Source organism: Coregonus clupeaformis, chromosome 18 (assembly GCF_020615455.1).
Source record: "Coregonus clupeaformis isolate EN_2021a chromosome 18, ASM2061545v1, whole genome shotgun sequence".
NCBI classification, from domain to species: Eukaryota; Metazoa; Chordata; class Actinopteri; order Salmoniformes; family Salmonidae; genus Coregonus; species Coregonus clupeaformis.
This window is the reverse complement of record NC_059209.1, coordinates 21,871,710-22,101,202: the sequence shown is the minus strand read 5'-3', so window position 1 is coordinate 22,101,202 and position 229,493 is coordinate 21,871,710. Positions and strand designations below refer to the sequence as shown.

The 229,493-nt window shown below is 44.4% G+C and overlaps 3 protein-coding genes across 5 annotated transcripts; 1 reads left to right on the top strand and 2 right to left on the bottom strand.

Annotated features, from left to right (window-relative positions):
* Positions 1 to 36,998: 36,998 nt before the first annotated feature.
* Positions 36,999 to 57,360, bottom strand: LOC121550923 (sodium-dependent serotonin transporter-like). Its single transcript, XM_041863370.1, has 13 exons — positions 57,107 to 57,360; positions 53,802 to 53,936; positions 51,575 to 51,794; positions 51,034 to 51,172; positions 50,580 to 50,714; positions 46,028 to 46,131; positions 43,024 to 43,151; positions 42,695 to 42,807; positions 40,861 to 40,992; positions 40,507 to 40,606; positions 40,138 to 40,238; positions 38,505 to 38,672; positions 36,999 to 38,313 (listed from the first exon to the last, which is right to left on the bottom strand). Exons 1-13 carry the CDS (start codon positions 57,327 to 57,329, stop codon positions 38,230 to 38,232), a joined length of 1,782 nt encoding a protein of 593 aa, XP_041719304.1. The 5' UTR covers positions 57,330 to 57,360; the 3' UTR covers positions 36,999 to 38,229.
* Positions 57,361 to 71,416: 14,056 nt separating this feature from the next.
* On the top strand, positions 71,417 to 172,848 carry LOC121550252 (small G protein signaling modulator 1-like). Of its 2 annotated transcripts, none has more exons than XM_045226801.1 (25): positions 71,417 to 71,510; positions 71,629 to 71,672; positions 108,069 to 108,144; positions 122,822 to 122,984; positions 123,249 to 123,401; positions 123,516 to 123,583; positions 123,732 to 123,877; positions 131,908 to 132,045; positions 132,401 to 132,525; positions 138,860 to 138,927; positions 139,192 to 139,355; positions 144,212 to 144,341; positions 146,763 to 146,889; positions 147,259 to 147,323; positions 147,537 to 147,682; positions 148,531 to 148,659; positions 148,744 to 148,935; positions 149,229 to 149,300; positions 156,058 to 157,665; positions 157,806 to 157,927; positions 158,076 to 158,158; positions 158,876 to 158,985; positions 161,493 to 161,589; positions 163,703 to 163,870; positions 172,747 to 172,848. In XM_045226801.1, the coding sequence occupies exons 1-25, from the start codon at positions 71,453 to 71,455 to the stop codon at positions 172,833 to 172,835; spliced, it is 4,341 nt and encodes a 1,446-aa protein (XP_045082736.1). In that variant the 5' UTR covers positions 71,417 to 71,452; the 3' UTR covers positions 172,836 to 172,848. The 2 variants fall into 2 exon arrangements, with proteins under 2 accessions (XP_045082736.1, XP_041718363.2); XM_041862429.2 differs by having other exon boundaries at positions 157,803 to 157,927.
* A 173-nt stretch (positions 172,849 to 173,021) lies between these two features.
* On the bottom strand, positions 173,022 to 195,668 carry LOC121550253 (kinesin-like protein KIF27). 2 transcript variants are annotated; one of them, XR_005996942.1, is made up of 15 exons: positions 195,018 to 195,668; positions 193,991 to 194,203; positions 183,695 to 184,623; positions 183,403 to 183,546; positions 183,135 to 183,293; positions 182,861 to 183,033; positions 181,068 to 181,198; positions 180,852 to 180,994; positions 180,248 to 180,310; positions 179,835 to 180,008; positions 179,481 to 179,696; positions 179,149 to 179,358; positions 178,430 to 178,628; positions 177,890 to 178,314; positions 173,022 to 173,106 (listed from the first exon to the last, which is right to left on the bottom strand). XR_005996942.1 is itself a non-coding variant. In XM_041862430.1 (14 exons), the coding sequence occupies exons 1-14, from the start codon at positions 195,313 to 195,315 to the stop codon at positions 177,953 to 177,955; spliced, it is 3,414 nt and encodes a 1,137-aa protein (XP_041718364.1). In that variant the 5' UTR covers positions 195,316 to 195,668; the 3' UTR covers positions 177,615 to 177,952. The 2 variants fall into 2 exon arrangements, 1 of the variants encoding a protein (XP_041718364.1); XM_041862430.1 differs by lacking the exon at positions 173,022 to 173,106 and having other exon boundaries at positions 177,615 to 178,314.
* Between the last annotated feature and the right edge of the window lie 33,825 nt (positions 195,669 to 229,493).

Here is a 229,493-nt window from a genome sequence, read left to right as displayed (position 1 = left end):
TAATTGGTCACAGCAATGCCCTTTGCATTGTTTCATCAATAATCGTTGGTATATATGGTTCGATTATCACATAGATCTATGAATGGATGGTATGTTTTGTTAGGCTAAATATAGTTACCGCCTTCATTAAAATCCTGACATCTGCTCTGTGCGTACCACACTGACCAATTAGAGCATCTGAACTGTTTACCGTAATCCAATTGGATGCCATAAGAATATTATGGTGGATATACCCGGGCACCATATTGTGTAAGAGGAATCAACTCTGAAAATGGAATTGAAAATTATATTAGCGCTCTCCATGAACTGAGAGCGATTATTCATAATCAGACATCTGTCATTTTTCAAAATTTCACATTTAAAAACCAAAATTATAGACACAAAATGAGCAACGGGGAAATAACAAATATGCGTATGGTTTGTGTCTTTACATCATGGTGTCATAAGTGTTTTCAGCATCATGCAACCAGTCTCACTTTAATGTCTCCTGCAACCCTTAAAAAGGAAAAACAGGCAACAACAAAAAATATAGGCATTTGAACAGTAAAAATGTGCAGCTAAAAAGGTGATTACACACGGATGTCGCTTCCAAACGGTGAAAAAGTACTGTGGAAAATTGCAATATTTACCTTTTTTACCTTTTTGGCAGCTATGAGAAGTCACTTTTTTTCAATTATCCATGTAAGTGTATTTTCTAGCCAACTGTTACCTGATAAAGGTGTGTGTGCTAACTTGTCTAATAATGATGATCAATGAGAAGTGGTCCCATTTTGTAAGATACCTTCATGCTCTGTCACAGCTTGGTGTTTGGGGTTCTTTTTCACATGCATTTATTCTTTAACTCTCAAGCCACCAGAGGGCCCATCTCTGATATGCTTCTCTACTGTTCTAGTTATCTTTATTGTCCCAATTGGGAAATGTGTTGTGCAGTCAGGGTTCAACAATAAAAAACAACAACATTAAAAACAGTGACAACCATACAACCGATATACACATAACATAAAACAATGAGATCGATAAAAAGGAGCAATCGTGCAAAAGTGCAACAATAAATAGACATTTCATTTCATGTGCAGATTCAGAAGGTTTATGGCCTGTGGGATAAAATAGTTCTTGTATCTGTTGCTATTGAGTTTGGGAAGTCTAAAACGACGACCTGAGGGGAGAAACGCAAAATGGTCAAGGAGGGGGTGACCAGGACAGTCTAGGATACTGTTAGCTCTCCTCACTACTCGCTTTCTGAATGTCACTAAGAGCTGTGCCTGTTGCACCCCGGTGACCTTGCTGGCCACCTTAACCACCTCGTCCAACCTATTTCTGTTGCAAACCATCGAGAACATCAAAACGGATTCAATAAAACTCCAGTAAAACAGTGTCATCACTGTCTTGCTGACATTAAAAGAGTTAATCTTTCTCAGAAAGAAAAGCCGTTGCTGTCCCTTTTTACAGATGGCATATCAAATCAAATCAAATCAAATTTTATTGGCCGAATACAACAGGTGCAGATATTACAGTGAAATGCTTACTTACAGCCCTTAACCAACAGTGCATTTATTTTTTATAAAAAAAGTGTTGAGAAAAAAAGAGCAGAAATAAAATAAATAACAGTAGGGAGGCTATATATACAGGGGGGTACCGGTGCAGAGTCAATGTGCGGGGGCACCGGCTGGTTGAGGTAGTTGAAGTAATATGTACATGTGGGTAGAGTTAAAGTGACTATACATAAATAATTAACAGAGTAGCAGCAGCGTAAAAAGATGTGGTGGGGGTGCGGGGCAGTGCAAATAGTCTGGGTAGCCATGATTAGCTGTTCAGGAGTCTTATGGCTTGGGGGTAGAAGCTGTTGAGAAGTCTTTTGGACCTAGACTTGGCACTCCGGTACCACTTGCCGTGCGGTAGCAGAGAGAACAGTCTATGACTAGGGTGGCTGGAGTCTTTGACAATTTTGAGGGACTTCCTCTGACACGGCCTGGTATAGAGGTCCTGGATGGAAGGAAGCTTGGCCCCAGTGATGTACTGGGCCGTACGCACTACCCTCTGTAGTGCCTTGCGGTCGGAGGCCAAGCAGTTGCCATACCAGGCGGTGATGCAACCGTCAGGATGCTCTCGATGGTGCAGCTGTATAATTTTTTGAGGCTCTGAGGACCCATGCCAAATCTTTTCAGTCTCCTGAGGGGGAATAGGCTTTGTCGTGCCCTCTTCACGACTGTCTTGGTGTGTTTGGACCATGATAGTTAGTTGGTGATGTGGACACCAAGGAACTTGAAGCTCTCAACCTGTTCCACTACAGCCCCGTCGATGAGAATGGGGGCGTGCTCAGTCTTCTTTTTCCTGTAGTCCACAATCATCTCCTTTGTCTTGGTCACGTTGAGGGAGAGGTTGTTATCCTGGCACCACACGGCCAGGTCTCTGACCTCCTCCCTATAGGCTGTCTCATCGTTGTCGGTGATCAGGCCTACCACTGTTGTGTGTTGTTACCTACCCTTACCAATCTGTGTTCTCCTCAAACGTCAATTTGTTGTCCAGCACTGTTCCCAGGTACTTGTAGGTACTGACCAGCTCAATGTCATTTCCAATGACCACAGTGGGTGTGGGGTTCAGTGGCTGCCTTCTAAAGTCAAATGCCATATTTTTTGTTTTGGAGACATTCAGTTGGAGGAAGCAGTTCTCACACCATGACACAAAGTCATCTACCACAGGCCCATGCTCAGACTCTCCATCCTGTAGTAGACTGACGATGACAGAGTCAATAGCAAACTTGATGATGTGCCTGTTTTCATATTCGCTATGACAGTCATTAGTGTATAGTATGTACAGGGGAGGAGAGAGCACACAACCTTGTGGGGATCCAGTGGAGGAGCAGAGCTGCTTTGACATGACGCCATTTACTCGCACTTGTTGGGACCGGTCGGTAAGGAAGTCCACTATCCAGCCCACAATGCTCACTTCCAGCTTGAAGAGGGAGAGGAGTTTCTCTGCTAGTATGTGAGGCTGGATAGTATTGAAGGGAGTCGATGAGCAGAAGCCTCGCATGGGTTTTTGGGCCCGCCAGGTGCTTGTAGAGGAAGTTGAGTAGTGTTAGAGTGGCATCCTCCACCCCTAGCTTGGCCCTGTATGCAAACTGCAGGGTGTCCAGGGAATTCTCAACCTGACGCAGTACATCCTTCTTGATTAGCTTCTCAAATGATTTCATCACCAAGGATGTCAGTACCACTGGCCTAAAGTCATTTAGCACCTTGGGGGATTTGCTTTTTGCCACAGGAACAACAGTAGCATGCTTCCAGAGTTTAGGCACCTTCTGCAGCTCGAATGACAGCATGAAAATGTGATGAAAAATGCCACTGAGTTGTTCTGCACATGACTTAATGTCTGAATAAGTTGGTGACACTCTGGATGCTAAATTCCATCTTGGGAGTAGTAATTGTCCTAATACTCATCTCAGTAATTTCTCCACTAAAGTTCTGATTGTCAAATCTGAGATAAAAACCATTTAGCTCATCATCGAGTCCTTTGAGTTAAAACCATAAACCTGTATCATCTTGTTTCCCTTGTCTTGTAGCCCAACCATAGTTCTCATTCCATTCCAGGCAGCCCTAAGATTGTTGCTACTGAGTTCACCCTCAATCTCCTTATATTTCAGTTCTTGATTTCTGATCTCACCTCAATTCTAGATTCCCTTTTAGCAGTCACATTGTCCTCATAGAAAGCAGTATTCTTTTTACACAATAAGCCCTTCAAGGCTTGTTGTTGGGATAAATAGTAACATTTTTGCTAGGGATCACTGTATTTTTATAGGAGGAGATATAACTGCACACCACATCAGTGAGATCATCTATATTGTCGCTATAGAGACTCAGACTCTGGGATTAAAAATGATTTAACCCAGAATATAGTATGCAAAATACAATTGTAAAGATTACCTAATGTAGAGGAATAAAGTTGACATCTTTTAGATTTCTAAATATATAGCTCTGGGGAAGGTTAGTATTCGACTCAAACACAGTCCCCATCTGGTGGTTTGAATAGAGAGCCAACATTGGGGGCATGTGTTGATCCCTCCCTCGGGCTCTCGGCACATGCCCAAATTGCTTGGGACATGACCAGAACTCCTACTCTGAGAAGCTTTATGAATATAGGGTCCTGTTTTCCACCACTTTAACATGAAAGAATGGACCAGATCCAGCTGAGCACTCTGTTTCCATGACTGTGGATTAAGGGGATGAGTTCACTCAACCTCCTTAACCTGTTTTTTTAATGAATGTAAGAACGAATGTAAATCTGATGCTCATTGATGAGTGGTGCACATCTGAAAAGAGGCTTTGTTGAGTGGCATGCCCCCAAAACTATTGTTTGTCTGTTGTGCTCTCATTCACATTTACACTGATGCTTCAGTCCACTTTTTTTTTTAAACAGCATGATCATTACACAGGTGCACCTTCTGCTGGGGACAATAAAAGGCCACTCTAAAATGTGCAGTTTTGTCACGCAACACAATGCCACAGATGTCTAAAGTTTTGATGGAGCATGCAATAGGCATGCTGACTGCAGGAATGTCCACCAGAGCTGTTGCCAGAGAATTGAATGTTAATTTCCATCCGGTATCACAACCGCAGACCACGTGTAACCACGCCAGCCCCACCACATCTGGTTTCTTCACCTGCGGGATCTATGAGACCAGCCACCCGGACAGCTGATGAAATTGTAGGTTTGCACAACCGAAGAATTTCTGCACAAACTGTCATAAACCGTCTCAGGGAAGCTCATCTGCATGCTCGTCGTCCTCACCAGGGTCTTAACCTGACTGCAGTTCGGCGTCATAACCGACTTCAGTGGGCAAATGCTTACGTTCGATGGCCACTGGCACGCTGGAGAAGTGTGCTCTTCACGGATTAATCCCAGTTTCAACTGTTCTGGGCAGATGGTAGACAGCGTGTATGGATGGTTTTGTGTGGGTGAGCGGTTTTCTGATCTCAACGTTGTAAACAGAGTGCCCCATGGTGGCGGTAGGGTTATGGTATGGGCAGGCATAAGCTACGGACAATGAACGCTTGCATTTTATCGATGGCAATTTGAATGCACAAAGATACCGTGACGAGATCCTGAAGCCCATTGTCGTGCCATTCATCCGCCATTATCACCTCATGTTTCAGCATGATAATGCACGGCCCCATGTCGCAAGGATCTGTACACAATTTCTGGAAGGTGAAAATGTCCCAGTTCTTCCATGGCCTCCATACTCACCACCCATTGAGCATGTTTGAGATGCTCTGGATCGACGTGTACGACAGCGTGTTTCAGTTCCCGCCAATATCCAGCAACTTGAAGGCCACAGGCCACAATCAACAGCCTGATGAACTCTATGCGAAGGGGATGTGTCGCGCTGCATGAAGTAAATGGTGGTCACACCAGATACTGACTGGTTTTCTAATCCACGCACCTACCTTTTTTTAAAGGTATCTGTGACTAACAGATGCGTATCTGTATTCCCAGTCATGTGAAATCCATAGATTAGGGCCTAAGGATTTATTTTTATTTTTTACTGATTTCCTTATATGAACTGTAACTCAGTAAAATCTTAGAAAATGTTGCATTTATATTTTTGTTCAGTGTATATAAAGTGTTACCCAATCATTTGTGTCATTTGCACACAGCACACCTGGAGAAATGGGAGACTTTGAGTAAAGGAAGCTAATGTTCATGTCACTCAACACTCACACACAGTATTTCATTCACTTAATGAATTATGCCAAAATAAAATAATTTGTTTTGACTTTTTAACAGTAGCACCTACAGTGCCTTGAGAAAGTATTCATACCCCTTGACTTGTTACACATTTTGTTGTGTTACAGCCTGAATTCAAAATGGATTCAGTATTTTTTTCTCTCACCCATCTACACACAATACCCCATAATGACAAAGTGAAAACATGTTTTTGGAAACTTTTGCTAATTTATTGAAAATGAAATACAGAAATATCTAATTTACATAATTATTCACACCATTTTGCTCTGACACTTTGCAAATTGAGCTCAGGTGCATCCAATTTCCTTTGATCATCCTTGAGATGTCACTACAACTTGATTGGAGTCCACGTGTGGCCAATTATATTGTTTGGACATGATTTAGAAAGAAACACACCTGTCTATATAAGGTCCCACAGTTGACAGCACATGTCAGAGCAGAAGCTATACCACGAAGTCCAAGGAACTGTCTGTAGATCTCCGGAATTGTGATGAGGCATATATCTGGGGAAGGGTATGATTTTTCTTTTTTGAGTGTTGAAAGTGGTCTCCATCATTGGGAAATTGAAAAAATATGGAACTACCCAGACTCTGCCTAGAGCTGTCCGTCCGACCAAACTGAGCAACCGGGCAAGAAGGACCTTGGTTAGGGAGGTGACCAAGAACCCAATTACTTTCTACAGTAATTCAACAATCTGGGCTTTATGGGAGAGTGGCCAGATAGAAGCCACTCCTGAGAAAAAGGCACATGACAGCATGCCGGGAGTTTGCAAAAAGGCATGTGAAAGACTGAGATCATAAGGCAAAAGATTTTGTGGTCTGATGAGTCAAAAATGTAACACTGGCCTGAATGCAAAGCGCTATGTCTGGAGAAAACCAGGCACAGCTCATCACCCATCTAACACCATCCCTATCGTGAAGCATTGTGGTGGCAGCATCATGCTATGGGGATGTTTTTCAGAGGCAGGGACTGGGAGACTGGTAATGATAGAGGGAACAATGAATGGAGCCAAATACAGGCAAATCCTTGATGAGAACCTGCTTCAAAGTACAACTTGACCTTAGACTGTGGCGAAGATTTACATTCCAACAGGACAATGACCCCAAGCCTTGAATCTTACTGAAAATCTGTGGAAAGACTTGAAGATTGCTGTTCACTGCCGCTCCCCATCTAATTTAACAGAGCTTGAGAAAATCTGCAAGGAAGAATGGAAGAAAATCCCTAATCCAGATGTGCAAAGCTGATACATGTAGCTCGGTTGGTAGAGCATGGCCTGGTAGAGCATGGCGCTTGCAATGCCAGGATTGTGGGTTCGATTCCCACGGGGGTCCAGTATGAAAAATGTATGCACTCACTAACTGTAAGTCGCTCTGGATAAGAGCGTATGTAAAATGTAGGTACATACCCAAGATGACTCAAAGCTGTAATCGTGGCCAAAGGTGCTTCTACAAAGCATTGACTCAGGGGTGTGAATACTTATGTAAACTAGATTTCTGTATTTATCTTCCAATAAATTGGCAAAAATGTCTAAAACATGTTTTCACTTTGTCATCATGGGGTATTGTGTGTAGATGGATGAGGGAAAAAAATCTAATCCATTTTGAATTCAGGCTGTAACAACAAAATGTGGAATAAGTCAAGGGGTATGAATACTTTCTGAAGGTGCAACTAATCATCCAATGTCTCAGGGCAACTAAGCAAATATCTTCAAATAAATGCAACAATGTTATGAAATAAAATATAAATAACATGAACAATTATTTAACAGCAGCAGGAATATTGCGTCACATTTAAAAAAAAGAATCATATCAAATAACATTTTATATGGTCTAATCGAGACACACAATCCAGAGGTGTGAACTGAATTAGGCTAAACAAAACAAAAAAACTCAACTTAATAAAAGGTTTATACAAATGATGGACCCCGTCCCTTATGTTTTATATTTCAGTTTATCACATCACATCACATGCTGACTAGACCCGGCATGCGTGTGCATGTTGATTTTGTCCATCCACACCAGACGCGATCAGGACACACAGGTTGAAATATCAAAACGAACTTTAACCAAGTTCTATTTTAGTGCCTGGCTACACTTGTTGACGCGCGCGAGCAGTTTGGATGAATCGATTGAATGACGTGCATGTGTAAATGGTTTTGCAACGTTCGCACACGCAACGCGGGCGGTGTGGTCAGCATGTCAGACAGATACAGTAGGCTATGCGTATGGCTTTTTGATTGTTGAATCCCTTGGTTGTTGATTCCCCTGGATCCAGTCGGACAGGAGGTGCCTGCGCATGACGTCGCTGCACTGCTTCACCAGCGATGCAATGGTTTATACACACAAACGGCCATGACAATCATCACCACCGGGAAATGTGTGTACCTTCTCAAATAGTCTTTGAGTACACCTGGGCTACAGTAACCCGCATAAAAACCTTACCCAAATGTTGATTCTGTAGGACCACGTACGCCCTTACAAAAAAGTCCTACAGGAATCCTGCAGGAATTCAACCTTTTGTGAAGGAATTGTGCAGGTGTCCTGCAGGAATCCTGTAGGAATGACATAATCCTACAGGAAAGTCCCTGATGCTCGGGATGTGTTGGTAGATGGTGAACATTTCCACTATTTGTCCTGGTACACCTTAAGTGCCATGGAAGAGTTTACCAAGTCTCCCATTACTACTTTGAAAGATGAATGCACTTTGAGCCCACAAAGGTCCCCAGTTTCAGACAGAGGTAGGTGCATGCAAAAGTATGGGGACATTGTAGCTGACATGACATTTACCATACAATTGTTCAAACCTAATAACACATTTGTGACGAGTACTGAGTATACGAAGAGGCAGGACACAGACGCAGGAATTACCAAGGTCAAGGTTTACTTAACAATGAGAAAGCGAAATGACACTTAACAATCACACACAACATCATACAGAACAGTCCAGGGCTAAATAGGGGTGGTGATGAAATGATGAGGTGCAGGTGCGCTGGAGGTGATTAGGGTGCGTTGGCTTTCCATTCCAGTGTTGCCGAGGTGGTGCGCTCAGACCGGTGGTTCAGTAGACCGGCGAATCAGAGCACCGGATGGGAGCAACGGGAGGAGACGTGACAACATTCTACATTTTTCTTTTTTTTTAAACAAATTTTTTTTGTCATTTAGCAGACACTCTTATCCAGTTAGTGAGTGCATAAATTTTTCATACTGGCCCCTCGTGGGAATCGAACCCACAACCCTGGCGTTGCAAGTGCCATGCTCTACCAACTGAGCTACAGGAGGCCTACATTCTAGAAAGAACATCTCAGCCATATCAATGTCATGAGAGGTAACCGTGTCTTTCAGTAGACAATAGGTACCCTGCACCAGTAGCAGTAAATGGTGTAAGTAATCCCATTTAAACAGGGGAGGCTATAGAACAGCAGGAAGTGTCGGAACTCTGTGGCTTTCCAATATTTGAGTAAGTGAGCGTGGTGGTCTTGTCACATTTACAGGTGGTTTTATGGCAAGCAATCTTTTGTTTATGCACTCTATTTCTCTTCCAATGTACCAGGACTCAGGGTGATATTTGAACTCAAACCACTGTAGTCATTTGCCAACATATGCCAAGTAAGATGCTGTGCATGTAATCAAAAGCAAACCCTGCAATTATGTTGAAAACAGTAAGGAACATTAAAGGAGATGGGCCCTTAACACCATGTATGATGTTCCCTGACTCTACCGCCAAGGCAACCTCAATGAGGTGTTTAGTGTCTGTGCGTGGCCCTGCCTCACTCTCAAGCGGATACACTCTAGTGAACCCATTACCCTTTTCTACCACTTGTCCTTTGTGATAGCACCAGTTGCACCCATGTTCATCATTGAATTGTTTGATATTCTGTACTTTGCAGCGAGCAGGGGAATCACAAATACATAGTCAACTGTACACACGTACATTTGTGGGTGCTTCGCTCTTATGTTCAGGGGAAGTTAATTAACTGTGACTTGTAGGGGCCAGATGTGAAAGGGAGAGGACTTGAATATTGGAACGCCGTCCACATTCCATGAGTGAAAGGTTCACTAAATCAGTGCCATTAAGGGCATCTATTGACTTCTATAGTGCACCATCATAAATGTCATCTATACTATCTGGGCTGCTTTTGGACCTAGAATACGTATATTCTAATGCGTCGCAGAATTTGGGGTCTGAAAACTTTTTGTCTAGTGGTTTTTTGACTGACAATTTCATGAACACTGATCCACTCTTGACAAGAGATGGCATATCCCTAAGGAGGCAACCACATGATGTGCAATGATCTGGCACTTCACGGCCAAAGAAATACTGGCATGTTGGACAAATATACTGCATTTCAAAAGTGTCATCACAGTCAAAATACTTAATAAACCTGTAGAGACTGTTGGGAACGCCGTTTGTCCCCTCTGGACAATGGAGATTTATAATGTCCAATAAATCACTAAGAGCTATCTTGGTGGTTGTGTGTCTTAGAGCATAGCAGAGTATTGAGAGCAGAGACTCATCGTCAGTAATTTTTGCATTTGGATAGATTTAGCCTTTTCTCCCCCCTCCTTGTACTCCGACTTGATTTATGATGTTCCTGCCTTGTCCATCTGTGTTGTCTTCACCTGCGTTGCCTCCACCTGCGTTGCCTCCATGTAAGCACAACATATACCCAGGTCAGAAGGAGGCTTATAGCCGTAGCGTTAACATGAAGGAAGGCAGATCATGGCGTTTGCAACGCCAGGGTTGTGGGTTCAATTCCCATGGGGGGCCAGTATGAAAAAATAAAATAAAAAATAATGTATGCACTCACTAACTGTAAGTCGCTCTGGATAAGAGCGTCTGCTAAATGACTAAAATGTTTTTTAAAAATTGCCATGTTTAACCTACAGATAAGTGGGTGCTAATAGAGTGGCAGGAGGAGCCACCCAAATGTGATATTGTACCTCGCAAAAAAATACTCAGAGGAGTTACATCTGGGGGAAATAGTGGATGCTGTGTGGGAGGAGGAGAGTTCTCCTGCCAAAGTGATTGAAACAAGTGGTAGGTTTCGTTCTGTCTGTAATGTGACATCAGTTCTCTCTCACATGTCCGTCTCTAATGATGGCATGGATATGTTAAACTGGTGTCTCTTAAATTTTTTCCATGCTTAGGTAATGTTTGCCTAATTGTTGCTGTCTATCAACTCACACTTTTATAGAGCACAAAGACAAATTGATGAGGAAATTACTCAAACTAGAGGCACCTAAGAGTCAAAGGAAGGACGAGGAACCCAAAAGCAAAAGACAAACGCAGACCAAGCGCCCATACACTCTCCCCAGCACTCCCCAGTCTGCCAGAACCAACACCAATCTGACAAAGAAGATGAGAAAGGTAGGCCCAATAGTTTTTATTATTGTGCAGTTACTTAAACTTAATCATTCAATTGCTCTCTCAATTTCTATGAGCTCCTATTTTCTCACATTAAACTTTTGATTGATTAGGTTGCTGACGGGACAAAGGATCTTCTCCTTATGGAGAAGATCACAGAAAGGGAAAATAAGGCTAAGGAAGAGGAGATTAAGGCTCTTAAAAATACAGGTGAAGCAGTTGAAGGTCCAAAACCAGGAACTGACAACCCTGAACATGTCTCTGCATAGAGGTATGTATTGCTATAGGCATGTTTGTATTGTTATTAAGGAATCACCTGAATGTCTCTTTCGTCTGTCTGTGTCTCACTCTTTTCAAATAATTGAATTGAAAGCAGGTTTATTTGTTTCTGTTTTTCAATCTCATGAATAGCCTTGCTTCTAAAACTTGAAGCTGTGCCCCGACCTCCAGCCTCTCAGGTCACTGCCCAACCACTGTCGTAGAATTTTATCACTATACTTATTCAAAATCAAAGTTCTTCCAGAGTTTTTGTAGAATGAAGATAGACTTTATTACACAAAGCAACAAAAGCCAAGCTGGTCTGCAGAGCAACTGCCTTCCCAACACTCAGCCCTCAATTTATATACAATTCTATTCCTGCTTATTTTACATACTTTTTTGCTTAAACCCTCCCAGTTTAGTTCCTCCACCATTGTTTCCAAGCTTTCATCTTTTGACCGCCCACTCTCTTAATTTATGATAGTGGCGAAATCTGACTTCTCCTCCTCCTATGTATTCAGTCTCCTCCTTCTATGATTCTAGTTTGGAAACAATAGTGGCAGAACCAAGCTTTCTCATGAAAAAATAACAGAGCCATCTCCTGGCTCTGCTCTGTTTATTCTAAAACATATCAATCAATACTTAAATATGGGTTAAACATGGCAGGTCCATAACCCTTTCTCAACCATATACATGTAAGACATTGCCTCATGCATAACAGTATAATCAATTCTCAGACATGTACCATTTTCATGCATAGTGTATATTTCCCACACATAGTAAGAATGAGCAGGTCCATTCCCAAGTGCCCTGTCCTGACTCTGGCTCAGGCTCCCTCCTTGTGTACCACCCTCTGTATTCACTTAGTCATACTGCTTGTCTTTATGATTAACAATGTTTTAACTTTATAGTCTAAAAAGATTTACTCTGTTTAATATATAGTTCTACTGAAAAATACAAAATATTTACTATGTTTAATATATAGTCTACAGAAAAATACCCAATACATCCTCTCTTTGGGACTTAATAGGTCCCACACTTCAAATGTATATACACTACCGTTGAAAAGTTTGGGGTCACTTAGACATTTCTTTGTTTTTGAAAGAAAAGCCATTTTTTTTGTCCATTAAAATAACATTAAATTGATCAGAAATACAGTGTAGACATTGTAAATGGCTATTGTAGCTGGAAACGGCTGATTTTTAATGGAATATTTACATAGGCGTACAGAGGCCCATTATCAGCAACCTTCAGTCCTGTGTTCCAATGGCACGCTGTGTTTGCTAATCCAAGTTTATCATTTTAAAAGGCTAATTGATCATTAGAAAACCATTTTGCAATTATGTTAGCACAGCTGAAAACTGTTGTGCTGATTAAAGAAGCAATAAAACTGCCCAGGGGATTGTTGTGTGTACACATTCACTACTGGTATGGCAGGAGGTCTTTGGCCTTGTGGTTGTGAACCTCATTGGAGAACAGGTGCCATGTCACCCTCTTCTGGCAGTGCTGGAGTAATCACTGGGGATTGTGTTTTCTTTTTGTCCTTTCTTGTCAGCTCTTCCAGCTGCATTTGTCCCAGTTTTCTCAGAATGTCTCTCCCCTGCTTCGCCAGTTTCCGTTCATCCCTCCTGTATTTCTTCATTGTGTGGATAATATGGTCGCAGAACTCCTTGCGTGAACCTTGACGTTGGTCCCACCACATCTTCCAGTCTGCTTCTGACAGGTGTTGGCATTGCTTCCATCAGTGATGTCCTGAGCAGTGTTGTCATCAGTGGATCCCCTTCTGGGTCTTTTCCTGTTTCTTGTCGCCACCTCTTGAGCTGATCCACTAGGTAACTTGCAGGGTTTTCTTTATCCCCCAAATGGCTCCCCTCTCAGTGCTTTAGGTTATATTTTGGCCGGATACTCTCTTCTCAGAGTGTGCCATAGTCCTGGCCTATAGTTGTCAAAGGTCACTCCATCCAGTAACGTCCTCTGCACCGCCTGTATGAGGCCACCCGCCTGCAACAGGTCCTCCATCTTGGCCACTCCCACCACCCTGGCCATCAATGCCTTCAAATCTCCCACCGCCAGTAGCTTCCTCATTGTTTGTTCTTCAAATGTTCTAATCAATTTTCTTGCTCCTTCATGTATGTTTGGCAGTCTAGTCACCAGGCCTTCCAGGTCCTGTGATCCCCAAGGCACATAGTGAACCTGTGTCCCCTTGACAAAACTGGGATACTGGGCTCCATACTTGTCTGGCTTTTTTACTGTTCTTCTGTTTCTTAATTCTCTTTTAGATTTTTCCAGGTGGGCTTGTAGTGCCTCACCTAATTCTGTTACTATAGGTTTGCCTCCCATAGCCCCTGCTGTGATACTTGTCCCTCTGTCTCACTCTGTTCTTGCTCAGAGTCAGCACACTGTTTTAGTTCCTCATCTTCCTCATTACTTGCATCACCCCACTCGCTCTGTCCACCGTCTTGTTCATCTATCCCATCATTTTCTAGTTTGGTTAACATGCCCCTCAGTCCCTCATAACAGTAGTCTATGTCTAAGTGTGATCCTCTTTCTCCTTTTGGGGTGGAAGCCTGCTGCTTCCTATTTTCTGCTTCTAGCTCTACATTCCCTGTTATTGAGACTAGTCCTGTGACCTGAGGATACTGCCCCCCTTGTGTGTATGGTGGTGGTGCAGTTAAGCAAGCCTTTTTTGGTTCTCTCTCTTTTTCCATTATTCCCTTTCTCTCTCCTGTTTTATAGTTCTTTATTCGGGTATCCATGTCCTCACACACTGTCACATCAAACATCCCTTCCTTTGGCCATTTTGTTGCTGTTTTCTGGTTCTTAGTTCCCATTTATCAGATATTTTTCCAATCTCTTCTTTATTCTCTGGGAACCTTTTCTTCATGATTTCTACTGGTGTTCCTGCCATCTCTATTCCCTGTATTCTTGGTCTCCCTGATGTTAGCCTTATGTTTGGTTCAGTGTCTTATGTTAGGGTGTAAGGTCAACAATATTTTCCTTACTGTTTTTTCTCGTGACTAGTTGTTCCCTTATTATTGTTGCTCATTTTGGAATAATCCACTGAACTTCTCCCAATACTATAGACACTTCTATTTGTGGTTCTATTATCCTGGTATCGTTACTGGATCAATGACATAGGTAATAGCTGTTTCGCATTAGATTGTGCCCCAATAATGTTATCATTGTAGTCTATTGCATTAATTTAGTCAAAATATAAATTTGTGGTTTAACAAATCTAGTACCTAAAAAGAGTTGGTGCAGTCCCATCAGCGTAATAGTCAAAGCTACCTGCAATCCACTGTTCCACGTAACGGAAATAGATTATCGTTTTAGAATTCATTAACTGTTTGCATAAATCACTGGTGTTACGCAAACTATAGAATTGAGTAATAATAATTAGAAATTGTCAAAGAATGTTTCAGATTCAACTTCCCTATTAACTTACTTTCCTTTGTTATCAATTAAGATCATGGTCACAGCTCTATTGCAATTGCCAGTCCACTATTATTAGAAGTCAGTAGATTTAGGTAACTGTATTTTCTTGATTAGGCTACAGGTAACAAAACAAACACTTGCTATAGTTGACAAGCATATATTTAATTCAATATTTTAAATTACAAACCTATTCACAGTAGTTTAAGCTAGCAAACCATTAGGCAACGCAAAAAATGACTACCTCGAAATCGTTCCGCTATTCATGTTGAATAAGTCAGTCTTTCACTTTGAAACAAGCAAGCTGCCAAATCGTCCAGTCTTACATCACAAAATAAACACTGGCTGCTCTATCAATCTAACCAACCCATGGCCATAGTCGAATTATAATCAGAAACCCAGATTTTAGTCAGTAATGCAGAACCTATGTCTATTGAAATGACAAGTGAATATAGTGAAATATCCCAATTACAATGGTTTGTAGTCTTAACATCTGGCACATAACACAATTACCAGAAAATAGCCTTACAGGTTGTCCAAGTGTTTCTTTACAAAGATCTCACATGCTCAAAGGGAATACATTAGCAGTCAACGAGTCAAATCTACATTCATTGATTTGGAAACAGATCTAACGAGTTTAATCAAATGGATTATGTTTTCCCTTGCGACATAATGAAATTCCTTTACTACAAATCAGTTTATCATAATCTACTCTCAGTGGAACAACAACTTTAGCTACCCGGACCCTGCCCCTCGGTCATATGACCCTCTCAGAATCTTATAGACTGGTCACTACTCCCTAAACTAACATCCCGCTCTTAATACCATCCCGCGATATTCTATGATGGGCAGTGTTGTACGGAACCCCAAGATAACATTATATCAAAGCTTATTGTCCAAATGTATATCAAATTATCATACACACTTCTATATCTTATTATTCAAACTTCAGATTGCGACTCATTTTCCACATTCATACCACTCTCATATCACATTCACACAATGTTGTTCTCAAACACGCTTAATCACTATTTGTATAACCTGCAGGAATATTTTCTTCAATAAAAGGGCCCAAATTTGGAAAGTTAACCCTATCACATTTATCATTTTACTATGGTCAATTTGACCATAATCCTAAATATAACCTAAGTTTTCCAAATAGAATGGCCGAAACACAAAAAGATTGGCCGAAATACAATGTGTAGACGTCATACAACCACACCGGTACACGTGACCTGTTCCTCTAACAGGATTTATCCTACCCCTCCTGGTAATGTGAATTTTCACACTCAGTTGGTCAATGAATATCCACATACCATTTATTCTTCTCTTCCTAATGCGAGATTGGGCATGCCCTTTCTCCACCAGAGATAGAAGCTTCAAGCGACCTCAAATATAGTCCCTTTCCTGACACTTCCTCAACACAGAAAAGGCTATTATTTGCAGGATTTCTTGTTATTTTCTGATCTCCCACACAGATGAGCAGCCACCCGTGCTTAAATGAATCAGACAGAATGACCAGCAGGACGAACAAATGAATCAGACGAATTGAACAAATAAATCAGATGAGCAATCGAGTGACTTCGAGTTGAATGCACGAATTGAGTCAGACCAGTTGACCAAGATGAAAGAGTTGCTTTCGTAAACTCAAGCAGATCCAATAAGCCAATCTTGTACAAAATGAGTCAGACAAAACAATCGAATCAAACAAATTGATCAGGCTGATCAAATGAGCAACCTGAATGAGACAGATGAAACATCCAATCTAATAAAAACTGAATGAATCACAGTCGCTCAAGCAAACCATTCACCCTCACGAGATGAGCAGACCTACTCTATTTAACTCATTCTCTATATTTTGAAGCCCTAGTGGCTATTTCACAACTGTTCATCTACTCTAGATGACCAGTGCTACTTCCAATTATTATATCACCTACTCAGGATGACCTACTTCTTTACCTGATTGGCCCCGTCTAATTATTGCATCACCACCATGGGTTGAGCAGAACTCTTTCAGACTTATGCACCGCCTACCCGAGCAGCCTCTAACAATGCACTTCACGTTAGAGTGGTAACCATAGGCAACCTATTCACTCACACAGTACTTCTGGAATTCTAACTTTAGCTCTCCAAAACTGTATTCATAGGCACCTGTCTATGCAGTCCTCTAGTGTTATATTTTCTTAATATACCTAGAGCGGTATTCACAGGATTTTTGAACTTACTTACAATTATCAACAATCATTTAAATGTAGCCCTTAATACTGGAGAGACCCCCGGTACCTGACCTTCAGAATCAGCTTGAGCGAATCACACTATTTCTATGTTAAAAGTAAGAACTTCGCTTACCTCTATTAACAGTGGCCACTGTATTTTTGTGTGTGATTCGTCCAGCCTCCTCCAGATGGCTCAGCACCCCTGTGGTCTCTTTTCCCAGTCCGTTCGTGGTCACCAATTATGTCATAGAATTTTATCATTATACTTATTAAAAATCTAAGTTCTTCCAGAGATTTTGTAGAATCAAGATAGACTTTATTACACAAAGCAACAAAAGCCGAGCTGGTCTGCAGCGCAACTGCCTTCCCAACACTCAGCCCTCAGTTTATATACAATTCTATTCCTGCTTATTTTAAAAACTTTTTTGCTTAAACCCTCCCAGTTTAGTTCCTCCACCATTGTTTCCAAGCTTTCATCTTTCGACCGCCCACTCTCTTAATTTATGATAGTGGCGAAATCTGACTTCTCCTCCTCCTATATATTCAGTCTCCTCCTTCTATGATTCTAGTTTGGAAACAATAGTGGCAGAACCAAGCTTTCTCATGAAAAAATAACAGAGCCATCTCCTGGCTCTGCTCTGTTTATTCTAAAACCTATCAATCAGTATTTTAATATGTATTGCCCTATGGTTACCACTCTAACTTGTATGCAGCCAAGGTTGATTTTCCCTTGTGCTAGTTTCGTTCTGTCGCTACAGTGAGGGAAAAAAGTATTTGATCCCCTGCTGATTTTGTACGTTTGCCCACTGGCAAAGAAATGATCAGTCTATAATTTTAATGGTAGGTTTATTTGAACAGTGAGAGACAGAATAACAACAAAAAAATCCAGAAAAACGCATGTCATAAATGTTATAAATTGATTTGCATTTTAATGAGGGAAATAAGTATTTGACCCCCTCTCAATCAGAAAGATTTCTGGCTCCCAGGTGTCTTTTATACAAGTAACGAGCTGAGATTAGGAGCACACTCTTAAAGGGAGTGCTCCTAATCTCAGCTTGTTACCTGTATAAAAGACACCTGTCCACAGAAGCAATCAATCATTCAGATTCCAAACTCTCCACCATGGCCAAGACCAAAGAGCTCTCCAAGGATGTCAGGGACAAGATTGTAGACCTACACAAGGCTGGAATGGGCTACAAGACCATCGCCAAGCAGCTTGGTGAGAAGGTGACAACAGTTGGTACGATTATTCGCAAATGGAAGAAGCACAAAAGAACTGTCAATCTCCCTCGGCCTGGGGCTCCATGCAAGATCTCACCTCGTGGAGTTGCAATGATCATGAGAACGGTGAGGAATCAGCCCAGAACTACACGGGAAGATCTTGTCAATGATCTCAAGGCAGCTGGGACCACAGTCACCAAGAAAACAATTGGTAACACACTACGCCGTGAAGGACTGAAATCCTGCAGCGCCCGCAAGGTCCCCCTGCTCAAGAAAGCACATATACAGGGCCGTCTGAAGTTTGCCAATGAACATCTGAATGATTCAGAGGAGAACTGGGTGAAAGTGTTGTGGTCAGATGAGACCAAAATCGAGCTCTTTGGCATCAACTCAACTCGGCGTGTTAGGAGGAGGAGGAATGCTGCCTATGACCCCAAGAACACCATCCCCACCATCAAACATGGAGGTGGAAACATTATGCTTTGGGGGTGTTTTTCTGCTAAGGGGACAGGACAACTTCACCGCATCAAAGGGACGATGGATGGGGCCGTGTACCGTCAAATCTTGGGTGAGAACCTCCTTCCCTCAGCCAGGGCATTGAAAATGGGTTGTGGATGGGTATTCCAGCACGACAATGACCCAAAACACACGGCCAAGGCAACAAAGGAGTGGCTCAAGAAGAAGCACATTAAGGTCCTGGAGTGGCCTAGCCAGTCTCCAGACCTAAAATCCCATAGAAAATCTGTGGAGGGAGCTGAAGGTTCGAGTTGCCAAACGTCAGCCTCGAAACCTTAATGACTTGGAGAAGATCTGCAAAGAGGAGTGGGACAAAATCCCTCCTGAGATGTGTGCAAACCTGGTGGCCAACTACAAGAAATGTCTGACCTCTGTGATTGCCAACAAGGGTTTTGCCACCAAGTACTAAGTCATGTTTTGCAGAGGGATCAAATACTTATTTCCCTCATTAAAATGCAAATCAATTTATAACATTTTTGACATGCGTTTTTCAGGATTTCTTTGTTGTTATTCTGTCTCTCACTGTTCAAATAAACCTACCATTAAAATTATAGACTGATCATGTCTTTGTCAGTGGGCAAACTTACAAAATCAGCAGGGGATCAAATACTTTTTTCCCTCACTGTATATGCGCTACATTATTGTACACTGAATAAACTCTTGATTTCTGTGTTTTACCTCCTGCGCCTGACTCCGTCATTCACACCTCATCACAGAATCACTCACCAGCTATGGAGTCAGCGGGAGAAGAGCGCACACCTGGATCGTGGCAAGGGTCCAGGAGCATTCCACGATGCTGGCCAGCTTGGGGGAAGCGATGGATCGGGTTCTTCAGGTCATCCAACGCCTGGAGAGAAGAGGAACCGATCTGTCGAGACCAGCTGGCCAACCAGATCCAGTCACCTACATCATAGCACCTGGAGGGATCCAGATATCCTGACCTCGGGCGTTCGATGGGACGCCGGCTCTATGTCAGGGATTCCTTCTCCAACTGGAGCTGTACTGCTCCAGTGTCAGGCCGGCGCCATCAGATCGAGAGCAGGTGTCCGTCCTAATTTCCTGCCTCTCAGGAAAGCCCTGGAGTGGGCCAACGCGGTTTGGAGAGAAGGAGGAGCCGCATTGGAGGACTACAGGGAGTTCTTCGATCACCCGCCCGAGGGTCGAGAGGCGGGTGAGCAGCTGGTCCACTTGAGGCAGGGGACGAGGACAGTACAGGAGTTTGCGCTGGAGTTCCGGATCCTGGCAGCAGGGTCCGGGTGGAACGAGCGGGCCCTGATCAACCAGTTCCGGTGTCATCTACGGGAGGACGTCCGACGGGAGCTAGCCTGCCGTGACATGGCCATTCGTCTGGATAACCTGCTGGCAACCAGAGAACGTCTTGGAGGAGGTCTACCTGTTCCCGCCCCGACCGACGCGGATCAAGAGCTCAGGGAGCTGGGTGGTACCGCGCACAGAGAGAGCGGAGGACGACAGCGCCAGTGCCAATCGGATGGCACGAAAGGACATTCCACCACACGTTGTCGTCAGCGCTCTTTTGGGTCAGGAGGCGGCCGGCAGGGCACTCTCGCATCACCCCAGGTATTGAGCACCCACTCTTGTTCAGAGCCCTCTGCTGAGCACTGTACTATACCCATATACTTCCCTGATCACATGAGAGTTCCCCAGTGTACGGCGCTAGTCGATTCAGGCACAGCTGGGAACTTTATGGACAAAACTTTTGCACGCCGCCAGGGCATTTAATTAGTTCCCCTATCCATTCCACGCCCCATCAGAGCACTTGATAGTCGACCATTAGGGTCCGGGTTGATAAAGGAAGTCACGGTACCAGTCACCATGATCACACAGGAGACGCATTGTGAGCAGGTCACTTTTTCCATCATTGAGTCTCCTGCTTTCCCTGTGGTGTTAGGTATTCCATGGCTAGCACTCCACAACCCCACTTTCTCATGGCCGCAGAGGATTCTCACGGGGTGGTCGCGAGAGTGTCAGGGTGTATGGGTGTTTCCGTTGGTGCAACCACGGTGGAAAGTCCAGACGGTGCCTTCACCGTGCGCATTCCCCCCGAATACCATGATCTGGCACAAGTCTTATAAAAAAATAAAGCGACTAAATTACCACCTCATCGGGCAGGGGATTGCGCAATAAACCTTCAGGTAGATGCTGTACCTTCCAGGAGTCATGTGTATCCCCTGTCGCAGGCGGAGATGGAGGCTATGGAGACATACGTCACCGAGTCCCTGCGCCAGGGGTACATACGTCCCTCCACTTCACCCGCCTCGGTCTGCGCCCATGCATTGACTATCGACCACTGAACAAGGAGACGATTAGATTTAGTTATCCTCTCCCCCTCATTCCGTCAGTGGTTGAGTCATTGCATGGAGCGTGCTTCTTCACTAAATTAGATCTCAGGAGTGCGTACAACCTGGTGCGTATCCGAGAGGGAGATGAGTGGAAGACAGCATTCAGCACAACCACGGGGCATTATTAATACCTGGTGATGCCCTATGGTTTGATGAATGCTCCCTCAGTCTTCCAGTCCTTTGTGAATGAGGTGTTTTGGGACATGCTTGGTCGCGGTGTAGTGGTCTACATCGACGACATCTTGGTGTATTCCGCTACGCGCGCCGAGTATGTGTCCCTGGTTCGCAAAGTACTGGCCTGACTGTTGGAAAATGACCTTCATGCTAAGGCAGAAAAGTGTACGTTTTTCCAGCAGTCCGTCTCCTTCCTCGGATACCGCATTTCTACCACAGGCGTGGAGATGGAGGGCGACCGCATTGCAGCGATGCGTAATAGGCAGACTCCAACCGCGGTAAAGGAGGTGCAGCACTTCCTTGGCTTCGCCAACTATTATCAGAGGTTTATCCGGGGCTTTGGCAAGGTCGCAGCTCCCATTACATCTCTGTTGAAGGGTGGGCCGTCCCGGCTCCGCTTGTCTGCTGAGGCTGACTGGGCCTTCAGTAACCTGAGGGAACTGTTCACCTCGGCCCCGTTACTGGCCCACCCCGATCCATCACTACCGTTCGTAGTGGAGGTGGATGCGTCCGAGGTTGGGATGGGAGCAGTCCTGTCTCAACGCTCGGGCACGCCACCCAAGCTCCGCCCGTGCGTTCTTCTTAAAGAAGCTCAGCCCGGTGGAGCAGAACTACGGCGTTGGTGATCGGGAGCTGTTGGCTGTTGTCCGAGCTCTGACAGTGTGGAGACATTGGCTCGAGGGGGCGACACACCCATTCCTCGTCTGGACGGACCACCGTAACCTGGAGTACATCCGGGCAGCGAGGAGGCTGAACCCTCGCCAGGCCAGGTGGGCCCTATTCTTCACCCGGTTTGATTTCACACTGTCATACATTCCGGGTACGAAGAACGTGAAGGCAGACGCACTGTCCCAGCTGTATGATACAGAGGAGAGGCCCATAGACAATACCCCCATACTGCCAGACTCCTGCATTGTGGCGCCGGTAGTATGGATGCGCATATAGTGCCGGCATTACGCACAGATCCATCTCCACCGCAGTGTCCAGCTGGGCTGCAGTACGTGCCTGCGCTTATCCGTGATCGTCTGATCTACTGGGCACACACGTCACCCTCCTCTGGTCACCCAGGTATCGGTCGTACAGTGCGCTGCCTGACCGAAAGGTACTGGTGGCCTACCTTGGCTAAGGACGTGAGGGTGTATGTTTCCTCCTGCTCAGTGTGCGCCCAGAGTAAGGCACCTAGGCACCTCCCAGCGGGTAAGTTAAAACCTTTACCAGTTCCACAATGACCATGGTCTCATTTGAGTGTTTATTTTTTAACTGATCTGCCTCTCTCTCAAGGGAACACCACCATCCTGGTCGTTGTGGACCGCTTTTCGAAGGCCTGCCGCCTCCTTCCTCTGCCCAGTCTCCCCACCGCTCTGCAAACTGTGGAGGCCCTGTTTACACACGTCTTCCAGCACTACGGGGTACCAGAGGATATAGTGTCTGACCGAGGTCCCCAGTTCACGTCAAAAGTCTGGAAGGCGTTCATGGAACGTCTGGGAGTCTCGGTCAGCCTGACCTCTGGGTTCCACCCTGAGAGTAATGGGCAGGTGGAATGGGTTAATCAGGATGTGGGTAGGTTCCTGAGGTCCTATTGCCAGGACTGGCCGGGGGAGTGGTCGGTGTTCCTGCCATGGGCAGAATATGCCCAGAACTCTCTCCGCCACTCCTCTACGAACCTAACGCCATTTCAGTGTGTTTTAGGTTATCAACTGGTTCTGGCACCGTGGCACCAGAGCCAGACCGAAGCTCCTGCGGTGGATGACTGGTTTCGGTGCGCAGAGGAGTCGTGGAATGCTGCCCATGTTCACCTCCAACGCGCCGTGCGTCGTCAGAAGGCCAACGCTGACCATCACCGCAGTGAGGCCCCCGTCTTTGTACCGGGGGATCGGGTCTGGCTCTCGACCCGGAATCTGCCCCTCCGCCTGCCCTGCCGGAAGCTGAGCCCGTGGTTTGTAGGGCCGTTCAAAGTCCTGAGGAGAATCAACGAGGTCACATATAGGTTATTACTCCCCCCTGATAACCGTATTAACCCCTCGTTTCATGTGTCTCTCCTCAGGCCGGTGGTGGCTGGTCCGCTCCAGGAGTCTGAGGTGCGGGAGGTCCCTCCACCTCCTTTGGACATCGAAGGGGCGCCGGCGTACTCTGTCCGGTCCATCCTGGATTCGAGGTGCCGGGTGGGGGGCCTTCAGTACCTCGTGGAGTGGGAAGGGTACGGTCCGGAGGAACGGTGCTGGGTCCCGGTGAGGGATATCCTCGATCCCTCTCTGCTGAGGGACTTCCATCGTCGCCATCCGACTCGCCCTGCTCTGCGTCCTCCTGGCAGTCCCCGAGGTCGGTGTTGGCGCGCTGCTGGAGCTGTGCGTCAAGGGGGGGGTACTGTCATGAATTCAGCCGAGGCTGCCACTCCTCCTTGCTCGGGCAGGTTTCGGCGTTCGTCGTCACCGGCTTACTAGCCACTACCGCTCCATTTATCATCACTCCATTTGTCTTGTCTTGTCAATCACATACACCTGGTACTCATTCCCTCATTAGTCTGTGTATAAGTGTTCCCTCTGCCCCCTTGTCCTTTGTGAGTGATTGTTCGTTGTGAGAGTGAGTAGCTTGGTTGGGCTACTCTTTACTTGTTTGCAGCCAAGGTTGATTTTCCCTTGTGCTAGTTTCGTTCTGTCGCTATATGCGCTACATTATTGTACATTGAATAAACTCTTGATTTCGGTGTTTTAACTCTTGCGCCTGACTCCGTCATTCACACCTCATCACAAAATCTTAACAGGCCCATGGGCCTCATCTTTTTCATTGTTTATTTGTACATTAAAATATTTGTGTGTGTAAATTATTACCAGCCCACCCAACTAAAAAAAGGTCCAGCCCATCTGGCAGTTGCCAGAAATGCCAGATGGCAAATCAGCCCCTGAAGTCCCACTCCAAAACTACACATATTTGGTTAGTAGAGAGTGAGACCCTACTAAGTATTTCCCACCCCACTTTAGCTGAGACAGGTAGAAAGGTTTTCTCTTTACAAGCCAATATGTACAGTGCCTTCAGAAAGTATTCACACTCCTTGACTTTTTCATTTTGTTGTGGTACATCCTGAATTTTAAATGGATTACCAAGTCACATAATAAGTTGCATGGACTCTGTGTGTAATAATATTGTTTAACATTATGTTTTAATGACTACCTAATCTCTACCCCATACATACAATTATATGTAAGGTCCCTCAGTCGAGCAGTGAATTTCAAACACAGATTCAACCACAAAGACCGGGGAGGTTTTCCAATGCCAAGCAAAGAAGGGCACGTATTGGCAGATGAGAAAAAAAAGCAGACATTTAATATCCCTTTGAGCATACTGAAGTTATTAATTACACTTTGGATGGTGTATCAATACACCCAGTCACTACAAATATACAGGTGTCCTTCCTAACCCAGTTGCTAGAAAGGAAGGAAGTTCACCATGAGGCCAATTGTCACACCCTGGCTCTGGGACTCATTATGTTGAGCCAGGGTGTGTGCATTCTATGTGTTTATTTCTATGTTGGTAGTTCTGTTGTGTCTATTTCTAGGTTGTTGTATTTCTTTGTTTGAGTGACTCCCAATCAGAGGTAACGAGTGTCAGCTGTTGGCTCGTTGTCTCTGATTGGGAGCCATATTTAAACTGTCTGTGTTCACCTTGTGTTTGTGGGTTTTTGTTCCGTGTTCAGTCAGTGTTACTGTGGACTTCTCGATCGTGTTTTGTTTTGGTTTTCGTGCTTTAATTAAATAAAGTCATGTTTATTTCACACGCTGCGCCTTGGTCTACTCCTTCTCGTCAAGACGATCGTGACAGAAAAACCCACCATACCAGGACCAAGCAGCGTGTCCAGGAACAGGCAACCTGGACGTGGGAGCAGCGTCGGAGGGTCGAGAGGCAACCCCAAGAAATTTTTAGGGGGGGGCACACGGCATGGACGACGGAGGCAAAGATGGGGCGAATCCAGGAGGCCACCAGGCCAGGGGTACACCGCCCTGTACGCCCCAGTGCGGATGCCTCACACAGAGTGTGTGAGGGTAGGCATTCAGCCAGGACGGGTGGTGGACGCTGTTCACTCCAGGCCTCCTATCCGTCTCCCACAGCCCGGTCCGGCCTGTTCCTGCCACCCGCACCAAGTCTACGGTGCGCGTCGCCAGCCCGGTCCGGCCTGTTCCTGCCACCCGCACCAAGTCTACGGTGCGCGTCGCCAGCCCGTCCCGGCCTGTTCCTGCCACCCGCACCAAGTCTACGGTGCGCGCCGCCAGCCCGGTCCGGCCTGTTCCTGCCACCCGCACCAAGTCTACGGTGCGCGTCGCCAGCCCGACCCGGCCTGTTCCTGCCACTCGCACCAAACCGACGGTGCGCGTCGCCAGCCCGGTCCGGCCTGTTCCTGCCACCCGCACCAAGTCTACGGTGCGCGTCGCCAGCCCGACCCGGCCTGTTCCTGCCACTCGCACCAAACCTACGGTGCGCGTCGCCAGCCCGGTCCGGCCTGTTCCTGCCACTCGCACTAAGCCAGGGGTGCGAGAAGTCAGCCTGGTAAGGCCCATTCCTCCTCAACGCACCAAGCCAGGGGTGCGAGTCGACAGCCTGGAAAGGACCGCTCCTGTTAAGTCCAGTCCTGCTCCAGCCGGCGGGGCCAGACTGGACCAGGGGCGCATTGGGGGGTGTATTGAAGGGTGGTGGTCAAGGCCGGCGCCAGAACCGCCACCGAGGAGGTATGCCCGCCCAGCCCTCCCCTGTTTTGGTTAGTTGAGGCGCGGTCGCAGTCCGCGCCTTTAGGGGGGGGTACTGTCACACCCTGGCTCTGGGACTCATTATGTTGAGCCAGGGTGTGTGCATTCTATGTGTTTATTTCTATGTTGGTAGTTCTGTTGTGTCTATTTCTAGGTTGTTGTATTTCTTTGTTTGAGTGACTCCCAATCAGAGGTAACGAGTGTCAGCTGTTGGCTCGTTGTCTCTGATTGGGAGCCATATTTAAACTGTCTGTGTTCACCTTGTGTTTGTGGGTTTTTGTTCCGTGTTCAGTCAGTGTTACTGTGGACTTCTCGATCGTGTTTTGTTTTGGTTTTCGTGCTTTAATTAAATAAAGTCATGTTTATTTCACACGCTGCGCCTTGGTCTACTCCTTCTCGTCAAGACGATCGTGACACCAATGGTGACTTTAAAACAGTTACAGAGTTGAATGGCTGTGATAGGAGAAAACTGAGGATGGATCAACAACATTGTAGTTACTCCACAATACTAACCTAATTGACAAAGTGAAAAGAAGGAAGCATGTGCATAATAAAAATATTCCAAAACATGCAAATGTTTGCAACAAGGCACTAAAGTGATACTGCAAAAAATGTGGTAAAGCAATTAACTTTTTATGCTGAATACAAAGTGTTATGTTTGGGGCAAATCCAATACAACACATTACTGAGTACCACTCTCCATATTTTCAACAGAAAAAAAGGAGGAGTATTTTTTAAATAATGTATCATTGTTTTGTTTTTGCTCAATCTGATTGGATGGGCTTGGCAGGGCCTGGCTCCCCAGTGGGTGGGCTTGTGTCCACCCAGGCCCACCCATGCCTACAGCCCTGTATTACGTTGTATTGCATTGGGGGCTATAGAGGGGGCCGAGCTAAAAGCCAACAGCAGGCCTTGCGACACAGTCCCTCTAAAAAAATTACCATATTTGGTTAGTAGAGACCCTACTGAATATTTCCCACCCACTTTAGCTGAGACAGGTAGAATAGTTTTCTCTCTACAACCCAATATGTATCCCATTTACAGTATATTATAGTGTATTACATTGGGGGCTATGAATGGGGTAGAGAATGAAATACTGCTCGATATGCACGACAAAGTCCCTCTCCAAAATTAACTATATTTGGTTAGTAGAGACCCTATTGAATATTTTTAACACCACTTTAGCTGAGACAGGTAGAAAAGTGTTCTTTCTACAAGCAAATATGTATCCCATGTACAGTCAGTGGAGGCTGGTGGGCGGAGCTATAGGAGGACAGGTTTATTGTAATTACTGGAATGGAATTTTGGAATGGAGTCAAACATGTGGTTTCCATATGTGTGACGTGTTTGATACCATTCCATTAATTCCATTCCAGCCATTACAATGAGCCCATCCTCCGATAGCTCCTCCCACCAGCCTCCACTGTGTACAGTATTGCATTGGGGGCTATGGAGGGGGCCGAGAGAAAAGCCAGCAGCAGGCTGTGCGACACAGAACCCTCAAAAACGAACTATATTTGGTTAGTGGAGACCCGACTGAGTCTTTCCCAACCCAGTTTATATTAGGTAGTCAAGTTTTTTCTCTACAACTCAATAAGTTTTCCATATACAGTGTATTGCAGTGAATAGAGTGGGTAGAGTAAGGAGTCCCCAGCACTCTGTATTAAACCCGTCGCCCAGCACAAGAGACCAATTTAAGTTTTACGGTCTCTATTGAGTAATTCCAATAATACACTATATATTTATATTTTAATAAAGTATATATTTTTAAATGTAGCCTACACAATAGCTTTCAACATACCATTATTTGTGTAAACTTTCAAAATAAATGCTGGTAAAAATAATACAATATAAAAAATACGTCAAATTATCCATTTATTTTTTCAAAGGTGGTTGCAATGCTGTGAAAAACAGTTGTACTGCACTAGTTGTACTGCACAGTTGTACTGCACTAAACAATCAATATTCCCAAAGTTTAGCATGTCTTTGCAGGGGGGCTTTTATAAAATAATATATATATATATATATATATATATATATATACAGTGGGGAAAAAAAGTATTTAGTCAGCCACCAATTGTGCAAGTTCTCCCACTTAAAAAGACGAGAGAGGCCTGTAATTTTCATCATAGGTACACGTCAACTATGTATAAGGGATCGGGGTTTGGCTGGGTCTAGACAGAGTCTGACACTTCCCCGATCTACAGAGAGGGGGAGTCATCAGACTCGATCTGTTTCACCTGAGTTCTGAGCACACCTGTCAGTAATTAGAGTTAGGATATAAGGTGTGCTCAGAAGTTCAGTCGGTGCGAGGTATTGTTCCATTGTGACTTGCTAAGTGTTTTGTTCAGAGAGAGAGAGAGTTTGTTATTTTGATTACCAGTGTATCAGACCTGTGCTTCGTTGTTTGACTCCCCGAATTGCTTAATCCTCTGCTTGTTTCTCCCAGTGATTACCGTACTCTGATCCTGTGTCCGTGCCCTTGACTACGACTACGCCCACTCCCTTGGTACCTCTGCCTGTCTCTGCCTTGCCCGGTTTTGACCACAGTTTGCCCGACCACGATTAAGCAATTCCCTTGTCTGAACTTTAATAAAACATCGCAATTCTGCGATTGGATCTTACCACTCTGTCCGAGTATTCATTACACTATGACAGACAAATTGAGAAAAAAATATCCAGAAAATCACATTGTAGGATTTTTAATGAATTTATTTGCAAATTATGGTGGAAAATAAGTATTTGGTCACCTACAAACAAGCAAGATTTCTGGCTCTCACAGACCTGTAACTTCTTCTTTAAGAGGCTCCTCTGTCCTCCACTCGTTACCTGTATTAATGGCACCTGTTTGAACTTGTTATCAGTATAAAAAACACCTGTCCACAACCTCAAACAGTCACACTCCAAATTCCACTATGGCCAAGACCAAAGAGCTGTCAAAGGACACCAGAAACAACATTGTACCAGGCTGGGAAGACTGAATCTGCAATAGGTAAGCAGCTTGGTTTGAATAAATCAACTGTGGGAGCAATTATTAGGAAATGGAAGACGTACAAGACCACTGATAATCTCCCTCGATCTGGGGCTCCACACAAGATCTCACCCCGTGGGGTCAAAATGATCACAAGGACGGTGAGCAAAAATCCCAGAACCACACGGGGGGACCTAGTGAATGACCTGCAGAGAGCTGGGACCAAAGTAACAAAGCCTACCATCAGTAACACACTACGCCGCCAGGGACTCAAATCCTGCAGTGCCAGACGTGTCCCCCTGCTTAAGCCAGTACATGTCCAGGCCCGTCTGAAGTTTGCTAGAGTGCATTTGCATGATCCAGAAGAGGATTGGGAGAATGTCATATGGTCAGATGAAACCAAAATATAACTTTTTGGTAAAAACTCAACTCGTCGTGTTTGGAGGACAAAGAATGCTGAGTTGCATCCAAAGAACACCATACCTACTGTGAAGCATGGGGGTGGAAACATCATGCTTTGGGGCTGTTTTTCTGCAAAGGGACCAGGACGACTGATCCGTGTAAAGGAAAGAATGAATGGGGCCATGTATCGTGAGATTTTGAGTGAAAACCTCCTTCCATCAGCAAGGGCATTGAAGATGAAACGTGGCTGGGTCTTTCAGCATGACAATGATCCCAAACACACCGCCCGGGCAACGAAGGAGTGGCTTCGTAAGAAGCATTTCAAGGTCCTGGAGTGGCCTAGCCAGTCTCCAGATCTCAACCCCATAGAAAATCTTTGGAGGGGAGTTGAAAGTCCGTGTTGCCCAGCGACAGCCCCAAAACATCACTGCTCTAGAGGAGATCTGCATGGAGGAATGGGCCAAAATACCAGCAACAGTGTGTGAAAACCTTGTGAAGACTTACAGAAAACGTTTGACCTGTGTCATTGCCAACAAAGGGTATATCACAAAGTATTGAGAAACTTTTGTTATTGACCAAATACTTATTTTCCACCATAATTAGCAAATAAATTCATTAAAAATCCTACAATGTGATTTTCTGGATATTTTTTTCTCATTTTGTCTGTCATAGTTGACGTGTACCTATGATGAAAATTACAGGCCTCTCTCATCTTTTTAAGTGGGAGAACTTGCACAATTGGTGGCTGACTAAATACTTTTTTCCCCACTGGTATATATATATATATATATATATATATATATATATATATATATATATATATATATATGTGATTGTGCTGCCAGCATAATATTTTGCGGCTAGGAGAACGGTAATCTGAGTCAGATGCCCGTGTGATATCACATAGGCCCACTGGGTCCTAAAGCCGCCAGATATTCCAAGATGGCGCCGACGGAGATGGCGGCCTCGGGTCTAGCTCTTAGGAAACTTTGCAGTATTATTTTTTGTATGTATAATTTTTTTTTACATTATTAGCTCAGGAAATGTATTTTGGATATCAGAGCTATTGGATATCAGAGCGGTGGTAACTCACCAGAACTACCAGCATTACGACCAGGAATACGACTTTCCCGAATTAGATCCTTTGTTCGTTCTCCACAGAGCAATTTAACTGATTCCAGAGGCCGACCCAAAACATCACCGGCGGAGGAGAGGCACTCGAGGCGGCCTGCTGGTTCGACTTAGGAGGCACGCACATCACCCTCCGCTTCCGAGTATATTACTCGCTAATGTTCAGTCTTTGGATAACAAAGTTGACGAGCTCAGGGCAAGGATTTCTTTCCAGAGAGACATCAGGGCCTGTAACATAATTTGTTATCAAAACATGGCTCTCTCGGGATACTCTGTTCAGCCAGAGGGGTTCTCAGTTCATTGCGCAGACAGGAATAAATATCTCTCCGGGAAGCAGAAGGGCGGAGGTGTGTGTTTCATGATTAATGACTCATGGTGTAATTGTAGTAACATACAGGAACTCAAGTTATTTTGTTCACCCGACCTAGAATACCTCACAATCAAATGCCGACTGTATTATCTCCCAAGAGATTTTTCCTCTGTTATAGCCATGGCCGTTTATATCCTCCCTCAAGCCGATACCACGACGGCCCTCAAATAACTTCACTGGACTTCATGCAAACTGGAAACCACATATCCTGAGGCTGCATTTATTGTAGCTGGGGATTTTAACAAAGCAAATTTGAGGACTAGGCTGCCGAAGTTCTATCAACATATCGACAGTAGTACTCGTGCTGCTAAAACACTGGACCACTGTTATTCGAACTTCCAGGATGCTTACAAGGCCCTCCCCCGCCCTCCTTTCGGCAAATCTGACCACGACTCCATTTTGCTTCTCTCTTCCTATAGGCAGAAACTCAAACAAGAAGTACCCATGCTAAGGACTATCCAATGCTGGTCCGACCAATCGGAATCCACGCTTCAGGATTGTTTTGATCACGCGGACTGGGATATGTTCCGGGTAGCTTGCAAAAATAATTTTGACGAATACACTGATATGGTAACTGAGTTTATCAGGAAGTGTATAGGAGATGTCGTACCCACTGTGACTTTTAAAACCTACCCTAACCAGAAACTGTGGATAGATGGCAGCGTTCGCGTGAAACTGGCCAAGCACGCCTCCAACTCAATCATCAAGTTTGCAGATGACACAACAGTAGTAGGCTTGATTACCAACAATGACGAGACAGCCTGCAGGGAGGAGGTGAGGGCTCTGGGAGTGTGGTGCCAGGAATTAACCTCTCACTCAACATCAACAAAACAAAGGAGATGATCGTGGACTTCAGGAAACAGCAGAGGGTGCACCCCCTTATCCACATCAATGGGACCGCAGTGGAGAAGGAGTAAAGCTTCAAGTTCCTTGGCGTACACATCACTGACAAACTGAAATGGACCACCCACACAGACAGTGTGGTGAAGAAAACGCAACAGAGCCTCTTCAACCTCAGGAGGCAAAATAAATGTGTCTTGGCACCTACAACCCTCACAAACTTTTACAGATGCACAATTGAGAGCATCCTGTCGGGCTGTATCACCGCCTGGTAAGGAAACTGCACCGCCCGCAACCGCAAGGCTCTCCAGAGTGTGGGGCGGTCTGCCCAACGCATTACCGGGGGCAAACCTCCCGCCCTCCAGGACACCTACAGCACCCGATGTCACAGGAAGGCCAAAAAGATCATCAAGGACATCAACCACGGGGTGAACACTGCCTGTTCACCCCGCTATCATCCAGAAGGCGAGGTCAGTACAAGTGCATCAAAGCTGGGACCGAGAGACTGAAGAACAGCTTCTATCTCAAGGCTATCAGACTGTTAAACAGCCATCACTAGAACATTAGAGACTGCTGCCTATAGACATAGACTAGAAATCACTGGCCATTTTAAGAAATTGAACACTAGCCACTTTAATAATGTTTACATATCTTGCATTACTCATCTCATATGTATATACTGTATTGTATACTATTCTACTGTATCTTAGTCCATGCTGCTCTGACATCGCTCATCCATATATGTATATATTCTTAATTAATTCCTTACTTCGATTTGTTTGTATTGGGAAAATGTTGTGAAAGTGTTAGATATTATTTGTTAGATATTACTGCACTGTGGGAGCTAGAAGCACCAGCATTTCGCTACACCCGCAATAACATCTGCTAAACATGTGTATGTGACAAATATAATTTGATTTTATTTTATTTGAGTTTATACCAATGATATGCAGTGCATTCGGAAAGTACACTACCAGTCAAAAGTTTGGACACACCTACTTATTCAAGGGTTTATCTTTATTTTTTAAACATTTTACATTGTAGAATAATAGGGAAGACATCACAACTATGAAATAACACATATGGAATCGTGTAGTAACCAAAAAAGTGTTAAACAAATCAAAATATATTTTAGATTTGAGATTCTTCAAATAGCCACCCTTTGCCTTGATGACAGCTTTGCACACTCACTATTATTCTACAATGTAAAAAGTCGTAAAAATAAAGAACAACCCTTGAATGAGTAGGTGTGTCCAAACTTTTGACTGGTACTGTATTCAACCCCCTTGACTTTTTCCACATTTTGTTACATTACAGCCTTATTTTAAAAATAATTTAATTGTTTTTTCCCCCTCATCAATCTACACACAATACCCCATAATGACAAAGCAAAAACAGGTATTTTGAAATATTTGCTAATTTATTAAAATAAAAAAATGGAAATATCAAATTTACATAAGTATTCAGACCCTTTACTCAGTACTTTGTAGAAGCACCTTTGGCAATGATTACAGCCTCTAGTCTTCTTGGGTATGACGCTACAAGCATGGCACACCTGTATTTGGGGAGTTTCTCCCATTCTTCCCTGCAGATCCTCTCAAGCTCTGTCAGATTGGATGGGGAGCGTTGCTACAAAGCTATTTTCAGGTCTCTCCAGAGATGTTCGATCGGGTTCAAGTCCTGGCTCTGGCTGGGCCACTCAAAGACGTTCAGAGACTTGTTCCAAAGCCACTCCTGCATTGTCTTGGCTGTGAGCTTAGGGTCATTGTCCTGTTGGAAGGTGAACCTTCACTCCAGTCTGAGGTCCTGAGCGCCCTGGAGCAGGTTTTTATCAAGGATCTCTCTGTACTTTGCGCCGATCATCTTTCCCTCAATACTGACTAGTCTCCCAGTCCCTGCCGCTGAAAAACATGGTGCCAGGTTTCCTCCAGACGTGACGCTTGGCATTCAGGCCAAATAATTAAATCTTGGTTTCATCAGACCAGAGAATCTTGTTTTTCACAGTCTGAGAGTCTTTAGGTGCCTTTTGTCAAACTCCAAGTGGGCTGTCATGTGCCTTTTACCTTTTACTGTATATAAACCCTGGATTACTGATGCTATGTAATGGCCAATGAGAGGCTTTGAAGCCACCAGTCGGCCATATTGGCACTCCCCAGAAGTCAGGGACGAAGCAGTCCTATACAGTATTTAAATTAAATGTTTCAAGGACCAAATTAGTATTTTTTGTTGTAGTGGGGACAGTGACAGTACTTTATAAAACATATACTTCAAGGAAAATGTTTTATATTTATATATATATATTTTTTTATGTTTAGCTCACATAATAAAAGTTTGCATTAAGGTGTCTGTAAAACAATACATGTGGCAAAAACAAATGTAGACATTAATAAATGCATTTCTATACCTTCCAAAATATTTTATACAATGGTGGGTGAGTGCCAAAATGGAGGTGCGATGGCTTCAAAACAGCACCCCCTGTTAGTCATCTAGTGTATATATAAATTGTTTGTCTACACCATAGTATTTCATAGCATATTTGTCACTCAGTATAATCTAGTCTAGTGATTCTACTCAGTTTCTTATTTAATTAGGCCTAGAGTGTGACTTGCGGTTAAGATATGTTTTGCTTCATTGTGATTTTACATTAGATACTGAATAGGAAATTGTGTAGAGTAGGGTTATCATATCGGATAGAATAGCCATAAAGAAAATGCAAGTTATTTATACTATACTGTATGACTTTGCAAGACTAGCCTATTCTGTGTTTCTCTTTGAGTATGTTGGTCTCTTTTCTCTTATATTATGAATTCTATAGCCTACTAAACATCTGTTAAAGTAAGAAAACAATTCAGTTCTTATAGCTCATATAAGTGTGGGCTTCCATCATTACATTCCCTACATTGCTTAATGTCAAAGAGCAATGGGGTAAAGTTATAAAGGTCAAGATGCTTGGGGTTACAGAGATTTACATAATACTGGGAATGACTGATGTATTTGGCATTTACCACATCATCTTTTGCCAGAAGTAAAGCACATGTACCGTTACAAACACTATTTTCTGCTCTTAATAATGAGCCCCAGAAGTGTAATGTGTTCTGTAGAGTGTCTACCACATAGGGCTGGAAATGAAATTGGAGGCTTCCTGGCCCCATAAATCATCACTGCAACAAGGAATCTGTCAGAAACAGTAAAGAAGCACTGTGGAACTAGACCTCTCCACCAGTGCAGCCATGCACTACACTGTTTTTGGATTTGTGGGTGTGATTTTGTGGCAGGGGTAAGATGGAAGGGAGAAGGTGTTGTTCAAAGACAAACGAGTTGGTGAGTTGATGTTATATTTTGCTAGGACCTGGGTGATTGTGGCAATTATGAATTATTCTCTCTCTCTCTCTCTCTCTCTCTCTCTCTCTCTCTCTCTCTCTCTCTCTCTCTCTCTCTCTCTCTCTCTCTCTCTCTCTCTCTCTCTCTCTCTCTCTCTCTCTCTCTGTGTGTGTGTTGTTCACTGTTGCTTTCGAGGTTTGACCGATGATGAGAAGGCATGCACTCAGGCTCTGGACCAAATTATCCATTTGCAAGCAATCACGGGCACATGCAGTGGGTTCCATCAATTGTCCGAACTCTGTTTTTGTTTTTAATGTTGTTATTTTTCTATCTTTGGAACATGAACTTAGATCCCAGGTTAACATTGTATTTCTCTTCTTCCCTAAAAACCAGATGGTCCATCTACTCTGTACGTGTGCTTCATACTGATTGACGGCCTTGAAATGAAACATGACAGACTGCATAGTGGGTAGCCTAGAGGTTAGAAAGGCAGGCCTGCAATCAGAGGGTTGCTAGTTCAGATCTCAAGAGTGATTTCCCTGATCTTAAAATGACAAGAGACAAAGTATTCTCCTTGTGTGTCTGATTTTAGTCTGACATTGTGTCAAACTGTGTAGAACCTCTGGTTGCAGTGTAGTCCTTACATTTCATTGGTGTTCCTTCTTGACACAGTGAAGTTTGCTGAGCTGTTCATCACTGATGGTAATAAAAGAGCAGCCATTGAGCCAGCACTCCTTTCATGTGTCTCTTCTGCAGGTCTGTTTGAGACAACTCTACTGCAATGGCCCACACAAAGGAGCTTTGATGTGTGACACTCAGCTCCCCTCTGTAGAAATACCCAAATGAGTAATTGTCCAATCCCATTGATATTCTCTTCTTCTCATACCAGAGGTCCTCGACGTGATCAAGCCTTGCTTAGCAGGGCTGTGTGTGGGGGACTATGGGTTAGGATGGGGGGGGTGTCTGTTTAATAAAACATTTCATTAAAACCATTTGAAGCCGTTCTATTACCTTGTATTTTGATCGTTTCTGGATATTGCAAATCAGGCTGTTAATTAGAATCTCTCATTGAGGTGTACAGCGACAGCTACCACAATGACATGAGAGGGACAGCTATCAATAACGGCCATCCCTACTTCGGCACATGTTCAGCTCTGCACATTTATTTACATTTACTGTTTCAGTCAAGTTGAACAGCAGCAAGCAATCAAATCAGTGGAAAATATGGTTCGTTGAAATGTGGCACATTAAGATGGTTTTGTTGTTGTAAAAATGAATAGTTAGCTCAAGAAGAAGGACAAAAACACAAGGATGTAATACACGTTTATATATTTAGTTTTTTTATTTTTACTTCTCATTACATGTATACGAGAAAGTTGCCGTCACATCCTACAAATACAGGGACCTGCTTCCTTTTCTATTTAGAAAGGTGGACTGAAATCACAAAACATTCCAAATATTATATAGCATAATTAAAACGACTCATCACATTATTCTCTGGAGATAAATTAAACAAAGGTTGAGAGTTAATGGAAACATGTTACAATCTCTGATAGGGTTTGATTTGGGATTGAGTAACAGTTCAAACAGTGTTATCACAGAGAAAAAATTATAATAATAGTTTGTCTGGAGAGGCACAATATCAATACAGAGTTTATAATGCATTGACGTATCTACAATATTTAGGCAGATTTAAGGCAGAAAACACCGGAAGTTGTTTATCCCAACAACAAACACTTAGGAGAAAATAAGTTAACAATTGATTTTGTAGTCCCATTGTAACTGGTATATACCAAGAAACTGCTAAAGATGGGTACCAACCAATCATGTATATAAACCCTGGATTGCTGACGCTATGTATTGGCCATTAAGAGGCTTTGATGCCACCGGTCGGCCATATTGGCACTCCCCAGTATGAGCCGTCATCCATAGGAATGAATGGAATTCGACAGTATTTCAATTAAATGTTTTAAGGACAAAATTACATGTATTTATTTTTTGTTGTAGTGATGCTTTAAGGGAAATGTTTGAATATTTATTTTTATTTTTTATGTTTAGCTCACATAATATAATTTAATATAATGCATTAAGGTGTGTAATAGAATACATGTTGCAAAAACGAATGTAGACATTAATATATGCATTTCTATAGCTTTCTAAATATTTTTTTCAACAGTGGTGGAGTGCCAAGATGGAGGCACAGTGGCTTCAACACAGCGCCCCCAATTAGTCATCTAGTGTATATCTAAATAATTGGTACCACCCAGGATACCAATTATGTAACAATAATTATGTGATTACCATTTCACCTTTATTTCCAAGTAAATTCCAGGTAAATAGCGGACTATGAAATAAAGCATAACCAAAAAGGAAATACTTTTAGCAGCGTATTTGGTCTCATCTGCTAACTGCATTATTTGAGGTAATCCTTTTAACTTGCATGTTGGTGAGGAACTATTGTCGGTTAAAATCTGTTGAAAAAACCTTTAAGACATCAACCATTCGTCAGCCACACAGCGTAACTTTACTTATCACACAGAACAAATTACATTATCTGCTATTCTTTGTATGAAAACCAGTTATTAGTAAACGTTTTCTGTTTATTTATCTTATTGAATTAATTCTTCAACACACAAGATACTTTTCTTTAAAAATCTCCACTGCATGTAATGTTTTGGGATTTTGATGAGACAATTTCCAAAGCTGGTTCTCACTGTGGTTGCTTAAAAGGGTACATCATTAAAAAAAAACATGCAAGGGTAATTTAATGTGACTGGGTCATGTTTTTTAACTGTTAATAATGTAACAGAAAGAAGTAATTGATGATTAAGTGACTGCATCGTGTCCTTCAGTCTTACAACCTTATCTTAGTAAGATAGCTGTAGAAATCTGTCTTGTGATCAGACCTACATTTTTATGTCCAAAATAAACTGTATACTGACAGTATTTGAAGGACGCTTTCAGACTGAATATTAATTCATATTAAATGTTTTCTCTTTACATTAAAGTCCCCTCTTGCAGACAATTTGTGTTTATTGTACTCACTGAGCTACAACAAAAAGACTAGTTGAACACTCCATGAGATTGATCTGTATCTGCTGAGTTGGTTCTTGTTCAGGAGAATATTGGTAGTGACATAATGTGCCTGGCTGGGTTCTTGGCAACATAGGTGCTTCTATGGAACAGGACTCATGTTGAGGGAGTCTGTGTGGATCTCTGGCATAATGGTCCTCTCAGGTCTCAGACACACGGCTAGGCGCTGGGAACAAGTAACAAGAGATAACAACAAGTGTGTATGGTTAATTAAACCATTTGCCATCCACTCATCACATATTGAAATATATTAACTATGTGCTTCTTTTTAGGAAAATAAGTCACACTGACCACACACTACACATCCATTTCTTGTCAATAGCCAACACAGTACATGAGTCCATTAGAGGTCCAGACCTGTTTCAGTGATCCGGGGGTCCACACCAGCTTGTAGACCATATAGATAGGGATCCACATAAAGGAGGAGGCACCGATGATGTAGCCCACCGTGATGCTCCAGTCTGGGTACTTGTAGTCAAAGAGTTGGAGGGGGGGTGGCTTGAGCAGGGAGCTCACTATTATATACTGTGAAAGCAGAGAGACAAAGACAAACAGTAATGTCAAGTCTCAAATGTCATGCTCATATTTTTCTCAATTAGAATTCACATATGTGACAACGGCATGCACCCTATTAGATGCCTGTGTGCCTAAAAAAAAGAGCAGAAAAGCCATTTCAATACATAAACATTTCTATCTTTATTTTACGAGCTTATCACAGACCATCGAGGGATATGAAAGCAGAAACAATTTAGCCCATACAGAATAGGGGGAATAATAAAGAAGCTCGCTCAGTGAAAATGACAGCTCTTTCAGCAGCGGAAGGCTAAGAGAGATTAAAGGAGATGTATGCAAAGTGGAGGCAGGGATATTACGTTATGCAGGTGAATGAAATTGACATTTAGAGGAAAAGGATTGGAGAATATGAGCCATTGAGGCTGGAGGGAGCTGTGTGTCCTTTACTTCCAGAGTGAAGAATTGAAGATGGAGAAGGGTTCTATGCTGAAAAATATGGTTGGTAACACTTTACTGAAAGTCTGCACGTATAATACATGATGGTGTTGTTATAATACATTGTAGTACTTGTCATGAACATTTATGACCCTCTTATAATGTCTTATAATCATATCATAATGAGCCTGATTAAATAAGAGCCATTTTGAGTCAGTTGAAATGTTGATACTTAAGAGACATAGCATTTTACAAGCCGCATTTTAAGCCACTTAAAGGCTGATACATGCTTATTACAAGTTGCAAAGCGTAATAGCTGCAGGCTTTAAGCAAAGTATTACCATACAATCTCTAGCAAAGTCCAAATGAAATGTTAGCACATCTGATCCTACACTGACCATCCACCCATGTCATTTAACCTGCCATGTCCATTGATCCGGACAGGGCAGGTTACCAGAAAGGGCCATGTGGAGGATTTGACATTTGCGATATATAAGAGGTTTACAAAAAACTGTCACGCCTACTCCCGTTCCCTCTCCGGCGCTCGACGTCGCCGGTCTACTAGCCACCGGTCCTGGCAACCCACATTATGCACACCTGGCAACCATCAGTACGCACACCGGCTCCCCATCGTTATGCACACCTGGACTTCATCATTACCTTGATTACGTCCCTTTTATTTAGCCCTCAGTAGCCTCAATCTTCAGGCAGTATTGGTTTTGTTCACATTCAGTACGCTTCTCCTGTTTTGTTTATCTGCTTATTCTCATTATTAAACTCACCTTCTGCACCTGCTTCCTGACTCCTAGTGTATACGTTACAGAAACTCTGTGACAGGGAGCTGTAGGTCAATCAGATTGAGTCACCTGATGTGCGTCAGATTTGTGAAATAATGGATGATTAACACTGTTAAATCAGTTTTAAATGTCTAGAATGATGGTATGATGACAAAGCTTCCTTTAATGGGGATCCAGTAGTACATTTGACAATATATTCCATAATTTCAAATTTTATCGGTTGGTTGCCCTCCGTTTCTGCTTACCGCTAGAAATGCAGGACTGATGGCCACCCAGCACACCTTCCAGAATAATCCAGGAGAATAGCCTAACATGGATTTAATGTCATTGCTGAATCTCGTGATACCTGAAAGCAATACAAATTGAAAAGAGAGTATTCAACAACACTATGATAAGAATTTGAAAAAATAACTATAAAAACAGTTTCTTGTCATGTGAAACCTGAACAATTTATTTTTGTCCATATGATTTAGGAGTCAGTAGGAAGCGTAATGCATTACTTCTGTTTTTACAACCACAAGAAAACATAAATGAGGATTTCTGTCTCATGCAAGATACTACTGGGAGTATAGGAAGCGTAAGATGGATTATCACCATTAAATCACCATTCTTACCATAGAACCAGGAAACGGCGATGGCCTCAAGAAAACCAACAGCAATGATGGAGGAACCCACCCCAAATTCCTCCAGCAGTTTAACCACATAGGCCCCGCCCTGAGAGAAACACATGCCTGTCACTTATGTGGCGAAAGGTTCATTCAGGACAAGTTGATCAAACTAGTATAGATTGTTAATTTATTATTTGTTTCTATTCAAATGTAATTATATAATTTATCCTGTGCCATCTTATAACGACTACTGTTGAATCAGGAGCTTCCAGATCCCTCAAGTGCCCTAAATGATATTTATTTTACTGTCGTAAAGTTTGTGTCTTCAAAGTACTACATTCTTATTTACATGTTACCTACATTGGTAAGGGTGCTGAGGGAGCCCAAAAAGCACACAACAACCAAGCCCAGTACAAACAGCTCCCGTCTGTTCGCCAGGTAATCAGGGTATTCATCCATCACAGCAGTAATGATAGCCTCCAGTCCTCCAAACTGAGACAGAGATGAGAGAGGGCCACATCAATGAACATGATTACATACAGTACCAGTCAAAAGTTTGGACACAACTACTCATTCAACGGTTTTTCTATATTTTTACTATTTTCTACATTGTAAAATAATAGTGAAGATATCAAAACTATGAAATAACGCATATGGAATCATGTAGTAAACAAAAAGTGTTAAACAAATCAAAATATATTTTATATTTGAGATTCTTCAAAGTAGCCACCCTTTGCCTTGATGACAGCTTTGCACACTCTTGGCATTCTGTCAACCAGCTTCATGAGGAATGCTTTTCCAACAGTCTTGAAGGAGTTCCCACATATGCTGAGCACTTGTTGGCTGCTTTTCCTTCACTCTGCGGTCCAACTCATCCCAAACCATCTCAATTGGGTTGAGGTCGGGTGATTGTGGAGGCCAGGTCATCTGATGGAGCACTCCATCACTCTCCTTCTTGGTCAAATAGCCCTTACACAGCCTGGAGGTGTGTTTTGGGTCATTGTCCTGTTGAAAAACAAATGATAGTCCCACTAAGCGCAAACCAGATGGGGTGGCATATCGCTGCAGAATGCTGTGGTAGCCATGCTGGTTAAGTGTGCCTTGAATTCTAAATAAATCACAGACAGTGTCACCAGCAAAGCACCCCCACACCATCACACCACCTCCTCCATGCTTCATGTTGGGAACCACACATGCGGAGATCATCCGTTCACCTACTCTGTGTCTCACAAAGACACGGCGGTTGGAAAAATCTCAAATTTGGACTCATCAGACCAAAGGACAGATTTCCACCGGTCTAATGACCATTGCTCGTGTTTCTTGGCCGAAGCAAGTCTATTCTTCTTATTGGTGTCCTTTAGTAGTAGTTTCTTTGCAGCAATTCGACCATGAAGGCCTGATTCACACAGTCTCCTCTGAACAGTTGATGTTGAGATGTATCTGTTACTTGAACTCTGTGAAGCATTTATTTGGGCTGCAATCTGAGGTGCAGTTAACTCTAATGAACTTATCCTCTGCAGCAGAGGTAACTCTGGGTCTTCCTTTCCTGTGGCGGTCCTCACGAGAGACAGTTTCATCATAGCGCTTGATGGTTTTTGCGACTGCACTTGAAGAAACTTTCAAAGTTCTTGACATTTTCCAGATTGACTGACCTTCATGTCTTAAAGTAATGATGGACTGTCGTTTCTCTTTGCTTATTTGAGCTGTTCTTGCCATAATATGAACTTGGTCTTTTACCAAATAGGGCTATCTTCTGTATACCACCCCTACCTTGTCACAACACAACTGATTTGCTTAAAAGCATTAAGAAGGAATTCCACAAATTAACTTTTAACAAGGCACACCTGTTAATCGAAATGCATTCCAGGTGACTACCTAATGAAGCTGGTTGAGAGAATGCCAAGAGTGTGAAAAGCTGTCATCAAGGCAAAGGGTGGCTATTTGAAGAATCTCAAATCTAAATTTGTTTAACACTTTTTTGGTTACTACATGATTCCATATGTATTATTTCTAGTTTTGATGTCTTCACTATTATTCTACAATGTAGAACATAAAGAAAAACCCTGGAATGAGTCAGTTTTGTCCAAACTTTTGACTGGTACTGTATGACCAAAGTTCAGGGATAATCTGTTTACATCAAGTTAGGCAAGTCTCATTCTTTTGATGAGACACTTCAACCCAAGTTCTGTCATACCGTGCTGTCGAGCCCAAGAGTGATCATCATCACAAAGAAGATTATGGCGAAGAACGTTGACCCTGTCATGTTGGCTATGGCCTCGGGATAGGTGATGAAGAGTAGGCTTGGACCTGGGAATGAGGTGTTGGTGGGGGTAAATCCCATGTTGATAACAATCTAAAGGCTGCAATCTCCTACTATTGTAGTATATATATAAATAAATTCCTATTGAACATGTACAGTCAGTTACAGCAGTATTTAAAAAAACATACAAATACACTTAAAACAGGTATTGGGAAAACGTTTTTTTTAAACGTGGTTTATCTAGAAGAGTTTTGGCCACTAACCTTTGTCTCTGGCTACATCCTCCACATTCACATTTCTCTTCTCTGCCATATACCCGAGCACAGTGAAGATCACAAACCCAGACATGAAGCTGGTCAGGCAGTTCACCAGGCTGGTCACTATGGCATCACTACGGCGTCACAACATAGAGACAAACATGGTGCCTGTCTGATCATCTCAAGTATTGTCATTCATTCATTTATACCTTTCTCTGGTTTGGTTGTGAACAGTGGTTACATTGGGATTTTGTAAATGGAGCAACTGTCCCCAAAATGGATTGCCTTTGTAAGACATGTTCTTGACTGAGCTCACTTGCTAGCAAGCAAACACAAACAGTGAGTGGACCATTGAGATGTACAGTATTCTAAATGCCATTTCTATTTCTATGGAGTGGGCATTCACTTTCTTTTCATTAAGATAACCCTGTCAGCAAGAGTAAGTCTATTCAGATTCTGTGTGATTCATGAAGTTCTCTGAGAAGCAGCAGTGCCATTGTTTCCTCATGTGTGCCACTGTTACTGTACTAATCACATTAACCATGCACATGACAGCTGTCTTACAAGGAGCATACAATTCAATTTCTTCAGGAGAGCCCCGTGATCCATTCATCTCCCACTATGCTGGACTCACCACTCCCTTCTCATAATTGTAATTACATTGTCTTAAAGAGTTGCTGTGGGACATCCATTTGAGCTCATCTATTCAACACATCATAAACAAATCGCCTTGATTGGCCGGTGTTTCCTACCTCCCCGACGACACAGGGCTGATGCGAATAAAAGTGAGGGCTATAGTTAGGCTTCCTAAGACGCATGTTTTTGTCACTGGATGTCAATGCATGACGGCCTTTTATGAGAGAGATTGGAAACGCTACCGTGGAGATCCAGCCATACAATATACTCCTACATCACTGGTGAATGGGGCATTCAGGAGGAGCAGCCTCCTCTTCCATCCTGGACACACTTACCTCCTCTGAGTCATTCTAGTTTGAACTTTTTACTTGTTTGGAGGTGATTGATGTGGTTGACAGTTTCCTATGCTCTCACAGGTGTGTGGCTCAGTTGGTAGTGTGTGGCGCTAGCAATGCCAGGTTTGTGGGTTTGATTCCCGCTGGGGCCACCCATACGAAAATGTATGCACGTACATTTGGATGCAAACTTTGGATACAGGTGTCTACTAAATGGCATATGTAAACACAGGCAGATACACTGAGGGTACAAAACATTAGGAACACCTTCCTAATATTGAGTTGCACCCTCTTTTGTCCTCAGAACAAATTTGTCGGGTCATGGACTCTACAAGGTGTCGAAAGTGTTCCACATGGATGCTGGCCCACGTTGACTCCAATGCTTCACACAGTTGTGTCAAGTTGGCTGGATGTCCTTTGGGTGGTGGACCATTCTTGATACACACGGGAAACTGTTGAGCGTGAAAAACCCAGCAGCGTTGCAGTTCTTGACACACTCAAACCGGTGCGCCTGGCACCTTCTACCATACCCAGTTCAAAGTCACTTAAATATTTTATCTTGCCCATTCACCCATTGAATGGCACACATACACAATCAATGTCTCAATTGTCTCAAGGCTTAAAAATCCTTCTACGGGATCGGTGTCCCGTATACGGGACGGTTGAGCTAACGTGCGCTAATGTGATTAGCATGACTGTTGTAAGTGTAACCGGTGTGAAATGGCTAGCTAGTTAGCGGTGCGCGCTAGTAGCGTTTCAATCGGTGACGTCACTCGCTCTGAGACCTTGAAGTAGTTGTTTCCCTTGCTCTGCAAGGGCCGTGGCTTTTGTGGAGCGACGGGTAACGGTGCTTCGAGGGTGACTGTTGTCGATGTGTGCAGAGAGTCCCTGGTTCAAGCCCAGGTTGGGGCGAGGAGAGGGACGGAAGCAAAACTGTTACATAAGTAACAGCAAACTTTCCAGGACATAGACATGTCTTATATGGGCAGAAAGCTTAAATTCTTGTTAATCAAACTGCACTGTCCAATTTACAGTAGCTATTACAGTGATAAAATGCCATGCTATTGTTTGAGGAGAGTGCACAATGACAAAAAACGTATCACGACAACTGGTTTGATACATTCACCTCTGAAGGTAAATAATGTACTTACATTCAGTAATCTTGCTCTGATTTGTCATCCTAAGGGTCCCAGAGATAAAATGAGCATCGTTTTGTTTGATAAAATCCATTTGTATATTCAAATGTAGGAACTGGGTTCTACAGTTTGAACCCCTGCTGTCTCTGGCTCCACACCCACCCTGCCCGGCCATCTAGATGTGTGAAAGTTAGTGTATAAGCTAATGAGCCATCATGTATGACATTCCTGGGACTATGCAAACTTACATTTTGTATTACCATATCATTTTTATATGTTCTTTATAGTTATGTACTTGAAAATGTAACAATTGACCAATTCGGCACATTTGGGCAGACTTGATACAAAATAGTCTGGTATTGCAATGCTTCACTGGATCAATCTGAAACGTTGCACACACAGTGCTGCCATCTAGTGGCCAATATCTAAATTGCGCCTAAACTGCAATATTATATTGTGGCCTTTCTCTTGCATTTCAAAGATGATGGAAAAAAACAAGAAAAAAAAATGCATGTTTTTTGTTTGTATTATCTTTTACCAGATATAATGTGTTATATTCTCCTACATTAATTTCACATTTCCACAAACGTCAAAGTGTTTCCTTTCAAATGGTATCAAGAATATGCATATCCTTGCTTCAGGTCCTGAGCTACAGGCAGTTAGATTTGGGTATGTCATTTTAGGTGAAAATTGAAAAAAAGGTTCCGATCCTTAAGAGGTTAACCTGTCTCGTCCCCTTCAGCTACATTGATTGAAGTGGATTTAACAGGTGACATCAATAAGGGATCATAGCTTTCACCTGGATTAAACTGGTCAGTCTATGTCATGGAAAGTGTATGTCATGTTTTGTACACTCAGTGTATATTTATTATTATTTAAGGGAGTTTTATTATCAGCTCTTACCGATAACAGTTGTTTGTGAAGGGGTTGTAGCTGGAGAGGGCAAGGAGCACCCCAAACCCTGGCCCCAAGGAGAAGAAGATTTGAGCCGCAGCATCTACCCACACCTACAAAACACATGGAGATGAATTACACTCAAATGACCGAACCTGAGGGATTTACCTGCAATCTCAGAATATCAGATTCAGTGCTTTGACCTGTATAGTATCCCTGTGTATCTCAACAGTATAAAGACCTATATCAAGCTACTGAAGCCTAACTGTTCCTGTCTGTCAGCCAGCCTCTGTCTGTCTGTCTGTCTGTCTGTCTGTCTATTTCTCATAATCTTCTGCTATTGTGGAGCTTTAAATGTAATGCTAATTACTTTCTCATTTTCTAATGTTTCTCTATTGGACAGCTGATTCCCTCCAAGTATCCAAATCATTTAATATCTGTGCACAGTGTTTCTTAATAGAAATGTATATAATAAGTCACAGATAACACTTGAAATTAAAGTTTGCACATATAATAATATATTACTAGTTAATGTGCTTGCTGAAGGCAAGACCACTCTAGATTTCTTACATACTCATTACTATTATTCCACTCACTCTAGCACTTAAACCACATAAGCTATTAACACTAAACCAACTTTAGAATGTGCATTATAAATGATACTGTTCTTTAACCATTTCAGCTGCAAACATTAAAACAACTTTAACATTTTCAAAACATCATAAATTATAGCAATTTAAGTTTGCACACATTTGCATAAAATAACCCACCAGCAGTAAGAGTAACTCTTGAACCGTTCAAGCTAGAGACACTAAACCAACTTTTATATGTTCAGGCTATCCTGTCCTATCAACCATAAAAATGTAAAGACAAGCTAGCAAGCATACACATTTTCTGTATGAAATGTACTTTTCTAGTTATTAGCATGTGCCTTTATAATGTCTACACACATTTGGCTGTTTTTTAGTCAGGATAATAAGACATTATAAAGGGGTCATACATGCTGATGTCAAATTTAGCAAAGCATTGCACATCATATTGCATTATACTTGCAGCGTAAGCACAAATTATAGGGCGCTCATTGAATAGCTCACAAATAGTCCTTCGTAGCTCAATTGGTAGATCATGCCGCTTGTAACGCCAGGGTAGTGGGTTCGATCCCCGGGGCCACCCATACGTAAAAATGTATGCACGCATGACTGTAAGTCGCTTTGGATAAAAGCGTCTGCTAAATGGCATATTATGTGTCCAATGACATTTGTGCTAAATGATAGCCTCATACAAATCTTATTTCACAGCTGTACTGATAGAGCTCTGAAGAGAAGCATGCACTTGGAAAGGGAGAGGAGAACGAAAGAGAGAGAGTGTATGTGTGCGTGAGAGAGAATGGGTGGGGGGAGGCTTTGTTAATGGAAAAATCTAAACCAACTACGCATCTCATTATCGCGTGGCTTATTTATGCATCTCATCTCATCCATATTCCCTTGAACCAAAGCGCTCACTCATACTGAGCCAACAACACAGCACTGGACCATCAGAGAGTAGAAAGCAAGATGGCAAAGTTAAAAGACATTATGGTAGAGGCACTTTCCGCGGGGTTGGCATAAAGCGTATGTTTACGGTTTTCAGGGATACAGTATTTTCAACCTAACTTCCGTTTCCCCTGAAAAACAGATGTGGGGACTCCGCTCAGGCATCTTTTAACGCCTGCTAGGTTAGGTTATGGTAGAGGTAGACTCAGACTGTTCCCAATATACTGGTTGCAATGACATCAGGCTGACATCTTTTGTAATGTCATGGTCAGGGTGTTTAAACAGCTTTACAGTGACCAGAAAAATACCTCCCCATAACCAGAAAACTAGTTTACAGATGCAGTATTTTGGGGGCGCATATCACAGCACAGCAGAGCACAGCATGCTGCACTTGCATGGGGAGAAAATATTTGACTGCATTCAATTTACCTTTCAGTAAGCCCCGTGCCCCTTGGTTACTGTTTCAACCTCGGACAACATTTTCCCGGGAAACCCAATTCCCCATTTAGGAGCTAACTAGTGCTCTCAAATCATATCCTGATGTCGACAAAATATGTATTCATAACATTGCTAACAAAGCTAGTTAACATACATTCTGAGAAAACAAGGGTAAGACACGCCTGGTGCCCAAATTTATGACGTTTGTCGCGCAGTGAGAGTCGAGTGGAGACAAACGGATTCAGTTCAGTCAGTGTTGCCAACTTAGCGACTTTGTCGCTATATTTAGCGAGTTTTCAGACCCCTCTAGCGACACATTTTCAAAAAAGCGACTAGCGACAAATCTAGCGACTTTTTCTGGTGTTATTGGAGACTTTTGGAGACTCTGACATGAAAGCACGTATCGGTCTTACTCTTCTCAACGAGCAGCGGGTGCTGCCGTGGGCCCCACCCCCGTGGGCCCCACCCCTACCCAAAGCACTCACAGGCGGCCCAGTCCTCGCGCAGCAGTACCTCCCAGCTGCAGTCAGAACAGGAGATGTTCACCCCTCCTCGTCCAGACTGCAAATGAATCGCACATGCGGGAAGCCACCGCTGGCTGATCCCGCCCTGGCTTACATTCAGGGCGGGATGTAAATGTAGGGTGTTTTTTACTCACTTTTTGTCTCTCCCACGACGTTATTCCTCTTTCCTACAGCGTCCATCACAATTACATGCACATGGCCATTTATGCAAATTAGGTGATGACGTCATTGAGCGACTTCTAGCGACTTTTAGGACAGCCAATAGCTACTTTCCTTACTGAGGAGTTGGCAACACTGAGTTCAGTCAGTCGTCCTGATGAGCCCTTCCCAGCTAGCTAGTTTGTGGCTAGAAACTTCAGCGAGAATTTGAAACTTTTCTGCCGAAGTTGGGACTTGGGAGTGTTCAGAATCATTCCGTTTGTATCGGAGTAATAGTCAGAGGTGTGGACTCGAGTCATGTGACTTGGACTCGAGTCAGACTCGAGTCATGAATTTGATGACTTCAGACTCGACTCGACAAAATGTACAAAGACTTGCAACTCGACTTGGACTTTAACATCAATGACTCGTGACTTGACTTGGACTTGCGCCTTATGACTCGAGAAGACTTGCTACGAGGACTTGTAATGACTTGCAAAGGCTTGCTAAGAGGACTTGAAATGACTCGAAACTAAAATGTAGGACTTTGGACTCGACTTGAGACTTGATGGCTTTGACTTTTGACTCGACTTGGGACTTGCCTCATCTTTGACTCGACTTGATTTGGGACTCGAGGGCAAAGACTTGAGACTTACTTGTGACTTGCATAACAATGACTTTGTCCCACCTCTGGTAATAGTATATATTATTATTTTTACTAAAATGTAACATTAGATGTTAATGCCATAGTTGTACATTTTTGGTGAAAATCACTACAATAAATGTGATTTAGCTGTCACACTGGCCTGATATTGGCTACAATATCTAGCAGCTATCCTCTCCTTACTGCAGCAAGCGGGAGCGACAGACACTATGCCCCGTGTTGTTGTGTTGCCGGCTTGCAGCGCAAACTCTCCCCATTGAGCAGTGTAGACTGTATCACCGTGACATCCAGATGGTTACTACCAATATTACAAGTTATTTCTCATGTACTGTAGGCTGCTATCCTATTCGAAATAAAATGAAGTGGGATGGAACAAATTGTAGATGGTGACCAATACTACAAGCTATTCTCGAAATAAACATAACTTTCTTTTACAAGTTTTAACTAGCGCCATGCAGCTGTTGTTGCCAGCTAGCTAGTATAAACTAGCTGGGAAGGGCTCATCAGGATTACTGACTGAACCGAATCCATTCATCTCCACACTCAACTCTCAGCAGCGTGTCCGTATAGAGTAGCCTCTCCCAGAAAACAAGTTATATTAAGTGGCTAGCTAGCGTTAGCAACATTTAGTGGTCAATGAGAGTGAGAGTTAGCTAACCAGCTGAGCAAGCAAAAAATGTAACAAAAGTATAATTTCGGATTCAAAAAATACTCCATCAACAGGCTCTGCATTTCAGGAGTCACAGTAGCAAGTACTTCTGGTGCACTGTTAAATTATTTTGCCATTTAAACATACATTTTTTGAAGAAATCTCTCAGTTTTTGCCATAGCCTCACTGGCTTTCACGCAATTTAAACGTGAGCTTGTCCGAGGTGTCGGACTCTACTACAGTTGCTATCCATTGGAGCACTGCAGGTTGGCCAAAATTATGGGGCGGGGCTTAGCGAAAGGTCAAATTGAAATAACAAATGCCATATCCTCTTTCTTTCACAGATTTTGACACAGGCGAGTGCAAAATGCTATGCTGTGACACACGTAAAAAAATTACTGCATCTGTACAACCAAATAATGACATTATAACATCCTATTGCAAATTTTGCCCGCTCACTGTAATAAACAAATTGTCATTTGAAACTATACCAAAATAATCAGACAATACTGAGAAATTCGTCACGCTATTTTAGTGTTTCCCGCTCCAAACTGATGATCATATGGAATTGATGTGATAATGGACAAGTGTTCTGTGTTTCGTCTCTATAACTCACACTGGTCTCGAAGAGTTTCTCCCATTTGGGCTTTAGGTAGAAGACCACTCCCTTCCATGCACCTGGTAGGGTGGCACCACGGATCAACAGGATGAAGAGCACCACATAGGGCAAGGTGGCCGTCACCCACACTACCTGGCACGGGACGGGCAAAGCAGCAGAGAGAGAGAGAGAGAGAGAAAGAGATGGGGGAGAGATGAGAAGGGAAGATCAATGGAGATTATAGCCAAGTAAATCACACTGGACATTGCATTGTAATGACCCTAGTCTTGATAAGCCCATTATGAACACCCCCAACTGAAATATTTATCTGTGGCTAGTGCGTTAGCCTTGGGGCCGGATGACCCGGAACGGTACAAACCACAGCCGTTTTGCTACAATGTACAACAAGGATCCGGAAATTATCCCCCTCACACTGATACGGTTTCCTGGAAGAGTGGCTTGGACATGTTACCTTCCCTGATGTCTTCACTCCCTTCCAGAGACTAAAGTAAACGATAGTGAAGATGAGAAAGAGGCAGAGCATCAGCTGCCAGCGAACACCCCCCACGTTATGCAGCCCATCGGACTTGTGGATCTCCAGAACATTCCTCCTGTAGTGGAAAAATACATTAGTACTGTATTTACATTTACTTACCTTTACCTGTAGGCTTACCTACACTGCTAAAACTAAGGGTGCCTTGTGGTTCGATATAGATCCATTTCTAGGGCCATATATGAAGTGAGCCATCTTTTTGGTTCGATAGATGGAGCACCATTTCTTCTAGCAGTGTGCTGGGTGAATTTCTTGTTTTCTATAAGCTTTACATAATCACAGCATGTTTCAGCACTTGTAAGCAAGTGTTTATTGAAACATTTAAATGACAATACAATGAGAATGATGTTGAAACACTTGAATGCAATGAAATGATAACAACGATGTCAACCCATTGACGTGGCTATTCAAGATCATGGTAACGTATTCCCTGTGCTGTCTGCCACTTACATGCACTTACGTGTAAAATTCCTCAGCAGGTGACCTGGAGTAGTTGTTCCAGGTCACGTTATCTTTCAGGAAGTAGTTGGTGCAGTTTTCAGTGTTCCACGCGTTGTCACAGTTGGTCCAGGGCAGGACGCTGGCGAAGGATGAGTAGAAGTAGAAGAGTGCCCAGGCGATGATGGTGTTGTAGTAGAAGGAGACATACAACGCGATGATACAGATCGCATACCCAATGCCTGAAACCATGGACAGATGGATCAGTGAGATCAGAGATTAGAAACATGTGCCTCTATGCAAATAGTCCGAATATGCCATTTTGAAATGACCAATTACTATGTTGTTATAGGCCTAGTATAAGTTTCATATACTGAGGACTGTACTGTACTTTACCTTTCAATTGACCCACTTTCCAAATTATTCCATAGTTACCTTATCAATAAACTGTTGAATTGTCAACAGCAAGGGTCACGTGATCTTGAGAAGAAGATGTGTAGTATGCAAGTAATGTAAAGATGTGAACTGGTGTGTGGTTGTGAGGTGGGTTGTTTTGTACAGTGAGGGAAAAAAGTATTTTATCCCCTGCTGATTTTGTATGTTTGCCCACTGACAAAGAAATGATCAGTCTATAACTTTAATGGTAGGTTTATTTCAACAGTGAGAGAAAGCAAAAATCCAGAAAAACGCATGTCAAAAATGTTATAAATTGATTTGCATTTTAATGAGGGAAATAAGTATTTGACCCCCTCTCAATCAGAAAGATTTCTGGCTTCCAGGTGTCTTTTATACAGGTAATGAGCTGAGATTAGGAGCACACTCTTAAAGGGAGTGATCCTAATCTCAGTTTGTTACCTGTATAAAAGACACCTGTCCACAGAAGCAATCAATCAATCAGATTCCAAACTCTCCACCATGGCCAAGACCAAAGAGCTCTCCAAGGATGTCAGGGACAAGATTGCAGACCTACATAAGGCTGGAATGGGCTACAAGACCATCGCCAAGCAGCTTGGTGAGAAGGTGACAACAGTTGGTGCGATTATTCGCAAATGGAAGAAACACAAAATAACTGTCATTCTCCCTCGGCCTGGGGCACCATGCAAGATCTCACCTCGTGGAGTTGCAATGATCATGAGAACGGTGAGGAATCAGCCCAGAACTACACGGGAGGATCTTGTCAATGATCTCAAGGCAGCTGGGACCATAGTCACCAAGAAAACAATTGGTAACACACTACGCCGTGAAGGACTGAAATCATGCAGTGCCCGCAAGGTCCCCCTGCTCAAGAAAGCACATATACAGGGCCGTCTGAAATATGCCAATGAACATCTGAATGATTCAGAGGAGAGGTTTCTGTACCAAATATTAAGTTCTGCTTTTCTGATGTATCAAATACTTATGTCATGCAATAAAATGCATTTTCCAATGAACATCTGAATGATTCAGAGGAGCACTGGGTGAAAGTGTTGTGGTCAGATGAGACCAAAACCAAGCTCTTTGGCATCAACTCAACTCGCCGTGTTTGGAGGAGGAGGAATGCTGCCTATGACCCTAAGAAAACCATCCCCACCGTCAAACATGGAGGTGGAAACATTATGCTTTGGGGGTGTTTTTCTGCTAAGGGGACAGGACAACTTCACCGCATCAAAGGGACGATGGACGGGGCCATGTACCATCAAATCTTGGGTGAGAACCTCCTTCCCTCAACCAGGGCATTGAAAATGGGTCGTGGATGGGTATTCCAGCATGACAACGCCCCAAAACTCACGGCCAAGGCAACAAAGGAGTGGCTCAAGAAGAAGAACATTAAGGTCCTGGAGTGGCCTAGCCAGTCTCCAGACCTTAATCCCTTAGAAAATCTGTGGAGGGAGCTGAAGGTTCAAGTTGCCAAACGTCAGCCTCGAAACCGTAATGACTTGGAGAAGATCTGCAAAGAGGAGTGGAACAAAATCCGTCCTGAGATGTGTGCAAACCTTGTGGCCAACTACAAGAAACGTCTGACCTCTGTGATTGCCAACAAGGGTTTTGCCACCAAGTACTAAGTCATGTTTTGCAGAGGGGTCAAATATTTATTTCCCTCATTAAAATGCAAATCAATTCATAACATTTTTGACATTCATTTGTCTGGATTGTTTTGTTGTTATTCTGTCTCTCACTGTTCAAATAAACCTACCATTAAAATTATAGACTGATCATCAGCAGGGGATCAAATACTTTTTTTCCCTCACTGTATATGATGCTAGTCCTACCTTTGAAGATGGGGCATATGTGTTTCCATATGGATATGGCACCAGTTCTGTGGAACTGTCCCAGGGCCAGTTCCATGTAAAATAGTGGCACCCCTCCAAAGATGGCCATGACAATGTAGGGGATGAGGAAAGCCCCTGTACAGAGATGTAAAGAGGGAAAATCACAGGTCTGACTCATTACTATACGGAGATCCCATTGTGTTGATGAAGATGTAGGCCTAACCTCATCCCCAGGCTATTGCCACAGCACAAGTGTCAGATGCACAAGATGTGAGATGCATTAGGAAGGACAGTCACTTTGCAAATTGTTACTTTTACTACTTGGTAGTTTAATATGTAAGGAAATCTGGTATCACATGTAACACATTATGATGATGAATTGTAAGACATGCAGTTATAATGTATGTAAGACTTTTAAGTCATGTATGACCCCTTTATAATGTATTGTAACCATTTCATAATGAGCAGCCAGTTTAAGACAGTTGAAATGTTATGCATAGAGAGACAGAACATATTATTTATAAGCTATAACATTAAAAGGCTCATACATTATTATTAACTCATAATAAACTGGGGGGCGAACATTTTTATTTGGCCTTACTGCTATTAGCCCATACAAACGCATTGAATAACATATTCACTACATGGAACAACAGATAGTCCCCATAAAAAATCTAAAGGAAGTTTGTTCTGAAGTGTCTGTCCTATATCTGACAGATATAAGAAAGATCTGGAAACATAATTTTCTTTTTTTGTTATGTTATTTTTGGCTCTAAACAGTCTCCAGATATACTTCAATTCATTTTTTCAACTGGTACCGGTGACCTTCAGATGAGTCTTGTGAGGCCTGTGGGCGTCCTAAAGCAAAACAAAATGCTTTTGGGGGTCATAGAGCAAAACGGAGAACACCATGGTGTTCGTGAGAGTCTCATCTTTCCATAGAGGGGTCAAACCGTTTGGCCAAATCGTTCGGACGCTACAGACGATTTTGTAAGAAGACCAATTTTGGGGATGTTTCATGGTCTGACAAACACCGCTCTAGCTCTGTCACCTTTCACTGCAGATGCGGAAGTGCGACATCGGCGGATATCTCTAGTTTCAACTGACAGACTTTTATGGGGATGCGGACATCGACATTATACCTGGATGCTTTAGGTCTAGTGTTTATCTTTAACGAAGTAATCAGCAGTTAAAACAATAACAACCCGTTTTCCCCGCCCCTGTTACGGCAAAAAGCTGAGGGATGGGAATGGAGAAATCTAACCACTCTAAAATGTATAGACAGAGCAATGGATGCAAGGACTGACCATTCATGATATTAAAATTATCGTTTTAACCATGTTTTGAGGATAAATAGTGTTTCTTTACATTTACTTTGTTTACAAACATTGGATTAACACATGCTTATATGTTGGGTTATGATGAGGCACGACAGTTGAACTAAGCGATCATGAGGCACTTATAAGTTATTCTTCAAGAATCAATGGGTAAGTAACATGAATTTATAAGTCCAAAAATGGATGTAGCAACTGCAGATTGGCCCTTTAAATACACTTTAACGACTTTTTTGTATTTTGTTCAAAGGGAAATATTTTTGCTCAAATATATGTGCATAGCCTCTATGTTTTGGCGACAGTTTTTTAATTGAAATTAATTACATTCATATCATCCAAAGATTCGAAATGTCTTTGCTTTTTAATCAGACCATCTGTCAAATGATTGGTACACTCTTAGAAAAAAAAAAGGTGTTATCTAGAACCAAAAAGGGTTCTTCGGCTGTCCCCATAGAAGAACCCTTTGAAGAACCCTTTTTGGTTCCAGGTAGAACCCTTTCCACAGAGAGTTCTACATGGAGGGTACAAAGGGTTCTACCTGAAACCAAAAAGGGTTCTCCTACAGATACAGCCAAATAACCCTTTTGGAACCTTTTTTTCTAAGAGTGTAGGGGTTTCTGTATATCCCTACACATTTTATAACTTAAAACAAATATTTATTCAGAACAGAAGTTACATGCAAACTGATACATGGTCTTGCCTACATTTAGACAGTGGTGGGAAAAGTACCTAATTGTGCTACTTGAGTAAGAGTAAAGATACCTTAATAGAAAATGAGTAAAAGTTAAAGCCACCCAGTAAAATACTACTTGAGTAAAAGTCTAAAAATATTTGGTTTTAAATATACTTAAGTATCAAAAGTAAATGTAATTGCTAAAATATACTTAAGTATCAAAAGTAAAAGTATAAATAATTTAAAATTCCTTATATTAAGCAAACCAGACGGCACCATTTTCTTGTTTTTTAAATGTACTGATAGCCAGGGGCACACTGCAACACTCAGACATCATTTACAAAGGAAGCATGTGTGTTTAGTGAGTCCGCCAGATCAGAGGCAGTAGGGATGACCAGGGATGTTCTCTTGATAAGTGCGTGAATTGGACCATTTTAATGTCCTGCTAAGCATTCAAAATGTAATGAGTACTTTTGGGTGTCAGGAAAAAGTACATGATTTTCTTTAGGAATATAAATTGTAAAGTAGAGTACAGATACAAAAAAAAAAAAAGAAGCATTTATGCCACTGTATGGTGCATTAAATTAGTGCAACAAGTGAAATATTCCCTCTAGTCAAACCGCAAACGGTAGCCTTCTACAAATGAGGTGCAAACACAACGATAATTACAGATGAGATACAAAATAAACAGGTTTTATGCAGCCAAATACAATATTTAGTTACTTTTTAATTCATTTATAGCCTATAATCTCGACAGGCTAGACATTTTCCACTTTCCGTTTTCCATAACACTGATCAGATTAGAGGCAGGCCTATGTTTTGTAGCCTCAATCAGTACCGCGTCCGACAACATTTGTGACATTTTAAACTAGTCCATTTGAGAACGCTGTCTTTTCGAACTCATCTTGGCGGATGAACTTTCCTAATAGGCTAGGCTATATTTAAATAATTCTAAACAGGAAAACCTATGCTGTACGTAGTACAATACTTTATTTACTTCAGTGTGTTTCAGTAATTTTGTTTGGAGTGGGTTGCAGGCTCTCGAGCATGTGAAGCTAATTTCAGCACCATGGACAGCAGGAGGTATAGCCTACCCAAGTGCGCGCATGAGAGCCACTATCCTTATCAAATCCTTCATTCCAAACATATGCTATCTGAATAATAATTGTTAATAATTATATTCAGCCTACTATCGTATCTAATATCAAGAAAGAGGAGACCACATACATGTAAGTAAGGTCATAGATTAGCCCACTAAAATAGAAAGCAAATAATTAAAGAATTAGAAAAACTCTTACCGCCTCCATTTTGGTAACAAATGTATGGAAATCTCCACACGTTTCCTAAGTCTACCGCGAAGCCAATGACTGATAAAAGAAAATCCATCTTTTTGCTCCATTTGTCTCTTGAGTTCCTCTGTGTGATCACAGGTACCGGCACAGGGTTGTTGTTGTAACCGGTGTTTGAGGGGCCCTGGGCGCTCAGGCTTCCCGTTGGGGTCGCTGTGTCTTGGCGGGTCATGGTTGGCGGACTATCAAAAGCCAGTCCGCCGTCTGAGCAGGTAAGTTTGAAAAAACTGCCAAGCTTCAGAGACACAGAAGATTCTCATATTATGGGCGATGACAGGTCAGAGTGGGAGGTGTAGGAGGGACTGCACATTGCTACTTGATAGAGTTGTCAATCACTAGGCTCGTGGAGTAGAACTCCCTCTGCACACATTAATATCAACAAAATGAGCTCCACTCCAACATTGATGAGTTTTAGGTTCTCTAAATCTGGCTACAATTGTAGAAACCCTGGCCTGTATTAATGTACATTTTAGAAGCTATTATTTAACAGCACTAGCCTACAGGCTTTTCAAGAGGTCTACTATTTGGTCTACTATTTGATAAGCGGCTTGGATGAATTTATGTATTGTTTTAGGTTCCCTAAAGCCCAATATCATTATTAGGCTACTATGTGTGTCTTTATGTATCTTGAGAGAATACATTTTTGAATACATTTGAGAAATAATTGTAGTATTTAGTATTAATGAAGGCTGTGGATCTAAATGGTAACTTGCAATGGAGGGGAGGAGGAATTAAGCTACTCAAATTCACTGTATGCAAATGTTCTAATCTACCACATCTTTAAAGAGGTCTTGACCTTATGGCACCATGGTAGCATGCAGAATCATGGTAACCTACAAGTCCCAATCTTGACAGTATGATACAACTTTTTAAAGCTCTTGTCAGTGCTGAATCCACACCTGACAATGCAAAGTACCCTGGCAAAAGACGGCTAAAGAAAGGTATGTGTTGGTGTATGTGTGTGTACGAGCGTGTGTGTTTGTGTGAATGAAATACACGTGAACTTTGACCGTTTTGACCTCTTTAAGTACACAAAGTCTTAAGGCGTCGTGGCTTCCTGAGTCCAGGGTAATGCTTTTGGTGAGGAGACAACAGCACAGACCAGAAGCTCTGTGGCTTAACTGGACTCGTTAGGGAAACCTAATTAAATGACCTTGTAATTGAATCCACCACTTTTAGCACTGGCCGATTTCAAAAGTCCTAAAGAGTCATAACCAAATATACAGACTGTCATAATCTTGCAGGTCAATGAGTGGAGTGCACCAAATGAGGTTAGTTTGGAAAATGGATATGACAATGTGATTGGACGAGCGGCATCCAACACCATCATGAACTTGTCACTTAAAGCCAAATGGTAGTTGCTGCTGCCTGGCCTGTCTAAAGTTTCCTCCTCTAACGTGGAGAGTCATACAGTAGGTTACTGATGCTATACTCTTGTTTTATACTGTTAAGACAAATAATTTCAATTAAAATGCGGGTAAATCGTTTTTAGAGGGGAATAGACAATAATAATCCCAAGGCCACATGATATTTACAGTATGCCTACCGTGAGTGTCAAAAGCTGTCTTGTGTTTTTATAATCATTCATACACTACATTACCAAATGTATGTGGACACCTGCTCGTCGAACATCTCATTCCAAAATCATGGGCATTAATATGGAGTTGGTCCCCGCTTTTCTGCTATAACAGCCTCCACTCTTCTGGGTCTTTCCACTAGAAGTTGGAACATTGCTGCGGGCACTTGCTTCCATTCAGCCAAAAGAGCATTATTAAGGTCGGGCACTGATGTTGGGCGATTAGGCCTGGCTCGCAGTCGGTGTTCCAATTCATCTCAAAGGTGTTCGATAGGGTTGAGGTCAGGGCTCTGTGCAGGCCAGTCAAGTTTTTCCACACCGATCTCGACAAACCATTTCTGTATGGACCTCGCTTTGTGCACAGGGGAATTGTCATGCTGACACAGGAAAGGGCCTTCCCCAAACTTTCTTCAAGATTGCGTAGCAGTGCGGTCGTGTTCTCTTGTGTGTCCATGTAAATAGCCTGTTTTTTGTATTTTACGTATATATTTCCCTATCACGCTTTTCATCCTTCTACTAAATATACTTTCTTGCAACCCGCTTCACTCAATGCGGAACGGATTTTTATTATTTACTCACCTTTATCTAGAATCTCCAGTTGAAACTAGCCAGCCAGCTAACTAGCTAACTAGCTACTTGCTATTAGCCGACGTTAGCGGTTTTCACCCAGAACATCGGATTTTCTGCCGGAATAACTGAATCACTGGACCATAACACCGGATCTAGCTAGCCGCAACCGAATGGATGTCGCTGTAGGCTAATCACCACTGCCCCCGTAGCACCAGTTAGCCATGAGCCTTGAGCTAGCCCCGGCTATCTACCTCTCTGTCTACCGGACGGGAGTAGCCAGCTAACCAGCTAACTAGCTACTTGCTATTAGCCACCGTTAGCAGATTTTCTCCATTGTCCGTGGCTATCGGCCAGTCTGCACTGTCTGCATAGCGAGTTATCGACCCAGAACCTATCGGATTTTCTGCCGGAATCACTGAATCACTGGACCATTAACACTGGATAATCGCAACTAGCTAACTGCAACCAAATGAACTTTGTTGTTGGCTAATCAGCCTTGAGCTAGCCTTGAGTCAGGCACATCTCCCGGCTATCTACCTCTCTGTCAACCGGACGGGACCTCCTAGAGTCGACACGGAGCCCTGCCGATCCATCACGACTGGTCTGCCGACGTAATCGTCTGTGGTTTCAACAGGCTTCCTGTTGCGACGACCACGAAGATCCATCTGCTAGCCCCGGCCCGCTAGCACACGCAAACTACAACCGTGCTTCCTGCTCGCTGTGCTGAAGCACCAATTTGAACTGCTCTCGGACTCACATATTGCTGTTCACTGGACTTTATGATCACTCAGCTGCACAGCTGATGCCTGCTGGACTGTTCCTTTACACGGTACCCTGTCCTGTTTATTCTGTTTAGCCTCAGCCCAAACTTTATCGCCATTACCAGTTGTTGTCTTAGCTCTCTCTAATAACACCTGTGATTACTTTATGCCTCTCTCCCATGTCAATATGCCTTGCCTATTGCTGTTCCAGTTAGATCTTATTATACAATTTCACTGTAGAACCCCAAGTCCCTCTCAAACTGCCTCAAATAGTTCCTTTGTTCCACCCCCATACACGCCGAGACCGGCTCAATCGGTGCCTCCAGTGATGCTATCTCTACCCAACGCTTAGGTTTACCTCCACTGTACTCATATCCTTCCATATCCTTGTCTGTACATAATGCCCTGAATCTTTTCTACAACACCCGGAAATCTGCCCCCTTTATTCTCTGTACCCAATGCACTAGAAGACCAGTTCTTAAAGCCTTTAGCCGTATCCTTATTCTAGTCCTCCTCTGTTCCTCTGGTGATGTAGAGGCTAACCCAGGCCCTGCAGCCCCCAGTATCACTCCTACTCCCCAGGAGCTATCATTTGTTGACTTCTGTAACCGTAAAAGCCATGGTTTTCTGCACGTTAATATCAGAAGCCTCCTTCCTAAGTTTGAGTTATTCACTGCGTTAGCACACTCCGCCAACCATGATGTTCTAGCAGTGTCTGAATCCTGGCTTAGGAAGGCCACCAAAAATTCTGAAATGTCCATCCCCAACTACAACATTTTCCGTCTAGATAGAACTGCCAAAGAGGGTGGAGTTGCAATCTACTGTAGAGATAGCCTGCAGAGCTCTATCATACTATCCAGGTCTGTGCCCAAACAGTTTGAGCTTCTACTTCTAAAAATCCACCTTTCCAGAAATAAGTCTCTCACTGTTGCCGCTTGCTACAGACCCCCCTCAGCCCCCAGCTGTGCCCTGGACACCATATGTGAATTGATTGCCCCCCATTTATCCTCAGAGTTCGTACTGCTTGGTGACCTAAATTGGGATATGCTTAACACCCCGGCCATCCTACAATCCAAACCAGATGCCCTCAATCTCACACAAATTATCAACGAACCTACCAGGTACAACCTAAATCGGTAAACATGGGTACCCTCATAGATATCATCCTGACTAACTTACCCTCTAAATACACCTGTATCCTGGATGGATATATATCTCATTCCGTCAGTAGAGGATGCCTGGTTGTTCTTTAAAAGTAATTTCCTCTCAATCTTAAATAAACATGCCCCATTAAAAAAGACAGAACTAAGAACAGATATAGCCCCTGGTTCTCCTCAGACTTGACTGCCCTTGACCAGCACAAAAACATAATGTGGCGTATTGCATTAGCATCAAATAGCCCCCGCGATATGCAACTTTTCAGGGAAGTGAGGAACCAATATACACAAGCAGTTAGGAAAGCAAAGGCTAACTTTTTCAAACAGAAATATGCATCCTGTAGCACTAACTCCAAAAAGTTTTGGGACACTGTAAAGTCCATGGAGAATAAGAGCACTTCCTCCCAGCTGCCCACTGCACTGAGGCTAGGAAACACTATCACCATCGATAAATCTACAATAATCGAGAATTTCAACAAGCATTTTGCTACGGCTGGCCATGCTTTCCACCTGGCTACCACTACACCGGCCACCAGCTCTGCACCCTCCGCTGCAACTTGCCCATGCCCCCCCCGCTTCTCCTTCACACAAATTCAGACAGCTGATGTTCTGAAAGAGCTGCAAAATCTGGACCCCTACAAATCATCTGGGCTAGACAATCTGGACCCTTTCTTTCTAAAACTAGCTGCCGAAATTGTCGCAACCCCTATTACTAGCCTGTTCAACCTCTCTTTCGTAACGTCTGAGATCCCCAGAGATTGGAAAGCTGCTGCGGTCATCCCCCTCTTCAAAGGGGGTGACACTCTAGATCCAAACTGTTACAGACCTATATCCATCCTGCCCTGCCTTTCGATCGTTTTTGAAAGCCAAGTTAACAAACAGATCACCGACCATTTCGAATCCCACCATACCTTCTCCGCTATGCAACCCGGTTTCCGAGCTGGTCATGGGTGCACCTCAGCCACGCTCAAGGTCCTAAATGATATTATAACCGCGATCGATAATAGACAGTACTGTGCAGCCGTCTTCATCGACCTGGCCAAGGCTTTCGACTCTGTCAACCACCGCATTCTTATTGGCAGACTAAATAGCCTTGGTTTCTCTAATGACTGCCTCACCTGGTTCACCAACTACTTCTCAGATAGAGTTCTATGTGTCAAATCGGAGTGCCTGTTGTCTGGACCTATGGCAGTCTCTATGGGGGTGCCACAGGGTTCAATTATTGGACGACTCTTTTCTCTGTGTATATCAATGATGTCGCTCTTGCTGCTGGTGACTCTCAGATCCACCTCTACGCAGACGACACCATTTTGTATACATCTGGCCCTTCATTGGACACTGTGTTAACAAACCTCCAAACGAGCTTCAATGCCATACAACACTCCTTCAGTAGCCTCCAACTGCTCTTAAACACTAGTAAAACTAAATGCATGCTCTTCAATCGAACGCTGCTGGCACCCGCCCACCCAACTAGAATCACTACTCTCGACGAGTCTGACCTAGAGTATGTGGACAACTACAAATACCTAGGTGTCTGGTTATACTGTAAACTCTCCTTCCAGACTCACATTAAGAATCTCCAATCCAAAGTGAAATCTAGAATCGGCTCCCTATTTCGCAACAAAGCCTCCTTCACTCATGCTGCCAAACATGCCCTCGTAAAACTGGCTATCCTACCGATCCTTGACTTCGGCGATGTCATTTACAAAATAGCCTCCAACACTCTACTCAACAAATTGGATGTAGTCTATCACAGTGCCATCCGTTTTGTCACCAAAGCCCCATATACTACCCACCACTGTGACCTGTACGCTCTTGTTGGCTGGTCCTCACTACATATTCGTCGCCAAACCCACTGGCTCCAGGCCATCTATAAATCACTGCTAGGCAAATCCCCGCCTTATCTTAGCTCATTGGTCACCATAGCAACACCCACCCGTAGTATGCGCTCCAGCAGGTATATCTCACTGGTCATCCCCAAAGCCAACACCTCCTTTGGCCGCCATTCCTTCCAGTTCTCTGCTGCCAATGACTGGAACGAATTGCAAAAATCTCTGAAGCTGGAGACTCTTATCTCCCTCACTAACTTTAAGCATCAGTTGTCAGAGCAGCTTACCGATCACTGCACCTGTACACAGCCCATCTGAAATTAGCCCACCCAACTACCTCATCCCCATATTGTTATTTATTTTGCTCATTTGCACTCCAGTATCTCTATTTGCACATCATCTCTTGCACATCTATCATTCCAGTGTTAATACTAATTGTAATTATCTTGCACTATAGCCTATTTATTGCCTTACCTCCATAACTTGCTACATTTGCACACACTGTATACATATTTTCTGTTATATTTTTGACTTTATGTTTTGTTTTACCCCATATGTAACTCTGTGTTGTTGTTTTTATCGCACTGCTTTGATTTATCTTGGCCAGGTCGCAGTTGTAAATGAGAACTTGTTCTCAACTGGCTTACCTGGTTAAATAAAGGTTAAATAAAAAATTAAAAAATTAAAAAACTGTTGCCACAAAGTTGGAAGCACAGAGTCGTCTAGAATGTAATTGTATGCTGTAGCATTAAGATTTCCCTTCACTGGAACTAAGGGGCTTAGCCCTAACCATGAAAAACAGCCCCAGACCATTATTCCTCCTCCACCAAACTTTACAGTTTACAATGTTATAAATTGATTTGCATTTTAATGAGGGAAATAAGTATTTGACCCCCTCTCAATCAGAAAGATTTCTGGCTCCCAGGTGTCTTTTATACAGGTAACGAGCTGAGATTAGGAGCACACTCTTAAAGGGAGTGCTCCTAATCTCAGCTTGTTACCTGTATAAAAGACACCTGTCCACAGAAGCAATCAATCAATCAGATTCCAAACTCTCCACCATGGCCAAGACCAAAGAGCTCTCCAAGGATGTCAGGGACAAGATTGTAGACCTACACAAGGCTGGAATGGGCTACAAGACCATCGCCAAGCAGCTTGGTGAGAAGGTGACAACAGTTGGTGCGATTATTCGCAAATGGAAGAAACACAAAATAACTGTCATTCTCCCTCGGCCTGGGGCTCCATGCAAGATCTCACCTCATGGAGTTGCAATGACCATGAGAACGGTGAGGAATCAGCCCAGAACTACACGGGAGGATCTTGTCAATGATCTCAAGGCAGCTGGGATCATAGTCACCAAGAAAACAATTGGTAACACACTACACCGTGAAGGACTGAAATCCTGCAGCGCCCGCAAGGTCCCCCCTGCTCAAGAAAGCACATATACAGGGCCGTCTGAAGTATGCCAATGAACATCTGAATGATTCAGAGGAGAGGTTTCTGTACCAAATATTAAGTTCTGCTTTTCTGATGTATCAAATACTTATGTCATGCAATAAAATGCAAATTAATTACTTAAAAATCATACAATGTGATTTTCTGGATTTTTGATTTTTCCGTCTCTCACAGTTGAAGTGTACCTATGATAAAAATTACAGACCTCTACATGCTTTGTAAGTAGGAAAACCTGCAAAATCGGCAGTGTATCAAATACTTGTTCTCCCCACTGTATATATAGTGTATCTCATGACGAGGACCTTTTCAATGGCTCCTGTAGTTCAAACCTTATATTGCAAACATCAACCCACTGCTAAAGCTGTGACAGGAGACTGAGGATAGGGTAACCAGCCAGTCAGGGAGAAACGCCATGTCTGCTCAGGCAAAGACTGGGGGCCCCTGAGGGCCAAACCACCACAGCCACAGATCCCTCACAATATGGCACTGGCAATCTTCTACATACAAGCCTGTCAATCTGCGTTGGCACAAAAGGGCAAAAGAACATCGGACTGACAGGGCCTCCCTGCACATGCCCTGGTGTCCATTAGAGACTGTCGACTCAGATCACACACGGACGTGTGCATGATGGCGGCCTTGCACTCATATCTCAGGGGAGCTGTCACTGACATCTCCACGCCCACAGTCCGAGCGATATGGATATACACCATTGTTGTTTTTTTCTCATCATTTTTTGCATGTGTTGTTACTTGTCTTGTTCTTCTTTTCTGTCCCCATCCTCATTGGTGTCCACATAGTGTTTCTCCTATGCATCAGAAGCGCTGATTTTTGGAACATTCTCCTGTGAACACATCCATTCGGACTCAGAGGAATACCCTGTGTCTTGTTATCACTCTGAGTGGAGATTTCCAGCCATCTACTGGTGCTGTAGTCAGCCTGGGCTTACAGGGGATTACAGACAGGTGATGACGTCATTTGGCAAAGTCATTCCTATGAGTTTTAAAGGAATTAGGCACCAAACAGAAGAAAACAGACTGAAACATTGCATTGTGTGCCTGAATGAATACAAGAACCCTGTTGTGCTTTTCGTACTGTGCTGGCGTGAGCGCTTTAATGGCGTGAAAATCGATGGGCCTGCCATCCATGAGTAAGCGGATAGGAGCTGGGTACAATGTGTAGTCAGGCAGAAGTCCTGGCATGGAATTAAGCTTACTACATTATCTAAAGCAACAGTACAATACAGATTTTGTGCTGTTGGTGGAAAATGAGCAATCACAATAACAACATGATATTAACTATTTTTATCATAACATTCATCAGAAATCAGTGGAAGAACAGCGCAGTCCAAATCCTTTTAAACTTCATATAGGGACGGGGGGCATTAAATGGCACCAAGGCTGAAAAGAGGTATTATAATAATAATAATAATAATATTACTAGGCTATGAAGAGGTATTAAATGGCACCGCCAGCATAGCTACTTTGACAGGAGCCCTTCAATGACTATTGGATTTGAGAAATGAGAATGTAGGAGCATTGCTATTTCACACTCTCAGTTTCCTAGTTATCTAATAAAGCCATCCATAAGAGATGGTAAAGAGTGTCAGGCTCACCAGAGATGAGGGTTACAAAATCTCAGACAGTATCACTTTCCCTCTGGTTTATTTCAGCTGACCACTTTATGACCCTCTTCAAAACGAGTATGTGAACATGTCTACATGTCATGATGCAAAGCAAATGTCTGGTCATTGGTATTTTGACAGGCATCAGAGAGTAAGGAAGGCAATGAGAGAGAATGATTTTCAGGCCCACAGTGTAGGAGTAGGAGGCTGGTGTCTGGCCCTGCTAAGCAATGTCCACTTCCTCCTCTGTCATCCTGCATTACCTGTCTGCCCTTTCACCACCTGATCTAGCTGACAGGTTGGCCCCCCAGGGCCCCCCACCTGAAGCCAGGGGCCAGAGGGAACCCAAGCTGCTCACACTCCAATGGGTTGCACCAACAAGGGTTTAGTCAAGTCCACACCCAACACATTTACTGTACTACCTGTCCTCATCCTCAGACCAGCCCAAATATAGAGTTTCACTTACCATGATGTCAGTAAATGATATATGGTGCCACCAAACGGAAGAAACTGCTGTAAAATAGTGGTGGCACCTAAAATGATGCAGATGGAAACAATTGTCATTACTTCAGAATTACTTTTGCATTAATTACATGCACTCATGATATGCATCTATTATGGTCTAGAAAAAAGCTCACTTTGGCTCCTGAAGAAATCATTTCCAATAACACTATCACCATTTAATGGACAATGTAAACCTTGCAAGTTATTTCTTTAAAATGTAAATAAAACGTCTCAGGATTTCACAGATCAAAAGGTTTCACATTTCATCAACTAGCTAATTGTTTTAGAAAAAACATATTTCCCTTAGTGCACAGACAATGCTGTAGCTTACAAAAGCAGCTGATCTTAAGTAAATGCAGAATAATTCCTGTTTTTAGGATTTCTGATAGTATTTCAGTGGGGGTATTAAATGGCACGAGGCTGGGAAGAGGAATTATAATTATAATAATGTTTCAGGCTACAAAGAGGTATTAAATGGCACCGCCAGCATAGCTACTTTGACAGGAGCCCTTCAATGACTATTGGATTTCAGAAATGAGAATGTAGGAGCATTGCTATTTCACACTCTCAGTTTCCTAGTTATCTAATAAAGCCATCCATAAGAGATGGTAAAGAGTGTCAGGCTCACCAGAGATGAGGGTTACAAAATCTCAGACAGTATCACTTTCCCTCGGGTTTATTTCAGCTGACCACTTTATGACCCTCTTCAAAATGAGTATGTGAACATGTCTACATGTCATGATGCAAAGCATGTGTCTGCTCATTGGTATTTTGACAGGCATCAGAGAGTAAGGAAGGCAGTGAGAGAGAATGATGGTTCAGGCCCACAGTGTAGGAGTAGGAGGCTGGTGTCTGGCCCTGCTAAGCAATGTCCACTTCCTCCTCTGTCATCCTGCATTACCTGTCTGCCCTTTCACCACCTGATCTAGTTGGCAGTTTGGCCCCCCAGGGCCCCCCAACTGCAGCCAGGGGCCAGAGGGAACCGAAGCTGCTCACACCCCAATGGGTTGCACCAACAAGGGTTTAGTCAAGTCCACACCCAACACATTTACTGTACTACCTGTCCTCATCCTCAGACCAGCCCAAACATAGAGTTTCACTTACCATGATGTCAGTAAATGATATATGGTGCCACCAAACGGAAGAAACTGCTGTAAAATAGTGGTGGCACCTAAAATGATGCAGAAGGAAACAATTGTCATTACTTCAGAATTACTTTTGCATTAATTACATGCACTCATGATATGCATCTACAGTATTTTGGTCTAGAAAAAAAGCTCACTTTGGCTCCTGAAGAAATCATTTCTAATGACACTATCACCATCTAATGGACAATGTAAACCTTGCAAGTTCTTTTTTTTAAATGTAAATAAAACGTCTCAGGATTTCACCAATCAAAAGTTTCCAAACATGTAAACTAATTGTTTTAGAAAACACATATTGCCCTTAGTGCACAGACAATGCTGTAGCCTACAAAAGCAGCTGATCTTAAGTAAATGCAGAATGAATCATGTTTTTAGGACTCTCAGATAGTATTTCAGGGCTTTTCCATCCTGTATGTGAATAAGTATGGAGTTGTATGCTATGCACCCAGTGAAGAGTTTAGGGTATCAATCCATATACTGTAGGCCTATCTGCAGCAAAACATCACAAACAAACGTCAACATGTTTTGGCATGGTGTCAGCCTTCATCAGAGCGTAAAATTATTGTTTTTCATTTCAATGTGTTAAATTTACATTACATTGACATAGTCATTTAACAGAGGCTTTTATCCAGAGCGACTTACAGTTAGTGCATTCATCTTCAGATAGCTAGGTGAGACAACCACATATCACAGTCGTAGTAAATAATTTTTTTCCTCAATAAAGAAGTTATCAGCAAGTTAGTTCTAGTAGAAAAAGACAAGGGCAATACTTTTTTTTTTTTACTGAGATGTCTTATTTAAGATACTCTTTGAAGAGGTTTCAGATGTTTTCAGAAGATGGGCAGGGGCTATGCTGTCCTAGCATCAGGGGGAAGCTGGTTCTACCTGAGCGAGAGCTGACCTCCAGTGTGGGTGGGATGGCCAAGAGACCAGAGGCGGCAGAACAGAGTGCTTGGGTTGGGATGTATGATTTGAGCAGAGCCTGATGATAGGGAGGGGCAGTTACCCTTGCTGCTCCGTAGGCAAGCACCATGGTCTTGTAGTGGATGCAAGCTTCGACTGGAAGCCAGTGGAGTGTGCGGATGATCAGGGTGACATGGGAGAACTTGGGAAGGTCAAACACCAGTCGAGCTGTGGCGTTCAGGATAAGTTGCAGGGGTTTGATGGCACAAGCGGGGAGCCAAAAGAGAGTTGCAGTAGTCGATATGGGAGATGACAGGTGCATGGATTAGGACCTGTGCCGCTTCCAGTGTGAGGAAAAGTCGTACTCTACGGGAGGAATAGCAGCTCCGTCTTGTCAAGGTTGAGCTTGAGGTGGTGGGCCGACACCCAAGCTGAGATGTCTGCCAAGCACACAGAGATGCGTGTCGCCACCTGGGTGTCAGAAGGGGGGGATGAGAAAAGTAGTTGAGTGTCATCTGCATAGCAATGATAGGAGAGACCATGTGAGGATATGATGGAGCTGAGTGACTTGGTGTACAGAGAAAAGAGGACAGCAGTCTCGGTTGAATGACCCGTCTTTAAGTCAGACTGGTTAGGGTAAAAAAGATAGCTCTGAGATAGATAACGAGAAAGTTGGTCAGAGACAGCACGCTCAAGTGTTTTGGAAAGAAAAGAAAGAAGGGATACTGGTGTGTAGTCTTTTGACGTCAGAGGGGTCGGTTGATGTTTTTTTGAGGAGCGGAGTAGCTGGCCATCTTGAAGTCAGAGGGGACGCAGCCAGTGGTCAGGGATGAGTTGATGAGGGAAGTGAGGAATGGGAGAAGGTCTCCAGAAATGGTCTGGAGAAGGGAGGAGGGGATGGAGTAGAGGGGGCAGGTTGTCGGGCGGCCGGACATCACTAGTCACAGGATTTAATCTGGAGAGAGAGGGGAGAAAGAGGTCAAGGCGTAGGGTAGTTCTGTGTAAGTGGGTCCAGTGGACTCAGTAGCCTGAGTAAATGAGGAGCTGATGTTGTCAACCTTTTTTTCAAAGTGGTTGACAAAGTCGTGCGCAGAGAAGGATGAAGGAGGGGGAGGAGGTGGAGGATTAAGAAGGCGATAGATGACAACAATGTTAAGCTTGAGTGAACAAGTGACAGTGACAACATGGAATTCAAATGCGGAGATGGACAGGTGAGCAAGGGGAAAAATAGAACATCTATACCTAGGAGAAATAGTAGCCCTGTGCCACCACCGCGACGACCAGATGCTCTCGGACTATGTGACAACACATAGTCAGAGAGCAGCTGGAGTAGTAGTGTTCTCTGGGGTAATCCATGTCTCCGTCAGGGGTGCTAAATAAGGTAGGCTACTTAGCCCTACTAGCCAAATACTCTACCACCATCTACCACCCTCAGAATTACGGTTCAACATTTCACCAGAAGATGGAGTAATAATAAAAGGAGAGGCTACTGACTGTGTGTCTAAAACAAATACAAGTGGAAACTCCTTGTTATACAAACACATCAAGTGACATCATTTTCATTTACCAATGAACCAATACTATCCCTGTGGCATATTTCATTAATTCTAATCAATTTTAAAGAATGTTGTGAAGGCAGATGGGATATATGTGGATTTGGATATCCCCACTAGACAGATTAGACTTGAGGTTTGTTTGCTCGCCAAGATTCTATTCACACCACTATATTTGTCCACAGCTTTTTGAACTCTTCCTGACCACCACAGTGTTATTCAAGCATAGAATACACACAATGGTTCTTATGATTTGTATTGCTGTGTATAGTGCCCCAGGAACATGGTGGATTCATTTCCAGTGAGCCCAGATCAATGTCTATAAAAAGGAATATAGATATATCCAACAGTATATGATGCAATTTACCCCAAGAGATGAAGGCTGTAAGACCAGGACACCAGATCTACTGATGTGTTCAATTAGCTCTGCTAATATGTTTCAGGGGGTTGCTTAACAAAATATCTTATTGGTGAGGGAAAGCTTTTGTGTATTTGTAACCAAATTTGCTGCAGGACAGGGCTCAGGATGCGTACTTCTCTGCAGGGTATGGTAAAGATGGATGAGGCATTTGAAAATGGTAGGCCTAGAATTCTGTGTCCAAACAACTGAGACACAGACAGGCCACATATAGAAACATCTCCAATGCACATGATTATGCAGAAAATATAGGCTACTGTACTTTATGCTGACTCTGGCTTTTGTTTCTTCTTCTCGGTTTTGCATCACCTGTAAAACCTGACATACCTGTGAAAATGTGCATGTGGAATATGATGAGGTCATGATAACAGTTATTAGAATGCTTCATTATTATGGAAATTAATGGTTAATGATATGCTCCTGACTTTATAGAAGAAGGCCATGTGAAGAATATGCTACCTGTTTGGACAAATTCAGGCTTTTCAGTATTTAATAGGTTACATTATGCCTAAATGGCACTGTCTCTTTGATGTGTAGTACTGTCATTAGACAATACAGAAGTAAAATGTAAAAAATCTCGGCAAACGTATAAAATAGTCACTTTATTCTTCACATGTAGCAGTTTTATTTCGCGTTTCTGGGAAGAGTCTATAGACTGAGGAGGAAGAATCGAATTTAGAGATTGCTGTAGCTTTAAGAGGTGTGCGTAAAGGCTCGAGCGCTGACTAGCTCTCTGGCTCCATATAACCACATACGGCTGATGGGATCAGTGTGAAGGAGCAACGCAAAGGAGACTAAATTTCATGCCAACAACAACAACAACAACAACAACAACAGCAACAACAGAAGCAGCAATGTCAGGTGAGAGAAACCATGAGCGTTTAAAACATAACCAAATGATGTATCTATCATGTACTGAAGATGTAGACGTAATGTATTGTCAAATAAATGACATGACACCCTTTCTGATATGTTTTAGAAGCAGAGATGCGTCAGAGGCTACTGTGCACGGTCAAGAAGGAGGTGGGTGTTACCTGACAGCCTGCAACAATTATCGAATCAGAAAAACAAACTCTTTGGTTATGAGTAAACTTCCGACATTGCTAAAATAGGCCCGCCCTGAGTAGATTGGCTATGTTCGTTTTTTGTTCAGTCATTTACTTTTACAGTAACTATTCACATGTTCATTTGGTGAGCACAGATTAGCCTACATACTTTAATAGCTTGTAAAACAGCACTACATCCACTCGTGTATTTGCTATCCATCATTGCAAATAAGATGAACATTGGGACAAGGTGTAATATCTATTTTAAAGTCAACCATATTCTTAGAAATAATTAAGTGTTTAATTAGGGGTTTAGGGTATGCTATATAGTACTGGTCTATAAATAATAATGGAACTCTAGCCTAAATCATGGAACTGTAGTTTATAGGTTCATTATTATTTGAGCCTTCATCAACAGATTGTCCCAAACTGATATGGGTTTTTAAACATAATGCTTTTTTGTAGTTGGTGTGTAAGCTAGACTGTAAAACATAAAAGAGAAATTGGCTGTTGTTAAACCCATTTATTGTTAACACTTTACTTAACGTCAACAAGTAAAATGCGTTAGAATGCAGTCAAGCAAGACTCTTAAGCCACCCTCTGTTTTACTGGCATATAATTATGATACTAACTAAATAAGCTATAGGTATGTTAAATTGAAGTGTTGTTGCATAGAAATGCAGGTAATCTTAAAGGTATAGTGCATTTTTTGTGTGTGGAAGTTTTAGTTTATTTCTCAACCTCCCAAACAGTTTTGTAAACACAGAGCTCTTTACCCATGGTTTTGAATGCACCGCTAACTGATACGATCTGTGTTTACTAGTATTACTACTTTCTTCAAAAATGTCTAGCCAAGATATTCTGGAAATGTAAAAATGGAAGAAAGAGCAACACCCTAGAGAAGTCTAAAATAAGCTTAAACTGCAAAAAAGTGATTATCACTTTAATAATAAGGGCTCATACATGCGTTAAGTTAACAAGTGATACAGCATTATACAGTGCCTTGCAAAAGTATTCATCCCCCTTGGCGTTTTTCCTATTTTGTTGCATTACAACCTGTAATTTAAATAGATTTTTATTTGGATTTCATGTAATGGACATACACTATATAGTCCAAATTGGTGAAGTGAAATGAAAAAAATTACTTGTTTCAAAAAATTCTAAAAAATAAATCACGGAAAAGTGGTGCGTGCATATTTATTCACCCCCTTTGCTATGAAGCCCCTAAATAAGATCTGGTGCAACCAATTACCTTCAGAAGTCACATAATTAGTTAAAGTCCACCTGTGTGCAATCTAAGTGTCACATGATCTGTCACATGATCTCAGTGTGTATATATACACCTGTTCTGAAAAGCCCCAGAGTCTGCAACACCACTAAGCAAGCGGCACCATGAAGACCAAGGAGCTCTCCAAACAGGTCAGGGACAAAGTTGTGGAGAAGTACAGATCAGGGTTGGGTTATAAAAAAATATCAGATGCATTGAACAGCCCACGGAGCACCATTTAAAATCCATTATAAAAAAATGGAAAGAATATGGCACCACAACAAACCTGCCAAGAGAGGGCCGCCCACCAAAACTTACGGACCAGGCAAGGAGGGCATTAATCAGAGGCAAAAAAAGAGACCAAAGATAACCCTGAAGGAGCTGCAAAGCTCCACAGCGGAGATTGGGGTATCTGTCCATAGGACCACTTTAAGCCATACACGCCACAGAACTGGGCTTTATGGAAGAGTGGCCAGAAAAAAGCCATTGCTTAAAGAAAAAAAATAAGCAAATATGTTTGCTAGGCTAGCTGATGCTAAAGCAGCCAATTGGATTCCATGAAAATCGACACCTAGCGTTGGGGTGAGTTGTTGCCGGACGCTTTAGCATTAGCTAGCCTAGCATGCTGATGAAAAAGGCAGATTAATTAAAATATTATTTATAAATGCATAAATGACTATTTAGAGATTGCTTATTGACATTTACAAATGTAGGAACAATGATTAATACATGGGAAATAACCTCTTTATCAGTGTTTTATTAAGAGACCTTAATTAAAAGTGTTACCGCTGCATCAGCTAACCTTTTACCAAGTAGCAAATAAAAATAACAACTAGCAAGCTGCCAAACCTAAGGATACCACCCACAAATGGGATCTATGTGCAGCACGCGTCTGGATAAGATTGTGAATGTTCACCTGGACATTATGTGTTGTACACATGTACTCTACCCTCTATTTGTATTCATTCATTCTTTCTCCCCTGTGTTAGCTTGGATACGGCTTGTCTGATGACGTGGCAGTGAATGCTTGAATGCTCTCCCTCTCCAACTGGCTACATGCCACTTTGTACAATGTCTACCTGGGTTTAGGCAAGAACATTATGCTTGTGGGGTTCAGTGAAGGAAGCATGCGAAAAGCCTATACTGGACGTATCTGGGTGCTCTCTCGCTTTCCCTCTCTCTCCCTCCCCCTCTCCGACACACATCACACACACCTGTGTTTACATAAGGAGAGAGGAGGAGTAGGGCACAGCGGGCAACAGCTCACCTTTCATTTGCTTTTCTGTATCAGTCACCTTTTTTTTGCCTGGCTTCTTACTTAGGATAAGGTTTCAGCAAGGTCACAACGAATATATCATATACAGTTGAAGTCGGAAGTTTACATACACCTTAGCCAAATACATTTAAACTCAGTTTTTCACAATTCCTGACATTTAATCCTGTCTTAGCTCAGTTAGGATAACCACTTTATTTTAGAAATGTGAAATGTCAGAATAATAGTAGATTTATTATTTCAGCTTTTATTTCTTTCATCACATTCCCAGTGGGTCAGACGTTTAGATACACTCAATTAGTATATGGTAGCATTGCCTTTTTAAATTGTTTAACTTGGGTCAAGTTGGGTGAATTTTGGCCCATTCCTCCTGACAGAGCTGGTGTAACTGAGTCAGGTTTGTAGGGCTTTGTGATGGCCACTCCAATACCTTGACTTTGTTGTCCTTAAGCCATTTTGCCACAACTTTGGAAGTATGCTTGCCAAGTAATTTCGATGTGAATGAAACAGCTGAATTCATCTTGTCTCAAGTCTGTCACTTCTCAGCATTTGATTTTGGTATATGAGTCATTCACTCAAATAATGCACAGTAGGAACTGTCAACAGATTATTTTAGCCACTTACAACCATTTTCTGTCATATAAAATCTGTGAACACGTTTTTGCGTTGAAGTGAAATGTGAACCAATGATCATGCATAATTCGTCATCTGTATTTTTCTCATTGATAAATGGGCTTGTTGACGGTCTATCTCTCCGAGATAGCTGGTGGAGACTGAGGCACGTGCTGTCGCCATAGAAACCCGTCATGAGTAACATTTGGAAACATTGTGTCCAGCAATGCATCTACTTGTGATTATGAAATGCTGTGTTCAAACTGTCCATATTTAGCGAATGAGACTGACAGTAGGAAGGGAAATCTTTGTAAGGCCTTACAAGGTCCTTCCCTTATGAAAAGCGATTGCAGTCAGAGTGCAGTATAACTGCAGTATATTGAAAATACTGCTTCCAAAATAACCTTAGTTTTTTTTACAACAGTAGTTTTGCAGTATAACTGCAGTTCTGGACATCTGATTTTAGCCAACAGCTTGTCTTACATAATTGTGCTAGTTGTTTTACACTGTAACAGCCGATGGGGAATGATGTATGGGCTCTTCTGATTGTGGCTGTATAGCATGAGTTAATGGGAAGACTGTGTAAATCTACTCTATCCAAGCCCCCTTATGCGGTAGTGGAGGGTTGCCAGGTTTGATGAGATGTTATCCTCACTGTGACTGCAGAGATATATAGTGATACTTGATAGAGAACGTACTGTATGCTTCATCTAATGACACCAGCCCTTGCGGAACGCGACTGTAAAGATTCATATTGTGCATGGAAGTGATCTTGTCCTTTGGGCAATAAACAAGGCACCTATTAGCTGTCAAAAGTATTACTGCTCATAGGGGGCACCAAATAGATTTAGCCTAAATGTCATACAAGAGAAATGGAAGACAAGAGTACTCTAGCGTTAAAAGTGCATAAGGTTGAAAGTTAAACTTTTTGGGAACTATAATAATATACACAGTTTCAAGGGGCCTACATATTTATTTTTATGGAATTATGAAATGAAACACAGTCCGTATCCCTCCACCGAACTGTTTCCTATGCTGATGAAGGGAAATGCGAGCCAATGATCATGCATAATACCAGTCATCTGTTTTTCTCATTGATGAATGGGCTTGTTGACGTTCTCTGTCATTGTTGCCTCAGTCCCCACCAGCTACAGTATCTCTCAGATAGCTGGTGGGGACTGAGGCAACAGAGTGACACATGCCGTCGCCATAGAAACCTGCAGGTCGTCTGCTAATACAGCTCACCAGTTAGATTATGTGATGGCTGGATGGGATCCAGATTCTGACTGATGGTGGGATAGAACCAGTAAGGCTTGAGAGAAGTGACGTGCCCCCCAGATTGCACATTTATTTTAGCTGCCAACCAACCAATGAATGCACATTTGCTGTGCCCCATTGTATTTCAGTGGTTTGATTTTGTTTTGCGGTAAAGATTCACATTAACACATGCATGCATTACACATCTATAAGCACATCATCAATGAACAAGACATTATAGCTACATACACATAGCATTATTAAAGCTTAATGTATTCATTTACATTTACATTTACGTCATTTAGCTGACGCTCTTATCCAGAGCGACTTACAGTTAGTATTCATAGCATGTTGGTAAACCATAAATAATAGACGATTAATAGAGGAAGCAAACTGAGCTTGATAAGGTGATGTTCTAAAGAAATATGTTTTACACTGAACAAAAATATAATCGTAACATGTAAAGTGTTGGTCCCATGTTTCATGAGCTGAAATAAATGATCCCAGAAATGTTCCATATGCACAAAAAGCTTATTTCTCTCATTTTGTTTACATCCCTGTTAGTGATATTTCTTCTTTGCCAAGATAATCCATCCACCTGACAGGTGTGGCATATCAAGAAGCAGATTAAACAGCATGATCATCATTACACAGGTGCACCTTGTGCTGGGGACAATAAAAGGCCATTCTAAAATGTGCAGTTTTGTCAAACAACACAATGCCACAGATGTCTCAAGTTTTGAGGGAGCGTGCATGCTGACTGCATGAATGTCCACCAGAGTTTTTGCCAGATAATTGAATATAAATGTCTCTACCATAAGCTGCATTCAACGTCGTTAGAGAATATGGCAGTACTTCCAACCAGCCTCCCAACCACAGACCACGTGTATGGTGTTGTGTGGGCGAGCAGTTTGCTGATGTCAATGTTGTGAACAGAGTGCGCCATGGTTGCGATGGGGTTATGGTACGGGTCGGCATAAGCTACAGACAACGAACATAATTGCATTTTATTGATGGCAATTTGAATGAACAGAGATGCCATGACGAGATCCTGAGGCCCAACAGATGCATACATTGCATTCGGAAAGTATTCAGACCCCTTGACTTTTTCCACATTTTATTACGTTACAGCCTTATTCTAAAATTGATTTAAATTGTTTTTTCCCCTCATCAATCTACACACAATACCTGACATTCTACATGTGGGTAAGGAGGAGGAGTGACATGACGTTGTGCTGTTGATGAGCATATCAACATCAGATATAAATTCCCGCTGTGCCTAGGACTGGGCAGTATACCGTATTTTACTATATACCGGTATTAAACATGTACTGGTTTGGGTTTTTGCTTTACCTTCTATAATGGTATTTGAATGTTTTGGTTTGTTAAATGTGGTATGCCGTGTGTAATGTCAATTTTTATAGTTTACTCCGCTACTGGAGCCATCTCGCTTCATGCCGCTTTCCACACAGAACTTGCCCCGCCCCCTGTCACTCAAGGAGCGCATTTGTTGTTGCTCGACCACGAGACACTTGCGTTCAGTCTGCCTGGTCAATGCAGCACATGCAACAATGTTGATGACTACGATGCTGTTTCAACTTTGCTTCTTAATATAAATCCACAAGCGTTCTATAATTACACTTAGTTTGTTTCTGCAAACAGCTAGTTTGTCTTTTCTTAGCAAGTGGTGGCTAAGCCGTGTTAGCCGCTAATGCTGATCGCTAGCTAGCTAGCTGGCTAATAAATGTACTGAGTCAGAGCAGACGTAGCTAGCTATACAGCCTGATACCAGTGATTGTGTAGGCCTAAATCAGCATGTTGTTTGTGCAACAGTATCTTCTAAATCAGAGGAATAGGTGAAGCATGAATATGTTCCCTACATGAAGTAGCTAAGAGAGAACATTTAATGTAGCCAAAGATTATAGGGTCCCCTAGGAAACACTGACCAACACTTTGGTTCCTATTACCCTGTCACATAACTCCTCCATGGCATTTTTAATTCATTGTCATGTCAAACAACACTTTATTCAAAGTGCCCACTATCTTCTAAGTATAGAATCAGAATATTAATTCATTTTCCATGATTCTAACAGTTCAAGTGTTTTGATATAAATCGCAAGTCATATCGCAATTGCAACATTTAGACCTGGATTTTTTGCCCATATCGTGCAGCCCTATGTGGCAGTGTGGAAATGATCTCAAATGAGTGCAGGAAATTGATGCAAATGCTGAAATGTATTTGTTGTTGAAGATTAATTGAACAGTATAAAACAATCAGAATGTAGAAAGACCCATTGAAATCCTGTAGAATGTGTCACCACCCTAGGGTCACTTACTACTCATAAAGACAATGTAGAACTTTTATTATTCAAAAACATAAAATACCGTCAACAAAAATTAAAATACAGGCCTCGTCTCCGAGGGATGATCCTCGGAGTCAGATGTTGTGATGCTGGTAGCCCTGTGCGGGGCAGCTGGCATCGAAACACCCCCAAAAGAATGTGAGTTACTCACCAGGGAAAAGGGACAAACCATGCAACATTTTAACCAGGGAGATTGGACACGTCTCAAGCAACGATTGGATCTAGAAATTGGAAACAAATATATTAATTATATGGAAAAGAGATCCATGCAAAGAATGAAACAAAAGTGAAATGATGCTGTAATGAAAAGTATCAAATTAATTGTACAGTGAATGCATAGCGTGCTGAGTGCCAGAATTGAACATCTGCTGATGTGTTTAGATGAAATGCAGGTCTGCTTGTACATAGAACCTAACCAAATGCTACGTAGATGTACGTAGAACCTAACCATGAATGTCGTAATGTGATTTGAATAGATCAATGAATTATGATGCTGCATGGCCTGCTGAGCGCCAGAATCTTACATCTGCTGATGTGTTAGTTTGAAATGCTGCATCTACTTCTACGTAGAAACCGACCGAATGCTACGTCTGCTTGTACGTAGAATCCAACCACACATTATATAATGCGAGGAGATAGGGACACATGTCAATGCAGACCTGCAGAATGCCTAGCATTGTTACATTTGAGAATATGTAATAGTGAATAACCACCTTTTCATTTACTATTTTAATAATTACAAACGTTTGTAATTGGATAATCACCAACTGTGGCTATGGAATGAGAATGATATGAATGAAGCAATAATCAATGACCAACTCTATATGCATGACTAATTATAATTCACATGAAATGACTAGCTATGAATAACTATAATTTTAGGTACCGTGGAGCCACTATGAACGCTGATTAATTGATCCTAACGTATGAAAGGTAGGCAGAGGATAACCATTCAACCTACGGTAGTTGCTGGAGAGTGAGGATGCATAGTCTATACCAGGGATCATCAACTAGATTCAGCCGCAGGCCAACATTTTTTTCTTGAGCGGATGGTCAGGGGGCCAGAGCAGAATTACAAATCATTTGTAGACTGCAAATTGACCGCAAGAAGCCCAAACAGATATAACATTTGACTAAAGCATAATCATTTCAAACCTTGATTACATTTGTATACGATCGCATACAGTATATCTCTCTTATGTGTGGGAATACGTTGGAACAGATTTCCAAAATTAAAATCACTTGGAGCTGATTTGCTGGTGTTTTTACAGTCTTATGTTGAACAATAAAAATAAATAATATACTTTTTTTGGAGGGGGGAAATAAAATCACCAGCGGGCCAAAATTCCAGCCCCGCGGGCGCCAGTTGGGGAATTCTGGCCTACACCTTCCATGGCTGCTGTGGTTGCGACCAAATTCTAAAAGAATGGCCAGTGTAACGTAGAGGAGGATGAGTACACTGTTGTATGCAGTAGAGAGTTGGAATTGGATGAAGGAAGTTAGGTGGGGTGAGAAACAGCGAATGATGTGGAGCAGAGAGCAGTCGAGCGAGAAGTTATAGAAATTCTGAATTGAGTGTTAATGCCAGCTATAAAAAGTGCAACCAAACACGTTAGATTTCTTAAGAATAAGGCAATAACTAGTAGGGTGGAAACCTGAACAGCAAAACATACATAGCGAGAAGGAACAGAAGACACAGGGGAAGTTGTAAACTCACCACAAAGAAAACCATAGGAAACCAGGAATAAGGCATCAGCGAGCATATTACAAGGAAAGGAATCGTGCTGATATAATATAAATAGGGCTGAGATGACAACTAGACAATAGGCAACAAGATGTAATAGTGGCTTGAGTTATTGTGATTAGCCTTGTGTGTGACGTGACGCCGTCGCTAGGCCTATGAGTTGAGGCCCCGCTCTAGATTTACCAATGTAAGGGAAATGGCCTGCAAAATACTAAACCTGAAAATCTCCCAAAAGTACATGGGTGGAAAGCATCCGTAGTGAAACCCTGACTCAAATGACAAACTGTCTAACGCATAATGCGATCAGAGAGCGTCCAGGCACATTTCAAGATTATCTGTTTCTGACAGAAATGTCTGACTAATATGGATGGCACACAGGCTGTTTTCTACCAGAGAAGTTGTTTATTGCCTTCAGTTGCGCTTTAATAAAATTGCAACAAAGTGGTGACTGTAGGACCAGCCGTTGTTAGTTTGGTAGGATGCGATTAGGGTTCTTAGTGCGCATGTAATAAGAACACATAGGAGAGTGATGAAATAAGCTGTACGTGGGGCCAAGTTATCCAGTTATACTAATTCTGATGTAAATGTAACTTTAAGACGCTGAGAAAGTTAATAATAATGCAACATTGAAGAGAATAGCTATGAATTAGCATGATCCTGATGTTAACTCACCCTTTTGAAAATGAAAGTACTAGGGCACGCAATACTTCCAAATGAAGATAAGATTTGACATAATAATCAACTAAATAGAGTCCTGAAAATCCAAATTAGTTGAATGAGTGCTCAAGTAATCTTGAAGCTTGAAGCACTGGCCCCAGATATGGAAGGAAGTACGCCTTGTGCTGCAACTGCTTTGGCTATTAACTATGAGACTGTGCTTCAAAGACGAGACATGATGTTCAGCGGTAACCCGTTTAGTGACGAGAGCTTGTGATAGAGGTTGCGCCAGGCCCAACTTGCGTACATAAGTTATCAGTGGCATGACTGCACGACAACCAATAAGCTATGATCACAGAAGTATGATAACTGTCAATCTCCCTCTGCCTGGGACTCCATGCAAGATCTCACCTCGTGGAGTTGCCATGATCATGAGAACGGTGAGGAATCAGCCCAGAACTACAAGGGAGGATCTTGTCAATGATCTCAAGGCAGCTGGGACCATAGTCACCAAGAAAACAATTGGTAACACACTATGCCGTGAAGGACTGAAATCCTGCAGCGGCCACAAGGTCCCACTGCTCAAGAAAGCACATATACAGGGCCGTCTGAAGTTTGCCAATGAACATCTGAATGATTCAGAGGAGAACTGGGTGAAAGTGTTGTGGTCAGATGAGACCAAAATTGAGCTCTTTGGCATCAACTCAACTCGCCATGTTTGGAGGAGGAGGAATGCTGCCTATGACCCCAAGAACACCATCCCCACCGTCAAACATGGAGGTGGAAACATTATGCTTTGGGGGTGTTTTTCTGCTAAGGGGACAGGACAACTTCACCGCATCAAAGAGACGATGGACGGGGCCATGTACGGCCAAATCTTGGGTGAGAACCCCCTTCCCTCAGCCAGGGCATTGAAAATGGGTCGTGGATGGGTATTCCAGCATGACAATGACCCAAAACACACGGCCAAGGCAACAAAGGAGTGGCTCAAGAAGCAGCACATTAAGGTCCTGGAGTGGCCTAGCCAGTCTCCAGACCTTAATCCCATAGAAAATCTGTGGAGGTAGCTGAATGTTCGAGTTGTCAAACGTCAGCCTCGAAACCTTAATGACTTGGAGAAGATCTGCAAAGAGGAGTGGAACAAAATCCGTCCTGAGATGTGTGCAAACCTGGTGGCCAACTACAAGAAACGTCTGACCTCTGTGATTGCCAACAAGGGTTTTGCCACCAAGTACTAAGTCATGTTTTGCAGAGGGGTCAAATACTTATTTCCCTCACTGTTGTTATTCTGTCTCTCACTGTTAAAATAAACCTACCGTTAAAATTATAGACTGATCATTTCTTTGTCAGTGGGCAAACGTACAAAATCAGCAGGGAATCAAATACTTTTTTCCCTCACTGTAGCCTGGTCCTTTGAAAGCTGAAGCACCACCTGTAACGATAAACAATGTTATTAGACAACAAGCATGAACTCTAGCAGGCAACAAACTGCAGCTCACAGCCACAATCCTTAATTAATATATTCCAGTCAATGACAGCCCTGCCACTTGGTTTGCTACTGGGAGGGCTGGAGACTATAGGGGTTATGGTCATTGTAGTTAATGACCACGTTGTCTGCGCTAAACAATGTCAAATATTGACCTGTTGGAAACTACAACTCCCTACTACATCGCACAGTTCGGGCTTGATCTGATTTATCTCTAGAGAAATAAACGGGTCAATTAAAGTTTTTTAAAAATGACAGAAATGTCGGTTAATCGCTCGGATAAACACTTTGTTGACAGCAATTAATGAAAATGCCTATAGTGATGAGAAAATAGGCAGTAGGAGGCATACTAAGCTCATGAAGCATTAATGAAATATTCCCCACTGAAAGATTATTTGATAAAATAACAGTGATCTTGCAAAGCACCACTGTGAATAAGGCTACAATTAGACCTATGCATGTAGGCCAACATTACAATGTAAAATCTGGATGATTATGCCTACAGGCCTTTAGGATAGGCTAGATGTTGCCACTGATAGCTATACAATACCGATCCATGATTGCAGGCTGTTCGACAAACTGCTCTTGAGTTCAAGTCCACTCCATGCAGCCAATAAGCGGTGATCAGCGCGACACACTAGGCCTGCGTAGACCAGCGGGCGTTCCCACGGGCCAGCACGACACGATCATGGAAAGGAACACTGGTGTTAATGGCGTTCCATACATTCTAAATAGAATAAAATAGAAAGGAGAGAGCACTAGAGAGGAGAGAGAAAAGAGCACAGCGCATTAAGCGGGAGGGAGAATAGACCTGGGCCTAACCAGCCTGAAACCAATCACGAAAAGACTGCACATGTGAGCTAGATTCGTACTCGATCAACAAGACATGGTAAAATAGACGTAGCCCCATGAGTAAATAAGATTTCCACCAGTAACCACATCATTGAACTGCAGGCCGACACCACATGTAGGCTATCCTGTGCGTATGACAATAACATATTATTTGATTTGCACAGGCACGATAGCCGATAGAGAGCGATAATATAATCACTAGGCCTATGCATTACGTGTAGACTAGTGGTGCGCGGGTCAGCTGTTTGTTCACCTGCACCCGCCCGCAATTGCTAAAACCCATCTGCAACCGCCCGACCTATATGTGTTAAAATGAAAATCTGAGGCCCGCACCCAACCCTAACTCGCAAATATAGAAAATGCACCATAGGCTACAGTCAAAGACTGCAACAAAAAAAAAATTTGACAGGGGGTACAGGATTTTGTTATGCCTGATTTTAGATACTGTATGTTTCTGCTTATAATTTCTGACATTTTGGTAGGCTATTTGTTAGTCAACTTGTCTATAATTAGATACATGTAGCTTCTCTTTTGTCATCATATGTTGCACTAGAAGACTAAATAAACCCTTGCTCAACAGAATAATGTAATAGATTGATACAATGAATTCTTCAATCTGGTTGACATCGGTAAAGTTTTCTGTCAACTTTCGCGGAGCAAAATGTCCAAATGACATCAGTTTGACCAGTTGTAAGGAAAAAGAAAGCTGTGAAAAACGACCCAACGTGTTGCTGATAAGATTTCAGTTCGGCTTCGATGCATATTTTATGTGGTTGAAATACTATCAGCTTTTATGATGAAGACAGCACCTCTACAGATCTTAGCTAACTGAGTATTGCATTCTCTCAAGATGCATAAAGAAATCATATTTCTCCACTTCTGTTCCCATGTAAAAATTTTTCCTACATTTGGTGTATCATTTTGCTGCAAGAAATGCTTAATTCTGCAGGAGTTATTATTAAGGCTATAGCCCTATTCGCATGGGACTAGTATTACTAGAGAACGTTGGTTGTGTATTTATTACCCCAGAATGTCCATTATTCCAGAGGACGATACAGACGGGATACGCTTTTTCCAAACTGCCCCTTTAAAAATATATATATATATATATATTTTCTTATTGACAGTTATGACAGAAGCCTGGAGGTTTTTTTCTAGGTGTGAAGATATTTAAACAAGTCCAGGTGATTACAGGCTACACTGATAACTCGTGCTTGGTTCCCAAGTTTCTAAACAATACAAAACCATCTTTGGTGTTGTCGCCATAATATTTGAATTGAGGAAGTGTGATCATAATCATTAGGATATTTTAGCGATCCGCTGTAGAAGACGTCCTAAATGCCCCCCATCCTTCAGATGTGAGCTTAATAGCTAACTTGCACTTGATGTGTGTTTTTAGGCTATGGATGAGAAAGTGAACTTGTTCCAAACGTTTAGCTCAGGTGTATGCTGCTCTGTGATCTATAAACAGCAAGGGTTGCATTAAATAGGCGCAATCTTTTTTTATGACGCGTTTGGCAATGTTCAATTCATTCGCACAAAACGTATAAACAAAAGCATTCAATGTGAAAGTTGATACATGTAGGCCCTTCATATTGTAGCGACCCGCACAGACAGCTGTGTGTTATGTGTTAGGCTAGTAGATGGTTGTGTTGTACCTACCAGTACCCAGTGTTCGCGGGGTCCGACATGTCAATCAACCTGCTATCTGCCAATCACGGGAATGCCTGGAATGTTCTGATGCCGGGCATCCTGGCGGTTGGCGGAGTGGCGTGGAGGGGGGTTGGGCAGGGGGATGGAGCATTGGAAGTTAAGACCAGGTTTAGCCTTTGTTCTCTCTCTTTTACGTCTGGGCTTCACAAGAGAAGGTCGCGATTGGCTTGTGGGTTATCTTTCATTTATTTGGCGTGGGCTACGGCCAAACAGTAGCCTGTGTAAAGTTGGTTTAATAAACCGTCCATTCGTAAACTCAATCCTCTGTCTGGACAGTTGTTCTTTTATGATCTAGTCAGGTCATTACATTGGTGTCAGAAGTAAAAACGTTGATAAAAGTTAGCCAGCTAGCTAGCTGACGTCTGTGGCTAGCTACCGTAGGTGAGAACGTGGGTTGAAGATGCTTCGAGGGAATCCGAAAGTGAAGGTGGAGGTAGGGGACGATTATGGCCAAGGAGGTGCGTGTGCATGGACGTCGGGGGTTCTGGCTGAGGAGATCGCCAGGGCATCGGAGCCCAGAGGCCGCTTGAGGGAGGACGTTAGAGTGATGGCGGCTGAAGCGGGCATGAGTGCTTCGTCGACTGTGTTTCGCGCGGATTCTGGTGGGCGGACCGAAGGGGTGACGTCGACGCGGCGGGACGAGGAATCTGGGGCTCAGGATGTAAACAAACATGGCGGCGCCCAGTTCCCGGCTGCGTCCGTATCCGTTAAGACCCCGAAGTATTCCGGTAAGGCGGATTGGGAATCTTTTCATGCTCAGTTTGAACTGTTAGCTCATTTTAGGGGGTGGTCGGATGAAGATAGGGCACTGCAGTTGGCTTTATGCCTCACGGATGAAGCTCTGGCCTGTTTGATATTGATTAGCCCCGAGGACAGACGTGATTATGGTGCTTTAGTGGGAGCACTGAGGAGGCGCTATGGACAGTGTGTACAGCCCGGGCTACTGCGCTCCGAACTGAGTAATAGACGCGGGCAGCCTGGAGAGCCTCTACGGGTGCTAGCTAATGACATTGAGAGCCTCTCTCGGCGGGCATATGCTCACATGCCCCCCTCAGTGCAGAGCGAGCTAGCACGGGACCAGTTCATACAGGCGCTCTCTCCTACGGAGCTGCGCATACAGACCCAGCTGGCTCATCCTGAGTCATTGCAGGTAGCCTTGGAGATGGCTTTGGAGAGGGAGCTGGTGTGGGCTGGGGCTTCAGCTGGGGCTTTGGTGGGGGTGCAGGGAGACAGACCCTCTAACGAGCTGGGGGGCAGAGCAGCCCGGAGCCGGAAAAGCCTGCATGGGTGGCTGAAATGACAGAACTCATTCGTGCTGTGTCGCTACAGGCGGCACGAAACACACGCCCTGGTCCCAGGGTCTGCTGGGGTTGTGGCCAGCCAGGCCATCTGCGCCGAGATTGCCCCATGTCCCCCAGAGCTCAGGGAAACGGCTCGGGGTCCGCATAGACCGGGTAGTGCGGACCCCTGGCTTTCTATCCCAACCACCATCTTCTTCAGGAGGAGCCCACCGGCACAGACGGGGAAGCAAGGCTCCACTTCCCCCAGAAGCAGACGAGGGCAAGCGGATGGAGCCTGTTGTTGTGGTGGGCCGGACCTGTGTTGGGGACTTTTGTCATGTCCCTGTCACTGTGGAGGGGGGTGCCCTGCTCCGCCCTGGTGGACACTGGGTCCACAGTAACCCTGGTGAGGCCAGATATTGTGCCAGGTTGGACTCAGTGTGAGCCTACAACTGTGCAGCTCCGCACAGTCACAGGTGAGCTGGCACCCATGAAAGGGAAGGGAATAATGACTCTGACAGTAGGGGGCAGGACTGTGCGTCATCCTGTGTGGGTGGCGGCTGTGCAGGACCCTTGTATCCTGGGGTTGGACTTTCTTAGGAGCACAGGCTGCCAGTTAGACCTAAATAGGGGCACACTGAGCTTCCAGGGAGGGCCGGAGGTCACCATGGCCCCTAATGTCACATTCACTCAACCCAACAAACCCTTTACTCCAACAGTTAAAGCAGCAGAGACTCATGGCTGCCCCCCTCCCCCACATCTGGGTGTGACTTTTCCCCAGCCCCCTGTCACCCACGGCGTTGCGTTACATTCCCCCAGCTACCTCCACGACACAGTCCTCTGTGAGCCCGGGCCACGCCCCCCCCAGCCCAGCTACCCCAGATGGGAGGGGAGAGGACACTGTCTGCAGTAAGGGAGATATGGGGGAGGAACTGTGTTGGTCTTGACCCCGAGCAGCAGGAACGGTTGAGGCAGTTGCTGTTTGAATTCAGAGACCGCTTTGCGCTGAGTGAGGAAGAGGTGGGTCAGACTCATCTGGTGCAGAATGAGATCGACACAGGTGATGCTCGACCTATCAAGATGCGTCCCCGCCGTATCCCGCTGGCACGCCAGGAGGCGGCAGACAAGGCTGTGTTGGAGATGCAGCGGGCAGACTTCATTGAGCCCTCAGACAGCCCCTGGGCAGCGCCAGTCGTCATGGTTCCGAAGAAGGGGGGCAAGCTGAGGTTCTGTGCGGACTACAGGCGGCTGAATGAGGTAACCAGGAAGGACTCATACCCCATACCACGTATCGATGAATCGCTGGACCTGGTTAGGGGGTCCTCCTGGTTCTCCTCACTAGACCTCCGCAGTGGCTACTGGCAGGTGCCCCTCTCCCCAGAGGCCAGAGCCAAAACTGCGTTCTCCACTAACAGAGGACACTGGCAGTTCAAGGTCCTGTGCTTTGGCCTGTGCAACGCTCCAGCTACTTTTGAGCGTTTGATGGACAGGGTGCTGGATGGCATCCCCCGACAGCAGTGTCTGGTATACCTCGATGACATCCTGGCCCATGGCAGCTCCTTCCAGTCAGCCCTGGGGGCGCTACGGTGTGTGCTGGAGAGGGTGGCTGCCGCAGGTCTGAAGCTCCACCCCGAGAAGTGCCACTTCATGAGGAGAGAGGTGTCCTTCTTGGGCCACCGAGTGGGGAAGGAGGGGATCAGCACCATGGAGGACAAGGTAGCGGCTGTCAGAGACTGGCCCACCCCCACCGACCAGCGTCAGCTGAAGAGCTTCCTGGGCCTGGCCTCGTACTACAGGAGGTTTGTACGGGGCTTCTCAAGCGTTGCTGCTCCACTGAACCGCCTGCTGCCGAAGGACAAGGCTTTCACTTGGACAGTGGAGTGTGAGGAGGCGTTCAACACCCTCAAACGTGCACTGATCGAGGCCCCCGTGCTCGCCCCCTGACCTCACATTGCCCTTTATCCTGGACACAGACGCGAGCAATGTGGGCATGGGTGGGGTGCTGGCCCAGGTGGGGCCAGAGGGGGAGAGAGCGGTGGCGTACTTCAGCAAAACATTTGACAAACATGAGCGCCGCTACTGTGTCACCCGGCGGGAGCTCTTGGCTGTTGTGGCTTCCGTCAAACACTTCAAGTACTACCTGGGTGGTCTGCCCTTTACTGTAAGGACTGACCACTCTGCTCTCCAGTGGCTCATGTCTTTCAGAGAGCCAGAGGGGCAGGTGGCACGCTGGTTGGAGGAGCTTCAGCCGTATGACTTCACGGTGGTGCACAGGGCAGGGGCACGCCACTCCAACGCCGACGCCATGTCCCGTCGGCCCTGTACTGCAGACGGCTGCCGCCACTGTGAACGGAGAGAGGGACGGGAGAGAGAGCTGTGTGCAGAGGAGGGGGTCTGTGCCACAGTGTGTCGGGCGAGCGGGCCTGTCTGCTGTGAGCTGCAGACTGTCGACGTGGCTGAATGGGGGCAGCAGCAGGGACGGGACACAGACCTACAGCCAGTGCTACAGTGGGTAGAGGCGCAGGTGAGGCCACCATGGGAAGAGGTGACAGCGCTCTCACTTGCGACCAAAGGGTTGTGGTCAAAGTTTGAGCAACTGCGGCTGGCTGATGGCGTGTTACAGCGGGCATGGAAGGAGTCAGCTACGGGGAGGAGAGGTGGCAGGTGGTGGTCCCAAAAGCATTGCGGGAGGCTGTGCTCCAGAGTACTCATGGGGGGTGGGGACTGGACACTTTGGGGTCACAAAAACACTGCGCCGCCTCCGTCAGGGCTTTTACTGGGGGCAGCACAAGAGGGATGTGGAAGACTTTGCCGCCGCTGTGACAACTGCACAGCGAGAAAGGGCCCCCCAGGCCGCTCTCATGCTCAGCTCCAACAGTTCCCAGTGGGGGCTCCCATGGAGAGGGTGGGAGTGGATGTAGTTGGGCCGTTCCCCACCACAGACAGTGGAAACCGCTGGGTGCTCACGGCCATGGACTATTTCACAAAATGGCCCGAGGCCTATGCTCTGCCTGACCAGGAGGCAGAGACCATCGTCGACGCCCTGACAGCGGGGATGTTCAGCAGGTTTGGAGCTGCAGAGTCCATCCACAGCGACCAAGGCAGAAACTTTGAGTCCCGGGTGTTCGCCACCATGTGTGAGAGGCTGGGTATGCACAAGACCCGCACTACTCCTCTCCATCCTCAAAGTGATGGCCTTGTGGAGCGCTTCAACAAAACGCTTGGACAGCAGCTGGCCATCGTCTCTTCCAAACACCAGCGTGACTGGGACAAGCACCTGCCTATGGTCCTCATGGCATGCCGCTCCGCTGTCCAAGACTCCACCTCCTGCACGCCTGCCCTCCTCATGCTGGGGAGAGAGATCCGTACCCCTGCGGAGATGGCGTTTGGTCGGCCCCTGGATAGCCCTCATGTTTCCCCGGGGCCGGAGTATGCCCGGAGACTCCAGGACCGCCTGGAGACAGCCCACACCTTCGCCAGAGAGCAGCTGCTGAATGCAGGTGTGAGGCAGAAGAGGAACTATGACGTGCACACCCGGGAAGGCACTTTGTGGCTGGGGAGCTGGTCTGGGTCTACAGCCCGCTAAGGAAAAAAGGCAGATGCCCCAAGTTGGACAGTCACTGGGTGGGACCCTGCAGTGTCCTGGAGAGGGTAGGGGAGGTTGTTTACCGGGTGCAGCTTCCTCCCAGGGGGAGAAAGGTGACACTGCACCGGGACAGGTTAGCCCCATATAGAGGGGCCTCTTCTCCCCAAACCCCAGGAACCCCCCACAATTCCCCTCTCTGGCAATGACATTCTCCAGGCACCCACCCCCAGGTGCCGCAGACAAGGCTCCAGACAGCCCACTCCCCCTGTGTCACCGCGTGGTTCCCCAGAGCCACGGACTGTATTACCCGCCCGCTTCCTTGTCCCCCATGTCCTTGCCTTCATCCCCTGGTTCCCAAAGGGGCACTCTGCGGCCATCACAGCCACGCAGGCAAAGGAGACCTCCGGGTCGCTTCCAGAGACTTTGTTTGTTCCCTCGGGGACGAGGGACTTTGTGGTGGGGGGCTGTGTAGCGACCCGCACAGACAGCTGTGTGTTATGTGTTAGGCTAGTAGATGGTTGTGTTGTACCTACCAGTACCCAGTGTTCGGCGGGTCCGACATGTCAATCAACCTGCTATCTGCCAATCACGGGAATGCCTGGAATGTTCTGATGCCGGGCATCCTGGCGGTTGGCGGAGTGGCGTGGAGGGGGGTTGGGCAGGGGGATGGAGCATTGGAAGTTAAGACCAGGTTTAGCCTTTGTTCTCTCTCTTTTACGTCTGGGCTTCACAAGAGAAGGTCGCGATTGGCTTGTGGGTTATCTTTCATTTATTTGGCGTGGGCTACGGCCAAACAGTAGCCTGTGTAAAGTTGGTTTAATAAACCGTCCATTCGTAAACTCAATCCTCTGTCTGGACAGTTGTTCTTTTATGATCTAGTCAGGTCATTACAATATATAGGCTACGCACAGCACTTCATTCAGTTTATCAAATCAGTTATTGTTTTCTTGCTCAAACTGCCAGCAACACCTGTAAAACTCAGACATTTCTCTCAAAACACAGGGATGTCGATTTGCACGGTACTAGTATTATCAGAGGACTTTGGAGTTTGCCAAAAAACAGTAGGTTATAATGGTTAGTCAATATCCAGATTTCAGTTTCCATTTAACCCATTTAAACAGTAGGCTGCAGTTCCCTTGACATGCCATAGGCCTATTTGAAATCCCTTCTTGTGACTGTTGAATTTGAATAGCACCTCACAGTCATCACACATAACACAGCCGGCACTGCTATCATCCTCTTTTACCACATCACCAAATCTTTCCCAAACATTGCTTTTCTGGCCCTCCCTTCTCTTTATTTTAAACTCTCCTTTTGCAGATTTTGTCTTATTGAATTAAACTTCGACAATGTCCTTTTTGCATCCGTGGATTGATGTTCACTTTTTCTGCCCATTCCCAAAAGCATTATTTGGCGATTGGCTGTGTAAGCAGTTTGTCACGCGTACAGTTAAGCCCTAAGGTTTAGGCTTATGCACTAATACCAGATAGCCTAAAATAATGAAAGAAAAACCTAAATGTAGACTATATAAATTGCACAATAATTATACATTCATGGATTTTCTAAGGTATAGTTTCTCTTTAGTCAAAAAATTATAGTGATTATGAATCCCGAAAGAAAAACATGAAGACTGCATAAAACATGCATTACGATAAATCCATCCGAATCTGATGGATGAAGTGAATGATATTAAATACATCAACTGGGATGACACTAGACACGGCAGCATGATTGAGTTAATTAAAATGCAGACAGCGACATGCGATACAGTAATGAGGCTACGCTTGTCAGGAGCTGGGAAAAGCTAGCTTCCCCGGCAATTTTAATAGAAGAAGGTCCGGAGGTCCGCGCCATGCATCGATTTGGGCAAATGCTCTCACTTGTTTGAATAGCCTACAGTTATCAGCTAGGCGACCATGATTCTATAATACTAGGTGGATAGAGAAATGAGAGGTAGGCTAATTGAATTAGAGCAATAGCCTAAAACCCCAGCCAATCCTCCGAATCGCAGACTGCAAGCGAAGGTAGCCTACACAATTAGCCACGATAGGCAAAGGCATGTCAATGTATCTGAACAGAGACTATGTGGAAGAGTCTGCTGTGAACCTTTTGCTGTAAGATTCAAGTGAGAGAAACAAGAGTAAGTCTTCATTTAAAGACATCACAAGATGTATTGCCATTGGTGAGAAGAGGGCAAGGTAATTATTGCACATGTATGCCCATAGGTTGTTTAGCAAGCGTGGTAAAGTTGCATTAGTCAGCTGTGCTCATTGGCCATAGGGTAATAGGTGACTGACATTCTGCACATGGCTAATCGATAGTAAAGGAGGAGGAGTGACATGACGTTGTGCTGTTAATGAGCATATCAACATCAGATATAAATTCCCATAGAGAGGAAACAATGTGAATATGTTATGCTTACGGGATTAAGTTAAAGCAGCAAGCCATTCAGGCTGCCTTAGTGATTGAACCTACATTATCACCTACATACAGTGGGGGGAAAAAGTATTTAGTCAGCCACCAATTGTGCAAGTTCTCCCACTTAAAAAGATGAGAGAGGCCTGTAATTTTCATCATAGGTACATGTCAACTATGACAGACAAATTGAGCATTTTTTTCTCCAGAAAATCACATTGTAGGATTTTTAATGAATCTATTTGCAAATTATGGTGGAAAATAAGTATTTGGTCACCTACAAACAAGCAAGATTTCTGGCTCTCACAGACCTGTAACTTCTTCTTTAAGAGGCTCCTCTGTCCTCCACTCGTTACCTGTATTAATGGCACCTGTTTGAACTTGTTATCAGTATAAAAGACACGTGTCCACAACCTCAAACAGTCACACTCCAAACTCCACTATGGCCAAGACCAAAGAGCTGTCAAAGGACACCAGAAACAAAATTGTAGACCTGCACCAGGCTGGGAAGACTGAATCTGCAATAGGTAAGCAGCTTGGTTTGAAGAAATCAACTGTGGGAGCAATTATTAGGAAATGGAAGACATACAAGACCACTGATAATCTCCCTCGATCTGGGGCTCCACGCAAGATCTCACCCCGTGGGGTCAAAATGATCACAAGAACGGTGAGCAAAAATCCCAGAACCACACGGGGGGACCTAGTGAATGACCTGCAGAGAGCTGGGACCAAATTAACAAAGCCTACCATCAGTAACACACTACGCCGCCAGGGACTCAAATCCTGCAGTGCCAGACGTGTCCAGGCCCGTCTGAAGTTTGCTAGAGTGCATTTGGATGATCCAGAAGAGGATTGGGAGAATGTCATATGGTCAGATGAAACCAAAATATAACTTTTTGGTAAAAACTCAACTCGTCGTGTTTGGAGGACAAAGAATGCTGAGTTGCATCCAAAGAACACCATACCTACTGTGAAGCATGGGGGTGGAAACATCATGCTTTGGGGCTGTTTTTCTGCAAAGGGACCAGGACGACTGATCCGTGTAAAGGAAAGAATGAATGGGGCCATGTATCGTGAGATTTTGAGTGAAAACCTCCTTCCATCAGCAAGGGCATTGAAGATGAAACGTGGCTGGGTCTTTCAGCATGACAATGATCCCAAACACACCGCCCGGGCAACAAAGGAGTGGCTTCGTAAGAAGCATTTCAAGGTCCTGGAGTGGCCTAGCCAGTCTCCAGATCTCAACCCCATAGAAAATCTTTGGAGGGAGTTGAAAGTCCGTGTTGCCCAGCGACAGCCCCAAAACATCACTGCTCTAGAGGAGATCTGCATGGAGGAATGGGCCAAAATACCAGCAACAGTGTGTGAAAACCTTGTGAAGACTTACAGAAAACGTTTGACATGTGTCATTGCCAACAAAGGGTATATAACAAAGTATTGAGAAACTTTTGTTATTGACCAAATACTTATTTTCCACCATAATTTGCAAATAAATTCATTAAAAATCATACAATGTTATTTTCTGGAATTTTGTTTCTCATTTTGTCTGTCATAGTTGACGTGTACCTATGATGAAAATTACAGGCCTCTCATCTTTTTAAGTGGGAGAACTTGCACAATTGGTGGCTGACTAAATACTTTTTTCCCCACTGTATCTCTTATCCACAGCAACATACAATCAGTGCATTCAACTTAAGTAGGTAAATACAGTGCATTCGGAAAGTATTCAGACCCCTTCCCTTTTTTCACATTTTGTTACATTACAGCCTTATTCGAAAATTGATTAAATAAAAATGTTTCCTCATCAATCTACACACAATACCCCATAATGAAAAGGCGAAAACTGTATTATTATTATTATTTTTGTGCAAATGTATTAAAGATAAACAGTACCTTATTTACATATGTATTCAGACCCTTTGCTATGAGACTCGAAATTGAGCTCAGGTGCATCCTGTTTCCATTGATCATCCTTGATGTTTCTACAACTTGATTTGAGTCCACCTGTGGTAAATTCAATTGATTGGACATGATTTGGAAAGGCACACACCTGTCTATATAAGGTCCCACAGTTGACAGTGCATGTCAGAGCAAATACCAAGCCATGAGGTTGAAGTAATTCTCCGTAGAGCTCCGAGACAGGATTGTGTCGGCACAGATCTGGGGAAGGGTACCAGAAAATGTCTGCAGCATTGAAGGTCCCAAAGAACACCGTGGCCACCATCATTCTTAAATGGAAGAAGTTTGGATCCACCAAGACTCGTTTGCCCAGCCAAACTGAGCAAACGGGGGAGAAGGGCCTTGGTCAGGGAGGTGACCATGAACCCGATGGTCGTGCTGACAGAGCTCCAAAGTTCTTCTGTGGAGATGGGAGAACCTTCCAGGAGGACAACCATCTCTGCAGCACTCCACCAATCAGGCCTTTATGTTAGAGTGGCCAGACGGAAGCCACTCCTCAGTAAAAGGCACATGACAGCCCGCTTGGAGTTTGCCAAAAGGCACCTAAAGACTCTCAGACCATGAGAAACAAGATTCTCTGTTCTGATGAAACCAAGATTGAACTCTTTGGCCTGAATGCCAAGCATCACGTCTGGAGGAAACCTGGCACCATCCCTACGGTGAAGCATGGTGGTGGCAGCATCATGCTGTGGGGATGTTTTTCAGCGGCAGGGACTGGGAGACTAGTCAGGATCGATGGCAAGATGAACGGAGCAAAGTACAGAGAGATCCTTCATGAAAACCTGCTCCAGGGCGCTCAAGACCTCAGACTGGGGCGAAGGTTCACATTCCAACAGGACAATGACCCTAAACACACAGCCAAGACAATGCAGGAGTGGCTTCGAGACAAGTCTCTGAATGTCCTTGAGTGGCCTAGCCAGAGCCCGGACTTGAACCCGATCTAACATCTCTGGAGAGACCTGAAGAAAGCTGTGCAGCGACGCTCCCATCCAACCTGACAGAACTTGAGAGGTTCTGCAGAGAAACTCCCCAAATACAGGTGTGCCAAGCTTGTATCGTCATACCCAAGAAGACTCAAGGCTGTAATCGCTGCCAAAGGTGCTTCAACAAAGTACTGAGTAAAGTGTATGAATACTTATGTAAATGGTTTATTTCCGTTTTTAATACATTTTGCAAACAATTCTAAACCTGTTTTTGCTTTGTCATTATGGGGTATTGTGTGTAGATTGATAAAACAACAACAATTGTATCCTTTTAGAATAAGGCTGTAACGTAACAAAATGGGGGATCTGAATACTTTCCGAATGCACTGTAAATTGTTGTCACTACCTATGGTCATTTAAAAAGTGGATTCCTATTAACTGTTGTCCTATATGGTGTGTGTGTGTGTGTGTGTGATCAGACTTAGGGATTGCTATTGTTATCGTGATGGCAGCATGAGTCATGTTTGTGGCTGATTTTTAACATCGCTGCTGACAAGGTTGTGAACTCAGACAGCCAAAGGCATCATGATTGGTTTGTCATTTATATTTAGTATTTCTATTTTAATGCTTCCAGGGGCCAAAATGGAATATGTGCTGTATTTACACACTAGTATCATCAGTTGTGTCCAAGCCTTAGTTAGCCTACGTTAAATGACCATAGTTCAAGTCAACTATCATATGAGCAACTAGTGTTTTTCACTTCTCAGTAAACTATGTAAAGGGATTTTAGGTCCTAGAAAAAAATCCTATATAAATCTAATTTATTATAATTTGTATGATATATTATTAGAAGGAGGAGTATTTTTGAGGGCATATTGACATTATCTACCCTATATGGTCAATGTTCAAATGGTCAAATCGTACTATATTGCAATTAGGGATGCTGTTAGTTTGATTTCCAAGCATTTAGATAAAGATAGCAGGGTAGTTCCACCAATTAGGTGCCTTTTGAGTAAAGTAACTTGGTGATATAATTTTTTTCTTCTAATTTTAACATTCTGCCATAAAGAGCACATGTTCACCTTAATAAAAAACTATTTTTTCCCATCAAAAGAGGTTAAATAAAAAAATGACTCTTATGTGCCAAATAAAGTAACAGGGTTGATGACTTCATCTTAAATCAGCCATAAATCTCCTTGTGACAGGGGCAATGGAAGCTTTTTGTGTGCAACAGGGAGGGGCAATTGAATGCAAGCTTCACCCAAAAAATTTTTTTCTTTCTTTATACTATATTGTCTTAAAGTACTGTCTAGTTGTTAGACACTGTTTGTCCACTGCTCCATTGGACCTGAGTGAAACTCTGAGCCTTTGCTGTCGTTGATGGCCTCTGACACTCCAGACCGGGCGAACTCTTCCGCACCGTGATGTTGACCTCAGTGGTTGCCAAGGCGACTGGGTGGAGTGCTGTAGCTGCTAAGTACCATCGAGAACGTCTCATACAGCTACACACAGACAGAGACAAACACACACACAGGCACTTTAACAGGACTGTCACACTGTAATCTGTGCACTGTGTTCTACAGGTTAACACAGATGTATAAAATATAAAAACCAGCAAACTGATTTTGAATTTCAAAGGCATTTAAAACTGGAAACTGTAGGACCAGTGACACCCTCACAGTCAGGAAGGAGTGTCCATGCCATACATGCATGATGCCATAAAGGGGGGACAGACAGTGTTGCTGTACCTCAGGGACCCCGTCAGGCCATGCCACCAGTGCCACCTACACCTCCCTCTCCCCGGGCTTAAACTCCAGGATGCCCGCGGCGCCGTAGAACTCTGCGTTGCCTGAGGGCATGAGCAGCTGCCCCTGGGCCCTGATGACACACAGCTCCTTACCCTCCTATAAAGAAAAGGTTGCAGGGCAAACCATAGGGGACAAACTAGGGGTCAGAAGTGTTGCTGTTATTGATGTAGGTAAGCCATTGAGAACACATGGTCGTTTGCAAAAATGACCTGGTTGGTCAATATTCAACATGCATCACAGTAGATGAAACAGATGCGCATCAACATTCATGATGCCTGTCTGTGTGCCAGACATATGTTGATGTACCAGGGTCCTCTGGAGAAGGGGGATAACTCAAAGACTCCCCCTGGGTCGTCGTTCTCCACAATGACTGTCTCTCGACAGGTGAAGCCAGGCTTCAGGATCTGGTTCTCAACGTTAACACAGAAGGGAACTCAGCAGCTAGACCAAAAAGGAAGTTACAGGCCTTTATCCCAGTGGGAATGTGGGTTGTGAGGGAATTCTAAAACAGCCTGCATGTTTTGCATGTAAAACAACAAGGAGATGCACTTCAAAGCTTTCAACTTAACCTTAATTTAAAAACAGTGAATGAGTAAATTCCTTGTATTGTCTCATGTTCAGTATTGACCAGAGGCCTGTTTGAGCTGCTCTGATTAACCGTGTCACTCAGCGGCCCCCTGAGCCTCTCTCTCTAAGCCTGGCCTCTAATGAGCAGGATGTATGTGTGTGTGTGTGTGTGTGTGTGTGTGTGATCAGACTTTGGGATTGCTATTGTTATCGTGATGGCAGCATGAGTCATGTTTGTGGCTGATTCTTAACATCGCTGCTGACAAGGTTGTGAACTCAGCCAAAGGCAGGGCAACATTGCATCATTATTGGTTTGTAATTGGTACAGTGGCTTGTTGTGGTGCCATATTCTTTAAAAAATTTTATAATGGATTTAATGGTGCTCCATGGGATGTTCAAAGTTTCGGATATTTTTTTATAACCCAACCCTGATCAGTACTTCTCCACAACTTTGTCCCTGACCTGTTTTGGAGAGCTCCTTGGCTTCATGGTGCCACTTGCTTAGTGGTGTTGCAGACTCTGGGGCCTTTCAGAACAGGTGTGTGTATATATATATATATATATATATATATATATTGAGTGCATGTGACACTTAGATTGCACACAGGTAGACTTTATTTAACTAATTATGTGACTTCTGAAGGTAATTGGTTGCACCAGATATTATTTAGGGTCTTCATAGCAAAGGGGGTTAATATATATACTGTACACGCACCACTTTTCCGTTTATTTATTTTTTCGAATTTCTTGAAAACAAGTTTTTATTTTTTATTTCACTTGACCAATTTGGACTATTTTGTGTATGTCCATTACATCAAATAAAAATCTAAATTACATGTTGTAATGCAACAAAATGGGAAAAACGCCAAGGGGGATCAAATCAAATCAATTTTTATTTGCCACATGCGCCGAATACAACAGGTGTAGACATTACAGTGAAATGCTTACTTACAAGCCCTTAACCAACAAAGTAAAACAAATAAAAAAGTGTTAAGCAAAAAAAAATTAAGCAAATAACTAAAGAGCAGCAGGAAAATAAAATAACAGTAGGGAGGCTATATAATGCTTTCAGGAGGCCAAAATTGAATATGCGCTGTAATTACACATTAGTATCAGTTGTGTCCAAGCCTTAGTTAGCATACTTTAATTACCATGGTTCATGTTATGTTCAACCTGCTCAGTTTTCCACCACAAAACACCAGAAAATTGCCAAGAAGAGTAGAACCAGCTCACCTGCGTTTCCACTGATTTCAGTTAGTTAGATGTTCAATGTCTTGACATGTATTTTTTATAAGGAAATAGTTTTACCATATTAAAATGAGAGTTCAGTTCACGTAACAGAGTTGACCTTAAAATGAGGGATAGTTTTTTTTAAATATATTTTTTTATGAATCACTAATAACATGAAATAAATATTAATCTTCAGAAATGACTTTGTAAAAGCAACAAAATAACTAGGGCTTTACAATGATGGTGAAAACTTGGAGATATGTGGGTGGGATGGGGAGGGCTCAGGGAGCAATCAAGGGAATTTAGGTCTTCAGAGAGGTTTCACTTTTGTATAAAATCAATGCTTTTAATATATATATTTTTTTAATTTACGTACAGTGTCAGTAGTACAGCGCAGAATTGCAAAGCTTTGCTTCAAAATCTTGATTCTGGATGGACAATCCTGTAATCCATTCCAAAGGGTAATATCTCCGCCCAGTCAACTGGTCCGGCATCATACCAGTGAGGTTAGACAAATTAGAAAGATTTGCTCCCAAGGCCTTGGGTTGTCTCATTGAGTCAGGGTCTGGACAGGGAGACAAAGAGAAAGGTAGTGGCAGAAATGTCAGGACAGGGCAGTCTGAACCTTACGCTGGCGTGTGTGTGTGTTTGTGTGTGTGGGGCCCTGGAGGACAACGCAATTGAGAATGTTATTGCAGTGTTGGGGCGAATAACACATTCACTTAATATTTTTTATAATTGTCATACAACATGGTTAATGTACAGTCTGGGCAACTCTGATTGTACAGTACACCTTATTATTGTGAGAAAACAGATCGATGGAGAAACATCATACGAAGATAAGTTATGACCTCAGGAATTATGCAAGCTTGTATTCATGTTTTCCGTTCTCCACAAAGTCACAAAAAATGATGATTTTCATGGCTATGTTTTGTCTAAAAATGGCAACAGAAAATATTGATTAGCCCAGTCCTCTTTAAAAACAAGGCTGGATTAGTAAGCTTCCCCAAGTATTGATTTATGTCACTCAATGTTGTTTCCCGGTCGTCAAGGCATTGACACTTGATCATTTTGACCCCTGCATGGGCCATGTGGATCAACAACTGTGATATTCTGGTGGATCACTTAGTCATTCTTGCCTGCTTCATTGAAACGCATATCATTCCCGTGGCTCTCTTTTGCAAAATAACTATGAATTAACTAACTTCTTCTTTTCTAATAATTGTCTACATATAACATCACATGTATTACAGGGAAAGATAGCAGGTCTATTTTGCTCCAGAGAAGTAGCTCATTGTCCCCTCGTTGGCGCAGACAATAGCTTAGCTTCTAGCTAACGTTAGCTAGCTAGCTATCAAGCTAGTCAGGTTTCCTCAGCAGCTTGTACACAGCCCTTTCGGCTAGGACGACGGATTGTCCCGGGAGTGTGACTGTTTGAATCCCTGCTGTTTCCTGCTATTTCCATCTGCCCTACGACCTGCCCTCTCTGGAACTGCAAAGAGTAACAGCGTTGCATACGTTGCTACCATGACAAAGACCAAATCTGGTGGGAGTAGCGTTGAGGACAGTGGTGTCTCTCTCACAGGTAAAGGATATTCTAAATGAACAAAAAGAGTTCTACAAGCAGTTGTTACAACAACAAGAAAATAGGTTCAAGTATTGTGTCCAAATACAGGTGGAGTCAACTAATAAAAGACCTGACCAGAGAGGTCCAGGACCTGAAGAACAGTTTGCAGTTCTCCCAGGGTCAGATCGATAAGTTTAAACAAGAGAACAGCAAGGTCCTTGATCCATGATAACAATGACAGAGAAATCAGATTATCTCGAGGGACAATCAAGGCGGAACAACATTATTGTGGATGGAATAGCAGAATCTCCACATGAGACCTGGACGGAACCTGAAAAACTGAAGATGGACCACAGGAAGATTGAGGTGGGAGCGTGCCCCCAGGACTGGAAAACCCACAACCGGCCCAAGTGACAGGCCCGATAGTGGTCAAGTTCCTGAGGTTCAAGGACAAGGTACTGTAGCTGTTCTGGAAAGAGCCAAGAACTTGAGGAACGTACATCTTCCTCAACAAGGACTATCCTGAAGCTGTCACCAGAAGAGGAAAGAATTTATCCTAGCCATGAAAGCTGCCAGATTGCGTGGGGACATTGCTTACACCCACTATTTATTTTCCATATTATGTCTAGATAAGCTACCCAAAAATAGCCCTATATTAATATATGTAGCCTTAGAAATACAGTGCATTCGAAAGTATTCAGACCCCTTGACTTTTTCAAAATTTTATGTTACAGCCTTATTCTAAAATTGATTACATTATTTTTTTTCCCTCATCAATCTACACAAAATACCACATGACAAAGCAAAAACTGTTTTTTAGACATTTTTGCAAATGTATAAAAAAATATTATTTACATAAGTATTCAGACCCTTTGCTATGAGACTCAAAATTTAGCTCGGTGCATCCTGTTTCCATTGACCATCCTTGAGATGTTTCTACAACTTGATTGGAGTCCACCTGTGGTAAATTCAATTGATTGGACATGTCTATATAAGGTCCCACAGTTGACAGTGCATATCAGAGCAAAAACCAAGCCATGAGGTCAAAGGAATTGTCCGTAGAGCTCCGAGACAGGATTGTGTCGAGGCACAGATCTGGGAAGGGTACCAAAAAAATTCTGCAGCATTGAAGGTCCCCAAGAACACAGTGGCCTCCATCATTCTTAAATGGAAGAAGTTTGGAACCACCAAGACTCTTCCCTAAGAGCTGGCCGCCGGCCAAACTGAGCAATCGGGGGAGACAGGCCTTGGTCAGGGAGGTGACCAAGAACCCGATGGTCACTGACAGAGCTCCAGAGTTCCTCTGTGGAGATGGGAGAACCTCCCAGGAGGACAACCATCTCTGCAGCACTCCACCATACAGGCCTTTATTGTAGAGTGGCCAGACGGAAGCCACTCCTCAGTAAAAGGCACATGACAGCTTGCTTGCAGTTTGCCAAAAGGCACCTTAAGGACTCTCAGACCATGAGAAACAAGATTCTCTGGTCTGACGAAACCAAGATTGAACTCTTTGGCCTGAATGCCAAGCGTCACATCTGGAGGAAACCTGGAACCATCCCTACGGTGAAGCATGGTGGTGGCAGCATCATGCTGTGGCGATGTTTGTCAGCGACAGGGACTGGGAGACTTGTCATGATCGAGGGAAAGATGAACGGAGCAAAGTACAGAGATCCTTGATGAAAACCTACTCCAGAGCGCTCAGGACCTCAGACTGGGGCGAAGGTTCACCTTCCAACAGGACAACGACCCTAAGCACACAGCCAAGACAACGCAGGAGTGGCTTCGGGACAAGTCTCTGAATGTCCTTGAGTGGCCCAGCCAGAGCCCGGACTTGAACCCGATCTAACATCTCTGGAGAGACCTGAAAATAGCTGTGCATCGACGCTCCCCATCCAACCTGGAGAGCTTGAGAGGATCTGCAGAGAAGAATGGGAGAAACTCCCTAAATACAGACGTGCCAAGCTTGTATCGTCATACCCAAGAAGACTCAAGGCTGTAATCGCTGCCAAAGGTGCTTCAACAAAGTACTGAGTAAAGGGTCTGAATACTTACAGTACCAGGTTCTCCCATAACCAGCAAAGCACCCCCACACCATAACACCTGCTCCTCCATGCTTTACGGTGGGAAATCACATGCGGAGATCATCCGTTCAACCACACCGCGTCTCACAAAGACACAGCGGTTGGAACCAAAAATCTCCAATTTGGACTCCAGACCAAAGGACACATTTCCACCGGTCTAATGTCCATTGCTCTCCTGTTTTTTGGCCCAAGCAGGTCTCTTCTTCTTATTGGTGTCCTATAGTAGTGATGTATTTGCAGCAATTCGACCATGAAGGCCTGATTCACACAGTCCCCTTTGAACAGTTGATGTTGAGATGTGTCTGTGACTTGAACTCTGTGAAGAATATATTTGGGCTGCAATTTCTGAGGCTGGTAACTCTAATGAACTTATCGTCTGCAGCAGAGGTAACTCTTGGTCTTCCATTCCTGTGGCGGTCCTCATGAGAGCCAGTTTCATCATAGCGCTTAATGGTTTTTGCGACTGCACTTGAAGAAACTTTCAAAGTTCTTGAAATGTTCCATATTGACTGACCTTCATGTCTTAAAATAATGATGGACTGTTGTTTCTCTTTGCGTATTTGAGCTGTTCTTGCCATAATATGGAGTTGGTCTTTTACCAAATAGAGCCCTAGCTAACTAGCTGCTAGTAGTTCGTTCACTTCAGTCGAAAGGGGATGAAACATTAACTAACGTAACATGTCAGTTACACTACTAGCTCAGCACTAAATAGTTATTTTTTCAGCAATTACCTTGCCAGCTAGATCAGTCAACTAAAGAGTAGCCAGTTTCTGCTCTGCTTGCTTTTACAACTCTGAGAAAAAGCGTAACACAGACAGCAGCTGCCTCTGTTAATCTCTCCTGTGCTGGTCCTATACGCCAGCCTTTCAGAAGCTTTGCCTTCATACAGCATGTCCGCATGCTTTGTGGTGTCTGTGCCGTCCTAAATCCAGCCGGCTGAAACCGAAAAACAGCCTACCTGACCGCTCTGAGGCGTCCGCATGGTCCTAAAGCATACCGGAGCCGCGTTTTGTATCACAGCGCAATTAGAAAACTGGGGTTGGGGGGGACAAAAATGCTATTTCAGAATTGGGGGGGGGGGGTCATGTCCCCCCCATCCCCAGTGAAAGTTGCGCCCCTGGTGAAAACAGACAACAAAGGCAATTTGTTGATGCCTATGATTATGCCACATCCCAGTTGACCGACGAGGTACCAAACTGTTGGACCTTGACACCCACTACTGTTCAATAGACACAGGCTTCTTCTACTTAATCTCCACCACTTTTCTGGTTCTCCTCACCCTGATGGGGTCCTTTACCTACCATCTCCTGAGATGGAAGGTGGTCTATGCCTACTACCTCTTCCTGGCTTATCTCCACGATACCAAGAGGAGGAAGACACATGCGCCTCATGGAGGTCAGTACGATGCCTTTGTCTCCTACAATGCCCACCATGAGCCTTGCGTCCTGAGGGAGCTTCAGCCAAAGCTGGAGGGAGAGCAGGGCTGGAGGTTGTGTCTGCACCACCGAGACTTCGAGCCAGGCAAACCCATCATAGACAGGAGGCTGGTGAAAAGACGCACCTACTTGAACTGGCCTAGAGCTGGGGAGCACACTGGGGTCTTCTAGGAGAAACTCCGGGTGGCTCTGGAGACCAGGGACTGCCCTGCTGAGGAGAACCCCATCCTGTCCGGGGTGGAGAGGGCATGATCGTGACATTTTTATTTAACCTTTATTTAACTAGGCAAGTCAGTTAAGAACAAATTCTTATTTACAATGACGGCCTACCAAAAGGCAAAAGGCCTCCTATGGGGACGGGGGCTGGGATAAAATAAAAAAATAAAAAAATAAAATATATATACTGCTCAAAAAAATAAAGGGAACACTTAAACAACACATCCTAGATCTGATTGAATGAAATAATCGTATTAAATACTTTTTTCTTTACATAGTTGAATGTGCTGACAACAAAATCACACAAAAATTATCAATGGAAATCAAATTTATCAACCCATGGTGGTCTGGATTTGGAGTCACCCTCAAAATTAAAGTGGAAAACCACACTACAGGCTGATCCAACTTTGATGTAATGTCCTTAAAACAAGTCAAAATGAGGCTCAGTAGTGTGTGTGTGTGGCCTCCACTTGCCTGTATGACCTCCCTACAATGCCTGGGCATGCTCCTGATGAGGTGGCGGATGGTCTCCTGAGGGATCTCCTCCCAGACCTGGACTAAAGCATCCGCCAACTCCTGTACAGTCTGTGGTGCAACGTGGTGTTGGTGGATGGAGCGAGACATGATGTCCCAGATGTGCTCAATTGGATTCAGGTCTGGGGAACGGGCGGGCCAGTCCATAGCATCAATGCCTTCCTCTTGCAGGAACTGCTGACACACTCCAGCCACATGAGGTCTAGCATTGTCTTGCATTAGGAGGAACCCAGGGCCAACCGCACCAGCATATGGTCTCACAAGGGGTCTGAGGATCTCATCTCGGTACCTAATGGCAGTCAGGCTACCTCTGGTGAGCACATGGAGGGCTGTGCGGCCCCCCAAAGAAAGACTCTGTCACGTCTGTCAGATGTGCTCAATGTGAACCTGCTTTCATCTGTGAAGAGCCCAGGGCGCCAGTGGCAAATTTGCCAATCTTGGTGTTCTCTGGCAAATGCCAAACGTCCTGCATGGTGTTGGGCTGTAAGCACAACCCCCACCTGTGGACGTCGGGCCCTCATACCACCCTCATGGAGTCTGTTTCTGACCGTTTGAGCAGACACATGCACATTTGTGGCCTGCTGGAGGTCATTTTGCAGGGCTCTGGCAGTGCTCCTCCTGCTCCTCCTTGCACAAAGGCGGAGGTAGCGGTCCTGCTGCTGGGTTGTTGCCCTCCTACGGCCTCCTCCACGTCTCCTGATGTACTGGCCTGTCTCCTGGTAGCGCCTCCATGCTCTGGACACTACGCTGACAGACACAGCAAACCTTCTTGCCACAGCTCGCATTGATGTGCCATCCTGGATGAGCTGCACTACCTGAGCCACTTGTGTGGGTTGGAGACTCCGTCTCATGCTACCACTAGAGTGAAAGCACCGCCAGCATTCAAAAGTGACCAAAACATCAGCCAGGAAGCTCTTGCTAATTGCCTATAATTTCCTCCTGTTGTCTATATTCCATTTGCACAACAGCATGTGAAATTTATTGTCAATCAGTGTTGCTTCCTAAGTGGACAGTTTGATTTCACAGAAGTGTGATTGACTTGGAGTTACATTGTGTTGTTTAAGTGTTCCCTTTATTTTTTTGAGCAGTGTATATATATATTAGGACAAAACACACATCAAGACGAGACACCACAACACTACATAAAGAGAGACCTAAGACAACAACATAGCATGGTAGCAACACAACATGACGACAACAACATGGTAGCAACACAACATGGCAGCAGCACAACATGGTAGCAGAACAAAACATGGAACACATTTATTTTGGTCACAGACAACAGCACAAAGTGCAATGTAAAGCAAATGGACCTGAAGCTAAAAAAAGTTAAATGAAAGTCTCTAATTTATAAACTGCATAGCTATGCTTTACTGCGCTAAATCTACATCATATAATTGTCAATATTATTGCCAACAGAGGGATATTAACTGATGTTTATATGTACTATAATCAGAAACTGAGTTGGGCAAATGTTATGCAATTTCATGATGAGGTGTACAGATGTAAGATCTTAATTTGACCTATATTGTCAGCAAAATAATCCTGCAACAGGATTTTAACGTTTAGACCATAATGTTGCTTGATCGGTGGTTAGGCTATTAGCTTGCCAAAAGTAGGCTACATGAAAAGTGCAATACTATTAATACAACCGCGTGTTGGTAATGATTGGGGAAAACATTGATATAGTTACATATCAGGATATTATTTTTGACGCTATATATCATATCGTTTTGACAATATCACAATATTATTTTTGCGCTAGTTGGCTGTACCTGCACCAAAACTCCAGTATTTTCCCTTCATAGCTTGTTCTCCATCTTCTTTTTAAAAAGGGAGCCAATTTGTTTTCAGCACTTTTATTTCCATGACTGATCAAAACTCTTTCACATGGCTCTCTTGTCCCTCTGCAGCAGACATGTTGAGCAATATGTTTGGAACATGGAATCGCAATAAAATCTCTATTGTATCGCAATACAAATACAATTGTGAGAATCGCATGTGTTAATGCGTTAGTGTGGGTTTTCAGTGAATTTATGTAAATCACTCAGCTCATCTGCATTTCCTGCGGTGCAGGAAAATTTCAGCAACGAAAGAGTGATTATATTCAGATCATACATCTATACAATATTATGTTTTTACTTCCCTAGTTTTCTCTTCATTTCCCTACCGTCCTTTTTCTGTTTTGTCTTCATTTTGTTAATTATGCGAACTCTAGCTATCTACTAGTTATATATATATATGTAAATGTCACAGTGCATTTGCGCTGAGCAGGGCTCGAACTCACAATCTTCTGCACCACATCACACACCATTCACAGCCAACCGTCTTAGCCAACAGAGCAAGAAACTGGAACTCCAGGAAGATGGTGCCACCAATGTACTCCAGCCGTCATGTTATGGGCAAGTTTTACATCCACAAACTGAAATGGCTGTGTTTTTCTTTATGTGACCCGACTTCACGCCAAAAGACTGTTTGCCCACTGATCTAAGCCTAGGCATTAGCAAGGCTACAGGTCTCAGGCAAGGTTACTCATCACACAATTGTGGTTCACTGAACCACATCTGTTACACTTATGACAGACAATAATACTTCTACATCTGTTTAACCATACTATATTTACAATCAGATACACAATCAAGTAATTTCTGCTTCAATGGTGCATTGTGGACTTTTAATCCGCCCTCTGTTGTGATATTCAAAGCTCCTCTATGTCTGCACAGGTGTGTGTGTGTGTGTGTGTCTCTCTCTTTGGGTTCTATAGGCAGGCACCTCCTCTCTTTGTGCAGTGTAATATCTCCTCGGAGGAAAGACTCATTACAACAGGAAATTAGTGTTATCTGGGCTGCTCTATCTGCAGGCTGATTTCCCAGACACAGAGCAGTGGCAGTGCTAGGAGATGTCCCCATATTCACCAGGGTCAGAGTTATCAGTCATCTGGGGTGCAGGTCTGATGTTGTCCCTGTGAGCACAGCCTGTGTCCAGGTCAGCAAGGGGGAAACCCCGGTTTCGATAAAACCAAACACTTCAAATGAGTCGTACTCTGACCCCCTCCTCCCGCTTGTTTTTCCTAGGCTGTGTGTGCATGTGTTTCTGCTGTATCTGACGTCACTGAATCAATTGCAGGTGTCGTATGGTGCCAGCCTTGATGAGACATGAAAAGCCTGTGACACTGCTCTCACGCTCTCTTTCTCCATTCACATCTAAAGAGATTGAATTATTAAGCTAGTCTGTGAGGTGGGCCTCAGAAGTGTGGGTATAGTAGCCCCCCCCACCCAACCACCCAACCTCAACCATTTTCAGCCCTATCCATCTGAGATCCACTTGATGCAAGCTGGGTGACTCATTCATCTAACTTGGTGTGTACTCTTGGCACGCACTCATCTCATTCTCTCTCACTCTCTCCCTCCTTCCCTCTGTCCCTCCATCTCTCCTATCTCTTACCAATGTTGAAAATGCAGTAGAAATGTATCCTTCCCTCCTCCTCGTTCCCATAGACTAGTGGTTTTATAGAGAATGTCTGAGTGCCTCCCTCTGTCATTCACAGGTGAAGCAGATCATGGAGGAGGCTGTCACCAGGAAGTTTGTACATGAAGACAGCAGCCACATTGTCTCATTTTGTGGTGAGTTTTAACTATTGGGACATATTTGCTCATTAATCACCTAAAAATATAACCTTTTGTCATTGTGCCAATCAGAAGGAACAGGTCTCCTGTTGGACATGAGTCAGTCAGCTTCCATTGGCTAGGCGGTTTTCCAGACATACACTGAGTGTACAAAACATTAAGAACACCTGCTCTTTCCATGACAGACTGACCAGGTGAATCCAGGTGAAAGCTAAGATCCCTTATTGATGTCACTTGTTAAAGCCACTTCAATCAGTGTAGATGAAGGGGAGGAGACCGGTTAAAGAAGGATTTTTAATCGTTGAGACAATTGAGTCATGGATTGTTTATGTGTGCCATTCAGAGGGTAAAGGGCAAGACAAAAGATTTAAGTGCCGTTAAACAGGGTATGGTAGTAGGTGCCAGGCACACCGGTTTGAGTGTGTCAAGAACTGCAACGCTGCTGGGTTTTTCACGCTCAACAGTTTCCCATGTGTTTCAAGAATGGTCCACCACCCAAAGGACATCCAGCCAACTTGAGACAACTGTGGGAAGCATTGGAGTCAACATGGCCAGCATCCCTGTGGAACGTTTTCAACACCTTGTAGAGTCCATGCCCCGATGAATTGAAGCTGTTCTGAAGGCAAAAGGGGTGGGTGCAACTCAATATTAGGGAGGTGTTCTTAATGTTTTGTACACTCAGTGTATATTTGGTATAAGAATCATATTGGTTTCCCATTTTCTAGTACCTTAAAATGTGTCTATAAAACCTGACATCGCAAAGAAAATCTGTCAATCACGTAATTGCAACCATTGCTAGGAGGCATCTTATGTAACACAGCCAGGGAACGAGGTCGTCAAGCCCTGTGAAGAGTTCAGGTGATTTAACATATTAGTAGAAAAAGGCTTGTTGTAAGCATAAGGCTAGGTGATAATGACAATCTGTTGTACTGCATTGGGGTGTGAAAGAATCATCTCACAGTCACTCAGAGATTCTGCGCAGACTCAGATGTGGGGGAGGGTGAGTGGCATGTTAGTCATCAAGCCTCACTGACATCCTACTGAGGTTCGCAGGCTATTTTATCAACTGATAAAAGTGGCAAAGGAAAATACCAAATCTGCATATCTCGTCAACCTGTGGGTGGAGCGTTTGAGCAGCTGCTAGCTGAAAACTGTGAGAACCATCTCCAAGGAAAGGCTCTCCCCTCCCACTACAACAGAGTAGCTTGCCTTTTAACAGACCTGGATGTAAGAGCTTTCCCTCTACCTCATACACCGTGGTGGCTGTTAGCTCCCCCCTGCATCCCCCCCATCTCTCTGTGTTGTTGTGGCTCTTTACTCCCACATATTCTACTCTGCTCACGTTTTACACCAAGCTGTCACAATAGATATGTGTCTGTGCAGAGATCACAGGATGGAGATGGATGGGTAGGGCGAGGGGTGGAGGCGAGGACTTGCTTAGGCAGGTCACCGGGGAGTAATTAGCCTCTATCATCATGGTCACATTTCCAAGTTGCCAAGGCAGGAGCGCCTGGGAAAATGTCAAGTGTTAGCCGCTTGCCCCGTCTCTTCTTCCTTTTCTCCTCACCAAAATAGCTATTATTCCTTTCACTGCTGTGACAGAGATAGTCAACAGTCATCCAATTGTTAATGAAGCGTAACATTTAAAGGTGTTTCTTTCTCAAATTGGTCATGAGGTAGCCTGAGTTCCGATCTGCCATGTCAATTCCATAAGGAGATGGCAAGAGGGCAGAAACAGACTGACACCCAGGGTAGTCGTGATTTTGGCACATTTGAAGAATTCATATAAGCCAATATGGTGGTTGGTCATATTTAGAATGTGTTAATGTCATTGTGCTGAAATCTCCTGTGAGTGTAGCACTAGACGAGCCGGTCCAGGTCAGTAGCAACACAGAGTCCCCTAATGTGTTCTGTTGCCACAGATACATGCTGATTAGGGGTCATTACTTCAGTAGCTGTGATTTCCTTTTTAATAAGAGTGCCTGTGTAGAAAGAGGACCGGGTCCAGCCACTCATTTCCTGTGACTGCTTTAACCACATGGTTTGTTTGACGCAGTGGATATTGCTTTGGTTGCATCGTCCCCGGGTTATGTGGAGCCAAAGTATCACAAAGCCAAGGACATTTCACCCTCTGGAATATTGTTTTCAATATTGGAATGTATTTTCTTGTAGCTAAAAAGACTAGGGGCATGCTATTGATACATCTTGAGTTTGATTGCAAATTACGCTTCTCTCTCCTGTAATAATAAGGAAAATAACAACAGATAAAGAGAAAGGAAGGAAGAGAGAGTAGATACTGTATCAGTGAGTGTATACAGGTCACTGCTCCAACATTATGATTACAAAGCTACTGAACAGCTGGAAAATACAAGAAGATAACTGATTACATGGTTGAATGTATTATTTGTAGATTTGAGAACTTTACAGTTGTTGCTGTTTTTATACATGATAAGTTTAGTTATTCAGTGCAATAATTGACATGGTATGGTAATGATTTTGATATAGACTATGTTATGAGGATACTGTACAGCCGGTGGGCTAAGTTGGTAAAAAATATATCACAGGCTGACATCTTTTAGGATGTCATGGTCAGGTAAAAAAAAATGTTTAAGGTCCAATGCAGCTGTTTTTTTTCTCAATATCAAATCATTTTTGGGTAGCGATTAAGTACCTTACTGTGATTGTTTTCAATTAAAATTGTAAAAAAAGAAACCAACATTGCTTCTTAGCAAAGAGCAATTTCTCAAGCAATAATTTTGCTAGGACTGTCTGGGAGTGGTCTGAGTGGGGAGGGGAAAATCGAAAACTCTCTTTCAAATCAAATCTTATTTGCCACATGCGCCGAATTCAACAGGTGAAATGCTTACTTACAAGCCTTTAACCAACAATGCAGTTTTAAGAAAAGTGTTCAGTTAAAAATAGCAAATAATTTAAAGACCAGCAGTAAAATAAAATAACAGTAGGGAGGCTATATACAAGGGGTACCGGTACAGAGTCAATGTGCGGGGGCACCAGTTAGTCGAGGTAATATGTACATGTGGGTGGAGTTAAAGTGACTATGCATAGATAATAAACAGAGTAGCAGCAGCGTAAAAGAGGGGGTGGGGGGGACAATGCAAATAGTCTGGGTAGCCATGATTAGCTGTTCAGGAGTCGTATGGCTTGGGGGTAGAAGCTGTTAAGAAGCCTTTTGGACCTAGACTTGGCGCTCCGGTACTGCTTGCCTTACGATAGCAGAGAGAACAGTCTATGACTAGGGTGGCTGAAGTCTGTAGTGCCGTGCGGTCGGAGGCCGAGCAGTTGCCATACCAGGTTGTGACGCAATCAGTCAGGATGCTCTCGATGGTGCAGCTGTAGAACTTTTTGAGGATCTGAGGACCCATGCCAAATCTTTTCAGTCTCCTGATGGGGGAATAGGCTTTGTCGTGCCCTCTTCACGACTGTCTTGGTGTGTTTGGACCATGATAGTTTGTTGGTGATGTGGACGTCAAGGAACTTGAAGCTCTCAACCTGTTCCACTACAGCCCCGTCGATGGAAATGGGGGCGTGCTCAGTCCTCTTTTTTTCCCCCCTGTAGTCCACAATCATCTCCTTTTTGTCTTGATCACGTTGAGGGAGAGGTTGTTATCCTGGCACCACACGGCCAGGTCTCTGACCTCCTCCCTATAGGCTGTCTCATCGTTGTCGGTGATCAGACCTACAACTATTGTGTCGTCGGCAAACTTAATGATGGTGTTGGAGTTATGCCTGGCCATGCAGTCATGGGTGAACAGGGAGTACAGGAGGGGACTGAGCACACACCCCTGAGGGGCCCCCGTGTTGAGGCTCAGCGTGGCAGATATGTTGTTACCTACCCTTACCACCTGGGGGCGGCCCGTCAGGAAGTCCAGGATCCAGTTATTATTTGTCAAAAAATAAATAATCTGTTCCAATTTTCAAGCTGGTATTTTTCCATATATAGATACACCCTATGTTGTATAAAATCAACTATATGTAGGCTACTTTGTCTGATGCTTTATGCACTGCAATTAAAAATGAAGACACAGAAATTACTAAAGAGAAGAACCTGTTCCTCTGCCATTATGCTCCTGAAGTTGCCGGTAATAGGCTACACCAGCGGTCAGCAACATTTTCCATTTGGAGTGCCAAGTTATTGTACCATTTCTACCGATCTGCGTGCCAGTTATGATTTTCATTTGCAAATTTCCGTGGAACAGTTTCATTTCATTTATAATAAAGTCTAACTATCTCAATCAATGTCATGTGGTTAATCAAAATTCTATCTAAATGAAAATGATACAAATCTAAAACTTACTTCTATTGCCATTGCCAATATGTAAAAATAGCCTACATAAAGGCAACAAATAAAAACAATGCAGTCCGCAGGTAGAAAATATCCTGATAAAAATAAATATCCTATAAATCACATTGGCTATGCATGGCCTGTCTGCAAGTAACTTGAAACATTGTATCAACTATTAACTTTGGTCAGGCCTGAAGCTAGCACTAGCAAACTTGCAACATTTTATAAAATATTCTGGGCCCTCAGAGTTTCCTGGAGCCAGTGAGCTCTGGACAGACAGACACAGCTGTAGGCTATTTGCGCAACGGATAAGAAGTAATCAGGTAGGCCTTTTTTTATGACATGTCCACCTGATCAGAGCATGATATTTTTTCTCCTTTCATGCTGAGTGGTTATCGAAAGGGAGAGAGCTGGAAAGATTTTTCAAATAGGCTATGTTGAGGAACTATTGTCATTCTCAATGGATGTGAAAACAGACTTTTGTTGACTTGCTTCTTGAGGCGAAGAAAAAACTACTTTGAAGGTCGACAGTGATGGTGAGGTAAGGCACATTTATAAGTCTACATTTGCGCGCAGGCTAGGTAGCCTAGGCCTAGTTATATGCGTAATCAGGTGCGTGTCCTTACTCAAGATTGACAGGATCGCTCCAAACAAAAGACAATGAAATATGAAAATAATAAACCAAAACCTTTTCCTCACAAGTGTAGCCTAGGTTGTACACTCTGCAAACAACGTGTCCACTCCTACAATGACAACGGTAAGACTGTAATAATAATATATTGAATGCATTAACAGAAATTACCGTAACCAAGCAAACATTGTAGATTATAAATTATGGTAATTTACGGTAAATGTACTAGTGATACTGGTGTGCCATCCCCGCGGCCTCCGCAATGGATTAGTCCACTCAGACAGGCGTCAATCAGACAGGTGTCTCGTGTGCCATAATTGTTTTTACATATATTTGCCACTGCTCAACTAAAACAATCTCGGTCGACCAACAGCTTTTTCGACCAAACAATTGACCAGTGGACTAAATGGGGTCAACCTTATGGTCTGTTAACTAATTTACCGCATGACGATGTCACCATGGACTAAAAGGGCATTATCATAATTTTCACAATTTCACAGTATTATTCCAACCTCAGTGTGGAAATATATATAAAACACAGGAAAATCACGTTTTTGACTGCACTGGGCCTTTAACATGTATTTTTGTAGTCCTAAAAAATACGCTTTTATCCTGTTGTAATCTGGTTATTTGATGTGGCTTCAACCAGATAGCAATTAAAATATAATGTCCTTCCCAGCCTTTTTTTTTGCAAGAGCTACTTCCCTCCACTGCTCTCTCACTCTAGTGCTGAAGCTCTCCATCAGCAGGGGTTTCCATGACGACCACGGCTTTCACCATTTTGAGCAGAGCAACAGGATTAGTCCTGAGAGAGAGCTCAAATGTCAACACTGCTCAAGACATGCCACATAGGCCTTATAGGAAGATATGTGGCTCTGTACTGTATGGATGTGTCATTGTTTTTACAACTTTGTTACTCTGAACACTGCTTTGTGTGTGTGTGTGTGTGTGTGTGTGTGTGTGTGTGTGTGGGCACTTGTATTTACTGCAAAGCTCACGATTTAGGCAAAAATAGCTATGTTTATGGATAACCTGATAAAGATTATTGGCTTATTTGAGCCACTCAAGAGCCTCAAACCGCAGAGCTTTGTCTTTAGTGTCTATCATGCGGCTCAGTCATAATTAGACAGAAGCTACCCACTGGGCACAAACTGGTTGAATCAATGCCGTTTCAACGTAATTTGTATTGTGAAGTGGAATCTACATGGAAAATACATTTGGATTTGAAAAACGTCATCAATGTAAACTTGTTTTGAGGGTGAAATTTCAACCACAGGATTGTCATAATGGTAACCAAAATTCTACATAGACTGAATTTGTACCTTTTTAAAACAACATCAGATCTTCAACGTTAAATCCACTATCAGAAAAATAAATTTGGGCAGCACCTCCTACTGGAGAATTGACCTATCTACAGCAACTTTTTGGTCTCCCATCCAGGGTTTTAACCACGCCCAGTTTAGCTATGCCATTTGTCACTGACTATTACCAATGTGCTATCGTGAGAATTATTGTTGAGAGATCTCAACTTAAAAACGAAATAAATTCACTGTTGCTATCGATGTCATTCCAAAGGGTAAGTTTAACAGAGCAAATTAAATGTGACAATACATTATCACTCATAACATCAATGATGCTATTTAGGCCTATATAGTATTTGCAAAGTCATCAACAGTTATTGTTTGTTTTGAATTCAACAAAAAACAGACAATACAATAGGCCTAGGCAATGTTCCCTCACGCAGAAATATCAGCCCACAGAGAGATTGAACTTCACTCAACTTTCTAGAGCAGTGCTCACCGACTGGTCGATCTCCAAGGCATTCCTAGTCGATCACCAAACATTTCTGTAAAAAACCCAACGATAAAGCCTTGTGTTCCTATTTTATTTATTTTTCGTCTCGGGCTGTTGGCGGTTCAGCTGCCCTGCGCGCCAGGTAGGCGAACTGTTGCCATTTTTAACAATTTAATGTGTCTGAAGGTACAAAACCTGCCTTCCCGGCAGGCCCAGACAGCAAATCAAATGCACTATAGGCCTACCGCTGGCCAATCGGATGGCTCAGATGTCCGTGTCTGCAGTAACATAGTAGGCATAAAATAAAGCTACAGCAAAGTTAATACTGTGAGATTTCAAAACATTTAAAACCATGACTAGAGAGAGACTGTCAACGAATATGAGTAAGTTCATGTTTAAGTTCTTACTCAGCACTGTCAACACTTTGTATTCAACACTTTTATAAGCCATAAAATGCGCTTTTGTCCTATTTCCACTCAGCGCTACAACAAGCACTGCAGCAATAATGAATGAGTAGGAAAGTGTATCTATAGGCTTGCATTGTTGTTATTATTAGCGGCTTGGGTCTTTTTTAATATCAAGGAATATTTCACTTTCTCTGTTCATAGGAGTAACAACATGAATTTGAGCATGAGGCAGAAATAATACGGTGCAACTCGAGTTTTGCCATCAGCTGGAAGACGATGTCCCTTTTTGGACAGTGTCAGTGGAGGAAAGGAAGAGCCAAGGTGTCACGCGTGCTGTAGGTGGGTGTAGTGGTGGAATCAAACGCAGGACACCGAAGTATAGTCCAACAGACTTTAGTAACTCTCCAACAAGGAAATAACGAGAACACTTGCCCGTAGGCGAAATAACGCACGAAGGCGAACAAAACAAATGCGCACTACACAGGTGCGTAAACACTCCACGCAGTGGAGGGAAGCTCAACCGAGCGAAATAGCGAACATCAGCCCTACACACGACAGACAAAAAACAATAACACACAACACCTGACAAACACAACGAGAACTAAATAGGACACTAATGACACTAAATGAAAACAGGTGTGACAACAATCAGACAAAAGCAAACGAACATGAAACATACAACGGTGGCAGCTAGTATTCCGGAGACAACGAACGCCGAAGCCTGCCCGAACAAGGGAGAGAGGCAGCCTCGGCCGAAACCGTGACAGTACCCCCCTTGACGCGCGGCTCCAGACGTGCGCCGACTCCCGGCCTCGGGGACGACCCGGAGGACGCGGGAGCAGGATGCGTCGGGTGCCCACGATGGAATTCCGTCAGGAGAGACGGGTCCAAAATGTCTCTCCTCGGCACCCAGCACCGCTCCTCCGGACCGTACCCCTCCCACTCCACTAGATACTGGAGACCCCCATCCGACGTCTCGAATCCAAGATGGACCTCACGGAGTACGCCGGTGCCCCCTCGATGTCCAATGGGGGGCGGAGGAGTCTCCCTGATCTCACTTTCTTGGAGTGGGCCAGCTACCACCGGCCTGAGAAGGGACACATGGAACGAGGGGTTAATACTTTTATATTCAACAGGTAGCTGTAATTTATAACACACCTCGTTCAACCTTCCCAGGACTTTAAATGGCCCTACAAACCGCCGACCCAGTTTCCGACAGGGCAGGCGGAGGGGCAGGTTCCTGGTAGAGAGCCAGACTCGATCACCAGGTGCGTACACCGGTCCCTCACTGCGGTGGAGATCGGCGCTCGCCTTATGACGTCGGAGGGCCCGCTGCAGGTGGACGTGTGCAGCGTTCCATGTCTCCTCCGAGCGCCTCGCCCACTCATCCACCGCAGGAGCCTCGATCTGGCTCTGCTGCCAGGGTGCCAGAACCGGCTGGTAACCTAACACACATTGGAAAGGGGTTAGGTTAGTGGAGGAATGGCGTAGGGAATTCTGGGCCATTTCGGCCCAGGGAACGTACCTTGCCCACTCCTCCGGCCGGTCCTGGCAGTATGTTCTAAGAAACCTGCCCACATCCTGGTTTACACGTTCCACCTGCCCATTACTCTCCGGGTGGTAACCCGAGGTGAGGCTCACCGAGACCCCCAACCGCTCCATAAAGGCCCTCCAGACTCTGGAGGTAAATTGGGGACCTCGATCAGACACGATATCCTCGGGTACCCCGTAGTGCCGGAACACATGGGTGAATAGGGCTTCGGCAGTTTGCAGGGCGGTAGGAAGGCCCGGCATGGGGAGCAAACGACAGGCCTTAGAAAACCGGTCCACAACGACCAGTATAGCGGTATTCCCCTGTGAAGGAGGAAGGTCAGTAAGGAAATCCACCGAGAGGTGGGACCATGGTCGTTGTGGCACGGGCAGGGGTAGTAACTTACCCCTAGGCAGATGTCTAGGCGCCTTACACTGGGCGCACACCGAGCAGGAGGAAACATAAACCCTCACATCCCTTGCCAACGTGGGCCACCAGTACTTGGCACTAAGACAGTGCACTGTCCGGCCGATACCCGGATGTCCAGAGGAGGGTGACGTGTGAGCCCAATAGATCAATCGATCCCGAACCTCGAGCGGAACGTACTTCTGACCCTCCGGGCACTGTGGTGGACTAGGGTCGGTGCGTAACGCCCGCTCGAGCTCAGCATCGACCTCCCACACTACCGGTGCCACCAGACACGACTCCGGCAGTATGGGAGTGGGCTCCACGGACCTCTCCTCCGTGTCATACCGCCGAGACAGCGCATCTGCCTTACCGTTCTGGGACCCAGGGATGTACGTGATCTTAAACGTAAACCGGGTCAAAAACATATTCCATCTAGCCTGCCGAGGGTTTAGCCTCCTCGCTGCCCGGATGTACTCCAGGTTACGGTGGTCCATCAAAATGAGGAAAGGGTGTTGAGCCCCCTCAAGCCAGTGCCTCCACACCTTTAGGGCCTGTACCACGGCTAACAGCTCCCTGTCCCCTACGTCATAGTTTCGCTCCGCCGGACTGAGCTTCTTGGAATAAAAAGCACAGGGGCGGAGTTTAGGTGGCGCGCCTGATCGTTGTGAAAGCACGGCTCCTATACCGGCCTCAGACGCGTCCACCTCTACCTGAAATGGTAAAGAGGGATCCGGATGCGCCAGCACTGGAGCCGAGGTAAACAGGTCCTTCAGCCTCCCAAATGCCCTGTCCGCCTCGGCAGACCACTGCAGACGCACCGGGCCCCCCTTCAAGAGAGACGTGATGGGAGCTGCCACCTGTCCAAAAACCCCGGATAAACCTCCGGTAGTAATTCGCAAACCCCAAAAACTGCTGCACCTCCTTCACAGTGGTTGGTGTTTGCCAATTACGCACGGCTGACACCCGGTCTACCTCCATCTTCACCCCTGACGCAGACAACTGATACCCCAAAAAGGAGACCGACTCCTGGAAAAACAGACACTTCTCTGCCTTAACATACAGGTCGTGCTCCACCAGCCTCCGCAACACTCTGCGCACCAGGGCCACATGCTCGACACGGGTAGGCGAGTACACGAGAATGTCATCTATGTACACCACGACCCCCTGCCCCTGCATGTCCCTGAAGATCTCATCCACGAATGATTGGAAAACTGACGGAGCGTTCATCAACCCGTATGGCATGACAAGATACTCGTAATGGCCAGAGGTGGTACTAAAGGCTGTCTTCCATTCATCGCCCTCCCTGATGCGCACCAAGTTGTACGCGCTCCTGAGATCTAATTTTGTGAAGAAACGCGCCCCATGCAAGGACTCAGTCATGGTCGCAATCAGCGGGAGTGGATAACTGTACTTCACCGTGATCTGATTGAGACCACGGTAATCGATGCATGGGCGCAAACCACCATCCTTCTTCTTCACAAAAAAGAAACTCGAGGATGCAGGGGAAGTGGAAGGCCGTATGTATCCCTGTCTCAGAGATTCGTCTATGTAAGTCTCCATAGCTTTCTTCTCCTCCTGAGACAGAGGATACACATGGCTCCGTGGGAGCGCAGCTCCTGCCTGGAGGTCTATCGCACAATCTCCCTGCCTATGGGGCGGCAACTGCGTTGCCCTCGACTTACTAAACGCAATAGCCAAATCCCCATACTCAGGGGGAACGTGCAATGCGGGCACCTGGTTTGGACTCTCCACCGAGGTAGCCCCTACGGAAACGCCTAAACATCTACCCACACACTGGGCAGACCACTCCATCAGAGCCCTCTCCTGCCACGAAATAGATGGGTTATGGGTACTCAACCAGGGCATGCCCAGCACCACCGGATACGCAGGAGAGTCAATCAGAAATAGCTGAATCATCTCCTGATGACCCCCCTGCGCACACATCCTAAGTGGCGCAGTGACCTCCCTGATCAAGCCCGCACCCAACGGACGGCTATCTAGGGCATGAACGGGGAAAGGGACATCAACAGGAAGAAGGGGAATCCCTAAAGCTAAACAAAATTTCTTATCAATAAAATTCCCAGCCGCGCCTGAATCTACCAGCGCCTTATGCTGGGAATGAGGTGCTACCTGTGGAAAACTCACAGGCAAACAGAAATGTGCAATAGAGAGCTCTGGGTGAGTGGGGCGCCTACTCACCTGGAAGGAATCCCCCAGTGCGGGACCTGTCGTCCTCTCCCCTAGGAGGCCATCCCCAGCACCTAGCCGCGGTGTGTCCTCCCCGACCACAGTTGGTGCAGGGGATGGACCCCCAGTAAGCCGACCCCTCCTCTCTCTAGCGCCAGCACCCCCGAGCTCCATGGGACATGGCTCGGAGGCGCTGGAGGGTGAAATGGACGGACCCCCTCGGAACGTCCGCGGGTAGCTAGTAGGTTATCCAGCCTGATGGACATGTCGACCAACTGGTCGAACGAGAGGCTGGTGTCCCTACAAGCCAGCTCCCGACGGACGTCCTCTCGTAGACTACACCTGTAGTGATCGACGAGAGCCCGATCATTCCACCCTGCATCTGCCGCTAGAGTACGGAATTCGAGGGCGAACTCTTGCGCACTCCTCCTCCCCTGCCGGAGGAAGACCAGACGCTCCCCGCCGCTTTCCCCTCCGGGGATGAGTCAAACACCGCCCTGAAGCGGCGGGAGAACTCGTCGTACGTGATGGTGTCCGCGTCGATCTTCCTCCACTCCGCGTTGGCCTATTCCAATGCCTTCCCGGAAAGGCAGGAGATCAGGGCGGACACGCTCTCATGTCCCGAGGGCGCCGGGTGCACGGTGGCCAGGTACAGCTCCACCTGGAGAAGGAATCCCTGACACCCGGCCGCGGTTCCATCGTAGGACCTCGGGAGCGAGAGTCGGACTCCTCGGGGTTCCGGTGCTGGAATGGGCGGACTGGCCGATGGTGCTGGCAGGGAGGGTGGCGGTGGAGGCGTTCCCCAGCCTCGAATGGTGGTGATCACCTCCTGCAGTGCGGTCCCCATCTGCAGGATCTGGTCCCGTTGTTCCCGAACCTGGTCCTCCAGCGTCGTCTGGGCTGCTGCGGCTCCTGCTGATTCCATATTAAGGTGTGTTATTCTGTCACGCGTGCTGTAGGTGGGTGTAGTGGTGGAATCAAACGCAGGACACCGAAGTATAGTCCAACAGACTTTAGTAACTCTCCAACAAGGAAATAACGAGAACACTTGCCCGTAGGCGAAATAACGCACGAAGGCGAACAAAACAAATGCGCACTACACAGGTGCGTAAACACTCCACGCAGTGGAGGGAAGCTCAACCGAGCGAAATAGCGAACATCAGCCCTACACACGACAGACAAAAAACAATAACACACAACACCTGACAAACACAACGAGAACTAAATAGGACACTAATGACACTAAATGAAAACAGGTGTGACAACAATCAGACAAAAGCAAACGAACATGAAACATACAACGGTGGCAGCTAGTATTCCGGAGACAACGAACGCCGAAGCCTGCCCGAACAAGGGAGAGAGGCAGCCTCGGCCGAAACCGTGACACAAGGGCTGTTGAGAGGCGGACCCCTCAGTCTGCTGCTCTCTCCCTCCGCTATGACTGACCATCAGATGCAGGCACCATCAGCCCAGTAAAATAAATTATTTAAATGTATGCTCACTCAGCTGTGCTTCACAAGTAATACAACAACAGATCTATTAACGGTGTGAGCATATAGCCTACCTAAAAAATGGCCCGAACAACAATGCATTGGCAGGGCAATTCAAGCAAAGCCAATATGCGGTGATAATGTATTGGGGCCTATAGCTTACTGCAAACCTCATTGCTACAGGACTGTTTTTAAATGGTTAATGTTGCATAGGCTTACGTTTTTGTAAAAAGTCATGTAAAAAATAAAAATAATCTGAGTGGTAGATCTCGGCTTGCAATTATATTTTGACTCAGTGATCTTGGTGACCACTGTTCTAGAGTTTTCCCTATCAACGTTTCCCTCTACTGTGGCAATTGTCATCGAATCAACACAATATTAACCACTTTCAATGCAACATACCGAAACAAAACGAACTACGCAAAGATTTTGTGGTCCTCTGTAGCTCAATTCGTAGAGCATGGCGCTTGTAACGCCAGGGTAGTGGGTTCGATCCCCAGGACCACCCATACGTAAAAATGTATGCACACATGACTGTAAGTCGCTTTGGATAAGTCGCTTTGGATAAAAGCGTCTGCTAAATGGCTTATTATTATTATTATTATTATTTTGTTGTTGGCAGAACGCATCAGAGTAGGATTCTATTGCATTGACATGCACTACTCAGCCCGTACTCTAAACAGACCTGTGCAGCATAAACTATCAGAGCTGCAGTAGGCCTATATGCATATATTGCCATATATGGATCTGTGCCATTTACTTTGAACTGGACTGTGTTTACAGCATGAGCAGTCACGAGTAGATCAAAGTGAGAGCTGCATGTAGCCACGTGTGCACATTTTGTTAATATCCTTTGCTAGTTAGAGTTATTAGCCCAGTTATAGATCATTTGTAGTTAGCAATAGGGGAGTGATTGTTAACTACAAGTGTACAAAATGTATACATATTTGAAAAGCGAGTCCGGTAAAGAGCTTTTTTTTGTCTTAAAGGGGCAGTGTTGTATTTTGAGACATGCTTGAATAAGCTAAGTAGCGAATAGGCAGAGGGTAGCATAATTTGTCTGATTCTCTGTAATAGTGGTATGGGAATAATAATGCATTTTATTTTGTAAAGTGATTTCTTGCATCAAACAACAAAACAACATTTTCAGTCACCTCCTTGTCTGAAGGACAAGTGGATAAACAGGTTAATGTCAAGCCCTGCATGTTTTTTTTCCAAAAGTCTCATGGAATGTAGGCCTACATTGAACACCACACATTGGCTGCTACTGTAGGCTGAATGATAGAACAGCTATTTCCATGTTAAAATGTTATGGGATGCATTTTCTCCATTGTTTTTGATGGTAGGCCACTCTGGTAGGCCTACATTATGATCAAATAGCCACAGTACCCTACATGGACACTGTTAAAACTGTAACTTAAAGCGGTACAGCCTCAGTGTTCACAGTAAACACGCGCTGGAAGCTGCACAGAATTTTCACAACGATCAAGTTTGCGCTCAGCAGACCTGAAATTTGCTCAGTGCAACAACAAAAAAATAGAGGGAACATTGGGCCTAGGGTTTCAACCCCTGATTTCAAATGTAATGATATTTAGTGATATTGAATTGTGTTTGGTTGTCAACACAACCAAATATCAACATTTGAAGGAGCTTTATCTTCTGCTTGGATAATTCCATCTGTGCCACTGACTTAGTCCTGCTTTAATTTCAGTTTGTCTACAACCAAACACAATTCAATGTCACTTGTCGACAAGTTAATAGGATATTTATTGTAATATCCTATTAACTTGTCGACAAGTTAATAAATGTAGATGAAAATGCAGAACATAGTATTTATAATGGTGACAACGTTTAGTGAAGTCCCCTATGATGTTTCCCATCAATCTTTAGAAATTACTATTATTTGTGTGTGTGTGAACACAGCTGCGGTGGAGGCGTGCGTTCTACATGGGCTTAAGCGGCGAGCAGCGGGATTCCTGCGTAGCAATAAGATAGCAGCGCTCTTCATGAAGGTGGGGAAGAGCTTCACCCCGGCAGAGGAGCTGTGCAGGAAGGCTCAGGAGCTGGAGCAGATCATCGAGAGCAAGTGAGATCACGCACACCTTCATATCCACACATACACCACCGGATCCCTGTACAGACACAGACCATAGCACTCAAAATCAAAGAGCTGTTACTGTATAGTACTGCTAAGAAGTGCTTGTCATGATCTGTCACACATATTTATAGTTTACTGATGCAATAAATGTGTAACATACTGTAATACATGATCACTGGTAGCAAATTGCCATGGTTAACCAAAGGAAACTGCTGGGTTCCTCCCTCCCTCTCCCCTGTTTCTACATGGCAGACGGAACCAAAGCTTTCCCAACCAGGACAGCGTACGGAGACTGCCCAGGCTGCCCAGCCTCAACCCGCAGGTGGTCAGAAACCTGTGGCTCCGCACGGCCCTCATCGAGAAGGTGCTGGACAAGATCGTGCTCTACCTCGTGGAGAACAGCAGGTGAGTCGGGGGGGTGGGGGGGGGGGCGGGCGTGGGGGCGTGGTCACCTGCAAGGAGGAGGAAAAGAAAATGCAGAAATTCATGGCTCACCTCCATCACATCTTTATGTTCCAGTAAATTCTACGAAAAAAAGGCCATTCTGATGGATCCGGTGGACGGACCCATTCTGGCCTCTTTGTTAGGTAACATTGTTAAGCTTTTATTCACATACATCTCATCTCAGACATTATATCAGTGTAGGTAGGGGATTCGACTTACACAGGGCACCGATTGATGTAAGGGATTCTCCTCACATGCATATTTTCATGCCATTGTTCTGTACTCTGGCAGTGGGGCCCTGCGCCTTGGAGTACACGAAGATGAAGACGGCTGACCACTTCTGGACAGACCCCTCAGCAGACGAGCTGGTCCAGAGACACCGCATCCACAGTGGCCACTGCAGACAGGACTCCCCCACCAAGAGGCCTGCCCTTTGTGTAAGTTTCCATCCAACTAGTCTACCAAACTCCCCCAAATAGGATTGACCATGACCACATTATCCCCTGGTATACATTGCTCTTGATTATTTAATATCTTTGTTTTGCTGACACTGGACAAAATTAGCTTAAAGGTAGCGGGGATATCAGTGACCAATCCTGTCATTGAAGTCTCCCCCAGCCTCTCTCTTTCAGTAGAAGAAAGACCTGCTGTTGTCAATGCATTAAGGAGCACAGTGCATCCCTTCGGAGAGGACAGAGTGTATTTTCACATTGTCAATGACCCCTGCAGCTAGAAACATCTCGCCACGTATCCCACTCCCATGCTCGTTGACAATGGAGAGCTACTTATTGCAGGATTGTATCCTTTGTACCCCAGAGGCAAATGTAATGGGCTTTGTCAACACAAACAAAGTGGCGAGATGGTTTCCCATTTAGTTTTTCTTCAAGCAAGCAAACGCAAGTGTAGCAACCTGACTCAAATACAGGGCTTAAAGGGTTCTTACAGAGTGGGATAAGTTCAGTCGTGGCTAATTCATTCACAGTGGATAATTATTGTGGTAAACAGTATCAAACAAACTAAATGCGCTCAATGGTGGATGAACAATATGCACAATACATACATTTTGTGCCAATGATGTGTAGGGTATCCAATCAAAAATGCATATGTTGACCAATTGGTAAAATTATATGTTAATTCTGTAGATAATCCTCTAAGAATGCGAATGGTCCAAACCTCATGTCTCTATCATACTCCGTTCAAAAGGTATCTGAGTTTTTACCCTTGTAGGATGGTCAAAATTAAGGTGACTAAGTTGATGGAGGCCAGAGAAAAAAAGTTGTAAAGAAATCTGTAAAATAGCATCACTTCAGCAAGGCTGGATGCTGTGCAAGAATTAAGGCTACCTGACAGGCTTACCATTGAACTCGTCATCTTTCTTCTCAAATCCGGAGGACATAAAACAGTTGGTCAGTATGAAAAATGTATGCACTCACTAACTGTAAGTCGCTCTGGATAAGAGAGTCTGCTAAAATGACTAAAAATAAAAACTATATATCGATTTTGAGACATTAAATGTAGTATTTTCATATTTTACTATACACTGTTCATATTAAAGGGATACTTTGGGAGTTTGGCAATGAGGCCCTTTATCTACTTCCCTGGAGTCAGATGAACTCGTGGATACCATTTTTTTTATCTCTGCATGCAGTTTGAAGGAAGTTGCTAACTAGCGATAGCGCAGTTGCTAACTAGCGTTAGCGTTGGCTCGCAAAACTACCTCCGACTTCCTTAATACTGGACACAGATATATAAAAATGGTATCCACAAGTTTATCTGACTCTGGGGAAGTAGATGAAGGGCCTCCTTGCCAAAATCCCGAAGTATCCATTTCATGCGAAGTTCCTGTTCCTTTTTTTCAAAAACACCCAGCAAACACACCCAGGTTGGCACCGTAGGGGTCCACTTTGGGCTGTAATAAAGGCCCGCCTTGGGCTACATGCACTGGGCCCATGGGTTTTTGCTCATGGGCAAATAGTTGGCCCCTAATTGCTGTCAGCCCTTATTCAGCCCCAGGTAAGTGTGGGTAGCCCAGTACCAGCCCACAATAAGCCCTTATGTTATTAGGCCTGCCGTCGTTGGGTCCATTACGGTCCAAATTAAAGTTTGATGGCCTAGTGATAAATTCCCAAAAATTACCCACATTCTACCCAAACAGCTGCAGTAAACCTGTTAATTCTGCAGGTATAAAATATCTATTTTAAGTCCCAAAAATTTAATAAACATAAATTAAATACCACAACATGTTCAAATTCTATAGATTTTATTGTCAATATTAAATAACAGTTAAGTACCTCAGGGTCTGAATGGAGTCTTAGGTTAATATGCAGTAAATACAATACAATTAAAAGGGCAAGATTTTCTAACAATTGGATAATATAATAAAATGAATATAAAAATAAAATAGTTTTTCAGAGAAATAACAAGCATAACATTGAGTATTTTTTATTTATTTATTTATTTAACAAGGCAAGTCAGTTAAGAACAAATTCTTATTTACAATGACGGCCTACACCGGCCAAACCCGGACGACGCTGGACCAATTGTGCGCTGCCCTATGGGACTCCCAATCACGGCCAGTTGTGATACAGCCTGGAATTGAACCAGGGGGTCTGTAGTGACGCCTCAAGCACTGAGATGCAGTGCCTTAGACCGCTGCGCCACTCGGGAGCCCATTTAAGTATATAAGACTTTGAATGGAGTCTTTAGCTTAAGTACAATAAAATATTAATTAAGAAAGTGTGCTTTCAAAGTGAGTTTACAACTTCAACATGCACAACATTGACGTTTCATTAACATAACATGAACATTTCCTGGTTTAAATATACAGAGACACACCACAGACAATTACAAACACATCAGCTGCTGGACAGAGTATACAGAACGTATGATTCTCATGTATACTCTGTCCAGCAGCTGTGAGAGCTGACAGACAGTTTCTCAGGCTGTGTTCACATCAGAAAAAGCTGAGGTTGACTGTGGGGCTAAAATGTAAACACAATCCCCATTTTTGAGCTTGCGTCCAGCAACCAAACGTTTAGACGTGAACCTCAAGGACTAGGCTGATACTTGGCTGTTACGTATCTGTACACAGACAGCCTCCGAGACAGAGTAGTTCCAGTGTTCTCTCTCTCCAGGTTTCTGCCGCTAGTCTTTCTCCTGTGTGACCTCTACTGTGTAGCAACGTCTCAGATTTTCTTGTGCTCCCCTTGCTCTCTTTCAGTCTTGTCTGAGTGTGTAGTTAGCTCTTCCCATTAGTCTCTCTCAGTCCGTTAGAGTGCAGGTGAGTTGGAGTGATGAAGGGCCACCTCACTGACAACTCTGCAGTGAGCGCCACACAGTCACCCACTTGAACTATACCCTCTGTTAGAGTGAGACGAGTCTCTTTTAGGGTATAGCATAGCCCAACCTGACCTCACAATCGGGTTCGTAACATAGTGTATGTTAATCTATGTCTTTAATTAATCTATATTTTACAACACATGGTCCACAGATGGTGCTAAACTTGGTTTCGGAAAAACATTCCTGCACTTAAATATGAACGTGCATACGATATATACAATACTATATACACTACCGTTCAAAAGTTTGGGGACACATAGAAATGTCCTTGTTTTCAAAAGAAAAGCAATTTTTTTTTGTCCATTTTTAAAATAACATAAAATTGATCAGAAATACAGTGTAGACGTTGTAAATGGCTATTGTAGCTGGAAACGGCTGATTTCTAATGGAATATCTACATAGGCGTACAGAGGCCCATTGTCAGCAACCATCAGTCCTGTGTTCCAATGGCATGTTGTTTGCTAATCCAAGTTTATCATTTTAAAAGGCTAATTGATCATTAGAAAACCCTTTTGCAATTATGTTAGCACAGCTGAAAACTGTTGTGCTGATTAAAGAAGCAATAAAACTGGCCTTCTTGAGACTAGTTGAGTATCTGGAGCATCAGCAATTGTGGGTTCGATTACAGGCTCAAAATGGCCAGAAACAAAGAACTTTCTTCTGAAACTCGTCAGTCTATTCATGTTTTGAGAAATGAAGGTAATTCCATGCGAGAAATTGCCAAGAAACTGAAGATCTCGTACAACGCTGTGTACTACTCCCTTCACAGAACAGCGCAAACTGGCTCTAATCAGAATAGAAAGAGGAGTGGGAGGCCCCGGTGCACAACTGAGCAAGAGGACAAATACATTAGTGTCTAGTTTGAGAAACAGACGCCTCACAGGTCCTCAACTGGCAGCTTCATTAAATAGTACCCGCAAAACACCAGTCTCAACGTCAACAGTTAAGAGGCGACTCCGGGATGCTGACCTTCTAGGCAGAGTTGCAAAGAAAAAGGGTCAGGGGTCAGATCATAGGATCGCCATATATCACGAGAAAGCTACGGGTGTCTAGTAGGAAGATGTGGTTTCTGCTACGATAAACTCACCCCCCACATTTAAGCAGCATGTGTCATGCTTATTATAGCCGACAAGGTTCCCATGGCAACACATTGATATTCTACATAATTACCATTTCAGGCCATAGTCGGAGAAGGAGTTGAAACCGTTGCAGTTTCAAACATTTAAATCACAGATGTCTAGGTGTTCGAAATAATGTGAAAATGTTTGAGATTCCCCCGGATGTACCTGCAACAACCTTCCTTAGCCCCAAGTTGTGAAAGGGTATTATGTCATTCGTGCCTTTCCAGTTGAGCTGTCTTGCCAGGGCATGACTTAACAGTGCTACCATTGTCCTTCTTGTTGTCACTTGGACATCACAAGCTCCAATGGTCGCCAGATATGTAATCTAAAATTAAGGGAAATAAATAAAAACTAAAATGTGTAATGGAAAGAGACACTATTAGTAAGAAAGTAATGACTGTATTGAGTAGGTTTACTAAGTCTTTTCGACTTTGGTGGTCCTCAATTTTTTGTTCCAGGCGATCAAGTTCATCATAGTTTTGTAAGGGTAGGCTGACGTCGTCAGATAAAGTGACTTGATCGAGAGAGATCTGACACCATTCTCTCAACTTTTGTCAGTCTGTCCTTCATTTCTTCAAGCGCATTGACCAAGTACCTGTCAATACCTGACAAGAAAGCATCTAATCACAAACTTTGGCCACATGTACTCAGCGACGCTGAAAGCCCAATTGCGTTATTTTTATAATTTCGGCTTAGCAAAGAATTTTGCAAGACTTACCTGCAGACAAAGAGTGGCTAGCAGGCAAAGGGTGGCTTGGAGGCAGCGGGTCTCTCGGCGCTAGAAGATGGCTTGGAGTCAGAGAGCGTCTCGCAGATTGGGGGTGACTCAAAGGAAGTGAGTGGCTCACAGGGTTCGTAGGGTTGCTGGTAGATGGAGAGTTACTGGGAGGTGAAGGTATTGGCAAACGTATTGGTGGTGGTGGGACTGGAAGCACAGACACAACTGGACACAGGTCGCTTGCACTTGGAAAAGTCTGTTGCGTTCAAGTTCTTCTGGGTCGCTTAGTAAAACCATTTTGGTCTCCGCTTCTCTAGCTTTGAATCTTGCCTTTTCATAATCAACTGTAAAAGACAAATTAATTTCATTTGGCAGCTGTTCGCAATTTGTGGGACGTACTGTACAAAAAATCTATTCACCCCTTAATATGACATTATGCTGTTCAAGACGTTATTCTTTCAGCACACCATATGGGTCAAGAATCTGGTGCTATTTACATGTTCCTATTGTATTTTTGTGGGTGACCTTACATGCAGAAAGAATTCAGAAAAAATGCCTACCTGCTGGGCCTGAAGTTGTCATCTCATATGAAATCCATGTTTCACCAGGTACTTCATGAGTCATTAAAGCTCTCTTGCGTTTGTTCGGATCGGTATAAGGTGGCCATAACATTATGGATGAGTGCTCCTGTATCTATGTATGACTAACAATCCCAACTGAATGATCAAGAAACGCCACAATGTGATACTGTGCCATTAGTAAACAATGTAGATCTCTGTAGGACAATAGAAAAATAAGAGTTTGGGAAATTCAGTAAATAGGTAAAACAAAACAAAAAACGGTATACCTCTGACTATGCAGCAAGGGCGTGGCTGCCCAATCTGTGCCCATTGGGATCAAAACATATTTTCTGGTAATGTCCAATAGGTGGTGAGCTTCGTCTCTTAGTTGAAGATGGCGTGCTTTATAAATGCCAATGTCTTTTGAATCCAGGGGACTAGAGAAGAGTGACTCTAATGTCAAGAACTTCCTGAAAATAATGTACTCCTCCCCTGTGTGACTATCTCGTAGGATGTTCTGTACCAGTCCCAGGTCTCCGTTAACCATAACACAGTTGTCCCCAGTAGTGGCAATGCTGAACTGTTCAAATATAACTTTCAGAAACTGGGTGGAGTGAGGGAATGGTTGGGCCTCTAGAGTGTTCTTTTCAGAGAATGTTTCTTGTCCTTGGTTCTCTTTTGTCTTTTTGGATGGAAACGTCCTCAAGTAATTTGGTGATTAATTTGTTTGAGAACAAATTGTGGTGTCCGGCAGACTTTCTTCAACTTTCTCAGATAGTTTTCAAAAGGAAAAGCTGACACACTATCTAAGGACCCAAACCTCCTCACATCCTCTGACAAATGAGTCAGATTATGGACATTGTAGACCAACTCTTCAATACCATACAAATTCTCAAACTCACTGAGGAAGTGTTTCATGAGGTCATCTGCATAGTCACAGTAGTAACAGCACAAGGCAGGGCAGAGCATCAAGTACATGGCAATGGAAAGACTCAAGAAGTTGCTGTAGTGGGAGGAGGAAAGGATGTCTTGCAACACGACAGGGCCTGTGTATAATAGGAATTGGCAGAATTCGGTTGCTTCCATCTGTCTATTTCTTCCAATCCTCTTGGTTTTCTCTGAAACTCCATTGGAATGTGCTGTGTGATTGACACCAACCCCTTGAGGTGGCTCTCACTGCCCAAGATTCCAATCTACAAGAAAAATCCCATTTCATCCAAAAATACATCAACTTCCGAGTTACTCCAAGACAAACAAGGTGCATGTAGTCAAGAATGAACGTTGTGACCATGCCTATGTTCATCGGGGTAACATTAGATTGTCCTTTTATGGTGATTTTCATCTTCCTGTCTCAAACTGATCTTCTGTGCGGATTGTAGCTGTTTTATCTGGGAACGTCATATGATTCTTGACATAGACCCCTTCCTGAGTACAGCGCTCACACCCACTGTACCCATTATGGCCCTTAATGTTCTTAATGAACGATCTTGCTGGAGCATCACAAATGAAACAATATGTAAAGTGAATGATTTCCCTGCCACCTCAAAACCCTCCTGTAGTCTCCCTACCTCCTCCATAAAGTCAGACAAATATACCCCCAAATCATGTGGTTTACTCTTGCCAGAAAAAACACTCCTTCTCAAAATAGACTTTCCCTAAAATTGGTCACAACTGCAAAGAAGAGCTGTATAAGGAAAAACCATCAACATTCACTTGGAGGCCAATGGTGGTGTTGGCAATGTTGACGAGGCGGCTGGATATTGTCTTGAGATAAGACACAATGCCAAGGTGTAAATACTCGCCACCCTTAATGGTTTGAACGTTGGATTCTATTTTTGCCGTTTGTAGGACAGTACAAGCATGCTTTGGTAGATTTGGATGGAATTCCTTCAGCACACCAAGAAGATCTGAGAGGGTGTTCTGTGGTATATCATTTCTCAATGCCCACTCACATAACACCTTGCATAACTTTGCTGAATTATTATCTTCCTCTTCTTCCTCATCAAAGCTGTTACTTGTCTCATCACTATCGTCACCAACAAGATTTTCATCCAAAGAACTTAAGCAATCCAGATACACATGATTAGGCTCCTCGTGAAGATTCAATTCCGGATGAACATCTTCTAACACATTAATCATTAATATCCTCTAGTGAAGATGATGAATTGGCAAACGATTGGAGTATTCTTAATGTGCGCTTCACTGAGTGCGGGTCCAATCCCAACCGCTCAGTGGTGGCCCAGAATTTTCTTGACCGCGAGGGGCCACTGATGGCTGATTTCGGGCTATCTTAAGCCCGCACAGCCCAATCTCAGCCACAAAGGGCCCCGCTCAGTCATGTTTGCTGGGCAAGCGTATCTCTGTGAAATGTCAACGGAGCACTGAGCGTACCGCAAGCTTTTTATTTCCAAAGCCTTTTACACTTAATTCAGCTTGTGTCATGCTAATTTTGCTACTTGTCACCCGCGGAAACAACTTGGAAGACAACGACAACAAAATGTAAAATCCTAAAAGGTTTAGCTGCACCCCTCTGTCAACAGAGATCGGTGCTTATTAGCGGATGTATTAGCTTACGAATATATAAGGAAGTGAAATGTCATCACCAAAGCGGGCAGAGTGGGTGGACAGCCTATGATGTGTGAAACTAATTGGCCAATATATGGAAGCTGGATGGACGGATGGATAAGTTGGAATGGGGGTAAAAACATACAAATTGTCTGTGTTTCCAGATCCAGAAGAGACATTCCAGTAGCAGCATTGATGAGCGGCCTTCCCCCTCGCCCTCAGCCCGGGACTATGTGGAGTCACTGCACCAGAACAACAGAGCCACCCTGCTGTTTGGAAAGAACAACGTGCTGGTGCAGCCGGTAAACATTTCATCCTTCTACCATCTCTAGGAGTGTTCTATGTACTGTATAAATAAGAAATTAGCATCTCTAGATATGCTCAGAGCCATATACAGTATGTAGAGAGATTGGCCATTTTGTGGTTGCTGTGCAAGATGATCTGTCAGTGTCCGGACTCCCCCATATTTATGATAGCTTTTGGAAACTCTCAAAATATTCAGTGAAAGCGAATATACCAGTTGTTAACACCACAAAATAGTAGACCCATTTGGAGAGACATTTCTAATGCCAATCTGAAAAAAAAAGTGTAAAACATTTCTTCATAGTGCACTATAGAAAACAGATCGTCAAACTAATATCCTTCTTGGTGTTACAGAGGGATGACATGGAGGCTATCCCAGGATACCTCTCTCTCCACCAGACCGCCGACATCATGACGCTGAAGTGGACGCCCAATCAGCTGATGAACGGCTCTGTGGGAGACCTGGACTATGAGCACAGGTGTGGAGAGCAATTCACTAACAATCATGTCTCTTATTTATGTACATCAAGCTGGCACAACAGAGCGATGACATGCACCACCTGTGTGTTGTAGTTATTGTCTACAGTGGATCAGTGTCACTAAATCATGCAGCGTGTCTGTCTGAGTGAGATTCAGGAGGGCTCTGTGTCCTGGGGTCAACTCTGGAGATGGGGATATGATGAGGGTTGCTTTCAGGGGCAGCAGGGGTACGGTTTTGATGGGGAAATGTTCATGCATATTTCAAAGCAACCAGTCATATTATTTTAGTGACTCTGGTTCTTAGGCCGTAATGTTGTTTGTGGCTGTATTAACCTTTTCACACGTGAGTTCCAAATATCGTGAGTTTTTTTTATTTTATGCGCGTGATGTCAGAATGCACTCACTGTTCCAAAATGTGATTGTTACACAACAGAACAGTTAACCCTTACTGCCCTCAAACCAAAGCACGCTGCCTGCTAATTGGTCCTCTGTAGCTCAATTGGTAGAGCATGGCGCTTGTAACGCCAGGGTAGTGGGTTCGATCCCCGGGACCACCCATACGTAAAAATGTATGCACGCATGACTGTAAGTCGCTTTGGATAAAAGCGTCTGCTAAATGGCATATTATTATTATTATTATTATTATTATATTAATTATCTATAGGCTGTGTTTCAACCTGTCAATTATTTTTTAACAAGTTTTATTTTCTAACACCGTTTGAATTTAGGTGTGTTCCGCCTCCTCATTAATTCACATAGAAGTAGCCCATTTCACTGTGGCGGACATTTTACGTTTGAGGCATTACTGAGCCGGACAAACTTCCCTCTTTGAAGAGAGCCCAAACAAACTTTTTCCTCCCTGGCACATTTTCCGTCTGACGCCTGTATTGCCTTCACTACTAATAATAACTTTGGACATGTGTGCGTTCCTATCAAATTAAGTGCCTTATTACTGTATTATTATAGTTTCTGTATATCGTGTTGTCGTTTCTACTGTAGCACACCTTATGGAGCATAATGTATTTACTGTTTTATTCCCGTTTTCAAGTACTGGTGACAAATCATGCATTCCGATTCTTGCATAGATTGTAATGGACAGATATGATGTGTGTAAAATACTTTTTTGAAGGTTGTACTGATTATGATGAGCTAATGCTAAGCTAATTACAGCTATGTTTGCCGCCATGTTTGTTGACATCATGCAATGCAGTCTGGTTGTCACGTAGACGTCTGTCAGACCAAAGATGTTATAACAAAACGAGGTGAAGGAATGGTTCACTCGTCTTTCAAATAATCTTCTGCAAGTGAATGACGGAATTGAATGATGGTAGACGACACCCCCCCTTCAACATGCATACTGCAAACAGACCCAACTCTTCTTGTAACCTCTTATCTTTGGTTAACGCGAAAAAACAAACATGGCGGCGTGCACAAACTACCCATCGTTGGATAACTTTAAATTTTTTGAAAGTGTTTTACTCAATTATTTCAATCACTGGTGAGGTAACCCGTGATGTGTGAATTGTAAATAGTAATTGCTATTAGCTAATTCATATTATGGTTCTGTCAGCCGAGCGTTAGCTAAATAGGACCGCTTGTGTTAGGTCATTCCTTCCTCAGTTAGCGCTACGACTAATGTAGCCAAAATGTTCCAGTTTGGATGAGAATTGTGTTATACTGTCGCTACTTCTGTGAATGTCTGAACATTGCATCCAAAAATAAACTGCTCACATTGAGGATATAACGTTGTAAAGACTGTTTGTGCAAAATGTTTCTGTGCAAAAACAGTGTGGCAAGCTCAAACGCTGACTGTTGCGTCAATCATAACTGGACGTTCTAAATAAGTGTTCTAATCACACCGGTTTGAGCGTACGCTGCAGCGACCACTGTAGAATGATCACATCTGTGTGTTCGTACGTGTTATAGGGCATGTAAAACACATCTGGTTCTTAGCCACTCATTCTCAATGTACAATAAAATGCCCCTCCAAATCAAATCAAATATTTGTCACAAGCGCCAAATACAACAGGTGTAGACCTTACAGTGAAATGCTTACTTACAAGCCCTTAACAACAATGCAGTTTTAAGAAAGAATACCAAAAAAAATTACACAAATAAATACAATAAAAAATTATACGAAATGAAATTAACAAATAATTAAAGAGCAGCAGTAAAAATAACAACCGCGAGGCTACATACAGGGGGTACTGGTAACGAGTCAATGTGCCAATGTGCAGGGGCACCGGTTAGTCGAGGTAATTTGGGTAATATGTACAGTGAGGGGGGAAAAGTATTTGATCCCCTGCTGATTTTGTACGTTTGCCCACTGACAAAGAAATGATCAGTCTATCATTTTAATGGTAGGTTTATTTGAACAGTGTGAGACAGAATAACAACAAAAAAATCCAGAAAAACATATGTCAAAAATGTTATGAATTGATTTGCATTTTAATGAGGGAAATAAGTATTTGACCCCTCTGCAAAACATGACTTAGTACTTGGTGGCAAAACCCTTGTTGGCAATCAGAGGTCAGAAGTTTCTTGTAGTTGGCCACCAGGTTTGCACACATCTCAGGAGGGATTTTGTCCCACTCCTCTTTGCAAATCTTCTCCAAGTCATTAAGGTTTCGAGGCTGACGTTTGGCAACTCGAACCTTCAGCTCCCTCCACAGATTTTCTATGGGATTAAGGTCTGGAGACTGGATAGGCCACTCCAGGACCTTAATGTGCTTCTTCTTGAGCCACTCCTTTGTTGCCTTGGCCGTGTGTTTTGGGTCATTGTCATGCTGGAATACCCATCCATGACCCATTTTCAATGCCCTGGCTGAGGGAAGGAGGTTCTCACCCAAGATTTGACGGTACATGGCCCCGTCCATCGTCACTTTGATGCAGTGAAGTTGTCCTGTTCCTTAGCAGAAAAACACCCCCAAAGCATAGTGTTTCCACCTCCATATTTGACGGTGGGGATGGTGTTCTTGGGGGTCATAGGCAGCATTCCTCCTCCTAACACAGCGAGTTGAGTTGATGCCAAAGAGCTCCATTTTGGTCTCATCTGACCACAACACTTACCCAGTTCTCCTCTGAATCTTTCAGATGTTCATTGGCAAACTTCAGACGACCCTGTATATGTGCTTTCTTGAGCAGGGGGACCTTGCGGGCGCTGCAGGATTTCAGTCCTTCACGGCGTAGTGTGTTACCAATTGTTTTCTTGGTGACTATGGTCCCAGCTGCCTTGAGATCATTGACAAGATCCTCCCGTGTAGTTCTGGGCTGATTCCCTACCGTTCTCATGATCATTGCAACTCCACGAGGTGAGATCTTGCATGGAGCCCCAGGCTGAGGGAGATTGACAGTTCTTTTGTGTTTCTTCCATTTGCGAATAATCGCACCAACTGTTGTCATCTTCTCACCAAGCTGCTTGGCGATGGTCTTGTAGCCCATTCCAGCCTTGTGTAGGTCTACAATCTTGTCCCTGACATCCTTGGAGAGCTCTTTGGTCTTGGCCATGGTGGAGAGTTTGGAATCTGATTGATTGATTGCTTCTGTGGACAGGTGTCTTTTATACAGGTAACAAGCAGAGATTAGGAGCACTCCCTTTAAGAGTGTGCTCCTAATCTCAGCTCGTTACCTGTATAAAAGACACCTGGGAGCCAGAAATCTTTCTGATTGAGAGGGCGTCAAATACTTATTTCCCTCAATAAAATGCCTCTCACTGTTCAAATAAACCTACCATTAAAATTATAGACTGATCATTTCTTTGTCAGTGGGCAAACGTACAAAATCAGCAGGGGATCAAATACTATTTTCCGTCACTGTACTTGTAGGTAGAGTTATTAAAGTGACTATGCATAGATAATAAACAGAGAGTAGCAGCAGCGTAAAAGAGGGGGGGCAATGCAAATAGTCTGGGTAACCATTTGATTAGATGTTCAGGAGTCTTATGGCTTGGGGGTAGAAGCTGTTAAGAAGCCTCTTGGATCTAGACTTGGCGCTCCTGTACCGCTTGCCGTGCGGTAGCAGAGAACAGTCTATGACTAGGATGGCTGGAGTCTTAGACCATTTTTAGGGCCTTCCTCTGACACCATCTGGTATAGAGGTCCTGGATGGCAGGAAGCTTGGCCCCAGTGATGTACTGGGCCGTATGCACTACCCTCTGTAGTGCCTTGCAGTCGGAGGCCAAGCAGTTGCCATACCAGGCAGTGATGCAACCAGTCAGGATGCTCTCGATGGTGCAGATGTAGAACTTTTTGAGGATCTGAGGACCCATGCCAAATCTTTTCAGTCTCCTTAGGGGGAATAGGTTTTGTCGTGCCCTCTTCACGACTGTCTTGGTGTGCTTGGACAATGTTAGTTTGTTGGTGATGTGGACACCAAGGAACTTGAAGCTCTCAACATGCTCTACTACAGCCCCGTCGATGAGAATGGGGGCGTGCTCGTTCCTCTTTTTTTTCCTGTAGTCCACAATCATCTCCTTTGTCTTGATCACGTTGAGGGAGGGGTTGTTGTCCCGGCACCACATGGCCAGGTCTCTGACCTCCTCCCTATAGGCTGTCTCGTCGTTGTCGGTGATCAGGCCTACCACTGTTGTGTCATCGGCAAACTTAATGATGGTGTTGGAGTCGTGCCTGGCCATGTAGTCATGAGTGAATAGGGAGTACAGGAGGGGACTGAGCACGCACCCCTGAGGGGCCCCCGTGTTGAGGATCAGCGTGGCAGATGTGTTGTTACCTACCCTTACCACCTGGGGGCGGCCCGTCAGGAAGTCCAGGATCCAGTTGCAGAGGGAGGTGTTTAGTCCCAGGGTCCTTAGCTTAGTGATGAGCTTTGAGGGCACTTTGGTGTTGAATGCTGAGCTGTAGTCAATGAATAGCATTCTCACATAGGTGTTCCTTTTGTCCAGGTGTGAAAGGGCAGTGTGGAGCGCAATAGAGATTGCGTCATCGGTGGATCTGTTGGGGCGGTATGCAAATTGGAGTTGGTCTATGGTTTTGGGATAATGGTGTTGATGTGAGCCATGACCAGCCTTTCAAAGCACTTCATGGCTACAGACGTGAGTGCTATGGGTCGGTAGTCACTTAGGCAGGTTACCTTAGTGTTCTTGGGCACAGGGACTATGGTGGTCTGCTTGAAACATGTTGGTATTACAGACTCAGACAGGGAGAGGTTGAAAATGTCAGTGCTCGGAGTACACGTCCTGGTAGTCCATCTGGCCCTGCGGCCTTGTGAATGTTGACCTGTTTAAAGGTCTTACTCACATCGACTACGGAGAGTATGATCACACAGTCGTCCTGAACAGCTGATGCTCTCATGCATGTTTCAGTGTTACTTGCCTCGAAGCAAGCATAGAAGTAATTTAGCTCGTCTGGTAGGCTCGTGTCACTGGGCAGCCGCGGCTGTGCTTCCCTTTTGTAGTCTGTAATAGTTTGCAAGCCCTGCCAAATTCGACGAGCGTCGGAGCCTGTTTAGTACGATTCTATCTTAGTCCTGAATTGACGCTTTGCCTGTTTGATGGTTCGTCGGAGGGCATAGCAGGATTTCTTATAAGCTTCCGGGTTAGAGTCCCGCTCCTTGAAGTGGCAGCTCTACCCTTTAGCTCAGTGCGGATGTTGCCTGTAATCCATGGCTTCTGGTTGGGGTATGTACGTACGGTCACTGTGGGGACGACGTCATCAATGCACTTATTGATGAAGCCAGTGACTGATGTGGTGTACTCCTCAATGCCATCGTAAGAATCTCTGAACATATTCCAGTCTGTGCTAGCAAAACAGTCCTGTAGCTTAGCATCTGCTTCATCTGACCACTTTTTTATTGACCGAGTCACTGGTGCTTCCTGCTTTAGTTTTTGCTTCTATGCAGGAATCAGAAGGATAGAATTATGGTCAGATTTGCCAAATGGAGGGCGAGGGAGAGCTTTGTACGCGTCTCTGTGTGTGGAGTAAAGGTCGTCTAGAGTTTTTTTTTTTTCCCCTCTGGTTGCACATTTAACATGCTGGTAGAAATTAGGTAAAACTTATTTAAGTTTCCCTGCATTAAAGTCCCTGGCCACTAGGAGCGCCACCTCTGGATGAGCGTTTTCCTGTTTGCTTATGGCTGTATACAGTTCATTGAGTGTGGTCTTAGTGCCAGCATCGGTTTCACTCCACCTACTTATGCAAAATACTGAACCCCAACTTAAATCGTTTCTACATTCAGTAACACCAATCCTATTCAGAGTTCTACACACACCAAGAGCGATACAACACACATATCCCTTTGGCCAACTTTGTTGTTTAGCTCAGTGTGACAAGGTGAGTGACATCTCAATAACCCCGGCTTTGATTCCATCTCTTTCAGTGTGTACTGGGATTACGCTATGACCATCCGTCTGGAGGAGATTGTTTATTTGCACTGTCATCAGCAGGGTAGGTTCACAAGCAGAGGCTAGTGGAGGTAGACATTCAGAGCACAGGCTCATTGTAATGTCTGGAATGTAATTGCTGTGTCTTTTATGGAGCTAGTCTGCTAGCTACTGATATCAACAACAGCTAGTTCTGGTTCATTTATAGAGTTGTTCATATCCTTACAATGGATAATCAATTTGCACAGTTTTTTCATTATGATTTTACCATCAAAACTGTAATAATAGGTTTAAAAGGTCCATAAAAGGTATAATATTGTCTCTGCAGTGGACAGCGGGGGCACGGTGGTGCTGGTGAGCCAGGACGGCATCCAGAGACCCCCGCTGCACTTCCCTAGAGGGGGGCATCTGCTCCAGTTCCTCTCCTGCCTGGAGAACGGCCTCTTGCCCCATGGCCAGCTGGATCCTCCGCTCTGGTCCCAGAGAGGAAAGGTCAGCCCTGGATGTCTACTCACAAGGGACTATCTGAGGGGTGACACATGGGGGAATGCTCTGTTTAGTCATCCAACAGTTCAATACAACCATGTGAATAGGGGGTCCCTGACAGAGCCAAATATTATTTCATTTAATAGTTCGATTTTTGGGGGGCAGATATTGGATTATTTTGGAACCTGCACGTGTGTTAATATCAATGATGTATATGCACTGTATATACACTTGACCGATAGGGGGGCGCAGTGTTGAAGCCACAGTGACTCCATCTTTGCACTCTCCCACCATTGTAAAATATATTTTGGAAGCTATAGAAATGCATTTCTTAATGTCTACATTCGTTTTTGCAACATTTATTCTATTACAGAAAGAATCCTTAAAATATATATTTTTTGGATTTCTAATGTTACTGTCCTCACTAAAACAAAAAAGACATAAATACATGTAATTTTGTCCTTGAAACATTGAATTCCATTAATTCTTATTGAGGACTGCTCCTACTGGGGAGTGCCAATATGGCCGACCAGTGGCTTCAAAGCCTCTTAATGGCCAATGCATAGCATCAGCAATCCAGGGTTTATACACCCCTTGCACAGATGTCACATTTTTGCTGCCTTAAAATTAAAACTAAAAAGGGATTACATTTGATATTTTGCCTACAGATCTACACAACCTGATCCACATTTTCAAAGTGAAAGAACAAGTATAGAAAATTATAGAAGTATAGAAAGGTTTTCCTCTACCTTTTTACCTGGGCTTTGCTCCTTTCATATTTATTTTGATCCTGACGAACTCCTCAGTCCCTGACAAACTCATGATGTCCCTTCCCGGTGAGAAGCGTACATATAACAAGATGCTGCCACCACAATACTTGAAAATACACACTGTGATGTGTTTTATTGGATTTGTCCCAAACCTAAAGTTTTTATTTTAAGCCAAAAGGTTAATTTATTTGCCATGATGTCTTCCAGTATTACTTAAGGGCCTTCTTGCAAACCTAATGGATGACTTGACATTTATTTTTCTTAACACAGGCTTCCTTTGTTTCACTTTGTCAAAATGGCAGTAATGTAGTGTGAATGCAATGTTGTTGATTATTTTTATATTTTCAAGTATTGTGGGGGCAGCATCATGTTATGGGTATGCTTGTAACTGGCAGGGGCTGGGGAGTTTGTCAGGATCAAAATAATGTGAAAGGAGCAAAGCCCAGGTTTAAAGCTAGAGGAAAACCTGCCTCAGTCTCCTGAATACATAACCCAGGGATGTAGCTCAGTTGGTAGAGCATGGCGTTTGCAACGCCAGGGTTGTGGGTTCGATTCCCATGGGGGGCCAGTATGATTATTATTATTTTTTTAAATAATGTATGCACTAACTGTAAGTCGCTCTGGATAAGAGCGTCTGCTAAATGACTAAAATGTAAATGTAAATGTAATAGAATTACATTTTTCAGCAGGACAATTCCCTGCCAGATTATGCCAAAGACACCAGAATGGCTTTCCAAGAGGTGTTGAGTGTTCCTGAGGGGTCCAGTCTCAGTCCTGACATTTAAACTGCTTGAAAAACTGAGACAAGGTTTGAATATTGCTGTCCATTAATGATTCCCAACCAAATTTACAGCGCTTGAGCAATTTTTTACAAAAACAATGGATATACAGTGCATTCGGAAAGTATTCAGACACTTAACTATTTCCACATTTTGTTATGTTACAGTCTTATTCTAAAATGGATTCAATTGTTTTTTCCCCCTCATCTCAATCTACACACAATACCCCATAATAACAAAGACATTTTTGCAAAATATCACATTTTACATAAGTATTCAGACACTTTACTCAATACTTTGTTGAAACAACTTTGGCAGCGATTACAGCCTCGAGTATTCTTGGGTATGACGCTACAAGCTTGGTACACCTGTATTTGGGGAGTTTCTCCCATTCTTCTCTGCAGATCCTCTCCAACTCCGTCAGGTTGATGGGGAGCGCTGCTCCAGAGATATTAGATCGGGTTCAAGTCCGGGCTCTGGCTGGGCCACTCAAGGACATTCAGAGACCACTCCTGAGTTTTCTTGGCTGTGTGCTTAAGGTCGTTGTCCTGTTGGAAGGTGAACCTTCTCCCCAGTCCGAGGTCCTGAGCGCTCTGGAGCAGGTTTTCATCAAGGATCTCTCTGTACTTTGCTCCGTTCATCTTTCCCTCGATCCTGACTAGTCTCCCAGTCCCTGCTGCTGAAAAACATGATGCTGCCACCACCATGCTTCACTGAATGCTTGGCATTCAGGCCAAAGAGATCCATTTTAGTTTCATCAGACCGGAGAATCTTGTTTCTAATGGTCTGAGTCCTTTAGGTGCCATTTTTTCAAACTCCAAGTGGGCTGTCATGTGCCTTTTACTGAGGAGTGGCTTCCGTCTGGCCACTCTACCATAAAGGCCTGATTGGTGGAGTGCTGCAGAGATGGTTGCCCTTCTGGAAGGTTCTCAAATCTCCACATATGAGCTCTGTTAGAGTGACCATCGGGTTCTTGGTCACCTCCCTGACCAAAGCCCTTCTCCCCCGATTGCTCAGTTTGGCCGGGCGGCCAGCTCTAGAAAGAGTCTTGGTGGTTCCAAACTTTTTCCATTTAAGAATGATGGAGGCCACTGTGTTCTTGGGGATCTTCAATGCTGCAGAATTTTTTTTGGTACCTTTCCCCAGATCTGTGCCTCGACACAATCCTTTCTCTGAGCTCTACAGACAATTCCTTCGACCTCATGGCTTGGTTTTTGCTCTGACATGCACTGTCAACTATGGGACCTTATATAGACAGGTGTGTGCCTTTCCAAATCATGTCCAATCAATTCAATTTACCACAGGTGGACTCCAATCACGTTGTAGAAACATCTCAAGGATGATCAATGGAAACAGGATGCACCTGAGCTCAATTTCGAGTCTAATAGCAAATGTCTGAATACTTATGTAAATAAGGTATTTCTGTTTTTTAATCGTAATAAATTAGCAAACATTTCTAAAAACCTGTTTTCGCTTTGTCATTATGGGGAATTGTGTGTAGATTGAAGAGGAATTTTTTTAAAAATCCATTTTAGAATAAGGCTGTAACGTAACAAAATGTGGAAAAAGTCCAAGGGGTCTGAATACTTTCCGAATGCACTGTACACTACATGACCAAAGGTATGCAGACACCTGCTTGTCGATCATCTCGTTCCAAAATCATGAGCATTAATATGGAGTTTGTCCCCCTTTTGCTGCTAAAACAGCCTCCACTCTTCTGGGAAGGCTTTCCACTAGATGTTGGAACATTGCTGCAGGGACTTGCTGCCACAAGCATTAGTGAGTTCGGGCACTGATGTTGGGTGACTAAGCCTGGCTCGCAGTCGGCGTTCCAATTAATCTCAAAGGTGTTTGATGGGGTTGAGGTCAGGGCTCTGTGCAGGCCAGTCAAGTTCTTCCACACCGATCTTGACAAACCATTTCTGTACGGACCTCGCTTTGTGCACGGGGGCATTGTCATACTCAAACAGGAAAGGGCCTTCCCCAAACTGTTGCCACAAAGTTGGAAGCACAGAATCGTCTAGAATGTAATTGTATGCTGTAGCGTTAAGATTTCCCTTCACTGGAACTAAGGGGCCTAGCCCAAACCATGGAAAACAGCCCCAGACCATTATTCCTCCTCCACCAAACTTTACAGTTGGCACTATGCATTGGGGCGTGTAGAGTTCTCCTGGTATCCGCCAATCCCAGATTCGTCTATTGGACTGCCAGATGGGCAAGCGTGATTCATCACCGCAGAGAACGCGTTTCCACTGCTTCAGAGTCCAATGGCGGCGAGCTTTACACCACTCCAGCCGACGCTTCACATTGCGCATGGTGATCTTAGGCTTGTGTGCTGCTGCTTGGCCATGGAAACCCATTTCATTAAGTTCCTGAACAGTTCTTGTGCTGGTCCCGTTCTGTGAGCTTGTGTGGCCTACCACATTGTGACTGAGCCGTTGTTGCTCCTAGATGTTTCCACTTCACAATAAAAGCACTTAGTTGACCAGGGCAGCTCTAGCAGGGCAGAAATTTGACAAACTGACTTGTTGGAAAGGTGGCATCCTATGACGGTGCCACGTTGAAAGTCATTCAGCTCTTCAGTAAGGCCATTCTACTGCCAATGTTTGTTTATGTAGATTCCATGGCAGTGTGCTACATTTTATAGACATATCCGCAACGGGTGTGGCTGAAATTTCCTTTTCACGCATTTCAAGGGGTGTCCACATACTTTTGTATATATAGTGTATGTTGCCCTAAGAGTTGTGCAGAGTAGAATATTATTCCAATAGAATTACAGCTGTAGAAAAAAAAATATTGCTGCCAAAGTGGCTTCCACCAAGTATTAACTCTTGGTGTGAATTTTTTATTAATTTAGAGAGTGTTCTTTACTGTTTCTTTTACTCGAAAATGTGAAGCAGGTTATGTAAATCTGTAGGAAAAATAATAATTGAATCCCTTTTTTGACAATTGGGAAAGGGGTTTGTAGACTTTCACTAGGCACTGTATGTGTTAGACTGTAAAGACTACATCATGTCTACTGGGCAGAAGAAATGATAAAAACCACCCACACATGGCTGCTTTAAGCCAGACCTTATTAAGTATGGCTTATATAAGCAGTCCTTCTGTTTGGTGAAAGTGTGGATGTTTTAAAAATCTAGACGATTTAAAATTGTCATTTTTTTAAATGTATTATTAGTTTTGTCTAAACAAACAAAGAATGCTGTTAATCATTTTCGATCCTGAATAACAGTTTTGCTACAGTTTGTCACCTTCTTAAAAATTGTTTTGTTGGCATTTACTGTATCTACTATTCACCTATTTCTGATTACAGGGGAAGGTGTTCCCTAAACTGAGAAACAAGTGTTTACAGGGCTCCTCGGACTCAGTGTCCGATAAGGAGGAGGATGAAGCCACAGACTATGTCTTCCGCATCCTGTTCCCCAACAGCCAATCAGAGTTTGGTAAGTGACTTTGACCCCTCCTCCAGAGCACTGGTAATATCCTGGTTTTCATTTGCTCCATGACAACTATTATTCGTGTGGTAACTTCAGGTGGCCCCGGAATCATGTTTTTTGTTTATTTTTTGTCCAACTGTCCTCATTGTCCGTTCCAGTGACTATAACACACCCTCCCCGTGTTTCCCCGGGGGCTCCTCTCCAGTCCCACTCCTTCTCCCTCCACCTGAGAGGACAGCCCCCATCCAAATGGACCTTGGTGGTCCCCAAGCGCTCCTTCAGCTGTCCCAGAGACCCCTCCTCACACACCACAGGGAACAGCTGTAATGTTGCCACACCTCAGCTCCTCCGTCTGTCTGTCCGTCCACTTGCTTTGCTTCAATCACCGCCTCGCCCTCTGTCTCCTCCCTACAAACCTTACAAATGAGTCCCCTAATCAAGCACTCTCTGTCCCCTTTCCTTAACCTCAGTTCCTCTTGGACAATAGGTGGCTGACTATGGGTCTTCCAATCGAAAAATCAAAACGTTATGTCGAGGTAAATAGTGGTTTACAGTAGTAGCAAAAGAGCAAATGTTGAAATTGACATGTTAAGGGTTGAATCCTAAGTTCAGATGCACACACTTAACTCAGAATGTCATGCCTTGACGTCAATGGAAGATTTGCGTGAAAACTTCAGTATGTGCGCGTTAACAGAATAGAGAAAGTCCAATAAGAATGTGTCGTCATTACCATGCCGACAGACAGTTCTACACCCTCCACAGATTGAAATGTTTTGATTCCCCAAATGTCCTTGTTGATGTGCTTGATTTGTTCTCTAATGCCACCTAACCTCTATGGCAGCTATTAACCTATCCTCTAATCTAGTGACGGATCATGCTCAATCTAATTCAGCTGTGATCGTGTCTTGAAAATCATCTGCAGAGGTATCCAAATCATGATGGGGCAATGTGATTCTGTCTGAGAGTTTGAGCCTGTGCAGTGACAGTATAGCACAGAGTTTGACCATGGTCAAATACAGGTAACTGCCAAAATAAAGGAAAAACCAACATAAAGTGTCTTAATAGGGCGTTGGGCCACAATGAGCCGCCAGAACAGCTTCAACGCGCTTGGCATAGATTCTACAAGTGTTTGGAACTCTATTGGAGGGATGCGACCCTATTCTTCCATGATAAATTCCATAATTTGGTGTTTTGTTGATGGTGGTGGAAAACGCTGTCTCAGGTGCCGCTCCAGAATCTTCCATAAGTGTTCAATAGGGTTGCGATCTGGTGACTGAGACACACACACACACTTTTAAACCCCCTATGCTCCTTTGAGACCCCTCTTTTAAAGTCACTAACCACATTTCCATGCACAGTTTTTATGCGAGTAAAGTTATACCTTCATGAAAAACAAAATCCCAACAGCTGTGATGGAAACAGGAAGTTTCGGTTCAATTTTATAAATGCCGACACATTTTTTCGTTAAAACATGGTGGTATCTTTCTGTGTCTGTAAAATTAATTATGCGAGAAATGGCAATGGAAAGATCATATCAAAGTAAACTTGGAGTCACGCGATGATATGGCGTTAGGTCGTCCCACTACGACTCAATAAACCATGCAGTTTATTAGGCTACGGATTAAATAAATTATATGATGAGCTTCACAGGGTGGTGAAAGTGCACGGGGATGAGCTAATAAATATCGAGGGTCTTATTCTGGTGACATGATGATTGATACTTGTCTGCCGTTTTGACAACTAAAAATATTAATAATCTCATCATGTAGACTAGCCTACTTGCACGTGCCAAGACCAGAGTAAGCACATTTTCTATTTAACGCAACAGTTTTTGTGACAAAACTATAGGTAGAGTTGAAAATGCAGTGGAAACACATTTAACTTTAAAATTTTATTCGGTACATGAAAACTTAAGCAAAAAAGTACATTTTGTGTGCACTGTCATCACGCACTGATTTTTATATGCAACAAGTCAGTTTGGTGGAAACACACATATTTTCTTTATGCAGATTTTAGAATATTCGCATGAAACTATATCGCCAATTGGATGGAAACCTAGCTACTGAGATCTCTTCTAGCCATGGTAGACAAAATAATGGGCAACTGGGCATTTATATACATGACCCTAAGCATGATGGGATGTTTTAATTGCTTAATTAACTCAGGAACCACACCTGTGTGGAAGCACCTGCGTTCAATATACATTTCCTTTATTTTGGCAGTTTCCTGTACATATAAGTCAGATACTCTCATACGTGAGCTATGCTTGATATAGTTTGCCTAGTACAATGGCAACTCCAAGCTAAATCAGGTACACCTCAAATACTTTCAAGTATTTTATTTATGTATTTGACGTGGGTCTGATATGTTTCAAACCTCATACTGTGCGCTAACCATGATGTGTGTGTATGCTGTTCTGTGGTGTAGTGGCTCCAGAGCTGATGGACCAGGGGGCCAACATGTGGCAGCCCACCCCCAGGAAGTCCTCCTGCTCGTCCTGTACCCAGGTCAGCTTCTCACATGGAGGACCCCCCAACGGGTGCAACCATGAAAGGTCAGAGAAGGACACACACTGCTGGTTACCCAGACATCATCCCTGGCCTTTACTGATCCCACTGACCTGAGAAGGATACGAGATCCACAGACCCAGGTTCAAATACTCTTTGAAATCTTTCAAATACTTTGAGTGTTTGCTTTAGCCTGACTTGGAGTGCCAGGTGGGCGGGGTATGCACTTTCTAGACTTTTCTATTGGTTCCATTGCAATAGGCAAGCTCATTCAAGCACAAATAATTTCAAATAGTATTTGAACCCGGGTTTGTGGATCTCGTATCCTTCTCAGGTCAGTGGGATCGGTAAAGGCTGAAGAACAAACAGCTGAAGGCAGTATCGAGGTTAGATTTGTGTGCTGTTTCCCTCTGCAGAGCCCCTTTGAAGCTGCTGTGTGACCAAATGAAGCATCAGATCATCTCCCGGGCGTTCTACGGCTGTACGTGATTGTGAACACAACTCCTCTATCTTCTGTACCCCTAGATGATTTGCAACGCGTTGCAACGGATTTTAATTTCAAACAGTTCATCAATTAGTCTAGCGTCCAACTATTAATTAGGTGTCAGATGTATGATCGTCTTATTAGATACTTTATCACATAAAATCTCGGAAAGGAGGATCATTTGAAAGCAGTTATGTTTTTGTATTTCAGGGCTAGCTTATTGTCGTCAACTGTCCACTGTACGTACACACCTCTCGGCCCTGGTCAACCACACCATCGTGGCGCCCGATGTGCCCAGTGATGCCTTCACGGGCCTCACCGCCCAGGTGTGGCAGAGGTTCCTTCAGGACTGCACTGTAAGTATCACCATCACATTATTAGCATCATTGCTAACATCATCACAGACACACACTGTGCAGTACCAGCCAGCTCAAACCCCCTGGCGACAAGATGCGCGCGCACACACAGATGCACATACAGACGCACGCACGCACATACACACACTCATCTATATTCACCCGTTAATCATCACATCACTCACACATTCTTACTCACACAACCAAACGTATGCAAGGGTGACTAATGCCCTGCCATTAAGCGTAACAGCAGACATTTTCATGGGAGGGACTCGGTTGACTAATAATCTATCTAGTTCATCCATGTGTGTCCAATCTGTGTTTGTACAGTTCTACTGTGTGTAGTCAATCTGGGCATTTAGCTAAAAGGGCTAGATTATGTATTATACATTATTTAACAGTGAATTAGGACCCCCACTGACATCCAGTGGTACACAACCATTCTGCAGAAGAATTGATGTACTGTAGATAAGCCACTGGCCTCCTTTTTTTGTTATGTGTTCTTGTGAATTGTTTTATGTCAGTGTATATGTAAATGTTAGTGTATTCATGTGTGGGTACGTCATTGTGTGTACTGTACAGTATATTCCGACCTGGGCTCACAAAATATTTGTTAGCTTTCAAATAGTTTAGTGGCGCTTAAATGAGCTCACCTGGCACAATGGAACCAATGGAATAGTCCTAAAAGTGAAACCCGCACTCCAGACAGGCTCGATCAAACTCTCAAAACGAGTAACTTCATGAAAACGACTACTACTGGTATTTCAACCCAAGTCTGTACATACGCCTTTCTATATCTGTGTGTGTTGCGGTTCAATGACTGAGGCCTGTCCCCCTCTGCTCTCCAGGCCTATAAGGAGCAGGAGCTGCTGCGCCTGGTGTACTTCGGCGGTGTTGAACCTTCGCTGCGTAAGGAGGTGTGGCCCTTCCTCCTGGGCCACTACCAGTTTGGCATGTCTGAGTCTGACAGGAAAGAGGTTGGTGTCACCCTTGCCATTAGATATCACCACCAAAACCCCTTGACCTCCATCCCCTGATCCTTGCCCTGTGACACTGTGCAGGTGGATGAGCAGGTGCGGGCGTGCTACGAGCAGACCATGAGCGAGTGGCTGGGCTGCGAGGCCATCGTGCGGCAGCGGGAGAAGGAGCAGCATGCAGCGGCGCTGGCTAAGTGCTTGTCTGTCTCGGCCAGCGTGGATAATCCAAGCCCTGTTCAGAGGATGATGCACCGTGACTCCAGCATCAGTAATGAGGTGACGCACCCACGCCTGTCCACACGCACAGTCTTATGGAACACAGGATACCCGGTAGACCAATATGTTGTCTTGACCAACATGTTAGATCTACAACGCCTCAATAATATGAAAGTACAAAGCATATAGTGAAATGTTAACTTGGGGCACTAATAATATACTGCCTTTACGACAGTTACATATCAATACATACAGGCCTACTGTCAAACGTGTCCACATTAGTATGTTGTGTTGTGCCAGGTTTTACTGACCTGTTTTCTCCCCTGCTGGTTCTCTGGTACTACCCATGCCAGTCCTCCCAGAGCTGCAGCTCAGACAGACAGAGCCTGGCTCGCCTGCAGAGTGGCTCCAGCAGCAGCACCCAGGTACCCCTCATGCACACTGAGATCCTATTAAATACTGTAGCTGAAATGTTACATTTGATTTTGTATGTCATTCTATGCTCTATGCTCACCTAATTAAAAGTATATAATTATTCATAATAACTAACAATACAAATAATAACACACAGGGCTGAATACACACTTGCCTGTATACAGGTGATTCTACAGAAGTTTTGCAAATTACAGTCCCATCCCCAAAAACGTAGGACATTTATTTACATCATGATATGTTCTAATTCAATCCAAGGCAATAATAAACATATTGTTAAATTAATATAGTACAAAGGCATTGTTTACACACCTATATCTATTGAGAGGTAGTTGTCCCAAACCCTGACTCCTAAACTTCATGTTTGAAAATAAAGCAATTAATGATTTGAGTTATATTATTACATTGAAATATACGGATCTAATTAGTCGTTTTGTTTATTTTTAAACCGCTTTCTCAAAAAAGTCTGTCCCACCTTTTGATGTCACCACATTAAAACTTTAAAATAAATGTGCCTTAAGCCACACCCCTACAGGTATCACCAGGTGATGGGATTGCACCCCTCTCCAGCATGGCGAATAGTCTGTCTGCAATCATTATGGAGAAAATGAGTGAGCAAGTTGGTAAATCTTCATGTCTTTTTACGACGTGTCACTACTGAACATCTAATGTATCAAGAAATATAAGAAGTACGGATTTGTGACTAAAATATGTTTGCTGGGATGTACATCCATCCAAATGAAAGATAGCCAGCCATATGTTAACTATGGAGATTCTTTAAAATACAAAATAAGTCAAGATTGTCCAAACTTAAATGGTCACAACCGAAACAATTGAAACCATAGCGATATAGAGGTTTCATCTTTGTATCTGTGCCATTATGGCGTCTGTGACGGCACGGGCAGCGCCATAGAGGCTATCTCCATTTTAAAGTTGCATGCGCCATGCTCTACCAACTGAGCTACAGAGGACCACCATGTGGGTAGTGGACAAGTGCACGTCTTCAGGAAAAGGTATAGAGTATTGAAATGCATAGCCAGCAGGGGGGCTTCAACCCTCCAAGAGCCCAAACATTGACATCTATTTGGCCAAAACCTAGACGTCTATAATGTGCTCTACCGTACTGTTCTATACTGTACTCAAGTTTACTCTACTTGAGTTTCTTACAATTGAAGAAAGGGCCCATGGACTCTTGATTTCTTGGTCTTGAGACATAACATAAATAAATTCAGTCTTTAATTTGTCATTTGTCTCAACTCACTGGGTCTGGATCTTGGGACCAATGTCCTGGTATAAATCTTGATCTTAGCCTGGATATTACCTTAGTCTTTGGTTTACAAACCATAGGCAACCCAATTTGAAGAAGACAATGCTCTCTGATCATTGGCTGATCACTCCCAACCCATAGGAATCCCCACCCATTGGTCTACTTTTAAATGGTAGAAGCCCTCAATTGCAATGTCTATACTAAAATGAGTTATATCCATCTAGAGTCCTCCATTTATCTCTATGATTTACACTTGACACCAAAATGCCTGTTATGCTGCCAAAATAAAGATTGCTAAAGTAATAATTTAAACGTCTACAGTGAGGGAAAAAAGTATTTGATCCCATGCTGATTTTGTACATTTGCCCACTGACAAAGAAATGATCAGTCTATAATTTTAATGGTAGGTTTATTTGAACAGTGAGAGACAGAATAACAACAAATAAATCCAGAAAAACGCATGTCAAAAATGTTATAAATGGATTTGCATTTTAATGAGGGAAATAAGTATTTGACCCCTCTGCAAAACATTACTTAGTACTTGGTGGTAAAACCCTTGTTGGCAATCAGAGGTCAGACGTTTCTTGTAGTTGGCCACCAGGTTTGCACACATCTCAGGAGGGATTTTGTCCCACTCCTCTTTGCAGATATTCTCCAAGTCACTAAGGTTTCGAGGCTGACGTTTGCCAACTCGAACCTTCAGCTCCCTCCACAGATTTTCTATGGGATTAAGGTCTGGAGACTGGCTAGGCCACTCCAGGACCTTAATGTGCTGCTTCTTGAGCCACTCCTTTGTTGCCTTGGCCGTGTGTTTTGGGTCATTGTCATGCTGGAATACCCATCCACGACCCATTTTCAATGCCCTGGCTGAGGGAAGGAGGTTCTCACCCAAGATTTGACGGTACATGGCCCCATCCATCATCCCTTTGATGCGGTGAAGTTGTCCTGTCCCCTTAGCAGAAAAACACCCCCAAAGCATAATGTTTCCACCTCCATGTTTGACGTGGGGATGGTGTTCTTGGGGTCATAGGCAGCATTCCTCCTCCTCCAAACACGGCGAGTTGAGTTGATGCCAAAGAGCTCGATTTTGGTCTCATCTGATCACAACACTTTCACCCAGTTCTCCTCTGAATCATTCAGATGTTCATTGGCAAACTTCAGACGGGCATGTATATGTGCTTTCTTGAGCAGGGGGACCTTGCGGGCGCTGCAGGATTTCAGTCCTTCGCGGCGTGGTGTGTTACCAATTGTTTTCTTGGTGACTATGGTCCCAGCTGCCTTGAGATCATTGACAAGATCCTCCCGTGTAGTTCTGGGCTGATTCTTCACCATTCTCATGATCATTGCAACTCCACGAGGTGAGAAAATGTGAGATATTGCATGGAGCCCCAGGCCGAGGGAGATTGACAGTTCTTTTGTGTTTCTTCCATTTGCGAGTAATTGCACCAACTGTTGTCACCTTCTCACCAAGCTGCTTGGCGATGGTCTTGTAGCCCATTCCAGCCTTGTGTAGGTCTACAATCTTGTCCCTGACATCCTTGGAGAGCTCTTTGGTCTTGGCCATGGTGGAGAGTTTGGAATCTGATTGATTGATTGCTTCTGTGGACAGGTGTCTTTTATACAGGTAACAATCTGAGATTAGGAGCACTCCCTTTAAGAGTGTGCTCCTAATCTCAACTCGTTACCTGTATAAAAGACACCTGGGAGCCAGAAATCTTTCTGATTAAGAGAGGGTAAAATACTTATTTCCCTCATTAAAATGCAAATCAATTTATAACATTTTTGACATGCGTTTTTCTGGATTTGTTTGTTGTTATTCTGTCTCTCACTGTTCAAATAAACCTACCATTAAAATTAGACTGATCATTTCTTTGTCAGTGGGCAAACGTACAAAATCAGCAGGGGATCAAAAACTTTTTTCCCTCACTGTAACAACATCATTAATTAGATGCGTAAGTAATTCAATCAATTAACAAGTTTCAGATTCATACAATCAACAGAGAACAATGGAGATTATATTTCTCTAAATTCAATTAAAAAAATCTAGTTAAATCATGTTATTACTTTTTTGTTAATTTGGTATGCAAATAACATTTTATAAAATGTATCTGTAATAAAAAATAATCACTACTGTGCATGGTTCTCCCTTTAGTGCAACTGTTTTACTATGTTTCGGTAGTGACAAATGTAGTGGGGTGATAAGGAATTCGGGTAAATATTTCAAATATGCAATACAAACAAAGTGTGTGACTAATATATACTCAATGTTGGAAGACTTATGAAAAATAGGATACACATTTCATTTTTTTCCAACCCCCTATTTGCACCACTTCTGTAGAATGACCCATACACAAAAGCTGCTTAGTCCCACGGTACTGAAAAGTGAACTGTAGAACGATGTCCTGAGCTTACCCATGATGGTGTACAACGATTATGGTCTAGCAATCACTATTTTTAATGGAAATATGTTGGATTATGGCTTCAAGATCAAATTCTAAGAGTGCCTCCAAAAGCTAGAAATCGTTCCATGACACACGATACGTTGCATTTTTTATAAAATACAATCGTTCCATTTTTGTAATTCATACCAAAAACACCTTTCATATTAGAATTATAATATTCCTATTGTTTCAAACCTATTGAATTAATCTAGTCCAGGGTTTCCCAAACTCAGTCCTCAGGACCCCAAGGGATGCATGTTTTGGTCTTTGCCCTAGCACTACATTCAAATAATTAACTAATCATCAAGCTTTGATCAGCTGTGTAGTGAATCAGCTGTGTAGTGTTAGGGCAAAAACCAAAACGTGCACAGAGTTTGGGAATGGTGCGTTTTGGAAAATGTTTAAAAACATTATGGGGAAGGGTAAATATGCTGGAATTCCAGTGTTGGTAGAAACAAATGTCACCAACAAGTAATGAAAAGGAAAGAAAAGGCTAACGTCCTAGGTGGTGCATTTGCAGGTGAGAGTAAGAGGAGACGTAGGGAAAGGTTAAAGGAGAATGGAGATGTTTAAAGGAAAAAGGGGAGTCAGGAGAAGCTATGGATGCAGAGTTTTCTATGTATGAGATGACAAGGGTGTTGGTGGGATGCGGGCGGACTGCTCCTGGAGAAGATAGGGTGTGTTACGTGATGTTTAAGCATGCACCGAACAGTGTGTTGGAAGCAGTGTAAGGTTGTATAATAAGGTGCTGGGTGGAAACGTGTGGTGGTGTTGCCGTTTGTAAAACCAGGTAAAGATCCTGCGAGGGTGGGCAGTTATAGGCCTATCGGGTTGACATCCAATATGTGTACGTTAATGGAAAATATTATAGTGAGTAGGATGATGTATTGCTTGGAAGTTAGGAGTTTGTTGAGCGTAGCACAGAGTGGGTTCAGGAGAGGGATGTCTGCCATGGATGCTCTGGTGACAGTTAGTACAGAGATAGCCAAGGACCTGACTATAAAAGAGGTGATGAGTGTTGTGTATCTTGACATTGAGCAAGCTTACGATACCATGTGGAGGGATGGGTTGTTGATCAAGTTGAGTGCATTGGGGGACGTCTGTATAACTGGATCATGGACTTCCTGTTCGATCGGGTCATACGGTTGAGGGTGGGGTCAGAATTGTCAATGTGGTTTGAAGTGGACAATGGTACTCCTCAGGGAAGTGTGGTTAGTCCGGTGTCGTTCACCCTGATGATAGATTATATATTTAAAAAGGTGGGACAGGGAGTGGGTGTGGCCTTGAATGCTGATGATGGGGCTGTATGGAAGAGAGGTAGGAATGTGAAATGTGATGAGGAAGAAGCAAGAAGCTGTGGGAGTTGTGGAAGATTGGTCTCTAACATGGGGATTTAGGATGTCTGTGACCAAGTCCTGCTTTATGGTGTTTTCTAGGAGGAAGGTCAAAAGATGTTAGGCTGCAAATATACGTTCAGGATATAGGTAGGGTGTCTGAGTTTAAATATTTAGGTATGTGGTTTGATGAGAGGCTTACGTGGAAGAGACATGTTGAGTATATTGAAATTAAGTGTAGGAAGGTGCTGAACCTCATGAGGGCAGTGGAAGGATATGATTGGGGGTTGGATAGACAAACACTTGTGTATGTATCAGGCATTGATCAGGTCATCTTTGGATTATGGGTGCTTTGTATATGGATCGGCAACCAAAACGGTACTACAGCATCTGGATAGGATACAGTCAACGGCCTGAGATTGTGTGTGGGTGCCTTCAGGACGACACCTGTTGAGGTATTGTAGGTGGATAGTGGGGAAGTGCCAGTGAGGATAAAGCGGGACAAACTTGCATTAGCATACTGGGCGAGGTTGAAAGGGAGTTCAGAAGGACATCCTGCGGTCATGGCAAATGGGGAATGTTGGGAGCGAGGAGTGGGTAAGCAGAAGGCGTACGGGTGGACAATTGGCCAGAAGGTGGTAGAATATGGACTAGGGTAGAGCGAGATGGGGCTGGCAATTGCATTGGGGAATGTTCCTCCGTGGTTGTTTCCGAAACCAAGTGTAGCTGTGGATATGATTGAGGGTAGGCGAGAATTGGGTGAGGACGTGAGATGGGGTGTGGAGATATATATTACACACTACCGGTCAAAAGTTTTAGAACACCTACTTATTCAAGGGTTTTTCTTTAATTTTTACTATTTTCTATATTGTAGAATAATAGTGAAGACATCAAAACTATGAAATAACACACATGTAGTAACCAAAAATGTGTTAAACAATTCAAATTATATTTTATATTTGAGATTCTTCAAATAGCCACCCTTTGCTTTGATGACAGCTTTGCACACTCTTGGCATTCTCTCAACCAGCTTCACCTGGAATGCTTTTCCAACAGTCTTGAAGGAGTTCCCACATAAGCTGAGCACTTGTTGGCTGCTTTTCCTTCACTCTGCGGTCCGACTCAGCCCAAGCCATCTCAATTTGGTTGAGGTCGGGGGATTGTGGAGGCCAGGTCATCTGATGCAGCACTCCATCACTCACTTTCTTGGTTAAATAGCCCTTACACAGCCTGGAGGTGTGTTGGGTCATTGTCCTGTTGAAAAACAAATGATAGTCCCACTAAGCTTAAACCAGATGGGGTGGCGTATCGCTGCAGAATGCTGTGGTAGCCATGCTGGTTAAGTGTGCCTTGAATTCTAAATAAATCACAGACAGTGTGTCTAGGGCTCTATTTCACTTTCTTAGAGCAACAGGACTAATGAAGAATTTAATAAGGTAGGCTGTGACTGGCCTCACACTCCAGTACAGTAGGTGGCGGTGTATGCACCTTAAGTTGGATGCAATCCACCAACCCAATCTTGAAGAAGAGTTTGGGAAACGCTGCTCTAGTCTTTTACAGTTATATTGTTATATGTGTAAAGTGATCTTTTAGCTTTTTTGAACCAAAGTTCCTCAACCCCACACTCTCTGTCCTGCTAGTTCTTCAGTTCACATCCTCCCATCCCTTCGCCTAGACTAGCCTGCTTCCCTTTGGCTTGTTCTTTTAGGTGTTTGAGTCCGTGGAGGAGGTGGATCAGATTGAGACCGAGCCCAAGAGCGAAGAGGCCAAGCAGGTGCCCAAGATCCCCAATGGAGGAGCCCTGCCCAACGGGACCAGCTCCCCAGACTCGGGGCACCCCTCCTCTCGCAACTTCTCAGTCACCTCAGGCCTGTCAGAACGCTCTCTGAGCACAGAGGACAGCACTGCACCTGACACCACCCCTAAAAACACCACCAGCACTCCTCCACAGTTGGCCCCAGCCCCACAGAGCCCAGTCATAGCCCATGAGGAAGAGTTGGAGGCAGATAGCCCAAACATCCAACCCCAGGCCCTGCAGGAGGAGAGGGACCTCCAGGCCATGGACCCACCAGAGAAGGAGGAAAAAGAGAAGGAAGAGAGTGCGACCGAAGTGACCCAAGAGACTGAGGGCAACGAGACAGAAGTGCCAGATATAGAAATAGACAAAAAGACAGTGACAAGGGGTGACAAGGCAACAGACGCAGGTGTGTTAGAGAGCCAGAAAATAGAGGAAGAAAATACTTCCGTGACTGAAACTGCCGAGACAGAAGAGGTAAGGACCTCTGAAAGGGAGGACATTGAGTTACCGAAAGCAGAAGTGGATGCTGTAGAAGAAACAGTGGAGTCCGAAACAGATGAGTTCAAAACAATGGATGCTAAAGAGCCTGAGACAGAAGTGGTGAAAATGTTGGATGGAGAGCCAGCCATGCTAGCAGACACAGAGGAGATGCAGTCACTGGAAACATTGAAAACTCGAGAGTCAAGAGAAACAGAGGACGAAGGATCAGAACCAGAATCTGTAGATCCAGAAGAGAATGAAACAAACCATAGAGAGCCAAAAGAGGAGAAGTCATTGATATCAACGGTGACTGCAGAAGCAATGGAGGACAAGACATCAGAACTGGAGGATGAGCGAACTTCAGAGGCTGGAGAAACAAAGAGTGCTGAAACATCGGAAGTAAAGGAAGCCGTAGAGAATACTATGGAAAATACAGAAACTGAGAAAGAAGTAGGAGCCAATCAGACTTTAAAATCTGAGGTAGCCGAAACAAAGGTGGTTAAGACGGTGTCACACAAAGAAGTTGCAGAGGCAAAAGTGGAGGACATTACAAAATCTAAGGAAGTGGGAAAAAGAGAGGAGGAGGAGATCATACCATCTGAGGCCGAGCTCCCAGAGACCGAGAAGAATACAAGCCCCGTAGCAGAGACCAGGTTGGCAAGGGCAATGGAAGCATTTGGTTGCACCACCCAGAGTGAGGAGGCTCTGGCCACCACAGAATCTGACGAGTCTCCTTCAGCCATTGAGATGGAGGAGATCTCCTTGGCAAAAGTCTCCATGGCCCCACTGTGGGACAGGAAGGGTCCGTGCGACAGTTCCGGGGTCGGGGCTGCTCTCTCTGAGGGCTCAGTCCCCCATCTGGAGCTCCGACTGGAGGAGGAGGAACAGTGCAAGCCCAGCCCAGAGGGCACAGAGTCCAACTTGTCTGAGGAGCCTGAGATGGAGAGCATTTTCCCACAATTTGACTCCCTGGCCGTGGGCAGAGAGCTGAAAAACGAGGCCATCTCTCCAGTGTCATCCATCGGAACCACCTATTCTGTAGGCACTTGGCATTTTATTTTCTGAATATATTCTTCCCGAATAATCAAGATTTATTTAGGTTTTTGGTTTTACAGTTCCGAGTAAGTTATGCTTTAACATTTGTGTGTGGGGGGGTGTTGCGCCTTTTGTTGCAGCAGGAGCTTTTAGACATGTACACGATGAACCTGCACCGCATTGAGAAGGATGTCCAGCGATGTGACAGAAACTACTGGTATTTTACCCCTGCCAACCTGGAGAAACTGCGCAACATCATGTGCAGGTAAAATAAAAACAGTCATTCATGTTTCTCTAGTGCTCTTTTGCAGAAAGGTTTGGAAATAATCTTGACTCATTATGTTATGTGTGGAGCTCAATGTCAAATGGAAAATAGGAAGAATAAACGAGTTACACATGACTTCTCTTCTCAGCTATATCTGGCAGCACCTGGAGATTGGCTATGTGCAGGGCATGTGTGACCTGCTGGCTCCCCTCCTTGTCATTCTGGATGATGGTGAGTTAACGCTGATGAGTCAAGGCTGTGACTGTGTGTGTTCCCCCGTCACTCTCCTCCTTGGTAGTTGTGATATGGATTCTGCGATGGCAGCAAAATGTGTCAACCTTCAAGATTACTTTACCTTTTGAAATTTGATTTGATCAGTCCTTTGTTTAACACACATATACAGATGTAGGATCTTTATTTGATCACTCTTTTGTTGCTGAGAATTTTCCTGCACTGCAGGAAATGCTGATGAGCTTTGTGATTTACATAAATTCACTGAAAACCCACACTAACACACGTTTATATTAACGGTATTGCACTTCATGTAGCCTACTTTAGGCCAGCTAATAGCCTAACCACCGATCAACCAACGTAATGGACTAAACGTTAAAATCCCATTACTACAGGATTATTTTGCTGTGGCAAAAAGTCAAATTAAGATTCTACATAAGCTTAGTCAAATGACAGTCTGTCAATGAGACTCATCATAGATTATCACTATATCATACGGCAGTATTGGAATGTAAAGGAGGAGTACAATGAATATAATCTTATGAAACAGGACAGGGATATTGTTGTGCTTCAGGGAGGACAACAGAAATGGCGATGAAGCGGGCCGCTCAACATTTATCTGTCTTTCATCAATCTCTCTCCCGGTCTTTCCTCATCTCTCCCTGTCGGTCTTTTTTTCTCTCTCTCTCACGCTCTCTCACACTCACTCACTCTCAGAGGCCATGGCCTTCAGCTGTTTCACTGAGCTCATGAAGCGGATGAATCAGAACTTCCCCCACGGCGGGGCCATGGACACTCACTTTTCCAACATGCGCTCTCTCATCCAGGTGAGGCCACAGAGGCACTTTAACTTCTATATATACATATATACAGTGCCTTCGGAAAGTATTCAGATACCTTTACTTTTTCCATATTTTGTTACGTTACAGCCTTATTCTAAAATTGATTAAATCGTTTTCCCCCCTCAATCTACACACAATACCCCATAATGATGAAGCAAAAACAGGTTTTTAGAAATCTTTGCTAATTTCTAAAAACAATTCAACAGAAATACCTTATTTACATAAGTATTGACCCTTTACTCAGTACTTTGTTGAAGCACCTTTGGCAGTGATTACAGCCTTGAGTCTTCTTGGGTATGACGCTACAAGCTTGGCACACCTGTATTTGGGGAGTTTCTCCCATTCTTCTCTGCAGATCCTCTCAAGCTCTGTCAGGTTGGATGGGGAGCGTTGCTGCACATCTATTTTCAGGTCTCTCCAGGGATGTCTGGGCTCTGGCTGGTCCACTCAAGGACATTAAGAGACTTGTCCCGAAGCCACTCCTGTGTTGTCTTGGCTGTGTGCTTAGGGTCGTTGTCCTGTTGGAAGGTGAACCTTCGCCCCAGTCTGAGGTCCTGAGAGCTCTGAAGTAGGTTTTCATCAAGGATCTCTCTGTACTTTGCCCCGTTCATCTTTCCCTCGATCCTGACTAGTCTCCCAGTCCCTGCCGCTGAAAAACATCCCCACAGCATGATGCTGCCACCACCATGCTTCACCGTAGGGATGGTGCAAGGTTTCCTCCAGACGTGACGCTTGGCATTCAGGCCAAAGAGTTCAATCTTGGTTTCATCAGACCAGAGAATCATGTTTCTCATGGTCTGAGAGTCCTTTAGGTGCCTTTTGGCAAATTCCAAGCAGGCTGTCATGTGCCTTTTACTGAGGAGTGGCTTCAGTCTGGCCACTCTACCATAAAGGTCTGATTTGGTGGAGTGCTGCAGAGATGGTTGTCCTTCTGGAAGGTTCTCCCATCTCCACAGAGGAACTCTGGAGCTCTGCCAGAGTGACCATCGGGTTCTTGGTCACCTCCCTGACCAAGGCCCTTCTCCCCCGATTGCTCAGTTGGGCCGGGCGGACAGCTCTAGGAAGAGTCTTGGTGGTTCCAAACTTCTTCCATTTAAGAATGATGGAGGCCACTGTGTTCTTGGGGACCTTCAATGCTGAAAAAAAAGGTACCTTTCCCCAGATCTGTGCTTCGACACAATCCTGTCTCGGAGCTCTACGGACAATTCCTTTAACCTCATGGCCTGGTTTTTGCTCTGACATGCACTGTCAACTGTGAGGCCTTATCTAGACTGGTGTGTGCCTTTCCAAATCATGTCCAATCAATTGAATTGACCACAGGTGGACTCCAATCAAGTTGTAGAAACATCTCAAGGATGATCAATGGAAACAAGATGCACCTGAGCTCAATTTCGAGTCTGATAGCAAAGGGTCTGAATACTTAGGTATTTCTGTTTTTTATTTTTAATACAATTGCAAAAATATCTAAAAACCTGTTTTCTTTGTTATTATGGGGTATTGTGAGTAAATTGATGAGGCAAAAAGTTTATTCAATCCATTTTAGAATAAGGCTGTAACGTAACAATGTGGAAAAAGGGAAGGGGTCTGAATACTTTCTGAATACACGGTACAAAAGTATGTGGACACACCTTCAAATTAGTGGATTTGGCTATTTCAGCCACACCCGTTGCTGACAGGTGTATAAAATCGAGCACACAGCCATGTAATCTCCATAGACAAACATTGGCAATAGAATGGCCTTACTGAAGAGCTCAGTGACTTTCAACGTGGCACCGTCATAGGATGCCACCTTTCCAACAAGTCAGTTTGTAAAATGTCTGCCCTGCTAGAGTTGCCCCGGTGAACTGTAAGTGCTGTTATTGTGGTTTGGAGCATACAATGACATTCTAGACGTATCTGTACTTCCAACTTTGTGGCAACAGTTTGGGGAAGGCCCTTTCCGGTTTCAGCATGACAATGCCCCCATGCACAAGGCGAGGTCCATACAGAAATTGTTTGTCGAGATCTGTGTGGAAGAACTTGACTGGCCTGCACAGAGCCCTGACCTCCCTTTGGGATGAATTGGAACGCCGACTGTGAACCAGGCCAAATCGCCCAACATCAGTGCCCGACCTCACTAAAGCTCTTGTGGCTGAATGGAAGCAAGTCCCAGCAGCAATGGTACAACATCTAGTGGAAAGCTTTCCCAGAAGAATGTAGGCTGTTGCAGCAGCAAAGGGGGGACCAACTCCATATTAATGCCCATGATTTTAGAATGTTCGACGAGCAGGTGTCCACATACCTTTTGTCATGTTGTGTATATATTGGCATGCATCCAGTTGTTGTCATGAAAAGTAGGATACAGTGAATATAACACATCCAACTTTATGTTCTCCACTAACCTCTCCCTCCTCTCTTCCCCGACCCTTTTCCTCTACTCAACCAAACCCATCTCTCTTCCTTCAACTGTCTGTGTGCCCTCTCTCCTCCTACTCCTGCCTACCCCTCTGTAGATCCTGGATTCTGAGCTATTTGAGCTAATGCACCAGAATGGCGACTACACCCACTTCTACTTCTGCTACCGATGGTTCCTCCTAGACTTAAAGCGTGGTAATGACATCCTGCTGTTAGGGGATTTTATACCGTAGCAAATACCAATTAAACTTAGGGGAGAGTGTTTTCATACCGTCAACTAAATGTCAAACAGCAAAGAAGAAGGCTAACAAGACCTAGTTCTAATGAGCCGTTTCCATATGAAGGATATGGCAGGCAGTAAGATCACTCAGGAAAAACAGGCCAACATGGGTAACTAAAGGGCCCTGCCTTGGTTGGGTAACTGATTCAGGGCCGGCCCTAGCCTTTTGGGGGTCCTAAGCAAGATTTGGTGGCGGGCCCCCCCACCTCGCGGGCAAAACACTTTAGTTGCCCCCCTTTTGACTGCAGAGAGACAGTTAGTTTTCTGCAATTCTACACATTTTGCCATGGGGTTTAGTAAATTTTTCAGTTTCAAAGCTAATTACAGTGGGGAAAAAAAGTATTTAGTCAGCCACCAATTGTGCAAGTTCTCCCACTTAAAAAGATGAGAGAGGCCTGTAATTTTCATCATAGGCACATGTCAACTATGACAGACAAATTGAGGAAAAAAAATCCAGAAAATCACATTGTAGGATTTTTTATGAATTTATTTGCAAATTATGGTGGAAAACAAGTATTTGGTCACCTACAAACAAGCAAGATTTCTGGCTCTCACAGACCTGTAACTTCTTCTTTAAGAGGCTCCTCTGTCCTCCACTCGTTACCTGTATTAATGGCACCTGTTTGAACTTGTTATCAGTATAAAAGACACCTGTCCACAACCTCAAACAGTCACACTCCAAACTCCACTATGGCCAAGACCAAAGAGCTGTCAAAGGACACCAGAAACAAAATTGTAGACCTGCACCAGGCTGGGAAGACTGAATCTGCAATAGGTAAGCAGCTTGGTTTGAAGATATCATCTGTGGGAGCAATTATTAGGAAATGGAAGACATACAAGACCACTGATAATCTCCCTCGATCTGGGGCTCCACGCAAGATCTCACCCCGTGGGGTCAAAATGATCACAAGAACGGTGAGCAAAAATCCCAGAACCACACGGGGGGACCTAGTGAATGACCTGCAGAGAGCTGGGACCAAAGTAACAAAGCCTACCATCAGTAACACACTACGCCGCCAGGGACTCAAATCCTGCAGTGCAAGACGTGTCCCCCTGCTTAAGCCAGTACATGTCCAGGCCCATCTGAAGTTTGCTAGAGTGCATTTGGATGATCCAGAAGAGGATTGGGAGAATGTCATATGATCAGATGAAACCAAAATAGAACTTTTTGGTAAAAACTCAACTCGTCGTGTTGGAGGACAAAGAAAGCTGAGTTGCATCCAAAGAACACCATACCTACTGTGAAGCATGGGGGTGGAAACATCATGCTTTGGGGCTGTTTTTCTGCAAAGGGACCAGGACGACTGATCCGTGTAAAGGAAAGAATGAATGGGGCCATGTATCATGAGATTTTGAGTGAAAACCTCCTTCCATCAGCAAGGGCATTGAAGATGAAACGTGGCTGGGTCTTTCAGCATGACAATGATCCCAAACACACCGCCCGGGCAACAAAGAAGTGGCTTCGTAAGAAGCATTTCAAGGTCCTGGAGTGGCCTAGCCAGTCTCCAGATCTCAACCCCATAGAAAATCTTTGGAGGGAGTTGAAAGTCTGTGTTGCCCAGCGACAGCCCCAAAACATCACTGCTCTAGAGGAGATCTGCATGGAGGAATGGGCCAAAATACCAGCAACAGTGTGTGAAAACCTTGTGAAGACTTACAGAAAACGTTTGACCTGTGTCATTGCCAACAAAGGGTATATAACAAAGTATTGAGAAACTTTTGTTATTGACCAAATACTTATTTTCCACCATAATTTGCAAATAAATTCATAAAAAATCCTACAATGTGATTTTCTGGATTTTTTTTCCTCATTTTGTCTGTCATAGTTGACGTGTACCTATGATGAAAATTACAGGCCTCTCTCATCTTTTTAAGTGGGAGAACTTGCACAATTGGTGGCTGACTAAATACTTTTTTCCCCCACTGTAGCTGAAATTCTTCACATTTTGCCATGACTTATTCCATTTTAATATGCCATACCCCAACCACACCTGACTTCTGCATCCCCTGTACCTTTTTCTTTCTCAGAGCTGGTGTATGACGATGTGTTTGCGGTGTGGGAAACCATCTGGGCAGCGAAGCACGCCTCCTCTGGCCACTTTGTCCTCTTCATCGCGCTGGCACTGGTTGAGGTCTACCGGGACATCATTCTGGAGAACAACATGGACTTCACCGACATCATTAAGTTTTTCAACGGTACACTTTCTAACATTGAATCAACATTCATTCAATTGTTTGTGGAGCATTAGAGGTCTGGAGTCTTTCTTCATACAGTTGCGCTAGTTTAAAAGTTACCCTTCACCCGCAACGCAGGTGGTTAAGAAAATCTAACTTAAATTGAGCTTGCTGCCACAGTGATCTCTACACAGTGTGACGCTAACACATTTTTTAAATAAATGTAGATATAACTTTATAGTCCCAAGCTCTCAAAATATGTATTTACACAGATTTTTTCCCATGCTCTTGGACATACGATAAGTATGTGCATACACAGCAAATTTGCAAGTGTTAAATCTCTGTGTTAAGGTAAAAAGTGTTTTGACTGTTATACCCGAGTGTTGATTCTAGTGGGGTTAACACCAGTAGGACTGAAATTGACACCACATGCGGTGAATAAATGTTATTTGAATCACAGTGCAATCAACACTGCATGTTGTTGTTACTCAACTGTGTTAAAGTCATTTCCGTTAAATCTATGAGTGAAAAAGACGTGGGCAGGGCCTCATTATCATTCTTCCCAGAATGCTTTGTTGCAGGTATTTTTTTAGTTTTATAGTTTGTTTTAATATCTATGTTTCTGTATGCTCATTGATTGATGAATTGCTCTTATACTATACAAAGATAAATAACTTACATTTTTCTAAACCAATCCAATCTGTAAGGGGTTGGATTTATTGCACCTGTTACTGAAATGGGTGTTCCAGTTTAGGTGGTTTAGGTAGTCTTGTTTATCAAGTCCTTCACCATAGCAGTCATTCTGAGTGCAGGTTGTTGGTGATAAAATATTCAAATTGTTGGATATCCTCCCTCTGGCTGGATTCCAATAGGAATTACTAATCACTTCACAAACCAGTTTATTGTGACTTGCAGGTCTAATGTGGCCCCATGGGCCAAGATTTTCAGACCACAATGTTGGGGATAACTAGGCCATAACTAAAGGCCTTATGAAATGTATAATATATGGTCATAAAGGGTTTACTTTTAATTCAAACACATTCACTTAGGCAGTCACTTGGTTAAGGCTTCAGGACTAGTTATTGAATGCAACAACCATGCCTCTGTCACTAACAAACAGAGTCATAGGTGGATATCTCTCACATTCACTTGAAAGGCATGCTGGGAAATATGCAAATAAGGCTTTACAACCTACAATGTTAAAACAACCCCCCAATATACTGTAACACTACATTTTACCTAAAACAAAAAAACGTGTAATGGCATCTAATAAAGTGTTAATTTAAATCGGAATTTACAACACCCAGGGTTTTAGGGACCAACACAAGTGTTAGTTTGTGAACACTTTGAAAAGTGTTAGTTTAGCACTATTTCAGTGGGTCACTAGGGGTGTAAAGGTAGGCCTACACGTATTCCCATTCAGTACGGGGTCTTCGGTTCGGTCCGCACTGTGAACCAGAATGAGTACATTAAAAAATATATAATTCAAAATAAAAACACTAGGCCTATAGGCTATGCATGCCTATGCTGCGTTGTTGGCCTATGCCACGAATGGAACAATGAACCAGACATTTCACTGGATGTACTGTATAAATGTGAAGTATCCAGTTGGCGTTTCCACTCACTACCAAATATGGTGATGAGAGGAAGCCTAGTGGCCGGCAGTGGGAGAAGGAGCCAGATGGATTTGGGCCGAACTTCTGTTAATTTTCTCATGATGAAACATTTGATCTCCATACAGTTTTCTGTTTCCAAAACTAGACTCTGTAACAGAGTGGACTGCATTTTGTAGACTTTACCCTTTGCCAAAGTTTCAAAAAAATTGCGTTGTTTAGGAGTGCAAGGGCGAATTCTGTTATTGCACAAGTGCACTTCACAGAGTAGGCGTTCCCTAACGGAAATATGATCTCACTAACTCATGCTTGGCTCTGCCCATCTTCTTGTTTGTTATGCCCACTATGATTAATTTGCTCCCATTTGAATCTATCTTGGGTTAGTTATAAAAAAAATATTTGCCTGTCTCTTGAGTAAATCTGAGCTATTCCATTAAAACAACCACAGCCTATGCGCGCATTGTAATCAAAATTCAAATCTTAAATTGGCCATTTCAAACTGTCCTTTTGTGAGGCGCAACCGGGAACTAGTTCTGTACGATTGCGAATGATGGGGTCAATAAACCAGAATTGGAGCATCGTCCATCATCATTTTAAATCTCCAGTTTGGGAAAATGTTGGCTTCCCAGTAGATTACAACGGCGAGAGAGTTGTGGATAAAACGTTAACAGTATGTCGCCACGCTCAACGAGAATAACCTATGCAGCTGCCAATACCTCAAATATGGTTTACACATTTACACCGACATATTCCCAGTATACCAGAACAAGACAGAAACGCGAAGAAACAACACAACATCGCCTCCCCTCTGCATTCAAGCAGCCCTTGGCAGCTGACAGGGCCAAAGAAATTACAAGCGCGATAGGTAGGCTATGTTTATATTTTTTTACAGTCTTTGGTTTATATCTGCGGATATGCGCCCATTCTCGGTGGTTGAGAATAGGGGGTTTCAGCACCTCGTGAAAGTGCCCGAGCAAAGTTACGAATTTCCCTCTTGTACTCATTTCAGCAAACGGGTGTACCCGCTCTATATATGCAAACCAAAGCTGAAGTTTTCAATGAATTGGCCAATGCACCCTGTATTGTGCTTACTTAACAATGACAGCCAGGGTTGCCAGGTCAAACAAAAATGTATAGCCCGATGACCACTCAAAACCCACCCAAAAGGCCTGAAAACGAGGCCAATTTTTTTTCCATAAGAGAGGAGTTGCCATAATCCTGGATGCTGATTGGTTAAAACCCCATTCCAGTCGGTGTCTATTCAACAAGTCATCACCAGCTAAAACTATGATGTTGAAATGCCTATTTACTCTGTTCCATCTCACTGCGCAATCCACTGTCTCATCAGCCCAGCCAGGCAATTTGTAAACTTGATCTCCACTGTAAAAAGCATCTAGACATTATCTCCCATTTATTTTAGACTAACATTTGGTTTTCAACAGCGGAGATTTGTATAAATCTTGCTGTCTGTCTCTCCGACATTTGCAACATTGTTTCAATATTGAAATTCGATCTCCAGCTGTCGGGACGAGACAGACAGCTTTTCTCAGCCAGTCGAAATCATGAATCAGCTGGCATAATTTTTATGGATATATACAAAGGAATGTTAATAGAAAACAGGTAAAACTAAACGAAATGCAGCTAGTTTGCAGTCTGTCCAGCTTCAGTTTGAAGTGATTGTGTTAGATGTGTTGTTGGCTAGCTCCTCTGAACAACAGTGTCCTGATGAGAGAGGACATTTTCCATGCCAGGTGAAATCGTGCATCATTAGCTCATTGTTATGGATGTATCCAAATAATTGTCAGCTTAAACAAACGCAAATGCAGCTACTTTGCTGTTATTCTGGCTGCACTGTTTGATGTGACTGCAAGTTAGCTGTAGTTGGCTAGCTAGCAAGCAAGGGATAGGAACGTTGCCAGCCAGTATGGCAATGGAACATTTAGAACGAACCATAGATGCAGAACAAAAATACTTAACTGGGTCGCGTATCGGGCAACCGAACCAATAGAACAAACGACCACCCGGCTTTGGGTAGCAACCTTTAGATTTGTGTTGGAACTGTAGCTCATGGAAGGGTGAAATAGTATGAGTAAATTCATCAAAATAATGTTTTTTATGAAAATATGTAAATTATTATTTGAATATGTTGATAACTCATTGTATAAAAGTGATAATGCCAGAGAAGCCGGTGTTTGGAGGATATATTGGCACGGTTTGCCAGCCCTTGACTTTGTCTCAAGCCTAACAACACCCGTGCCAATATATCCTCCAAACACCGGCTTCTCTGGCATTATCACTTAAATATACCACGGCTAAGGGCTGTTCTTAAGCATGACGCAACACGTAGTGCCTGGATACAGCTGTTAGCCGTGGTATATTGGCCATATACCACAAACCCCCGGGAAGCCTTATTGCTATTATAAACTGGTTACCAACGTAATTAGTATTTTTTTGTCATACCCGTGGTATATGGTCTGATATACCACGGCTTTCAGCATTCAAGGCTCGAACGAGGTTTGCGAATGTGCAGAACTATAATAAATCCAACAGGAGAGTTTTGAGTTATGAAAGTTGGACAGAGGCTTGGACGAAGATTTTAAAAAAACTATGTGCCAGATGTTAAGACCACAAACCATTATAAATGGCCCATTTGCGAGATTGACATGTCATTTCAATAGGCATAGACTACAGACCAGTGGTGGTCGGTGCCGTTTAAATGATGCGTGGCCTTATTTCTATTACAGCATATTGGATGACTGTCATTCATATTCCATTCACACAGCTCAATGTAACAGTGATAGGTTTAGGCTACTACATGATGCTCGAAATGTCCCTGTACCCATCATGAGGTTGCTACAACCTAGCCTATGAATGAAAGTTTACAACGTAGTTGCACAGGTCGAGAGAATTGAGTAATCAAGGTGACAGTGACACATTCAATAACGCCTTGCACACGCTTTCCTGCATCTAGCTGATCTAGGATGTAATCATTAATCCAACAGTTGCAAATGAGAGTTTCTATTGGACAAATTCAGCTATGTTTATCCCCATTTCGTTTACCTTTTCCCTTCGCTTGTGCACTTAAGTGCACAACAAATTAGCTATCTGTGACCAGGCAAAAAAATATTTCCAAGCCAAACCTTCAAATCATGACTTCTAACTTTCATTGACTTGCTTCCATTCAGCCACGAGCATTAGTGAGGGTGGGCACTGATGTTGGGCGATTTGGCCTGGCTCGCAGTCTGCGTTCCAATTCATCCCAAAGGTGTACGATGGGGTTGAGGTCAGGGCTCTGTGCAGGCCAGTCATGTTCTTCCACACCGATCTCGACAAACCATTTCTGTATGGACCTCACTTTGTGCATGGGGGCATTGTCATGCTGAAACAGCAAAGGGCCTGCCCCAAACTGTTGCCACAAAGTTGGAAGCACAGAATCGTCTAGAATGTCATTGTATGAGAACTTGAGAACTTGTTCTCAACTGGCCTACCTGGTTAAATAAAGGTGAAATAAATAAAATAAAATAAAATGTATGCTGTAGCGTTAAGATTTCCCTTCACTGGAACTAAGGGGCCTATCCCGAACCATGAAAATCAGCTCCACACCATTATTCCTCCTCCACCAAACTTTACAGTTGGCACTATGCATTCGGGCAGGTAGCGTTCTCCTGGCATCCGCAAACCCAGATTAGTCCGTTGGACTGCCAGATGGTGATTCATCACTCCAGAGAACGCGTTTCCACTGCTCCAGATTTTTACGCACTTCAGCACACGGTGATCCCGTTCCGTGAGCTTGTGTGGCCTACCACTTCGCGAGTGAGCCGTTGTTGCTCCTAGACCTTTCCACTTTGATAACTTCCAATTTAATTAACTAAACATGACCATTAATAATAGCATAATAACATAATGCTACAAAACAATCAACTGAAGTTATAGACTATTAAATTGGTTTGCCAGCTCCAGGTAGGCTACACAAGTGAAACAAATATATTTGCAATATATATTCCAGTGATAGTCATTTCAACATATTTATTGTATCAAATGGTAGGCTACAATAGCATATAAATGAATAGGATACTTGATGGCCAACAGATACAAATGTATCATTCTCCACATTTTAATGTCAGTTTCATTGAGGACTTTTCCACATTTTTAAAAAGAACCACGTGAGGCAGTTCCAAAACTTCAATTTCAAATTTCCATTCATGCAGCCCCCGAGACTCAAGAACTGAGAATGCATAAAACACATAGCTTGATACCATTTTTCTTTAAGCAAAGTCAACATTAGAATGCCGTTTAAACCACCTCCGATCATGTGCGCCCAAAGTCGTTTTACACTGCTTAGTGTCTACTAAGTGCGCGCGTGCTGCTCCCTCTCCTCTCGCTCAAGTGACTCAGCCAATAGCAGTAGTGCTTTCTCAACACACACATACACACGGCCCTCCCCACAACTCACTCACTCAGCAACAGCATGCCTCACTCCCTGACAGTCAACAGCAGGTGAAATGGAAATATATATTTTTAAGGAGAAATGCCATGGCGGCCGCGGTGCAACTTAGAAATAGGCCAAAAACCCGCAACCAAAAAACAATGCATGCGCGACATCGTTTTCAAAGTAGCCCAATTTGGCCGGAAAACTGCGACCATGGCAACACTGGTGACAGCCCATCACTTTACCCCAGAGTGGGAAATGTACCGCGCTACAGACACGTCCCCTTTATGAGTCTCAAGTGCGCATCTGGCACTGAAGGAGGCAGTGTCATAGTGCTTTCGTAACCAAGATGGAAGTGGGAATTCCTCAAAAGAATAGTTGACCGGCCTCTAAATGGTACATCACTGGGGCCAAGCTTCCTGCCATCCAGGACCTCTATACCAGGCGGTGTCAGAGGAAAGCCCTCAAAATTGTCAAAGACTCCAGCCACCCTAGTCATAGACTGTTCTCTCTGCTACCGCACGGCAAGCGGTACCGGAGTGCCAAGTCTAGGTCCAAAAGACTTCTCAACAGCTTCTACCCCAAGCCATAAGACTCCTGAACAGCTAATCATGGCTACCCCCCCACCCCATCCTTTTACGCTGCTGCTACTCTGTTAATTATTTATGCATAGTCACTTTAACTCTGCCCACATGTACATATTACTTCAACTACCTCAACTAGTCGGTGCCCCCCGCACATTGACTCTGCACGGTACCCCCTGTATATATAGCCTCCCTACTGTTATTTTATTTTACTTCTGCTCTTTTTTTCTCAACACTTTTTTTGTTGTTGTTTTATTTTTACTTTTTAGTTAAAAATAAATGCACTGTTGGTTAAGGGCTGTAAGTAAGCATTTCACTGTAATGTCTGCACCTGTTGTATTCGGCGCATGTGGCCAATACAATTTGATTTGATAATTACTAGTGAGAAAACTCGTCTATCATCCTGAGCTCCCACATGGTAACCTCTGACGTCACCTACTAAGGAAATGGCCTCTATAACAGCATTATCGGCAGTTACGTCCTCTGTAGCTCAGCTGGTAGAGCACGGCGCTTATAACGTCAGGGTAGTGGGTTCGATTCCCGGGACCACTCATACACAAAAATGTATGCACGCATGACTAAGTCGCTTTGGATAAAAGCGTCTGCTAAATGGCTTATTATTATTATTATTATTATTATTATTAAATGCAACAACAAAACATTTTGTAAAAAGCAATCCATTCATGTGTTTTTTTAAACTATAATTTGTTTACGATCATGATAGCAGGCACTAATCCAGGCACTTGTCATCTCCCGTCTGGACTACTGCAACTCGCTGTTGGCTGGCCTCCCTGCCTGTGCCATTAAACCCCTACAACTCATCCAGAATGCCGCAGCCCGTCTGGTGTTCAACCTTCCCAAGTTCTCTCACGTCACCCCCCTCCTCCGCACACTCCACTGGCTTCCAGTTGAAGCTCGCATCCGCTACAAGACCATGGTGCTTGCCTATGGAGCAGTGAGGGGAACGGCACCTCTGTACCTTCAGGCTCTGATCAGTCCCTACACCCAAACGAGGGCATTGCGCTCATCCACCTCTGGCCTGCTGGCTCCCCTTCCTCTGCGGAAGCATAGTTCCCGCTCAGCCCAGTCAAAACTGTTCGCTGCTCTGGCACCCCAATGGTGGAACAAGCTCCCTCACGACGCCAGGACAGCGGAGTCACTCACCACCTTCCGGAGACATTTGAAACCCCACCTCTTTAAGGAATACCTGGGATAGGATAAAGGAATCCTTCTACCCCCCCAATTGTAAAGTGGTTATCCCACTGGCTATAGGGTGAACGCACCAATTTGTGAGTCGCTCTGGCTAAGAGCGTCTGCTAAATGACGTTAATGTGCCCTTGAGCAAGGCACTTAACCCTAATTGCTCCTGTAAGTCGCTCTGGATAAGAGCGTCTGCTAAATGACTAAAATGTAAAAAATGTAAATGTATAGCTGTACTTTTAGTTTATGGTTGACGCAGCTTGTTGGGCATTAGCCAATCGGTGTTTCTCAACTAGTTCAAATCACATGAATGCATCCAACTGGTATTTACGAATTCACAACTTGTAAATTCCCACCTCCCACATGGTTACAAATGCAGCATCAGAGTGGAAACTTGAGAGGCCCAACATAACAATCCTGTCACAACAGACAATGCCATGAACATTGTGAATGCTGAACATTGTGAATGGCATTACATTTTCCCGCTGTACCAAAACCCCAATTGAACCGTGACCCCAAAACCGCACTACCTTCCGAACCGTGGGTTTGGTGAACCATTACACCCCTATGGGTCACATGTAATTTCTAAGAAAATGTTACATTTAACACTGTGGGCGTTAAAATTCTGATCTCAAGTATGAAAAAAGTATGAAAAATGTATACACTCATTAACTGTAAGTCGCTCTGGATAAGAGCGTCTGCTAAATGACTAAAATGTATATGTACATTTGTGTACAGTACTATACCTTTTTTATGGTAAACTGTCTACCACCTTGCAGCAGTTTATATGAAACACTCGACTAGGGCACAAGCTGTAGATTACAGATACATTTTCAATGTGGAGCATGCCATTGCTTTAATTGCCTAGAGAAATCTAAATGTGTTTTTTTGTTCATGTCCCACTGTCAATAGTTGAAAGGGTAATAATAATGTTGAATGGGTACCTGTGCTGAGCAAATGAATGGTTCAATGAATAACACGCATACACAAAATAAAAATGGTGTTATTGCCTTGTGTATCGATGTTGGAAGTGGTCCAGCGGGAATTAAATCTTCTCTCTTCTCTTTTCAGAAATGGCTGAGCATCACAACAGCAAGCAGATCCTGACACTGGCCCGGGAACTGGTGTGCAAGGTGCAGACGCTCATTGAGAACAAGTGATCTCCAGGAGCCGTCCACTTCTCTTCATTCTTCCTCTTCCTGTTTCCCATCAGTCTTTCTCAAACATAGAGATAGATAGAGGACTCATCTTTGTATCTGTGCCATTACAGCGTCTGTGACAGCATGGGCAGTGCCATTGAGGCTATCTCCATTTCGAAGTAGTCAATTTTCACGATTGGCTGATCCCTCCTGATGACCCTGCGCTGCACATGCTAATACAGCCTTTTGGCTACTAGAGGCCTCTATCATTCTCTATGGTCAGTTTGAACAGCTGCAACAGAACAGAGAGATCAGGGTTCAGATCATTAGGCACCAAATGGAATAAAACAGACGTAGGGAGGCACTACTTAGACTAGTCCTATAAGAAACTGTCACTTTCGATTTCTGTCACAAAATGTTTTAAAACGTTTGAAATTGCGTGCCTTGATGAACATGACTGAGATGTGCTCCACTGTTCACTACCTTCTCCTTATTTATGTAATACCAGCCAGGGTATGCCATATCATGCTATACCATTACTCTGTCATTTCAGGTTATGTCATGGAACACCAAAGGAATGGTGACTTTTACCTCCAGTTATTCTGTCAGTGAAACAGTTTGATTAATTTTTTATTGTTAACTGTGACATATATTTAGTCATCATAGGATGTGTATGTGGTATGCCTTGTAGACAGTGGCCTGTCTTGGTTGAAGTGGGGTTAGAATATACATACACAAGGCTGGTTTCACAGACCCAGATCAAATGAATATAGATTATTTTTTCTGCCGTAGTTACTCAAAAACTGAATATCAGTTAACTATTTAATTTTTTTCAAAATAAGATGAACAATTAGTCCTGGAATATTTTAAGATGTGATAGTTACCATGAATCTTTATTAAAGTGCAATTCAGTACAGGAGTAGGCTTAACCTGGTCAAGCGAAATGTCCATAATGTTGGAGTTTAAACTCATTAACAGACTCCGTCTGGAGCAGTAGTTTAAATTAGGTGACAGGTAGGGTACCTACCAGATGTGCCAAAGGACAGCATTAGGGAGCAAATTAGATTAGCTTAAATGTTCCACTGTGTTGAATAAGTAGACTACCTCGCAAGTAACCTTGTCCCAAGTAAGTTGTTACTGCATGTAGTTTGGTAGGTAGGTGTTATATCACAATATATTTTAGAATTTCTTTCAACTGAAATCAAGGAACATCATTAATTGGGTTGCTTAAAGCTGCAATCAGCAGTAGAAACAATAACAAAGCAATTTCCCCGCCTCTGTTTCGGTAAAAAGCTGAGGGATGGGGCTGGAGAAATATAGACAGAGCTATGGATCCATCCATGATATCAAAATTATAGTTTGAACCCTGTTTTGATGCTATATAGTGTTTGCTTACATTTAATTTGTTTACAAACATTGGAGTAAAACAAGCTTATATTTTGGGTTCTGATGGGTACAACTGTTGAACTAAGAATCTAAAATCAATGGGTACATATAACTGGTATGAGTCATGAATCAGTTGAAACCATGTCAGTAATTTAGTAATGGGCAAAGTTTTGATTATTTCTCACTCTGCCTTGTTTGTCTATTCTATATTATGTCTCTGTATATTGTTGTGTATGACTTGTACTTTTAAGGTGAACTAAACCGAGGCAATTTTAAACCTTCAAAACATATATTTATGATACATACGTATATGATCATACATGTGACTTATAGTTGTCTGAGCAGAAATGGATACAAAAGAAATCCAGAGTTGACTATTTAAGTGGTCTTATTTCTTTTTTCAATTATTGATATACTCCAGTGAGCCACTCTATATTATGTCAATTGTGTTGCTTTCTCAGTACCTCGTATTGTCTTTTGGCATTTCATGTTCTTCTGTTCTTTTAATCAAATTCTTAATGTTTTTTGTTTTTGTTTTGGAGAAGTGGTTGGCCACAAATGTCTGTATTTGCAGAGAGAGTGGAAATAGGATTCCAAATAATTACGTATTCAGTTTTGCTTTAAAAGTTGGAACATAATGGTGAATGGGGAATATCTTATTAGATAGCCAAGCTATTGTGCTCTGTGACAATTGCCAATCATGGTTGCCAATTTAAGGTTGGGGGATGCTTAGATCCCTGGCCAGCAAGATCAAGACGGATATGGATATGAATTTTGGCCCTAGGAATCCATCTAAAACGGGTGGATCTAGGAAACAGATGAAGGATTAGGGGTGTGTTACTATATCTTGAAGGAGCCTAGCTAGTTAAGATTTTTGTGGGGGAATATGTGTGTGCTTTCATTCCCTTAAATTAATGCTAATTGTAAATGTAATATATTTCTTGAACCACCATTCCTGTTTTCTATTGCCGAGGTAGAACATCACTTCAGTTCTACCAGTGTTGTTTCATGAATGTGTTGACACCTATTGCATTGAGCATTGATGGTTCTCTGTGAATGCAAACTGCTGTATGTTACACCAGAATAAGAAAACCTAACAATTGTATTATCTTGTAACATCTATTTATTAGTTAACATATTTATTTATTTATGAAGTTTCTGCTTTTGTATGTAAAGGTTATATACTTGTTACTTTGAAGTCAGTAAAACTAAATTGAAAACAATCCAATTCTAAATATAGATATTAAATGGTATATGTATTTGTAAAAAAATGTCATGTAATGATTCTTATTTTTCCAATTGCCTTTCTAACTTAGATTTATTTCCTCATCTCATATCATGAGCACTACATTACACAAGCATGAATGACATTTAGAATTTTAACGTTTTTGTTTTGCAACAAAAACATTTCAGGGGTGGTGGTGGATGACTAGACTTGTGTGTCAGCCAGGCTACCAGGCATCAGACTAACATTTTTGGCTTTATGATATTAGAGGCATGTATTAGTTATACTGTAAGTTCTATTATTCAAGAATCAATGGGTATATCAATTGTTGAAATGACCATTAAACCATGCAACAATGACCATTGCAGATTGCACTTGCATTAACCAGTAGTCTGCAAAAAAATTTACGGCCAATTATTGAACTACTGCAAATTAAGAGGTTTGATCCAATTAATTTGATGTCAACAGTTGTGCAACACTAAAATAACCAAACCACACCTACGGAAGCAGGGGAAGGTACATTGTATTGCATGAATGACCAATGGCTTGATTAGTGTTAGTGGTCTGAGGGTCTAGAACGCCGCAAACACACTACTGTATAAAACACACTTTAAACAAAGGCAAAAAAACGAATGATTTTAAATAATCTTTAAAAGTTAAAAAAGGAACAACTCATTTATAATACACATGATTGTGATATTATTTAGCTGTGTGCTCATCTGATCTCTGAGTAACCGATGAGTGAAGTTTGAAGTGCTATTCAGTCTGCTTTAAGTGTTGCAAAGTGCACAGGGCTTTCACTCTGTGCTTGGGATCAGTCTACGTGTGTCTCAATAGTTTCACAGTTGGTGGCTTCCATTCCTTGCCGCCTCTCCTTCATCCATATTGATCTCAATCACACTGCATGAGTGAGAACAACAAATAGGAGTCCTATTTGACTTGGGCCTAGATTCAATCAGATCAAACATTTAACCGGTGATAGCAGACACCCGCATAGCAGATGTTTTGGTGGCGTCAGAGGTGTAACTGCGTTGGAGCCGTCAAATCGGTGAGCAGCTGCTCTTGTGATCATTGTCATGAAGCCACACCAGCCCAACTCGGTTAGAAGGTCAAAATGAGAAAGAGTAGGCTATATATAAATACACTACATGACCAAAAGTATGTGGACACCTGCCCGTCGAACATCTCATTCCAGAATCAAGGCCATTAATATGGAGTTGGTCCCCCCTTTGCTGCTATAACAGGGACTTGCTGCAGGGACTTTCTTCCATTCAGCCACGAGCATTAGTGAGGTCGGGCACTGATGTTGGGCGATTTGGCCTGGCTCGCAGTCGGCGTTCCAATTCACCCCAAAGGTGTTAGATGGGATCTCGACAAAACATTTCTGTATGGACCTCGCTTTGTGCACGGGGCATTGTCATGCTGAAACAGGAAAGGGCCTTCCCCAGACTATTGCCACAAAGTTGGAAGCACAGAATCGTCTAGAATGTCATTGTATGCTGTAGCGTTAAGATTTCCCTTCACTGGAACTAAGGGGGCCTAGCCCGAAACGTGAAAAACAGCCCCACACCATTACTCCAGTTGGCACTATGCACTGTTCTCCTGGCATCCGCCAAACCCAGATTTGTCCGTCGGACTGCCAGATGGTGAAGCATGATTCATCACTCCAGAGAACGTGTTTCCACTGCTCCAGAGTCCAATGGTGGCGAGCTTTACACCACTCCAGCCGACGGTTGGCATTGCGCATGGTGATCTTAGGCTTGTGTGCGGCTGCTCAGTAATGGAAACACATTTCATGAATCTCCCGACGAACAGTTCTTGTGCCGACGTTGCTTCCAGAGGCAGTTTGGAACTGGGTAGTTAGTGTTGCAACCGAGGACAGATTATTTTTACGCGCTTCAGCACTCGGTGGTCCCGTTCTGTGAGCTTGTGTGGCCTACCACTTCGTGGCTGAGCCATTGTTGCTCCTAGACGTTTCCACTTCAGCTCTAGCAGGGCAGAAATTTGACGAACTGACTTGTTGGAAAGGTGGCATCCCATGACGGTGCAATGTTGAAAGTTACTGAGCTCTTCAGTAAGGCCATTCTACTGATTTTATACACCTGTCAGCAACCGGTGTTGCTGAAATAGCCGAATCCACTAATTTGAAGGGGTGTCCACATACTTTTGTATATACATTGTAATTACGCTCAAATTGAAAAATCATTAAACTAAATCATGAGGATTTCTATCATCCTAATCGAAGTGTAGATTACATCTCATATTCCAGTGTTTGAACTTGACTGCATGGGATGACTTAATGTGATTCCATGCAGCTAATGTTAATGTCCAGCTTTAGGTAGAATGTCCTGAGCCACTTGTGGATTTGACAGCTCTAACACAGTTCCACCTCTGCCAAAACAACCACTATGCGGATGTTGGCTAAAGCGGATCTGATTGAATAGAGCCCTTAGTTTCACCTAACCTGTTCTTCTAGATTAGTGTGGACGGAGGAAAGAAGTGGTCAGTATGTGCTCGAGCCTCGTGGTCAGTCAGTGTTTCTGGGCACTTCGATGGAGTCCTCCTGGAATGAGCCTCTGCTGGCCTTCAAGGCAGAGTGCCCCCTAGTGCTGCAGAAGTCAGAGGGTGAGCTCTGCCTCAGCTCTCTACAGGACAGACGGACAGGGGCCAGCTCCACTCTGGGAGTCTGCAGGCTGGGGCTGTCCCCTGCTCCGTCACTGGCCTCCTTACTGCCCTGCAGGTCTGGAGCCTGGGGGGGGAGGGAGTCTGTGACCAGCTCTCTGAGCTTCCTCTTCAGCTCACGGCTGGAGCTCTTATAGAAGAACAGGTCTCTCTCCAGCTGCTGCAGCCTAGCCTGGACCGCCTGATCACTGTCCCCTAAGCCACCCTCTACACACACACACACACAAAATGAGCAGTGAGAACACTGTAAAACAGACAGAAACATCATGAAGGGGCAGGAATACCACACACTTGATGCATACACACACACACACACACTGACCTCGGACCTGCTGCATTAGTAGCTGTATGCTGTGTTGGTGCTCTTGATGCTGCTCAGTGAGCCGGCGGTCTGTGTCCAGAGTGAGGCGATGTAGAGCTGCCTCCAACTCCCTGGTCGCCGCCTCCTGCTCTCCACTCTGCAGCTGCAGCTCCTCACAGCGCAGCTGCAGCTGCCGCTCCGACTCCCGCAGACACAGCACCTGGAGGGGCCAAGGGAACGCTTTCAACTATCTGCTCAGTCATTGGTTCAACTGGCAGTTTAGCAGGAGGGTAATGGAAGGTTAGGAGTGCGGTGAACCATCTCTTTTATGTCTGCCTCTTATTTTCGACCCCCTAATCTCAATCCCAGCCCCCCAGCCTTTCCTCAAATGAGGGTTCTAATGCAGAGTGTACCGTCGTCTAGAGATACTACTTTGTTGTAGGCATCACCTAGTTCGCCCATTGTGGGTGTTTATTCCAAACAGCATGCAAAATATCATGTTCACCATCAAGCATAGTGTCAAAGCTGGCTAGACTCCCTCCCCAGATTGGTTATCACGCAGCCAAATCTCTGATGATGATTTGCATAGAGTTTCACTTTGCACAACTCTGGTCGTATCGCTCGCCAATGGTCAAATAATTCTCCTCATGTCGCCTCCTTCATCGAAAATAACTGAATTACGGTAGTTTGGTTGCTCAAAGTAGTTTGTGGTGAGTGTGTGTGTGTGTTGGGACTCTGACCTTGTTGAAGTATTTCACCAACAGCGCCGAGGCCTCTGGAAGTGACAGCTCTCTCAGCGCCCTCATGACATCATTGTCGTCGTCTCCGTGGGCGGAGTTAGAAGTGTCCCTGAGGTCTCTCTGTCTCTCCTGGATGGAACGGTTCTTAAACTCTACTGCAGCATCCAGCGCCTCCAAGGCCTCCTCCAACTGCAGCAGAGCATGCTCCTCCTATACACACACACACAAGAACACACACACAAGAACACACACACCATGTATTTCCACATCAGCCCTCTGTAGTCAGAGTGACATCCAGGCTGAAGGAAAATAGTGAATGTTAAGGTGCTCACCTCTTGCGTGAGCACCCTGCCGTCCCTCAGCTGTGTGTCCAGCGTGTCCCTCCTCTGACACAGGCTCTCTCTCTCCTTCAGCAGCTCCTCCATGGACGCTCCACACAGCCCCGCTGCAGAGGAGGACCGTCGCCTCTCTACCCCTCCTCTCTCCTCAAGCTCCTGATCCAGATCTCCCAGACGAGCCGACACTCGCAGCAAGTCCTGACTCAGAGCCTGAGGAACACACGTGAACATACGCACAATCACTTTCAATTGCAGATAATAACATTGGAATGCCGTAAATTACACACACAAAAAATAAATATACGGTTCTTCTTTTTTTTCTTCCATAGAGCCCCACTCTGTGTTTACCTGGCTGGAGCGAAGCCTCTTGATCTGCAGCTGGTTCCTCTCCTGGACACAGGCCTCTCGGTGCTGCAGCACCTCTTCTCTGCGCCTCAGCTCCTCCTCCAGCTCTTGCAGGCCCCTTCTCCTCTGCAGAGCACGCTCCTCCTCTTGCTCCAGCCACGCACGTCTCTCAGACAGCTGGGCATCATACAGTGGCAAAACGAACACATCAACACTTCAAAACACACACAGTTTGCCTATTTTCAACTATGTTGAATATCCAAATGAGATCTAAGGAATCACCATGACTGCATGGTGAACATTGAAATATACTTTTTTGCCATAACAAACTCATCCTGCAGGGAGGGGCAACCCAAACCTGTGATCCTTTACAGATGTAATGTGGGCACACTTTTAATTCTGGAACGTCATTCTACCTTTTCCTCTGAGTCTTTGCAGTCTCCATTTTGAAAGACAGCCTTGTTGTCTGTCCTCAGGTCCTGCAACACAGCAGCATCAAACCCTTTAGCATGCTGTTCACAGGATGAATTCTCTTTAATGAAAGGCCCACTCCTACATTTGAAAAACAACAAAATGGCAGCCCCATCACTTGGTTTGCTATGATGCTGAAGGATGGGACTGGAGAAATGTAACCACATCCACTGATGGAGCTATATGGATGCAAGGACTGACAGTCGTGAAGGTCAACAGTTCTGTATTAATGCTCCTTCAATACTCTATTAGTGCTTAATAAATGCTTTATGACTCTGAGTGCTGTATAAATGCTCTCTGAATGCGATGAGAGCTTTATGAATGCTATATGAATACTCTGAGTGCTATATGAGTGCTGTAGGAATGCTCTATGAATGCTCTATGAGAGCGTTTATGAATGCTAAATGAATACTCTAAGTGCTCTATGAATGCTATACGAGTGCTGTATAAATGCACTATAAATGCTCTATGAATGCTGTATAAATGCTCTATGAGGTCTGTATAAATGCTCTATGAATGTTCTCTGAATGCTGTATTGTTAGCACTGACCTTGGTCCTGTGCAGATTCCTGGAGCCACTGGTCTGCAGGCTAGCCCTGCTCTGTGTCTCCGCCGTCTTTAAGCGCTGCAGGTTCACCGTCTGCCTCCGCCTCACTCTGCGCTCCTTGCACCATATAGAAGGCACAGGCCGGTCTTGGCAATGAAACAGAAAATACAGGTAATATTCCCCCTAAGACTCATATAGTGTAATATAAACTGTATTTACCTGTAGGGCGTTCTGACGGGTGAAGTAACTGGAGCCCGTCCTGAATCTGGTCCAAACTAGTATGTTGTGCCTGGTTCTGGCCAAAGCAGGCTGGAATCTGTCTGATTGTCCATGTGTGGTTCATAGAGCGCCTGCAATACAGTACCAGTCAAAAGTTTGGACACACCTACTCATTCAAGGGTTTGTCATTATTTTTTACTATTTTCTACATTGTATAATAATACTGAAGAAATCAAAACTATGAAACAACACATATGGAATCATGTAGTAACCAAAAAAGTGTTAAACAAATAAGATTCTTCAAAGCAGCCACCCTTTGCCTTGATGACAGTTTTGCACACTCATCGCATTCTCTCAACCAGCTTCATGAGGTAGTCACCTGGAATGCATTTCAATTAACAGGTGTGCCTTGTTAAAAGTTAATTTGTGGAATTTATTTCCTTATTCATGCGCTTGAGCCAATCAGTTGTGTTGTGACAAGGTAGGGGTGGTATACAGAAGATAGCCCTATTTGGTAAAAGACCAAGTCCATATTATGGCAAGAACAGCTCAAATAAGCAAAGAGAAACAACAGTCCATCATTACTTTAAGACATGAAGGTCAGTCAATCCGGAAGATTTCAAGAACTTGGAAAGTTTCTTCAAGTGCAGTCGCAAAAACCATCAAGTGCTATGATGAAACTGGCTCTCATGAGGACCGCCACAGGGATGGAAGACCCAGAGTTACCTCTGCTGCAGAGGACAAGTTAATTAGAGTTACCAGCCTCAAAAATTGCAGCCCAAATAAATGCTTCACAGAGTTCAAGTAACAGACACATCTCAACATCAACTGTTCAGAGGAGACTGTGTGAATCAGGCCTTCATGGTCGAATTGCTGCAAAGAAACCACTACTAAAGGACACCAATAAGAAGAAGAGACTTGCTTGGGCCAAGAAACACGAGCAATGGACATTAGATCGGTGGAAATATGTCCTTTGGTCTGATGAGTCTCTTCTTATTATTCTTATTTTTGGTTCCAACCGCCGTGTCTTTGTGAGACGCAGAGTAGGTGAACGGATGATCTCCACATGTGTGGTTCCCACCGTGAAGCATGCAGGAGGAGGTGTGATGGTGTGGTGGTGCTTTGCTGGTGACACTGTCTGTGATGTATTTACAATTCAAGGCACACTTAACCAGTATGGCTACCACAGCATTCTGCAGCAATACGCCATCCCATCTGGTTTGCGCTTAGTGGGACTGTCATTTGTTTTTCAATAGGACAATGACCCAACACACCTCCAGGCTGTGTAAGGGCTATTTTACCAAGAAGGAGAGTGATGGAGTGCTGAATCAGATGACCTGGGCTCCACAATCACCCGACCTCAACCCAATTGAGATGGTTTGGGACGAGTTGGACTGCAGAGTGAAGGAAAAGCAGCCAACAAGTGCTTAGCATATGTGGGAAGTCCTTCAAGACGGTTGGAAAAGCATTCCAGGTGAAGCTGGTTGAGAGAATGCCAAGAGTGTGCAAAGCTGTCATCAAGGCAAAGGGTGGCTACTTTGAAGAATCTCAAATCTCAAATATATTTAGATTTGTTTAACACTTTTTTGTTATTTTATAGTTTTGATGTCTTCCCTATTATTCTACAATGTAGAAAATAGTAAAAATAAAGAAAAACCCTTGAATGAGTAGGTGTGTCCAAACTTTTGACTGGTACTATATATCCATCTGATTAAAGAACTAGTCTGTTCTGAGCAAGCAGAACAATTACATAGCTCTGAAGCAGGATGTTACAGTATTACAGTCTTGCTCACCTGAATACCCTTCTCCCCCCCAGCTCCTCCTCATCTTCCCTCCTTTCCTTCTGTGTTTTTTGAGGGCAGAGGACCTCGTCTCTCTCCTCTATCTGAGTCAGCAGCAGCTGACTGCGGGTCTTAAAGGCAGCCATTACCCTCTCCAATGAACAGGCCGGAGGACTAGTATGGATCTACATAAGAGACACAGAAAAATAAACTCCATTGTTGCACACACACACACACACACACACACACACACACACACACACACACAGTTGCTCTGGACACGTACCTTCCTCGTACCACCATTGCCTTGGCCCTGGCTGATCAGGGGAACACTGTGAGGTCTCCTTGCTGACTTCCTAGAAGCTCCAGTGTCCAGCGAGGCTCTCATCCTGGAGGTCAGGAGATCACCACGGAGACGATCTATTATTAGCTGCTGCTCCACCATCTACCCAACCAACGGAAAAAAACATCAGTCATCATCAATGTAGAAATGCCCCATTCAAACATTGCATATACTGTTTCTCAATTTCTCGCTATCCTGTCTCTCTCTTTACCTGTATGCGTCTGTGCTCCCTCTCCTCCTGTAAGGACTGGAGGTGTGTCTCTTTCTCCTGTAGCAGTGTCTGCACCTGCCTCTGCACCTGCTGCAGCTCAGATGCCCTCTGGTCAAACACCTGCTTGTCTATAGCCAGAGTATCCTGATGGAGAGTGGGAGAGAGAGTGAGTAAAATATAGTTTTTTTTGGGGGGGAGAGAATTACAATTCATACCTATGTTTAGAATATGTTTGTAAACAGATCATATTGAGCAAACAAAGCTGAGAAACTGAGCCCACTACATACACTACCTGGCAGTTCTTGAGCTCACGTCTGAGCTGGAGGATGGTGATCTGGTGAGGCTCATCCCCTGCATCCCCCACAGGTTGTTGATAGTCAGTGTGGCCGGAGTGGCTAAGCTCCCTGTGTCTCTCCAGCCATTCCTGCAAACGCTGCTGCAGAACAGGACTCTGGGTGGAACTCTGGAGCTCCTCCAATAGGAAGGCAGCGTCCTGTGCAAGGCAGCGGTACTGGGACTCCTCCACTAGGTCCATCCCCCTGTCATCACGCTCCTCCTGAGTGGCCTGTTTGGTGCTGTCAGTCAAAGCAATCCCTCCCCCTGTCTTATCCTTCTCTCTCAGTGCGTCTCTCAGAGTCTGGACCTCCTGCTCCAGCTCCCCCACACGAGCCTCTTCAGGGTGCCAGCCCGGACACGCCCTGGCAGGACACAACCCAGGCTGGTTCTTCACGTGGCGTGCCCGTGAGGCAAACTGCAGCACACTCAGTGTCTCTGTGACACTGTGGTGAGAAGGGCTGACGCAGGCCACCATCAGTGTGTGGGCGGAGCCACCCAGTGAGTCCCGGAGGATGCGCGTGATCTTGGCGTCGCGGTATGGCACATGGTTGCGGCGGCGATGGGGGTTGGAGAGTGCGCGGATGACGTTGCCCAGCGCCAGCAGGCCGGTGTTGATGTGGACGGACTCTTTGAGGCGCAGGCCTGTGTTCCCGGTGCGTGCAGCCCGCTCTGACCCGGACAGATCCACCAAGTGGAGTTTAGAGGAGCGGACGGAGCCATTGTCGTGGTGATGCTGCATCAGCTGTAGGGTAACGATGGCGTGAGAGCGGCTGGAGCGCTCGTTCATCTGAGTGTGGCCAGTGTGCCTCATGGCATTGCCAGCCTCAAGGACGCTCAGCAACTCCTCAGCTGAGGTAATCACAGCCTCTCTGGCCCCAACTACCACTGAAACACACCCACACACTACAGTAAGATTCCATACAGCATGACAGCACCAGTCGAAAGCTTGGACACACCTACTCTTTCAAGGGTTTTTCTTTATTTTTACTATTTTCTACATTGTAGAAAAATAGTGAAGACATCAAAACTATGAAATAACACATATGGAATCATGTAGTAACTAAGAAAGTGCTAAACAAATCTAAATATATTTCATATTTGAGATTCTTCAAAGTAGCCACCCTTTGACTTGATGACAGCTTTGCACACTCTTGGCACTCTCCCAACCAGCTTCACCTGGAATGCTTTTCCAACGGTCTTGAAGGAGTTCCCACATATGCTGAGCACTTGTTGGCTGCTTTTTCTTCACTCTGCGGTCCAACTCATCCCAAACCATCTCAATTGGGTTGAGGTCGGGTGATTGTGGAGGCCAGGGCATCTGATGCAGCACTCCATCACTCTGCTTATTGGTCAAATAGCCCTTACACAGCCTGGAGATGTGTTTGGTCATTGTGCTGTTGAAAAACAAATGATAGTCCCACTAAGCGCAAACCAGATGGGATGGCGTATCGCTGCAGAATGCTGTGGTAGCCATGCTGTTTAAGTGTGCCTTGAATTCTAAATAAATCACCAACAGTGTCACCAGCAAAGCACCCACACACCATCACACCTCCTCCTCCATGCTTCACGGTGGGAACCACAAATGCGGAGATCATCCATTCACCTACTCTGCGTCTCACAAAGACACGGCGGTTGGAACCAAAAATCTCACATTTGGACTCATCAGACCAAAGGACATATTTCCACCGATCTAATGTCCATTGCTTGTGTTTCTTGGCCCAAGAAAGTCTCTTCTTCTTATTGGTGTCCTTTAGTAGTGGTTTCTTTGCAGCAATTCGACCATGAAGGCCTGATTTACGCAGTCTCCTCTGAACAGTTGATGTTGAGATGTGTCTGTTACTTAAATTCTGTGAAGCATATATTTGGGCTGCAATCTGAGGTGCAGTTAAATCTAATGAACTTATACTCTGCAGCAGAGGTAACTCTGGGTCTTCCTTTCCTGTGGCAGTCCTCATGAGAGCCAGTTTCATCATAGCGCTTGATGGTTTTTACGACTGTACTTAAAGAAACTTTCAAAGTTCTTGACATTTTCCGGATTGACTGACCTTCATGTCTTCAAGTAATGATGGACTGTCGTTTCTCTTTGCTTATTTGAGCTGTTCTTGCCATAATATGGACTTGGTCTTTTACCAAATAGGGCCATCTTCTGTACACCACCCCTACCTTGTCACAACACAACTGAATGGCTCAAACGCATTAAGGAAAGAAATTCGACAAATTAACTTTTAACAAGCCACACCTGTTAATTGAAATGCATTCCATGAAGCTGGTTTAACCCATCAGAGTCTAAGCCTTGTCTAAAGCTATATATATATATATATATATATATATCTACTAAGCTTTATGGAATTGTTTTAAGAAGGTCATACCAAGGATCATTTAGCTATTTGATTTAGAATTTAAGGACCCCTTGAACTACCCAAAAAATTATTAGATGAAAAAAATGTTTTGGCCTTACTGCTATTAGCCCATACAAACGCATTGAATAACAGATTCACTACATGGAACAACAGATAGTCCCAAAAAAATATCAAAAGGAAGTTTGTTCTGAAGTGTCTCTCCTATATCTGAGAGTGTCAAGGATGTAGTAGGTGGGTGTGGTGGTGGAATCAGGCGCAGGACGCAGAAGTATATTCCAAAGACTTTAGTGAAAATACTCACAGTACCAACACTAAAATGCCCGAAGGCGAAACTCCGCACGCAGGCGAAACAAATACGCGCGCACAAACAGGTGCGACGAAAACACTCCAAACTATGGAGGAACAGCTCAACCGAGCAAAATGCACAATACGTCTGGCAACAACCAAGACAGTGGAAACAATAACACACAACACTAGGCAAAACACAACGAGAACTTATAGGACACTAATTACACTAAACGAGAAACAGGTGTACAACAATCAGACAAAAGCAAACGAACACAGAAACATACAACGGTGGCAGCTAGTATTCCGGAGACGACGAACGCCGAAGCCTGCCCGAGCAAGGAAGAGAGGCAGCCTCGGCCGAAACCGTGACAGTACCCCCCTTGACGCGCGGCTCCAGACGTGCGCCGACTCCGGCCTCGGGGACGACCAGGAGGACGCGGAGCAGGGCGCGTCGGGTGCCCACGATGGAATTCCGTCAGGAGAGACGGGTCCAAAACGTCTCTCCTCGGCACCCAGCACCGTTCCTCCGGACCGTACCCCTCCCACTCCACTAGATACTGGAGACCCCCATCCGACGTCTCGAATCCAAGATGGACCTCACGGAGTACGCCGGTGCCCCCTCGATGTCCAATGGGGGGCGGAGGAGTCTCCCTGATCTCACTTTCCTGGAGTGGGCCAGCTACCACCGGCCTGAGAAGAGACACATGGAACGAGGGGTTAATACTTTTATATTCAACGGGTAGTTGTAATTTGTAACACACCTCGTTCAACCTTCTCAGGACTTTAAATGGCCCTACAAACCGCCGACCCAGTTTCCGACAGGGCAGGCGGAGGGGCAGGTTTCTGGTAGAGAGCCAGACTCGATCACCAGGTGCGTACACCGGTCCCTCACTGCGGTGGAGATCGGCGCTCGCCTTCTGACGTCGGAGGGCCCGCTGCAGGTGGACGTGTGCAGCGTTCCATGTCTCCTCCGAGCGCCGCGCCCACTCATCCACCGCAGGAGCCTCGATCTGGCTCTGCTGCCAAGGTGCCAGAACCGGCTGGTAACCTAGCACACATTGAAAAGGGGTTAGGTTAGTGGAGGAATGGCGTAGGGAATTCTGGGCCATCTCGGCCCAGGGAACGTACCTTGCCCACTCCTCCGGCCGGTCCTGGCAGTATGTTCTAAGAAACCTACCCACATCCTGGTTCACGCGTTCCACCTGCCCATTACTCTCCGGGTGGTAACCCGAGGTGAGGCTCACCGAGACCCCCAACCGCTCCATAAAGGCTCTCCAGACCCTGGAGGTAAATTGGGGACCCCGATCAGACACAATATCCTCGGGTACCCCGTAGTGCCGGAACACATGGGTGAATAGTGCTTCGGCGGTTTGCAGGGCAGTAGGAAGGCCCGGCATGGGGAGCAAACGACAGGCCTTAGAAAACCGGTCCACAACGACCAGTATAGTGGTGTTCCCCTGTGAAGGAGGAAGGTCTGTAAGGAAATCCACCGAGAGGTGAGACCATGGTCGTTGTGGAACGGGCAGGGGTAGTAACTTACCCCTAGGCAGATGTCTAGGCGCCTTACACTGGGCGCACACCGAGCAGGAGGAAACATAAACCCTCACATCCTTCGCCAACGTGGGCCACCAGTACTTGGCACTAAGACAGTGCACTGTCCGGCCGATACCAGGATGTCCAGAGGAGGGTGACGTGTGAGCCCAATAGATCAATCGATCCCGAACCTCGAGCGGAACGTACTTCCGACCCTCAGGGCATTGCGGTGGACTAGGGTCGGTGCGTAACGCCCGCTCGAGTTCAGCATCGACCTCCCACACTACCGGTGCCACCAGACACGACTCCGGCAGTATGGGAGTGGGCTCCACGGACCTCTCCTCCGTGTCATACCGCCGAGACAGTGCATCTGCCTTACCGTTCTGTGACCCAGGGATGTACGTGATCTTAAATGTAAACCTGGTCAAGAACATATTCCATCTTGCCTGGCGAGGGTTCAGCCTCCTCGCTGCCCGGATGTACTCCAGGTTACGGTGGTCCGTCAAAATGAGGAAAGGGTGTTGAGCCCCCTCAAGCCAGTGCCTCCACACCTTTAGGGCCTGTACCACGGCTAACAGCTCCCTGTCCCCCTACGTCATAGTTCCGCTCCGCCGGACTGAGCTTCTTAGAATAAAAAGCACAGGGGCGGAGTTTAGGTGGCGCGCCAGACCGTTGTGAAAGCACGGCTCCTAGACCGGCCTCTGACGCGTCCACCTCTACCTGGAAAGGCAAAGAGGGATCCGGATGCGCCAGCACCGGGGCCGAGGTAAACAGGTCCTTCAGCCTCCCAAAGGCCCTGTCCGCCTCGGCCGACCACTGCAGACGCACCGGACCCCCCTTCAAAAGAGACGTGATGGGAGCTGCCACCTGTCCAAACCCCCGGATAAACCTCCGGTAGTAATTCGCAAACCCCAAAAACTGCTGCACCTCCTTCACAGTGGTTGGTGTTTGCCAATTACGCACGGCCGACACCCGGTCTACCTCCATCTTCACCCCTGACGCAGACAACTGATACCCCAAAAAGGAGACCGACTCCTGGAAAAACAGACACTTCTCTGCCTTAACATACAGGTCGTGCTCCACCAGCCTCCGCAACACTCTGCGCACCAGGGCCACATGCTCGACACGGGTAGGCGAGTACACGAGAATGTCATCTATGTACACAACCACCCCCTGCCCCTGCATGTCCCTGAAGATCTCATCCACGAATGATTGGAAAACTGACGGAGCGTTCATCAACCCGTATGGCATGACCAGATACTCGTAATGGCCCGAGGTGGTACTAAAGGCTGTCTTCCATTCATCGCCCTCCCTGATGCGTACCAAGTTGTACGCGCTCCTGAGATCTAATTTAGTGAAGAAACGCGCCCCATGCAATGACTCAGTCATGGTCGCAATCAGCGGGAGTGGATAACTGTACTTCACCGTAATCTGATTGAGACCACGATAATCGATGCACGGGCGTAAACCACCATCCTTTTTCTTCACAAAAAGAAACTCGAGGACGCAGGGGAAGTGGAAGGCCGTATGTATCCTTGTCTCAGAGATTCGTCTATGTAAGTCTCCATAGCTTTCTTCTCCTCCTGAGACAGAGGATACACATGGCTCCGTGGGAGCGCAGCTCCTGCCTGGAGGTCTATCGCACAATCTCCCTGCCTATGGGGCGGCAACCGCGTCGCCCTCGACTTACTAAATGCAATAGCCAAATCCCCATACTCAGGAGGAACGTGCAATGCGGGCACCTGGTTTGGACTCTCCACCGAGGTAGCCCCTACGGAAACGCCCAAACATCGACCCACACACTGGGCAGACCACTCCATCAGAGCTCTCTCCCGCCACGAAATAGATGGGTTGTGGGTACTTAACCAGGGTATGCCCAGCACCACCGGATACGCAGGCGAGTCGATTAGAAATAACTGAATCATCTCCTGATGACCCCCCTGCGCACACATCCTAAGTGGCGCAGTGACCTCCCTGATCAAGCCCGCACCCAACGGACGGCTATCTAGGGCATGAACGGGGAAAGGGACATCAACAGGGAGAAGGGGAATCCCTAAGGCTAAACAAAACTTCTTATCAACAAAGTTCCCAGCTGCGCCTGAATCTACCAGCGCCTTATGCTGGGAATGAGGTGCTACCTGTGGAAAACACACAGGTATACAGAAATGTGCAACAGAGAGCTCTGGGTGAGTGGGGCGCCTACTCACCTGGAAGGAATCCCCAGTGCGGGACCTGTCGTTGTCCCCCCTAGGAGGCCATCCCCAGCACCTAGCCGCGGTGTGTCCTCCCCGACCACAGTTGGTGCAGGAGATGGACCCCCTTGTAAGCCGACCCCTCCTCTCTCTAGCGCCAGCGCCCCGAGCTCCATGGGGCACGGCTCGGAGGCGCTGGAGGGTGAAATGGACGGACCCCCTCGGAACGTCCGCGGGTAGCTAGTAGGTTATCCAGCCTGATGGACATGTCGACCAACTGGTCGAACGAGAGGCTGGTGTCCCTACAGGCCAGCTCCCGACGGACGTCCTCGCGAAGACTACATCGGTAGTGATCGATGAGAGCCCGCTCATTCCACCCTGCATCCGCCGCTAGAGACGGAATTCAAGGGCGAACTCCTGGGCACTCCTCCTCCCCTGCCGGAGGAAGACCAGACGCTCCCCCGCCGCTTTCCCCTCCGGAGGATGGTCAAACACCGCCCTGAAGCGGCGGGAGAACTCGTCGTAGGTGATGGTGTCCGCGTCGATCCTCCTCCACTCCGCGTTGGCCCATTCCAACGCCTTCCCGAAAGGCAGGAGATCAGGGGCGGACACGCTCTCATGTCCCGAGGGCGCCGGGTGCACGGTGGCCAGGTACAGCTCCACCTGGAGAAGGAATCCCTGACACCCGGCCGCGGTCCCGTCGTAGGCTCTCGGGAGCGAGAGTCGAACTCCCCCTGGGTTCCGGAGCGGGAACGGGCTGACTGGCCGATGGTGCTGGCAGAGAGGATGGCGGTGGAGGCGTTCCCCAGCCTCGGATGGTGGTGATCACCTCCTGCAGGGCGGACCCCATCTGCAGGATCTGGTCCCTCTGTTCCCGGACCTTTTCCTCCAGCGTCGCCTGGGCTGCTGCGGCTCCTGCTGATTCCATACTTAAAGGTGTGTTATTCTGTCAAGGATGTAGTAGGTGGGTGTGGTGGTGGAATCAGGCGCAGGACGCAGAAGTATATTCCAAAGACTTTAGTGAAAATACTCACAGTACCAACACTAAAATGCCCGAAGGCGAAACTCCGCACGCAGGCGAAACAAATACGCGCGCACAAACAGGTGCGACGAAAACACTCCAAACTATGGAGGAACAGCTCAACCGAGCAAAATGCACAATACGTCTGGCAACAACCAAGACAGTGGAAACAATAACACACAACACTAGGCAAAACACAACGAGAACTTATAGGACACTAATTACACTAAACGAGAAACAGGTGTACAACAATCAGACAAAAGCAAACGAACACAGAAACATACAACGGTGGCAGCTAGTATTCCGGAGACGATGAACGCCGAAGCCTGCCCGAGCAAGGAAGAGAGGCAGCCTCGGCCGAAACCGTGACAGAGAGATATAAGAAAGATCAGGAAACATTTGTTAGTTTTTTTGACATGTATTTAACCCCATATTTTTTTACATTAAACAGTCTCCATATATACAGTGCATTCGGAAAGTATTATTCTAAAATGGATTAAATTAAATGTCCTCAACAATCTACATACAATACCCCATAATGACAAAGCGAAAACAGGTTTTTAGAAATGTTTTCAAATGTATTACAAATAAAAAACATACCTTATTTACATACATATTCAGACCCTTTCCTATGAGACTCGAAATTGAGATCAGGTGCATTCTGTTTCCATTGATCATCCTTGAGATGTTTCTACAACTTGATTGGGTTCCACCGGTTGTAAATTCAATTGATTGGACATGATTAAATAAAATTTTGGAAAGGCACACACCTGTTTATATAAGATCCCACAGTTGACAGTGCATATCAGAGCAAAAACTAAGCCATGAGGTCGAAGGAATTGTCCGTAGAGCTCTGAGTCACGATTGTGTCGAGGCACAGATCTGGGGAAGTGTACCAAAATATTTCTGCAGCATTGAAGGTCCCCAAGAACACAGTCGCCGCCATCATTCTTAAATGGAAGAAGTTTGGAACCACCAAGACTCTTCCTAGAGCTGGCCGCCCGGCCAAACTGAGCAATCGGGGAGAAGGGCCTTGGTCAGGGAGGTGACCAAGAACCCGATGGTCACTCTGACAGAGCTCCAGAGTTCCTCTGTGGTAATGGGAGAACCTTCCAGAAGGACAACCATCTCTGCAGCACTCCACCAATCTGGCCTTTATGGTAGAGTGGCCAGACGGAAGCCACTCCTCAGTAAAATACACATGATAGCCCGCTTGGAGTTTGCCAAAAGGCACCTAAAGGACTCTCAGACCATGAGAAAAGATTCTCTGGTCTGATGAAACCAAGATTGAACTCTTTGGCCTGAATGCCAAGCGTCACGTCTGGAGGAAACCTGAAACCATCCCCACGGTGAAGCATGGTGGTGGCAGCATCATGCTGTGGGGATGTTTTTCAGCGGCAGGGACTGGGAGACTAGTGAGGATCGAGGGAAAGATGAACGGAGCAAAGTACAGAGAGATCCTTGATGAAAACCTGCTCCAGAGCGCTCAGGACCTCAGACTGGGGCGAAGGTTCACGTTACAACAGGACAACAACCCTAAGAACATAGGCAAGAAAACGCAGGAGTGGCTTCAGGACAAATCTCTGAATGTCCATGAGTGGCCCAGCCAGAGCCCGGACTTAAACCCGATCGAACATCTCTGGAGAGACCTGAAAATAGCTGTGCAGAGACTCTTCCCATCCAACCTGACAGAGCTTGAGAGGATCTGCAGAGAAGAATGGGAGAAACTCCCCAAATACAGGTGTGTAGCGTCATACCCAAGAAGACTTGAGGCTGTAATCGCTGCCAAAGGTGCTTCAACAAAGTACTGAGTAAAAGGTCTGAATAGTTATGTGATATTTCCATTTTTTATTTTTAATACATTTGCCAAAATTTCTAAAAACCAGTTTTTGCTTTGTCATTCTGGGGTATTATGTGTAGATTGATGAGGGGAAAAAACAATTTAATCAATTTCTAAAATGGATTAAATAGTTTTTTTTCCCCTCATCAATATACACACAATACCCCATAATGACAAAGCAAAAACTGTAAGGCTGTAATGTAACAAAATGTGGAAAATTCAAGGGGTCTGAATACTTTCCGAATGCACTGTACTTCCATTCATTTTTTAAACTGCTACCGGGGGACCTTCAGACGAGTCTTGTGAGGCCTGTGGGCGTCCTAGAGCAAAACATGTTCGTTAGAGTCTCACCTTTGCACAGAGGGGTCATATTAGTGTGTAGCCCAAACTGTTCAGACAGAAGTTGGCAGATCAGTTGTACTGACTTCAGACGAGTCTCCTGACACTTGTGGAGGTCGTAGAGCAAACCGGAGAACACCATCGTGTTCGTGAGGGCGGCAGGTAGCTTAGTGGTTAAGAGCGTTGTGCCAGTAACCGAAAGGTCGCTGGTTCTAATCCCAGAGCCGACTAGGTGAAAAATCTGTCGATGTGCCCTTGAGCAAGGCACTTAACCCTAATTGCTCCTGTAAGTCGCTCTGGATAAGAGCGTTGCTAAATGACTAAAATGTAATGTAAAAATGAGAGAGTCTCATCTTTCCATAGTTTGTAGGCCAAACCGTTCAGACGATTTTGTGAGAAGACCGAGTTTCGGGATGTCTCATGGTCTGACAAATGACGCTCTAGCTCTGTCACCTTTCACCAGAGATGCGGAAGTGTGACAAAGGCGGATGCGGTGAATTGAGACACATCCAATGCAAAAAAACAGATACTGTATCTCTAGCTTAAACGGACAGATTTCTATTATGTCAATTTGCTAATTTGATTTCCGCGGGGGGCGGACATCAACCATAAGGGGTTAAACACACACACTCAACACATCACACACACACCCTAGCACAGACAGAGTGAGTGGTGTTACCAGTGTTGCCCCTGTCATCCTCTCTGATGTGCAGCTCCTTGTGTGCAGTGTGGAGCTCCAGCAGGTCCCTGAGCTCCTCCTGGTACAGTTCCATGTAGGACACCCTAACGTCTACTGCAGCCCTGGCGTCCGCAGCCCTCCTCTCCCCCAGGAGCACAAACAGATCCGCTGCAACCCGACCAATGATCCCACTCTCCTCCACCGGCAGAGATGCTATCAAGGGTACAAGTACATAGGGAGAGCAACTTCCTTGGTGAAAACACAAAAGCAGAGTTGTCTGATGATAATATAATCATATTACATTTAGATTTTAGTCATTTAGCAGATGCTCTTATCCAGAGCGACTTACAGTTAGTGAGTGCATACATTTTCATACTGGCCCCCCGTGGGAATCGAACCCACAACCCTGGCATGCAAACGCCATGCTCTACCAACTGAACTTGCGCGTGCAAGAACTGCCTGGAGAGGAGGGTCAGGTTAAAGGTGTTTATCCTCTCACTAGAGAATAATCGTATAATCATAACATTCTCTGCATTTGCCTCAAGTGACAGCTCAGGGTAGAATCATAGTAGATAGATTATTCAAGGATTCATGTCAGAACAGAACATCATCATCCCTCAGTGCACTTGGTGTCGGCATGATGTCAAAGAGTACACTTGAGCTCACACTTTTAAAGGCCCAGTGCAGTCAGAAAATAGATTTTCCTGTGTTTTATATATATTTCCACACTATGATGTTGGAATAATACTGTGAAATTGTGAAAATGATGACAATGCCCTTTTAGTGTAAGAGCTGTTTGAAAAGCAGCTGAAATCTCAGCCTATTTGGTGGGATGGAGTTTTAGCCTTCCATGGTGACATCAACCACATTTTCAGGTTTCCCCTCCCTACTCAGACCCCTCCCAGACAGTCAAGCAGAATTGTTTTTGACCATTTTAATTTAAAACAATCACAGTAAGGTACTTAATTGTTACCCAGAAATGATTTTATATTGAGATAAAAACGGCTGCACTGGACCAATAACTTACCTACATGTCCCCCACCAAGAGTGTATGTCTTTCCAGACCCGGTTTGTCCATAGGCGAACACTGTAGCATTGTTGCCGTCAACTAGAGATGCCACCAGAGGTTTGACACAGGACTTGTAAATCTGACCGTGCTGTGCGGTCGGTCCAAAGGCGTGGTCAAAAGAAAAGATTCGGTCGCTACCCAGCATCACCTGGGCGGTGTCGGGCACCACGCGCACACACAGCTGGTGGTTGTGGAGCACCTCTTTGGGAAGCAGCGGTCTGACCCGAACCACAACCCGCACACACACTTCTCCCATTACCAAACCGGTCACTGAACGTAAGATACTAAATGAGTCACTCTGTCTACCTCTATGGCGTTTCACGCAGACACCCACTTCGTTTTACAGATAAAGGCACAGTAACTTGCTCACTTCAGAAACCACAACTTTTTCGCACTTTGGACGGTGAATCGAAAAGTTGCCATATCTGGCGTAGTTGATTTGAAACAACAAAGTTAAACTTCAACTTTTTAACTTCAACTGTTCAAGCTGACCGTTGATTGCTGGGTTCGCTAATTAGCTAGCTAGCTAGCTAACGTTTAATTTTCCATTATCTTATCGTCCGTCTCCATTGTTGTTACTTCTTGTCTGACTACTTCTGCCCGTTTTTGTTGTCTATCTCTAGTTGCCATGGATATCACCGATAAGTCAAGGAAAGCTCATGCTTTTCTATCCAAGATAAGAGACTCGCTGTAAAAGACACAATCTGATGCTACAGCGCCGCCCTATGGCGTGGTTGTGCTACTGCAGGCAAATTCAAAGTGATCAAATACACATTTCAGACACCGGTATTACCGGTTTTTAAAACATAAGGCAACCCCCTTCCAAACCCCCTTCCAAACAGCCCTTTATTTAACACTTTCTTGCAGGTATACCCCTTTTATACATATCAGTGGGTAACTGGCAAATTGGGAGGTGTTGTTAACACCAGGTGGGCTGTTTGCATTTCAAATTAGGAAGGTGTTAAAGGCCCAGTGCAGTCAAAAACTGGATTTTTCTGTGTTTTATATATATTTCCACTCTGAGGTTGTAATAATACTGTGAAATTGTGAAAATTATAATAATGCCTTTTTAGTGTAAGAGCTGTTTTAAAATACCGCCTGAAATTTCAGCCTGTTTTGGTGAGATGGTGTTTTGGCCTGCCTGGTGACATCCCCAAGTGGTAAATTAGTTAATAGACCAAATAAGACAGAGTTCCAAACCTCTCTGCCAATAACAGCTAATTTTCAGTCTCCCCCTCGCCACTCAGACCACTCCCAGACAGTCTTATCAAAATTATTGCTTGAGAAATTGCTCTTGCTAAGAAGCTCTTTTTTTCCTTTTTGACCATTTTGTTTGAAAACAATCACAGTAAGGTGTTACCCAGAAATGATTTGATGTTGAGATAAAAATGCCTGCATTGGGCCTTAAGCAATGGAACCATTTACAAACCCGATACCTGTATTTAGGTTGCAGGGTCTGTGAAAATGCAGGAATCATGACTAGGTCTTTAGTACCCATTTCAGACAGAAGATGTGGTATATTACCTGTAAAAAAATATATAAGACAAGGTTTACAGTGCTTTCAGAAAGTATTCATACCCCTTGACTTATTTCACATTTTGTTGTGTTACAGCCAGAATTCAAAATTGATTAATATACGTTTTTTTAATCTCACCCATTTACACACAATACACCATAATGACAAAGTGAAAACATGTTTGGTTTTTTGTGCGAATTTATTGAAAATTAAATACAGAAATATCTAATTTACATAAGTAAGCTATTCCCACCCCTGAGTCAATACTTTGTAGAAGCGCCTTTGGCAGCGATTACAGCTGTGAGTCTTTCTGGGTAAGTCTCTAAGAGCTTTGCACACCTGGATTTTGCAACACTTGACCATTATTTTCCAAATTCTTCAAGCTCTGTAAAGTTGGTTATTGATCATTGCTAGACAACCATTTTCAGGTCTTGCCATAGATTTTCAAGCAGATTTAAGTCAAAACTGGGTCCCGCTTTAAATGAAGTGCAGCTTATAAAGGCTCATAAAGCCTTCATAAACACTACATAAATGTGTTACAAATCATCTATAACTGTATGTCATGCTTTATAAAAGGTTAATAAATGTGGCATAACTTTGTGCCATAACCAACAATGTCAAACGTGACATAACCCACTATGTCAAATATGACATAAGCCCGAGGCTTCACAAAGCATTTATAACCCTGTCATGCATCTTGGGATTCCCGGGACCACCCATACGTAAAAATGTATTCACGCATGACTGTAAGTCGTTTTGGTTAAAAGTGTCTGCTAAATTGTATATATATTATATTACTCTAAATGGATGGCCCAACCTAGGATGGCCCAACCTCTTTACCTCTTGGGTGCATAGTCAATATTGGACCTGACCTCAACCTTCTCCAAAATGCTGTGCTGCAAGATGACACACACTCTAAAGTGCAGTCATGCACAGCAAAAAAATTGTTGGTAGGGCCTTTTAAAATCAGTGAATTTGTTTGCCTATTTCAGTTTTTCTTCTTCAAAATTTTGTTTTCTCTGTTTTGTTTTTCCAGGTTTCGGATTTCCCCCATTTGTTCAGTTTTTCCAATTTTTTCACACTTTTTTAATAGAAAAACAACTACATTTGATTTTCTGTGTTCACAACAATGCTTAAACCACATCGGGATGACTTTTAGGTCTGGGAAATTTTTTAAAAACTACTTTTTGAGTGTAGTTGCCCTTTAATTCAGTGAGCATGCCCTGCAGTGTTGTTTGGTTAGCGGGTTTTCTGTAGCTCAGTAAGCGCACATGATGATCATGTATTCCAGATACAGTGATTTGAATTGTGGCCTCCAATGGAATGGGTGGAGTAGAAGGCCAGCAACACTCCGTATTATTCAGAGCCCCATGAAATGGCACCATATATACATTCTACAGACCCTACTGAGTATTCCCTACAATACTTTTACTGCTGCACCCAGAATACTTCTTGCTGTAAGCCAATATGTATTCCATATACAGTGATTAGCATTGGGGGCATATATCAAATAAAATAAAATGTTATTGGTCGCAAACACATATTTAGCTGATGTTATTGCGGGTGTTGCGAAATGCTTGTATTTGACCTTGGAACATGTAAAACCCAAATGTAATGCAAATGTCAATTAAATATGAACAAATATGAGTCAATGTTCATGTTTAGACAATTATTTTTCATATATCATGAATAAATACAGGTTATTGAAACGTTTCTACAATTACGTGGGGCACTTTTATTTTGAAAATTCCTTGACCCCAAAGTACTTTTTTAGTGTTGTTGATAATGTGAAAAACAACTAACTTAGCCTTTATTTATTGTAACTTAAATTAGTTAACTTTAATACATACTGTAGCTACCTTGACTGTTATTTCAAATGATTTTGGTGACTTCACAGCAATTGCTAGCTAGCCAACATTTTGCTAGCTAGCAGAATCAGCTAAATAATAAAAATCCCCCTAGATACAGCCACGTCTCATAGTCACGTCATGAGCAGTAGCGGTGCGTGGGTAAAAAAAAAAAGCCATAGTACATTGTAGAATAATAGAGAAGATATCAAAACTATGAAATAACACATATGGAATCATGTAGTAACCAAAAAAGTGTTAAACAAATCAAAATATATTTTCTATTTGAGATTCGTCAAATAGCCACCCTTTGCCTTGATGACAGCTTTGCACATTCTTGCCATTCTCTCAACCAGCTTCATGAGGTAGTCACCTGGAATGGATTTCAACTAACAGGTGTGCCTTGTTAAAAGTTAATTTGTGGAATTTCTTTCCTTCTTAATACGTTTGAGCCAATCAGTTGTGTTGTGACAAGGTAGGGGTGGGGTATATTATTATTAAGTCCACATTAAGTCAAGAACAGCTCAAATAAGCAAAGAGAAACAACAGTCTATCATTACTTTAAGACATGAAGGTCAGTCAATACGGAACATTTCAAGAACTTTGAACGTTTCTTCAAGTGCAGTCACAAAAACCATCAAGCGCTATGATGAAACTGGCTCTCATGAGGACCGCCACAGGAATGGAAGACCCAGAGTTACCTCTGCTGCAGAGGATAAGTTAATTAGAGTTACTAGCCTCAGAAATAAAGGCTTCACAGAGTTCAAGTAACAGACACATCTCAACATTAACTGTTCAGAGGAGTCTGTGTAAATCAGGCCTTCATGGTTGAATTGCTGCAAAGAAACCACTACTAAAGGACATCAATAAGAAGAAGAGACTTGCTTGGGCCAAGAAACACGAGCAATGAACATTAGACCGGTGGAAATTTGTCCTTTGGTCTGGAGTCGAAATTGGAGATTTTTGGATCCAACCGCCGTGGCTTCGTGAGATGCGGTGTGGGTGAACGGATGATCTCTGCATGTGTATTTCCCACCATGAAGCATGGAGGAGGAGGTGTTATGGTGTGGGGGTGCTTTGCTGGTGACACTGTCTGTGATTTATTTACAATTCAAGGCACACTTAACCAGCATGGCTACCACAGCATTCTGCAGCGATACGCCATCCCATCTGGTTTGGGCTTAGTGGTTCTATCATTTGTTTTTCAACAGGACAATGACCGAACACACCTCCAGGCTGTGTAAGGGTTATTTTTACCAAGAAGGAGAGTGATGGAGTGCTGCATCAGATGACCTGGCCTCCACAATCACCCGACCTCAACCCAATTGAGATGGTTTTGGATGAGTTGGACCGCAGAATGAAGGAAAAGCAGCCAACAAGTGCTCAGCATATGTGGGAACTCCTTCAAGACTGTTGGAAAAGCATTCCAGGTGAAGCTGGTTGAGAGAGTGCCAAGAGTGTGCAAAGCTGTCATCAAGGCAAATGGTGGCTATTTGAAGAATCTCAAATATGAAATATATTTTGATTTGTTTAACACTTTTTTGGTTACTACATGATTCCATATGTGTTATTTCATAGTTTTGATGTCTTCACTATTATTCTACAATGTAGAAAATAGTAAAAAAATAAAGAAAAACCCTTGAATGAGTAGGTGTGTCCAAACTTTTGACAGGTACTGTATGTGTTGTTATAATTGCGTTGTTTGTTCTAATTGCGTCCGTGATATATATAGTGCATTTGGAAAGTATTCAGACCACATCCCTTTTTCCACATTTTGTCACGTTACAGCCTTATTCTAAAATGTATTAAATTACTTTTTTTCCTCATCAATCTACCCACAATACCCCATAATGACAAAGCAAAAACAGGTTTTTAGACATTTTTGCAAATGTATAAAAAAAAATAAAAAAAATACTTTATTTACGTGAGTATTCAGACCCTTTGCTATGAGACTCGAAATTGAGCTCAGGTGCATCCTGTTTCCATTGATCATCCTTGAGATGTTTCGACAACTTGAGTCCACATGTGGTAAATTAAATTGATTGGAAATGATTTGGAAAGGCACACACCTGTCTATATAAGGTCCCATGGTTGTCAGTGCATGTCAGTGCTAAAACCAAGCCATGAGGTTGAAGGAATTGTCCGTAGTGCTCCGACACAATATTATGTCGAGGCACTTACAGTGGGGAAAAAAAGTATTTAGTCAGCCACCAATTGTGCAAGTTCTCCCACTTAAAAAGATGAGAGAGGCCTGTAATTTTCATCATAGGTACACGTCAACTATGACAGACAAAATGAGGAAAAAAAATCCAGAAAATCACATTGTAGGATTTTTTATGAATTTATTTGCAAATTATGGTGGAAAATAAGTATTTGGTCAATAACGAAAGTTTCTCAATACTTTGTTATATACCCTTTGTTGGCAATGACACAGGTCAAACGTTTTCTGTAAGTCTTCACAAGGTTTTCACACACTGTTGCTGGTATTATGGCCCATTCCTCCATGCAGATCTCCTCTAGAGCAGTGATGTTTTGGGGCTGTCGCTGGGCAACACGGACTTTCAACTCCCTCCAATGATTTTCTATGGGGTTGAGATCTGGAGACTGGCTAGGCCACTCCAGGACCTTGAAATGCTTCTTACGAAGCCACTCCTTCGTTGCCCGGGCGGTGTGTTTGGGATCATTGTCATGCTGAATGACCCAGCCACATTTCATCTTCAATGCCCTTGCTGATGGAAGGAGGTTTTCACTCAAAATCTCACGATACATGGCCCCATTCATTCTTTCCTTTACACGGATCAGTCGTCCTGGTCCCTTTGCAGAAAAAACAGTCCCAAAGCATGATGTTTCCACCCCCATGCTTCACAGTAGGTATGGTGTTCTTTGGATGCAACTCAGCATTCTTTGTCCTCCAAACACGACGAGTTGAGTTTTTACCAAAAAGTTATATTTTGGTTTCATCTGACCATATGACATTCTCCCAATCCTCTTTTGGATCATCCAAATGCACTCTAGCAAACTTCAGACGGGCCTGGACATGTACTGGCTTAAGCAGGGGAACACGTCTGGCACTGCATGATTTGAGTCCCTGGCGGCGTAGTGTGTTACTGATGGTAGGCTTTGTTACTTTGGTCCCAGCTCTCTGCAGGTCATTCACTAGGTCCCCCCGTGTGGTTCTGGGATTTTTGCTCACCGTTCTTGTGATCATTTTGACCCCACGGGGTGAGATCTTGCGTGGAGCCCCAGATCGAGGGAGATTATCAGTGGTCTTGTATGTCTTCCATTTCCTAATAATTGCTCCCACAGTTGATTTCTTCAAACCAAGCTGCTTACCTATTGCAGATTCAGTCTTCCTGTAACGATCCCGGCAGTCTGAGTCGGGTCCTGTCTGTGGACTAGTTTTTCTGCTCGTGATCTCCAGTTTCCCGAGGGTTCTGGAACGCTCCGGGGAGCTCTCTTGAGTTCCGCACCTGCATCCCATCAGCAATCTGCACACCTGGTCCTGATCATCACCCTTCTTAGGCTCTGGCCTAACATCCATTCCCTGCCGGATCGTTAGCCATGAACAGTAGGTTTACCAGAGTATCAGTCTTAGAGCTTCTAGCGTTAGTTTTGTTGTTTTGCACCTTGTTGGTTTGTTGTTTACTTACCTCCGTTTTTTGTTCCATCTGCAGTCACTCGTCCGGAACCTTCATCCAACCTCTGCCTGGTGGTCGGCGGCTGCCGAGCCATGATTGGATCAACCACTGCACCCCCAACAACTAATCAACGCCGCCCGCTCTGTTCCCTGGATTATTCAGCATCACTCTTGACTTTGTAAATAAACACTCACCTTCGTTTCAACTTACCTTGTCCTGGTCTGCTTCTGGGTTCTGGCTTTGTAACTCGTGACAGAACGATCCGGCCAGTAATGAACCCAGCGGACCTGGACTCTGTTCGCCATGCCATTACCCATCAGGAGAAGATGTTGGGCCATCATAGCACGGAGCTACAGGAGATCGCGTTGGCAGTTCGGAACCTTTCTACCGGTCTGACGGAGGTCCAGAACCAGCGCAAGTTTCCGGTGGAGGATCCACTACCGGTTTCACCCATCTCGCCTGCCGCGTCTGGAGCTGTGTCCTTCCGTGAGCCCAAGGTTCCGACGCCGGATAAATATGAGGGGGAGCTGGGAAGATGCCGTTCTTTCCTTATGCAGTGTGGGTTAGTGTTCGATCTACAGCCCTACTCTTATGCCACAGACAAGGCTAGGATAGCCTTTGTGATTGAGTTGCTGCGTGGTCGAGCGCTGGAGTGGGCTTCAGCCGTTTGGGAACGACAAGACCCCTGCATGGCTTCATACCAGGGGTTCACGGCCGAGATGAGGAAGCTCTTCGACCATTCCGTCCGAGGGAGGGACGCAGCTAGGCGCCTGTTTTCGCTTCACCAAGGAACTCGCAGCGTGGCCGACTTCGTGATCGAGTTCAAGACGTTGGCTGTGGAGAGTGGGTGGAATGAGGAGTCTCTGCAAGCGGCCTTTACCAGGGTCTGTCGGAGCAGCTCAAGGATGAGTTGATCTCCTATCCGGAGCCTAGTGACCTGGACAGCTTGGTAGCCTTGTCTATTCGGGTGGATAATCGAGTCCGTGAGCGAAGGAGGGAGAAGCAATGGGGTCCGTCCAATCGATCAGCTTCTCAGGTTCCAGTCGGGTCGGGGATTGGACCAGAATACGTCGATCATCGTCCACCACACAGGATTAGTGGAGAGGTCCTGTCTCCCGATTCTGAACCAATGCAAGTAGGGCGGCACGGGTTAACCAAGGAGGAACGCCAACTCAGACGTGGGACTAACTGTTGCCTCTACTGTGGTGGTTCGGGACATTACCTCGCCACCTGTTCCCGGCGGTCGTCAAACTGCGCGGCTCGCTAAAGTTGGGAGGACTTTTAGCGAGCCAGTTTCGACCTCTCAATACCTCTGTCAGACCCCGTTTCCCGGCTACCCTTGTGAACAGGAATCAGAGCTTAGCGATTAACGCTTTTATCGATTCAGGTGCCGATGGAAGCTTTCTTGATGCCGAGTTGGTGGAACAGCTGGGGCTTTCCAAGGAGCAATTGCCGGAAGCCATTGAAGCGACCACTCTGAACGGCAGTAGTCTGGCACGTATCACGATGAGGACTGAACCGGTTAAGATGCTGTTGTCGGGGAATCATTCGGAGATGATTTCATTCTTCATTCTGCCGTCTTCCCATGTTCCTCTGGTCCTTGGATACCCCTGGCTGAAGGAACACAATCCCACGTTCGATTGGGTGACGGGCAAGGTAACGAGTTGGAGCCTTGATTGTCATGCTAACTGTCTCAAGACTGCCTGTCCCCATTCGGTTCCCAGTCAGGTGATTGAGGCTAAACCCCCAGATTTGTCCCTGGTTCCCGAGACATATCACGATTTGGGGGAAGTGTTCAGTAAGCAGAAGGCTCTGTCACTCCCTCCCCACCGACCATATGATTGTGCCATCAACCTGTTCCCTGGAGCTGTCTACCCCAAGGGAAGGTTATACAGTATCTCCCGCCCTGAACGTGAGGCTTTGGAGACCTACATCAAGGAGTCCCTAGCTGCTGGTCTCGTTCGTCCCTCGTCATCACCCCCTGGGGGGCAGGATTCTTCTTTGTGGGTAAGAAGGATGGCTCTCTTCGACCGTGTATTGATTATCGGGGGGTTGAATGACATCACGGTCAAGAACAAGTATCCCCTGCCCTTGATGAGTTCTGCCTTCGACTCCTTACAGGGTGCTACGGTGTTCACCAAGCTAGACCTACGCAATGCGTATCACATGGTCCGGATCAGAGAGGGAGACGAGTGGTTGACGGGTTTCAATACACCGATGGGTCACTTCGAGTATCAGGTGATGCCGTTTGGACTGACCAATGCTCCAGCGGTATTCCAGAGTATGGTGAACGACGCCCTGAGAGATATGATCGGTCTCTTTGTGTTTGTTTACCTGGATGACATTCTGATCTTCTCGAAGGAACCTTCCGACCACGTCCAGCATGTCCGGCAGGTTCTGCAGCGATTGTTGGAGAATCGCCTGTTCGTGAAGGCCGAGAAGTGCGAGTTTCACGCCCACACGACATCCTTTCTCGGGTACATCATCTCCAGGGGGGAGATTAGGATGGACCAGGAGAAGGTTAGAGCGGTTCTGGAATGGGCCCAGCCCGGTACGAGATTGCAGCTCCAGAGATTTTTGGGGTTTGCGAATTTCTACCGCAGATTCATCCGGGATTACAGCCGTGTGGCCGCTCCGTTAACTGCCTTGACTTCCAGTATCAGGAGCTTCAAGTGGAATCCGGAGGCGGATCGAGCGTTTCTGGATTTGAAGAGGCGATTCACCAACGCACCGATTCTCTCTCAACCGGACACAGCCCGTCAGTTCGTCGTTGAAGTGGACGCGTCTGATGTGGGAGTGGGCGCCATCCTGTCGCAGCGATGCTCCACGGACAGTAAACTCCATCCCTGCGCCTACTACTCTCGTCGCCTTTCGCCTGCGGAGAGGAATTACGATGTGGGTAACCGGGAGCTTCTCGAAATGTGAAACTTGCCTTGGAGGAGTGGCGCCACTGGTTGGAGGGGGCGGAGCAACCGTTTATTGTCTGGACTGACCACAAGAATCTTGCTTACGTGCAATCGGCTAGACGTCTCAACTCCCGTCAGGCCAGGTGGTCGTTGTTTTTCGGACGATTCAATTTTTCCCTGACGTTCCGACCTGGATCTAAGAACGGCAAGGCGGACGCCTTGTCTCGGATGTTCTCCAAGACGGAGGAGAGTGGGTCCAAGACCGAGACAATTCTCCCCGGAACTGCGTCGTGGAAGCTGTTAGGTGGAAGATTGAGGAGGAGGTGATGGCGGCCCTTCGGACGCAGCCCGGTCCCGGTAACGGTCCACCCGGTCGGTTGTTTGTGCCTGAGTCGGTTCGTCCTGCGGTCCTCAAATGGTCCCACGCCAGCAAGATGGCTTGTCACCCTGGCGTGGCTCGGACGATGGCGTTTCTTCGCAGACGCTTTTTGGTGGCCTGCCATGGCCGAGGATACTCGGGGTTATGTTGCTGCCTGTCCAGTGTGTGCGCAGAATAAGAGTACCAATCGGCCCAGCTCTGGACTACTTCACCCCCCTTCCTATTCCCCGCGACCATGGTCGCATCTGGCCCTGGACTTTGTCACTGGGTTGCCCGCTTCTGAGGGGAACACGGTCGTTCTGACTATCGTGGACAGATTCAGCAAGTTCGCCCACTTTGTGCCAATTGCCAAGCTTCCCTCTGCCTCGGAGACGTCCGAGATCCTGGTTAGGGAGGTTTTCAGGGTCCACGGTTTGCCCAGTGATATCGTTTCCGACCGTGGCCCTCAGTTTACCTCTGCTGTCTGGAAGTCCTTCTGTTTGGCCATTGGAGCTACAGTCAGTCTCACATCTGGTTTTCACCCCCAATCTAATGGTCAGGCGGAGAGAGCCAACCAGAAGATGGAATCCACGCTACGCTGCCTGGCCTCTTCCAACCCCACCTCCTGGGTCTCTCAGTTGCCTTGGGTTGAGTATGCCCACAATACTCTCCCTACATCTGCCACTGGGATGTCTCCCTTCCAGTGCCTGTATGGCTACCAACCTCCCTTGTTCCCTTCTCAGGAGAAGGAGCTCTCAGTGCCTTCTGTTCAGGCCCATATTCGTCGTTGCCACCGGACCTGGCATCGGGCCAGAAAGGCACTCCTTAGAGTTTCGGACCGGTATCAGCTCCAGGCGGAATCGTCGCCGGATCCCCGCTCCCACCTATACCATCGGAGATAGGGTCTGGTTGGCCACACGGGATCTTCCTTTACGGACTGAGTCTAGGGAAGTTGTTACCGAAGTTCATTGGTCCGTTTGTGGTGGAGAAGGTGATCAATCCAGTGGCAGTTCGACTCAAACTACCGAGGACGCTCAGAGTCCATCCCACCTTTCATGTCTCCTGCCTCAAGCCTGTTTTCCTCAGTCCTCTGTTGCCTCCTCCGCCTCCTCCTCCTCCTCCTCGGATGATCGGAGGTGGTCCTGCCTACACGGTGCGACGCATCATGGATTCCAGACGGCGGGGCCGGGGTTTCCAGTATCTCGTGGACTGGGAGGGGTATGGTCCTGAAGAGAGGAGTTGGATTCCGCGGCGACAGATCCTAGATGCTGACCTCATTCGTGACTTCTACCGCCTCCATCCTGGCGCTCCGGGAGTCCGCCCGGTGGCGTTTGTCGGAGGGGGTACTGTAACGATCCCGGCAGTCTGAGTCGGGTCCTGTCTGTGGACTAGTTTTTCTGCTCGTGATCTCCAGTTTCCCGAGGGTTCTGGAACGCTCCGGGGAGCTCTCTTGAGTTCCGCACCTGCATCCCATCAGCAATCTGCACACCTGGTCCTGATCATCACCCTTCTTAGGCTCTGGCCTAACATCCATTCCCTGCCGGATCGTTAGCCATGAACAGTAGGTTTACCAGAGTATCAGTCTTAGAGCTTCTAGCGTTAGTTTTGTTGTTTTGCACCTTGTTGGTTTGTTGTTTACTTACCTCCGTTTTTGTTCCATCTGCAGTCACTCGTCCGGAACCTTCATCCAACCTCTGCCTGGTGGTCGGCGGCTGCCGAGCCATGATTGGATCAACCACTGCACCCCCAACAACTAATCAACGCCGCCCGCTCTGTTCCCTGGATTATTCAGCATCACTCTTGACTTTGTAAATAAACACTCACCTTCGTTTCAACTTACCTTGTCCTGGTCTGCTTCTGGGTTCTGGCTTTGTAACTCGTGACACTTCCCAGCCTGGTGCAGGTCTACAATTTAGTTTCTGGTGTCCTTTGACAGCTCTTTCGTCTTGGCCATAGTGGAGTTTGGAGTGTGACTGTTTGAGGTTGTGGACAGGTGTCTTTTATACTGATAACAAGTTCAAACAGGTGCCATTAATACAGGTAACGATTGGAGGACAGAGGAGCCTCTTAAAAAAGAAGTTACAGGTCTGTGAGAGCCAGAAATCTTGCTTGTTTGTAAGTGACCAAATACTTATTTTCCACCATCATTTGCAAATAAATTCATAAAAAATCCTACAATGTGATTTTCTGGATTTTTTTTCCTCAATTTGTCTGTCATAGTTGACATGTACCTATGATGAGAATTACAGGCCTCTCTCATCTTTTTAAGTGGGAGAACTTGCACAATTGGTGGCTGACTAAATACTTTTTTTCCCCACTGTATCTGGGGAAGGGTACCAAAATATTTCTGCAGCATTGACGGTCCCCAAAGACACAGTGGCCTCCATCATTCTTAAATGGAAGAAGTTTGGAACAACCAAGATTCTTCCTAGAGCTGGCCGCCCGGCCAAACTGAGCAATCCGGGGAGAAGGGCCTTGGTCAGGGAGGTAACCAAGAACCCGATTGTCACTCTGACAGAGCTCCAGAGTTTCTCTGTGGAGATGGGAGAACCTTCCAGAAGGACAACCATCTCTGCAGCACTCCACCAATCAGGCCTTTATGGTAGAGTGGCCAGACGGAAGCCACTCCTCAGTATAAGGCACATGACAGCCCGCTTGGAGTTTGCCAAAAGGCACCTAAAGGACTCTCTGATTTTCTGGTCTGATGAAACCAAGATTGAACTCTTTGGCCTGAATGCCAAGCATCACATCTGGAGGAAACCTGGAACCATCCCCACGGTGAAGCATGGTGGTGGCAGCATCATGCTGTGGGGATGTTTATCAGTGGCAGGGACTGGGAGACTAGTCAGGATAGAGGGAAAGATGAATGGAGCAAAGTACAGAGAGATCCTTCATGAAAACCTGCTCCAGAGCGCTCAGGACCTCAGACTGGGGTGAAGGTTCACCTTCCAACAGGACAATGACCCTAAGCCCACAGCCAAGAAAACGCAGGAGTGGCTACGGGACAAGTTTCTGAATGTCCTTGAGTGGCCCAGCCAGAGCCTGGACTTGAAACCGATCTAACATCTCTGGAGTGACCTGAAAATAGCTGCGCAGCGACGCTCCCCATCCAACCTGACCGAGCTTGAGAGGATCTGCAGAGAAGAATGGGAAAAACTCTCCAAATACATGTGTGCCAAGCTTGTAGCGTCATACCTAAGAAGACTCAAGGCTGTAATTGCTGCCAAAGGTGCTTCAACAAAGTACTGAGAAAAGGGTCTGAATACTTATGTAAATCTCATAATTCCATTTTTTATTTTTTATAGATTTGCTAAAATCTCTACAAACCTGTTTTTGCTTTGTCATTATGGGGTATTGTGTGTAGATTGATGAGGGAAAAACAAAACAATGTAATCCGTTTTAGAATAATGCTGTAACGTAACAAAATGTGGAAAAAGTAAAGGGGTCTGAATACTTTCCGAATGCACTGTAGGCCTAAAGGCAGAGACAATAAGAAGACTCAGTGGCAGAATAAATTCAACCACAACTTTGTTTTATCACAAAACTTGATAGCAACCTCTGTCCAGTGAAGTCCACAAAGCATATTGCATGTACAGTAACGGACAGTTACATTACCTACAGCATGGTCAAGCAAGTGAATGTTTGACGTTTTCGGTCCACTAAACAACTATTGATTTAGAACCACAGAGAGTTACCGCAAGTGTTACATTCATTCATGCGCAACATTAGCTAGTGTCGTAGAAATTCACCACTGAGGACTCATACTCAATGTAAATGAATCAATCTTTATTATCATGGCCGGAGAGGTTCACAAACTCAATCCAAGCTTGACGTAAACTCTGAAAAGGGCCTTCCCTCTCAGTTCTTATGTACTGCTACACAAGCAAGTCATATAAGCATGATGTACATTATTCATTATTCATTATTAACGTTGGTTCCTGCACGTGACTGACTGACACCTCACGAGGCTTCTTCTCTCAAAGCTGGGACCTTGAAACTGAGATACTACTCTTGATTCCCAGAACAATGTTCTGGGCATACTGCCAATTGGACTGAGGAGAAGGTCACTGTCACCTGCACGAACCAAGATAGACTGAGAGGAGATGCTGTGTTCAATTCAATGCTATCTCTTCAGACAACAACATCTTCCCTCACATTCCCTCCTTTAATCACTCTGTGATAATTATTGCTACATTTTAAGGTAAGCATTAGATTATGGCTTAAACTAGTAAAAATGAGGTTCTATACTTTTATTAAAGTAAGCGAAATAAACACATAAAACCAGACATTTATCCCTTCAAACCCTTCACTCTGGGTTGTGCAATCTAAAATACACACACATACACAAGGGATCTGTAGAGTCAGAGGTAAACAAATCTCTCAATGTTTAACCATTGTTTCCATGGCTCTTACCTCAATCGGGTTGCAGTGACATCTGTTCTGCACTAACTTTCCCTGGGACATCAACTAGTCAAAATATAAAACCTGTTGTTTAGCAAATCTGCTAGGGCCTTCAAAAAGTTGCTGCTGACTTATCAGCTCAATATTCAGTACTAAAAACATTTACTTGGATCTACTTCAATTCTGGACAGTGTTCCATGTAATGGAAACAGATTATTGTTTTAGATGACATTACCTCCTTATTTAAATCACTGGTATATTCAAACTATCGAATTGAGAAATAATAATTGGAAATAGTCAAAAACGTATCTTATTCAATTATTCATAACTCTGTCCCAAATTTCCCCACTGTGTCCCTTACAGCCTGTTTTCAGTGAGTAACACTCACTTTCACTGGTGGCTTATCTATTGGTCCACAGGAAGCTTATCTTTAAACTAAACACCAGATGGCAGCCTCTAATATTATATCAGTCCCAAGGCTCAATCCCTCTGTTAGTCATGTGACCTTGTATTGAAACATTTACTTCTTCAAATTACTAAGATACTGCATTATTAGAGTGCTATCGGAAAGTCACTAATATTACCATTCACATACTGTCAACACTCATTAAATTTGACATCAACTGATAGATCATGAGTACCATGAATCTTTCCATTTTACTGTCTTTATCACTGTCTTTGCTTACTTTCACTAGTCGTCATATCAGTTTCCTTCAACTAGGATCCCTCTGCTCTTCCCAATAGGAAAAACCCTCTTAATCACTACTGCTAATGCACACGGATCACTCTCAAACTATGTTCTGCTTTTACCCCTACTGTAAGGTTTAAAAACAAACAAAACAAACATGATAACTTTCTCCTTATTGGAAGGCATTGTTTGCATTAACCCTAACAATGTTACTCTATATTTATTACCAATTTATGTTGAATATTCACTTTCTGCTTCGCACTCATTAAATGTCTATTATTTTGAGATTCATATGTAATGCGCCAAAATTATAAAATACATTGGCCAGTTCAGAAGTGGAGAGATAAACTTTGGAGGGAGCCTCCTTTTTAAGGTAGCTCTCGAGACTAGAGTTTCTTTCTGGGATCAACAGTTATTATAACTGGGCTAGCACTGCCTATCAGTCCACTGTGATTGGAGTGCTCTGTCCATAATGAGTCTGGCACCTGAGACAGGATAGACTGGTAAACAGTGTCAGACTCCCACTCCTCCTGGGGGAGTGGTTCAATTTGCCTGCTTACTCATTGGTTTAATATCCATTGTTTGGGATATTTAAAAAAAAACTCCATCTGGAGTACAATCAATTGTAGCCTTAAGTTTAGTTAACAAGTCTCTACCTAGCAAGTTGAACGGTTGAGTGGGTGAATAAAGAAAATATTTTTCAACATTAATTGGTCCTATTGAACAGGGCATGGGTTTTGTTTCAAAATGTATTACCGGGTGGAGGAAATCCCATACGCGTTTATAGTTTTATAGGTTAGGGGTAGGTCAAGTCCCGTACCTTTACCAAAAGTGGAGGTAGTAGCATCCATATCCACCAACATAGGAATTTATTTCCCTTGTATTTTTACCATAATGTTTGGGCCAGATTGGTCTACTTTTATCTATGGGTATTGCTGTTGTGGGTATTGCTGTATTAAATATGTTGTCTCTCCTGAGGGGCGTCCCTATTGTGGCTGGTTAATTTAATTTAATTATTGACGAAGCCTCTGATTTAACATGGCGATATTATTTTGCGTTGGAAGCTGTTTTAAAAGTATAGAAAATGTACCAATCTTTGTCTGAGGCTTTATTTCCCAGAACCTTTAGACAGTCATACTCATCAGAAAACTTGGTAGTGGCCATTCCATCAGTCCTCTTGGTTATGAGGGCCCAGCAGGGCTCTCCATCTACGATGACCATCTACTTTTGGGCCACTACTCCGTGCCTGCGTTGGTCCCTTTGGCTCAGGACTCATCTCACCCTCTTCTGGGCCACTACTCCGGGCCTGCGTTGGTCCCTTTGGCTCAGGACTCATCTCACCCTCTGTCAGGTTTCCACAGTGGGGATGGTCAGAAGAACTTGGTACGGCCTTCTCAATGGGGGTCCTTCCAACTCTTTCTCCTGAAGTCTTTGACCACCACGAAATCACCTGGGTTCAAATAGTGCTCAGCTCCACCTGCCAAGTTTGGCAAAGACGCCACCCGGGTGAAAAGAGTCTTAAGAACACTGTTAAGGGTGACACAATACTCAACCATGTCTTTCTCCATTCTGTGATGCGTGTGATAGAAGGAGTCAGGTGCAGGAGAGTAATACGCATCCAAAGAGTTTATTCCGTCGATAAACAGTTGCGCAAGCATGCGACAACAAAACTCAGGCACAGGGGAAATATCTACCCTGGCAACAACCAGGTAAGGGTAGCTCAACCGAGCTACACACAGCTCACTACAAACAATCACCCACACAGACAAGGAAGCAGAGGGAACACTTATACAATGACTAATTGGAGATAAGGACCAGGTGTGTGTGATTAATTAGACAAGACAAGTGGAGTGATGATAAATGGATCGGCAGCAGCTAGTAAGCCGGTGACGACGAACGCCGAAACCTGCCTGAACAAGGAGGGGAGGCAGCCTCGGTGGAAGTCGTGACACATTCCTTGCAGGGACAACCTGTTCTGGGGAAATTCTCATCAATGCCAATGGAATCACCTTTACCCATGTCAGGCTTGTTTCACCAATTAATTTGTTTAATCAATTTTGTTTTCAGAGTTTGGTTCAACGGGGCATGGCTGGTCTGCTCCACTCGTCCAGACATACACCTGAGGCGTCCTTCTCTGATGCATCTGCATTTGCCTGCAAAGCAATGATGTCATTAGTGGAAGCAGGAACTGCTGCCATCTGTGTGTGTGTGTGTGGGGGGGGACCAGAAGATGAAGCAGCCAATTTAGAAATGTTATCTTCAGAGGAAGTATGTCCCTGACACAGCCTGTAACAGAGACGAAACAAGATTACTGTCTGCAATCTGTTTTCCAGACGAGGTCAAAAACCCTCTATTCTTCCACAATGTTCCAAAATCATGCACTATACCAAACGCATATCTACTGTCAGTGTAAATGTTAACAGAGCTGTCCTTTGCCAAAATACAAGCTCTAGTCAAGCCAAATAGTTGTACAAAACTCAAAGTCCGGGGTCTCTAATGGGGTGTCTCTCAAGTCCAATCTAGGGCTACAGTCTGCTTCAATAGCTAAATCACAGTCATGGTCTTCACCGGCATCTGCTGTAGGGAGAAGAGTTGAAGGGTTAAGAATTGTACATCGTTTCAGAGTAACATGGGACATTGTCAACAGAATGTTCTGATAGTCTAGCAGTCTCAGAGGTGGCAAATGAGCTGTTCTTGCCTGTGTAATAATTGCGTGCACAGCATGAGGCACATGTATGGTTAGAAGAGACATTGCCACAATATCAGAACATGTCAAAACAGCCTCAGTAGCAGCCGCTACCGATCTCAACTTCACTCGCCTCCATCTTTGTCCCATAAATACAATCCTGCACTGGTTTAACTCATGAATTGCCTCTAATATATCTCTGTAGAGGGCATAAAAGGTTTAGGCAAAGCTTTAATTGCCTTTAATCTATCTTTGGAGAGGGTGCAACCCTCAGAATTAATGTCATGACCCAAATATTTAATGGCGTTCCGGCATAATTGCATCTGACTGGAGAAAACTTTATGACCATTTTCTGCCAAAACAAAACAAAAAATCAACAATGCCAGAGTGTCCTCGTGACATATCTCCTCTGATTGTGAGCAAACCAACAAATTGTCAACATACTGAACCAAAATACTCCCTCCAGGAGCAACAAAAGAAGAGAAGAGAAAAAGAAAGCATGAGCTAAATCAATTACTGAAAAACAACAACTACCTGGAGGCACCTGGGATAAAATGGTAACAGTGTTAGGCACCAGGCGTGCTCTAGCATGTACGGCATCGTTTACTATTCTAAGGTCTTGCACAAAACGATAATCACCAGATGGTTTCCTAACAGATAAAATTGGTGTGTTACAGGGCGAATTCGTGCAGGGAACCAGAGTGCCTCTTTCAATTAATGCACTATACCCTTTTCGGCTTCTTTGCTAAGAGGGTACTGAGCTTTGTAAGGTCTGTGTGTGCTTTTTGGAACGACCACAACTGGCGCCGCTCCTTTCATGCGCCCAATGTCGGTCTTTGATTTAGCCCACAGTTCTTTAGGTATATCATTTAGCCAATAAATGTGTGAGTTGCTGTTGAAGCTTACCACTTTCCCTCTCCCTCACAGGCCACCCAATCAGTTGCTGCCATCACTTTCTTCATCCAAACACCCACATCTTTCCATTGTGTTCCAGAAGCTTTTGATAAGCTACAGTGGGGAACAGAGCCAGGGACTTCATACAGACTTAGTCAGCAACACTCCAACTGCTACGAAGTCTTCTCAACTTTCTCTTTTTGTTTTGACCATCTCTGTTGGTGTTCAGGGTCCTCTTCGGGAACAGCAAAAGTACAATGTAGGTGTTCAGACACTTCCCAGTTAGCATTCAACGGGGAAAAGAAAGATTTCTCTCTCAGCTGTCCCTCAACATGTTGATTATTCAGGTGCCAAGCATAGGGTTCCCCTTGGAGAAAGGCCAGCCAGGCTTCTTCTTTTTTAGGAAGGACGACTGTATCTTTGTAGTGACTGGGTGTATTGATACACTATCCAAAGTGTAATTAATAACTTCATCATGTTCAAAGGAATATTCAATATCAGTATTTTTATTTTTTTTACCGATCTACCAATAGGTGCCTTTCTTTGTGAGGCATTGGAAAACGTCTCTGGTCTTTGTGGTTGAATCTGTTTGAAATTCACTGCTCGACTGGGCGACCTTACAGATAATTGGGTAACACTTTACTTGACACCCAGCGCCATAACATGTTATGACACGGTCAAATCCATGACATATGTCATAACAGCTGACATAACATGTCATAACCTGTCATAATATGGTCATAACACTGTCATGACCCATATATTTACACCTGTTGTGACATATATTGTGTTATTTTATGGCTGGTTACAGACATACAGTACGAGTCAGAAGTTTGGACACACCTACTCATTCAAGGGTTTTTCTTAATTTTTACTATTTTCTACATTGTAGAATAATAGTGAAGACATCAAAACTATGAAATAACACATATGGAATCATGTAGTAACCAAAAAAGTGTTAAACAAATCAAAACATATTTTATATTTGAGATTCTTCAAATAGCCACCCTTTGCCTTGATGACAGCTTTGCACACTCTTTGTCACGATCGCTGACTGATGAAGCGGACCAAGGCGCAGCGTGATAAGCGTACATATTTTATTGCGTACACAACACGAACCAAAACAATAAACAAACGATACGTGAAGTCCTAGGTTACAACACAAACCTTCCGGAACAAGATCCCACACCAAACTAGTGAAAACAGGCAGCCTAAGTAGGGTCCCCAATCAGAGACAACGAGCTACAGCTGCCTCTGATTGGGAACCACCCTGGCCAACATAGATCTAAACGATCTAGAACACAACATAGAAAATAACACATAGAAAATCCACACCCTGGCTCAACATATAAGAGTCCCCAGAGCCAGGGCGTGACACTCTTGGCATTATCTCAACCAGCTTCATGAGGTAGTCAAGGGGTGTGAATACTTTCTGAAGGCACTGTACCACTTTCTTGCAGGTAAAATATATATATCAACCATCAAACAGGCAAAGCGTCAATACAGGACTAAGATCGAATTCTACTACACCGGCTCCGACGCTCGACGGATGTGGCAGGGCTTGCAAACTATTACAGACTACAAAGGGAAGCACAGCCGCGAGCTGCCCAATGACACAAGCCTACCAGACTAGCTAAATTACTTCTATGCTCGCTTCGAGGCAAGTAACACTGTTCCGGAAGACTGTGTGATCACGCTCTCCGTAGCTGATGTGAGTAAGACCTTTAAACAGGTTAACATTCACAAGGTCGCAGGGCCAGACGGATTACCAGAACGTGTACTCTGAGCATGCGCTGACCAACTGTAAGAGTCTGTAATACCAAGATGTTTCAAGTAGACCACCATAGTCCCTGTGCCCAAGAACACTAAGGTAACCTGCCTAAATGACTACCGACCCATAGCACTCACGTCTGTAGCCATGAAGTGCTTTGAAAGGCTGGTCATGGCTCACATCAACACCATTATCCCAGAAACCCTAGACCCACTCCAATTTGCATACCGCCCCAACAGATTCACAGATGATGCAATCTCTATTGCGCTCCACACAGCTCAGCGTTCAACACCATAGTGCCCTCAAATCTCATCACTAAGCTAAGGACCCTGGGACTAAACACCTCCCTCTGCAACTGGATCCTGGATTTCCTGACGGGCCACCCACAGGTGGTAAGGGTAGGTAACAACACATCTGCCTTCACTATTCCACCACCATTTCAACTTCAATATTTCAACCTCATCAAATCACCTATGCTTAGTCTAATACAGTGACAACTAAGATACCAAAAACAATTTAGTCCAATCAACGTAAGCTAAATATGATATGGCTGTCCATGGTACTGATTTCTGTGTGCGTGTGTGCGTGAAAATTAAAAAAAGAACAAGTTGACTCACCCAGAAACGCCAATGCCATCCTCCTCTCTTTCATGACTCTGTCATACAATAAACGCTTGTAGTTTTTGTTGTCCTAGGCTACCTGGCTAAAATACTTGCTCGCCTAACTTCCTTTCATGGGCAACAATGCACCAGGCCACCTAGTTAACATTAGCCTACTACATCAAGCTACATATTGAACTTTCATCCTCTTAGGCCAGGGGCACAATTCACCAGTATGGAGAACTAAGTAAAACCACAAGTCCAAATCCCTATCTCCATCCATGGCTAATTTAGGAAAGGGACCATTTTAGCTAGCTAGCTAGCCACCGGAGGACAACGACACAAAGAGACGCAACAATTCAAGTTTTTTCTGTAAATTACATTTGGCTTGTGATTGGTGTGAAGCCAAATCCAAACTGGCTTCCTTTGACACTTTTTTATGGTGCGCCAGGACCATTCACAGTTGAGCTCACTCAGTTTAGCTCAATGCTGATTGGCTATTATGTCATACTATTTTTGACCAGACAGCATCAGATAGGATGTCGCTTTAAAAAAATATATATATAGAAGAGAAATAAAAAACATTGGCATGTCCAATAAAGTGCTCTCTGATTGAATCAAGTTTTGGTGAATGACAATGTGCCACTGTTCAGTATTATTAGGGGCGCTGTTTTGCTCGCTCGGATGCTTTCTTCGGTGAGATACATTCAGCCTTTTGCGAATTAAAGGAAAATTCTGAAACACAGACACAAAATAAATAATTTAATTTTTTTCTCGGTCAATTTTTTGGGGAAGCCTGGCTTCCCTTGGCATCCATGAATACACACCACTGGTTGTGTGTATGACCTTGTATGTAGCCTCGTCCTTGTATGAGGGCAGCTTGTCTACGATGAGCTCCACCGTCTTCTGGGTGTTGCTACCGGCTGGGCTTATGAAGCTCCGGAAGCTTCCTCCGTGCTGCAGGAGCACGTGCTGGACCTCTCTGTGAGGACCTGGTGACGCTCCTCAAGCATGAGCATGGGTGTGTTATCAGAGTGCAAGACACGGCCTAACTCCTCAACAGTCATCTGGGAGAAATAGGACGGCTCGGTAATGGGAACACCTATAGAAGGCATGGCATCTTGATTAGCTGCATTGAGATGGATGATAGGTAATTGGAAATGTTACTGAAAAATGTGTTGAGACTGAACAGTAATTCTTAGAACAGGCAAGAAGAGTGTAATTTACTTCCAAGGTTTGATCATGCATGTCTTTGCAAACGAAAGTAGTGTAAAGCTAAAGATACTGCATGTACAAGCAAACAGCAAAGAGCACTGTGTGTACGGGAGGACAGGCAGCCCCACATGGAACTAAGGGCTGTACTGCTCACCCTCTTCCATTGCTCTGGTGATGGCAGCACAGAGGGTCATGTAACCGTGGTAGGCCTGAATGCAAAGCGCTATGTCTGGAGAAAACCAGGCACAGCTCATCACCCATCTAATACCATCCCTACCGTGGCATGGTGGTGGCAGCATCATGCTATGGAGATGCTATTCAGCGGCATGGACTGGGAGACTGGTAAGGATAGAGGGAACAATGAATGGAGCCAAATACAGGCAAATCCTTGATGAGAACCTGCTTCAGAGTGCAAACAACCTTAGACTGGGGTGAAGATTTACGTTCCAACAGGACAATGACCCCAAGTTTACAGCCAAATCAACGCAGGAATGGCTTCAGAACAAGAATGTGAAAGTCATTGAGTGGCCCAGCCAAAGCCCAGACTTGAATTCCATTGAAAATCTGTGTAAAGACTTGAAGATTGCTGTTCACCACCGCTCCCTATCTAACTTAACAGAGCTTGAGAAAATCTGCAAGGAAGATTGGGTGAAAATCCCCAAATACAGATGGCAAAGCTGATACAGACATACCCAAGACGACTCAAAGCTGTATTCACCGTCAAAGGTGCTTCTATAAAGTATTGACTCAGGGGTGTGAATACTTGTAAATGAGATGTAAATGAGATATTTATCTTCAGAGGAGCAGTGGGTCTCGCCAGCTGCAAACTGGAGAGCATCCAATCAACTAATGTACAGTGCAATGCTGTCCAGAGAAAATGGACAGAACAGAGTGTTCCGGCTCAGAGAAAACAAACCTCCTGCTTTAACTGTGGTGAGGTTGGCCAAACACAGTGGAGATGCAGCAGTGCACCCAATGCTAAATAGGTTCAGCAGAAACTGAAGAATATATGGGAAAAGAAAGGTGATAAGCACAAAGCAGCTCAGGACAACACTGCACCTTTAATCTGAGTCAGTACCTTTGTGAGGGACAAACAGAGGTACAGCGTTCCACCATTAACTGTCCCAAAATGTCACACTGAAATACTGCAGACTCCCATAGTATGAGTTCACAAGAGCTAAAAGGCCTACCTGTTAGTTTAGTAGGAGACCCATTATACTTAGTAGCTTATTTAGGTGGAATGCAGTGCTGCTGTTTAGTTGATACCGGATCTCAGGTGACGTGCATTGCAGAGTCATTCTATCATGCTGAGTTGTCACAGTTAGAACTAAATTCTCTAAATGACCTACTACATGTCGTTGGTGCATGGGGTCAAACTGTTCCTTACCTTGGTTACATAGAGGTAGGAATCTGATTTCCCAAAGATGTCTGATGTACTGACACAGAGTTTCCTGTGCTAGCTCTCATTTTTCCTGATAATGAATGCAATGAGACAGCACCCCTCTTAGTGGCAACTAATGTGTTGCGACATCTCCGACAGGACTGTGAAGAGAAAGCAAGGTTGAGGTTTCTGAAGAGACTGCCTTTTCATCATGTTTGAATTGCTGCATATCAAGCTACTTTCTCTTAAATCACCTGAAACAAGCCCAAATGTGGTGGAAATAAGATCAGCCAATAAAAAGTCCAGTGGAGATACCTAAGGGTGAATCTGTGGATCTGAAGTGTATGCTGAACAAAGCCATCTTGGAAGAGGGTTTATTGGCGCACATTGGAGATCCTGGGGAGAGTCCTGCCAGGGGGGCTCGTCGTACACAGCCAGCTGATAGAAGTAGGCAAGAAGCCACATGTAAGAGTGACAGTGAAGAACTGACACCATACAGCCAGAGCTGTTGTAGCAGAAGGGGAATCTCTCCAATGGGCTAAGTCAGTGGATGTGGACAAACTGACCGCAAATCAAGCAATGTGTCACAGTACAACTGCTGCCACGACAGGTGCAGACCAAGAAACGGATGCTAAGGAACACAAGTTTGACTTGTGTTCAAAAAGCTTGAAGAGACCTTTGCGCTGCTCTCAGGATCCAAATGGTTCTCAGTGTCAGATTTGAAGAGTGGATACTATCAAATTGAACTCGAAAAGGCATATCGTGCTAAAACAGCCTTCACAACACCATTTGGAAACTGGCAGTTCAAGAAGATGCCTCAAGGTCTAACAAATGCACCGGCAACATTTCAGAGGACTATGGAGAAGGTTATGGCTGGCATCAACCTGAAAGAAGTGGTGGCCTTCCTCGACGATTTGATAATCTCCGAAACACTGTCTTGAACCGCATTTCCGAGTATGGATTGAAACCATCTCCTGCTAAATCAATCAATCAATCAATTTTATTTTATATAGCCCTTCTTACATCAGCTAATATCTCGAAGTGCTTTACAGAAACCCAGCCTAAAACCCCAAACAGCTAGTAATGCAGGTGTAGAAGCACGGTGGCTAGGAAAAACTCCCTAGAAAGGCCAAAACCTAGGAAGAAACCTAGAGAGGAACCAGGCTATGAGGGGTGGCCAGTCCTCTTCTGGCTGTGCCGGGTGGAGATTATAACAGAACCATGCCAAGATGTTCAAAAATGTTCATAAGTGACAAGCATGGTCAAATAATAATCAGGAATAAATCTCAGTTGGCTTTTCATAGCCGATCATTAAGAGTTGAAAACAGCAGGTCTGGGACAGGTAGGGGTTCCATAACCGCAGGCAGAACAGTTGAAACTGGAATAGCAGCAAGGCCAGGCGGACTGGGGACAGCAAGGAGTCACCACGGCCGGTAGTCCCGACGTATGGTCCTAGGGCTCAGGTCTCTCAGTTGGCTTTTCATAGCCGATCATTAAGAGTTGAAAACAGCAGGTCTGGGACAGGTAGGGGTTTCGTAACCGCAGGCAGAACAGTTGAAACTGGAATAGCAGCAAGGCCAGGCGGACTGGGGACAGCAAGGTGTCAGCATGCCCGGTAGTCCTGACGTATGGTCCTAGGGCTCAGGTTCTCAGAGAGAAAGAGAGAACGAGAGAATTAGAGAGAGCATACTTAAATTCACACAGGACACTGGATAAGACAGGAGAAGTACTCCAGGTATAACCAACTAACCCCAGCCCCCGACACAAACTACTGCAGCATAAATACTGGAGGCTGAGACAGGAGCGGTCCGGAGACACTGTGGCCCCATCCGAAGAAACCCCCGGACAGGGCCAAACAGGAAGGATATAACCCCACCCACTCTGCCAAAGCACAGCCCCCGCACCACCAGAGGGATATCCTCAACCACCAACTTACAATCCTGAGACAAGGCCGAGTATAGCCCACAGAGGTCTCCACCACAGCACAAACCAAGGGGGGGGCGCCAACCCAGACAGGAAGATCACGTCAGTAACTCAACCCACTCAAGTGACGCACCCCTCCTAGGGACGGCATGAAAGAGCACCAGCAAGCCAGTGACTCAGCCCCTGTAACAGGGTTAGAGGCAGAGAACCCCAGTGGAGAGAGGGGAACCGGCCTGGCAGAGACAGCAAGGGCTGTTCGTTGCTCCAGAGCCTTTCCGTTCACCTTCACACTCCTGGGCCAGACTACACTCAATCATATGACCTACTGAAGAGATAAGTCTTCAGTAAAGACTTAAAGGTTGAGACCGAGTCTGCGTCTCTCACATGGGTAGGCAAACTGTTCCATAAAAATGGAGATCTATAGGAGAAAGCCCTGCCTCCCGCTGTTTGCTTAGAAATTCTAGGGACAATTAGGAGGCCTGCGTCTTGTGACCGTAGCGTACGTATTGGTATGTACGGCAGGACCAACTCGGAAAGATAGGTAGGAGCAAGCCCATGTAACGCTTTATAGGTTAACAGTAAAACCTTGAAATCAGCCCTTGCCTTAACAGGAAGCCAGTGTAGGGAAGCTAGCACTGGAGTAATATGATCAAATTTCTTGGTTCTAGTCAGGATTCTAGCAGCCGTATTTAGCACTAACTGAAGTTTATTTAGTGCTTTATCCGGGTAGCCGGAAAGTAGAGCATTGCAGTAGTCTAACCTAGAAGTAACAAATGCATGGATTAATTTTTCTGCATCATTTTTGGACAGAAAATTTCTGATTTTTGCAATGTTACGTAGATGGAAAAAAGCTGTCCTTGAAACAGTCTTGATATGTTCGTCAAAAGAGAGATCAGGGTCAAGAGTAACGCCGAGGTCCTTCACAGTTTTATTTGAGACGACTTTACAACCATCAAGATGAATTGTCAGATTTAACAGAAGATCTCTTTGTTTCTTGGGACCTAGAACAAGCATCTCTGTTTTGTCCGAGTTTAAAAGTAGAAAGTTTTCAGCCATCCACTTCCTTATGTCTGAAACACAGGCTTCTAGCGAGGGCAATTTTGGGGCTTCACCATGTTTCATTGAAATGTACAGCTGTGTGTCATCCGCATAGCAGTGAAAGTTAACATTATGTTTTCGAATAACATCCCCAAGAGGTAAAATATATAGTGAAAACAATAGTGGTCCTAAAACGGAACCTTGAGGAACACCGAAATGTACAGTTGATTTGTCGGAGGACAGACCATTCACAGAGACAAACTGATATCTTTCCGACAGGTAAGATCTAAACCAGGCCAGAACTTGTCCGTGTAGACCAATTTGGGTTTCCAGTCTCTCCAAAAGAATGTGGTGATCGATAGTGTCAAAGGCAGCACTAAGGTCTAGTAGCACGAGGACAGATGCAGAGCCTCGGTCTGACGCCATTAAAAGGTCATTTACCACCTTCACAAGTGCAGTCTCAGTGCTATGATGGGGTCTAAAACCAGACTGAAGCATTTCGTATACATTGTTTGTCTTCAGAAAGGCAGTGAGTTGCTGCGCAACAGCTTTTTCTAAAATTTTTGAGAGGAATGGAAGATTCGATATAGGCCGATAGTTTTTTATATTTTCCGGGTCAAGGTTTGGCTTTTTCAAGAGAGGCTTTATCACTGCCACTTTTAGTGAGTTTGGTACACATCCGGTGGATAGAGAGCTGTTTATTATGTTCAACATAGGAGGGCCAAGCACAGGAAGCAGCTCCTTCAGCAGTTTAGTAGGAATAGGATCCAGTATGCAGCTTGAAGGTTTAGAGGCCATGATTATTTTCATCATTGTGTCAAGAGATATAGTACTAAAACACTTAAGTGTCTCTCCCGATCCCAGGCCCTCGCAGAGCTGTGCAGATCCAGGACAGCTAAGCCCTGGAGGAATACGCAGATTCAAAGAGGAGTCCGTAATTTGCTTTCTAATGGTCATGATCTTTTCCTCAAAGAAGTTCATGAATTTATTACTGCTGAAGTGAAAGCCATCCTCTCTTGGGGAATGCTGCTTTTTAGTTAGCTTTGCAACAGTATCAAAAAAGAAATTTTGGATTGTTCTTATTTTCCTCGATTAAGTTGGAAAAGTAGGATGATCGAGCAGCAGTGAGGGCTCTTCGGTACTGCACGGTACTGTCTTTCCAAGCTAGTCGGAAGACTTCCAGTTTGGTGTGGCGCCATTTCCGTTCCAATTTCCTGGAAGCTTGCTTCAAAGCTCGGGTATTTTCTGTATACCAGGGAGCTAGTTTCTTATGACAAATGTTTTTCGTTTTTAGGGGTGCAACTGCATCTAGGGTATTGCGCAAGGTTAAATTGAGTTCCTCAGTTAAGTGGTTAACTGATTTTTGTCCTCTGACGTCCTTGGGTAGGCAGAAGGAGTCTGGAAGGGCATCAAGGAATTTTTGTGTTGTCTGAGAATTTATAGCACGACTTTTGATGCTCCTTGGTTGGGGTCTGAGCAGATTATTTGTTGCGATTGCAAACGTAATAAAATGGTGGTCCGATAGTCCAGGATTTTGTGGAAAAACATTAAGATCTACAACATTTATTCCATGGGACAAAACTAGGTCCAGAGTATGACTGTGGCAGTGAGTAGGTCCAGAGACATGTTGGACAAAACCCACTGAGTCGATGATGGCTCCGAAATACTTTTGGAGTGGGTCTGTGGACTTCTCCATGTGAATATTAAAATCACCAAAAATTAGAATATGATCTGCTATGACTACAAGGTCTGATAGGAATTCAGGAAACTCAGAGAGGAACGCTGTATATGGCCCAGGAGGCCTGTAAACAGTAGCTATAAAAAGTGATTGAGTAGGCTGCATAGATTTCATGACTAGAAGCTCAAAAGACGAAAACGCCATTTTTTTTTTGTAAATTGAAATTTGCTATCGTAAATGTTAGCAACACCTCCGCCTTTGCGGGATGCACGGGGAATATGGTCACTAGTGTAACCAGGAGGTGAGGCCTCATTTAACACAGCAAATTCATCAGGCTTAAGCCATGTTTCAGTCAGGCCAATCACATCAAGATTATGATCAGTGATTAGTTCATTGACTATGACTGCCTTTGAAGTGAGGGATCTAACATTAAGTAACCCTATTTTGAGATGTGAGGTATCACGATCTCTTTCAATAATGGCAGGAATGGAGGAGGTCTTTATCCTAATAAGATTGCTAAGGTGAACACCGCCATGTTTAGTTTTGCCCAACCTAGGTCGAGGCACAGACACAGTCTCAATGGGTATGGCTGAGCTGACTACACTGACTGTGCTATTGGCAGACTCCACTAAGCTGGCAGGTTGGCTAACAGCCTGCTGCCTGGCCTGCACCCTATTTCACTGTGGGGCTAGAGGAGTTAGAGCCCTATCTATGTTGGTAGATAAGATGAGAGCACCCCTCCAGCTAGGATGGAGTCCGTCCCTCATCAGCAGGTCAGGCTTGGTCCTGTTTGTGGGTGAGTCCCAGAAAGAGGGCCAATTATCTACAAATTCTATCTTTTGGGAGGGGCAGAAAACAGTTTTCAACCAGCGATTGAGTGCTGAGACTCTGCTGTAGAGCTCGTCACTCCCCCTAACTGGGAGGGGGCCAGAGACAATTACTCGATGCCGACACATCTTTCTAGCTAATTTACACGCTGAAGCTATGTTGCACTTGGTGACCTCTGACTGTTTCATCCTAACATCGTTGGTGCCGACGTGGATAACAATATCTCTATACTCTCTACACTCGCCAGTTTTAGCTTTAGCCAGCACCATCTTTAGATTAGCCTTAACGTCGGTAGCCCTGCCCCCTGGTAAACAGTGTATGATCGCTGGGTGATTCGTTTTAAGTCTAATACTGCGGGTAATGGAGTCGCCAATGACTAGGGTTTTCAATTTGTCAGAGCTAATGGTGGGAGCCTTCGGCGTCTCAGACCCCGTAACGGGAGGAGTAGAGACAAGAGAAGACTCAGACTCAGACTCCGACTCGCTACATAATGGGGAAAACCGGTTGAAAGTTTCTGTCGGCTGAATGAGCGACACCGGTTGATCATTCCAACAGTATTTCCCTCCAGAAGCCATGAGAAAGTTGTCCGGCTGCGGGGACTGTGCGGGGGATTTATACTAACGTTACTATCTGTACTTACTGGTGGCACAGACGCTGTTTCTTCCTTTCCTACACTGAAATTACCCTTGCCTAACGATTGCGTCTGAAGCTGGGCTTGTAGCACAGCTATTCTCGCCGTAAGGCGATCGTTCTCCTGTATATTATGAGTACAGAGACTGCAATTAGAAGACATCATGTTAATGTTACTACTTAGCTTCGGCTGTTGAAGATGTTGACGAACCATGTCCAGATAAAGCGTCCGGAGTGAAAAAGTTGAATGAGGGAAAAAAGTTGCGATGGAAAAAAGGAAAAATAAAGTAAAGTTGGCAGCAAAACGCACAGGAAAATGACTCTTCTGTCTCGGGATAAAACGTCCGGGGTGAAAAAAGTTTAAGGAAAAAGATGAGTGAGGACAAAACTAAAAAGTTGGTAAATTTGTTGAACACAGAGATTGATTAAACGTTTATTAAAAGTAAAACGTGAATAGTTTGGCAGGTAGCCAAGTAGCAGCAAACAGCACAGCAGCACGGAGACTTTTGCAAGTTCTTCCAAAAGAATGAATGGCCGGTCCCTACCACCGTTAATGAAGTGGGGTCTTTTCTTGGTATTACCAGCGCTTTGTAGAAAAGTATTCCAGTCTTGCAAGGCCCATTAATGATCTGCTCAAAGGAGAGTTCTCTACACAAGCAAAGTCGACAGCAGTCAAAACGAAGACCAGACAGCACCTTGGACCCAGCTGGAAAGAAGAGTGTCAGCAAGCTTTTGAATGCCTGAAAGAAAAAACTGATGTTTTGGGATTTGCTGACTAGAAACTTCCATACATCCTTCACACTGACGCCAGCATGACAGGACTCGGTGCATTTGAATCAGAACTGATTTCAGAATTGTGCAAGATATCAATATCTAAGTCTCACACTACACCATACCATCCTAGGGGCAAATCAGTGGAGAGATTTAACAGAGCTCTGTTAGATATGTTAGGCACTCTTGGATCAAAGAAAGGAAAACTGGAGGAAGTATGTTCACCCCCTTGTCCCTTGTCCACGTAATGACACCACAGGTCAAACACCTTTCTTTTTTATGTTTGGGAGGCAGCCTCCCGATCGATCTTTGCTTCTGCATAGATCCAGTGGGACACAATCACAAGACCCATCAGAAGTATGTACGGGGTCTCTGTCAAAGACTGAAACATGCGTACAAGTGTGCCATGGAGGAAACCAAGAAGTCACAATCTGCTAACAGAAGAGGGATGAGAATGTTGTGGCATCATCACTGAAAGGAGATCACATGCTGATACGAAATGTCAATCTATGTGGGAAGCACAAGCTGGCGAACCGGTGGGAGACCACAGTTCATATTGTAAGACAGGTCGGAGAAGATCTTCCTGTGTATGTGGTCCTCCCTGAAGATGATGATAGCGGACCAGAGAGGACTCTTCATCATGACTTACTCCGGCCTTGTGGTTTTATTTCCAGACAGGCAGATGATGCTGCTCCAGACAGGCGGATGATGCTGCTCTAGCACAGCTAGAGAGAATGAGTACAAGACAGTCAGCAAATGAGGAGAGCAAAGCGGAGGATGGTCAACTAGACTCTGTTGGTGATGTGGAAGATGGTGACGACCATGGGGTACACTGAGAACCGAACCCAGACACTGATGAGTTTACTCACCATAGAGAATCCGAAGATTCCATACTTCCACAGCCATTGTCTGGAGATAACACCACGGAAAGTCCAGTGAGTGACACTGAAGAAGCTGCAATAGAAATGAACCAAATAAACGCTGTTGAAGAGAGAGAGGTGACACCAGCTCCTCCAGTATGTCGAAGGTCAATGACAGTGAGGAAACAACCTACTCACCTGAAGGATTTCCATGTATTCTCTCAGATGGTCTCCAGAGAAGGCACAAGTAACTGCAGTTCTTGTGATGAAATGAGAACACGCATTCAGCAACTACTTAATGCAATAACAACAAGCTGTGAATACTCAGGATGTGGCATGTTTTTCAAGGACAAAACATTTTAAGAAGAGGAGAATATAACCCTTACTAAATGAGCAGTCCAGTATATCACAGGCAGTGGGGTCTCGGAACGTCATGTGACCAGTTCTTTGATCTTACCGTAGCATGCAGGCATTATACTAATGAGATTTGTGACAGTCACCTCTCCTGCATCCTGCTCACTAAACTGCCTTTGCAACTCTTTGCTAGGTAAGAAAAGGTATGAAATAACACAAACTATATGTTGGATGTTCACATAATCATTATGCCACAGACATTTAGGGCATATGAGAATTGTATACAAAGGGATATCAACTTTTGTGTGTGTAGCTAGCTAGCTATAGAGGGCAGGTATTATTCACATGTCCTGAGGGATGCTGCTCCGTGATGGGCAGCTGTAATATTATTACGGTTCATTCATGAGCAAACAAATTAAGTTAAGTCAAGTACAGTTTGATATTGATGTTTATAGAGATTATGCTAATGAGATCTGCAAACGCTGTTGAGCCAGACAGCCACCTCTCCTGCATCCAGCTCACTAGTGCCTTCGCAACTCTTTGCTCATTTCTGCATGCAAGCTGTGTGACGTCCTCACGTGGACACTGCCTGGGCACCTGTGTTGGAGCTCCCGTTATGGGATTCGATTGGTTTACTCATCTACCGCTCAGTGGACATCAAGGACCACAATAGACTGCAATAATTCCTTTCATTCATCAGCACTGAACTGTTTCTTGCAAGTAAAACCCTCTGGAGGTTTTAGGTTGGACCAATTAGTGGTTGTGCTCAACTTTGGACTTGGGGTTTTGCTTTGTTTCATTGATTTCAATTGTTGATTCATGATCTGTATTGTTAAATTGAGGTACTGTATTTTACACCATAAAGTGGTTATTGAAATAATTTGACTCCTGAAAGAAAATACAAAAGGATAATTTATACTATTTCATGAGTGTTGTTACTATAGTAATACATTTTAAGACATTGAGGTTATTAGGAGTACACAGCCCATTTAAAATAAACGTTTAATTATTTGAAATACAAAGAGTTGTCACGCCCTGGCTCTGGGGACACTTGTATGTTGAGCCAGGGTGTGAGTTTCCTTGTTTCTAGTTGTTGAGTTTCTATGTTGGCCAGAGTGGTTCTCAATCAGAGGCAACGAGTGTCAGCTGTTGCTGGTTGTCTCTGATTGGGAACCACATTTAGACAGGCTGTTTTCCCACAGTGGGTGTGGGATCTTGTTCCGTGTTGGTTGTGTTTAAACCTAGGACGTCACGTTATCGTTTGTTGTTTTGTTCGTGGAATCACTAAATAAAGAGTATGTTTGCCTTAAACGCTGCGCCTTGGTCCTCCTCTGTTCCCGACGATCGTGACAGAAGATCCCACCAGAACTGGACCAAGCAGCGGGTTCAGGAGCCATCGCCAGGGAAATCTCTAGCGGATATCCAGCGCCTCTTCGACTGGGTCAAGCCGGGTGAGCAAGAGAGGGGCTTGACGTGGAAGCAGAAGGGCGAAAGGCTGGCGAAAAGTATGGAGACCTGGTCCACGGGTAGGAGAGAAGCCCAGAAATGTTTTAGGGGGGGGCTAACGCCGTGGACGACGGGGCAGCAGGAGACCGCGATAGAGCGGCCCAGCGGGTTGGCAGAGGAGGCCGCCAGGTTACGGGGGCCACTGGTCAAAGAGGGGAAGGAAGGTGTAGAGGCACGGCGAGAGGTACTGGGGTGTGTTACCAGTCCGGCCCGTTCCAGATCCCTGCGTAGGGCCAGTGGTGTGTGTCCCCAGTCCGGTCTGTTCCTGCTCCCCGCACCAAGCCAATGGTGCGCGTCGCCAGCCCGGCCCGTCCTGTTCCTGCTCCCCGCACCAAGCCAATGGTGCGCGTCGCCAGCCTCGGCCCGGCCTGTTCCTGCTCCCGCACCAAGCCTATGGTGCGCGTCGCCAGCCCGGCCCGGCCTGTTCCTGCTCCCGCACCAGGCCAATGGTGCGCGTCGCCAGCCCGGTCCGGCCCGCTCCTGCTCCCCGCACCAAGCCTATGGTGCGCGTCGCCAGCCCTGCCCGGCCTGTTCCTGCTCCCCGCACCAGGCCAATGGTGCGCGTCGCCAGCCCGGTCCGGCCCGCTCCTGCTCCCCGCACCAAGCCAATGGTGCGCGTTGCCAGCCCGGCCCGGCCTGTTCCTGCTCCCTGCACCAGGCCAATAGTGCGCGTCGCCAGCCCGGTCCGGCCCGCTCCTGCTCCCCGCACCAAGCCAATGGTGCGCGTCGCCAGCCCGGTCCGGCCCGCTCCTGCTCCCCGCACCAAGCCAATGGTGCGCGTCGCCAGCCCGGTCCGGCCCGCTCCTGCTCCCCGCACCAAGCCAATGGTGCGCGTCGCCAGCCCGGTCCGGCCCGCTCCTGCTCCCCGCACCAAGCCAATGGTGCGCGTCGCCAGCCCGGTCCGGCCCGCTCCTGCTCCCCACACCAAGCCAGTGGTGTGCGTCGT

Coding starts and splice junctions, on each gene's coding strand:
- LOC121550923 (XM_041863370.1), bottom strand. CDS start 57,329: ATGACCCGCCAAGACACAGCGACCCCAACGGGAAGCCTGAGCGCCCAG. Junction 51,173..51,574: donor CCTGCTGAGGAATTTTACAC/GTAAGTGCATGT, acceptor TTTCCACTACAG/GAGGAATGTTCTGGAGATCC. Junction 38,673..40,137: donor TCAGTCCTGCATTTCTAGCG/GTAAGCAGAAAC, acceptor CTGCTTTCACAG/TATATAATAGTGAGCTCCCT.
- LOC121550252 (XM_041862429.2), top strand. CDS start 71,453: ATGCCAACAACAACAACAACAACAACAACAACAGCAACAACAGAAGCA. Junction 146,890..147,258: donor AACGGGTGCAACCATGAAAG/GTCAGAGAAGGA, acceptor TTCCCTCTGCAG/AGCCCCTTTGAAGCTGCTGT. Junction 148,936..149,228: donor ACTCCAGCATCAGTAATGAG/GTGACGCACCCA, acceptor TACCCATGCCAG/TCCTCCCAGAGCTGCAGCTC.
- LOC121550253 (XM_041862430.1), bottom strand. CDS start 195,315: ATGGGAGAAGTGTGTGTGCGGGTTGTGGTTCGGGTCAGACCGCTGCTT. Junction 183,547..183,694: donor GTGAGCTCAAGAACTGCCAG/GTAGTGTATGTA, acceptor ACTCTCCATCAG/GATACTCTGGCTATAGACAA. Junction 178,629..179,148: donor TGGTGAAATACTTCAACAAG/GTCAGAGTCCCA, acceptor TGGCCCCTCCAG/GTGCTGTGTCTGCGGGAGTC.